This window comes from Saccopteryx leptura, chromosome 2 (genome assembly GCF_036850995.1).
Source record: "Saccopteryx leptura isolate mSacLep1 chromosome 2, mSacLep1_pri_phased_curated, whole genome shotgun sequence".
Lineage (NCBI taxonomy): Eukaryota > Metazoa > Chordata > Mammalia > Chiroptera > Emballonuridae > Saccopteryx > Saccopteryx leptura.
Window position 1 is genome coordinate 182,819,129 of NC_089504.1, and position 286,904 is coordinate 183,106,032.

Sequence of the window (286,904 nt, forward strand, 5' to 3'; positions counted from 1 at the left end):
GAGCTCATCTACTCTCAAAACCCAAGATTTTACCTTCCTTCAGACCCATGTCTCTGATTTTCTACAACAGTGGTCCCCAACCTTTTTTGGGCCACGGACCGGTTTAATGTCAAAAAATATTTTTACAAACCGGCCTTTAGGGTGGGACAGATAAATGTATCATGTGACCAAGACAAGCGTCAAGAGTGAGTCTTAAATGAATGTAACAGAGGGAAACTGGTCATTTTTTAAAAATAAAACATCGTTCAGACTGTTTTAAATAAAACGGAAATAATGTAAGTTATTTATTCTTTTTCTGCGGACCAGTACCAGATGGCCCACGGACCAGTACCGGTCCGTGGCTTGGGGGTTGAGGACCACTGCTCTACAAGGCATCAGCACTTGGATAGGCAGCCACCACCTGAAACTAAACACCTTAAAATCCAAGCTCCTGCCTTCATCTCACCAACAGATCTTCCTTCCTCCCAGACTCTGAAGGACACCAAGTTTCTCCTGGTCGCAGTGGATAGAGTGTCGGACTGGGATGCGGAAGACCCAGGTTCGAGACTCCAAGGTCGCCAGCTTGAGCGCAGGCTTATCTGGTTTGAGCAAAAGCTCACCAGCTTGGACCCAAGGTCGCTGGCTCGAGCAAGGGGTTACTCGGTCTGCTGAAGGCCCATGGTCAAGGCACATATGAGAAAGCAATCAATGAACAACTAAGGTGTTGCAATGCGCAACAAAAAACTAATGATTGATGCTTCTCATCTCTCCGTTCCTGTCTGTCTGTCCCTGTCTATCCCTCTCTCTGATTCTGTCTCTGCAAAAAAACAACAACAAAAAAAAACAAATAAAAAAAGTTTCTCCTGGTCCTAGAAGATCCCAATAAGGCCCTGGCTGGTTAGCTCAGTTGGCTAGAACATTGTCCCAAAATGCCAAGGTTGTGATTTTGATCCCTGGTCAGGGCACATATAGGAAGCAACCAATGAATGCACAACCAAGTGGAACAACAAATGAATGCTTCTCTGTCTCTCTCTTGTGCTTCCTCTCTCTTTCTAAAATCAATGAAAAAAAACAAAAAAAACCCTATCCGAATAAGGAAGATGTTCTTATCCCCTCCTGCGGCCCCAGCTTGCACACCCACATCCAGTCAGTTCTCAGGCCCCGCTGAGGTTGTACGGGCAGGCTCTACTTCTGGGCTCCATCTTTCCTTCCCTCCGCATTTCCCTTCTCCTAGGTCTGGCAGCCTCCACTACTGAAATAGCCTTTTAAAATTTTTATTATTAATTTTAGAGAGAGAAAGTAAGGGAGAGAGGAAAGAGAAAATGAAAAACATTGATTTGTTGTTCCACTTATTGGGTTGATTCTTGTATGTTCTGTGACTAGGGATCAAACCCACAACCTTGGCGTTTTGGGACAGTATTCTCACCCACTGAGCTACTCAGTCAGGGCGGAAACTGCCTCTTGATTGCCTATTTTCCCCTTAATCTAGGTTAAACGCTACTCTCTAAATAATATTTAAACATAACTTTGTATTGTGTTTTGCTTCTATGCAACAGTTTACTTGCCTGTTTCATGACAATCCTGTGAGCACTGTTTACAGAGGAGAAAATCAAGGCCTCACAGAAGTTTAAGAACATGTGTAAGGTCACACAGAGCTTAGGTACCAGAGCAGAGCAAGGATTTTCATCATTAAAAATGATGTTTAAGCCTAACCAGGCGGTGGCGCAGTGGATAGAGCATCGGACTGGGATGTGGATCCAGGTTCAAGACCCCGAGGTCACCAGCTTGAGCGCAGGCTTATCAGGCTTGAGCAAAAAGCTCATCAGCTTGGACCCAAGGTCGCTGGCTCGAGCAAGGGGTTACTCGGTCTGCTGAAGACCTGCGGTCAAGGCACATATGAGAAAGCAATCAATAAACAACTAAGGTGTCACAATGAAAAACTAATGATTGATGCTTCTCATCTTTCTCCATTCCTGTCTGTCTGTCCCTGTCTATCCCACTCTCTGACTCTCTGTCTCTGTAAAAAAAAAAAAAAAAAAAAAGATGTTTAAGCCCTGGCTGGTTTACTCAGTGGTAGAGCATCAGCCCAGCATGTCCCGGGTTCGATTTTCAGTCAGGACACACACGAGAAGTGACTACCTGCTTCTCTACCCTTTCCCCTTTTTTCTCTCTGTCTCTCTCTCTTCCCCTTCTGCAACCATGCTTGATTGGTTTGAGTGCTTTGGCCCCTGGGGAGCTGAGGATGGCTCTGCAGAGCCTCTGCCTTAGGTGCTAAAAATAGCTTGGTTGTGAGTATGGACCCAGATAGGCAAAGCATTGGCCCCAGATGGGGTCATCGGGTGGACCCTGGTCAGGCCACATGTGGGAGTCTGTCTCTCTATCTCCCCTCCTTTGACCTGGAATAAAAAACAATGATGTTTTAAAAAAATAAGCCTATAGCCTGACCAATTGGTGGCAAAGTGGATAGAGCATTGGCCTGGCCTGCTGAGGACCCAGGTTCAAAAACCCAAGGTTGCCATTTGAGCACAAGCTCATCTGGCTTGACCATGGGATCATAGACATGACCCCATGGTGGCTGGCTTGAGCCCAAAGATCACTGGCTTGAAGCCCAAGGTCGCTGGCTTGAGCAAAGGGTCAATGGTTCAGCTAAAGCCCCCCAGTCAAGGCACATATGAGAAAGCAATCAATGAACAACTAAAGTGCCGAACAAAGAATTGATTCCTCTCCTCTCTCTCCCTTCCTGTCTGTCTGTCCCTGCCTGTCCACCCTCCCTTCTTGCTAAAATAAAATGAAATAAAATAAACCTATCACCTGACCTGTGGTGACACAGTAGATAAAGTGTCAACCTGGAATGCTGAGGTCATCAGTTCGAAACACTGGCTTTGCCTGGTCAAGGCACATGAAAGAAGCAACTATGAGTTGATGTTTCCCACTCCTTCCCCCCTATCCCCTGTCTTTCTCTCTTCTCTTTCTAAAACCAATAAATAAAATTAAAAAAATAAACAAATAAACCTATAATCACACGAAAACAAATAAATCCCAATAGAGGAACAATTTACAAAATACCTACCCAGTAATCCTCAAAAATATCAAGATCATCAAAAACAAAGAAAATCTAGGCCCTGGCTGGTTGGCTCAGTGGTAGAGCATCAGCCTGGTGTGCAGGAGTCCTGGGTTTGATTCCCAGCCAGGGCACACAGAAGAAGCGCCCATCTGCTTCTCCACCCCTCCCTCTCTCCTTCCTCTCTGTCTCTCTCTTCCCCTCCCACAGCTGAGGCTCCATTGGTCCGGGCGCTGAGGATGGCTCTGTGGTCTCTGCCTCAGGCACTAGAATGGCTCTGGTTGCAACAGAGCGACCCCCCAGATGGGCAAAGCATCGTCCCCTGTTGGGCGTGCTGGCTGGATCCTGGTTGGGCGCATGCGGGAGTCTGTCTGACCGCCTCCCGGTTTCCAACTTCAGAAAAATACAAAAAAAAAAAAAAAAAAAAAAGAAAGAAAGTCTGCCTGACCTGTGGTGGCACGGTGGATAAAGCGTCAACCTGGAATGCTGAGGTTGCCAGTTCAAAACCCTGATCTTGCTCGGTCAAGGCACATATGGGAGTTGATGCTTCCTGCTCTTCCCCCCCTTCTCTCTCTCTCTCTCTCTTCTCTAAAATGAATAAGTAAAAATTTAAAAATAATTTTTAAAAAAGTACAGCTTGAGCCTTTAAAAAAACAACAACCAGAAAAAACCCAAAGAAAGTCTGAGAAACTACCACAAGATAATAGGAACCTAAGGAGACATGACAACTAAATGTAATGTGATATCCTAGAACAGAAAAAGGACATCAGGTAAAAACTAAATAAATCTGAATAAAGTTGATAATCATAAGTCAATATTGGTTCATTAAGGTAACAAACATACCATACTAAAGTAACATGTTAATAAGAAGGGAACTGGGTGTGGGGAATATATAAACTCTGTATCTCTGTAAATCTAAAACTATTCTTTTTTTTTTTTTTTTTTTTTTTTTTGTATTTTTCTGAAGCTGGAAACGGGGAGAGACAGTCAGACAGACTCCCGCATGCGCCCGACCGGGATCCACCCGGCACGCCCACCATGGGCAACGCTCTGCCCACCAGGGGGTGATGCTCTGCCCCTCCGGGGCGTCGCTCTGCCGCTACCAGAGCCACTCTAGCGCCTGGGACAGAGGCCAAGGAGCCATCCCCAGCGCCCGGGGCCATCTTTGCTCCAATGGAGCCTTGGCTGCGGGAGGGGAAGAGAGAGACAGAGAGGAAGGAGGGGGCAGGGGTGGAGAAGCAATGGGCGCTTCTCCTGTGTGCCCTGGCCGGGAATCGAACCCGGGTCCCCCGCATGCCAGGCCGACACTCTACCGCTGAGCCAACCAGCCAGGGCCTCTAAAACTATTCTTAAAAAATAAAAGTTATTAAAAAATCAAAACAACAACTATGACCATCTCCATAACTTCAGAGTGGCCATAAATACAAGGAACAAGGGGAGGATTGCGTTAGGCATTATAATGTTTACTTGCAGTAACTTTGAGTGCACATGTTATAATATACAGTGTGTCTGTAAAGTCACAGTGCACTTTTGACCGGTCACAGGAAAGCAACAAAAGACGATAGAAATGTGAAATCTGCACCAAATAAAAGGAAAATTCTCCCAGTTTCATACCTATTCAGTGCAGTTTGATGTGGGTTCACGCACAGATTTTTTAGGGCTCCTTAGGTAGCTATCCCGTATAGCCTCTACAGACTGGTCACTGACTGATGGCCTACCAGAACGGGGTTTCTCCACCAAACTGCCGGTTTCCTTCAACTGCTTATCCCATTGAGTAATGTTATTCCTATGTGGTGGCGCTTTGTTATAAATGCGCCGATATTCACATTGCACTTTGGTCACGGATTCGAATTTAGCGAGCCACAGAACACACTGAATTTTCCTCTGTACTGCACATCTTGACTGGCATGGCCTACACGGTGTTCCGTCATCATCTGTGCATGCGCACATGCTGCCACATCATCCTACAGAAACTGGGAGAGTTTTCCTTTTATTTGGTGCAGATTTCACATTTCTATCATCTTTTGTTGCTTTCCTGTGACTGGTCAAAAGTGCACCATGACTTTATGGACACACTGTATTATATTGAAGGCATCACTAACATAAAAGCCAGAAAACCTAGATATCATCTTGGCTCTACTAAATGTGAACTCTTAGAAAAGTTTATTTATTTAATATTCTCAGGAAATTAAATGAATGATTCTCTAAGTCATTTCAAACCCTAAAATTCCATGATTCTATGATAAAATATGATTACTTCACCAAACCCAGTGTTCACCTAGTTGCTTGAGCATGGGCTCACCAGCTTGAGCGTGGGGTTGCCTATTTGAGTGTGGGATCATAGATATGACACCAAGGTCTCTGGCTTGAGCAAGGGGGTCACTAGCTTGAGCAAGAGGTCACTGGTTCCCTGATCAAGGCACATATGAGAAAGCAATCAATGAATAACTAAAGTACTGCAACCACAGTTGATGCTTCTCATCTCTCTCCTGTCTGTCGGTCCCTCTCTCTCTCCTTTCTCTCTCTCTAAATATAAATAAATAAATAAATAAATAAATAAATAAATAAATAAATAAATAAAATGAAGTAACTACAAGTTGATACTTCTCATTTCTCTTAAAAGAAACTTGAGCCTGACCAGGTGGTGGCCAGTGGATAGAGCATCAGATTGGGACGCTGAGGACCCAGGTTCGAGACCCCGAGGTCGCCAGCTTGAGCGCGGGCTCATCTGGTTTGAGCAAAGCTCACCAGCTTGGACCCAAGGTCACTGGCTTGAGCAAGGGGTTACTCGGTCTGCTGAAGGCCCATGGTCAAGGCACATATGAGAAAACAATCAATGAACAACTAAAGTGTCGCAACGAAAAACTGATGATTGATGCTTCTCATCTCTCTCCGTTCCTGTTTGTCTGTTCCTATCTATCCCTCTCTCTGACTCTCTCTCTGTCTCTGTAAAAAAAAAGAAAAGAAAGAAAAAAAAAAAAAAAGAAACTGAGCCTGACCTGTGGTGGTGCAGTGGATAAAGTGTTGACCTGGAATGCTGAGGTCGCTGGTTCAAAACCCTGGGCTTACCACATATGGGAGTTGAAGCTTCCTGCTCCTCACTTCTCTCTCTCTCTCCCCTCTCTAAAATAAATAAATAAAGTCTTTAAAAAACAAAACAAAAAACAAACAAACTTGAGCCTGACAAGGCTATGGTGCAGTGGATAGAGCATCAGACTGGGACGTGGGTGACCCAGGTTCGAAACCTCAAGGTCGCTGGCTTGAGTGCAGACTTATAGACATGACCCCATGGTCTCTGGCTTGAGCCCAAAGGTCATTGGCTTGAAGCCCAAGATCACTGGCTTAAGCCCTTAAGCAAGGGGTCTTTTTTTTTTTTTTTTACAGAGACAGAGAGTCAGGAGAGAGAGGGATAGACAGGGACAGACAGACAGGAACGGAGAGATGAGAAGCATCAGTCATTAGTTTTTCATTGCACATTGCAACACCTTAGTTGTTCATTGATTGCTTTCTCATATGTGCCTTGACCATGGGCCTTCAGCAGACCGAGTAACCCCTTGCTCGAGCCAGCGACCTTGGGTCCAAGATGGTGAGCTTTTGCTCAAACCAGATGAGCCCGCGCTCAAGCTGGCGACCTCGGGGTCTCGAACCTGGGTTCTCAGCATCCCAGTCCGACGCTCTATCCACTGCGCCACCGCCTGGTCAGGCGAGCAAGGGGTCTTACGTTCTGCTGTAGTCCCCCGGTCAAGGCACATATGAGAAAGCAGTCAATAAACAACTAAATAGCTGCAGCAAAGAATTGATGCTTCTCATCTCTCTCCCTTTCTTTCTGTTTGTCTCTATCTGTACCTCTTTCAGACTCTGTCTCTGTCAAAAGAAAAAGAAATTTGAAAACATAAATTTATAAATAGAGGTGCAGTTATGGGAGAAAAACTGTGGCTGAAGACAGAAGTGGTGGAACATGGGAAGATGATTGATTTTTATACTATATACCTTTATTTTTAACTCTTGAATTTAGAACTATTTGCATGTTTTATCTGTTAAAATTAAATACAGTTGACCTTGAACAACATGGGGTTTTAGGACACTGACCCTTGCACAATTATAAATTGCTTATAAAGTTTAACTCTCCCAAAATTTAAATTGTCCCTCAATATTCATGGATGATTGGTTCCAGTATCCCCTCTGTATACTGAAATCTGAGGATGCTCACATCCCCTGTATGAAACGTCGTAGATACATGCATAAGTAAGCACTTCACATCTGCAGACTCTCAACTGTGGTTAGAAAACAGTACAGATATTGTTTACTGAAAAAAAATCCATGTCACCTGGCTGACTAGCTTGATTGGTTAGAGCGTTGTCCCGGAGCACATAGGTTGGCAGTGTGATCCCTGGTCAGGGCATATACAGGAACAGATTGATGTTCCTGTCTCTCTCTCTCTCTCCTTTCCTTCCTCTCTCACTAAAATTAATAATCATAATCATAAAAAAATCTATATGTAAATGGGCCCACACAGTTCAAACTCATGTTATTCAAGGGTCAACTGTATTTAGTTTTTAAATTTTTTACTTCTTAATTTTTAGAGAGAAACATTGATTTTGTTGTTCCACTTACTCATGCTGTCATTGGTTGATTCCTGCATGTGTGTCCTGCCCTGGGATCAAGCTAGCAACCTCAGCATGTTGAGACAGTAGTCTGCCAACCGAGCCATCCAACCAGGGCCTATATTTATGTATTAATTTAGAAGTCTGTACCTGGAGAAAAAAAGAAAGATTAGATGGTAAAACACCAAAATATTAACAATAACGATTTTGTTTGGGTGATGGAACATCAAAAGTAGTTTACTTTTTCTTTGTATTTTCCTGTGATTTTCAACTTTATTTTATTTTATTTTATTTTATTTTGTATTTCTCTGAAGTTGGAAAGGGGGAGACAGTCAGACAGACTCCCGCATGCGCCCGACAGGGATCCACCCGGCATGCCCACCAGGGGGCGCTCCTTTGCCCATCTGGGACGGCGTTCTGCCGCAATCAGAGCCATTCTAGCGCCTGAGGCAGAGGCCACAGAGCCATCCTCAGCGCCCGGGCCAACTTTGCTCCAATGGAGCCTCGGCTGTGGGAGGGGAAGAGAGAGACAGAGAGGAAGGAGAGGGGGAGGGGTGGAGAAGCAGATGGGCGCTTCTCCTGTGTGCCCTGGCTGGGAATCGAACCCAGGACTCCCACACGCCAGGCCGACGCTCTACCACTGAACCAACTGGCCAGGGCCAATTTTCAACTTTTTTTTTAATTCTCATGAATTACCTGTAGAATTTAAGGAAACACATGAGAACAAGTTTACTGTCACCAGGAAATAGTCTCCCACCCCACCTCATTTTTTTTTTTTAATTCATTTTAGAGAGGAGATAGAGACAGAGAGAGAGAAGGGGGGAGGAGCTGGAAGCATCAACTCCCATATGTGCCTTGGCCAGGCAAGCCCAGGGTTTCAAACCGGCGACCTCAGCATTTCCAGGTCGACGCTTTATCCACTGTGCCACCACAGGTCAGGCCCACCTCATTTTTAACTGGTAACTTTACTTCTTAATTTCCCTGAAGAAAAAAATAATCAGGAGCAATCAGCAAAAAAAGTAGTCACATTTTGGCCCTAGATGGTTGGCTCAGTGGCAGAGCAATGACCCAGTGTATGGATGTCTTGGGTTTTTTTTGTTTGTTTTGTTTTTTGTTTTACAGGGACAGAGAGAGAGTCAGAGAGAGGGATGAGGAATAGATAGGGACAGACAGACAAATGGAGAGAGATGAGAAGCATCAATCATCAGTTTTTCATTGTGACACCTTAGTTGTTCATTGATTGCTTTCTCATATGTGCCTTGACCGCGGGTCTTCAGCAGACCGAGTAACCCCTTGCTGGAGCCAGCAACCTTGGGTCCAAGCTCGTGACCTTTTTGCTCAAGCCAGATAAGCCCGCGCTCAAGCTGGCGACCTCGGGGTCTTGAACCTGGGTCCTCTGCATACCAGTCCGACGCTCTATCCACTGCGCCACCGCCTGGTCAGGCGATGTCTTGGGTTTGATTCCTGGTCAGGGCCCACAGGAGAAGCAACCATCTGCTTCTCCACCCTTTCTCCTCCCCTTCTCTCTTTCTGTCTCTCTTCCCCTCTGGCAGCCATGGCTCTATATGTTCAAATGCATTGGCCCCGGGTACTGAGGATGGCTCTGTGGAGCCTCTGCCTCAGGCACTAAAAATAGCTTGGTTGCAAGCGGCACCAGATGGTCAGAGTATTGGCCCCAGATGGTATTGCTGGGTGGATCCTGGTTGGGGTGCATACAGGAGTCTGTCTCTCTATCTCCCCTCCTCTCACTTGGAAAAGAAGAAAAAAAAAAGTCACATTTTTCTACCACTGAATCTACCAACACATTTGCATTTGGACCTGTAGATTCTGATTTCCCTCCTATTATAATAATAGCAGTATATATAGGGCTTACTATATGTCCGGTAGTGTTCTGCATCCTTTATATGTATTAATAAGTTAGGTATTATTATTATCCTTCATTTTACAGATGAGGAAACTGAGACATGGAAGTTTCTTTTAAGTACCTTGTCCAAGTTTACAAAGAAAGTAGTCTGGCTTCAGGGCTCATTCTCTCAACCACTTCCCTGTAGCTAAATGAACTGTCCTATCTGAGGTCAGAGCCCCCACCTGAAAAACTGGAACTCCTCACTTTTCCTGGTCACTTAGGAGCTTTGCTCCTTCAAATATCCCTTTTTTTCTCCAGAAACATCATGTTTTTTCTCTTTACTGGATTATTCCCATCTGTTTACAAATAATGCTTTAAACTCTCCCACCTTAAAAAGCCCTTCCTAGCCCTGGTTGAATTGCTCCATTGGTTAAAGCAGTGGTTCTCAAACTTTTTGAAGCTGGTGCACATTTAAAATCCTAAAATAATTGTAGGCACACTATATACAAATTTCTGAGAAATATGTTATAATAATTAAGTCAAATATTAAAGAAAAAATATAAAGTCCAAGTGTGCTTTTATGGTAATTAAATGAAATAAATACAACAAAATTAAATTTATTCTGACATTAAAAAACATTTTCAGCCTGACCTGTGGTGGCGCAGTGGATAAAGCATCGACCTGGAATGCTGAGGTTGCCGGTTCAAAACCCTGGGCTTGCCTGGTCAAGGCACATATGGGAGTTGAAGCTTCCTGCTCCTTCCCCCCTTCTCTCTCTCTCTCTCTCTCTCTCTCTCTCTCTTTCTCCCCCCTCTAAGAAAATGAATAAATAAATAAAAATAATTTAAAATAGCGTCAACCTGGAAACACTAAGGTTGCCGGTTCAAAACCCTGGCTTGCCTGGTCAAGGCACATATGGGAGTTGATGCTTCCTGCTCCTCCCCCTTCTCTCTCTCTCTCTCGCTCTCTCTCTCTCTCTCCCCCTACTCTCTAAAAAAAAAAAAAGAATAAATTAAATAAAAAACATTTTCAGGCCCTGGCCGGTTGGCTCAGTGGTAGAGCGTCAGCCTGGTGTGCAGGAGTCCCGGGTTCTATTTCCGGGCAGGGCACACAGGAGAAGCGCCCATCTGCTTCTCCACCCCTCCCCCTCTCCTTCCTCTCTGTCTCTCTCTTCCCCTCCCTCCTCAGCCGAGGCTCCATTGGAGCAAAGATGGCCCGGGTGCTTAGGATGGCTCTGTGGCCTTTGCCTCAGACGCTAGAATGGCTCTGGTACAACAGAGTGACGCCCTGGATGGGCAGAGCATCGCCCCCTGGTGGGCATGCCGAGTGGATCCCGGTCGGGCGCATGCGGGAGTCTGTCTGACTGCCTCCCTGTTTCCAGCCTCGGAAAAATGAAAAAGAAAAGAAAAACAAACAAAAAACCCCAAAAAACATTTTCAGCCTGACCAGGTGGTGGCACAGTGGATAGAGCGTCAGACTGGGATGCGGAGGCCCAGGTTCGAGACCCCAAGGTCGCCAGCTTGAGTACGGGCTCATCTGGCTTGAGCAAAAAGCTCACCAGCTTGGACCCAAGGTCGCTGGCTCCAGCAAGGGGTTACTTGGTCTGCTGAAGGCCCATGGTCAAGGCACATATGAGAAAGCAATCAATGTACAACTAAAGTATCACAACGAAAAACTGATGATTGATGCTTCTCATCTCTCTCCGTTCCTGTGTCTGTCCTGTCTATCCCTCTCTCTGACTCTCTCTCTGTCCCCGTAAAAAAAATTTTTTTTTTTTTCATATTACATTTTTGGAGTTATGCTTTTTAGAATTCATAGAAAAGAGGGGTTAAAAAAAATGACAAAAAAATTATCTTTTTATATATATAGATACTTTCTTAGTAAGATTTAGCAAATTCGGCAGGTCCCGCTGTAAATGTGTTAAGTTTTTTCATTCTTGTGTTTATGAGAAACATGAGCCTGATGTGTCCTAGCAATTTCTTCAATGTTTGGGCATATATTTGAAAGGCAGACTCTCATTTCCTCGTCAATACATTGAAGAATTCCTCTCTTTTTACTCTTAATTGTGTTGAGTGCAGAAAACCCCCACCATACATATCATCTTAACTTTACACCAAACAAAGGATAGAAGAAACTTGCCTCCAGTCTTTCTGGGGAACATGGGCGGTAGTGTAAACAATCCAGCACCACAGCTTAACAGCCTTTTGCAACCTAATCAGGCAAGTGAGGTGGGGGGTTGGGCAGATTGTCAGCTTACAGCCAATTCCCCACACTCTGTCCCCCAAGAATCTAAACTTCAAAAACCCTGTTGGTTTTTTGGTCACCAACAGGCATATATTTCTCTGGAATACCACAGGGCGCACCTGGAAATCTTTTAGGGTGTACCAGTGTGCCCTGGTGTACACTTTGTGAACCACTGGGTTAGAGCATCCTCCCAAAGCTCAGAGGTTGCCAGTTTGATCCTCAGTCAGGGCACATACAGGAACAGATCAATTTTCCCATCTTTTCTCTCTCCTTTCCTCTCTCTAAAAATCAATAATAATAGCAATAATAATAATAATAAGCCCTTCTTAGGCTGACCATCCTGTTATGATGACTACTCCATTTCTCTGCTTTCTTATTTATTCGTTGGAAGAATTGCTTTTATTTGCTCTCTTCATTTTCTTCCTTCTTATTCTCTCAATTTGTTTCAGACAAAATTTCTTCTGTAGCACGTAATTAAAACTGCTCTCTCAGCCTGACCTGTGGTGGCGCAGTGGATAAAGCCTTGACCTGGAACGCTGAGGTCGCTGGTTTGAAACCCTGGGCTTGCCTGGTCAAGGCACATATGGGAGTTGATGCTTCCTGCTCCTCCCTACCTTCTCTCTCTCTCTCTTCTCTGAAATGAATAAATAAAATAAAAATAATTAAAAAAAAAAAACTGCTCTTAAAAATTCACTATCCTTGCCTGGTGTGTGGTGGTGCAGTGAATAGAGCATAGACTTGAAACACTGAGGTCACTGGTTCAAAATCTTGGACTTACCCAGTCAAGGCACATATGACAAGTAATCAATGAACAGCAAAAGTAAAGCAACTAAAAGTTGATATTTCTTGCCAAGCCCCTCTCTTTGTAAAATCAATAAATAAACTGTTTTTTAAAAAACTTACTATCCTGCCTGACTAGGCGGTAGCACAGTGGATAGAGCGTTGGACGGGACTGGGACACAGAGGATCCAGGTTCGAGACCCCGAGGTCGCCGGCTTAAATGTAGGCTCATTTGGTTTAAGCAAGGCTCACCAGATTGAGCCCAAGGTCGCTGGATTGAGCAAGGGGTCACTCGGTCTGCTGTAGTTCCCCGGTCAAGGCACATATGAGAAAGCAATCAATGAACAACTAAGGTGCCACAGCGAAAAATTGATACTTCTCATCTCTTTCCCTTCCTGTCTCTCTGTCCCTCTCTCTGACTGTCAAAAAAAAAAAAAAAAATTACTGGCCCTGGCCGATTGTTAGAGCGTCGGCCTGGTGTGCAGGAGTCCCGGGTACGATTCCTGGCCAGGGCACACAGAAGAAGCGCCCATCTGCTTCTCCACCCCTCCCCCTCTCCTTCCTCTCTGTCTCTCTCTTCCCCTCCCACAGCCGACGTTCCATTGGAGCAAAGTTGGCCCGGGTGCTGAGGATGGCTCCATGGCCTCTGCCTCAGGCGCTAGAATGGCTCTGGTCGCAACACAGCAACGGCCCAGATGGGCAGAGCATTGCCCCCTGGTGGGCGTGCCAGGTGGATCCCAGTCGGGCACATGCAGGAGTCTGTCTGACTGCCTCCCCATTTCCAACTTCAGAAGAATACAAAAAAAAATTACTATCCTTGCCTGACCAGGTGGTGGCGCAGTGGATAGGGCGCCAGAATGGGACATGGAGGACCCAGGTTTGAAACCCGGAGGTCTCTGGCTTGAGCACCGGCTCATCCCGCTTGAGTGCAGGGTTGCTAGCTTGAGCATGGGATCATAGACATGACTCCAAGGTCTGTGGCTTGAGCTAAGGGTCACTGGTTCGGCTGTAGCTGCCGCCCCCCCCCCCCTCCATCAAGGCACATATGAGAAAGCAATCAATGAACAATTAAGGTACTGCAATGAAGAACTGATGCTTCTCATCTCTCTTTCTTCCTGTCTGTCCCTATCTGTCCCTCTCTCTGCCTCTCTCCCCGGAAAAAAAAGAAAAGAGACCATTGCAGCCATCCAGTCAAGAGATAATGGTAGCTTGGGAGCAAGGAAGATGAAGAGATGTGCAGGGATTCTACAGTGCAGTTGGGGGAGTTTGGGGAGAAGCAAAGGAGAGAGCCATCAAAGATGACCTCCTTGCCCTGGCCGGTTCGCTCAGCGGTAGAGCGTCGGCCTGGTGTACAGGAGTCCCCGGTACGATTCCGGGCCAGGGCACACAGGAGAGGCGCCCATCTGCTTCTCCACCCCTCCCCCTCTCCTTCCTCTCTGTCTCTCTCTTCCCCTCCCGCAGCCAAGGCTCCACTGGAGCAAAGTTGGCCGGGGCGCTGAGGATGGCTCTGTGGCCTCTGCCTCAGGCGCTAGAATGGCTCTGCATGCAACAGAGCGAGGCCTCAGAGGGGCAGAGCATCGTCCCCTGGTGGGCATGCCCGGTGGATCCCGGTCAGGCGCATGTGGGAGTCTGTCTGCCTGCCTCCCTGTTTCCAGCTTCGGAAAAATGGGAAGGAAGAAAAAAAAAAAAAAGATGACCTCCTTGGTTTCTGGTTTATGCAATTGACAGCTAGGAGTCAGGATCTCCATTTTCCCTTTTTAAAGGGCAAGGGGGTGTGTCTAAATATGTCTGCATTTGCCCTGACCCGATTTTCTTTCTTTCTTTCTTTCTTTTTTAATATATATATATTTTTTCCTTCCACAGAGACAGAGAGAGATTCAGAGAGAGGGATAGACAGACAGGAACAGAGAGAGATGAGAAGCATCAATCATAGTTTTTTGTTGCGACACCTTAGTTGTTCATTGATTGCTTTCTCATATGTGCCCTGACCGCGGGCCTTCAGCAGACCGAGTAACCCCTTGCTGAATGGAGCCAGCGACTTTGGGTCCAAGATGGTGAGATTTGCTCAAACCAGTTGAGCCTGCGCTCAAGCTGGCGACCTGGAGGGTCCTCCGCATCCCAGTCCGACGCTCTATCCACTGCACCACCTCCTGGTCAGGTGACCTGGCCCGATTTTCGATTGGTTAGAGCAGGGTCCGGAAGCTCAGAGGTGGCCCGTTTGATTCCCCGTCACGTATATCCGCATTTGGGGATCTTCCTGAGCCACCTTTCTGCTTTCATCTGGAGGAGGGTCTTTCTCTTAGCCTGGGAGGGTTTCTAGTTTATGCAGTCCGACATATGGCGGAGCTATGCAATTTAGATAGGGCATTTTAGGAGAGATTAGAAAATCTCTGTATTTCCGGCAAGAATGTTTTTTAGTTTCCACGGAGGCTAGGAGGAAGGTGGCAATATTGAGGCTCGGGACTGAAACTCAGAAGCTTCCTCCCCGCCCCTAAGCGCACTGTATATATCTGTGTTAAAACATTTATCACGGTGTATTGTATTCAAATTATAAGGTGTGGCACCCCCTGGAAGAGAAGCTTAGAGCGCAAATGCTGAATTTCCCTTCGTTATTTTAGAGGCTTTGCCCAGGAACGAGATCGGCCCTCTCCTAACCCGTCTCTCTCAGAGATTTCCCACACGCAGAGATTTCTGGCCGCGGGCTCCTCCGCACCCACCTCGCCCTGGGGCCCGGCTCCGCCCCTACCCCAACAGTTACGTCCTATCCTTGCAGGAACTAGAATGATTGATGAGTATGTTCTCCAATCATAATGCTAAATGGCCAGATAATTACCAATAAGGTGGCAGCAGAGGCGGGTTGGGAGGTAGGGTGGGAAGGGGTGACCAGGAAGTGAGAGCAGAGACTGAGGAGGACAGGTCGAGTTCAGACGCTGGTGTGAAGGTGACGGATTGTCTGGATCCCCCAAATTCCTTTTTCCTGTTCCCGGGTCAAGGGTCCCTTCGCAGCGGGGAGGTCCATTTGCCCTCTTTAATGGGCAAGGGGGTGTGTCTGCATTTATAAGCGTTTGAGGATCTTTCCTGAGCCACTTTCCTGGTTTCGCCTACATTTCCCTGCTTTGGGCTCGAGGAGGGTCATTCTCTCAGCCTGAGATAGGGGCATTGTCCCCTGTCCCCCTCCTCGGGGTTAGTAAAGTTGTTTAAAATCCTTCCTTAATTTGTGGGTGGTTAAAGTCACGGACTCAGTCATAGAAAAGAAGGTGAGTGATGAGGACAGCGAGATTCGCGTACTCTGCCTGCCCCTATCTTCTGGAGTTAAAAACCTCCAGCTGCGACCAGAGGTAGCGGAGGGTGGAGCAGCTCTGGGAATTTACGTTCCTGTGCTTAGGGAATTAGGAATAAAATAGGTATTGTGGGCGAAAGAACGGGTGGAAAGAAACACGTACTATGTGTATGTCGTGGTAGTTGTTAAGCCTACTGTAGGGCTGGAGGCGTTGGAGTGGAGCTCGGTCCCCGCTCACCTCTGGGCCATCAACTATTTTATTTAATTTCTTTCTCCTCAGGCTGGAGGAAACACTTGACGATGTGGAACCCCAATTCCGGTGGGTGTTTGGGGTAATCCCTTCTCTCACCCCAACCCCTCTTTACATGGGCCTAACAACAGGAAGTTTCTGTGTTTTTCCTCCACCCCTCATCAGCAAAACAAGCCCTTAGATCATAACTGACCCATGCCCTCATCTGTCCTTAAAGTTCACAGTCTCACTTGACCAGGCAGTGGCACAGTGGATAGTGGATAGAGCCTCGGACTGGGATGTGGAGGACCCAGGTTCGAGACCCCGAGGTCGCCAGCTTGAGCGCGGGCTCAACTGGTTTGAGCAAGGCTCACCAGCTTGAGCCTAAAGTCGCTGGCTTGAGCAAGGGGTCAGTCACTTGGTCTGCTATAGCTGCCCCCCCCCGCCCCCCCCCGCCCCCCCCGCCCCCCCCCCCCCGCCCCGGTCAAGGCATATATGAGAAATCAATCAATGAACAACTAAGGAGCCGCAACGAAGAATTGATGTTTCTTATTTCTCTCCCTTCCTGTCTGTCTGTCCCTATCCGTCCCTCTCTGACTCTGTCTCTACCACACACACACATACACACACACACACACACACACACACACACACACACACACACACACACACAAAGTTCACAGTCTCCCTCTCTCTCCAAGCCTGAGGAGGATGTGACCTTTTCTCCCTCCTGTGTGAGTTTGTTTCCCATATCCTCCATTCTCCTTCCTCACTTTTCCATTTCCCTGTAAGTACTGAGTGAGAAACTGAATCCCCCTCTTTTTGTTATTTGTTGTCAGAGGCTCTGGGCAATTCTAATCTTAATTTATTCTTTGCTTCTTTCACCAGGGCAACCAGGGCCAAATCCCTATCCTCCTAATGTTGGGTACCCTGGAGGTTCGAATCCTGCCCATCCACCACCTGTGAATCCTGCCTTTCCTCCAGGCCCCATTCCCACTCCCCCAGGAGCTCCCCAGGGGAATCCAGCTTTCCCCCCAGTTGGGTCCCCTTATCCTGTGCCACAACCAGTGTATCCAGGATGCCAACCATCAGGTCCCTATCCCCCTCCATACCCAGCACCTGCCCCTGGCATGCCTCCTGTGAATCCCTTGGCTCCTGGCATGGTAGGACCAGGAATGGTGATGGACAAGAAGATGCAGAAGAAAATGAAGAAAGCTCATAAAAAGGTGCACAACCACCACAGGCATGGCAAGGTCAGTGCCCTCTGGAGCTTGGCTGGAAGGGGTCCCCCCCCAGAGAGACTAGGCAAAGAGGGGATGGCCAAGAGGGATTCATAGCCTGCGGCCATGGGGCAGAGCTTGTGTTGCTCAGCTGGATGGTTCTTCTTCTTTATAAAGGGTTCCCACAGGGAGACTCTGATAACTTAAAAAAAAAAAGTATGCTAATTGGCCTGTCAATCTGTGAAGGTCTAGGGCCAGGGGTCCCCAAACTTTTTACACAGTGAGCCAGTTCACTGTCCCTCAGACGGTTGGAGGGCCGCCACATACAGTGCTCCTCTCACTGACCACCAATGAAAGAGATGCCCCTTCCAGAAGTGCGGCGGGGGGGGGGGGGGGGGGGGGCGGATAAATGGCCTCAGGCCCCGCGGGCCATAGTTTGGGGACGCCTGGTAGGCATTAGAGTGGATGTCAGAATAAAAAGCCCTTCTTGTCTGCTTTTCTCTCTCAGAATTTTTGCCTCTCTCCCTCACTCCCAAATGTATGTTTTCACAAATTGGACATACACAGTGATGTAGTCAAAATGTCCATTAATAGGGTCGGTCTTTTGACAAAACAAAGTCTTTTTTTTTTTTTTTTTTTGTAAAAGAGAGACAGGAAGGGAGAGAGACAAGAAGCATCAATTCATTGTGTGGCACCTTAGTTGTTCACTGATTGCTTTCTCATATGTACCTTGACTAGGGGGCTCCAGCTGAACCAGTGACCCCTTGCTCAAGGCAGCGACCTTGGGCTTCAAGCCAATGACTTCATGTCTGTGATCCCATGCTCAAGCTGGTGAGCTTATGCTCAAGCTGGCGACCTCAGGACAAAACAAAGTCTTATATGATAATTAATAGATATAATCTGGCCCTAATTCTTGGAGTTCCTTTCTCTCCTTCAGGGTGCTGTGTTAATTACATGGTCCTTTTTGCCTTGCCACCCAGTAGAGAAATTGAGGACAAGTAATTCTTAGTCTCAAACAGAACCTAAGGTTCATGCTCAGCCCTAAGGCTAAGTATCTTCATCCTAGAGGAGTGTTATTTAGCAAGGGTAAAAGTAGCTCTCTGGATAACTATGCAAGTATTGAACCAACCTGGAACTTGAGGAGGCCTCGATTAACATGTTACTGCTTAGTATTTGCCTTATGGCTTTGGGCCCCAATTCCTGGTTCTGGATCTTTGGTAGAAGTCTGAGAAGGAAAGGTGAGATTGAATGGAGGAGAAATTAACCCTGGAGAGACTCAAAATGTTTTTTTTTTTTTTGTATTTTTCTGAAGCTGGAAACAGGGAGAGACAGTCAGACAGACTCCTGCATGCGCCCGATCGGGATCCACCCGGCATGCCCACCAGGGGCAACGCTCTGCCTACCAGGGGGCGATGCTCTGCCCCTCCGGGGCGTCGCTCTGCCGCGACCAGAGCCACCTTCGCGCCTGGGGCAGAGGCCAAGGAGCCATCCCCAGCGCCCGGGCCATCTTTGCTCCAATGGAGCCTTGGCTGCGGGAGGGGAAGAGAGAGACAGAGAGGAAGGAGGGGGGATGGAGAAGCAAATGGGCGCTTCTCCTATGTGCCCTGGCCGGGAATCGGACCCGGGTCCCTCGCATGCCAGGCTGACGCTCTACCGCTGAGCTAACCAGCCAGGGCCTCAAAATGTTTTTAATGACAGTTGTTAATGGGAGCATGCATGTGAAGAACCTCAAATAGGAGTCTACAGCTTTCTCTCCCACCTTCTTCACTGTCTCCCAGTTGAGGTTTGGGAAAAAGTAGAGATAGATGAACACACAGCTGATGTTTCTATTCACTGTTTTTAGAATCATAGCCACTAGGAACTTTCCAAACAGCCAACCAGTAAGCATTTATAAGGTAGCACCTGTTCCCTAGCACTATACTATACATGTGCCTATAATTTATTCCTTGCCTAGGCACTGGCTCTAGTAAAGAAAGTTGGAATAACTTGCTCTAAATGCTATATGTTAAAAAAATACTATATGTTAAATTTTGTGCTTGAATTAGGATGGTTTAATCTATTTCTTTATCTTCACCACTGAAGGAAATCCTTGCTTTTGCTATTTAAAGGATAGTCTGGTTTAAGACCTTTGACCTTCTTATGTACCTGGGTGGAGGGATAAGGCACCAAAGAATGTCATATGGAGTGATCAAATGTCATTTGGTTCTGATGGTATCTCCTTTCCCCTTTCCCCTTGCAGCATTCCTCCTCCTCCTCCTCCTCCTCTTCCAGCAGTGACTCTGACTGAATGCAGGGTCTGGACCCTTCCCTCAAGTCTCTCCAGTTCTGCTCTCCCATCAAGCTTCTGATGCCATCTTGCACTGGGGGAAATTAGCCCTTGTATCCCTCTCCCTCTCTCCCCCTTAATCTGAGCCTCACGCTGCTGTTCAGCCCTAACTGATTAGGGGAAATGGGAAAACATTTGGACGCTTCTCCTGTGTGCCCTGGCCTAGCAAAGGCCATCTTCTCTGTGGACAGAACTTTGGACACCTTCTCTGTTGGACAGAACTTTTAGCTGATGAGTTTTACAGAACTATTTTTTGAAGATGGTGGAATCTTTGAGCTAAATGCTGAAGACAAGTCTAAGATCTAGAAAATGTGATTTCCTTTTTTACTTTCTTTTGTAATATTTGTGGTTGGGAGGTGTCTTGGAAACTTAATTATGGGGGGTGACCAAAGAAAAAACTACCTTTTTTGTAATTTTGGCGCACTTGGGTGATTTAATAGCAAATACATTTCCCAACATGTCTTTAATTGAGTGCACTAACTGCTGGTCTGTTGGGAAGTAGAGTCCATTTGTTGATGATTGCCATTTTGGAACCTAATCTCTACTCCTTAGCTCAGTATGCTTTCTCAGGTCCTTCCCTCATTCTCCAACTCTCAGTCCAAATAAAGCTTTTTATCCTGGTCTCTTTACCTGTGCCATTACCTTGCTTGTGTCCAGCATATTCTACTACTTTTGCTGCCCTTCCACAGCTTTAAAGTGAATTAGTTTTATAGTGAGGAGCAGTTTTATAACCAGAGCATCAGTGAGCAAGTTACCATACTGTCTCTATGTTTCTTTTTTTTTTTTTTACAGAGTCAGAGAGAGGGATAGACAGGGACAGACAGGAACAGAGAGATGAGAAGCATCAATCATTAGTTTTTTTTTGTTTTTTGTTTTTTTTTTCCATTTTTCTGAAGCTGGAAACAGGGAGAGACAGTCAGACAGACTCCCGCATGCGCCCGACCGGGATCCACCCGGCACGCCCACCAGGGGCGATGCTCTGCCCATCCTGGGCGTCGCCATGTTGCGACCAGAGCCACTCTAGCGCCTGAGGCAGAGGCCACAGAGCCATCCCCAGTGCCCGGGCCATCTTTGCTGCAATGGAGCCTTGGCTGTGGGAGGGGAAGAGAGAGACAGAGAGGAAAGCGCGGCGGAGGGGTGGAGAAGCAAATGGGCGCTTCTCCTGTGTGCCCTGGCCGGGAATTGAACCCGGGTCCTCCGCACACTAGGAATCATTAGTTTTTTGTTGCGCGTTGCGACACCTTAGTTGTTCATTGATTGCTTTCTCATATGTGCCTTGACCACGGGCCTTTCAGCAGACTGAGTAACCCTTTGCTTGAGCCAGCGACCCTGGGTCCAAGCTGATGAGCTTTTGCTCAAACCAGATGAGCCCGCGCTCAAGCTGGCGACCTCGGGGTCTCAAACCTGGATCCTCAGCATCCCAATCCGACGCTCTATCCACTGCACCACCAGCTGGTCAGGCTCTATGTTTCTTAAGTGGAAAACTTCAGAATTGATTCAGGAGATGAAAAGCATCAATCATTAGTTTTTGGTTGCGCATTGCGACACCTTAGTTGTTCATTGATTGCTTTCTCATATGTGCCTTGACCACGGGCCTGTCAGCAGACCGAGTAACCCCTTGCTTGAGCCAGCGACCTTGGGTCCAAGCTGGTGAGCTTTTGCTCAAACCAGATGAGCCCTCGCTCAAGCTGGCGACCTCGGGGTCTCAAACCTGGGTCCTCAGCATCCCAGTCTGATGCTCTATCCACTGCGCCACTGCCTGGTCAGGCTCTATGTTTCTTAAGTGGAAAACTTCAGAATTGATTCAGGCTGAGTGGAACGAGTCTTTATTCTTTTCCTTTTAATGAATGGATATACGTCTTTAGCGTAAGTTTTTGCTAAACTTATACTAAGTTTCTCAACCCTGGCTGCCCATCAGCTATCAATAATTTATGACTTTGCCCCAAATCTATTGAATAAGACTCTTTAAGTGTAGAGTTCTACAAATCAGCAATTTTTTCTTTTTTTTTTTTTTTAGTGAGAGGAGGGGAGATAGTGAGACAGATTCTTGCATGTGCCCCGACCAGGATCCACAAGGCAATGTATGAACCATTTTTAGCACCTGAGGCTGACTGCTAGGACCAACCAACCCATCCTCCGTGCCCCTGGCTGACGCTTAAACCAATCTAGCCACTGGTTGCAGGAACGGAAGTGGGGGAGAGGGATGGGGAGAGAAGCAGGTGGTAATTTTTCTTGTGTGCCCTGATGGGGAATTGAACCTGGGATGTCCATATGCCAGGCTGACACTATTCACTGAACCACTGACCAGGGCCCAAATCAGTATTTTTTTTTTCTTCTTTTTTGTATTTTTCTGAAGCTGGAAACGGGGAGAGACAGTCAGACAGACTCCCGCATGCGCCCGACCGGGATCCACCCGGCACGCCCACCAGGAGCCACGCTCCGCCCCTCCGGGGCGTTGCTCTGCCACGACCAGAGCCATTCTAGCGCCTGAGGCCGAGGCCATAGAGCCATCCTCAGCGCCCAGGCCAACTTTGCTCCAATGGAGCCTTGGCTGCAGGAGGGGAAGAGAGAGACAGAGAGGAAGGAGGGGGGGGTGGAGAAGCAGATGGGCGCTTCTCCTATGTGCCCTGGCCGGGAATCGAACCCGGGTCCCCCGCACGCCAGACCGATGCTCTACCGCTGAGCCAACCGGCCAGGGCCCCAAATCAGTATTTTTAAGAAATTATGTGAGTAGGCCCTGGCCGGCAAATCAGTATTTTTAAGAAATTATGTGAGTAGGCCCTGGCCGGTTGGCTCAGCGGTAGAGCGTCGGTCTGGTGTGCGGGGGACCCGGGTTCGATTCCCGGCCAGGGCACATAGGAGAAGCGCCCATTTGCTTCTCCACCCCCCCTCCTTCCTCTCTGTCTCTCTCTTCCCCTCCCGCAGCCAAGGCTCCATTGGAGCAAAGTTGGCCTGGGCGCTGAGGATGGCTCTATGGCCTCGGCCTCAGGCGCTAGAATGGCTCTGGTTGCAACAGAGCGATGCCCCAGATGGGCAGAGCGTCACCCCCTGGTGGGCGTGCCCGGTGGATCCCGGTCGGGCGCATGCGGGAGTCTGTCTGACTGCCTCCCTGTTTCCAACTTCAGAAAAAAAATACAAAAAAAAAAAGAAATTATGTGAGTGATTCTATGCACAGCTGGAATCTAGAGCCGCTGATTCACTGTGTGCCATGCATGGTACTACACATTTACAACACATCAAGTTCTCAAAGATCTATTTAGTAGAAGAAAAAGACATCTAAGAGGACTCATTAATAGAGATAGATACTACATGCCCTGGCTAGATGGCTCAGCTGATTAGAGCATCATCCCAAAGTACAAAGGTTACCAGTTCAATCCCCAGTCAGGGCACATACAGGAACAGATCTATATTCCTGTCTCTGGCTCTCTCTCACTCTCTTGCTAAAATAATGAATAAAAAACAAAAACGTGGAGATGCTACAAAATGCCAGAGGGATATAAACCTAGAAATAACTTGGAAGGGAAGGTGGAGTCATGATGACTTCATAGGTCAGAGACATTTGATGTGAGAGAAACTTGACAGGCCATTGTTGGCTTTGAAGATGAAATGGAACCAACAGCAAAGGAATGCAAACAGCAAAGGAATGCAAAGCTGGAAAAGGCAAGGGCACAGATTCTCAATTCTCCAGAAGGAACACAGCCCTTCTAACACTTTGATATTAGCCCCATGACACTCTTTTCAGACTTCTAACCTCCAGAGTTGTAAGGGAATAAATTTGTGGTGGTGTAACCCACAAATGTATGGTAATATGTTATATCAGCAATAGGAAACTAATATGAAATAAAGTGATTGTGACTAAAAAAAAGATGACTTTACAGGAAAAGTGATATTTCAACTACCTCTTGGGCCTTGAGTGTGAAGAGCTGGGAAAGGAATGTGCTTAGGTAGAGTGAGAAAGCTCTATGGTATATTTGAGAATCACAAGTGTCTCAGAATGATTTTCTGGCAAATTGTTTATTAAGGATATTCTGTGTTCTGGGTGCTGAATCTACAAAGGTGCATAAGAGTCCCTGCTCTTTATCACCTGCAAGATCTAACAGAGCAGACAGACAGGTGAATATCTGAATAGGTTATAATATGGTAAAAAGGACCACAATAGAGACATGGATCAAACTGGTGGAGCAAAAGAAGGAGTGGCAGTGCCACTGGGAAAATGAGCTAAGTCTGGGCCTCAGGATGATAGGAGTTTTTCAGTTAGTAAATAACATCAGCTAACACTGAACATCATATGCCAGGCCTTGAGTGCTTTACATTCATAACTTGTGTAATTGTCATAGCAACGCTATAAGTTAGGTACTATTATAATTTTTTTTTTTGTATTTTTCTGAAGTTGGAAACGAGGAGGCAGTCAGACAGACTCCCGCATGCGCCCAACCGGATCCACCTGGCATGCCCACCAGGGGGCGATGCTCTGCCCATCTGGGGCGTTGCTCTATTGCAACCAGGGCCATTCTAGCGCCTGAGGCAGAGGCCATAGAGCCATCCTCAGCGCCTGGGCCAATTTTGATCCAATGTAGCCTTGGCTGCGGGAGGGGAAGAGAGAGACAGAGAGGAAGGAGAGGGGGAGGGGTGGGGAAGCAGATGGGCATTTCTCCTGTGTGCCCTGGCCGTCAATCAAACCCGGGACTCCTGCACGCCAGGCCAACGCTCTACCACTGAGCCAACCGGCCAGGGCCTTATTATAATTTTGTAGATAGAACTTGTTAGGATTTGAAATCAGACAATGTGGCTCAAGTCTGTGCTCTTAACCCAGTGGATTTCATACAGAAGAAGTAGTTTTACGGAGGCACAGAGTTGTAAAAAGGTTAGGATGAAAGTTCAGGAGTTCCTGAGTCTGAGTTCCCATTCAGGAGCCTGAAAGCGGGAGGAAATGAGGCTGAAGTGGGGGAGATGGGGCTAAAGAAGGGAGTGGACTTGAGAAACTTTTCTGAGGTGTGGTCCACAGGGCTTGGGGATTGAGAGGCTCGAAGAACAGAGAAGGAATGTTTTTATTTATTGATTTTTAGAGAGAGAGGAGTGAGAGAGAGAGAGATAGAGAGAGAAGGGGGGAGGAGCAGGAAGCATCAACTCCCATATGTGCCTTGACCAGGCAAGCCCAAGGTTTCGAACCGGCGACCTCAGTGTTCCAGGTCGAAGCTTTATCCACTGCACCACCACCTGGTCACTCCAGATGCACAATTCTACAGAAACTTTTTTTTTTTTTTGGTGTGACCATTCTGTGTTAAATAGCAGATATTTTCAATAAAGGTTCAGATTTCAAGCTGGAAACTAGCAACAGTGGCCCACATTTCTAAAGGCAGAAATATGGTCCTGAGTAGTGGTCATTCCATATAGATTGGTCCTGTACTTTCCAGTCTTCTCGTCCCTTTAATTTCCTGTTGCTTTTCTTTTAATTTATTTATTTATGTATATTTTATTTATTTATTTTTTAGAGTAGAGAGGGAGTGAGAGAGAGAAAGGGGGGAGGAGCAGGAAGCATCAACTCCCATATGTGCCTTGACCAGACAAGTGCATGGTTTCGAACCGGCGACCTCAGCATTCCAGGTCGACGCTTTATCCACTGCGCCACCACAGGTGAGGCGCCTGTTGCTTTTCTTTAGGCCAGCTTCTCTCAATTACATTACTTTCCTGGCTCCTGACAGCATTGGGTTTATGCCCTCTGTTTTGTACATCAGTTTAAGACTCTCAAGATGGCTCTGGCTGGTTTGCTCAATGGATAGAGCATCGGCCCAGTGTGTGGACGCCTCGGGTTCTATCCCTGGTCAGGGCACACATGAGAAGTGACCATCTGCTTCTCTTCCCCTCCCTCTCTCCCTTTTCTCTTCCCCTGTCACAACCAGTGGCTCAATTGGTTTGAATGTCAGCCTGGGTGCTGAGGATAGCTTAGTGGATTCCAGCATCCATCCCAGATGGGTTGCCAGGTGGATCCTGGTCAGGGAACATGTGGGAGTTTGTCTCTCTATTTCCCCTCCCCTAACTTAAAAAAAAAGGACTCTCAAGATGATGGTTCTCAAATGTTTTTTGTTTGTTTGTTTTGTATTTTTCCAAAGTTAGAAGCAGGGAGGCAGACAGACAGACTCCTGCATGCGCCCGACCGGGATCCACCTGGCATGCCCACCAGGGGGTGATGCTCTGCCCAGCTGGGGAGTTGCTCCGTTGTGGCTGGAGCCATTCTAGTGTCTGAGGCGGAGGCCATGGAGCTGTCCTCAGCACCCAGGCCAACTTTGCTCCAATGGAGCCTCGGCTGTGGGAGGGGAAGAGAGAGACAGAGAGGAAGGAGAAGGGGGAAGGGTGGAGAAGCAGGTGGGCGCTTCTCCTGTGTGCCCTGATTGGGAATCAAACCCAGGACTTCCACACACCGGGTTGTCACTCTACTGCTGAGCCAACCGGCCAGGGTCTCAAATGTTTTTATCTATGCCCTTACCACCCTGTGTCCATGCCATTCTTTTCATACTAGAAACTAAGTATAACAAGACATGCACACAATTGAGAATGGGAAAGGATGGGAAACCCATGAGATCTAAACAAACTGAAATTTTAGTTTTGGGGACTGCCAGTCATGGGATGAGTCTTTAGTATGCTGCCTTTGGAATCATCTTTATATATCATGTTGCCTTGTGGCCCTAAGCAAGTTCATTCACTTCACTAGATTGGTTCCCCTTCTGAGAAGAATGTAGGGATTCATAAAATTAACAGCTATTATCATTCCATATTTCTCTTTCAAAGCTAGTTGCAACTGGAGGCCAGCCCCAATAGTAGCCATGTTACTGTTAGAAAAGAATGATGTCATTTTATCTTTTTTTTTTTTTTTTTGAGATGCAGGGAGGCAGAGAGACAGACTCCCACATGCACCCCAGCTGGGATCCACCTGGCAAGCCCACTATGGGATGATGCTCTGCCCATCAGGGGCTGTTGCTCTGTTGCTTGGCAACTGAGCTATTTTAGTGCCTGAGGCGAGGCTATGGTGCCATTCTCGGCACCCAAGGCCAAGTTACTCAAATGAGCCATGGCTGTGGGAATTGAACCCTGAACTTCCACACGCTAGGCCAACACTCTACTGCTGAGCCAACCAGCCAGGGCATTTTATCAACTTTTAATTTGATCTTTGTTTTTCCTCCACATTAGAGATGATTTCATGGATAGCCACATACCCACTCACTTTCACCCTAGTTTCCGGAACTCTTGAGAGCCAATAAATGACCCAATTGTAAAATCTTGAGATTAATGTGACCTTCAGTCCAAGCCTCACAGTAAGCCTGCTCCTTAGTTTGCTTTTTATTTCTTCTATTTGAAGTGAAAGGACAGAGATAGACAGACTCTATCTGTCTGGATAGAGGGGTGGAGAAGCAGATGGGTGCTTCTCCTGTGTGCCCTGGCTGGGAATCGAACCCGGGACTCCTGCACGCCAGGCTGATGCTCCACCACTGAGCCAACCAGCCAGGGCCTTTTTCTTTGTTTTTTTAAAATTTTTCCGTCGATTGAAAGGGAGAGGGGGGAGAGAGACAGAGAGAGATCGAGAGAGAAGCATCAAGTTGTTGTTCCACTTGGTTGTGTACTCATTAATTTTTTCTTGTACATGTCCTGACCAGTGATCGAACCTGTGATCTTGGTGTGATGGGACAAGGCTTTATCCACTGAACAACTCAGCCAGGGCTCTTCTCTTTTTTTGTTGTTTAAGATTTTGTTTATTGATTTTACAGAGGGAGGAGAGCAAGAAGTATGAACTCATAGGTGCTTCCTGGTGGAACAACTTTAATTGTGCATTGGTTTCTTTCCATATGTGCCTTGACCAGGAAAGTTTAGGGTTTCGAACCAGCAACCTCAGTGTTCTAGGTCAACACTTTATCCACTGTGCCACCACAGGTCAGGTGAGAACAAGAAATTTAAAAGGCATTAATAATCTGCCTGACCTGTAGTGGCACAGTGGGTAAAGCGTCCACCTGGAATGCTTAGGTTGCTGGTTCAAAACCCTGGGCTTTCCTGGTCAAGGCACATATGGAAAGCAACTACTATGAGCTGATGTTCTCACTCCTCCCTACTCTTTTTCCCTCTCTCTGATAATAAACAAACAAACAAACAAACAAATAAATAAATGTCTCATTCTCCTTCCTTCCCCTTCCTCCTTGTTTTTTTTTTTTTTCTACTACGTTGCATTTTTGAAGAGACCAGTCTAGTTGTTTTGTAGAATGTTCCACATTCTGGATTTGCTGATTATCTCCTTATAGTGTGATATTCTCTCCTTTTATTGTACTGTATTTATTTTATTGATAGAGAAATGGAGAGAGAGACAGAGACAGGAACATTGATCTGTTCCTCGTCTAGGTAGCTTGACCAGGGATCGAACCAGCAACCTCTGGGCTACAGGACAATGTTGTAACCAACTGAGCTACCCGGCCAGGGGTAGTGTGATGTGTTTAAATTGTTCCTTTATCCCATGTGAACATTCTGCAATTGCAAATTAGGTCTAAAGGTTTGATTAGATTAAGATTAAACACTTTGGCTTGACCAGGCAGTTGCACAGTGGGTAGAGCGTCAGACTGGGACACAGAGGACCCAGGTTCAAAACCCCAGGTCACTGGCTTGAGCGTGGGCTCATCCGGCTTGAGTGCGGAGTTGCTGACTTGAGCAAGGGGCCACTCGGTCTGCTGTAGCTCCCCGGGCAAGGCACATTTGAGAAAGCAATCAATGAACAGATAACGAGCCGCAACGAAGAATTGATGCTTCTCATCTCTTACCCTACTTATCTGACCCTATCTGTACCTCTGTCTCTGTCACCGAAAACAAAAAAAGAGAGTAAACACTTTGCCCTGGCTCAGTGGTAGAGTGTCGGTCTGGCATGTGGATATCCCAGATTTGATTCCTGGTCAGGGCACACAGGAGAAGCAATCATCTGCTTCTCCAGCCCTCCCCCTCTCCCTTCTCTCTCTCTCTCTCTCCTGAAGCCATGGCTTGATTAGTTCAAACGCACTGGCCCCAGGCACTGAGGATTTCTCCATGGCGTTGCCTCAGGTGCTAAAAATAGCTTGGTTGCTAAGCAACAGAGCAGTGGTCCCAGATGGTCAGAGCATTGTCCAGTAGGGGCTTGCTGGGTAGATCTTGGTCCAGACTTATATGAGAGTTTGTCTCTGCCTCCCTGCCTCATTTAATAAAGCAACAACAATGAAAAAACACTTTGACAAGAATACCTAATAGATGATGCTACGAACTTCTTTTTTTTTTTTTTTTTTCCTGAAGCTGGAAACGGGGAGGCAGTCAGACAGTCTCCCGCATGTGCCCGACCGGGATCCACCCGGCACGCCCACCAGGGGGCGACGCTCTGCCCATCCGGGGCGTTGCTCTTTTGCGACCAGAGCCACTCTAGCGCCTGAGGCAGGGGCTGTGGAGCCATCCCCAGCGCCCGGGCCATCTTTGCTCCAATGGAGCCTCGGCTGCGGGAGGGGAAGAGAGAGACAGAGAGGAAGGAAAGGGGGAGGGGTGGAGAAGCAGATGGGCGCTTCTCCTGTGTGCCCTGGCCGGGAATTGAACCCGGGACTTCCACACGCCAGGCTGACGCTCTACCACTGAGCCAACCAGCCAGGGCGCTACGAACTTCTTACTGCATCTCATCAAGGACCACATTATTAAGGTGACCAATCATCCTCCTTTAGGGAGGACAGTCCTTCTTTTGTAAGTTCCATCCTCCCTCGAAAAGTGTTCTCCTACATGTCCTCCTTATTAATATTGGAAGACTAATCTGTAAATGTCTGTATTTGATCTATGCATAGTCGATCCATTGCATGTGATGTGACGTATTTGTATCTAAATGAGTACTTTTTTCTTACAATTATTATGAAAAATTAATAGGCATATAATCGTAAATACAATATAAAATATTACATTTTTTTTCTTTTTTTTTAAATTTATTCATTTTAGAGAGGGGAGAGGGGGGAGGGAGGAGCAGGAAGCATCAACTCTCATATGTGCCTTGACCAGGGAAGTGCAGGGTTTCGAACCGGCGACCTCAGCATTCCATGTCGACGCTTTATCCTCTGCGCCACCACAGGTCAGGCTACAAATGTTTTTATTATGCATTTATCATATTATAGTATATTATTGTTGCAATGAATAAAATGTTTCTTTTATTTACAATATTGTTTTCAATTTATTTTTGTCCTCCTTTTCTTTTTTTCTTTTTATTTATTTATTTATTTATTCATTTTTAGAGAGGAGAGAGAGACAGAGAGGGAGAGAGACGAGAGAGAGACAGAGAGAGAGAAGGGGGAGGAGCTGGAAGCATCAACTCCCATATGTGCCTTGACCAGGCAAGCCCAGGGTTTTAAACCGGCGACCTCAGCATTCCCAGGTCGATGCTTTGTCCACTGCGCCACCACAGGTCAGGCTTGTCCTCCTTTTCATTGTAAAAAAGTTGGTCACCTTGCCTGACCGGGCAGTGGCGCAGTGGATAGAGCGTCGGACTGGGATGCGAAAGACCCAGGTTCTAGACCCCGAGGTCGCCAGCTTAAGTGAGAGCTCATCTGGTTTGAGCAAAAACTCACTAGCTTGAGCCCAAGGTTGCTGGCTCGAGCAAGGAGTTACTCGGTCTGCTGTAGCCCCACGGTCAAGGCACATATGAGAAAGCAATCAATGAACAATTAAGGTGTTGCAATGCGCACCGAAAAACTAATGTCTGTCTCTGTCTTTCCCTCTCTCTCTCTCTCTCTGTCTCTGTAAAAAAAAAAAAAAAAGTCGGCGATAGGTATAAAAAGGTTGACTACCTCTGCTCTAACTAGTCGAGCTATCCAACCAAGGGCTATTTTATTTTATTTCAATATTTTTGACAGAGACAGAGAGAGTCAGAGAAAGAGGGGCAGATAGGGACAGACAGAAAGGGAGAGAAATGAGAAGCATCAATTCTTCGTTGCAGCTCCTTAAGTTGTTTAGTGATTGCTTTCTCATATGAGCCTTGACTGGGGCATGAGTGACCCCTCGCTCAAGTCAGTGAGCCTGTGCTCAAGCTGGTGACTTCGGGGTTTTGAACTTGGGTCCTCCGTGTTCCAGTCTGATGCTCTATCCAGTGTACCACCGTCTGTTCAGGCAGGATTATTTTATTTAAAAAAAAATGTATTTATTGACTTGAGAGAGAGGCAAGAGACACACACAGGAACACACATCTGTTTCTGCATGTGCCCTGGCCAGGGATGGAATCAGCATCTTCGGCACTTTGGGATAATGTTCTAACCAACCAGGGCAGGTCACTCCATTTTAAATTAAAGATTTTTCCCCCCTTTCTGTGCTTCTTGCAGATAAACCATGTGGTGATTTGGCATTATATTTGGCACCATGATAATATCTTGTTCCCCAACAATCTTTTGCTTAAAAGTTTTGGTGGTTTATAACACTTGCCTAAATCAGTTATTTCATTTTAGGTTGCAGAACTGATTGGTGGTTTTCTAACTCTTTCATTTCATGAACATTTAATAGATAGAACTTGCTTTCGTTTTTTAGGTTAAACTCTTTTTTAAAAATTTTCCCTTATCGACTAAGAATGAATTTCATTTCTTCCAAGAAAGAGGGTAAACGCTTAAATTTTTCCTTTTAAGTAGCAACTTTCCAAGTAAGGAGTTGGCGTAAAAGTTACCTCCAATGTGGCAAATTCACTTTTTTCTTTTTGTTTTTGAGTATCACCATAGATTACCGAGACTTTCTCATTTCTTTTCATCTCAGATGGATGTCCTCAGCCATCTCTTTCTCCCTTCGTCTCCTTTATCCATGGCGACTACCAGCTCTCTCTCCACTTACGCCTTGACTTTCCAAACAGGCCACTAGGGGCCACTAGTTTCCGTCCTGCCCCTATGCTACCGCTCTATCATAGACTTCGCCATGTGCTATCAGCTGTTGTCTCACTGGTGCCGACGCTGTCCACGGAGCCGCTCTAGGCTATTGGGAGGTCGTCCGTATTGCGTGGGAAGGTTTGGACGACGCAGTCGCCTCGCTGGCCCCCGGGGTGTTAGTGCTTCCGGGGTCGGAGGGTGCGCGGGGTTGAAAGCGGGCCGCTCCGCCCCGTCCCCCTCCCAGACCAGCAGAGGCAGCAGCCAGAGCAGCCGCAGCCTGCGCCCTCTCCCGCCCGCCCGCCCTCCGCCCGCCCTCCGCCGCCCTCCACCCGCCCCGGGGTCTCTTTCCCCCTTCCTCCTCCTCCTCCTCCTCCTCCTCCACCCCCCTTCCTCCTCCTCCTCCTCCTCCGCCCGCCCGCGGGGCCCCCCTCGCCTTCCCGCCCGCCCCTATTGTTCCGCCCCCGGCCTCCCGCCCTTCCCCTTCCCGCCCGCTCCCCTTTTCCCCTCAGTCGCCTCGCGCCTCCAGGTAAGCTTCAAAATTCTCCCTCTGCCCCCGGCTATAGCGCTTTTTTTTAGTTTTGCCATTTTTCTTAGTGGGCTCCGGTCTCCGTCAGGATCCCCGACCTCGCGTAGTTTCGCTTGAGCGCCTACCCCGTCACTCTGCCAGGCCGGCCGTTCACGCGAGGTCCTGGCTCCGGCGCGGCCTAGTAGGCCTAGCGCAAGGCCTCTCCCCCCCCCCCTCGCCTTTTCCCGGTGGCGGCTGCGCAGGAGCTAAGGAGGTCGCGCGCGCGCGGGCGCGCGCGGTTGGGGGGACGGCGGTGGATTTGTTGGTTGAGGGGGTTGGGGGCAGGCGATGGCCGGTTTGCTGGCCGGGCGGGTGAGCGCGACTCCCCGCGGGGGTCAGGCGCTGGCGCAGCCACGCGAAGAGGCACTGCCAGTCCGGCCCCTCCCCCTGGGTCGCAGCGCCTCCCCCAGACCGAACCGATTATTTTTTTCCTCTTGTAGTGGAGGGATGGGAAGGGGGGCTGCGGAGTTAAAGGGTAGACGGACTCTCAGTTACCGAGTTATTCAGGACATTCTCTCGGGGTAACGAATTTTGAAATTACGAAATGCCTGTGGGTATAGACCCAGACCGAGCTATTTATGGAAGGGGTAATGAACTGCAGGATTAACAGCTGGATTGCTGGGATTGTGTACACTTATTTTGACCTGGTCCAGCAGAGAAATCTGACAGGAATTTTTGGGATGATTTGTAGTTAGAAATACACCTTTGTTTTTTTACCTCAGGAAATAGCTTCAAATAGGTTTTCAGTTTTGTTGCCCTTTCAAACGTGAATTACTGTATTTCTAAAGTGCTTTCTATTATATTGGAGTGGGAATAAGGAATTAAACTGTCAATTTGTTACCATATCTTACTTTAAAAAATTCTTACAGGCCCAGTTTCTCCTTAACCCTGGTAGCACTTTTGTTTTTCCATGGTTGAAAAGTGTTGAATTAAGGGATTTTGCCTGCAATTTTTCCGAAAATGGGGGAAGAAGTCCTTTGGGGAAATACAAAGCCTGTTTTTAAATAATCACTCTGAGGTATCCCTGTACAGAATGGTCTGGCAACTACTTTTAAATATTTAGGGTAAGGGCTTTGTGTTTGAGCAAAGTTAAAGTTAAAACGGTGGCTAGTTTTGTGAGGGGAAAACTATAACTGTAAGAGAGAACAGTGGAGTTTTGAAGGGGAAGAATACTAGAAATGTCACTGGAGAAATTAACAACTTTGGAGAGAGCCTTTTTTTAATTTTATTTATTTTTATTTATTCATTATAGAGAGGGGAGAGAGAGTGAGAGAGAGAGAGAGAGAAGGGGGGAGGAGCAGGAAGCATCAACTCCCATAGGTGCCTTGACCAGACAAGCCCAGGGTTTTGAACTGGCAACCTCAGTGTTTCCAGGTTGACGCTTTATCCACTGCGCCACCACGGGGCAGGCCGAGAGAGCCTTTTTAAAGCTGCCACAGTTAGGACCTAATGCGGGGTTGTAGGCAAAGGTATACTCAAAAACAAATTCTCTTCATATAATCATCGTTCTAAAACAGGAATTGAGGATAGGTAGGGAAAGCCTGCTTTGTAGGAAAGGCTCATTACTGTTGCTTAAAACAACTACACAATAAATTTTTAGCAATACCAGTTTTATTTCGATTGTTTCTTTGGAGGGAAATTTAAGAGATTGAGTAACGGCTGAGTGGTAACAAAGGTTAATATACAGAAGCAAGGAATATTTTCAAATCTGAGTGACTATCAACTTGGGTTAGGAGAAGGCTATACTTAATGGCTATATTGAGGAGAATAAATGTCTCCGACAAGGAGGGTATTTCAGATAATATCTTGTTTTTTTAGTGAGGTGGTTGATTTAAATTTTTTAAAAATTGGTGCCACCTATCAACATTTAAATTTTAATGTGAGCTACATCTCAATTTCTGTACCTAGAAATAGCTGCCGGTTAGAAAATTTATATTTGTCCTTTCTAGCTTTCAGCCTGAACTGCTCCCTAACAAGGAAACAATGTCATTTGCCCTCTGTATGTAGTTGGGTTAGTTTGAGGTTTGCCTTCATGATTTTCTGGTGTTTCTGTATCCTGTTGAAGCTTAATTCTGTTGAAGGACGACTGGTGCATGTTCAGCAGTTCCACTTAGAACCCATTGCCAATTGAAGGAATCTTCCTCATCCTGAGAGTCAGCAGAAACCTGACCATTAATGATATAGCTGACTGGAAAGTTGCCTTTCATACTCTTGGTTGTTAATGCATTTGTCCTAGATGTCAGTTAAAAAATATTAATAAGTAGTGAAAATAATTGAGAAATATTTCTCCTGTGGTTTTCTTCCTCATTTTGGTCACGTTTGCATTTCAGTTTTTGGCTTTCACCCCCCCCACCAGTGACCAAAGACTTGACCACTGAAAGTCCTGCTCCCCAGAACACTGCTCGACATGGACACTGGTGTGATTGAAGGTGGATTAAACGTCACTCTTACCATCCGGCTACTTATGCATGGAAAGGTGTGCACCAGCTTGTGAAAGTGGGTCATATTAACTGCTGGGGGGGGGGGCCAGAAAGAAAGGGCATGTGTCTTGGAGCTCATCAGATTTGCACTGTGGGGTATCTGGCGTTAGCACTCTTCTTTAGCAGGGTAAATGAGAATGTAGTGGGAAAATGGACAGACGTCACTGGGAAGGTCTAGTGAGCAGGAAAGGTTTACCTGGAGGCTAGAGCCAGACTGTTATACCTTGGTAAGATTTTTCTCATAGAGGTTGCTATAGCTTGTGATAGGTAGATTTCCTTTGTCCAGTTGATTTTGGGAAACTTAAGGGGAGTGATATGTATTTTAAAAATAATTTATATTGAACACAAAGATAACATTTAATCAACTCCTGTTGTTATTTCCTCAAAATTCTTTGAGAAAAGCAAATACTTTGAGAGGTTCACTTATATTTTGAGCAAAGGAAAGAATAATCTTGCCTGCTTCTGTTCCCCAATAAGTCTTAGTTTTTTCATTACTTTGGACAGTTAAAAATTCCTTTTCATGATAATGAACACTTCGAGATTCCTCTTATTTGACGCTAGTTTTCTCCATTGTAGGAAGTTGGCAGTATCATCGGAAAGGTAAGACAGTTTCACTTCAACTCTATTACTATTTAGTCAGTTTGGGTTAAAATACCAGTTTGACCTCTCTTGACTTTTCTTCTTACAGAAAGGAGAATCAGTTAAGAAGATGCGCGAGGAGGTGAGTTATTGGGATTTTGGGGACTTACCTTGGGAAGTTAAAAATTTAAGCAAAAACCTTGTATAAGCAAAGAGTTTAGAAAGGGAAAGGTCTCAAGATTAGAAGCTAGTATTTTTCTGGCTTGGTTATTTATAATTACAGTATGTTGGGAAATGTAGTTCTAGCAAGTCTAAATTCATTCGAGACTTAAGGCAACTTCTATACTTTGAGAACAAATATGGAATGGTATTTGAAATGATGCTGATAATTGCTTTATATGAGGATTGTGTATGTAGGCAGTTCCTTGCCCATATTATTTGGGAGGGTCTAAATAGTCGATATGTGCTCAGATAATTTGTCTATTTAACCTTTTGTTTTTCTTATACAGAGTGGTGCACGTATCAACATCTCAGAAGGGAATTGTCCTGAGAGAATTATCACTTTGGCTGGACCCACTAATGCCATCTTCAAAGCCTTTGCTATGATCATTGACAAACTGGAAGAGGTTTGCCGTTCTACCTCCTCCCTCATTCTCATTCTTAATTTTTAATTGATTCTAGATAGCTTAGTGATTTTCAAGGGGTTTGTTTTTTTTTAGAGACAGAGAGAGTGGGATAGACAGGGACAGATAGATAGGAACGGAAAAATGAGAAGCATCAATCATTAGTTTTTCATTGCCCGTTGCAACACCTTAGTTGTTCATTGATTGGTTTCTCATATGTGTCTGGACCATGGGCCTTCAGCAGACAGAGTAACCCCTTGCTGGAGCCAGCGACCTTGGGTCCAAGCTGGTGAGCTTTGCTCAAACCAGATGAGCCTGCGCTTAAGCTGGTGACCTCGGGGTCTCAAACCTGGGTCCTCCGCATCCCAGTCCTATGCTCTATCTACTGTGCCACCGCCTGGTCAGACTCAAGGGGCTTTTAAATTCAAGTACAGAGTGGATTATAAAAATCTGTAGATGGCTTCTTTGTTCTTCAGCATTTCCAAAATTTGATTATTTATAGTTAAAAAATAAGTCACTTGAGTATCAAAACAAATAATTGACAATTTAACTATTATCAGGGACTCAGTGTAAAAAAAAGTATTATCTTTCTACCCTGGCTGCAGTTTTGTTTTTTTTTAAGTCAATCTTAAAATTCTGTGTCTGATGTACACTAGGAGGGAATACATATTTTAAAGATTTTAGAGGAGATAGAAAAGGGGGTGGTGGGGAGACGAGTGGTAAGAATCAACTCGTAGTAGTTGCTTCTCATATGTGCCTTAACCAGGTAAGCCCAGGCTTTTGAACTGGTGACCCCAGCATCCCAGGTTGATGCTCCATCCACTGTGCCATCACTGGTCAGGCAGGAAGGTTTTATAAGTTATTGATCAGAAACAAAATACTGACTTCAGGCTTTCTGGCAGAAGGAAGGTATTTTTATTTATTTATTTATTTTTATTTTTTTATTTTTTACAGAGACAGGGAGTCAGAGAGAGGGATAGACAGGGACACACAGACAGGAACGGAGAGAGATGAGAATCATCAATTAGTTTTTCATTGCATGTTGCAACACCTTAGTTGTTCATTGATTGCTTTCTCATATGTGCCTTGACCACGGGCCTTCAGCAGACTGAAGACCCCTTGCTGGAGCCAGCCACCTTGGTTTCACGCTGGTGAGCTTTTTGCTCAAACCAGATGAGCCTGCGCTCAAGCTGGTGACCTCGGGGTCTCGAACCTGGGTCTTCCACATCCCAGTCCGACACTCTATCCACTGTGCCACTGCCTGGTCAGGCAGGAAGGTATTTTTTTTTTTTTTTTGGTGGTGCTGGTGTTTACCAGGCCACCTCAACCTTCAGGTGCTGAACCAACCATGAACTATTGCCCTAGATATTTTCTTCAGTTTTCCAGTTTCCACTCTATCTCTAGTAATACAGCTAATCGCTAATTGAGCTTCTGGCTGCTGCTTGATTGGTCCTTGAGTACTTAATGGTAGCTGAGATCTTATCCTTGCTAAAAATCAGAAGTGTTATATCTTTTGACCTGTAAGACTCTGCTAATCCAGAATTTGTGGCTTAGAAAACATTCAGAAAATCTGTTCATACTTGAACCAAATAAGAAACATGTTCTTACCATTCCCAGGTCTAACTGATGCTCTGCCCATCTGGGGCGTTGCTCTGTTGCATCCAGAGCCTTTCTAGCGCTTGAGGCAGAGGCCACAGAGCCATCCTCAGTGCCCGGGGCAACTTTGAGCAGTGATATTTAAACCAGTTAATATTCAGAAGGCTTAAATTGAGGTAAAAAGCATGACTTTTTGGATGCAGAATATTGTTATTGGAAAGACTGTACTATGGGCTGTGAAGTCAGTACAATTTTTAAATTTTAAATCTACAGTTATTTGGATGTAATTGAGGCAAGTTTTTAGCCTCTAGTTTATTATCTGTACAATGGTAGGATTACCAAGACATTAAAACAATGATATGCAGAAGTATATTCATTTTTCTAGGATTTTTTTTTTTTTTTTTAATTTTAATTTTTTACAGAGACAGAGTGAGTCAGAGAGAGGGATAGACAGGGACAGACAGACAGGAATGGAGAGAGGTGAGAAGCATCAATCATTAGTTTTCATTGCCCGTTGCAACACCTTAGTTGTTCATTGATTGCTTTCTCATATGTGCCTTGACTGTGGGCCTTCAGCAGACCGAGTAACCCCTTGCTGGAGGCAGCGACCTTGGGTTCAAGCTGGTGGGCTTTTGCTCAAACCAGATGAGCCCGCACTCAAGCTGGCAACCTCAGGGTCTCGAACCCGGGTCCTCTGCATCCCAGTCCGACGCTCTATCCACTGCGCAACCGCCTGGTTAGGCGGTTTATTTATTTATTTATTTATTTTTAAGAGAAAAAAACGGGGAATAAGTGGGCAGCATCAATTCAAAGGAGTTGCTTCCCCTCTGTACTTTGAGCGGCAAGCCTAGGGTTTTGAATCTGCGATCTCAGAGTTCCAGGTTGATGCTTTACCCACTGTGCCACCACAGGCCAATCTTTCTTAGGTTTCTTAGAGTACAGAAGTGGTTATTTGAATTAAGGGGTGTATTTTTCATCTTTTATTTTTAAAGATTTATTGATTTTATTTCCTACATTCTACCTTTGTTAGAAATTTTCCTACCTGGTTTTGCCATTGGAATTTATGATTTTAGAGGAGAGAGAAGAGGTGGGGAGGAATGAAAGCATTAACTCGTAGTTGGTTCTTGTATGTGCCTTGAATGGGCAAGCCTGAGGTTTTGAGCTGATGACCTCAGCATTCCAGGTTGATGCTCTATCCTATCCATTTTGTCACCATAGGTCAGGTGCATTGTTTTATGTTTTATATTTTATTTGATTTTTACTTCAGTCTTTTTTTCCTTTGGCCAGTCAACTCTTTTTTTTTGTTTTTTGTATTTTTCTGAAGTTGGAAACGGGGAGGCAGACAGATTCCCGCATGCGCCCGACCAGGATCCGCCTGGCATGCGCACCAGGGGGCGATGCTCTGCCCATTCTGGGCCGTTGCTCTGTTGCCACCAGAGCCATTCTAGCGCCTGAGGCAGAGACCATGGAGCCATCCTCAGCGCCCAGGCCAACTTTGCTCCAATGGAGGCTTGGCTGCGGGAGGGGAAGAGAGAGACAGAGAGGAAGGAGAGGGGGAGGGATGGAGAAGCAGATGGGCGCTTCTCCTGTGTGCCCTGGCCGGGAATTGAACCCTGGGACTCCTGCACGTCAGGCCGACGCTCTACCACTGAGCCAACTGCCAGGGCTGGCCAGTCAACTCTTAATTTCAAAAACTAATTGTTTTTCTCGCCTTACCAATAAACACTTCCCCTAGGGTAAATAGAGCTAATTCTGAAGAGGTTTCTAGGTGTTTTTTTGTTTTGTTTTTGCGAAAGAGATAGGAAGGGAGAAAGATGAGAAGAATCAACTCATTGCGGCACTTTAGTTGTCCACTGATTGCTTCTCATATGGGCCTTGATCAGGCGGCTCCTGCCAAGCCAGCCACCCCCTTGCTCAAGCTTGTGACCTTGGGGTTTTGAATGGAACTTCAGGTCCCAAGTCGATTCTCTATCCACTGCCACCACTGGTGAGGTTGTAGGTGTTTTTATCTGTTCAGAATTAGTTGTTTTGGAGGGGCCATTTTTGAGAATTTGTTGATGGTGGATCATGATATATGTATAATGTCTTTTTTTTTTTTTTTCCCAGAGACAGAGAGTCAGAGAGAGGGATAGACAGGGACAGACAGACAGGAACGGAGAGATAAGAAGCATCAATCATTAGTTTTTTGTTGCGCATTGCGACACCTTAGTTCATCGATTGCTTTTTTTTTTTTTAATTCATTTTTAGAGAGGAGAGGAGAGAGAGAGAGAGAGAGAGAGAGGAGAGACAGAGAGAGAGAAGGGGGGAGGAGCTGGAAGCATCAACTCCCATATGTGCCTTGACCAGGGAAGCCCAGGGTTTCGAACCCGTGACGTCAGCATTTCCAGGTTGACGCTTTATCCACTGCGCCACCACAGGTCAGGCTGATTGCTTTCTCATATGTGCCTTGACCGCGGGCCTTCAGCAGACCAAGTAACCCCTTGCTCAAGCCAGCAACCTTGGGTTTAAGCTGGTGAGCTTTTGCTCAAACCAGATTAGCCCACGCTCAAGCTGGCGACCTCTGGGTCTTCAACCTGGGTCCTCCGCATCCCAGTCTGACGCTCTGTCCACTGTGCCACCGCCTGGTCAGGCTGTATAATGTCTTTATTTAAAGATAAGTGATTCCTTTATGGCAGTTGGGGGTACCTAGTGATTTGCTTAAAATTTGTTATATTCTGGTGTTCTAACTTCCTCTTGTAGGACATCAGCAGCTCTATGACCAATAGCACAGCTGCCAGTAAACCCCCAGTCACGCTGCGGCTGGTGGTCCCTGCTAGTCAGTGTGGCTCTCTGATTGGGAAAGGTGGTTGCAAGATCAAGGAAATACGAGAGGTTGGTAACTTTTATGCTCCTTTTTCAGAATTAAGTATTTTAAGTGTGGCTTTTGTTAACTCTTAAGTATGACTAGGTAAAGTTAGCATTTGTTGAGTGAAGACTTACTAAAGTAATAATAGTGCTAGAAGATTACAATTTGATTATATTGGGATGAAAAGTATTATACAATTGATCTTTTTTTCATATATTTTAAGAAAATAAGACTAGAAAAATTAACCAGAATTTTCAACTTTTTAATATTACCTCTTTTTTTTTTTTCTATTTGTCAACTTTTCCATGAGTCTTCATAATGTTTTTTTCATGTTTAAAGAGTTTACAATTTGACATATAATAGTAGCAAATATTTTCCTTGGCAAAATTCCTATACAGCAAGGGGGAAACAGGAAGGTATATCAGAACGTAGTGGAAATCTTGCTTATTCTCTTACAAATTGTGGAAGTGACACTGAATTATGGAAGCTTTTTAACTGTATTTGGGAGTTACTGAATTGGATATTGGGATGAAATGTGAATGACTCCTAAAGGAACACAAGTTGGAAGATTTGGGAGCCTGTTGTACATACCATGAGAACAGAGATTTTGGTTTTGTTCATTGAGTTATTCCTAGTACTTGGAATGGTGCCTGGCACATAGAATGTGCTTAATATAAAATATTTGATTAGTAAGAATGAAAGGTGGGTGATAATTTGTTGGGATTTGTTTGGTGGCCCACAGTTAACATTAGCTGAGAGAAAACTGTCTATTAAATACCTTATTCTTGAGAGCAGGTTAAAATTTAGGCTGTTATTTAGCTTTATTCTTGGCTTTCAGAGGCTAATTTATTTATAACTGATTAAACAGTGCTATCTGGAATAAGGGAAGAGTGAGAATGGAAGTTAAAAAGGGTAAAAGTAGGAGGTGGAATAAGTGTTTACTGAGCTTAAGACCCTAAAGTTGCTATTTGGAGGAATTGGAAGAAACAAATATGAGTTGTTTTTCTCTGATTTAAATTTTTTTTTTTTTTTTTTACTCAGAGTACAGGGGCTCAGGTCCAGGTGGCAGGGGATATGCTACCCAACTCAACTGAGCGGGCCATCACTATTGCTGGCATTCCGCAATCCATCATTGAGTGTGTGAAACAGATCTGCGTGGTCATGTTGGAGGTAAGCCCTCAGGCTCATGCTGAGAATTGGGTGGGTGATTCTTGGGGAGACAGACTATATTTAGTAAGACTAGAATTAGGTGAAGCTTATTAGAAGCCTTCAGTGGGGGTGGGGTAGAGGTTTCCTAAGTTCATATTTTTCTTCCCCCAGCTTTGGCTTTTCTTACAGTCTGAGCAAAAATAGAAACTGTTAAGCAGCACTGATCTTTTGGATTATAGCAGTTCTAGTGGGTTTGGTAGGGGAAGATTCACTACTTGGACTGAGTAGAAAAAAGCTGTATCGGTTTCTGAGAAGCTAAGTTGCCTTTTAGATTAGAAAATTGTGGCTACATTCAAGTTTAACATATTTTCTAAATTTCTGTGTAAAGTGCTAGTTATATAGATAAAATGTATTTGTGATGGTGTTTATGAATGATTTATGAGGTCCTGGTATATGCTGTTTTAATTAAAACAAGAATAGCAAAACTAAGGGACAGTAAATCTTTGTAGAATTATCATTCATTGGAGTTGGTCCCTTATTGGTGACAGGAAAGGAGAATTTCCAAGAAGAGGTTAGAAAGATATTGATTGAACCTTAGAACTATTAATGGACAGTGTCTGTATTATCCTAGATGTAACATTTGGGTGCTGTATTTCCTATTTTGGCTTGATTTCCTATTCAGGTCAAAATTAAGATCCTGTTACTCACCAATTATAAAGTACATATGTACACATAGAGGTTTTTCATGATTATTAGACTTATTTGAAAATATGGAAATAATGCCTAAATTATTACAGAAGAATCTGCCTTGATGAGAATTAGTGTGAACTCTAGTATATGGACCATTTTACTATTTTAAAGGCTAATAACTATAGATGATTTCGGATTAGATTTAGCCAGAGATAAAATTGGTAGGGGAGGGGATGGAAATACAGTTTTTAATTTATTTGACTGTGTGAGCTTAAGCCACACAGCTGAAGCAGCTTTGAAACCTTATCTCTTTTTGTTTTTTTCCCCTCTGACTCTCTCCCAGTCCCCTCCGAAGGGCGTGACCATCCCGTACCGGCCCAAGCCATCCAGTTCTCCAGTCATCTTTGCAGGTGGTCAGGTAAGAAAGTTTTTATTGCTGGGTTAGATATCAATGAGAGCTGTATTTGAAATGTCATCTTTGCCAGCAGCACACCACTGCATGCTTGCTGAAACCTGTACTCTGGCCTTAGTTTGACCTGCTTTTAGTTATTTTATTTTATTTTTTTTGTACTGGAGGAAGCTATGAATGTCAAGCCCTATTTTTCAGCAGGCAGTGGGAGTTTTGTAGGCACTCGAAGAGGTAATTTACTTGGTGATTTAAAGTGGGTTGGCTTAGAAGAAAGGGTTAAATTAAATTGCCTGGTGTCACTGTTCTCCCTATCCCCACACCATCCATGCTTTATGTGTGGGGTATTAGAGGTCTGAATAAAGGAAGTAAAGAATTGGACCTCTGAAGGAGACTGTGGATGGTGGTCTCAAAATTGGGGGTTTAGAACTTGAGTGTCCTACAAATTTCCCCTTCTCCTCCACCTCCCCTCCCCTATTCCTACCCCTTCACTCCCAAACTCCAGTGTTATTGTCCCTCAGGCTCTTAATCTCATAAACACTGATTTAAACCCACATGGCATAACAAATCAGCTGGGGTAAGGGTTCAGTATGCAAGAATAGAAGAGAGAATATGTTGGGCAGTGGTGCTGTGTGACCTTTGGTGTTTGAGTGAGAACATCGTAGCACCTCCTTGAACTCTCTGTTCCTTCATTAAGATCATAAACTCTTGATCCTTGGCACATGGTTATTGTGAAGTTAGATTTTTATGGCAAGCACTGGTCACCATGGTAGTTTTATGCTTTGTTGGTTAGTGTTTGAGGAATAGGTAGGTCAGTTTTTAAAATGCTGGGGTTCAAGTTGGAATAGTGACCTTCATTTTGGTAGCTTCCTAAACACAAGTGCATTCCTCAAAATTTCTTTTCCCATTTGGGCTGCTTTGTTTACAAGCACAAGTATTTAGTCTTATCTTGTATTTGAATTGGGAAAGCATAGTTTGAAGTCTCATTCATAGTCTGTTGAGTTGACATAAAACAACAAATTTTGGGGTCTTAGTTGGTCATGTAGTTTTGGGAGTTTTCACAAGAATTTTAAATATGTCAGTGTTATCTTGAAACTGGTCAGTACCTTGCTTTTAACATTAGCCTTGTACAAACTGGCTTGATCAAAGGGCTTTTAGTCTGGTTAGGGGCAGGATAAGCAAAGGTCCAGCCTGAGTTAGTGTAGCAACGCTTAGCTTTAGGAATTTTTCCCATTCTCCCCAGGAACTCCCAGTTCCTGCTCTTCTGGATTCTTCTACTCCCCCTTTGGTATTATAAAATAAGTCCCAAGCTGTGCTACAGAAATCCTTTCTATTTACATTTTTTTCTCCATTTTCCTTTCCTTCCCTCCCTTCTGTACCCACCTTCCCCTTCTTACCTCTTTGCTTCCCTTTCCACCCTCACCCTCCCCTTTATTCAGTTGACCACCCTCTAAAAGCTTGCAGCCTTTTCCGTGAGTGGCCCTGTCATGGATTATTCCCACGGGCCTTTTTAAATGGCCCAGTTCATGCAATGTCCACAGATGGATCTGTCTTTTGTTCCTTTGTAATAAAATGGGCTCTTTAGGAGTTCAACGTAATCCCACACTGACCAGGAGCTGGCATCAGCTCTGTTGCCCTACCCCTATATTCTTATTGAAAATAACTCAATTGTGCAGTGTGAAGTCTGCCTTTAGGTAACTTTTTTTTAAATTGACTGATTGCAGCTCGTTTCAAATTGTGTTGTGAGCTACTTTTTAAAGGAAAAGAAAAAATTAAACAACTTTTTTTGTGTGAATTTCATGCTGGTGACAAGGTGCCGGATTGACAGCCCTGGAGACTGAAATCCTCTATTTATCCACAGGACAGGTACAGCACAGGCAGCGACAGTGCGAGCTTTCCCCACACCACCCCGTCCATGTGCCTCAACCCTGACCTGGAGGGACCACCTCTAGAGGTGAGAGGGGATGTTCAGTCTCCAAGGCTCACTCAATCCTTCTGCCTCAGCCGAGACTGCCAACACGCGGGGGGCCAGTGGCGCTGGTGATTTTTGTGCTGTGGACACCAACTGTCCACGGGAACTTGGACTGACCCCCCACACACACACCTCATTTCACACAGGCCGCGTAGCCCACCAGATGGTAACACCAACTCTTTTTTTTCCTTTTTGTTCAACCCTTCTTCCCTGTTTCCCACTCCTCCCCCCATTTTCACCTTTCCACCCCCACCCGGGTATACTTGGGGGTACTGGCCACTGATGTGAGAAGCTTCACATCCTTTTAGCCAGCCTCTCTTTCCTTCCCTACCCTACCTGCTCCTCCTTGTCCCCCACCCCATTGCCCTGAAGACCCATTTTGGAGATTATGGTGTGGGGGGAGGAGGGCATAGTGGGAGCTGCAAGGGAGCCTTTTATGGAAGGGAGGTGGGAGAAGGCAGGACTTAGAACACAGTGGTATTTTTTTGTGTGGGTGTGTATTTTACGGTTGGCTCTCTAGTACTTAGAGTCGCAGCTAGCTTCTAGTGCATTTAAAATAAAGTCTTTGGGCAGATGTAGAGAAAACTTGAGATAGGAAAAGGGAAGTGTTTCAAAACATGCCATGTAGGTTTATGCAAACAAATCATATCACCATGATTGGTAGAAGGGTTGGGGTGATTGAGGGAAGAGATCATTTTCCTCCTAGGCTATCTTGTGCACAGGGAGAAAGAAGGGGGCTTTATCAATTGAGGCATTGCTTAATCCCACTTCCCACATTTGCATTAAGAAACCGGTGTGTATTTTGCCTTTGATTGCAGGGAATGTTGCTCCCTTTACATAGGCTTCCCAGAATAAGTCATCATATCTAGGATTTAAAGAAGGCCAACTCGGGTCTGACTAATTTGTGAGATAGCGTTTACTGCTTTAATCCCTAGCCTCCCAATTCTCTAGTTCAACTCTGGCTTCCTGGCTAGTTGAAATCTGTCTTTTTCTCCCCACTGGGTGGCTGTCCGTGATTGGTTTTTAATAGGAACTGTTTTCCTCCTTTTGTAGGCCTATACCATTCAAGGACAGTATGCCATTCCTCAGCCAGATGTAAGTTTTGTTTTCACTTCTTGTTTTGAAAAGCTCCCTCTCCCATCCAAAATTGTTGCACTCTTTTCTTTTATGTAGGCAGAAGTGAGTCGGGTTGTAAAGAATTGACAGGCTTTTCTTCACAAGGCTTATCCCATACTTCAGCTCTTAAAAATAGTCTTTAATCAGGTCGTAGTAGCACCTTGTCTGTCTTTTGACGTTTGATCCCTGGAAATTATAATCTGGCAGAATATTAAGTTCTACTTGTCCCCGTGTTCAGATACTCTTTTTAAAAGAGAAATGCTCCATAGTATTCTGTCATTTGTTATTTCCAGGCACAGTTAAAATTGATAGTGGACCATGGATCTCTGTATGTAGTCCTTTCCATGGTGGGAGTGGGAGGTTGGGTTTGCCTTTGGGTATTCTTCAATTTGAGGTGATAATTTTAAAAACACCTGGAGGGATGGGGAAGGGGCTTATTTGCACAGGGAGGAATAAGGAAGCTGAATATTTGGGTATTGACAACTCGATAAAACCTTCTTTGCCACTAAAAACTCTTATTAAGAAGTGTTGGTATTCAGACTTTTAAGGGCATTTCTTGCCTCATTTTTCCTCTATTCTTACTAACCTTTTCAGGTGCTGAGCATTAGACTAGGGAATTTGAATTTGGCTCTTGATTAGTGGTAGGCTCCAAGACAGGAAGTATACTTAAAGAGGAATTATTTTACAATAACCAAGACAATTCATATAGATGAAGAATAATAGCTTAGAAACTAGTAGTGGGGGAAGGGCTAAACTCCAGTTTGGTTTCATTTTAATCTCTCCTTGCAGTCTCCTTTCCCTTTCATCTCCTTCCCTTCTCCCAATACTGACAGCGTCCTGCATGGTGTGTTTTCCCTAGTACCACTGCACAGTTATTTACCTAGCCTGTCTGCTTGTCCCTGAGGCAAGTTTTGCAATGGCTGCAAACACCTTCGTTAAATAGTGACAAGGGGGGGGGGGTGGTTGGACGGGTGCTGCTACTATTCTTTTTACACACCCAAAATGCATTCATTCTCTTGTGCTGGTTCCTGTTCTAACCGTTCATATTCTGCCCATCCCTAGGGTTGTGATAGAATCCCCATTTTTACCCTCTGTTGTAGTTTGAGTAGTAGGATGAACTTTGGGAATCAGGAGCTCTGCATTTTCAAATTTGAATGTGCTTGAACCTTGGCTCTGTTACTCTTCTAATGCCAACCTCTCCTGTTTCCTCCCTGCAGTTGACCAAGCTGCACCAATTGGCAATGCAACAGTCTCATTTTCCCATGACGCATGGCAACACCGGATTCAGTGGTATGGATACCTTAGTGTTTATTTTTGTAAGGTGTAGTGCAAGACAGAGGCCAGCACCAAGGTCTCAGTTTGACATCTGTTTAAGACAAACTTCGTTACCCAGCATCCTGCTGGTTTAAACTTGACTATCTTCTGTGGCTAAACCAAAGGAGGTAATGTGTTTTAACTTGGTATTCATTTGGGTGAGTTTCTCTTTAAAAAAAAAAAAAAAAAAAGGCCCTGGGAAGTTTGGGGTGAGTTTTGGGGATGCTTTGTCAGGCAAGGGGTAGGCTGACGTTCTTTCAACCCATCCTTACTGCTGCCCCTTTGATCTGATTGGCACCCCCTTTCTCTCCACAGCTTTCACAGACCTGGGTAGAGACAATCCAATTATGCCAAAATATGTAGTAATTTTTGTTTTGTTTTGGGCTTTTTTTTTTTTTTTTTTCTGTATAAGGAATAACTTGTCCGATAGGGTTAGTATGAGACCACCAAACTCATTTTCACTTGTATCTTAACAGGCATTGAATCCAGCTCTCCAGAGGTGAAAGGCTATTGGGGTAATGATTAAAAAAAAAATCTGTAGTATTCTACTGTTATATTAATAAACTGGTGGGAGTCTTGTTTCACTGCCCATGACATACCAACAACATGCACATGGCAGAAAGAAGCTGAGAGAGCGAAAGGGTGGGCTTGGTGCCCCTGAGGGTCCCTTGATGGATCTAGCCAACCCCATTCTAAAAGTGTTGAGTTTAGCAACCACAGCCAAGAGCAGGATTAGCCTTGAAAGTTAGCTGCCCTAGTCCAGTCCAGGTGCCATTATAGATGAGTATGGGTGTTCACTGACCAGATTTTGGTTTTTTCTTTTTTTTGGAAAATAAAAACCAGAACAAAATAAGGAATTGAGCAAAAGACAGGGAATAAATGTGGAGAAATGAACTTTCCTTACCTGACTGCCATTTCATTCTCTCTGACCTTCAAATGTAGGTTAGGATAGTGTGTGTGGGGGGGCACTTTTAATCTGATACAAGTATATTTAAAGCAACTCTGCATGTGTGCCAAGAGTCCATGGTACCCAGTAACAGGCATGATATTGGCACTGGTGCTAGGGAGCATCTGGTGAGATAAAACTGGAACACAACAGCAAGAAATTCTAAGCAGAAATATAGGACTTGGTTAGATTTTGGTCCTGATTAAGGATACCATACTCCCTTCCCCCTTGCTTCCATTCTCTACCCTAATAGGCTGGGCTTTGCAGGAAATGGCATGAAATCAGCTCTTCTGAGTGTACAGAAGGACCTTTCCAGCCTTATTTCTACACCCCTCTATCCCTTTTTACTCCTTGGAGGCTTTCAAGTTAGTGATGAATCCCAACAACCAATTGTGGGTTTCCAGTTTATTTCCTTCTGTTAGGTTAATGTGCAAATCAGTTGGGGTTTGTATGCTGTGCATTGAACTTTCTTGCTCTCTTCTGTCTTTTAGCAGGTTTGGATGCATCTGCTCAGACTACTTCTCATGAACTCACCATTCCAAATGATGTAAGTGTAGTTAGTTAGGTTGCATAGAATGAAAATAAAAATTGGTTTTAAATAATAGAAGTCTTAGCAATGTCATGCCAATTTTATGCCTGGGGTAAAACAAGGGGGTGTGTTAAATACCAAATAAAAAACTTTAAAGTATTTAAAATCCTGAATAAAAATCGACAGAAAATTGGTAAAACTTTTTGTATTCATGAGGCAGAAAGAGCCTCATGAATTTCCATTTGCCTTTGTTTCTTTTTTTTTTTCCCCTTTTCTGCATTTTTCTGAAGCTGGAAGTGGGGAGGCAGGCAGACAGACTCCTGCATGCGCCCGACCGGGATCCACCGGGCACGCCCACCAGGGGGCGATGCTCTGCCCATCCGGGGCGTTGCTCTGTTGCAACCAGAGCCATTCTAGCGCCTGGGGCAGAGGCCAAGGAGCCATCCCCAGCGCCCGGGCCATCTTTTGCTCCAATGGAGCCTCGGCTGTGGAAGGGGAAGAGTGAGACAGAGAGGAAGGAGAGGGGGGGAGGGGTAGAGAAGCAGATGGGCACATCTCCTGTGTGCCCTGGCCGGAATCGAACCCAGGACTTCCGCACGCCAGGCCGACGCTCTACCACTGAGCCAACCGGCCAGGGCCTGCCTTTGTTTATTGTAGATTTGAAGCTTATCCTTATCCATAAAGCAATCTTCTTTGCATGTTATATATCTATGCTGTTCAAAGTGATACTCACTACTAACCACATGTGGCTAAGTTAAGAATAATTAAAATAGCCTGACCAGGCGGTTGCATGGAGGGTAGAGCATTGACCTGGGACACAGAGGATTCAGGTTCAAAACCCCAAGGTTGCCAGCTTGAGTGCAGGCTCACTGGCTTGAGTGCAGGGTTGCTGGCTGGAGGGTGGAGGCCCCCTCCCCCAAAGCACATGTGAGAAATCAGTCATTGAACAGTTAAGGTGCCCACAACTAAGACTTGATGCTTCTCATCTTCATCTGTCCCTCTCTCTCTGGAAAAAATGATAATTTATCTCACTAGCTTTACCACTCTTTTTTTGTTTGTTTGTTTGTTTTACAGAGACAGAGTCAGAATGAGGGATAGACAGGGACAGAGGGACAGACAGGAACGAAGAGATGAGAAGCATCAATCATTAGTTTTTTGTTGCGCATTGCGACACCTTAGTTGTTCATTGATTGCTTTCTCATATGTGCCTTGACCACGGGCCTTCAGCAGACTGAGTAACCCCTTGCTTGAGCCAGCGACCTTGGGTCCAAGCTGGTGAATTTTTGCTCAAACCAGATGAGCCCACGCTCAAGCTGGCGACCTTGGGGTCTCTAACCTGGGTCTTCTGCATCCTAGTCTGAAACTATCCACTGCGCCACCGTCTGGTCAGGCGCTTTACCACTCTTGATGTGTTCAATAATCACATCTTACTAATATTTATAGTGGTGGACAGTGCAAATGTAGAACAATTTCTTTTTCTCAAGACAAAAGTGTTAGAAAATAGAGTGCTTGTCAGTAAAGTGGTAACCATGGTAGGATGAGTTTTATGCACTTTTGTTGCCCCATAAAACAAAGATCCATTCCTGAGATTATTGTGATAAATTAGATTTGTTATCTTGGCCCTGTTTTATTTTGTCTTTTAAGAAAATGAGCTAATGCTCCTAGGAGTCAGTTCATTTGGCTCTGACCTGTAGTCGTCAAAAGAATAAGCAAGAGTTTAGAGCAATTTATAATTTTTAAAGATTTTATTGATTTTACAGAGGAGTGGGAGTGAGAAGTTATAACTCATAGTTGCTTCATTGCTTCACTTTAGCTGTTCATTGCTTGCTTGTTGTCATATGTACCTTGACTGGGCAAACCCAGGGTTTTGAACCAGCAACCTCAGCGTTCCAGATAGACTCTCTGTCCACTGTGCCACCCAAGTCAGGCAGCAGTCTATAACTTAACTAGGAGTATGTATTGAATAGAGTGTGCAAGATGCAGATAGTAGTGCTTTCCATTGCCTTGGTCATGGACCCAAGCTATGGAAGGCTGGAGGGGTGGGATAGAATACCTGGACCTAGTCATGCTATTCTTAATTTCGTGTGTTTTCTTGTTTTTTTCCCTAAAGTTGATTGGCTGCATAATTGGGCGTCAAGGCGCTAAAATCAATGAGATCCGTCAGATGTCTGGGGCGCAGATCAAAATTGCGAACCCAGTGGAAGGATCTACTGATAGGCAGGTTACCATCACTGGATCTGCTGCCAGCATTAGCCTGGCTCAATATCTAATCAATGTCAGGTAAGGGTTCCCTTTTTTGTCTTATTGATGTCAACACACAAGTAATATGTGTGTTGGGGAAAGCTAAATTATATTATATATATTTATATAATGTGGGACTATTTGGGGAGTGGGATTGGGGATAGATGCCCTGTTTTCATCTTTTAGTGTAGTAGAAAATATAACCAGATTGTAAGTTTGCATGGGGTTGGGGGAGGGAAAATAGAATGCTTGAATTTGACTTTGAATGGTTTGGACAGTGGAAAGGTTGGGGAGCAAGTCTTCAGTAGTAGGTCAGGTGCTCTGGCTAGAGCCACTCATGACTTAGATAAAATGGGGATCTCTTGCTGTACATGTCATACAGACCAATAGTTCTTTTACTGATTGGGTTTAGACTCCAAAGTACCCTTAATTGAAATAAGGATAATGAAATTATGTGACAGCAAGGCAGTTTCTTGAAGGCAGCCATTACCATTTACTCTGAAAACATTCATTTTTCTCCAGTTGCAAATGTGTTTCATTGTTCAGAGTGTGATGGAAAGTGAGGCACAGGTTTTGGAATATTTCAGAATGCATAGTGTATTTTCTCTTTTTTTCTCCATCTCATCCAGTAATGACTGACTTCCTGAGGTTTAATTTTTCTTATCCAAAGATAGCTAATGTTACTAAACACATGATTGTAGCAGGACTGTTCATAGTCCAGTGGGCATCCTACCAGGCATTTTTTAATATTTCTTGCCTTTTGAGCATAAGTGCTCAAGTTACATTCTCATTTCTACAGATATTTTCAACCAGTGTTAGCCCATTTCCTGTGGAGCTTAGCTGTCCCTTTCATGTATAGCCTTTGTTTAGTTGTTACTTACCTCTTATAACTATTTGGTCTCTGTTGTACATTAAAGTTTTGAGTTCCAGAATCCTAGTGCAAGGGAAAGGAATTCATAAATAAGAGTTTTCTGTTGTTATTATGCTTATTCTGACCACGTTTATCCCATGGTGTTGATCACCTGGCTAAGAATTTATCAGTTTTGCACTAGTGGTCCTGACATTTTTCATTAAGTCTTTATAACCTTGAGGTATTTGCTAATCTTTATGTAAGATAAACTTCTCAATGTTTGGATCTGCTTTCTTCTTCAGCTACCAAGCACATCAAATTCTTAATGTTCAGAGTGAAATGTAGTAAGCTTTTCACAGAAGCTGTTTACAAAGGTTTTGTCCTCTTGTTTCTAGTTGGGAGTTGGTTGGCAAGTGGCGGGAATCATGTTTTTGGAAGCTGGAAATAATTTTCTTCTTGGTTAGGCTTGGGTAGGTAGACACTATATTGTCAGATAGTGTAATGTAACCTGCTGCCTGACCTATCTATCCCCCATGTTAGATCAGTGGTTACATTATAGGGAAGCAGAGCTGCATCACCTTAGTTTCTTGATTTATTCACTTTTCATGACATCATCATGCTATTTAATGAAACTGTCCAGGCTATGGATTTTGGTCAGAACTTCTTGAAGCTTCATTTAACATTCAAGCAAGGACTCTGCATGCACAAAGCTCACTCTTCACTTTCTCATCTTGGCCCAGTTTGAATGCAAAACACCAGCAGGATTTATTATTAATACTAGGAGAGAAAGATTTCTTGTGTTTTTAGTACTGTGTTGTGAGCTTTTCTGCCATGATTCTGGTTCTTCATTCCCTCCTTTATGGATTATAGCTGTCCTGTACTTGTGCAAACAAAATGGAGTCTTAAGAGAGCCTCCTTTCTCTTGAAGAGTTCATCTTGGGTGGGTTATCCAGACAGACTTCAGCAAACACTTGCAGTTCTGGCTTAGACATATACAGGCATTTGGGAGCTGCTGGTCATTAGTGTTATTTGGACCTTATTTTAAGAGTAGAAACTATATTTTTACTTTTTGAACATAAATTTTTTGGTAGTGCTTGAGTTTCTTCCAGTTCTGTAAGTTCTGTAGTACAAGTATGGTCAGTCACAAAACAAGGAGCTTTTATTCCTCACCACAACCCCTCATCAGAAATGAAACTTCCCTAGTTCTTATCTATACTTATGTCTTTAGCATTTTCTTTGAAAATGCTACATTCTTTGAAGTTTGAAATTAGTGAATGACCTATTTAGGTTTCTTTCCTGGCCCATCTGAATATATTGGTTAGTTTGCTATGGAAATGGAAGCAAACTTTCATACTAATTACAGGACGGAAAGCAATTTAAAAAATTCGGAGTTAATATCCCAAAGCTTCACAAGTGATAGATGGTATTTGGACTTGAAACCATTCCTTTCTGATGTCTGAGTGGGATAAGTGTGTCATACATACATGGAAATGTGTGTGGTGTTACTGTTCTTGGTCTATCACCTTTATCTTCACAGTTTTAAGTAGCATTATGGAATGAAATTTGGCAAGCATGCATTTTTACAGGGTGGGATACAAACTAAGGCAGCTGTAACAAATTGGTATTAGGTCTTCCTAATTGGCCATCAGAGGCACTTACTGATAACTGAAGCAGTTTTTGTCCTGTACTTTTTCCCTTTTGTGGTCTTCCCTTCCACCCACCCGTTTTTTTTTTGTTCCTTTTTTCCTCTGTTACAGTTTAGAAAACGCTAAACCCTCCTCCCAGGCAGCCTCCGTCACGATCCCTGATCACCTCAGCATCAACCTCTCTCAACCCTCCACCCCTTCTTCTTCTTCCTCCTCCACCACCACCCCCTCGCTCGCCACAGCGGGGACCTCCGAAGCACCCTCCAGCCTCCCCAACCCTCTTCCGACCGCCCCTTGTGTCTCCAGTCTGCTTGGCATGAAACCCATCCCTCTCCTGGCTCTAAATGTTGTGTCTGCTGCTAAGGGTACCGGGGCTTCAGCTACCACCACCACCTCTGCTGTGCCATGTGTAACTAACAAACTGAAAGGCGAGAAACAGAGATTCTCCCCCTACTGATTGCGTATCTTGAGGGCCCCCCCCCTCAAGTAATTCTTGATTCATTTTGTTTTTCTTTGTTAACATTGGTGGGAACCAAATAATTGTGAGCTTGTGACATTTCCTTTTTACTATTTGAGGGATAATAGGGTGGGGGTGGGGGCAGTGTCAACTATGTTTAGGTTTAGGCCATTTCAGCTGAGTGCCTGTTTTCAGATTCTGACCTGTTGAATACTATATCTAGAGCCACAGTTCTTGCTCTTTCTCATTCTGTTATTTTTTGTAGCTTTATTCTGCCTTGCAATATAACAATGTGTTAGGCTCTGTGTTAATGAATAAAAGCTTCTCCATTAACTTTTTTTATTATTATTATTTAATGGTTAAGTTTATCAGCTGGCCTTTTTGGCCAGATTTGTGTTTCTAGCTATAATAAAGTTGCCACAGTGAGAACCTTAGTTGACCATGTGCTATGAAGGGTAAAGGGGTGGGAACTTGTGACCTGTGGCTTATTGACTAGGTAGTCTATAAAACTGACTGTACTTCTTTATATCACTGGTTAATTTTGTAGTCCTTGGTCATTCCCCACAAAGGGAGATGGGCCTCTGGCAGGTAAATTGGGAGGGTCTTCCATAACTGGCAAGAAGCTTCTTTACTGGAAAATAGTTAGCAGATCCTTTACTTTGCCAATGGCAGCAAGTAATGGTGTCCATCCCAGGCTTGTTTCCTTTGGTGTGGTTACTCTGAGGATCTTTTACATGGAATACATACAAAGAACCTAAATCAACCTAAAATTTGCTAGATGAAATTTAGCAAATTACATGTTTTTTACTCAGAATGGGAGACAAGTTTGCCAGCTTGTCTGCATTCCCCTGAACTAGCATTATTCTTCCTATGACATTGAGTAAATCTTGAACAACCAACCTGTGACATCACACAAAATTTGATAGTATTCTGTCCATTCTAAATCAACTGTTATTTGCTAGACTAAGTCCCTTTATCCTTCCTTTAACCTCTTGCTTACGCTCTGTCTCACCACCAACCATCTTTATGAGTAGAGAATTATAGAGTTAGGTTTGGAAGTAAACATAAGTATCAACTGAACTCATCCATCCAATCATCAGATTGAAAAATTAGAGCCCCGCCTGACCTGTGGTGGCGCAGTGGATAAAGCGTTGACCTGGAAATGCTGAGGTTGCCGGTTCGAAACCCTGGGCTTGCCTGGTCAAGGCACATATGGGAGTTGATGTTTCCAGCTCTTCCCCCCTTCTCTCTCTCTGTCTCTCCCCCCCTCCCCCTCTCCTCTGTAAAATGAATAAATTAAAAAGAAAAGAAAAATTAGAGCCCCTAGGAAAATTTAAATTTTGAAATCACATGGTTGACTAGTGAGAACTAATAACTCAAAGTGGACTTGTTAATCTCCCTGAAACCTTACTATTTTTCTTAGCCTAAAACCCAGTTCTCTCCATTAAAAGTTAGAAATGCTATAGGTATAATGGCAAAAAGTGTCTGGTAGTCTTCCATTTAACCTGAATACATACTGCCAGGGTAATGAAAGTATAATGCCCTTTCCAAGGGATTTAGAGATTTTTTTTCCCCCTGATGTTTTCCCACATTTGGTTTGGTTTATAGTGTTAATAAAAATAATTGCTCATGAATATTGCAATATTATTATGGTGTTGTGTACCCTCGATCCCAGATTGGGCCTGTGAATTAGTTTTACATGTCCTAAGTCTACATGGACTAGAGAATCAAACTTAAGTTCCTTGTCCAGAATAGATTTTTCTTGTCAGTTGCTAGCTGCTCCTTTATTATGTAGTCCAGCTCTCCCTTAGGTAAACTTTTTTTGCAGTTTGGACTTAATCTTGCACCAGAGACCTGGGCTGTTTTTTTATTAAGTGAGAGGCAGGGAGGTAAAGAGACAGATGCATGCATGCGCCCCAACCGGGATCCACCCGGCAAACCCACTAGGGGGTGATGCTGCATCTGGGGCTGTTGCTTGGCAACTAAACCACCTTGGCACCAGAGGTGAGGCCATGGTGCCATCCTCAGCACCCTGGGCCAACTCAGTCCAATGAGCCATGGCTGGGAAAGGGGAGGGGTAGAGAAGCAGATGAGCACTTCTGTGTGCCCTGACTGGGAATCAAACCCAGGACTTCCACATGCTGAGCCAACGGGCCAGGGCCAGAGATCTGTTTGTTTGTTTGTTTGTTTGTTTTTTACAGAGACGAAGTGAGAGGGATAGACAGGGACAGACAGACAGGAACAGAGAGATGAGAAGCATCAATCACTACTTTTCCATTGCACGTTGCAACACCTTAGTAGTTCATTGATTGCCCTCTCACATGTGCCTTGACCGTGGGCCTTCAGCAGACCGAGGAACCCCTTGCTGGAGCCAGCGACCTTGGGTTCAAGCTGGTGGACTTTTGCTCAAACCGGCAACCTCGGGGTCTCGAACCTGGGTCCTCTGCATCCCAGTCCGACGCTCTATCCACTGTGCCACCGCCTGGTCAGGCAGATCTGGTTTTTATTTTATGTAGTCCTTGACTAGAAGGCCTTATCACCTAATGAGTTTTCCCTAAAGGATTGCTGGAAAGGAATACAGATGTTTAAGGGGCTGACTGCCATCAGCAAGAACCCTTCACATAATTCTGGTTTGTTTTTCCCATCTTGTGCCCTCTACACCTGCTGCCTCCTTCCACCCCTGCTCAGGCTGTGTGCATAAATTCTGGACAGTTCTTTCTAAGTTATTTTTGGTACCAAAGTGCTATCACTTTATATGACATGAATATTTTTAGACCCTAGGTTGAAACTTTCTAGCAATTCTTCTGTCGAACCTTTTAGTTCCCTCTAAAGGTTCCCCCTAAACTCTTCGTTTGGGGCCTGTAGTTTGTTACCCTAGATTATCCCATTTTGGCATAGGCAAGAATCTATACTCTCTGTAAGAACAAAATATTCCCTTTTATGTGGAGGCATAAATACCATTTTGGACTTAAAATTAGCTTGCAATTGAAAAGACCCATTTATTCCTTGGCCCTTCTGGCAAGCTTTTGGCTTTCATTGTTGTAAAAGGGATACAGATGGGGAAGTATTCATACTCCCTTGACAAAAGACCATGAATAGGTTATACCAGTCATTTTAAAGGGTTTTGTGTTTTTTTTTTTTGTTTGTTTGTTTTTTCTGAAGCTGGAAATGGAGGCAGTCGGACAGACTCCCGCATGTGCCCAACCGGGATCCACCCTGCATGCCCACCAGGGTGCTGCAATCAGAGCCATTCTAGCACCTGAGGCAGAGGCCACAGAGCCATCCTCAGCACCTGGGCAAACTTTGCTCCAGTGGGAGGGGAAGAGAGACAGAGAGGAAGGAAAGGGGGAGGGGTGGAGAAGCAGATGGGCGCTTCTCCTGTGTCCTGGCCGGGAATCGAACCCGGGACTCCTGCACGCCAGGCTTAAAGTTTTTATGAAATAAATTTATGAACTGAAACTTCAGTTGGAACACATTTAGTTCTATTTGAAATGGAAGCTAAGTCTTGCTGGTTACCTAATATCACTGAAGCAAGGCAAGTGCCTACTACATAACAAGCTCAAAATTGGATTCCAGGGAATGATGTATTTCAAACATAGGCATTGTAGCTAGTTAGGTTTGGGTGGAGAATTTGTCTTAAGACCACAGATTTGGGAGTTTCCTAGAGTGAGCTCTAGGGAGTTACTGAAACATTATTTTTTGGCTTTCACTTTTAAGCCCTGAAAAATAAGCCTAAGAACTATAGGTTATAAATCTTAAACCTATACTTGCTGCTCCCTCTTTGACTTCCCTTAGCATTTAAAACTGAATTACCTATTAATAGTAATAGCTTTCACATTGAAAGAGAAACCAAGGACTGTTCTACAGGAAAGGTTTTTTTTGTTTTGTTTTTAAGCTATCTCAGCATTAGCCTCATGAGGCAATTTTTAGGTAAATGCTTCCTTTTTTTTTTTTTTTTTAATTTATTTTATTTATTCATTCATTTTTAGAGAGGAGAGGGAGAGACAGGGGGGGGGGGGAGGAGCTGGAAGCATCAACTCCCATATGTGCCTTGACCAGGCAAGCTCAGGGTTTCGAACCGGCGACCTCAGCATTTCCAGGTCGACGCTTTATCCACCGCGCCACCACAGGTCAGGCCAGGTAAATGCTTCCTAAACTAGTTTATCAGTATCTTAGAAGGAGAGGAAATAAGTTCAGCAGTACAGTAATATTACTTCTGTGTTTTGTGACTGAGAGAAGACTTACTGTGGTGTATCTTCAGAAAAGGGTTGAATCGCTTCTCGGCCTTTTGGCTAAGATCAAGTGTAGAAAAGGGTTGAACATCTCCCAAAACGGTTCTGAAGAGCATAGTTTGAGGTATGCCTACAATTGGTAACCAGGTCCTGGGTTCTGAGGTAATTTGCTCTCGTGAAGCTTGGATTGCAGGGGTCATAGGCACATGGTGTGGTTAATCCAAGAAATCTCTAAATCAGGGGTCCCCAAACTTTTTACACAGGGGGCCAGTTCACTGTCCCTCAGACCGCTGGAGGGCCGCCACGTACAGTGCTCCTCTCACTGACCACCAATGAAAGAGGTGCCCCTTCTGGAAGTGCAGCGTGGGCCCGGATAAATGGCTTTAGGGGGCTGCATGCGGCCCGTGGGCCGTAGTTTGGGGACGCCTGCTCTAAATGTTACCCTTGATATGAAACTGATTATAGTTCACAAACTCTCCTTCACAGTTGACCAGTCAGGTTGAAAGTTTTGGAGGTGAGGTGCAGGTGGGCACTCAGAAAACTAACTTTGAATTTTTGTTGTGTATTACAGGCTTTCTTCGGAGACAGGTGGCATGGGGAGCAGCTAGAACAATGCAGATTCATCCATAACCCCTTTCTGCTGTTCACCACCACCCTGATCCATCTGTGTAGTTTCTGAACAGTCAGCGATTCCAGGTTTTAAATAGTTTGTAAATTTTCAGTTTCTACACACTTTATCATCCACTCGTGATTTTTTAATTAAAGCGTTTTAATTCCTTTCTCTGTTCAGCTGTTAATGCTGAGATCCATATTTAGTTTTATAAGCTTCTCCCTGTTGGTTATTTTGGGGGGGCGGGAGGGGGGCTCATGAGTTTTTTTCTGTTTGTCATGGAAATGTAAGAGTGGAATATTACTACATTTCAGTTTAGTTCTGTAATGTCAGGAATTTTTCAAAAAAAAATTAAAAGATGGACTGGAGCTTTTTCTTGTGAATAGAAACTGGATGCTATGGTGATTTATGTGGGTTTTATTCCTGTTGTTTTGCTGTCATTTTTGCATCTTTTATCCCTCAAAGGACAAGGACCCTGCTTGGGTTTTGAATATAAGCCTTTATTTCAGTTAAGATGTTTTCTTTAGTTTGACCACTCTTTTTTTCTTTTCTTTTTTTTTTTTTTTGTAGCCCTTGATTGAATTTCTCTTAAACCTGCATTGAAAAGTGACCTCAGTTATAGTAAGCCGGCTGTGTGCCCTTGATTCCAAAGCTTGGGGGTTACATATTCCTAGGATTTATCTGTAAAGAGTAGGCAAGCAATTCCACTGGGGTAGGGGTTGGGAAAAGACACATGCATACACATGGAAGCAGTTGGATGTGTGTCAGACTGGAATTCACGTTGTATTAAGTGTTCATTTAAAGTCCTTTGTATTGAGAGGGTGTTTTAAGATCATCTGTCCTACTAAAATCCTTTAGAGTAAGTTACCTGCTCCCATTGATGCAAATAATTTTAGAAGGTTGGAGCTTTAAGTGATGTCCATTTAAAGAGAAAAGCCTAAGAGGAGGAAGTAACTTGTCCACAGTCCTGAGATAATGTCTGGAGCCCCAAAGCTCCTACTTAACCATGTGTGCTACCTACCCCATTTGTTGACCAAGAAAACCCTCAACAGCTGGGCCTGCATGGAGTAGTTATATTTCAAGGTTTTTCACAGGGGTTACAATATGACAAGTCTTCACCCCAATCAGGCACCAAGATAAAAACAGGGACTTAACACCCCAGTTCTTTAGCCTGAGCTGTCAACATGCTTTCACAATCTTCTAACCTCCTCCTGGACCCTAAGCCAGGGCTTGGGCAGAGAAATGGAGGGACAAGGAAATTACATTGCACCTGAGAAACCTCAGATGGGAGGACCCAGCCTTAACCTCCCTCCTCCCAAGTGCAAAATGTGTAAACAAAAAAGTGCAGTTAAGTGGCTCCCTTTCCTTCTTCCTGGGATTTGGTGGTGGTAGTGGGTGCATATAAGAGGATCAGAGGAGGCAAGTCTGGCTTTTTTACTGCCTACCTAACTGCTTGTTGAACATAATCAGGTGAAGCAGGGAGTGGCCACTTTGCCCTTACCAACAGCTCTAGGGGCAGTCCTTGTCCTTCATTTCCACAGCTGCCAGTGTCCCTAGAGTTTATCAGGTGAATTGGTTCAGGGGTCAGTCTCCCTTGACCTGACTTAAGGCTGGGAGAGCCCTGTCTTTCTCTGTTGATTATGTGGCACATATATATTATTTATATAAATATTTCTATGTACAGGAATAAGAGTGGCTTTCATGGAGGGAGGGATGCTGGGGGCTGCAAGGCTTCACCACTGTTGGAGTTGTCCAGTTCAGTGCTGTCACATTCTGAGTCCTCAGAATTGGGAGGGCCCTGTGAAGAGTAGACATGCAATGAGGTATGAGGCTCAGCATCTGTTGGCATTATCAATTTAAGGCTCCATCGCTGAATTTTTTTTTTTTCTTAATAAGGGGGAGAGAGGTGAGAAGCATCAATTCATAGTTGTGTCACTTTAGTTGTTAATTGCTTCTCATATGTGCCTTAACTGAGGGCTCAAGGCGAGCCAGTAACCAGTTCAAGCCAGCGACTTAAGGATCATGATTCTGCGCTCAAGCTGAGTACCTGGGAGTTTTGAACCTGGAGAAGGTTCTATCTACTGTACCACCACCAGTCAGGCTGGAATCTTTGTTTTAATAGCCAGCAGCTTACTGATTTTACTGCTTTCAGATTTTGTTGCTCAGACCATTTTCCAAGGCACAGGACTCCTAATTTCAGAATTCTTCCCTGGCTGCAATTAATAGCTACTATGTGAGGAAACCTGTTGAACTAGTTTGTATACTGTAGGTCTCATATTCCACCATGTGGATATTTGTTATTTAATATTGATGGAAACAGGTTCAGATACTGACTTGCATGCTAAAAATACTTATCTTCTCGTCTCTGTGTTTGTCTCCCCAACAGCTCCCAAATGATCAGTTATCTGTTCCCTAATACCTGGCTATTTCTGATACTCACCTGCTCCCTTTTGAGTAGGTCCTGGTGCTGGATGGGGAAGGAGCTGGGTTCAGGGCCAGTAACCACCTCTGAAGCAGGTTGATCCAGTGGGATTTCTGAACCCTGGGAGCACATGTCGTCAGACCGTTCATCTGGCCGCTCATCGGTGTTGGTACTGCCAACATCAGGGGTGCCGCTGGGGGATGGCTCACTAGCTGTGCCTTCCTCCCCATCTGATGGATTCTCTGAGCTAAAGGTAGATAGTGACTGGCGCATGTTCAGGCCCTGAGGCCACCTATGTATCATCAGAGACAGTTAACAGCTCAACTGTCTCTTGTAGCGCAGGAAGAAAAAGAATATTACTATAATTCTATCACTTACCTCTGGCTTGATGTCAGTTCTACTTCACTGTCTACCTCTCCTTCCTCTTCCTCTGATGATACGCCACGTTTCTGCAAGAGAGGTGAATGGACTGGTCAAAAGTGGGAAGAGGTTTTTGGACCCAGATAAAGGGAACATAATTATGAAAGGTTAAGTAGGGAATGGCTTGAGATCAAGAGCCTAATGTGAGAGGTGAATTAAGGGAAGAACTGTCTCATACTTTACCTGACTTCGGGTGACAGCAGCCCTGTACAGTAGTGCAGCTGGGGTCAAGTGCTGGGACCCAGCCCGGCTTCCTCCCCGTCCCGCCGTCCCTTCCCTTCCAGTTCCCAGCAGCCCCACACCATCACCAGGCCCTACTGGTGGAGGTGGCTCCCCTTTGACTCCCCCAGGTGAGTCTGGGCTGGTGGAGCCAGGTGCTGAGCCTTCACTTGGAGGGGTGTCACCCCGGGCTGGAGGTGGTGAGCCAGGATCCCCAGCTCCCCCAGTGGCTCCCCGGCCCCGGGCTCCTAGTGCAGCTGACAGCAGATCTGGGGATGAAGAAGACATCTTTCGTAGCAGGAGGTCATGATGGAGCCCACGGAAGGCTGGAGGGCAGGCCTCCCAGGCTGAGGGTCCCCCTCCAAGCACCCCTGGGCTTCCTGGTCCCCCAGGTTCATGGGGTGGCACAGCTGCACGAAGCCCAGGCAGGTCCCCACAGCTGCCTTTGGCGCTGGCCTTGCGATGACGGGTCTTGCCACGGCGATTCCGTCCTGGTGAGGGGGGACCCTTAGGACACCCAGGAAGACCCACCCCACTCAGGGCTGCATCTAGTTTTGGTAGCAAAGACTCAGTCTTGAGTATATCTGGCCTGGTGGGAGAGGGAAAGGACAAGTTTGAGATTAACAATTTTATCTGTGAAGGCACTCCCTAACCTCGGGCAGCACTAAAAGCACATCTCTCCCCATCTTCCAGCCATCCTTGACTCCTACACCTCCACCTGCTTCTCCAGTATCCCCGTTGCCTTTTTTTTTTCTCCCTTTTTTGGGGGGTGGGGTGGGTGGGGACAAACATCATGAGAAGCATCAATTAGCAAGTTGCAGCACTTGAGTTCATTGATTGCTTTCTCATATGTGCCTTGACCAGGGGAACTCCAGCCAAGCCAGTGACCCCTTGCTCAAGCCAGAGACCTTTGGGTACATGCCAGCAACCACAGGGTCATGTCTATGATCCCATGCTCAAGCTGGCAACCTCTCTCCCTTGCCATTTTTGAACCTCAGCACTTGGTCCCACCTTTTGTTGTGGGGTGACAGCTTCTGTGGAACATTCCTCTTCTTGATGAGCTTCTCCATTGTGTTCCCATGTAAGAGGCCTCGGGAAGGGTGTGATTTCAGTAGACCTGGGCACCTCCGCTCTAAAGCTTGCTCCCTTCTAAAGACAAGACCACTTCAGTTGGGCATTTGACCAGGAAGGGGGACTCGGGGACTCAGTAGGATCTGAGTCAGGCACAGCTCCATGAAGATGTGATTATGGGGGTGCATAGGGTCCATTACAGTTACCTGAGCAGCTCCCGCTCCTTGAGCTCCAGCTGCAGCATAAGGGCATTAAGTTCCATGTACAGGTTGTTGGCTCTCTCCAGCTTCCTTTCATAGTGTTCCCTGATGTCCAAGGCATGTCTGAAATGGGCAGGAGGATCCTCGAAGTGAGCTGGCTTCACCTAGTGCCACAAATTATCCCCGTCTCTGGGAACTGGTCTACAGTCCCTGCTATTGGTAAAATCACCTTTCCAAACAGGCACACACCTGAGCTCCTCTCTCCTCCGCATCACCAGCTCCTCTTCTAGGCGGTGCAGACAGGTCCCTTCTGATTTAATTTTTTCAAAGTGCAACTTTACCTCTTCACGCCACTCTGCCTGGGGGTGGGGAGACAATGAGGGATAAGGAACATGCTTTCATTCAGCAGATGCATAGGTGCCTGCGCTGCTGCAAATTGTGTTGAAACTAGGAGTGGGGCACATGATTGGCCAAGTGATCTCAGCCCACCAAAAGCTCATCTGTTCCATCCCGATCAACCCTTACCAGCCTCCCCTCAAAGGGCATCTTAAAAACAGGGAGATGAGGTGTTCATTTTCCTACCCACAGCACACCTGGGACTTAAAGTAAGTCTCCTGGGGTGTGGAAAGGACATCTGCTGAGGCGATGTCCAAATGTAGTAGGATCTGTCGAAATGATGGACGATTTCGTGGTTTGCTGTTCCTGGAGGGAATGGAGTTGGGGAAGAGAAAGGAATTTACAGGAGGACCAGAAAGTAACTCCTCTGTTCTGGAGAATCCAATCTGGAATGTACTCTTAATAAAAGAAATCCCTGGTCAACTATCTCCAGGAAATGTTATAATCTGTTAACATATAGTAAGCAGTCCTACAGTAAGCAAACCCATTTAATCCTAGTTTTCAACTTCTTTGTCAAAACAAAAGCCTTTTTTCTGAGTGGCTATTAAAAGAAACACACTTTGGAAAATGTTTAATCCAAGATTTAAAATGTTGAACCTTCAGGACCCAGGTTCCAAACAAGGGTCCTGGGACCCTTCCTCCTGCATTCTAAGGCTTGTAGTGATTGCCCAAGGTCACAGAAAGTCGGTGTGTCTGACTAATGCACCCCTGCACATTACTGGTCAATACATCTCCATTTCTACATCGTAGTCCCCTGGATTCACACTCTGAATCCTGCGGTCTTAGCCATATCTGGAAGCTCTGTCCCCCTTTCCCTGTTCAGGATTCTGGACCTGGGTGCTAGGTGCTAGTTAACCACCAGCAACACCCCTTTGCTCCCTAGTTTTGCTAGGCCGCTCTTACCAGCACTGGCGAAGCAAGATTTTGAACCCATCTGGGCAGCTGGAGGGCACTGGCAGATGGAGACTGTTGCTTCCCACACCCCAGATGATGGCTGAGGAATCTACATCTTTGTAGGGGATTTCACCAGTCAGCAGTTCCCACAGCACCACACCAAAGGACCTGGGGACATAAAGGGGACATCACTTGGAAGGTGCTCCCTCCAGAGGACCTGCCTGCTACAGACATCTCTCACTTGCACTCAGACCCTGGAAGCCCTCCTCCCTCCCACCCTCCCTGGGCTAGCCACCTGCTATTCTCAGTCCTCAACCTGGCCCTCACCAGATGTCCACCTTCTCAGACACAGGCTCATTACGAATCACTTCAGGGGCCATCCAGGCTACTGTTCCTGCAAAGGACATCTTGGTGCTCTTGTCACTCAGCTCCTTGGAAGTGCCAAAATCGGAGATCTTCACCACATCGTCGTATGTGATTAGCATGCTGGTAAAGAGTGTAGTCAGCTGGGGTCCAGGCCCCTCCACACACCTCATCTAGCTGCAGCAACTCTACCTTTCTGTTAAGTCATCTGGGACACCCAGAGGTAGGGGGCTCACTACCAGCCCTCCTGTGTTAGGACTGTCACTGGGAGGGGTTTCTGAGATGGCCACATGGACTTAGGACAGGGAGGGTCTGGAAGCAGGGACATGGCCACACTGACTTGGGTGGGGTCACCTGCAGGAGACGATGCACATCACCGTCTCCCTGCTTGCTTGCTTACTCACTTGGGGGACTTGAGGTCTCTATGGATAATCTTGTGCAGGTGCAGGTAGTTCATGCCACCAGCGATGCCCATGGACCAGTCAACCAGCAAGGAGGGGGTGACAGGGCGGCCAGCCCGCAGTACCTCGTACAGCTGGCCCTGGGCGCAGAACTCCATGAGGATGCAGTAGCAGGGAGCCTGAGTGCACACACCCCTAGGGGCCAAACACGGTAGTATGAAGCCAGCCCAGTCTATATACCTGGAACCCCATTCCCACCCATGCCACTTGTGTGTCTCCTTTAAAAAGGGGAGGTCACTGGCTTGAGTGTGGGTTCATCAACATGATCTCATCATTGCTGGCTTAATCAAGGGGTCACTGGCTTGGCTGGAGCCCCCTGGTCAATGCATGTATGAGAAACAATCAATGAACAATGAAAGTGCCACATCTACAGATTGATGCTTCTCATCTCTCCCTCGCAAAACAAAAGATAGGAAAGGGTGGATTAGATCCCTGCTGCCTAAGTAGGTCCCTGTCCTCAGCATAGTATCCCCAACCCCTGCCTTGAACCTTACTTGAAAGTGATGATATTGGGGTGCTTCAGCTTTCGCAGGTGCTTGATGTCAGTTTCTTTCAGGTCCCGTACCTTCTTCACGGCCACTTCCTCCCCATGGAAGCGCCCCAGGAAGACAGCACCCTGGGCCCCTGAGCCCACCCACTGCAGATCCAGGATTTCCTCAAAGGGAACCTCCCAAAGGTCTGTGGACAGGAGGTACAGTGCCACAGGGCTCAGAGAAAGCCACATGCAGGGCCTTGTGAAGGTCAGACACAGGAGAGGATTGGGTTGGCTGAAATGACTCAAGGAGGGAGAGGCAAAAATGTAGCCAAAACAGGTCAAGAAGACTAGGTTTGAGGGGACAGGGAAGGCAATGAATGGGGGCCTAAAAGGAATCTGGGAAGTTAGCTAATTGATAGATCAGGAGCTTGGGCCAGCCTTGGGGGAGGAAGGCTCAACAGGTGACTTAGAGTTGTCCAACAGATCTCGGGCTCAGATACAGGGAGAGAACCCCCAGAGAACAAGGTGGACGAAGCCTACCTTCTTGCTGTTGCTTGTGCTCTGTGGAGTAGGCTTTGCCAATCATGGTCCAGACAGGGCGCAGACAACCAAAGAGGCCTTCCAGGAAGCCACTGCCGCTTTGGCACTGCAGCCGCACCTCATCCGCTCGAACTCTGGGCACCCGACTCTCAGGGGACTCAGCGGCTCCCCCTGGGCCTGCTGCATCCTGCTCATGTAGCTGCAGGACACTGTTGGCAAAAGGCTCAGGCGGTGGCTCTCCGCCTGGGGAGGGGCTGGGCCCATCCCCGCTGTGCCCACCCAGTGGCACTACATCTCGAAGTACACACTGAGTAGGTGTCAGGTCTTTCTCGGGGGTGCAGTCAGAAGTGTCTGGGTCCAGTTTGCGCATGGACGCCTCGGTCAGGGTGGACACGAAACCCCCAAAGGAAGGGGAGGGTGTGCGAGTCTCATGCAGGCAGGCCATGGCCTCTGGGCCCCAGTGTGGTGAGCAGTGGGCCCTGTAGGAACAAAGGAGGGAGAAACAGTCAAAGCCACAGGTATGCCAGCTTGGAATGTCCACCCTAGAGGCAGAGGTTGGGGAGCTGGGCTCCCTACTGGAAATAACGCTTGAGCCTCACCCTCGGGTACCCATTCCCCTCCAAGTTTCACCTGGGACCCATCTTAGGAAACTTGATACACAGGCTTCCATTCAAGCATCTACTAGAAACTCAAGTCTGAGAGTGATACTCAGGTATACAGGTAACATACCTGAGTATCATTCTCAGACACATAAATATCCCTGCTCAGGAACGAACTAGTAAACTATATCTCAAATTCAAGTATTATGGTAACAGACTAGTCCCTTCTCCCTGTAAGATTCCTGTAATTTGCCTCAGGAGCATGTATTTCTTTCACTTGAGGCTCACATGCACACATACATGTCATATAAGAGTTTCAGATATACACCTTTTCCTTTGAGTCTCAATCTTAGGCACACAAAAGTAACACACCTAGGGTTCCCCTGTACTGAAGCACACTCAGGTGACATTGGTAACACTCGGTGCTGCTCAAGCACTCTCAGATGACATTCCTGGGCCTCCTGCAGACAAGTAATGCACCTGGCTGGGCCCCATGCTCATGTACTCACACACAATACAGCTGAGGTGGTAGAAGGAACAATAAATTCAAGTGAGAGTCATCCTGAGGCACATCCAGGGCTCCCACCTGATCTCCCATGAGCATACTCGAGTACACACCTGAGCCCCTTCGAGGTTAAGTGAAGGCTGTTACCAATCAGCTTCACTATCCTCCCAGCACAATTGGGGAATAAGGAGGAACCATCCAATGAGGATACAGAAGCTGTGTCAGGGCAAGTGGTAGCCTATTGCTTCAGTCTGTTTAGCCCCACCCCCATCAGTCCAGCTTCTCCCCCAGGAGCCAGTTAGAGAAGCCCCTGTCTCCTCTTCCTCCACTGCCCCATCCCATGCTCCCCAAACCAAGATCCAGCTTTCCAGACAATGAGGATTTGTACCATTTCATAGCTGGATGCTATTTATAAAGCAACGATTAAAAAGTCTGAATCCTGGCCCTGGCTGGTTGGCTCAGCGGTAGAGCGTCGGCCTGGCATGTGGGGGACCCGGGTTCAATTCCCAGCCAGGGCACATAGGAGAAGCGCCCATTTGCTTCTCCATCCCCCCCCCCTCCTTCTTTGTCTCTCTCTTCCCCTCCCACAGCCAAGGCTCCATTGGAGCAAAGATGGCCCGGGTGCTGGGGATGGCTCCTTGGCCTCTGCCCCAGGCGCTAGAGTGGCTCTGGTTGCAGCAGAGCGACGCCCCGGAGGGGCAGAGCATCGCCCCCTGGTGGGCAGAGCATCGCCTCTGGTGGGCGTGCCAGGTGGATCCCGGTGGGGCGCATGGGGGAATCTGTCTGACTGTCTCTCCCCGTTTCCAGCTTCAGAAAAATAAAAAAAAAAAAAAAAAAAAAAAAAAAGGTCTGAATCCTGCCTGACCTGTGGTGGCACAGTGGATAAAAGTGTCGACCTAGAATGCTGAGATCATCAGTTCAAACCCCAGGCTTGCCTGGTCAAGGCACATATGGGAGTTGATGCTTCCTGCTCCTCCTTCCACCCTTCTCACTCTCCCTCCCCAACCTCTCTAAAATGAATAATTTTTTTTTTAAAAGTCTGAATCCTAAATTGCAGGTTTGATTTCCAGTAAGGGTACATATAAGAAACAACCAATGAATGCATAAGTTGAACAAATTGATGTTTCTCTCTCTTTCAAATCAATTTTTAAAAAGTCTGAATCGGGGAAGGGAGTCAAGAGGGACAAGTATATACGGTGATGGAAAATGATTTGACCTTGGGCAATGGGTATACAATATAATCAACAGCTCAAATGCTACAAACACACTTACCTATATACTCTCATTGATCAATGTCACCCTGTTAAATTTAACTTTTGTGTGTGTGTGTGACAGAGACAGAGAAAGGGACAGATAGGAACAGACAGGAAGGGAGAGAGATGAGAAGCATCAATTCTTCATTGCAGCACCTTAGTTCATTGATTGCTTTCTTATATGTGCATTGACTGGGGGAGATTACAGCTGACCTAGTGACCCCTTGCTCAAGCCAGCAACCTTGGGCTCAAGTTGGTGAACCTTGCTCAAACCAGATGAGCCCATGCTCAAGCTGGCGACCTCGGGGTTTTGAACCTGGATCCTCTGCGTCCCAGTCAGATGCTCTATCCGCTGTGCCACTGCCTGATTAGGCAAATATAATTTTCTAAATAAAGTTGTTGGAAAAACAGCTGTGTTAGGTAGGCTTGCTCGCTTGTACTTTGTATGATTAGTGCGTGAGCAAGTGGCAGCACCTTGTGTGTGTAGTCTATGTAAGGCTAGGGGTGCTAGCCCTCAGGGCGGATTACAGATTGCCTATCTGCCACTGTGAGGGTCTATTTTTGCTATTGTGAGAGTCTATTGTTTGCCTGATGCCATGAGAAGTGGTTTCTCCCTGCCTGTTTGCTTTTCTGCTTTTGTGAGACTATTCAACAGGAATGGCCCAACACTTCCTAGCTCCGCAGTTCCTCTACTATCTGCCCGAATCCAATGTGGACCTGCCTGGCCTTGGCTACCAGCATTACAAAAAAAAAGTCTGAATCCTACCCTTATTTCTGCCACTTACTGGCTCTGTAACCTCAGGCAAGCTGTAGCTCAGCCTGTTTCTCCAACTGCACAAAGGGTAAACTAGCTATCATTCAGGCACAGCCAATTCTGCACCCTATATTAACTTTGTCTAGAGTTTGACACAGAGGGTCATTCTTATCTCCCATCTCCTGCCATATTATAGTCAGCAAATCCCAGTATGTGAGGATTCTAGAGGACAGCAATCGTCTCATTGTTCCTTAACCCTCTGCATCAGAACCCCTGAACCACATCAGGAGAGGTGTGTCACCAATCTACACATAGAAAGGGCTCACTGGATAATGATGCAGATCAATATAGACATCTGGCACCTCTGATGACCTCAGCTCTTGTAACAATTTCCAGGCCTCTCAAAGACTTTTTCAGGGGCCATGTGGTGGGCCTGAAATTTGCATATATAACAAGCACTTCAGTTGATTCTTATGCCTAGCATGTTCAAAAGCTCTGACCTGCTCTGGCAGGCTAGCGCAGTAGGTTAAAGCGTCATCCCAACACAAGGTTGTGGGTTCAATCCCAGGTCGGCACACATGGGAAATGACCAATGAATGCACAACTAAGCAGAACAACAAACGAACACTCTCTTCTTTGTCTCTCTAAAATCAATCAATACACTGAAAAAAATTTTTTTAAAGAAAAGCTCTGGTTTGTCCAGCTGATAGTGCAGTGGATAGAGCATTGGCCTGGGATGCTGAGGACCCAGGTTTGAAACCCCCAGGTTGCTGGCTTGAATGCAGGCTTATCCAGCTTGAGCATGGGATCATAGACATGACCAACTGGTCACTGGCTTCAGCAAGGGGTCACTGACTCTGCTGTAGCCCCTCCTGTCAGGGTCAAGGCACATATGAGAAGCAATCAATGAGCAACTAAGGTGCTGCCCACTACGAATTGATGCTTCTCACCTCTCTCCCTTCTTGGCGCTGTTTTTCTTGCTTAAAAAAAAGAGAGAGGCCTGACCAGGCGGTGGTGCAGTGGATAGAGCGTCAGACTGGGATGCGGAAGACCCAGGTTTGAGACCCCAAGGTCGCCGGCTTGAGCGCGGGCTCATCTGGGTTGAACAAAAGCCCACCAGCTTGAACCCAAGGTCTCTGGCTCCAGCAAGGTGTTGTTACTCGGTCTGCTGAAGGCCCGTGGTCAAGGCACATATGAGAAGGCAATCAATGAACAACTAAGGTGTTGCAATGCGCAATGAAAAACTAATGATTGATGCTTCTCATCTCTTTCCATTCCTGTCTGTCCCTGTCTATCCCTTTCTCTGACTCACTCTCTGTCTCTGTAAAAATAAATAAATAAATAAAAGAGAGAGAGGAAAAGGAAAAGCACTGACCCAATGCCATTCTATTCTCTCTTCTTTTTTTGGGGGGGGGGGCAGAGACAGAAAGAGTCAGAGAGAAGGACAGATAGGAACAGACAGATAGGAAGGAAGACAGATGAGAAACATCAATTCTTTGTTGCGGCTTTTTAGTTGTTCATTGATTTCTCATATGTGCCTTGACTAGGGGCTACAACAGACTGAGTGACCCCTTGCTCAAACCAGATGAGCCCACGCTCAAGCTGGTGACCTCGGGGTCTGGAACCTGGGTCTTCTACATCTCAGTCCGATGCTCTATCCACTGTACCACTGCCTGGTCAGGCTATTCTCTCTTCTTTAGTGCCATATTACAGCCTTAATTCTGGGCTTATTAGCTGTGTCAGCTGACCCAGGAAAAATGCCACTCAAATGGTTTTCAGATTCTTCCAAGGTCCCCCACCCCATACTCCACCAGCCTTTAGAACCATCTTCTAAATTACAAGTTGGCTAGTAACCCCTCTTCTGCTTCAAACCTTTTAGTAGCCCCCACTGCCTTTGGTTCAGGCACCTTACCTCCAAGCTCTGGCCCCTTCCCAGCCTCATCTACCACTGCTATTGGTACCCAGGCCATACAGAACTGAGGCTGACACTAAGCTGTATCAGGCTTTTTTTTTTTTTTTTTGTATTTTTCTGAAGTTGGAAATGGGGAGGCAGTCAGACAGACTCCCGCATGCGCCTGACCGGGGTCCACCCAGCACGCCTACCAGGGGGCAATGCTCTGCCCATCTGGGGCACTGCTCTGTTGCGACCATTCTAGCGCCTGAGGCAGAGGCCATAGAGCCATCCTCAGCGCCCGGGCCATCTTTTGCTCCAATGGAGCCTCGGCTGCGGGAGGGGAAGAAAGAGACAGAGAGGAAGGAGAGAGGAAGGGGTGGAGAAGCAATGGGCGCTTCTCCTGTGTGCCCTGGCCGGGAATTGAACCCAGGACTCCTGCATGCCAGGCCGATGCTCTACCACTGAGCCAACTGGCCAGGGCTTGTATCAGGCTTTTGTTCCCAACTGAATGAGAGTGGCTCTCATGGAAGGCTTAATATGTGTGTTAGCCTCTGTTTCGGGCACATTAGTTCATTTAATTCTCAAAACTCTAAGGTAGGCATCCTTTGCCTACTTGACAGAGGTACACTGCTCACAAAAATTAGGGTATCAGGTAAGGTGCAGATACTCCAGTACTTTTACCCTTTTGCATAGTGCATTTTCACCAATGAAATAAAAGTTGGTTTTGCTTCATTTGCATATTTGAACAACTTTCTTTGACTTGTCATTTGCTTTTTTTTTTTTTTTAATTTTATTTATTCATTTTTTAGAGAGGAGAGAGAGAAAGGGAGAGAGAGAGACAGAGAGAGAAGGTGGGGAAGAGCTGGAAGCATCAACTCCCATATGTGCCTTGACCAGGCAAGCCCAGGGTTTCGAACCGGTGACCTCAGCATTTCCAGGTCGACGCTTTATCCACTGCGCCACCACAGGTCAGGCCGTCATTTGCTTTTCTGATGTTCTTGTTCAATAAAAAAAATCACATGCTTCTTTTTTTTATCATTCCATATTTTGAAATATCCCCTAATATTTGTGAGCAGTATATTATTAAATAACCCACACAGGAAGCCTTAGCTAGGAAGGGGCTCAGGAAGATCAGCTTAAGCTGGATCTCTTGCCCTCTTCTCACTTCATCCTGGAAACCTTCCTCCCTGTCCCTGCTACACTGTGCTTCCTTCCTATCATGGCTCCCATTACCCTGGATACACTATGGGTCGGCCTCTCGCTTTTCTGTGAGCTCTTTCACATGGGATCCCAGAGCTTCAAACAGCACCTGGCGGGCAGGCAGGTGCTCAGTAAGATGAGGCATTGCTCTCCTCACCCCAGAAGACCATCTTAAGGATGGAACCTCCATTACATATGCATTAGCTCCCTCACTCGTCAGAACCACCCAGTGAAGGAGATATTAATGGTCCCTTTATATGGAGAAAACTGACGCCCAGATAGCTGAAGTCACAGTCAGGTTCAGACTTTGAAACCCCAACATATCCCATGATATCAGCGACTTTAAGAGTTTAGATGTACACTATAATACAAATGACCAACACAAGCCAAGCAACATGCCAATACGCTGAAGAATTTTCTCTGGAGAATACGAGGGCTGTCAACAGTGCCCCTCAAATGGGGCTTCCCGTCCAGGCCCCCTAGAACACAGGTCCGGCTTTCGGGAGCTCCCAGGGCAGGACAGCAGGACGGCACAGCGGGACCGACGCTCAAGGAGTCAGAGCCGCTTGCTGGCCCACTAGTAGCCCAAGTGGCGGGCCTTCGAGGCGGAGAGTAAAGGGTTACAGATTCAGCACACCCTCCCCCTTCCACCCTTCCAGACCTCCTTCCCGGTCATCACGTGGTGTGGGGCCGGGGGCGGGACCCGCTGGCGGGAGGACGGGTCTCGAGAATGGGAGGGGACACAGCCGGTTGGGGGAAGCGCTGAGCGCCGCGGCGTAACCATGACGACTGGGCCCGAGGCGGCGTGTGATGTCACCAGGACAAGATTAGCTCAGGGTCACGTGAGCAGCGACAGCGGGGGTGGGGCTGCACCTGGGCCCCACCCCTGGCCCTAGCTGGGCCACGTGCTGGTTGCCCGGATGGCTGCGGTGGTGGCCACGTGGACCACCGTCCTAGCCGCCCGGCGCATACGTGCTCCCCTCCTGCCCATACCTCCATCGACCTCTCAGTGCAGCTCTTCGACCCGGCACAAGTGGAGGGAGAGATTGATGCTGGAGAGTGGACTGAGGTTGGCATTGGGGTGTCACAGAAAAAGCAGGAAATTGGGACACATTGAGAATAAACACAGAACAGACGACAGGCCAATCCGGAGAGAGGGGAGGGACAAGCTGAGAGGTCCAGAGACTGAAACAGCATGAAGCAAGGGAGAGTCAAACCTGAGAAGGAGGGACTGAAAAACTGATTTTGAAAAAGAGGACACTGAGAAAGGAGACGAGGAAAAAAAGATGAAAAGGGACTGAAGAACACGATAACCTGTGCCCTTCCGAATTCATGTTTTCTGTGTAGAAGCTGAGCCTTGAGTAGGCACACTTGGCTTTTAAAAGGAATTTTTCAGCCTTCATCTGGTGTTTGGCAACTAAGAGTTCGGGCATAGGGAGGGTGACATGCAGCCTATCCTCATTCCAGTTCACCAGATTTCCCCGAGGGCCCTCTGGTATCCAGGGCCAGCAGCTGGGGAGAGAGGGAGAGAAGACAAACCTCACCTGTTTGTCTTTTAGGGTAGTGGGAGTAGCTGAAGAAAAAGATGGGACCAAGGGAAAGGGAGGGAATCTAGCCAGGCTCAGCCGATCCTCATCCTGTTGTTAGGCTAATGACAACTCTTCCAGACTGACCTGAAGGGGTGGAGGGAAAGCCGAGGCCCCAGGGAGCTGTAGTAAACTGGGGATTTCTCTCTCCCCACTCCCCTACCCTGTTTAATTTCTCTCTGACTTGCCAGTTGTGACCGGCTGCCCCCTAGGCCAAGACATTCGGTCACCCTGGGGGAGGGGAGCTGTCTCCCCAACCATCAATTATGCAGAGCATAGGGAAGGGCAGAGATGTGACAGGAGGGGCGGATATCTCAGTCATTCTGTCCATCATATTTACCAAGTGCTTACTGTGCAGAACTCTGCTCCCTAAGCTACACAACTAACAGGAAAGAGGCTCTTTGGACACCCTGTGAGGCCCAAATTCAGTTTCAGCTACCAGATTCTCTGCTCTGGTGTTGGTTCCCAAAGTTCCCCTTCAGGAGGCTGTAGGAGTGGAGGGGCTTAGGGAATACCCTCCTCCCACTTTAATTTCTCCTCCTAGGTTCTCCAGCCTGAGATGCTGGAGGCTTGAGGCAAAGGAACCCTTTGAATTCTTTCTTGCTTCCTCCAGTTCTAACAGCAGAATCTCAATGCCCAAGCTGCTTGTCTGGCTGACTTGGGGGCTCAGTTGAGAGGCCAAGCCATCTGTCTAAGTGTTGGGCTTTCACACTGAGCACTAACCATTTGTTCTGGACTTCACTTGGCACTCAAGTCAAGGAGGAAGATTTCCTTTCAATCTTGGGTAGGGGTGGGAAGGGAGGCCTTCATGGGGAGAGGGCACCTAAGACTTGGAATGCTTTCACTGTGGCAGGCTTTGAGGTTCTTAAAGGATGAAGGACTGACCCCTTCGAGCCATGTCTTCTGGTCACTTTAGCTGCAGATTCTTACAGAATCCATGGTCCTGGCCCCAGGGTTCTTCTCAGATGAAAAGAACTACAGCTTTTTGCCTGACCAGGCGGTGGCGCAGTGGATAGGGCGTCAACCTGGGACGCTGAGGACCCAGGTTTGAAACCCTGAGGTCGCTGGCTTGAGTGTGCGATCATAGATATGACCCCATGGTTGCTGGCTTGAAGCCCAAGATTGCTGGGTTGAGCAAGGGGTCACTGGCTCAGCTGGAGCCCCCCCAGTCAAAGCACATATGAGAAAGCAATCAATGAACAACTAAGGAGCTTTAACAATGAGTTGATGCTTCTCATCTCTCTCCCTTCCTGTCTGTCTGCTCTCTGTAGCTCTCTAGCAAAAAAAAAAAAGAACTACAACTACAGCTTTTCTCAAGGACCTCATGAGGGGGAGATGCCTTCTGCTGAGAACCTGGGAAAAACTGGAGATCACCCCTAAATCCAGGCCCCCAACCTCATATAGGTCAAGCCCTGAGACCCCTAGCGGAAGGGGCTGGGGGAAGTACTATTTAAGAAAAAAAAAGAGCCAGTTTTGGATTTGGACAAATCAGAACTAGAACCTCAGTTTTGCTACAAAGTAGTTTAAGGAATGTAACCTCTCTGAGACTCAACTCTACCTCATAGAGTGGTGAGGGTTAAGTAAGCCAATGTAGGGAACACCCTAAACACAGTCCCTGGCTCCTGGCTTTTTCTTCCTAATTGGCTAGACACCAGGTCTTTCTTTGTGGATTCTGGAGAAGCATGTCTTTCTGTCTGAGCAGAAAAAAGGAGACTTGGTCTCCAACCTTATATTTCCCCAAGACAAATCTCCCTTTCAGGTTCCTGGCAAACCAGGTCACAACAGCAGAGCCTGAACCCTTTGTCCTACCTCCTCTGGCCTAAGGGGGAAGGCCTAATTCTCTTTGCACTCCATCCTCACCCCCTGGTCAACATGGTCCAGGATTACCCCTCAGCCCTACCTTTTAACATTTGAGGGGTAGGAGGGGATAGGAGCAAGATATGATGTGCCATAGGGTTCACAAGGGTCTCTCTTCCATTCAGGACTTCAGGAGAACCTGGAAGAAGTTCAGCGTATTTTAACATCTTGAAGGATAGATGCCAAAGTGTGCCAATTTCTATGTAGGTGGAATTATGGGTGTTTTCTTTTTGTGGCTTATCTATATTTTTTAATATTTCAGTAATGACTTTGAATTGCTTCAAATTAAGAACTTTAAGCCTGGCCTGTGGTGGCGCAGTGGAGAAAGCATCAACCTATAATGCTGAAGTCATTGGTTCTAAACCCCAGGCTTGCCTGGTCAAGGCACATATGGCAATTTATGTTTCCTTCCTTCTCCCTCTCTCTCTCTCTCTCTCCCCCCTCTCTAAAATGAATAAAAATCTTAAAAAAAAAAAAAAGAAAAGAACTCGAAATCTTGGTTTGACTTGTGGTGGTGCGGTGGATAAAACATAGACCAGGAATGCTGAGGTCAATGGTTTGAAACCCCTGGCTTGCCCAGTTAAGGCACATATGAGAAGTAACCATGCTTCCCGCTCCTCCCCTCTCCCTTTCTTTCTCCTTCTCCTTTCTCTAAAATCAACAAATTAAATAAAATCTTACCAAAACCCCACCTCAACAACTTTAAGCCCTGGCTGCATAGCTGTTCGTTAGGACGTCATTCTAAAATGCTAAGGTTGTAGTTTTGATCCCAGATCAGGCACATACAAGAATCAATGAGTATATAACTAGCTGGAACAACAAATCAGTCTCTCTCTCTCTCCCCCTTTCTCTCTCTCTCTAAAATCAATCAATAAAAAAATTTTTCAGCCCTGGCCAGTTGGCTCAGTGGTAGAGCATCGGCCTGGCATGCAGGAGTCCCGGGTTTGATTCCCGGCCAGGGCACACAGGAGAAGCGCCCATCTGCTTTTCCACCCCTCCCCCTCTCCTTCCTCTCTGTCTCTCTCTTCCCCTCCCGCAGCCGAGGCTCCACTGGAGCAAAAGATGGCCCGGGCGCTGAGAATGGCTCCATGGCCTCTGCCTCAGGCGCTAGAATGACTCTGGTGGCAACAGAGCGAAGCCCCAAATGGGCAGAGCATCGCTCCCTGGTGGGCATGCCGGGTGGATCCCGGTCGGGCGCATGCGGGAGTCTGACTGCCTCCCTGTTTCCAGCTTCAGAAAAAATACAAAAAAAAAAAAAAAAAATTCAAATCAACCAATGAACGCAGAAATAAGTGGAACAAATCAATAGTTCTCTCTCCTTTACTCTCTAAAGACAATAATAGAAGTTTTAAATAAGAAATTTAAAAATCTATTTGGGCCCTGGCTGGTTTCTCAGTGGATAGAGCATTGGCCCAGTGTGTGGAAGTCCCAGGTTTGATCCTCAGTAGGGCACCTAGGAGAAGCGATCATCTGCTTCTCTTTCCCTCCCTCTTCCCCTTCACTCTCTTTTCTTCTGCAGCCAGTGGCTGAATTGGTTTGAGCATTGGCCCCAGGCGCTGAGGATAGCTCAGTTGATTTGAGCATTGGCCCCAGACAGGGGTTGTTGGTTGGATCCCGGTCAGGGTCCATGTGGATATCTGTTTCACTATCTTCCCTCTTTTCAAAAAAAAGAAAAAAAAACAGATAACAAAAAGATTTAAAAAATACAGGTAAAGTTCACACACACAAAAATAACTATTTGAAATTGAAAAAGGGAAGATAAAAATTAGAGTTCCCATCCATTTCTGTCACCTAACTTGGGAGAGTGTGCTACAGAGGGAGGGTGGATAACCTAAGAATCAGAGAGGTTTGCTTAACATCCTGTCTCTGCTCCTAACCATTTGGGCAACTTGGAGTTCAAAACTTAATAAACCTCTGTTCTTTCATTTCTAAATGGGGAGAGTGGTACCTATGTCACACAGTGGTAATGAAGTATATAATGTGGTAGGTAAGAGCACAAACTCTGGATCAGACAGACCCTAAGGTCTAGCCACATACTGACTTTTTCACTTTGAACAGATTAGTAAAGTTTTACTTCCCTCCCTAAAATAGAGATGATGAGAACACAACCTAAATCTTAGTCCTGTTATGAGCATTACTGAGATAATCCGAATAAAGTTCCTGGCCCAATACCTAGGACCAAACAAGCCTCCTTTAAGCATTAGCCATGTGGAAAGTGCCTGAAGTAGGGGTTTTATACATGTGATATCCCTTCTTTTTCTTTTCCTCCTCCCAAAGCAAGAAGCAGTAGGGAGGGCACAGGTGGAAAGGGAGGTGGACTAACAGGAGTGGAGAAAAAGGAGAGCAAGGAAAGAAGAAAACAAAGGACAGGGCTTTTTATATTGGATAATCTTTGGTCTCTTCTGCAATGGTGTCCCTTCCTCCTCATCACCTTCCCCCAACACACACATGACCCTAGTCCTTCTGGGAGCAAATGAAGCAGACAGATCAGTCTCTGTGGCCAGACCCTCATGAAGTCCCTTTGTCCCCTGCTGGCATCATCTTCACACTTTGTTCCTTGGTTCCCAGCAGGAACTTCTGAAGGAGTTGCTCCCTAATCCCTTCTTTCTCCCAGCCCAGGCAGGGGAGACACAGGACTGCACACAGTCATTTTGTTATTAGGTGAGTCCTTGGTGGAGGGTACTAGAATTTAAGGTTTTCTTCATGGCAAGGCCATACCAACTCCATCACTTCTGAGGGAAGGACTGGGAAACAGCAGTTGGTTTTCAGAGGGTTTCTGCCATCCTCATCTGTAAGAACACCTAGGAATTCCTTTGCCACTTACTTAAACTTCTTGCCTTCTCTGTCCATAACTGGGTTAAATCAGGGGATGAATATTTAGTTGTTTTTCCTGTGTGCAGCATCACCTCAGTCCCTGATGTGAGTGGCAGGCTTGAGAGGAAAGCTGCTTTTTGCCACCCTTAAGAGTGAGATAGAAGAGAGTAGGCCCTAAAAGCTCAGTGGAACTTTAGTGCCTGCATTGGAAGGCCCATGGCACACTTGGGTCCTTTCCTTCCTGAATCCTTTCTGCTTGTCCTCCTTTGGTGTGAATGACCCTCTGGCTGAAAATCTGAGTTCCCAGAGCCATGGGGTTCACTCTGCAAGGTGGAAGGGAACTACAAGTTGTTTAGAGGGAGGCACTGCACTGGCTGGCTTGAGAGACTCTGGGTAGTGAAGAGACCTCATGGGCACTCAGTCTCCTCCCAAGAGGGAGCAGGGAATGGAGCTAAAAGGTAGGATTCCTCTCTATCCTCCCTAAATTCTAAGGGAAACCCCACTCTTTCCTTTCAGTATTTATAAAGCCTCCAACTCTTTCTCTTCTCTTACCTCAGCCAAGGCCATGGTTATCAGGACCCTCAACTCTGTGGAAAAGATTCTTCTGTATTTTTCAAAGGAGTTTGAGGAGCGTGTGGGGGAAAGGGAGGAGGTACATGAAAGGCCTGGGCTGAGGAAATGGGTTAGGGGGGTCAGAGGAGATGGAAAGGGGGAGAAAGCCACATGTGAATGGGGGAGGGGAGGATGCAACCGCTGGATGGAGAAGGTGAATGCCACAGCTGGAGGGATTTACGCTTTACAGTGGAAAGGGGAGGGAGGCCATTGCCTGGGCTTCCAGGAACAGGTGCTCTCTACCTATAATCCTCAGGTACAACCCGCTAAGTGTGCATGTGGAGAGAACAGGGGTGTGGGTGGGCAAAACAGGCCTTGTTCGTCCTTCCTTTCCTTCCGTTTTAGCGGCCAAAACTCATCCTCCTCTTTTCCTCCTCTCCTGCTTGAGGATGAGTGGGAGGAGAGGATGGTCTCTTGCCGCTGTCCTTAAGTCTCTTCCCCAATCATCCCCCAACCCCACAGCATACAGTGCTTTTCAGCTTCTGAGGCTCTTCATCTCCAAGCTGGGTCGCGACGTCCCTTTGCTCCATACCTCTCCTTTCCATCCTTACAAGCGTCGGGTCCAGATCCACAGTTCCTCCATCCCCACAGCCTCAGCATCCCCGTTGCACCCTCCCCCACCCCGCCATATCTGCATACCAACCCTCCCTCGGCACCCGGATCCCAGGACCCGAACCCATCCCTGCCCCCCACCCCCCACAACTCGGTCCGGCTTCTCACCTCGGGGGCTCCGCGGCCGCAGCACAAAAGGCGGCGCTGCTGCAGCTCAGCTCCGGATGCTGTTCCTGCCTCCTCCTCCTTCTCCTCCTCCTCTCCTCCCCCCGCTGCCCTCGACCGGACCCGGGGCGCCGTCACAGGCGACGCTCGTGCGGAGCACGGGTGTACGGGTATCAGTCCCAGATTTCTTCCCCCGACCTCCGACCCCACTCTACTTGAACTCCCGCTCCTTCCTAGGCCCCCGCCCCTAGCCCCCCGAGACGGACACGCCCTGAGCGGGGGATGCTGCACTGGAGCCGCCGGCCTCTTAAAGGAGCCTGCTGCCGCCACCCGGCGCACTCCGGGCTCGTCCCTGCCGTGTCAGGGTCCCTCACCTCCCTACTGGTGGTCCCACCATGGGGTTTCTGTTGATTCTGTTGGAGCCCCCTAAAACCGGTCTTACAAACTCGCTCCTACACACTAAGGCAGTAGCCCCCCAGATGGGAAACCGCCACCCCCCACACGCTAGCGTTACTTCCCGTCACAGCAATTTTGCTTGCTTTCCTTCTCCAGTTCCACCCAGTGAGAATCCACTCGGTTCAATGCGTGTCCCCCTTTTGTGTTCCTAGATGACCCCTCAAATTATTCCAAGATTTCTCTTCCCTGACACACTCTTAGAACACTCATTAGAATCAAACATTTTTCATGATTTCTTTCCAAGGTCACAAGATTTTTTCATCTTTCAGCCCAGTGGTTGTGAGGCTTTGGGGAGAAAGGAATGAAGCTCTGAAATCTAGAAGAGTCGATTAGTCTTAAGAGGCCAAAATTTCTTGCTCTCTTCAACTGAGAGACCCAAGACCCACCACAGAGGGAATGAGACCACCATGTGCTTCAGTCCTTCCAATTCCGTAGTCCCCTGATTCTCGGCTCCGGAGACGTCTGCTGGCCAGCTACAGAAAAGTTCACTAGGGCCATTCTAAAAAGGCTTTAGAAAATAAGCGGAAACCCAACAGGCTGCGGGGCAGATTTAAATGGGAAGAGAGGTGAAGGGCAACCTAGGAAAAGGAAAGAGGTTTTGTGAGACGAAGGCCCGAACGATAAGGAATTAGACCGAGGGCTGAAGGTGAACTCTGAGACGAACTTGGACGTACAACGGCCCCAGCGTGCTGAGGGGCAAAAACAATCCCCTCCCATGTCCGGGTAAGGCCTACCCTCGCACATTGCAGAGTCAGATCCAACAGTTTTACCACTAGGCCAATCAAAACCTTTTCTGAAAAAAGAGGCGGGGCCAAAAGGGCTGAATCTTTCTTTGTTCCTGCCCCTTTAGGTGAGATAACCAATCGCAATCCAGAGCAATCGGGAATAGCCAATTAAGCAGAGACGCTTCTCGTGCATGCTTGACCCTGCCCCTCCAACTGCGACAAAGATGACGCGCGAGCTCCTGGGTTCTGTAGTTTTCTCAGTATTCGGAGGTCTCTACCCCCAACCCACTGCTCGAGTTAGCCCTTACCGCCCCAACCCCAGCCGCTTCCACTCTGCTAGTACGCAAGTCCAGAGCCCCCGCTTAGGGTAGAGGAGATGTGACAGGAAGGAGGTGGGGCGATATTTAAGAAAAACAATCACTCTCAGCTCGCTGGCGACTGTGGAGGGGACGGTCGGCTCCTCCCAGGGCTAACCACGCGGAGGGTTGTGGGAAAGATAGCTCCCCTCCTGGTGGAGTCTGATGGAATCGGGTGGGCAGGAAAACTCCATGTCCCAGTGTGCCCCACGGCGGGCCCGACCGGCCGCAACTCCGGGCTTGGCCTGGGCCTTAGCTTGTCAGCGGTGTATTGGGGCGCGTGGAGATTGAAGTCACGGTGGCGCGCGCGGGGACGCAGGAGGGAATGAGTGAAGAGGCGCAGGGCTCTGGCACTACCACGGGCTGCGGGCTGCCCAGGTGAGAGGCCTCGAAAGGATCACTGCGGGGCGAGAGCGTAGCGTGGTGCGGAGGGGTAGCGGCGCGGCCCCAGCATGCATCTGGTCTGAGGGTTGTTCCCGGCAAGCACTGGGGTAGTGGGCCGTGGTTCCCGGCATTCACCCGAGCGGTGGCTACTGCCTCCTGCTCGAAATAGTTTAGGGCTGGCCCGGTTCCCAGACTGCACTGGAGCTTTGGGCTTTATGCCCCCGACATTCAGTGCATTTGGTGGGTACTGGGTTCTTGGCCTGCACTGTGTTAGGGGACATGCACTTCCAAACTGTACTCGGGCACAGGATTCACCGCATTAACTAAGACAAGAACAGAGCATTCCCTCTTGTCCTGGGACAGTGGACCCTGCTTTCCCAGCATGCACCATTATTCCACATTGAACACAGCCTATGGTTGCTGTACTACTACCTGGGGTCCCCTGGACCCTGTGACTCCTATAGGGTCCCTGGGTTTGATATAGCAGTGCTTGGCCAGGTGGGTGCAGAGAAGGGAGGTGTGATGTGGGTCTGTGCCCCCCCCAGTATAGAGCAAATGCTGGCAGCCAACCCGGGCAAGACCCCGATCAGCCTTCTGCAGGAGTATGGGACCAGAATAGGGAAGACGCCCGTGTACGACCTTCTCAAAGCCGAGGGCCAAGCCCACCAGCCTAATTTCACCTTTCGGGTCACCGTTGGCGACACCAGCTGCACTGGTGAGGAAGGCTTGGGCCAGCCTGGCTGGGATGTGCATTCTCAGGGCCCCACTGGCATTATTTCTTGGAATCTTTTTACAGTCCTTCAAGAGCAGTGAGGGAGGGAGAGATTTCAGGGTAAAGGCCACTGATTGGATTGGGACAACAGGTCTGTGAGGTGAGTAGGATGTGAGCTAGCAGGATTGCCATAGTGATCTGGCAGACTGTCGTCATTCTAGAGGAAAATGGAAGAGGAGATAAACCCAAATCTCAGTGAAGTATATGGGGGAGTGAGTGCCCGCTGTGCTGGGCTCTGTTGCAGGTGTTTAACCAATTTCCTATTTGATCATAAACCTTAGTCTAATCCAGTGATTTAGGTGCTAGTATCCTCATATTGAATATGAGAAGACTGAGGCTTAGAGAGTCAATGACTGGTGCAAGGTCACATGCTTAGTAAATGGTAGAGCCAGGCTTTGACTCTGAGTCTACTTTCTTTCTAGTTTTCTAGCTAGAGAAAGTGATTCCCAGAGGAAAGTAAGGCAGAGAAAGAATCTTTACCCAAGGTGTCTGAGCTCAGGAGCAGTTCTATCTGGCATGGCTTGATTTGGGGAGCTCATGGAAAGATAAGGGCCCTCTTCCGGCAATTAGTATATAACACTACTAGTCTTGGACAGGGAGAGGTCAGTGAGAAGGGGCTTGGTTGACTCCCTATAGCTGTGAAGAGAGAGGCTGTGGGATGCTGGTTTCTCTTCTGTCCTTCCAGTGACCTCCAGTATTGCCCGCGCCCCCTCTCTCAGGTCAGGGCCCCAGCAAGAAGGCAGCCAAGCACAAGGCAGCTGAGGTGGCCCTCAAACACCTCAAAGGGGGGAGCATGCTGGAGCCGGCCCTGGAGGACAGCAGGTGAGGGAGGAACAGCTAAGGCATCCTAGAGCCCCTGTCAGGAACCCAGGCCCCTGCACTAGCCCCTCTGCCCGGTAGGCCTGGCCTGATGACACTTAGCCACATTGACCTGGCCTCTTGCTGAGTTTCCTCTGGACCCCAGCAGAATGCTTCCAGGGCTCCTGCTGCTGGGGGGAATGGCCAGCTCCACTGAGGGACTGTGACTGGTTTGGGGTTCAGGCTAGGGAGGGAGAGGGGGTGGAGGCTGAGGCTGGAGGGAGTGGCCTTCTCTGTCTAGCAGAATCTCCTTTCCTGTTCTGTGCACAGGTTGGAGTTTGTTGCTCCCATGTTCTTGGGTAGAAAGAGACCCTCTTCCTCCTTTTTCTGAGTCTTTTTGATTTGGTGTTTGGCAGCAAGGATCCCAGGAGAAAGAGCTGGTGGTTGAGCTTCCCAGAGTCTTTGACTTGAGTGGGAAGGAATTTTCTTAGGAGATGGGCCGGTCAGGAGGACCTGGGTCCCTCACCCTTCCACTGCCCCCCCCTCACATGGGTGTGAATCAAAGGCCCCCTTCCCCTCGGGAAGTTCTTTTTCTCCCCTAGACTCTTCACTACCTGAGGACGTTCCAGCTTTTACTACTGTAGCAGCTGCTACTCCTGTTCCGTCTGCTGTCCCAACCAGGTATCTTGTCTCTCCTGACTGCCTGAGGAGGGGTGGGAGAAGGGGTCCTGGCTCCTGGTCCTCAGCCCTTGGACCCAGGTTGGTCAGGCATAAGGAAATCTGAGAGTATACAGAGGCTGGAATAGTTGGGGGCCAGAGTTTGAAGATTTTGCACCAGCTGGTAAGCTCTTGGGACAGAAGGTAATTAATGATTTTTAAATAGCCATATGGATAATGTTTGACCATGTTTAAGGGACTTGCAGGCCCCATTTTTTTCTGAGTTGGCCCCATGATAGTCCTGTGTCTGAGTCCCATAAGGTGTTTCCAGGGACTGGATATACAGCCCCTCTCCCACTGTCCAGGTGAGGTGATGATCACGTGTTCCAGAAAATTGAAGTGGGCCTGAGACCTGGAGGAGACTTTACTTTCAGGGGAGGGGGAAGGAAGCAACTTGGAAGTTTGGACAGATAAGCTGCCTGCCTGGCGGGAAGTAGGGAAATGGTAGTGGGGAAACTAAAACAAGGCTTAGGAGCCCAGGACAGCGGCAGAAGAGACTAGCCCCCTCAGCTTTGGCCCTGGGCCCTTTTTCCTTCAGGAGCCCCCACATGGAGGTGCAGCCCCCTGTCTCCCCTCAGCAGTCTGAGTGCAACCCTGTTGGAGCTCTGCAGGTGTGCCCCATCCTTATTTCCTGTGCATGCCTGTCCCTTGACCCAGGGGGCCATGAGGGAAGGTCATGGGGGGAGGTTTCTTTGTTCTTAGAGCTTCTAACCTGGAATCTGAGTTGCCTAGGATAGAAAGGAGAGAAAGTTTGGATTCTTCTCACTTAGCCTTGTGTACCCTTATTTCTCTCTTCCAAGGAGCTGGTGGTACAGAAAGGCTGGCGGTTGCCTGAGTACACAGTGACTCAGGAGTCTGGGCCAGCCCACCGCAAAGAGTTTACCATGACCTGCCGAGTGGAGCGTTTCATTGAGATTGGTAATTGGGCAGGAGGGAATTCTTGCAGTTACTGTCCCCCAGCACCTCAGTCCTGGCTATAGGAAGCTTCTAGCTTCTCTGAGATAACCCTGCTCTCCTGGCTGAGACCCCCAGCTTGGCTCCGTCCTTCCGTCCTTTTCGCTATTTGCTTTTTTTCTTTTTTAGCGAGCAAGAGAGAGAGACAGGAAGGGAGAGAGATGAGAAGCAGCATCAACTCGTACTTGCAGCACTTTAGTTGTTCATTGATTGCTTCTCATACTTGCCTTGATTGAGGGGGTGCTCCAGCCAAGCCAGTGACCCCTTGCTCAAGCCAGTGAGCTTGGGCTTCAAGCCAGCAATGTTAGGGTTTTTTTTTGTTTTTGTTTTTATTCATTTTAGAAAGGAGAGAGAGAGGGAGAGAGAGGAGAGAGAGAGAGAAGGGGGGAGGAGCAGGAAACATCAACTCCCATATGTACCTTGACCAGGCAAGCCCAGGGTATTGAACCGGCGACCTCAGCATTTCCAGGTCGACGCTTTATCCACTGCGCCACCACAGGTCAGGCCGCAATGTTAGGGTTTTGAACCTGGGTCCTCAGCGTCCCAGGTCCACGCGTTACCCTCTGCACCATCGCCTGGTCAGGCCTTTTAGCTTCTTCCTTGCATCCTGTCTTCCCCCCTCTTCTGGCCAACCAAGTTCTCAGGTACATGCAGGTCCTGAGCTTTGCTTTGCAATACAAATCTGAAGGGACCTTCAACCCCATTTTGAGCTGGGTGGAAAACACTGGGTCTGTTGGGAGTTATATAATCCAGTAATCCTCTCCTAACACACAGGCAGTGGCACTTCCAAAAAGCTGGCAAAGCGTAATGCAGCAGCCAAAATGCTGCTTCGAGTGCACACCGTGCCTCTGGATGCCCGGGACGGGAGTGAGGCAGAGCCTGACGACGACCACTTCTCCATTGTGAGTGGCTGTGGGCCAGCCTCTGTGCCTGGACGGGGCACTAGGCACTCGGTTCTGTGACAGGAGTGCATCTTTTTGGGTCCCAGGCCTGCTTCTATCCACTTCCCATTGGACCCAAGGTTCTGGGGGGCCCCTCTCTCAGTTTCAGCTGTAGGCCCAGCTGGTGAGTGCTGTGGGGAGCTAGCACAGGGCAGGGGCCCTGTAGGCTTTTGTTCCTGGGATGAGGAAGGCTGTCTGGCCGTCCAGTCCAGGGTCTGGTAGGGAGAGAGGGCCATATGGGGGTTGACTGAGGGAGGCAAGCTAGAAGCTCCATTCTTTGGGCTATTCTCTCCTTGGACATTAAATGTCCATTAAATGCCTGGGTCTCCCAGCCCCATGCTTCATCTTTCTCAGTGTTTCCATCTCTTCAGGGTGTAGGCTCCCGCCTGGATGGACTTCGGAACCGCGGCCCAGGCTGCACCTGGGATTCTCTGCGCAGTTCGGTGGGAGAGAAGATCCTGTCCCTCCGCAGCTGCTCCCTGAGTGCCTTAGGTGCTCTGGGCCCTGCCTGCTGCAGTGTCCTCAGTGAGCTCTCTGAGGAGCAGGCCTTCCATGTCAGCTACCTGGATATTGGTATGGCTGGTTGCGGGCCGGGGGATGGTGGGGACTGGACCAGAGCAAGCACAGATGGGTGTAAGGAGTCGGGGAGGGCACGATGATGTAGATCACCCCTCCCGGTGTTGTCTTCCCACCCAACACTGCCTCCTTCCTGTCTCCTGGTCTCCAGAGGAGTTGAGCCTGAGTGGGCTCTGCCAGTGTCTGGTGGAACTGTCCACACAGCCGGCCACCGTGTGTCATGGCTCTGCAACCAGCAGGGAGGCAGCCCGTGGTGAGGCCGCTCGCCGTGCCCTGCAGTACCTCAAGATCATGGCGGGCAGCAAGTAAAGCTCCAGATGGACTTGTGGATGTACACCTTGCTCCCTGCTCTTCCTGCCCTTGGTCCAGGCATCTGCCCAGCTCTGGTACCCCCTGGAGGTGCCATCTCTACCTTTGACACAGACTGCCTCCTTGAAGGCCGAGGAGGGCATGGGGCCAGGAGCCATGGACCACAGGCCTCAGCGGCCTGGATCCATCCTCATGTTACTAGTGATGAAGGGGAGGGAAATTGGGCACTCTCCCCTAAAGCCCAGAATAAATGTGCTGCTCCTTGAAGTTTTAAACACTGCTCTTTCTTTTTTTTTTTTTGTATTTTTCCGAAGCTGGAAACGGGGAGAGACAGTCAGACAGACTCCCGCATGCGCCCGACCGGGATCCACCCGGCACGCCCACCAGGGGGCGACGCTCTGCCCACCAGGGGGCGATGCTCTGCCCCTCCGGGGCCTCGCTCTGCCGCGACCAGAGCCACTCTAGCGCCTGGGGCAGAGGCCACAGAGCCATCCCCAGCGCCCGGGCCATCATTGCTCCAATGGAGCCTCGCTGCGGGAGGGGAAGAGAGAGACAGAGAGGAAGGAGGGGGAGGGGTGGAGAAGCAGATGGGCGCTTCTCCTGTGTGCCCTGGCCGGGAATTGAACCCAGGACCCCTTGCACACCAGGCCGACGCTCTACCACTGAGCCAACCGGCCAGGCTAAACCCTGCTCTTTCTGTTCCCGAGTAGTTGATGGCAGAGGTCCGTGGCGCATCACCTCTCTTGTGCTCCTGTGCTTTGTTCCCCATGCCCCCTTGTCTGCGTGTCTGGTGGCAGGAGGCAAGTGCAGTGACTTCTGGGAACCCCACCACCTGTGTTCCTAGGGAGTTTAGTGGAGATGGAGGGGCTGTGGTTCTTGCCCTGGGCTCCCTCTCAGCACCTTCAAGTCTCAGACACAAGACACTGGGGTTCAGAAGTCAGGCAGCTTTATTTGGGGGAGCACATGGCACTTCTGGGTGTGGGCCTTGCATGCAAACGTATCAAGGGATGACATGTCACTTCTTTCCAAAGCGCTGAGGGGCAGCCAGACTCCAGAATGGGGAGCTCAACCCCTCCCCAGCTCGAGAACTCAGAGGCTTGTTGCTCCAGGAGCCCTGGGTGTTTCTGCCAAACCTTAGTAGGAAAGATCCATTCTCAGCTGTAGGTCCTCTCAGGCCCCCTCCTCCAGTGCCCTCCCTCCCCTCTCCCTTTGACCCCTGCCTTACCTGTGTCCCTTTGGGACTCACCTCTGGGGCTGAAACAGGAAGTTTGGGCTCCTGCCGGATCTCTGCATGGCCTGGAGCAGGGAGAGCAAGAGTGACCCGGGGGTGCCGGCATCCTGCAGTAGGCGGGGTCCGGTGTCTTCCTCCTGTGTTACAGGGACGTCCAGGAGGGAAGATGGGCAAAGACTTTGGACATTCAGGTTACTCCAGAAAGGATGTAGCTTCCAGTGGCAAGTTACAGGAGGCTGAGGAGCCATCTCCTCGGATGTGAGGACCTAGTGAAGACCCTGGCCACTGGAGTGTTGAACCTAGAGCACAAACCTGAGCTGAGGTAGAGGGAAGAAATGGTGACATGGGGAGGGGGTGCTAACTTACCGCGAAGATCTGATCTCCATTCTGGCCCTGTGGTCCCTCAGCGCGGCCCCAGTCTGTTATTAAAAGCAGCACCACCAGCAGCACTGTTGCCTGCCTGGAATCCATGTTGTCATCTGCCTTCCTACGGCCACATCTTCCTCTTATACCTACTGTCCCCCTGTCCCCGACCCCCACAGCAGCCTGGGGGGAATCTAGAGCCGGCAGTGGAAATGCACTGCTCCATTAAGAGCCCTTGGGGTCCCCTCCCATGGCCCCTCCGGAACTTCCTGCTCTCAGCCTCCAGCCCCAGCCCCTAAGCCTGGAGTTACAGACATTATTAGATGCATAAATCCTGTCTCCAGAGCTCAAGAAGCATCATTAATTGCAGATGCTTTGTCAGAGCCAGGCCCTGGGGGGGCCTTTAAGAACCCCATTCCCTCAACAGGTTGGAAAGCTCCAATTGATCACCTCCTCTCTTTTCTAACTTGTAGAATAAAAACATAAAAGTCCTGTCAGGAAGAGCTAGGTATTGTGTCCTGGAACAGAAGAATTAGGAAGAACCAGGGTCAGAGTAGGCTAGGATGATCTGGCCTGGTCCCTCTTCTGACGGGCTGTACACAGGGTCCCCCAGCTCACTCACTCCCCTGCATATGTGCCTCTTGAAGGGTTACAAATGGAGCCACTACTCTGAGATTTGCCTGTGGATAGAAAAGTGAGATACAGAAGGAAACTAAAAGAAAGTGGGGAGTTCACAAAAAGTGTGGATTGCTTTGTCTTTGTAGATGGACCCCATGTTCACTAGAGCAGTGGTCCCCGGTACCGGTCTGCAGAAAACGAATAAATTACTTACATTATTTCCATTTTATTTATATTTAAGTCTGAACGATGTTTTATTTTTAAAAAATGACCAGATCCCTCTGTTATATCTATCTAACTCATTCTTGATGCTTGTCTTGGTCACGTGATACATTTATCCGTCCCACCCTAAAGGCTGGTCTGTGAAAATATCTTCTGACATTAAACCAGTCTGTGGCCCAAAAAAGGTTGGGGACCACTGCACTCGAGAGCACTGCTTAGGAACTGCCTCACCTGGGCCTGGAAAGCCATCCTCTGCAGCTGAGGGACTGCTGCCACCCTGTGGCCGTAGCTCCACACTGCCAGGCCCAGCCATTTCCCTTTCCCGAAAAGAGCTCTGGAAGGTCAGGTGGATGGAGGTTCCTAAGTGCCTGATTCTAAGGAGTCCCAGAAAATCAAGGCCAGGATACTAGGGTTGGACTATCATTTTGTCCACTTCCCTGTAGCCACCCCTGCCTCTGCCTCTTGACCAGGCAAGCCCTCTGACCTACTACAGCAGAGTACTAGAATCCAGCCTTAGAAAAAAAATATCTGCCTCTCAGGAAGGGATCCTTCAAATAATCTGGTGCCCCCTTCCCTTCTCACCCTAAGACCCCCTGTCACAGCATGCCCACCCGAGTGGATCTGCAGCCCATCCTGGAGAGGGGCCATGATGAGGAGCCTGTGAATCAGCCTTGGGCAAGCGGTTTACCTCTCTAAACTGCAATTTCTTTACCTAAACACAGCAACATTAAAAGGAACTACTTCCTAGGGTGAGCTACTTGAGATACTTTTGGTTATCCATTCAATACAGGATCCGACAAAAAGCAAGTGTCCTCAAAATGTTAGCTGTGAGGAGCCCTACACACCCAAGTCCCCGGAACTTACCTCTCCTGAGTCTGGACAGATTTATCCTTGCACTGAGCTGGTTTCCGTCTCCTTGTGCCTCCACCAGGGGGTCTTAGTTTGCCCCATTAAGTCTCACAGAACACCTCTCGATTTTTTCATGTATGCAAGCCTTTTGCAGGTTTGAAGACATTTCATTCTTTTACCCTTTAATCGTTTTTTGTTGAGAGGAAGTATCCCCCTCTTTAAAGTATTTATAAACCAATTTATACTTTGGGTAAGTAGATTAGAGCAGGGTTTTTTGTTTTGTTCTGATTTTTATTGAGAGGCAGGAAGGCAGAGAGATAGATCCACCCAGCAAGCCCCCTACAGGGTGATGCTCTGCCTATCTGGGGCTGCTGCTTTGTTGCTCAGCAACTGAACTATTTTAGCAACTGAAGCAAGGCCATAGAGCCATCCTCAGTGTCTGGGGACAACTTGCTCAAACCATTCAAGCCATGGCTGCGGGAAGGGAAGAGGAGGGGCGGGGGGGAAGCAGATGATTGCTTCTCCTGTGTGCCCTGACCAGGAATCAAACCTGTGACTTCCACATGCCTGGCTGACGCTCTAGTGCTGAGCCAACTGGCCAGGGCCTAGAGTGGGTTTTGATTTCGATGTTCTAGATACTACATTCCTATTAATGCAGCCTAAGCTAGAGTGAACCTTTCTGTAAGCTTTGGCTCACAGCTAGTCCCAAGCATAGAACCTGACATTCATCATTACATCTTGTAGTTTCACTACTTTTTAAAAAAATTCATTTCAGAGGGGAGAGAGAGAGTTAGAGTGAGTGAGAGAAGGAGGGAGGAGCAGGAAGCGTCAACTCCCAAATGTGCCTTGACCAGGCAAGCCCAGGGTTTCAAACCGGTGACCCTCAGTGTTCCAGGTCAACACTTTATCCACTGCTCCACCACAGGTCCGGCTCACCACTTCTTAAATGGGAGTATTAAGACCATAGTAGATGGTTCTTCTGTGGGAAATGGATCCTGCCCCACAGTGAAGTCCTTGTGTTCCTATCTGACAGAAGTCCAGAGGAGCAGAGGGCACTGAAAAGAGTGGCTCTGGGATCAGACAAAAATCAGTTTTAATCAGCTCTTGGCACTTCACTGTGTGCCTTGGGCAAGTGTTTTAACCTAAACCTCCCTTCAGCATTAATAAAATAAGTCAACTGCTCCTGTTATCAAGAGGTTGCTGCAAACAGTAAGTGACACAAAGCATTTAGCTTTCCATCTAGCACAGAGCAGGCACTCAATACGTGTTTACCAGCCTGCTGCTCTCCCTCCACTAGTTCTCTGCTCCCCAAATGCAGCACTATCTGAGTCTGCAATAAGAAGTTGATCTAGCTGGATTTCTATGTCCAGGATGGAGGTGACTGGTCTCTCTTCTGGCTGGTGGTTGAAATGGGTCAATTTTGTGACATGGAAGACTGCTCTGCCTTCAGTCACATCCCCACCTCCCAAACCCCTTAATCTTGGCTTTTCATATTTGGCTTTCAGTAACTTCATTTTTTAAAATATGTTTATTTTATTGATTTTAGAGAGAGGAAGGGAGAGAGCAGGGTAAAGACAGGAACATCTGTTCCTGTACGTGCCGACTGGGGATTGAACCAGCGAAGACTGTACTTCAGGATGACACTAACTCACCAAACTATCTGCTAGGCCCCGGCAGTGGTCGGCAAACTCATTAGTCAACAGAGCCAGATATCAACAGTACGACTGAAATTTCTTTTGAGAGCCAAATGTTTTAAACTTAAACTATATAGGTAGGTACATTCCTTATCGAGGTAGCGCCCGCACGTGGTATTTTGTGGAAGAGCCACACTCAAGGGGCCAAAGAGCTGCATGTGGCTCACGAGCTGCGGTTTGCTGACCAGGGGAGGGCAGTAACTTCCTTTTGTACCCTTTTCTGGCCCCCTATATGACCCTGACCACTAAACAGTGAAGACCACCACTGCCTTTCTTGCTCCTAAGGAGGCCGAGTCTCCCTATTTTTTGTCAAACCAAACATCAGCCAGTTTCTTAGTTTCTCCCCTATTGGAGCAGGTCCCTCAGAGGGACCTGCTATCTCCTGGTCAAGTTCTTCCGCCTGGCCCACTCTCCACACGTCATAATTATTAAGGAACACCCAGATGCAGTTAGTGCTGACTGCCCTACCCTTCTCATGCCTCCTTACTCCACATGGATCCTAAGCATTACCTCTTTGTCCTGAGAACTTGTTTACCTGCTTCAAGCCCCCGTACCCATAGAACTCAGATATAGAAAGCTTCTCTTTTGATTTCCGCATTCCCCAGTCATGCTGGAAACTTCTTGAAGGCAGGGCATATATTTTTTGTTTTTAAAAAATTGTTAGGGCCCTGGCCAGTTGGCTCAGTGGTAGAGCGTCAGCCTGGCATGTGGAAGTCTCGGGATTGATTCCCAGCTAGGGCACACAGGAGAAGCGCTCATCTGCTTCTCCACCCTTCCCCCTCTCCTTCCTCTCTGTCTCTCTCTTCCTCTCCCGCAGCCAAGGCTCCATTGGAGCAAAGCTGGCCCGGGCGCTGAGGATGGCTCCATGGCCTCTGCCTCAGGCACTAGAATGGCTCTGGTTGCAACAGAGCAAAGCCCCAGATGGGCAGAGCATCGTCCCCTGGTGGGTATGCCGGGTGGATCCCGGTCGAGCGCATGCGGGAGTCTGTCTGCCTCCCTGCTTCTAACTTCAGAAAAATACAAAACAAAACAAAACAAAATTGTTGGGAGGTGGTAGGGACAAAACACTGAAAGCTAGAACATGTGCTTTCAAACACCATCCCATCCCCCATCCACATAAAGTACAGTCCTCTAGTGCGTGCTCCCATGATGCTGAGGGCCCTTGTCCCCAGGGCAGTGCACAGATCTGAGCCTGGCTCTGTGCCTTCTGTTGTGTTATGTAATTTAAATAAATGCCCCACCTTCTCTAGACTGTGTTTTCACTGCATAAAAAGGATAAGAATCCCGGCTCCTTTTGTCCTAAGAAATGGGAGTGAGGAATTTCAAAGAGTGGATAATGGGACTTGTAGATCAGAGTATTGAAGCATCAGGCAAAACAGTGGTTCTTTTGATAGTTTAATGTTATATTTGCAGCATAAATAAGGCACAATATATGTCAGGGCAAAGGAGAGGAAGAAGGCATGGCTGGGAGGGTTACTGCTAAGTGGCGGGGGTGAGGAGGAGAAGGGACAGTTAGGGAGAATAGAGCGAAGCCTCTGCCTCAGTCCCATCCCAGGAGCCTGTGAGAGCCTGCTCACAGGGATTATGCTGAGTTGGGTGGAGGGGAAAGGGAGAAGATGATTTTGTAACAAAATTGCCTGTAGCACTGCATGCTTCCAAAGTCCACCACTAGGGACTGGGGAGACTCAGACCCACAGTGGAATTGCTTGATGAGATGGAGAGGCTTTGCTACATGTCAAAGATACACAGACAAGCAGAGATATAACCATAGATACACACTGCTTTCTTTTCAACAGATACTCATACTGTTTTCTTTTCAACAGGAGGCTACAGCCTCCATTGCTGGGCCTGGAGGCTCATCTCCCTGCCCAAAGGTGTGTGTGTGTGTGTGTGTGAACAGGACAGCTAAAACTCCAGCTGGTCCTTCCTGTAACAAAGAGCATGGAGTGACCAGTCTGCAAGGGAATATGGGAAGTACCTGTCCAGACCGATGCAGGACAGATTTCAGGGATAAGTAGGACAAACACAAATCTAGATTTTGAGATGAATGACATGGTTGTTGTTTTAATGGGGGTGAAGGGAGGAACTGGAGGAAATGGAAAAATACCTGTTAGTGCTAAGGCAGAGGATGGTACTTAAAATAGTCTTGACACCCTACAAGGATTTCCCAGATTGCCCCTAAGGCGATGGTTCTCAAATTTTAGTGTGTGTAAGAATCATTTGAGAGTGCTTGTTACAGCCCATCTCCAGAGTTTCTGATTCAATAGGTCGGGAGCAGAGCCCAAATGTGTAACAAGTTCCCAGATACTGGTGCTACTCGTCCTGGACCAGGTTCTGAGAACCACTGCCCTAAAGGAAAGTCAATGAAACTAGAACTCAAAGCCATTTCTTATAGCTGAATAATAACTCACCAGTAGTAGCTACTGCTGATAAGATATCTGTGCTACCAGCCCCCCATTAAAAAACAAACCCTAGCAGCTGTAATACAAACCTGCATCTACAGAGGACAGAGGCTGCCTTAACCTGCCCTACTCTCCCCATTCTGGGGTAGGACCTGACCCCAAAGAAAGGGTGGAAACGTCAGAGAGCAGCCACCTATGCTCACTCCTGCTAGCTCGGTACCCTGGGCGGGGGGAAGGGGAGAAGCGGTGGAGATTTAGGTCTGTCTGCACATGTGTGTTGTACATAGAAACAGACGCAGTTCTGTACTCAGAGGGTTGTGAGAAGTTGAGGATCCTCACGTGTCTTGTCCCTCAAACAAAGTCTAAAGAAAGAAAGAGCACATCAATAAAGGCATATGTGATACAGCTAGGAGGACTGGATTCTAAACAGACTTGTTATGAAATTAAAAAAATACATTTTCTTCCTCTGTATACAATGTACAGTATTACAGGAAAATAATGATTTGATGATTGAGAGGGAGAACGTTTGGGGGGAGAGCGGTCTCAGGGCTAGCACCATTAAAGGAGCCTCGCAGTGTGGAGCATGGAGACTCAGAAACCAGAGGAAGGATATCCTGATGTCGCCTGGCGGTTCAGGCTGTGGACAGGGCATGGCTATGAATAAGCATCCCGTCAACCAGGATACATGGTGCTGGAGGGTAGTGAACCGGGAAAGGAGCCAAGAACAACACAATAGCATAGGGAAGGCAGCGAGGTGAGACTCAGGTCATCTCTTCCACCACTGCTGAGAGCATATGGTCTAGTGCTTAGGCCCCAAAAGAGTGGACACTGAAGGAAGCCAGACTTGGGGTATACAACCAACAGGGAAAGAGTAAAGATCCTACTTTTTCTAGTTTCCCCTAATTGTGGGGGAGGCTTTCTCAGAATTTTTAACTCTAAGGAAGCTATCAAGGGGATGGGGCAGAAAGTCTGCACACCAGACCTGGTTCTGGCCCCTTTCTCTATGGCCTTGGGGATCTAGAAGCTGTGTCTTTGGAGTGAAGTAAGAGGCCTGAGTCCTCTGTCCACTTGGAAGAGCCCCAAGGGCCCACACCCCCAGCCCCTTTCAGAGGGTGTCTTCCCTTAAGTCCCTAGAGAGGCCTTAGGCCTTAAGAAGGGCTAAGTAATCCCTCCGTGTTTGATTCTGGTCCAGATGAGTCTGGAAGGCAAGAGCAAGAGGGAGCGACCACACAGCTGGCAGCAGTAACAAGGTCAGTGATGTCTCCTTGAATGAGAGAGGCGTCAGGGTAAGCAATTTCTCTGTCTTCTTAGAGACCGAGGACCAACTACAGAGCTGTCTGGCGTGGGGGCTCTGTCCTGCCCCTTCCTCATGTCACTGCTGCTTTACTACTAAGGTTCTGCCAATGCCCCTCTTTTAGGTCCCCAATACTAACTTCTCATTGATGAAAATGAGAATTAGACAGGGAGGTTAAGAAGTCAAATAAGACCCTCTACATAAAACAGCCACCCTACTCAGACTGGCAGGGTTCAAGCCTCCTCCAGAGCCAGCAGTGAGGCAGGGCGTGGATGCAGTGACAAGCTCATCCTTACTTGAAAGACACTTGACTGAGGGGAAGAAAAATAGTGAAGGTCTTATGAAGGCTCCTCAGGAGCCATAAACTCAGTCGAGCTTACGGGCAAGGCTGCTAGTGGGAAATCGGGATAAAAAAATGAAACAAAACGAAAGGAGGAGAAAAACCCTGGAAACAGCCGTCTAAAAAAAGCCCTGAGCACAAGTTACGGCTGTGAATTTTTAAAGGCAAGTGGACTCCTAGGAGGGGGCACCCTGTGTCTGGACCATCTGCCATGCCATTTGCTAATCTGAGTCACCTCAGGCTGTTCCTGTTGGGTCCCGGGTGGTAGAGGATGAGAAAACCAGGTTTTCTCTCCTTTCTCTTCACCAGGTGTAGCTTGTTCAGCACCGGCTCTGAAAAGCAGGAGGGGAAATTAAAAACAAGTGCAGTGGAACATGTCATCTGACGGGCTCACCAGTTAATCACTCTGAGGAGGCTGGAATCTTATAGCTTAGAACATTTCCTCATTCCCCTATCAGAGCCAATTTTGGAAGACAAAATACTAAAGGAAGCTGGGAGTTACTCTGTATGTATATTTAAGATGGAAGTAGGGAGATGGAGAAAAGGACACTGTTGGCTTTGGCAGATGGCAAAAGGTGGCTCTGGGACAACTGGAAGGTTTCACACTGAAGAACTATGAAAGCTGATATATTCAGCCACAGGCCGGGCTTGGGATTGTTTCTACAGCCCTGGTAGAAGTTGCATAGTTCAGAGCCAAAGGAAGATAGAAATCTTCTTGGGGAAGAAAGAAACAAGAGGGGTGAATTTATCCCTTTGTAACCCAGCTCTTAGATCAGGGGTCGGGAACCTTTTTGGCTGAGAGAGCCATGAATGCCACATATTTTAAAATATAATTCCATGAGAGCCACACAACGACCCGTGTACGTACGCATTATCCAATAAAAATTTGGTGTTGTCCCGGAGGACAGCTGTGATTGGCTCCAGCCACCCACAACCATGAACATGAGCGGTAGGAAATGACTGGATTGGAATACATGAGAATGTTTTATATTTTTAATGTTATTTTTTTTATTAAAGATTTGTCTGCGAGCCAGATGCAGCCATCAAAAGAGCCACATCTGGCTCATGAGCCATAGGTTCCCGACTCATCTTAGAGTAAGAATGGTTGAGAGCAATAGTCGCCAATTTCCCAGACAGGATAGATCCTTCAATAAGCAGGGCTCCTCTGCTGAGATCAGTACTTCCTGCATTTGCCCCTCCCTGACCTCCCCCACCCAGCCTTCTACTGAAGAAAACCCTCTCAGGAACCTTGGTATGAAGCCTCAGAGTGCTGGCCTGGACTATGGAGAAGATTTAGGTGCCAGAGAGCAGAAAGGAGCTGAAGAAAGAAATGCTACAGAGTCAGAGACCTAGTGGCCCAGCTAAGAGCCTGCTGAAGGAAAGAAGGTAGATCCAGAGGGTGTGAACACTGTCAATGTAAGACCCTAGCTCAGAACAGAAGATAGATGTGTGAGACTGAGATGGAGGACAAGTGAGGGAGCTACATGACAGCCTCCATGGGGCTGCATCTGAACTAGTCACAGAGGAGAAAGGCCATAATGTGGCTGGGGATGAAAAGGGAGAGGCAGAAGCAGAAAGGTGACCAAAAGGAATATGTATGGTTTGGTCAGTCAACTTTTATAAAACATAAAAGAATCAATTCAGCCTGACCAGGCAGTGGTGCAGTGGATAGAGCATCGGACTGGGATGCAGAGGACCCGGGTTTGAAACCCCAAGGTCGCCGGCTTGAGCGCAGGTTCTTCTGGCTTAAGCACGGGCTCACCAGCTTGAGCATGGGGTCACTGGCTTGAGCGTGGTATCATGATCCCATGGTTGCTGGCTTGAGCCCAAGGTCACTGGCTTGAGCAAGGGGTCACTCACTCTGCTGTAGCCCCCCGGTCAAGGCACATATGAGAAAGCAATCAATGAACAACTAAGGAGACAGAAGAGTCGCAATAAGAATTGATACTTCTCATCTCTCTCCCTTCCTGTCTGTCCCTATCTGTCTCTCTCCCTCTGTCACACACACACACACACACACACACACACACACACACACACACACTCAATTCCGTAACCTGATGGAACAAGTTTTCCTGTCCAACATGATGACTACGCTGAAGGAGACGGAGCAGGGAGGAGAGGAGTCAGCCAGCAGGGCCTCCCACCCCCACTTCACTGCCAGGCCATATGTGATTAAGGCCACAGCTGAGGTTGCCACAGCTGAATGGCAGGTGGAAAAGACCCCACCACTAGACTGGGACAACTCAAGAGACAAAATGTGGTACCCAAATAGCTCTAGAAACAGATAAAAAAAAGGATTATAACTCTTAGGGTTTTGTTTCTTTCTTTTTTTGGTTTTGTTTGCTTTGTTGTTTTTTTCTGTTGTTTTTTTTGTTTTGTTTTTTGGTAGAAGGTAGGGAGAAGGACTAAAGTTATGGAGGAGCTGGAAGGTACTACTTCATACATCAAAGGTAGCCTTACATTCTCCCTACGTGAAACTTTTGATAGAATTTTGGAGGGGTAAAAAGGGAGAAGCAAGCAGCCAGTGGGACGTGAAGTCCTGAGTCCATGAGGGGCTGGGGCTGGGTGAGCAGGTGGTATGCCATCAGTCTAGCTCTCCTTACTAGCAGGAAGTGGCACGCTGCTAAGGAACAAGAGGACAGCAGTCGTGGCTTAGTGGAAAGAGAGGGAACTGGGAAACCTCAAACCTAGAAGTGCCAGGGTTAGTGTTAAAAGAGAGAAGTACACGTCCATGGGCAAGAATGACTGATTGTTCAGACCGTCTAGAAAGGCCATTGGCTATGGGGACATCAAAACCCCCTCCTTAGGGGATGATCTATGTGGCTCTGGGGCTGGGAGGCTCCTTAGTACAGGTGTCAACGTTCACGACCATGTGGCTGAAGAGAAAAGCCCCACATCTGTCCTTTACTTACAACACACAGTTTCCTCCCAGACTGCCATGTCCAAGGCAGACAGGAGGGGTAAGATGTTCTCTCTCTTGGCTCTCAGAAGGGCGAGCTCTGGCTGGGGACCTCTCCACCAGGGAAGGCATCATCTGCCCGCAGACTGGGACTGTGGAGTCATAATCACATGCGACTGCATCGGCATGCTCAGTTCTGTCCTTTGGCTGGCCATCTGAGTGAGGACTGAGGTGGCCACAGCTTCAGCTGCAGAGCGAACACTGAGGCCATTGCTAGCTGCTGTTGCTGAGCTGTGCTGAATCACAGGGGCTGGAGAACCCGTCGGCTCCGAGCTTTCCTTGGGGCTTTCTGCCAACGAAGGAGGGCAAAGAGCAGAGAGTGAGTGCTTAGAAGACAAACAGGGACACAGGTGGGACTACCTTTTGCCATATTCAAAAGCAGACCAAAGGAAAAGGAAGCCCATCATTTTTTTTTTGGGGGGGGGGGAAACTTCCTAGAATCTTGGCTTCTAAGCTCTGAAAGACCTAGAAAACATAAGTAAGCTGTGAGAAGAGAAGCAAGAACTAGAACAAATTAACCTACCTATTCTGATAAAGCGAATCCCCATGTTAATTATACTGTCTGGCTTCCACTTCTTGAATGTAGTTCATTACCCTTACTGGAACAGTCTTTGTCTTATTTATTTATTTTTTTAATTCGGTGAGAGTAGGGGAGGCAGAGAGACAGACTCCCACATGTGTCCTGACTGGGGGCCACCCGGCAAGCCCACTAGGGGTGATGCTCTGCCCCTCTGTTGCTTAGCAACCAAGCTCTTCTTAGCGCCTAAGGTGGAGCCCATGGAGCTATCCTCAGCACCCTGGGCCAGTTCCAGTTGAGCCATGGCTGGAGAGAAAGAGAGAAAGAGAAAAAGATAGATAGATAGATAGATAGATAGATAGATAGATAGATAGAGAAGCAAGACTGGGAGGGGTGGAGAAGTAGATGAGCCCTTCTTCTGAGTGTCCTGACTGCGAATCAAACCTGGGATGTCCACATGCCTGGCCAACACTCTACCACTGAGCCAACCAGCCAGGGCCTCTTGTTCATATATTTAAAGGTGATTTAAAATAAAGTTCTTTTTAGGTATCCTCTTTAATAAATCCCCACAGGAACTGAGTCATTCCATTCTTTTTTATATTCCTTTAGCATGTAGTTGCACCATAAGTAAACCTGATAAATATCAAGCTACAATTAATAAATGTCATAAATGATCAGACCCTGACAAGGATCAGCTAGGTATTACTGATTTAAAACATTTATTATGAGTTATGTCACTCCACCTAACATGAAAATAACATTTTATTAAGCACAAATATCTGAGCTGCACACAAAGATAACTCCATGTTGCTCATCAGTCAAGGAGTTTTCTTTTTTTTGTTGTTTTTTTTTGTTTTTGTTTTTTTTTTGTATTTTTCTGAAGTTGGAAATGGGGAGGCAGTCAGACAGACTCCCGCATGCACCTGACTGGGATCCACCCAGCACACCCACCAGGGGGCGATGCTCTGCCCATCTGGGGCGTCGCTCTGTTGTGACCAGAGCCATTCTAGCGCCTGAGGCAGAGGCCACAGAGCCATCCTCAGCACCCGGGCCAACTTTGCTCCAATGGAGCCTTGGCTGTGGGAGGGGAAGAGAGAGACAGAGAGGAAGGAGAGGGGGAGGGGTGGAGAAGCAGATGGGCGCTTCTCCTGTGTGTCCTAGCCGGGAATTGAACCCGGGACTCCTGCATGCTAGGCCGATGCTCTACCACTGAGCCAATCAGCCAGGGCCAGTCAAGGAGTTTTCTTAAATAGCAGGTAGCCTCTGTGGCTGCTTCAACAGAGAAGTGTGGGATGAGGACAAATTTCCAAAAGTTAATTGTATTTTTGACTTGAAGAATGCCTGAGTCTTCTTTTAGGATTCAAATATTACCTCCTCTGTGAAGCCTTCTTTGTTGTACTCAGGAAATGATTTCATTTGCTTTCAGAGCATACATTCATTTATTCATTAATATTTACTGAGAATCGTCCATGTGCCAAGCACTGGGGTACATAAAGCACACACTGGTAGCCCTGTCTTCAGGAAGCTCCCAGCCTAAGGGCTCTTTAACTGGGATATCTGTGCTTACCCTATTAACAGGCTGACATGTTTACCTCCTCATAACCCTGAGTCTCTCAGAGGTAGGGACAGTGTCTCATTTGTCTTAAGTGCCTTCCATAATATCTACATCACACAGCAGGAACAAAATACATTTCTGCTATAACAGCTAAGTAGTTTAATGGATTGACTACATGTCAGAGTTCTTGTAGGGATAGAATAGGAAACTCATGGTATATAGACTTCACACTGATTGATACTTAGTCCTTGTCTTACTTCAGCCCATGAAAAAAAAGTATTTGAAATGGTTGATAATAAAACATCTTGAAACACTTTCTTTCTTATTTATTTTAGAGAGGAGAGAGAGAGAGAGAGAAGAGGGAGGAGCAGGAAGCATTAACTCCCATATGTGCCTTGACCAGGCAAGCTCAGGGTTTCAAACCTGCAACCTCAGCATTCCAGGTAGAGGCTTTATCCACTGCGCCACCACAGGTCAGGGCTTGAAACACTTTCTTATCTTGGTTTACAGAACACCACACTCAGCTACTTGGCTGGCTTTCTTCCTACCTTACTGTCTAGGCTGCTCTTTCTCAGTCACTTTTGTGGGTTCCTTCTCAACTCTCTGACAACAAATGTTGTAGCACCCCAGGGATCAGTTCTGGGACTTCTCTTTTTCTATCTATGCACTCTCCCTTGACATTTCATACAGTTTCATGGCATTAAAAACTAACTATATGCTGTTGATTCCCACAGTGGTATCTTCTAGCCTTTCCTCTGAACTGCAGACCTGAATACCAGCTGCCTGCCTGACTCTACCTTCAAGACTAACAGGCTTCTTAAACTCAGCTTGCCAAAACTGAGCTCCAATACATGTCCCAGTCTTTATTCAAAGCCACCTCATCAAAAGTTTCAAGCATCAAAAGCTGTCAACATTTCATATTTCTCTTCCCTGTTCTATTTTTTCTCCCAAGCATTTACTCTAAGCCCTGGCCGGTTGGCTCAGCAGTAGAGCGTCGGCCTGGCGTGCGGAGGACCCGGGTTCGATTCCCAGCCAGGGCACATAGGAGAAGCACCCATTTGCTTCTCCACCCCTCCGCCATGCCTTCCTCTCTGTCTCTCTCTTCCCCTCCCGCAGCCGAGGCTCCATTGGAGCAAAAATGGCCCGGGCGCTGGGGATGGCTCTGTGGCCTCTGCCTCAGGCGCTAGAGTGGCTCTGGTCGCAACATGGCGACGCCCAGGATGGGCAGAGCATCGCCCCCTGGTGGGCAGAGCGTCGCCCCATGGTGGGCGTGCCAGGTGGATCCCGGTCGGGCGCATGCGGGAGTCTGTCTGACTATCTCTCCCTGTTTCCAGCTTCAGAAAAAAAAAAAAGCATTTACTCTAATATACCATATATTATACCTATTTATCTCGTTTATTGTCTGTCTCACTAAAATATAAGCCCCTCAAGGGCAGGGAATTTAATTTAATCTATTTGGTTCCCTACTACATCCTCTGCATGTAAAACAGTGCCTGACACAGAAAAGGCTCGATCAACATCTGCTTAGTAAATGAATGAACCCTGAAGTACATATTAAAATTAAAATTTAAACAGAGATATTTAAAATTGGTGATGTGGTTACCCATTTTCTATGGGAACACATCTGTGAAATGATAGACAGTGGAAAAATAAATAATATATCAAAATTTGATAGCCAATATTTCTATGAATTTATTTAATTTGTAAAAGAAAATGACATTATCTATCATTTACCATCCATAAGCAAATTATTCATAATAACTTTGATTTTAAGATTGTGCTTGTCCTGAGAAAAGCTCTGTGGCCATCTTCTTCTGTAACTATTTATGTGTGCTCATAGACTACGAAATGAAGCCAACATCAGCCCATTATTAGAAAGATAAAATATAGCCCCAGATCATAATGCTTAACAATCCTTAATGTAACACCTGCTGTGTATATCCTCTGAGGCCAAGGTATTGTCTTTAAAATAAGGAACACCTGGATATGAATCCCAGTTCTTCTACTTCATGCTGACATAAGGTCAGGTAAGTGACTAATCTGAGTGCAGTCTTCTTGTGTGTAAATGAAGATTACATATCTACTTCATAAGAGAACTGGAAAGATGGGCAAGTGCCTAACACAAAGTAGGCACCCAATAAACATAGCCACCCTTTATCTCCAACTGTGATAGGTAATTAGGATAATGCTACAGTATATTATTATCAAAAAAAGTTTTCTGTAGGACTGGCTTCTCCACAAAGGCTGCTCACTCATCAGTCTAGAACCCCCAGAACATTCACACTGGAGTTATAAAATTACAGTTGAGACACTCAGTATATGCAGTTTACTGACTGACCTTGCATAGGTGCACCACTCACCTAAATAGCCTTGGGTCTTTTTCTGTAGTGCAGTGACTGGGCAGTCTTTATGAGCTAACAGTAGCTGTTTCAACTGAGCCACCTCATTGCGTAGTAATGTGACTTCATTCTGAGAAGGGAGGGAAGAAAACAGTATCAAGAAAATTCATCCTCCACTCTTTAACACCCAGTGACTATCTCTCAAAGTAATGACACAATGCTGCCTAGATTTTCTCCTCCGAATCTGGGAGATTTATGACCCAACAAGACTTAAGATAGCTCAGGGCCAGTATAGTCATGAATTCAATGACAGAAGCTGCTTACAGAGTAAAGTAGGGATTTACAAAAGAAAAATTACTCCTGTTTAGGATGAGTATAACAAAATTAATAATGCAAATGTCCTTTGACTATGAAAGCCTACTTCTATGAATCTATAATATTTAACAGAACTATCCAAGTACATACAATGTTTACTTCAGTATTGCTGTTCTAGCAAAAAATTAGAAATATTATAAATATCTATACCTTATATAAAACCACACTATAGAATGTACTACTATACAGCTATTTCAAATAATGAGGTAGATCTTCTATATACATGGCCAGATCTCTAGGAGATACTATTACCTATTTATGTTAAAACACATAATCCCTCCATAATTCCCCTACAAAAAGTATAAATGAAAATAATATTTAGAAATACATATATGTCTGGCAGATACACATCAAACTTACCTACAGGGAAGAGAATGTGTCTGGGAAGGCACACTGAACAAGAACTTTGTTTTTCTTCCACACCCCTCTGTGTGTATATGTGTACATTACATATGTTATATATAAATACAGGAGTGGGCAAAAGTAGATCTACAGTTGTGATTACATAAAACCTTCTTTTTTTAAAATTTTTATTTATTTATTTTTTACAGAGACAGAGAGTGAGTCAGAGAGAGGGATAGACAGGGACAGACAGACAGGAATGGAGAAAGATGAGAAGCATCAATCATTAGTTTTTCCATTGCGCGTTGCAACACCTTAGTTGTTCATTGATTGCTTTCTCATATGTGCCTTGACCGTGGGCCTTCAGCAGACCGAATAACCCCTTGCTTGAGCCAGCGACCTTGGGTCCAAGCTGGTGAGCTTTGCTCAAACCAGATGAGTCTGCACTCAAGCTGGCGACCTCGGGGTCTCGAACCTGGGTCCTTCCGCATCCCAGTCCGACGCTCTATCCACTGCGCCACCTCCTGGTCAGGCTCTTTTTTTTTTTTTTTTTTTTTTTTTTGTATTTTTCTGAAGCTGGAAACGAGGAGAGACAGTCAGACAGACTCCCGCATGTGCCCGACCGGGATCCACCCGGCACGCCCACCAGGGGCGACGCTCTGCCCACCAGGGGGCGATGCTCTGCCCCTCCGGGGCGTTGCTCTGCCGTGACCAGAGCCACTCTAGCGCCTGGGGCAGAGGCCAAGGAGCCATACCCAGCGCCCGGGCCATCTTTGCTCCAATGGAGCCTTGGCTGCGGGAGGGGAAGAGAGAGACAGAGAGGAAGGAGGGGGGTGGTGGAGAAGCAAATAGGCGCTTCTCCTATGTGCCCTGGCCGGGAATTGAACCTGGGTCCCCCGCACGCCAGGCCGACGCTCTACCGCTGAGCCAACCGGCCAGGGCCAGGCTCTTTTTTTTTTTAAATGTGAGATGAGCAAAGATAGATAGACAGACTCCCATGGGTCCTGATTGGGATCCACCTGGCAACCCCCGTCTGGGGCCAATGCTTGAATCAATCCAGCTATCCTCAGTGCCCAGGGCAGATGTTCAAATCAAGCGAGCCACTGAATGTGAGAGGGGGAGAGATATAGAAGGGGGAAAGAGTAGAGGAGAGAAGCAGATGATTGCTTCTCATGTGTGCCCTGACCAGGGATCAAACCTAGGACGTATCCACTGAGCCAGCCGAGTAGGACTGAAAGCGTATTCTTGTATTATTATTTATTAATTATTGTAATATTTATTTGTATTACAACTGTAAACCTACTTTTGCCCACCCCTGTATATATTGCCTTATAATGAAAAATTTCTTTTTTTTTTCTTTTTGAGCACAAGAGAAAAACAAGGACAGACAGGAAAGGAGAGAGATGAGAAGAATTAATTCGTAGTTGCAGCACCTTAGTTGTTCACTGATTGCTTTCTCATATGTGCCTTGACTGGGGGGCTATAGCTGAGCCAGTGACCCCTTGCTCAAGCCAGTTACCTTGGGCTTCATGTCAGAGAAGGGCTCAAGCCAGAGACCATGGGGTCATGTCTATGATCCCACACTCAAGCAGGCGACCCCATGCTCAAGCTGGTGAGCCTGCACTCAAGCCTGCAACCTCAGGGTTTCAAACCTGGGTCTTCAGTGTCCCAAGTCAGTGCTCTATCCACTGTGCCACCACCTAGACAGGTGGTTCTTCTCTTCTTCTTTTCTTTTTGATTGATTTCAGAGAGAGGGGAAGGGAGGAGAGAGAGAGAGAGAAACATTGATTTGTTGTTCCACTTATTTATGCATCATTGGTTGATTCTAGTATGTGCCCTGACTGGCGATTGAACTGGCAACCTATGTGCATCAGGTCGATGCTCCAACCAACTGAGCTGGCCAAGGCTCTTTCTTTCTCTTATTAAGCTGCTGTATTATCTGGGGGCAAATACATTTCCCTTTGTGTGTTCAAGGACCCCAGTCAGAATCTACTATTGACTTCAAAAAGCACCCTGGGGTGCTTAATCTAATTTCTGTCATCCAAATGGGTCTATGAACGACTCATTCTAGCAGCGGATTTGGGAATAGATGGCATCTTTTCCAATTCCTGGAGAAGAGATTTCAACTCTGACTACAAGAGATGCTTTCTGCATTCTGCCTGGAACATTTACTGGATCTGTCCTAATTTAAAGAATTACCATCTTCTATTATACTGTCCCACTTTTTTCGGATTCAACCGCAGTTTCAAAATTCAACCATCCAGCCCTGGCTGGGTAGCTCAGTTGATCACAGCGTTGTCCTGATACACCAAGGTTGCAGGTTCCAACCCTGGCCAGGGCACATACAAGAATCAACCAATGAATGCATAAATAAGTGGAACAAATCAATGTCTCTCTCTCTCCCTTCCTTTCTTCTCTCTCTAAAATCAATCAATCGATCAATTAAAATAAAAATTCAACAATTCCAATAATAATCCACGACCCACTCACACTCAGCTGAATGTTCTGAGACGTGAGTTCCTCTGCCTTCTTCTCTAGGGAGGACACCCACAGCTTCCGCTTTTGACGGCAGCGAGAGGCTGCAGCCCGGTTGCGCTCCAGAAAGCGTTGCCGCCGCTCATCTGGATCTTCATCCACGGTGCGCCGCCGTCGCCCTCCTGTACTAGGAGTGGGCTGGGCTGGTGAGACCTGTTCACCAGAAAGGAAGAGGAGTTACTTGCAAGGAATGTCAATCCTTTTTAAACCTGACACTTAAGAATATTAGTAAGATCTGGTAAAGGGATGTACCAGTCTCTGTAACCCCAGCAAGTCTCATCACTAGGTCCCTTAGCTTCACTTTCGTAGCTGTTCCTCATTCTGCCTCCCACTGCTTTCCAGTCCTCTCAGTCCCATACTTACACAACCACAGTTCAGTTGGAAACTGATTATTTCTGAGACAGACAAAATGAAACTAGAATCACTTTTTGTTTCTTAAGAATAGGGAAAAAAAAAAAAGAATAGGGAAATCTTGCCTGACCAGGCGGTGGCGCAGTGGATAGAGCATCGGACTTGGATGCAGAGGACACAGTTTTGAGACCTCGAGGTCGCCAGCTTGAGCATGGGCTCATCTGGTTTGAGCAAAGACCCAAGTTCGCTGGCTTGAGCAAGGGGTTACTCGGTCTGCTGAAGGCCCGCAGTCAAGGCACATATGAGAAAGCAATCAATGAACAACTCAAGTGTTGCAACAAAAAACTAATGATTCGTCCTGGCCGGTTGGCTCAGTGGTAGAGCGTCGGCCTGGCGTGCAGGAGTCCTGGGTTCAATTCCCGGCCAGGGCACACAGGAGAAGCGCCCATCTGCTTCTCCACCCCTCCCCCTCTCCTTCCTCTCTCTTCCCCTCCCGCAGCCAAGGCTCCATTGGAGCAAAGTTGGCCCGGGTGCTGAGGATGGCTCTGTGGCCTCTGCCTCAGGCTCTAGAGTGGCTCTGGTCTCAACAGAGCGACGCCCCAGATGGGCAGAGCATCTCCCCCTGGTGTGCATGCCAGGTGTATCCCGGTTGGGCGCATGCGGGAGTCTGTCTGACTGCCTCACCGTTTCCAAGTTCAGAAAAATACAAAAACAAAAAACAAAACAAAACTAATAATTGATGCTTCTCATCTCTCTCCATTCCTGTCTGTCTGTCCCTGTCTATCCCTCTCTCTGACTCTCTCTCTGTCTCTGTAAAAACAACAACAACAACAACAAAAAAAAAAAACCAGGGAAATCTTATAGGCAGGGAAATCATAAAGGAGGGCATCAGGAACTTTTAGCAAGACTGGAATAAAAAAGCTTACAAATCACCGATTTGGACAAGCAATATATACAAACAACTGGATGCTACAATAAATCTCAGAAAAGAAGAAAAGATTTTACTGCTAAGCGAGAATAAAGCTATTATGGAGAGCTATGGATTCGTATATTTTTATTTATAATCAGTTATTAATCATTCTCATCAACCCTTCCCTCATCCTGTTTATTGTTTGTTTTGTTGTTGTTTTTTAAAAGATTTTATTTATTGATTTTATAGAGACAAGAGGGAAGGGAATAAGAAGTTTCAACTCATAGTTGCTTCACTTTAGTTGTTCACTGCTTGCTGGTCATATATGCCTGGACCTGGTAAGCCCAGGGTTTCGAGCCAGTGACTCCAGCATTTCAGGTCAATGCTGTAACTATTGTGCCACCACAGTCCTGGCATGTTGTTTGCTATTTTTTAAACAGAAAAGCATTTTTTAATCCCTTTACAAATTGGTGACATAGGATTGTCTTTAAACTTTAGTCTGATGTTCTTTTACACTAAAACACTTTTGGGTCATCTTGCCTTTCTGTGAGCTGATATATTTTCAGAGAAGATAGACCAATTTCATAATAGTGGCAAAAATTAAAATGTAGAAAGGTAAAACCATCTGTAGAAAAGAAACTATATAAGGTAAAATAATGCCAAAAATAAATTCATTCTAGATCTGTTGCTATTAGGGAATATCTATTTAATAGTTTCCAAATGCCAAAGCTCACATCAGTTGCAAGAGAATAAGTATGAGCTTATAAAAGCTCATACTGACCCGTGGTGGCTCAGTGGATAAAGCATCAACCTGGGACACTGAGGACCCAGGTTCAAAGCCCCAAGGTTGCTGGCTTGAGCACAAGCTCATTCAGCTTGAGCACAGGGTTGCCAGCTTGAGCATGGGATCACTGATATGATCTCATGGTCAATGGCTTGAGCCCATAGCCACTGGCTTGAGCCAAGGGGTCACTAGCTTGACTGGAGCCCTTTGGTCAAGGCACATATGAGAAGCAATCAATGAATAACTAAGGTGCTGCAACTATGAGTTGGTAATTCCTATCTCTCTCACTTTCTGTCTGTTTCTCTTAAAAATATATATATATATTTTTTTATTCAGTGAGAGGAGGAGAGGTAGAGAGACAGACCCCCCGCATGCACCCTGACCGAGATCCACCCAGCAAGCCCATTAATGGAACTCAGGACATCCACATGCCGAGCGATGCTCTACCACTGAACCAGCCAGGCCCCCAAAATAGAATCTTATATTCTCCTTTAGGCCCTACTGAATCATATTCTTCATTAAAAGATAATTTTATTTATTCAGACTAATATCTTTCCCAAAAAAAGAATACTGGGAAGGAAATTTCAAACTTAATTTAATGAGTGAGAGGTCTTGGGTCACTGCTTCTCACTCTTTTTTTTTTTTTACTGAGACAGAGAGAGTCAGAGAGAGGGATAGATAGGGACAGACAGACAGGAACGGAGAGAGATAAGAAGCATCAATCATCAGTTTTTCATTGCAACATCTTAGTTGTTCATTGATTGTTTTCTCATATGTGCCTTGACTGTGGGTCTTCAGCAGACCAAGTAACCCCTTGCTCAAGCCAGCGACCTTGGGTCCAAGCTGGTGAGCTTTGCTCAAACCAGATAAGCCCGTGCTCAAGCCGGTGACCTTGGGGTTTCAAATCTGGGTCCTCCACATCCCAGTCCAACACTCTATCCACTGTGCCACTGCCTGGTCAGGTGCTTCTCACTCTTGAGATTTAAAATTTCCTCTTTCTCTTGAGCTCAACGGACCACATATAAAGACTGGTGCTTTACCAAGTATGGAGAAAAGGCAATGACAGGTTCCTATTCTCTCATAGGCAACTAAGAAACTCATGCAGGGAATGGAGGTTAATGAACAGGCTGAGAGAAAGGGAAGAATGGGAAGGAAAAGAATCAGTGGTGACTGAAAAGGAAGTCATATCATTTCCTCAAGAGGCAAAGCAGCACAACTTGGGCAAGGGGCTATTGTTCTACCACCTCCAGGGACCAACATCAGAAGGGGATACATGAGGGCGGGCAGGCTTAGCTTCCAACAAGAAAACTCAAATGAAGGTTTGTTATTGGCCAAGCTTTAAGGCAGCATATGGCCATTAAATGTTAGGACATTGGTGGCAACTGACAAAGCAGGTGGCAACATCAGTCAGGCTGGGCAAAAGGTGTAACTCTAGAAATGGATCTCAGGTGTTGTCACCTGTTCAGTACAGATAATACATAACTGAGGCCTATTTAGTTTTCAAAGAAATTTACTAAAACTGATGCCTCCTTGAGAAAACAACTGGGCATTTAAATGGGGCTGCTCTGTCTTATGGGATTAAATTGATAAGGAAAAAGTGTATTTTTGCGTTTGTTTGTTTACCGAGTCATCTTAATACTGTGACATCACATAATGTTAATATATTACTGATATTTGCTGCAAAATCTAATCAAGTAAGTTTTTTTGTAAATACTTAATAGATGGGAAAGAGACTAGGAGAACATCCTTTGGTGCAGAAAGTGGACCGAAGTGAGGTTCTGTCAATATCTTAGAGGGTTCTACAGATACATCATTCACATATAAACAACAACAAACAAAAATTAAGACCTCCTCCATGACAGTTCTGCATTATTTAGTCTGTTTACATGTGTGTATAACACAAGGGCAGATAAAGAATGGTACATTGTGCTGCTGTCCAGTTGCCAACAAGAACCAAAGCACAGGAAGATGCCCAGAAAGCTGAAATCCATTCTCTAATTGTTCTGCTTCTTGAAATATACAGGACATAAAGAGCAATGGTGACAGCTGGCTCCCGATCCAATGGCCCAACTGACCTGGGGCTGGGCAGGGGATGGGGCATCAGGGTGCTGGATGAGGATCTGGCTATGCTCAGGACGGGCTGTCACCATGGTGCTGGCAGTACCCACCACCATTCCACAACCACCATTGATTGAGGAAACTTGGTGGGTTAGGGTGGCTTTTAGTCTCTGTGGGGAAAGATAAAAAAACAAAGCTTGTCAAAGGTGAGAGTCTATCAAGGGTAGGCTTGGATTTTATTACTGACCTTACAGATAGCTAAAATTTCCACACCAACTTTCCCTTAACAGAGGAATTAAAAGAAAATGACAGGGAGAGTGTGCACCTGGAACCCTAAAATGCCTACTCTATTCCCTGGCTATCATCCTGGGCACAGTTGGAGGGTGGGGGTTGTTGAAGCAATAGTCCAGATGAAGTCTCTCTCCTGGAACCTGGCCAGGTGCTGGTTACACAGCTATTCACCTCTTGGCCAGCTCTACTGCCCACTCATCCACCCTCCATCTGTCATCCTGGAACTGAAACAGCAAGTGTTCCCCTCCAAACAATCTGTGCTGCTCTTCACTGCCATGGTCTGTGTAACAGGCTCTAAAGGTGGAAGGGACGATATGAGAGTACTATATCGGGGTCTTTTTTTCTACAGACCTTACAACAGGGTATCTTTAGCTTTGCCAAGTCCCAGAAGGTTCCCTTGCTTGGCTCACTTGAAAAACCTAGGCTGATAACACTTCTTTCAGAAAGGGCCAATGTTGCCCTAGGCTGGAATGTACTTACCATCTTGGCTTCTGATGGTATAGGTTGGCCAGAGGGAGAAATGGAACCACTGCTGTTAACTGGTGGGCCAGGGATACCAGGAATATTGGGCACCATAGACACAGGCCTGGCCAGCTGGATCGAGAGAAGGAAGAAAAACCAGAAGGGAACATAATAGTATTGGTGGGGCAACAGCTTCCCCAAATGCAGTGATTTTGAAATTGGCACTTCAGGGCCTGTTCTGTGCAACCTGCCCGTAGGGCATGCAGGGATCCTGGGAAATAACATCCCCCCATGGAGCACTACAGTGTAGAGAATCTGACCCTCAGTACTAGGACAATCTCTATGGGGAAGGCTGGGGCTGTATGTTGAAGGAAGTGGTGGGTAATTTGGGAGGTGCTAAGTGCCAAGTGAAACCAACCAATCAGCAGGTTGGCAAGATCAATTTCTAGATCAGAAGTCAATTGCCCAGATGAGTCTTTGTCTAGTGTTCCATAGTACTAGATTGGCAGAGTTAGTGAAATGTTTGGGGAGGTTGCATGCGCACTAATACAGACCAGAGCCCACGTTTCCCTGGGGCTCATGTGTGTTCAGGAGCATTCAGGTGGAAGGGAGGGATTGTGTGTTGGTATGGCTGGCTGTCCTAACTACAGAGCTCACCGATATAACAGAAGGCATCTGAACCGGAGGCCCTGGCAGCACAGGCATGGTCTGTCCATTGGCAAGATGCATGACGAGAGGAAGGGAGCCAGTAGGAGACCTAGAGGACAGAGGAAGTGAAATGCTCATAATAGAGACCCTTTCCAGGGGTCTCAAACTCGCGGCCCGCCGAACAATTTTGTACTGATTTTTTTTTGTTTTCAACTGCAGTGAGAAAAGTGTTGCGTAACAGTTGCCTTTTGTAGACCTAGTGCGGCCTGCCAATCGGCTGTGATCTTGCTCTGTGGCCCACATGCTGAGTTGAGTTTGAGACCCCTGCTTTAGCCTATGGATCTTTTCCTATTATAAAGCAGATTTTTCAGTCTTCCCTAGTTAGGGAAGCTAAAGGGCAGCATTGTAAAACTTGATACCCTCATGAAGGTAGAAAAAGCAGGGAGTGCTATGAGGTCTTTTTTTTTTTTTTTTTTTTTTGAAAGAGAGAGGCAGGGAGAGACAGGAACACACTGAGCTGCTCCTGCATGTGCCCTGAATGGGGATGGAACTGGCAACCTCTGCACTTTAGGACGAAGCTTCAACCAACTGAGCTATCCAGCCAGGGCTTAATTTAGAGAGAAAGAGAGAGAAAGGGAGAGAGAGGGGAGGGGGAAGGGAAGCATTCATTTGTTGTTCCATTCAGTCGTGCATTCACTGGTTGTTTCCAGTGTGTGCTCTGTTTGGGGACAGAACCTACAAACTTGTCATTTTACAACAATACTCGAACCAACTGAGCTAACCAGTCAGGGCAGATCTTTACACCTTGAAAATTAAGCAAACATCAATGAACTCAAAAAGGTGGGAAGCTAATCCTATTAAGAGGTTTTTTTTGTTTTTGTTTTTGTTTTTGTATTTTTCTGAAGCTGGAAACGGGGAGGCAGTCAGACAGACTCCTGCATGCGCCCAACCGGAATCCACCCGGCACGCCCACCGGGGGCGATGCTCTGCCCATCCGGGGCATCGCTCTGTCACGACCAGAGCCACTCTAGCGCCTGGGGCAGAGGCCAAGGAGCCATCCCCAGTGCCCGGGCCATCTTTTGCTCCAATGGAGCCTTGGCTGCAGGAGGGGAAGAAAGAGAGAGGAAGTAGAGGGGGAGGGGTGGAGAAGCAGATGGGCACCTCTCCTGTGTGCCCTGGCCAGGAATTGAACCCGGGATCTCCGCACGCCAGGCCGACGCTCCACCACTGAGCCAACCGGCCAGGGCCCTATTAAGAGTTTTGAACAGCCTAACAGGTGGCAGCACAGTGGATAGAACATCGACCTGGGACACTGAGGTCCCAGGTTTGGAACCCCAAGATTGCTGGCTTGAGCTTGGGGTCACTAGCTTGAGTGTGGGGTTGCCAGCTTAAGCATGAAATCATTGGCATGATCCATGGTCTCTGGCTTGAAGCCCAAGGTCGCTGGCTTGAGCAAGGGGTCACTGGCTTGGCTGAAGCCCCCTGGTCAAGGCACATATGAAAAGCAATCAATGAACAACAAAAGTGACCCAATTATGAGCTGATGCTTCTCAACTCTCTTCCTTCTTGTCTGTTTCTCTCTTGCAAAAAAAAAAAAAAAAAAAAAAAAAAAGGTTTTTGAACAATTAAGTAAACATCTCTATCACTGCCATGTATAAATTATGTCTTGCCTTAGGCAAGGGAGACCTGGACCAAAGTTGTCATTTTGCAAAGCTGATTTATATCATATGATAGACAAATATAAGTAAGTTTCTCTTATTCCTTTCCACATTTTGCTCTACCCTGTCCAAAAATATGTCCCTTTGTATTATTCCTAGTGGGTCCACAGAACAATATACCTCAAAAGGCAGAATCCTGACAATAACCTCTTCACTCAATGGGTACCTACGGACAGGGTCTCAAGTCAGCCATTATGAAATCCGTACAGGCTGTGCCAGGAGTGAAGATGAATAGACAAACAAATGAATACCTGCTGGTCTACACAAAACATACAGGTGTGTGTTCATGGGGGAAAATTTTTATTTTGAGAGACAAGCTCAGTGACTCATATTCCTTGAGTATTCAAAAACACTTGCAGTTGGCCCTGTCCAGTTAGCTCAGTCAGTTAAGAGGGTTGTCCTGAAACAAAAAGGTTATGGGTTCGATCTCTGGTCAGGGCACACACGGGAAGCAACCAAAAAATGCACAACGAAGTGGAGCAACAAATGTTTCCCTTCTCTCTCCCCCCTCTCTCTCCCCTCCTCTCTCTGTCTCTCTAAAAATCAATAAAAATTAAGCCTGGCCAGATAGCTTGGTTGGCTGGAGCATTGTCCTGGAGTGCAAAGGTTGCCGGTTTGGTTCGCTGGTCAGGACACATATAGGAGCAGCTCGATGTTCCTGTCTCTCTCTTTCTCCCTGCCTCTCTCTCAAAAAAATAAAATAAATAAATAAATTTAAAAAAAACCCCAAAACCCAACAACAACAAAAATCACTTGCTGTTTTAGCAAATAATTTCACAAAGTAGAAAAAGATTCAGGCTTATTTCTCTCTGCTTTTTACTTACCCCAGTTGCCTGTTGGATGGTGGAGCCTGTGTGATGACAGAGGTTGGGGAGGGAAGGGTTGGGTGAAGTGGATCATAGCCCAAGTGGAGAGGCAGGGAGCCGGGGCGTACAATGGTAGGTGTTGGGGTAGAGATCACAACAGGCTTAGGGGCCACCTCCTGGGGAGAAGAAACCAACAGATCACAAAATGCTTTAAGGAGCTGCTTATTGGGAAATATGTCGCTGGTAAAATCTAGTACAAATTTATTGGAAAGAGCATTAACATGACTCATGGACCGTACCTCACTCACCCATTCAGAAAATGCTAAGTTAGGACCTTTTGGCTATCTCCCTTTCATTAGGGATGATGGCTATGTGAATGACATGACAGTTGAAAATCCACTGTAAATCTTTGTAGAAGCAGTATAGTATCATATACATTCTAAAATTTTTTATGATTTTTCACAATCTAGATACTGTCATTCTAAACTTGATGCCTGAGTGTCCTGTGATCCCTTAAGGGAAAAGGCAGGTATAAGACAGGTGATAAGGCAACCCAGTATTTTCTTTTTTTTTTTTTTCCAGTATTTTCTTTAAGAAAGGGCTATGGAGCCTGACCAGGTGGTGGGACACTGGGTAGAACATCAACCTGGAATACTGAGGACTCAGGCTCGAAACCCTGAGGTTGCCGGCCTGAGCGCAAGCTTAGCAGCTTGAGCTCCAGGTCTCGGCTTGCGTGTGGGATCACAGACACGACCTCATGGTCACTGGCTTGAGCAAGGAGTCACTGGCTTGGCTGGAGCTCCCTGGTCAGACACATATGAGAAGCAATCAAGGAACAACTAAGGTGCCACAGCTACAAGTTGACGCTTCTCATCTCTCTCCCTTCCTGTCTTTTCTGTCTGTCTGTCTTACTCTCTCTCTCTTGCTAAAGAAAGGGGAAAAAAGGGCTATAGAAGTTTAAATAATGATCATAATGCAATCAAACAAACTGCTTCTTATTTTTAAGTTATTAGGATCTTATGTTGCCAGTGGCCACACTGGCCACGAAAACATCTCCAAACAGCCTCTAGAATCTGGTTGCCAATGAAAAGTAGAGAAGGCAAGGTTGTAATGCTTATGGAGGGAGTAGTTTTGGGAAGTTATCAAACTAAATTTGGAGGGAGTTAAAATGAGGCATAAGATGCTCTATTCAAAGTATATATTAAACTTAATAACTACCAGTAGAGCAGTGGAGACTGGAAGGAGGTATGAACGGACTTCTGAGGTTCTGATAATATCTGGGTGCTGGTTACAAGGGCTATAAACTTTGTGAAGTTAGTGAGCTGTATTCTTAAAATTTATGTACTTTCCTGTACACTTTATATTTGAAAAAAATTATAAAAAATATCACTTTGTAAAAAGTTTCCTTTAAAAAATACTCAGAATCCTAGTAGATAGTGCCTTTAAGTCACTAGAAGACTTCCTTCTGGAAAGATGTTTTTCCTAAATTGCTTAATGTCCAGTTTATAAACTATATAGTTTTTTTTTTTACTTATTAAGTGAAGTACAACAGAAACACAATAAAGTGCATTAATTTAAAAGATACAACTAAATGACTTTTTACATATGTAAAAGCAAGACAGAGCCCATCCCCCCAGGTTCTCCTGCATCCCTTCCCATCTATACCTTTCCTCAAAAGAGGTTAAACATTATTGAGCTCTATCACCATCAAATATTTTTGCCTCTTCTTGAACCTGATGTAAATAAAATCATATAGTATATACTTCTGTGTCTGAATTATTTTGGTGTTCAATATAACATTTGTGAAATTCACCCATGTTGCTGTGTATTTTCATTCTTTTTTAATGCCATGTAGTATTCCATTTTATAAACATACTATGCTTTATTTATTCATTTTCTTGTTGATGGACTACCAGGTATTTTACTGGACTTATCAATACAATTGTTATGAACATTCTCATACACTTCTTTGGGTGAACATATGCGCTAATTTCACTTCACTTCCACACAGTCTCAGAAGTAAAACTGCTAGGTTACAAAATAGGTGTAATTTACATAAATCTTCTAAAAAAACCTAACATTTATTTGAATATACTCAATCCTCCTGTTTCACACACTATTTATACAACTAATGAATCAAAATATAATCTATTAATTAACTTTTGGGATGACTCTTAGTAGAGAAGTTTACCTTGTCCTTGAGTGGCGGGGAGCATGGGCTAGAGGCAGGGCTGTCAGGTGGGGATGAGTCCACCTCTACTGGCTCCTCTTCTTTGATTTTAATGTCTGGTGTGGAAGGTAGAGACATGTCAAGGGGTCCGGCAGCAGCCTGTTAAAAGACAGAAATGAACATGATTCAATCCCATGATTCCCTTCAAGTTGAATCTGTATCTTCCCAGTTAAAAGATGAGGAAATAAAAAGTTTCAAAGCACCAAACTATAAGTCAAAGAAATGTGAAGCCTAGGTTTTATGAACAACTCTGGTCAAATCATTCTAACTTCTCATGGCTTTTGTTTCCCTAACTATAAAATGGAGATAATACCCACTTCATTCACCATGGGTAAATACCTAAAGATTCTGAAAGGGAAAAAATACTTACAATGCTTACAAAGACCCTGAAAGGAAATTCAAAAAAAGTTATCATTTCAATCCATCTCAGTATTATATTGTTTTTCAGGAAAGTAAAATGATTCCTGAATCCAGTGCCTGTCTTTTCCCAGCTGTTCAATGGCCACTGGAGAGCTGTAAACATGTTTTCTGCCAACCAGAATGACCAGATTACCCAATTACCAAAAGCAAGTAAAGAATGAACTTTTCTAGGAAACTCCCCATGCTTGATGGTGATTTCACCACAAAATCTGGTGCTAGAGGCTAAAAGTTAGAAAGATAGGGTTTCAGGGTAACAAAGAAAGGAAAGGCTGGTCACTTGATCAGTGAAAGAAATTAAAACTTGGTCCTAGGAGTAGAACTAGAGAAAACTAGAAGGAAAAGAGAGCACTTTTCTAGTAGTGGTGCAATCACCTCACAGAACTGTGGAGCCATAAATGGCTTTGCGGGGAAAATAAACAATCTGAGACGACAGCCTTGACACCGTACCATGACAGGAGCATAAACTGCTGGCATTGCAGTTCAGCTTCATGACAAAAAGGATCCTTTGTTTTATTCTTCCCACATTCTAGAACTCTTGGTGAAAGAGGAGTTTCTTTCTAACTTTCCTAGCTACCTTAATCCCTAAAAACCTTCCTGGTAGTTGAGAAAAGTGAAGATAATCTGGTGTCTACCACATTAGAGAAGGTGGTAATGCTTCTTTTTCTCCAATCTGATGGAGGTAAGCAAGAGCAAAGATGGCTTTATATCTGCCCTCATTTTTTCTACACTGCTAAGATGTCAGGCCCAACTGAGTTAATTCTGGGATCCCTGAAGTCAGAGGGTAGTGGGAAGGAGAACCCTCTCAAACATAAGTTTAAAGTCCCCTTGGGCCACCTCCTAGAAAAGCTGTGATCCAGGAAAGTTTTGGGCTCATAAAATACTCCTGGAGACAACCTTACAGCGAGCCTGTGCTTCTCATCAAGGCAAGGTGAAGACCACTCCTGTGCAGGCAGGAAGAAACACCAAGAGATACCTGATGAATAAAGGTCTGATCAATAATAGTACATGACCTCTCAGAAGTATCAACTGAGCTAAAATGGCAATGAAAAGACCTGAAGCCTGGTAGCTCAGTTGGTTGGAGCATTGTCCTGACGTACTGAGGTTGTGGATTCAATGGTATGAATAAGCTGAACAACAAGTCCAACAAGTTGATATTTCTGTCTCTGTCTCTTTTTCCTTTCTCTCTAAAACATCAATTAAAAAAAAAAAAAGACCTGGCCCTGGCTGGTTGGCTCAGCAGTAGAGTGTCAGACTAGCGTGTGGAAATCCTGGATTTCATTCCCGGCCAGGGCACACAGGAGAAGCGCCCATCTGCTTTTCCACCCCTCCCCCTCTCCTTTCTCTCTATCTCTCTCTTCCCCTCCCACAGCCAAGGCTCTATTGGAGAAAAGTTGGCCTGGGTGCTGAGGATGGCTCCATGGCCTCTGCCTCAGGTGCTAGAATGGCTCCAGTTACAACAAAGCAACGGCCCAGATGGGCAGAGCATTGCCTCCTGGTGGGTATGTTGGGTGGATCTCGTTGGGGCAAATGTGGGAGTCTGTCTGACTGCTTCCCTGCTTCTCACTTCAAAAAAAAAAAAAAAAAGACCTGAAGCTTTTCAAGGGAGGCTAATATTATTTTTTCTTTTCTTTTCCTTATTTTTTAGCAAGAGAGAGAAACAGACAGGATGGCAGGAAGGAGAGAGATGAGAAGTATCAACTCATCACTTTATTTGTTCATTGATTACTTCTCATATGTGTCTGGGGGGCTCTGGCTAAGCCAGTGACCCCTTGCTCAATCCAGTGACCTTGGGATTCAAGCTAAGAACCAGGGGTCATGTCTATGATCCCATGCTCAAACCAGTCACCCCTGCTCAAGCTGAATAAACCTGCACTCAAGCCAGTGACATCAGGGTTTCAAATCTGGGACCTCAGAATCCCAGGTTGATGCTCTATCCACTGCACCACCACTGGCCAAGCATGATCTGATTTTTTTCTTTTTGACAGAGACAGAGAGAGGGACAGATAGGAACAGACAGACAGGAAGAGAGAGAGAGATGAGAAGCGTCAATGCTTTGTTGTGGCTCCTTAGTTCTTGATTGCTCTCTCATAGGTGCCTTGACCAGGGGGGTTCTAGCCAAGCCAGTGACCCCTTGCTCAAGCCAGTGACCCTGGGCTCAAGCCAGCAACCTTTGGGCTCAAGCCAGTGACCAAGGGATCATGTCTATGATCCTACACTCAAGCCAGCAACACTGTACTCAAGCCCGCGACTTCAGGGTTTCAAACCTAGGTTCTCTGCATCTCAGGCTGACGTTCCATCCATTGTACCACTGCCTAGTCAGGCAGACGTGACCTGATTTTAAATAGTGACTAATAACTTGGAATTCTAATTCTAAAGTAGAATAAATTTTGACCTTTCCTTTCCCCAAAAAATCCCTTATACCATGGGGACTATTTTTCTTTGACTCTTCTTCTTCTTTTTTTTTTTTTTTACAGGGACAAAGAGAGAGAGTCAGATAGAGGGATAGACAGGGACAGACAGACAGGAACGGAGAGAGATGAGAAGCATCAATCAGTTTTTCGTTGCGACACCATAGTTGTTCATTGATTGCTTTCTCATATGTGCCTTGACTGCAGGCCTTCAGCAGACTGAGTAACCCTCCGCTTGAGCCAGTGACCCTGGGTCCAAGCTGATGAGCTCTTTTGCTCAAGCCAGATGAGCCCATGCTCAAGCTGGCTATCCTGGGGTCTCGAACCTGGGTCCTTCCGTATTCCAGTCCGACGCTCTATCCACTGCGCCACCGCCTGTTCAGGCGACTCTTCTTCTTGAACTATTTTATTTGGTCTTCCAAACTCTTTAAAGGAACCTTTAGCAATTTAGAATATAAAGGCTAAAATCAGAATCATAGCACCTTAGGATATGGAGGCATTTCACCATTTTAATTCTCTCTATAATATCTAAGTTGCTTCCACCTGTTGGCTATACTCCTACCTCTGGGCCATACAAAATAAGTTGAACTCTTCTTTTACATGGAAGTTTTTCAAATATTTCAACTGAACTTTTGTTCACATTAAATTTTCTCTTTTCCAAGCAAAACTTTCTCAATTTCTTTAAATGTTCCCAAAGTGACATAATTTCTAGTTCTTTCACCATCCTGGTTGATCTCCTTCAGAAAGCATCAAGGACATCTTTCTTTCTTTCTTTTTTTTTTTTTTTATTATTTTTTTTAAATTTATTCATTTTAGAGAGGAGAGGGAGAGACAGAGAGAGGGAGAGACAGAGGAGAGACAGAGAGAGAGAAGTGGGGGAGGAGCTGGAAGCATCAACTCCTATATGTGCCTTGACCAGGCAAGCCCAGGGTTTCGAACCGGCGACCTCAGCATTTCCAGGTCGATGCTTTATCCACTGCGCCACCACAGATCAGGCAAGGACATCTTTCTTTAAGAAAACATGAGCAGGCCTGACCTGTGGTGGCACAGTGGATGGACTGTTGACCTGGAGCACTGAGGTTGCTAGTTTGAAGCCCTGGGCTTGCCTAGTTAAGGTACATACAAGAAGCAACAATGAGTTGATGCTTTCTGCTCCTCCCACCCTGCCTTTCTCGCTCTCTCTTTCCTCTCTCTAAAGTCAATAAATAAAATTAGAGAGAAAGAAAGAAAGAAAGAAGAAGAAAGGAAGGAAGGAAGGAAGGAAGGAAGGAAGGAAGGAAGGAAGGGAGAAAGAAAGAAAATAAACACGGGCAGGACAGTCTTCACAGAGAGTCACCTCAGTTTCCTGCTTCAACAGTGCTTGGATGGAACTGGTGCTCGACCCCATCCCAGACAGCTGCTCAGTCAGATCCAGCCTTCTGCCACAACCTTGCAGTGTTCTGGAACCCTCCTGGCTACTGCTCTAGCACTGCAGAGTTGGCTCTCCTCAGCTGCCCACCATGACAACTAAGTCTGCCTTGCAGCTAGCTGTACCAGAACTACCACCAGGACTAGGAAGCCGCCATCAACTCAAATCAATGTATAGCTCTATGCTTCCTATGTCTAGCGGTCCATGTCTTACTGCTTTGCAGTAATGATGTGGCTTTGAAGAAATTTGCCGCTGGACTAGGTGGTGGCACAGTGGATACAGCATTGGACTGGAACGTGGAGGACCCAGGTTCGAAACCCCGAGGTCGCCAGCTTGAGCGTGGGCTCATCTGGTTTGAGCAAGGCTCACCAGCTTGGACCCAATGTTGCTGGCTTGAGCAAGGGGTCACTTGCTCTGTGTAGCCCCCCACTCAAGGCACATATGAGAAAGCAATAAATGAAAAACTAAGGAGCTGCAATGAAGAATTGGTGCTTCTCATCTTCTTCCTGTCTTTCTGTCCCTATCTGTCCCTCTCTCTCTGTCAAAAAAAAAAAAAAAGAAATTTGCCAAATATTTTCTTCACCAATCTCCTGAGGAGAGGGAATATGCTGACAAACTGATGGAGATGCAGAACTAACGAGGTGGCTGAATTTTCCTTCAGGATATCAAGACACCAGATCATGATGACTGGGAAAATGGGCTGAATACAATGGAGTGTGTATTGCACTTGGAAAAGGTGTGAATTGGTTACTATTGGAATTGTACACTCTGGCCACTGACAAAAATGATACTCATTTGTGACTTCATTGAAACTCACTACCTGAATAGTAAGCGGAATTCATCAAAGAATTGGGTGACCATGTAACCAACTTGCGTAGGTTGGGGGCTTCTGAAACTGGCATGGCATAGTATCTCTTTGACAAGCACACCCTGGGAGACCATGAAGAAAGCTAAGCCTTAGGCTGGCTTCCCATAGCCATGGGGGTGACTTCCTTGGTCACCAAAGCAGTAAATGCATGTTGTAGCTACCTTAACCTTTTATAGAACTTGTACCAAATCACTCACTTATGTTCTTTCATTTGTACCTTCCTCCAAATAAATTTGCATAACCCCCCCCCAAAAGAAAACATAGGCAGTAAAATCTCTGAAATTTTTCTTAGCTATATTTTCTCTGATATATCTCCTTAGGCAAAGGAAACAAAAGAAAAAACAAACAAACGAGACTATACCAAACTAAAAAGTTTTTACACACAGCAAAGGAAACCATCAACAAAACAAAAAGACAATCCACTGAATGGGAGAACATATTCACCAGTAACTCATCTGATAAGGGATTAATATCCAAAATTTATAAAGAACTCATACAACTCAACACCAAAACAGTCAGATTAAAAAATGGACAGAGCCTGACCAGGCAGTGGCGCAGTGAATAGAGCGTCGGACTGGGATGCAGAGGACCCAGGTTTAAGACCCTGAGGTCGCCAGCTTGAGCATGGGCTCATCTGGTTTGAGCAAAGCTCATCAGCTTGAGCCCAAGGTCACTGGCTCAAGCAAGGGGTTATTCGGTCTGCTGAAGGCCCATGGTCAGGGCACATGTGAGAGAGCAGTTGATGAACAACTAAGGTGTTGCAACGAAAAACTAATGATTGATGCTTCTCATCTCTCTCCGTTCCTGTCTGTCTGTCCCTCTCTCTGACTCTCTCTCTGTCTCTGTTAAAAACAAACAAACAAAAAAAGGACAGAGATCCCAGCTCGGTTGGTTGAGCATCATTTGGATGCTCAGAGGTTGCCAGTTCAATCCCCGGTGAGGGCACATATCAGAACAGACTGATATTCCCGTCGCTCTCTCTTTCTCTCTTGCTAAAATCAATCAATAAAATTTTTTAAAAAATGGTCTGACCTGTGGTGGTGCAGTGGATAAAGTGTCAACCTGGAATGCTGAGGTCGCTGGTTTGAAACCCTGGGCTTGCCCGGTCAAGGCACATATGTGAGTTGATGCTTCCTGCTCTTCTCCCCCTTCTCTCTCTCCCTCTCTCTCTCCTTTCTAAAAATGAATAAATAAAGTTTTTAAAAAAATGGACAGAGGACCTGATTAGATCACTTACCAAAGAGGACATACAGATGACCAAAAGACATGAAAAGATGCTCAATATCACTATCGTCAGAGAAAAGCAAATTAAAACCACAATGATATATCACCTCACATTTCTCAGAATTGCTATCATCAATAAATCAACAAACAAGGTTTGGCAACAGTATGGAGAAAAGGGAACCCTCACACACTGTCAGTGGGAATGCAAATTGGTGCAGCCACTGTGGAAAACAGTATGGAATTACCTCAAAAAATTAAAAATGGTATAATCATTATGTAAGGCAGTATAGCGGTTCCTCAAAAAAATTAAAAACAGAACTACCACATGACCCATCAATCCCTTTACTGGGTTATCTAGACAAAAAACTCAAAAACATTGGTACGCAAAGACACATGCACTCTGTTGTTCATAGCAGCATTATTCATGGTGGCCGAGACATGAAAACAACCAAAGTGTCCCTTGATAGTGGATTCGATATAGAAGATGCACCTGACCAGGCGGTGGCACAGTGGATAAAGCATCAGACTGGGAGACAGAGGACCCAGGTTCAAAACCCTGAGGTCACCAGCTTGAGTGCAGGCTCATCTGGGTTGAGCATGGGCTCATCAGCTTGAGCACGGGGTTGCTGGCTTAAGCCCAAAGGTTGCTGGCTTGAATCCCAAAGGTCTTTGGTTTGAAGCCCAAGGTTGCTGGCTTGAGCAAGGGGTCACTGGCTCTGTTGTAGACCCCTGGTTAAGGCACATATGAGAAAGCAATTTAATCTCTAAGGTGCCACAACAAAGACTTGATTCTTCTCATCTCTCTCCCTTCCTATCTGTTCTTATCTATCCCTCTCTCTGTCTCTCTTTGTCTCTGTTGCCAAGAAAAAAAATGATGTAAGAAATGATGATATATTGTCATTTACAACAACATGGATGAAACTTGAGAACATTATACTAAGTGAAATAAGTAAATCAGAAAAAGCTAAGAATTATATATGATTTTACACATAGGTGGAATATAAAACCGAGTCTCGCCCTGACTGGTTGGCTCAGTGATAGAGCATCAGCCCAGAATGTGGATGTCCCAGTTTGATTCCTGGTCAGGGCACACAGGAGAAGTGACCATCTGCTTCTCCACTCCACCCCCTTGCCCTCCTTTCCCTCTCTCTCTCGATTGGTTTGAGCACATTGGCCCAGGACACTAAGGATGGCTTCATGGAACCTCTGCCTCAGGCACTACAAATGGCTCCACTGAGAGCATGGCTCTAGTGGGCAGAGCACTGGTCCCAAATTGGGGTTGCCGGGTGGATCCTGGTCAGGTTACATGTGGGGGTCTGTCTCTTTATCTCCCCTCCTCTCATTTGGAAAAAGAAGAAAACAAAAAATAAACAAACAAAAAAAGGCCCTGAGACTCATGGACATAGATAAAAGTGAAGTGATTACTAGGGAGAGATGGATAGGGAAGGAGAGAGTAAAGAGGGAGAAATATATGGTTATGGGAAATGATTTGACTTTGGGCGATGGACACAGAATGCAATCAACAGTTCAAATGCTATACCTGAAACCTATGTATTCTTATTGATCAATGTCACCCCATTAAATTTAATTAAAAAAAAAATTAAAAATGTAACTTCTTATGACCCAGAGATTCTACTTCTGGATATATATCCAAAAAACCCCAAAACACTAATATTGCAGTATTATTATAATAACCAAGATATGGAACCAACCCAAGTGTCCATCAATAGACGAGTAGATTAAAAAGCTGTGGTACATATACACAATGGAATATTACTTGGCCATAAAAATGAAATCTTACCATTTATGACAGCATGGATGGACCTGGAGGGTATTAGGCTAAGTGAAATACGTTAGTCAGCCTGACCAGGTGGTGGCGCAGTGGATAGAGCATAGGACTGGGATGTGGAGGACTCAGGTTCAAGACCCCGAGGTTGCCAGCTTGAGCGCGGGCTCATCTGGCTTGAGCCAAAAGCTCACCAGCTTAGACCCAAGGTCGCTGGCTCGAGCGAGGGGTTACTCAGTCTGCTGAAGGCCCGTGGTCAGGGCACATATGAGAAAGCAATCAATGAACAACCAAGGTGTCAAAACAAAAAACTGATGATTAATGCTTCTCATCTCCCTCTGTTCCTTCTGTCTGTCCCTATCTATTCCTCTCTCTGACTCTATCTCTGTCCCTGTATTAAAAAAACAAAACAAAATAAAACAAAACAAAAAAAGAAATACGTTAGTCAGAGAAAGATAAATACCATATGATTTTACTTGTATGTAAAATCTACAGACCAATGCCCCCCCCCCCCCAAATTGGAAGAGATTCATAGACACAGAGAACAGACTGATGGGGAGAAGCGTTGGGGGACTGGGTAAAAAAGTGAAGGGACTATCAAGTACAAATTGGTAGTCACAAAATAGTCATGGGGATGTAAACTACAGCATAGGAAAGACAGTTAATATTGTAACAACTATGCACAGTGCCAGGTGGGAACTGGCGATATCAGGTGGAACACTCAGTCAAGTATATGATTGTCTAACTACTATGCTGTTCACTTGAAACAATAGAGATAATATTGAATATAATTGAAAAATAAAATATAAAAAAATCCTTAAGTTTAATATTTTGAATATCACTAGAAAGCTACTTGAAGGTAAGAGCCACATACACAGAAACAAAGAAGAGTCTAAATATGATAAATGTTGGTTGGCTGATTAAATAAAAAGAGTCCAGGTAAGAAGGCTGATTAGCTCAGGGAAGAGTGGGATTTGGCACACACACACACAAAAAGTTATCTAACAAAATATGAGTAACTTATAATCTTTTAACATCTTAACATATTAAAAGCAAATAATTTTAACAAATAAATTACTGAACTATAATGTTCTACTGGAAGTCCAAGAAGACTGATTTTGGTAAAGACAGACTCATGCCAACTCACTGTTTGACCCCCTCAAGACCTGGATGGCTGCCTAGGATTACTGGGTACTCTCTCTCTGTTTCTGTAGATCCAAGCCTGCAAGCTTATCTTGTGTTTTTACCTTTTTTTCATCTTCATCTGCAGCTTTCTTGAATTCATGTTCAAAGGAGCTAGCTAGTTCATTGAAGAGCCCCACCTCCTCACAGTTCTTCAGGAATCTAGTCGGAGTAGGAGTTTGATCTGTAGATATGAAAAGAAAAGGATATTCTATTTTAATATCTGACTTGAACTTAAAACTTGAAGGTATTTGGAGAACACATTTTTATTCTTGTATTTGGAGAGAGTCTCAGTATTAGGGCAAATTTGCTTTTATGGTGCTCTAGGAAGTGAAGACTGGTGCTGGGCCAGCAGAGGGTATCAGTGCTGTGTTGCCTCAGGGCCAGCAGAGGGAACACAGGACAATGCTTTGTTGTTTGACTATCCACAGAACCACCTTTCTCCCAGAGGTTGGTTTCACCTTCCTCACCCAGAACAAAGCAAAACCACCAACCCAGGTGGAGTATATGAAACCTCCAGATTTGAAAATCAAATACAATTAAGCAATACTTTCTCTTTAAACTTATTTCCTGCTCAGTCTGAAGTGAGCAGGTAGTTCAAATCTGATGAGAAGAACTCAGAACCAGGTGGTTGAGTTTGCTTGCTAAGGCTAACAAATTAGAAATGGTACATTGTCTTTCAGTGGTCACTGAGGTCAGGAATGCCTTCTGAAGGCATTCCACGCAAATCAAGGGGCTGGGGAACAAGACAGCAAGATCATGAGCTAGGAAAGGAAACTGCAAACAATAGAACAGAGATCTGGGCCCAGAGCAAATTCCGGAAACCAGGATATTTGGATTTAGATTTGCCAGCCAAAATATCCTCTTAGGGCAGGGGTCTCAAACTCAACTCAGCATGTGGGCCGCAGAGCAAGATCACAGCCGTTTGGCGGGCCGCACTAGGTCTACAAAAGGCAACTGTTACGCAACACTTTTCTCACTGCAGTTGAAAACAAAAAAAAATCAGCACAACAAGCACAATCGTACATGCAGTTTACTCAGTGTCACAAAACGACCAGAAACTGTAGTTCGCATCACAACTGCTGTTAACTAAGCTAATATCTAGCTAGGATGCTAGAGAAATGAAAAATACAAGTAGGTCCCTAGGCTTACTTAATTTTATCCAAAATATTTTGAACTTCGTGGATTAGTCTGCGGGCCGCACAAAATTGTTCGAGTTTTGAGACCCCTGTCTTAGGGGCTACACAAATCTTTCCTCAATACAGTGCCTCTGCCCTTAGGAAGAGAAAGGTTCTCAGTTACCCATGGCAACTTTTCAAGCAACTTGAATTTTAGATTTGAGCTTTCCCTCTCCCCATTCTGCCTTTCTAGTTTTTCTTTTAGGTCAGCTGAATCTTGTTCCCTGATCCTAACCTTATTAGATGGTTTTCCTTGACATGGTAGTTACCTCATGGATTCACCTGATAGCCCAAACCACTAGACTGAATGACAGAAATAGAACAATGTTTAAATAATATTTTAAGGAGAACTGGAGTTAGAATCACTCCTTCTAGCATGATCAGTTGGGAATAGTCCAGTGGGATTTTCCATGGAAACAACAGAATAAAAAAAAAAATTAAACAAAACCTCTTCTGAATCGGAGTGTTTGGAAAAGTTACCACTACCTCCCAAAATAGTTTTAAAGGCTTCTCTGGCAGCTTTGGTTGGCCAACGATAAAGACACTTTCCCTCTATCCCTGGGTGAGTGGAGGTAATATCCTTTATGCTTAGAGAGAACTTCAGTAAGGGCACACAAAAAAATTACAACTCAAGTGAAACAGAATGGGGCAGCTAAGGGCATAGCTACAGCAGAGGAGGGCCTTTGAATCTCTGGTCTGAGGCTCATATAAACCATTCCTGAACAATGTATAAGAAAATGTGTTTGGCCTATGGTGGCACAGTGGATAAAGTGTGGAACTGGAACGCTGAGGTCACCAGTATGAAACTATGAAACCCTGGGCTTGCCCAGTCAAGGCACATATGACAATCAATAAACAACCAATGTGAACCAACTATGAGTTGATACATCTCACTCTACCCATACCCCTGAAAAATCAATAAATAAAATCTTTTTTTAAAAAAAGTATAAGAAAACCCACAGCCTGCTCTGATGAATCTGAAGCAATAAACAAATGTTTACTGAATATCTTCTATATATTTTGGTGTTGCATGCATATACTTGTGTGAAAATTTGGGGGGAAAGAGAAAGAGTATAAGAGTTTTGTCTGAATATAAGACATACCTCTTACCCTAGAGAATAAGAGAATGCCTTCTAGTTGAGGAAATTAAACTAATACACATAGCATCATTATATATATATATATATATATATACACACATGCATATATATATATATATAAATCAGTGTCATGTGCAGTAGAGAATAAAATTATTGAGAAACTTAATAAAGACAAATTAACGACAGAGTAGTCAGGAGGTTTCTAGAAGTGGGACTTGAGCTAGGCCTTCAAGAATAACTTTACCTGGTAAAAAGAAGATTTGGAAGATAAGAGGAATAAGGCAGGTGAAGGCATAGAGAGAGGCAGGGTATGGGCACCATGTATAGCTAAGGAGAAAAAGATATGTCTAGGTCAAAAGGTAATCCTGTGGGGTATATAAGTTGTATATAAAGTAGAGCAGGTACCATGGGGCTAGGTTACGGAAAGCTGAAAAATCCAAGTATCAATAGCCTTAAAGTAAGAGACAATGGGAAGGTAATGACAGATTTTGAACAGAGGAGAAGAATTTAAGGAAGACTGGCTAGTCAACAGAATGTGAGAAGGATTATAGAAGAGACTAGTTAAGAAGAGAGACCAGCTAGGAGCTTATGGAGGAATTCAAGCATAATGAAGATGGTGGCAGAAAGAAGAGGACAGAGAGAACAGAGAGAATTTGAATAAAAAAATAAAACTAAAGATTTTGAGAAAACCATCAATGAATACCAAAGGAGAAGGAGTTGGGTTTAGGGCAGTAGTCCCCAACCTTTTTTGGGCCACGGACCGGTTTAATGTCAGAAAATATTTTCACCTGGCCTTTAGGGTGGGACAGATAAATGTATCACGTGACCGAGACAAGCATCAAGAGTGAGTCTTAGACAGATGTAACAGAGGGAATCTGGTCATTAAAAAAAAATAAAACATTGTTCAGATTAAATATAAATAAAACGGAAATAATGTAAGTTATTTATTCTTTCTCTGCGGACCAGTACCAAATGGCCCACGGACCGGTACCGGTCCGCAGCCCGGGGGTTGGGGACCACTGGTTTAGGGGACAAAAAGATAAATTTGGTTATTGATATGAAGATTTGAACAGCAGAAAGCCAATCAAGTTAAGTGTTCAGTTAGGGGATGGAATACATGTGAAATACAAGTGTTAATTTACAGATCTGAGAATGGTCAGCCTAGATGCGACAGCTGACATCATGTGCAATGGGAGGAGCACTCCAGAAGAGCATGTGAAGAATAATAGGAACATACTCTCTCCTTGGAACTATCCTGTCTCAATTTCTCTCACCACTCCTGGACATGCAGCATTGGCTTTTCTACCCATTTGTAATAACCTCTCTAATTTGATAACCTTGCCTCAAATTTACCTCTTTCATAAAATGTCTCTGATTAATTCCATTTAATATTAATTCTCCCAGTATTTTTATTGTTTGTATTATTCACGTGTACTAGACTACAAATACTAAAATTATTTTCAGCATGACCAGGCAGTGGCACAATGAATAGAGCGTTGGCCTAGGACACTGAGGACCCAGGTTTGAAACGCCAAGACTGTCAGCTTGAGTGTGGGCTTACCAGCTTGAATGCAGGGTTGCCGGTTTGAGCATGGGATCACAGACATGATTCTATGGTCACTGGCTTGAGCCCAAAGGTCATTGGCTTGAAGCTCAAGGTCACTGGCTTGAGCAAGGGGTCACTTGCTTGGCTAGAGACCCCTGGTCAAGGCATGTATGAGAAAGCAATCAATGAGCAACTAAGGTTCTGCAACGATTGAGTTGATCCTTCTCATCTCTCTCCCTTCCTGTCTGTATATCCCTGACTATCCCCCTGCCCTGCTCCTTCTCTCTTTCTGGCTAAAAATTAAAAAATAAAAATAAAAAATTAAAATTATTTTCTTTTTCTTTTTGCCTTAAGTGAGAAGCAAGGAGGCAGAGTGACAGACTCCTGCATGCGCCCTGAAAGGGATCCATCTGGCAAGCCCCCTATGGGCCGATGCTCTGCCCATTTGGGGCCATTGCTCAGCAACTGAGCTATTTTAGTGCCTGAGGCGAGGCCATAGAGCTATCCTCAGCACCTGGGGCCAACTTGCTCCAACCAAGCCATGGCTGTGGGAAGGGAAGAGAGAGAGATAGAGAGAGAAGAGAGAGGGGAGGGGTGGAGAAGCAAATGGTTGCTTTTCCTGTGTGCCCTGACCAGGAATTGAATCTCAAACATCCATATACCAGGCTGATGCTTTATCATTGGGCCAACTGGCCAGGGCCACAATTTTTTTCATAAATATTTGCCCTAACTTAATGAATTTAAGTATGTGTTATTTACATATTTATACCCTATTCACTCTTCCCTATAACTCCCCTAGGCTTTCTTTTTTTAAAAAAAAAATTAATTAATTTTAATTTATTGTGTTAACATGAATTCAAGTGTCCCACTCAATATAACTTACTCACCCCCACCTCCTTGGCCCTCATAGTCCCCCCTCCTCCCTTTCCTCTGGGATTTGCTGTCCTGTTCTCTGTATCTATGTATTAGGTATATATAATTTCACTAATCCCTTCACTTTTTCTGATCCCGTCTCCTCATCCCCCTTCCCTCTGACAGCTGTCCCTCTGCTCCCTCAGGCTTTCTTTCTTTCTTTTTTTTTTACAGAGACAGAGTGAGTCAGAGAGAGGGACAGACAGGGACAGACAGACAGGAACGGAGAGAGATGAGAAGCATCAATCATTAGCCTTTCATTGCGCGTTGCAACACCTTAGTTGTTCATTGATTGCCCTCTCATATGTGCCTTGACTGTGGGGTTTCAACAGATCGAGTAACCCCTTGCTGGAGCCAGCGACCCTGGGTTCAAGCTGGTGAGCTTTTGCTCAAACTGGATGAGCCCGTGCTCAAGCTGGCGACCTTGGGGTCTTGAACCTGGGTCCTCTCACATCCCAGTCACATCCCAGTCCGATGCTCCATCCACTGAGCCACTGCCTGGTCAGGCTCCCTCAGGCTTTCTTAAGGATCATTAATGATTCTCACTCACATCCTTTTCTAGGAATTGCAATCAACAAGATCCTAGCAAAGTGTCTGGTGTACACAGAAGATATTCAGTCAATATTTGCTTAATTAATAAGGAATAGATCTTTAACGGCAAGTGCTTTCTTCACGTATAAAAGTATGACAATAGATTAAATATTGAAGTAAGCTTGCTTAACTCAGGCTAAATCAGAGCCCCTCATGATATAAAAAAAAAAGCCCATTTTGGTTTGTATGTCTGTTTAGCTAAAAATTGCATAACAGAACTGCTCCACGGTTCAAGAGAGGTTGCTGAGAATGGTCTCCTGAGACAGCGTATGTAAGCAAGACAATATCTAAAACAATCAGTGAGAGGTTCCAGGTCACCCAACCTGGCATAGAAAAGTCCCACTGACACAATGTCTTGTTTAAGCTTTGGAAATGTGCCCTCAATAGTGTCTGGGTTCACAAGGGAAGCTGAATTTATGAACTGACAATCTGCTTGCTCGGGGAAAACTGACACCCAGTAGAAGAGAAGCAGCCAGACTAAGTCAGCTTCCTTTCTTTTGTTCACCCCTTCACTGTGGGTAGGGAGAAATGTCAAAGGCATCTTTTGTCTATAAATCATTCAGTCTTAATAAAAAGAAGACAAGGAGGGACTAGACTGAAAAAAGCTAAGACCAAACCTCAACACACCTACTACCCCCCAAATCTGCAGAACCCAATCTTATATTAAAAATAGAGAGTAGAGGGCACAATACAAACTTGGGAGCTTTTAGTGTTCCCTTTTCCTGATTAAATGCAGATCACATAAGGGCTCTTAATGGGAGAAGGAGAGTATAGCTCCCAGTACATCTGGTCCATGGTATTAATCTTAACTGTCTGGTGATATCAAGGCATGTGGCTTCTGGGGCATCAAATACCTGCAATGATGACTGAATCAGTTCGGGCTGGGCCAAATTTCAGTGTCATCTCATGCTTGTGTTTATGAACTGCCAGGTGGTCCTCATTTGTAAATCTCTGAAACGAAACAGAAATAGAGATTTGAAAAAAAGTAATTTAGTGCTCTTTTAAAATGTCCTACCAAACATCCTACAATAAGGTTGGCTGCTGAAAAGAAGGACTGAACAGAAAATGGAAAGGAGAAAAAATGAAAAGTTATGGAAAAGGAGAAGTGATGGATTATAAAAGAGAAAATGGGGAAGGAGAAAAAGAGACACTAGAAACTGGGAGGACAAAGGAAAGGGAAGGCTGTGGTACCAACTGCTCTGTAATATTAGGTCCAAATGAGAGAAACGGACAGATTGTTGCTGAAGTAGGGTCCAGGCAGGAGGCTCCAAATGAAAAAAAACATTAAGGCAAACTCGTAAGAATCAAGGGGAAAATAATTTTTAATAATAATAATAAAGAGAGAAGAATGGAAAGGCTGGGCACTCACTAGTCATCACAAAAATAGGAAATTCAGAATTAAGCTCTCCATGGTGAGGTTGAATTGGACTATTCATGAGAAGGCTAACAGGGAGATAAATTATGCAGGATTAGGAGAACCATTTAACTTCCTGGCCCCCACAATGCTACAGCAGGCACCTGCCCAGCTATTTGGCTCAGGGTTTTAATGAGTCAGGAAGGAGCTGTAGAGGACAGAGGCCCAACGGCCAGCAGTAATGGCACATACCAGCCCTACTGGCCAAATGCTGTCTCCCTTCATCAGGCAGCCCTCCTGGGCTCCATCAGCCATAAAGGGTCCAGTACAATGCTGCTGGCTATGGAGTGGTAGAATAAAAATGCAAGCAACATTTTTTTTGGTAGGGTAGGGAGAGGCCTGCAGGCAGTATGAGGGGAAGGGAAAAAGAGATGGTATAGAGATGATTTATTTAGGAGTCTGGGTAAAAGGACAATGAAAAGGTGAGGCTAGGTCTGCCTCAGTTCATGACTAAGTAAGACAGGGTTACTGGACAAGATTTATGCTCTGACCTGTTCTTTAAAAGGGGCAGGTGAAGAGAACAGATGAGTAGTAATAATTCAAAAGAATGATAACCTCAAAATTCCCTTTGAGGCTTAGTTGGCCATGTTTCTTCATTAAAACACACCTACAACACGTAACAGTTTGGATGCTGCAGTTTTTCACAGTTCCTTCACCAGCCAGGTTCTGAAACATGGTTCTATTTGTCTTTTTGTTTCTAAAAGAAGAGAAAGACTGGTGGCCCTGGCTGGTTAGCTCAGTCAGTTAGAACACCATCCCGAAACACCAAGGTTGCAGGTTCAATCTCTGGTTAGGGCACATATGGACATATGGGAGTGACCAATGAATGCATAACTAAGTGGAATAAATACATGCTTTTCTTCCTCTCTCTCCCTTCCACTTTCCTCTCTCTCACTACTATCAACCCCTCCCCCAAAAGTTCTCTTTAACTCTCCTTTATTAATATACATTTTTCACTGAATACCTTTAGCCCTCTTTTCTACAGTTCTTCCTGCCTGTAAACTAAATACATAGGAGTTGGCCCCATCCCAGCTCCTACCTAGTCAAGAAAGTAACACTAAGCTGTTTAAGTTCTTTTACCTATATCTGAGAGTAGTTTTCCCCAAAATTTCTGAGTCCCTCTGACAACTAAAGACAATTTAAGATCTAAAATTCTTCTGGGTTAGGCCTATAGGCCTGAAGGGCAAAGGGAAATTTTAATTAAAAGTATGAAGAACCAGCCCTGGCGGTTGGCTCAGTGGTAGAGCATTGGCCCGTGGTGTGGAAGTTCCGGGTTTGATTCCAGGCCAGGGAACATAGAAGAGGCGACCATCTGCTTCTCCACTCTTCCTCCTCTCCTTTTTCTCTATCTCTCTCTTCCCCTCCTGCATCCAAGGCTCCACTGAAGCAAAGTTGGCCTGGGTACTGGGGATGGCTCTGTGGCCTCTGCCTCAGGCACTAGAATGACTCTGGTTGCAACAGAACAACGCCCCAGATGGGCAAAGCATTGGTCCCTAGTGGGCATGCCAGGTGGATCCCGGTTGGGCGCATGTGGGAGTCTGTCTGTCTACCTCCCCGCTTCTCACTTCAGAAAAATACAATAACAACAAAAAAACCCAGTAAAGTGTGGGGAAATTTAACCAAGAACTTTCATGCTCTCTTCTTTTGTTTAACCTTAGGCATCAACTTTTTCCATTACAGATATTTCCTTAAAGAAAACAAAGATGGGGTGGAGTGAAAAGGAGGAAATAATGACCTATTACCCAGGGGTATAATATTTGTTGGTTATACAAGTCACTGTAAAGGGTCTGAGACTGCCAGGTATTTGGCAAAAGGGGATGGACAGAACCTAGTCTACAATGAAGATAAAGCATCTTTTTGGAGGAATAAGAATACAGTGGATTGGCCCTGGCCAGTTGGCTCAGTGGTAGAGCGTCGGCCTGGCGTGCAGGAGTCCCGGGTTCGATTCCCAGCCAGGGCACACAGGAGAAGCACCCATCTGCTTCTCCACCCCTCCCCGTCTCCTTTCTCTCTGTCTCTCTCTTCCCCTCCCGCAGCCAGGGCTCCATTGGAGCAAAGTTGGCCCGGGAGCTGAGGATGGCTCCATGGCCTCTGCCTCAGGCGCTAGAATGGCTCTGGTTGCAACAGAGCAACGCCCCAGATGGGCAGAGCATCACCCTCTGGTGGGCATGCCGGGTGGATCCCAGTCAGGCGCATGTGGGAGTCTGTCTGACTGCCTCCCCGTTTCCAACTTCAGAAAAATACAAAAAAATAAAAATAAAGAATATAGTGGATTAAACGGGGGTATACATGTTCCAAACGCATTGGAAATGTTATAACAATCTTTTTCAAAAATATGTTTACATGTTCTTCAAGAAAATTTCATGTAGGTAGCTTAGAAAATTTAGCAGAATGTTCTAGAATCTAGAAGACTGACTTTCAAGCCAAAAGACCTTTTTTATTATCAGAAATAGTTTGCTCAAAACTGAGTGGTAAACTGAAATATATACATGTGAGAACTTTGACATCATCCCACCCACTCCCTTTCTTCTTCCTTAACTTCTCTTTTTATCCCCTTTTTAGAAGTTGAGGCCAAGGGAAGATAGTAAGCATAGAAAAAACATGGCAAAACTGTTCTGTGCTTTCAAATCAAAGTGTTCTCCTCAACCCCCAAATTTTTGTTTAAGCTTTGACTAGTCCATTGTAGACATTTCTACACCAAAATTCTGATTTTCTTTTTTAAACGGGTGCCACCAGAGGGATCGTCATATTCTCTTGCGGGTCTCAAAAGCATCCCTTTTTGGGAAAGATCTCTGGGCAAGCAAGCAATGGTTTGTCTGCTGCTTACCTCCCTCTCCCCACCAGTGATGTTGTAATCACAGAGTCAAAATAACAGCACGTTCCAAATCTCAGAAGCTGTTGTGGCCTGAGCACAGCTTGAATCTAGCAGAGGTTTCCCCATACTTCTAGAGCAACTCTCTGCCTCCAAGTCTGTCACCATAATTCAGGTTCTGCCTTTGCTTCAGCGCCTGGGCAGAAAAGAACTCATTTGATACTAGGTATTGAGGTCATAGTTAAAAATCATTTAGGAAAAGGATTTCAAAATTAAGCTATGGGGTTGCTTTCCCCAGTATCTCCCCAACAATTCATTGTGTGGGCTTCTCTATTTGAAAGGTTGGTGACTCTTGCTTGGGATCAATACTCTCCATTCATGTCTTTGCTGGTCTCTGAACACATTCTACTGCATTAAGACTTGAAAGATTTGTAGATGTGTGATGTTAAGGCACAGGATGGTAAGAACTATGTTACTATTCTTTTTTTTTTTTTTTTAAATTTCTGAAGCTGGAAACGGGGAGAGACAGTCAGACAGACTCCCGCATGTGCCCGACCGGGATCCACCTGGCACGCCCACCAGGGGCGACGCTCTGCCCACCAGGGGGCGATGCTCTGCCCCTCCGGGGCGTCGCTCTGCTGCGACCAGAGCCACTCTAGCGCCTGGGGCAGAGGCCAAGGAGCCATCCCCAGCGCCCAGGCCATCTTTGCTCCAATGGAGCCTTGGCTGCGGGAGGGGAAGAGAGAGACAGAGAGGGAGGAGGGGGGGGTGGAGAAGCAAATGGGCACTTCTCCTATGTGCCCTGACCGGGAATCGAACCCGGGTCCCCCGCACGCTAGGCAGACGCTCTACCGCTGAGCCAACTGGCCAGGGCCATATGTTACTATTCTTAGTCTGTAAATAGTCCTTTTGATACCATCTTGTTGACGATTTAAAAAAAATTGAGCTGGGAGAAATATTTTAAACCTCCATCAGGTTTTTTTGGGTTTTTTTAAATTTTTTTATTTTTTTGTATTTTTCTGAAGTTGGAAATGGGGAGGCAGTCAGACAGACTCCCGCATGCGGCTGACCGGGATCCACCTGGCATGCCCACCAGGGGGCGATGCTCTGCCCATCTGGGGCATCGCTCTGTTGTGACCAGAGCCATTCTAGCGCCTGAGGCAGAGGCCATGGAGCTATCCTCAGCACCCGGGGCCAACTTTACTCCAATGGAGCCTTGGCTGTGGGAGGGGAAGAGAGAGCCAGAGAGGAAGGAGAGGGGGAGTGGTGGAGAAGCAGACGGGAGCCTCTCCTGTGTGCCCTGGCCAGGAATCGAACCCAGGACTCCTGCACACTAGGCCGACGCTCTACCACTGAGCCAACCGGCCAGGGCCTAAACCTCCATCAGGTTTTGCTTGGACTAGGATTGTTTCATATTTTAAAAGGAAACACTCAGCCATGGCTGGTTAGCTCAGTCAGTTAGAGCATCATCCCAAAATACCATGGTTGGGGATGACATACCTGTATGTTCCCTGATCTCTGCTCAGGGAACATACAGAAGCAACCAATGAATGCACAACTAAGTGTAACAACAAATGAACGCTTCTCTCTCTCAAATCAATCAATAAAAAAAAAAAAGGCAACTCCCCTTCTGTTACAACTTTGTTGCAAAGTCCTGACTTTTTTTGTTTTATTGGTCCTCTAGCTCTTGTTCCTCTTTTTTGCACATCCCTAACTCCATTCATGACATCCTGTTCCCCCTGAGCTGTCTGTATTTTCCACTTCAAAAGTTGGGGTTTGAAGAGAACTAAAGGTGGCTCTCCCACCATTAGCATCACAGGGTTTGATAACCTGGCACATGGGTAGGAAAAAAATTACATCTTAACTATCAGTAAATTCTAACCAAAATTTAACATGCCTAATTCATAATAGCAACCACACATATTTTCATATCTCATTACAGCTATTAGATATCTCAACATTTCTTTTATATTCATCACTGCTTTGAAATTATGATTGTCACCAGAACCACCATTAGAACTTGTTATTTAATGGGTTAATTAAAAAGCACATATCTTATATTATCAAATATTTAAAATCTTTTTTTTTTTATTATTCTGAAGTGAGAAGTGGGGAGGCAGAGAGACAGACCCCAGCATGCACCCGACTGGGATCCACCAGGCAAGCCCACTAAGGAGTGATGTTCTGCTCATCTGGGGTGTTGCTCTGTTGCAACCAGAGTCATTCTAGCACCTGAGGAGGAGGCCATGGAGCCATCCTCAGCGCCCGGGCCAACTTTGCTCCATGGAGCCTTGGCTGTGGGAAAGGAAGAGAGAGACAGGGAAGAAGGAGAGGGGGAAGGGTGGAGAAGCAGACAGGCGCTTCTCCTGTGTGCCCTGGCTGGGAATTGAACCCAGGACTTCCACACACCGGGCTGACACTCTACCATTGAACCAAGTGGCCAGGTCTAAAATCATTTTTGATACTGCATTTCAAAATTTGGTTTCCTTGGTAATCCTATGCATTGTATTTTATTAATTTTAGGACATTACGGCCCTGGCCGGTTGGCTCAGTGGTAGAGCGTCGGCCTGGTGTGCAGGGGAACCGGGTTCGATTCCTGGCCAGGGCACATAGGAGAAGCACCCATTTGCTTCTCCACCCCCCCCCCCTTCCTCTCTGTCTCTCTCTTTCCCTCCCGCAGCCAAGGCTCCATTGGAGCAAAGATGGCCCGGGCACTGGGGATGGCTCCTTGGCCTCTGCCCCAGGCGCTAGAGTGGCTCTGGTCACGGCAGAGCGACGCCCCGGAGGGGCAGAGCATCGCCCCCTGGTGGGCAGAGCGTCGCCCCTGGTGAGTGTGCCAGGTGGATCGCGGTCGGGCACATGCGGGAGTCTGTCTGACTGTCTCTCCCCGTTTCCAGCTTCAGAAATTAAAAAAATAAAATAAAATAAAATAAAAATTTTAGGACATTACTCTGAGAAAGGGTTCATGGGTTTTACCAAACTCCCAACTGAGGTCATGACACCACAAAAGTTAAGAATCCCTGATTAGTCTGACCAGCCGGTGGGGCAGTGGAGAGAGTGTCAGCCTGGGATGCTGAGGACCCAGGTTCAAAACCCCAAGGTTGCCAGCTTGAGCGTGAGTTCAGCTGGCTTGAGCACAGGCTCACCAGCTTGAGCACTGGGATATCAGCTTGAGCGTGGGATCATAGATATGACCCCATGGTTGCTGGCTTGAGCCCAAAGGTCACTTGAAGCCCAAGGTTGCTGGCTTGAGCAAGGGGTCACTTATTCTTCTGGAGACGCCTGGTCAAGGCACATATGAGAAAGCAATCAATGCACAACTATTGGTACTACAACAAAGAATTGATGCTTCTCATCTCTCTCCCTTCTTGCCTGTCTGTTCCCCACCTCTCTTGTTAAAAAATAAATAAATAAATAAAAATCCCTGACTAAACCAGGTAGTGGACTACCTGGAGGTGAAGCCCAATGTGCCAAATTTTAAGAAGCAGGGCTCCAGTCATCTCTTTCTGCTATTTCTAAGACAATTCCTTTTATTTCTTTTTTTTCCCTTTTTTATAGCAAGAGAAAGAGACAGAAAGGAAGGGAGAGAGATGAGAAGCATCAATTCTTTGTTGTGGCACCTTAGTTGTTCATTGATTGCTTTCTCATATGTGCCTTGACTGAGGTGGGGGCAGGCTCTAGCCAAGCCAGTGACTTCTTTATCAAGCCAGTGACCTTGGGCTGTAAGCCAGTGACCATGGGGTCATGTCTATGATCCCACACTCAAGCTGGAGATCCCATGCTCAAGCTGGTGAGCCCATGCTCAAGTTGGATGAGCCCATACTCAAGCTGGTGACCTCAGGGTTTTGAACTTGGGTCCTCGGCATCTCAGGTGGACGCTCTATCTACTGCACCACTGCCTGGTCAGGCCTAGTTCTACTTCTTCATGTGGCTTCTAGAAAATTTAAATTACATATGTAGCTTACATTTATGGTTTGCATTATATTTCTTTTGAATAGCTCTAATCTAGATAATATGCTAAAAAATCTGACAGGAATTTTAATTATATGCCAATTTTGAATCTTTCCCCCCAAACCCATTTTTCATAAATGCTATTTATACTGTTTGACAGTGACTCTCAACCAGGGGCAACTCCACTCCCCAGGGACATTTAACAATGTTTGGGGCCATTTTTGCTTGTCACAAATAGGGAGATGCTATTGACTTTTAGAAGGTAAAGGCCTGGCATACTGATAAATATACCATAATACACAGGACTGTGCCCCAAAATAAAGAATTATCTGACTCAAAATGTCAATTTTGTCTCTGTTGAGAAACTCTGCTACAGGGTAACAGGGAAAGGAAGAAAGGGAAAAAAGAGGCTGTTTTTTGGGTTTGGTTTTTTTTTTGGCTTCCCTTGCCAAACTGCCAACACATGTTTTTGGATCTGAACTTGGAAGGAAAAAAACAGGCAGAAAACTCCCAACCTCACTTTATAAAATGGCTGATGGATTACAAATCTGCAAATAGTTAGAAAAATTAGGAAGATGGAGACGGAGGCACTGTGACTGAGAGAAGAACAGAATAAATGGAATTCTCATGTACTACCTTGTTAGTAACAAAGAGCTAATACGGAAGAAGTAAATCAGAACATCTCTGGATACTTCAGATTTTCACTCCCCAACAGAGAAAAAAATAATTAAGACAGGAAATTTTCTTAGTTTAAGAAATGTTAAGAAGCATAAAATGGAATATAAGGACAATGAGCAAGTCATACTGAAAACTGGTGTTAGTTGCAGAATGGGAAGGGAAAGTATAATTTCTTATTAACAGTTTTCCCTGGGAGATCTTTGGTAAAACCACCTTTTATTTCTGCGAAGTTTTATTCTCACCCCTCCTTCTATAACAGGAGAATCTGAATCCTCCCTACTAGCAAACTGACTAAATGTACAGAGCAAAGTAAAGAGTTAGAAATGGCTTGATGAACAAGGATGGTGAGAACTGTAAATTATTAATGCATTTCAGTGAATTAGATCCTTAGATTTTTAATGTTAAAAAATTGATATATAACATACAAAATACAAATCTTAAGTGTATATAGCTCAATAAATATTTATATAAGTATATGTCTGTATAATCAGAACCCAGATCAAGGTATGAAGGAGAGTGGAGGGATGGACAAAAAAAGTGAAGGGGATAAGAGGTACAAATTTTCAGTTATGAAATAAGTAAGTCACAGGGATGTAATGTCAATAATATCGTGATAATTTTGTATGGTGATAGAAGGTTACTAGAACAGTCGTGGTGATCACTCCCTAAGGTCTACAGATGTCAAATCATTATGTTGTACACCTGAAATTAACATATTGTATGCCAACTACACTTAATGTAGTACCTGGCATACAGCATATACTCAGCTAGTTTTCCCTTTTCTAATCTCAAGGTAGACAGGTATTGTAGCAAAAGTTAGTTTTGCTTTGAAAAAATAATTCTAAATAAATCAACATTTTAGTGAGAGTTCTTTTCCTAATCCTGTTAATACTAGTTTCCCAGAAGCTTTTTGAAATAGCAGCACTAAACAGCACTGAAAAGAAGGCTCAGGGGTACATGAGAACTCAGGCCAAACTAAAGCTAAATTCTTGTCTGTTGACTCTGAGGCAGGGGAGAGCATATGGGCTTTAGAAATGAAATAGTTTCAAGCTAAATCCTTTGTAAAGTATTGTGACCAATGAAACTTCTGTGCAATATGCACTCAACCCCTAGCCAAATTCATTCCTGAAATGTTGTTTTTGGCCACCACAGCTCTAGTTTCCACGTGGATTTGCCTCACACTTAAAAATGCTCTTATATCCTGCCTGAGCAGGCAGTGACACAGTGGATCGAGTGTCGGCCTGGGACGCTGAGGACCCAGGTTCAAAACACCGAGGTCGCCACTTGAGCGTGGGCTCACCTGGCTTGAGTGTGGGCTCACCAGCTTGAATGCAGGGTCTCCAGCTTGAGCATGGGATCATAGACATGACCCCATGGTCGCTGGCTTGAGCAATGGGTCACTGGCTGGGCTCTAGCCCCCCCCCTCCTTCAAGGCACATATGAGAAAGCAATCAATAAACAACTAAGGAGCTGAAACGAAGAATTGAAGCTTCTCATCTCTCTCCCTTCCTGTATGTCCGTCCCTACCTGTCCCTCTCTCTGCCTCTCTGTCTCTTTTCCTTAAAAAAAAAAAAAAAGCTCTTATATCCTGACCCACGATTAATTCACATCCCTTTCCTTGTTTTAGAACAGAAGACTGGGGGAAGATGACAAATCAGGACTCTTTAGTTATTAGGAAATGAGCACTGAATGCCTAAATTATTAGGGAATAATGCAAGGAATTGAGTTTATATTTGTGATAAGTCTGAAAAGTCATTTATGCTGAAACCTATTCTCTTCTCTAAAGTTTCTGGGTTTGGCAGGGCTCCACGGACAGAATAACTTAAAAAAAATTTTTTTTATTATAGTATCAAGTACTTTTTGGCACATTTTGATGAAGGAAATAGTATAAAAAAGCCAGAGGAAACCTGAGAAACTATGGGGAACAAGCTCTAGCACAATGATACTGGTGCCGAGCAGGGTGGAAAGAACAAATGACCTTTTTCTGAACATTATTTAATCACTTTAATTGATCATATATTCTTTTTTTTTTTTCCCCAGAGAGAGGGATAGATAGGGACAGACAGACAGGAACAAAGAGAGATGAGAAGCATCAATCATTAGTTTTTCGTTGCGACACCTTAGTTGTTCATTGATTGCTTTCTCATATGTGCCTTGACCGTGGGCCTTCAGCAGACCAAGTAACCCTTTGCTCAAGCCAGCGACCTTGGGTCCAAGCTGGTGAGCTTTTGCTCAAACCAGATGAGCCCGTGCTCAAGCTGGCGACCTCGGGGTCTCAAACCTGGGTCCTCCACATCCCAGTCCAATGCTCTATCCACTGTGCCATCGCCTAGTCAGGCTGATCATATATTCTGAAAGAAGAAACTGTTGATCTGCAAAAGACTTGATAAAGCTTCGCGTCCTCTCTGCAGTGTTTATATTCCCAAAGCAAGCTATTTATGTTTGGGGAAATAAGGAAAGGCAGAAGAAGGGAAGGGGCTAAATATACACACCTCAAAACCATCTGTACCGTACGTAGTCAATCCTAGGCTCTGCTTTCTTTTTCAAGATGCTGCTGTTTACTAAATGAGTCACACATCCTGCTTTGAATGCTTCACAGCTCTTGAAGGAATCATTTCAAAGTACAGAATTGTTCAACAAATAAATACAACTACAGCAGCAGCACCTCATAGTCTGCATGTGTGAGCATAGTACTTTAAGAGGAAAAATAAGAACAGGAAACTTCTTCCCAAAATACTCTAGAGAAAATGTCAGGGGAATGAAGGAGGACAAACTAAAGGGAGGGGGAAAATCTCCTGTACCTAAGGTAAATTCTTTTGTCCATGAATAGAAGAATTTTCTGTTTTGGGAAGGCTGTTTGAGTAACTTAAAGAGAAGATTCTGGCAGCTGATTAAATTAGTCTGTTGTAAAAAGAAGGAATTTTTGAGAGCAGACATTATTTGGTAGGTGGTCTAAGAGTAAAACCATCTGGTAGAATATAGGACCCACAAGTGCAAGGATCCTCATCTGTTTGTTCATAGAAGTGTACCAGGCCCTGGCCGGTTGGCTCAGCGGTAGAGCGTCGGCTTGGCGTGCGGGGGACCTGGGTTCGATTCCCGGCCAGGGCACATAGGAGAAGCGCCCATTTGCTTCTCCACCCCCAACCCCCTCCTTCCTCTCTGTCTCTCTCTTCCCCTCCTGCAGCCGAGGCTCCATTGGAGCAAAGATGGCCTGGGCGCTGGGGATGGCTCCTTGGCCTCTGCCCCAGGCGCTAGAGTGGCTCTGGTCGCAGCAGAGCGACGCCCTGGAGGGGCAGAGCATCGCCCCCTGGTGGGCAGAGCGTCGCCCCTGGTGGGCGTGCCGGGTGGATCCCGGTCGGGCGCATGCGGGAATCTGTCTGACTGTCTCTCCCCGTTTCCAGCTTCAGAAAAATACAAAAAAAAAAAAAAAAAAAAAAGTCCTGACCGGTTGGCTCAGTGGTAGAGCGTCGGCCTGGAGTGCAGAAGTCCCGGGTTCGATTCCCGGCCAGGGCACACAGGAGAAGCGCCCATCTGCTTCTCCACCACTCCCCCTCTCCTTCCTCTCTGTCTCTCTCTTCCCCTCCCGCAGCCGAGGCTCCATTGGAGCAAAGATGGCCTGGGTGCTGGGGATGGCTCCTTGGCCTCTGCCCCAGGCGCTAGAGTGGCTCTGGTCGCAACAGAGCAACGCCCCGGAGGGGCAGAGCATCGCCCCCTGGTGGGCAGAGCGTCGCCCCCTGGTGGGCGTGCCGGGTGGATCCCAGTCGGGCGCATGCAGGAGTCTGTCTGACTGTCTCTCCCCGTTTCCAGCTTCAGAAAAATACAGAAAACAAACAAACAAAAAAAAAAAAAAAAAAGAAGTGTACCAAGCAGCTAGAACAGGACCTTCACACAGTAGGTGCTTAATAAATATTTGCTGAATAAATGTCAAATGTAGCAGAGCTCACTGAAATTCTACAAAGCATCCCCCACTTACAAAACTCTTCTCCACATACATAAAGGTGGAAGAATTTTCAACATCCATATCCAAAAGGAGAGTTGATATCTTAAGTATCAGTTCTTTCCTATGGAACAAAAGGCTGGCCCCAGTCAAGACCAAGAATACCCTAATAAAAGGAGTTCAGAATAAGAAACAAACAGAATTTCAAAAATTAAGACAATAAGAAAAGGTCAAAATAGCAGGAAAGAGTGAACTATTAGACAGGGAAACTAAGAAAACAATCCCACTTAAAATTGTACCTATAAACAGTAAAATAAAATGCCTTGAAATAAATTTAACCAAGGAGGTAAAATAACTTTATTTGGAAAATTACAAGACACTGAAAAGGATACAAATAAATGGAAGCATAAACCATGTTCATGGATAGAAAGAATTAACATTGTAAAAATGTCTACACTACCCAAAGCAATTTATAGATTCAATATAATTCCTATCAAAATAGAAATGGCATATTTCATATAACAAGAACAAATAATCCAAAAATTTATATAGGACTACAAAAGACCCCAAATAGCCACAGCAATCCTGAGAAAGAACAAAGTTGGAGGAATCACACTACCTGATATCAAACTACACTACAAGGCCATAGTAATCAAAACAGCATGGTACTGGCATAAAAACAGACATATAGATTAATGGAACAGAATAGAGAGCCCAGAAATCAACCCATGTTTATATGCTCAATTAATATCTGACAAAAGAGGCAAGACAAACAATGGAGTAAAGACAGTCTATTCAATAAATGCGGTTGCGAAAACTGGACAGATACATACAAAAAGAATGAAACTAGACCCCTTTCTTTTACCATATATAAGAATAAACTCAAAATGGATAAAAGTCTTAAATGTAAGACTCAAAACCATAAAACTCTTAGAATAAAACATAGGCAGTATGATCTCTGACACTTCTCTTAGTAATGTTTTTTGCTGATATATTTCCTCGTGCAAGGGAAATAAAAGAAAAAAAATAAACAAATGGCATTACAACCAACTAAAAAGCTTTTTCTGCACAGCAAAGAAAATCATCAAAATTAAAAGACAACCTACTCAATGAGAGAACATGGTCATGAATGATATATCTGATAAGGGGTTAATACCTAAAATTTATAAAGAGCTCATACAACTCAACACCCCTAAAAAAACCCCAAATAACCAAATTAAAAATGGGCAAAGGACCTGAATAGACACTTTTCTTTTCTTTTAAAAGATTTTAGCCCTGGTCGGTTAGCTCAGTGGTAGAGTATCAAACCAGCATGTAGATGTCCTGGGTTCAATTCCCAGTCAGGGGACACAGAAGTGACCATCAGCTTCTCTACCCTTCACTCCCCCCCTTCTCTTTCTCTCTCTCTTTCCATCCTGCAGGCATGGCTCAATTGGTTTGAGCACGTTGGCCCCAGACACTGAGAATGGCTCCATAGCCTGGCCTCAGGTGCTAAAATACCTTGGTTGCTGAGCAATGGAGCAATGGCCCTAGATGGGCAGAGCATCACCCTGTAGGGGGCTCACCAGGTAGATCCTGGTCAGGGCGCATGTGGGAGTCTGTCTCTCTACCTCCCACCTCTCACTTAATTAAAAAAAAAATTTTATTTATTGACTTTAGAGAGGAGAAAGATGGGAGGAAGGAGTGGGAAGCATCAACTCATAGCAGTTGTTTCTCGCATGTGCCTTGACCTGGCAAACCTGGGATTTAGAACCAGTGACCTTAGCATTCCAGGTCAATGCTTTATCCACTGTGCTACCACAGGTCAGGCTGAATAGTCACTTTTCTAAAGAGGACATACAAGTGGCCAGGAGACATATGAGAAGATGCTCGGCCCTGTCCGGTTGGCTGAGTGGTAGAGTGTCGGCCTGGCGTGCAGGAGTCCCGGGTTCAATTCCCAGCCAGGGCACACAGGAGAAGCGCCCATCTGCTTCTCCACCCCTCTCCTTCCTCTCTGTCTCTCTCTTCCCCTCCTGCAGTCGAGGCTCCATTGGAGCAAAGATGGCCTGGGCGCTGAGGATGGCTCTGTGGCCTCTGCCTCAAGCGCTAGGATGGCTCTGGATGCAACAGAGCGACGCCCTGGTGGGCGTGCCGGGCGCATCCCGGCCGGGCACATGTGGGAGTCTGTCTGACTGCCTCCCCGTTTCCAGCTTCGGAAAAATGTAAAAAAAAAAAAAAAAAAAATCACAAGAAGATGCTCCACATCACTAATAATCAGAGAAATGCAAATTAAAACCACAATGACACCTGGCCTGTGGTGGTGCAGTGGATAGAGCATTGACCCGGAACGCTGAGGTCGCTGGTTCGAAACTCTAGGCTTGCCTGATCAAGGCACATAAAATAAATAAGATAAGTAAGCAATGAACACCTGAAGTACAGCAACTATAAGTTGATACTTCTCTTACCCACTTCTCCTTTCTCTGTAAAATCAATAAATAAAATCTTTTCTTTTAAAATTTTTAAAAATATTTTATTTATTGATTTTAGAGATGAGGGTAGTGAGAAGCAGGAAACATCAACTGGTAGTAGTTGCTTCTCGTATCTGCCCATTCAACTGGGTGAGCCTGGAGTTTTGAACTGGTGACCTCAGCATTCCAGGTCAATACTTTATCCACTGTACTACCACAAGCCAGGCTTTATTTATTTATTTATTTTAAACATTTTGTTTATTGTTTTTAGAGAGAAGAGAGAGAAAGGGGAGGAAGAGTGGGAAGCATCAACTTATAGTAATTGCTTCTTGTATGTGCCTTGACTAGGCAAGCTTAGGCTTTTGAACTGGGAACCTCAGCATTCCAGGTTGACACTTTATCTACTGTGCCACCACAGGTCAGGCATAAAATCTTAAAAAGAAAACACACAAAAAACCCCCAAAAATAAGCTATAAGCTCACAATTCTCAGAATGGCTATCATCAATAAATCAACAAACAAGTGCTGGTGAGAATGTGGAGAAAAGGGAACCCTTGTGCATTGTTGGTGGGAATGCAAATTGGTGCAGCAGCCATTGCAGAAAAAAGTGTGGCAATTCTTCAAAAAATTAAAAATAGAATTTCCCTATGACCCAGCCATTCCACTCCTGGATATATATATTTGGCGCATGTGTGCCTCTCTATTTTTATCACTTAATGTATACATACTGACGTAGCAAATTAACTAAAACAAAGTTGATTCACGTTAGTCTTATGTGTGAAGCCACAGTGTACCCATAGCTACTGATAAAGTTCATTTACGCCACTGTAATTTTTAAGAATTTCAACAAGGAAGAAATGCTACAGAAGCATGTCTGTCGCATCCACCATATTCCCCGGACTTAGCACCCTCCGACTATCACTTGTTTGGTTTTATTTTTGTATTTTTCTGAAGCTGGAAACGGGGAGAGACAGACAGACTCCCGCATGCGCCCAACCAGGATCCACCCGGCACGCCCACCAGGGGGCGATGCTCTGCCCCTCTGGGGCATCGCTCTGTTGCGACCAGAGCCACTTTAGCGCCTGGAGCAGAGGCCAAGGAGCCATCCCCAGCGCCCGGGGCCATCTTTGCTCCAATGGAGCCTTGGCTGCGGGAGGGGAAGAGAGAGACAGAGAGGAAGGAGAGGAGGAGGGGTGGAGAAGCAAATGGGCGCCTCTCCTGTGTGCCCTGGCCGGGAATCGAACCCGGGACTTCTGCACGCCAGGCCGACGCTCTACCACTCAGCCAACCGGCCAGGGCCTACTTGTTTTTGTCCTTACAAAATTTTTTGAAGGGCAAAAAATTAAAAAACAAAGAAGATATCAAACAAGCACTGGTTCAATTTTTCACATCGAAAGATAAAACATTTTTCAAAAATGGGATATACAAATTGCCCTCACGCTGGCAAGAAACCATTAATAATAATGGCAATTATATTATTTAATAAAGTTTACTGACGGTAAAAAAAAATTTGTATTTTGTTTTATTCCAAAAACAGACAGAACCTTCTGGTAGACCATATATATATATAAACCTAAACACTAATTTGAAAGAATATATGCACCCCTATTTTCACTGCAACATTACTTAGTACAATAGCCAAGCTATGGAAACAACCCAAGTACCCATCAGTAGACAAGTGGATAAAAAAGCCATGGTATGTATATACAATGGAATATTATTTGGCCATAAAAAAGAATAAAATCTTACCATTTGCAACAACATGGATGGATCTAGATTCTAGAGGGTATGCTAAGTGAAAAAGTCAGTTAGAGAAAGACAAATACCATATGATTCCACTTATATATATGGAATCTAAAGAACAATATAAACAAACAAACAAAACAGATTCATAGATACAGAGGACAGACTGATGGTTGCCAGAAGAGAGGGGGTTTGGAGGGCTGAGTAAAAAAGGTGAAGGGATCAATTAGTACAAATTGGTAGTTACAAAATAGTCACAGGGATGTAAAGTACAACATAGCAAATAGTCGATAATATTGTAATAACTATTCAGGGTGCCAGGTGGGTACTGAAAATATCAGGGAGGTCACTTTGTAAAGCATATGATTGCCTAACCACTATTCTGTACAATAGAAATTAATACAAAATGATATTCAACAAAAATGAAAATTGGGCCCTGGCCGGTTGGTTCAGTGGTAGAGCGTCGGCCTGGCGTGCGGAAGTCCCGGGTTCAATTCCCAGCCAGGGCACACAGGAGAAGCGCCCATCTGCTTCTCCATCCCTCCCCCTCTCCTTCCTCTCTGGCTCTCTCTTCCCCTACCACAGCCAAGGTTCCACTGGAGCAAAGATGGCCCAGGTGCTGGGGATGGTTCCATGGCCTCTGCCTCAGGTGCTAGACTGGTTCTGGTCACAACAGAGCGACGCCCCGGATGGGCAGAGAATCGCCCCCTGGTGGGCGTGCCCGGTGGATCCCAGTAGGGCGCATGCGGGAGTCTGTCTGACTGCCTCCCCGTTTCCAGCTTCAGAAAAATCCAAAAAAAAAAAAAAAGAAAATTGACAAAAATTAAAAATTATAAAAGGGAGGCCTGACCTGTGGTGGTGCAGTGGATAAAGTGTTGACCTGGAACACTGAGGTCACTGGTTCAAAACCCCAGACTTGCCCGGTCAAGGCACATGCGGGAAACAACTATTACTGCTTCCTGCTTCCCCCCTTCTCTCTCCTCTCTGTCTCTCTCCTCTCTCTAAAAGTCAATAAATTAAAAATTAAATAAAAAATTAAATAAAATTTATAAAAATTATAAAAGGGGAAAAATGGCAGCAAAGGGGATTTTAAATCAATGGGAAGAATTTCTTGACTCTGGGGAAGGGAGTTAAAACATCCTCAGAGATTTTAAAGGAATGTAAAATATATAGTTTTCTGGTCCTTTTTTTTTTTAAAGTGAGAGCTGGGAGAGAGAGAGGGAGAGAGGGAAATAAGAGAGAAGGAGAGAGAGACTGACAGGGAGAAAGATGAAAAGCATCAGTACTTGTTTCCCTTTAGTTGTTCATTGATTGCTTTCTCATATGTGCTTTGACCTGGGGGCTCCAGCTGAGCCAGTGACCCCTTGCTCAAACCAGCGACCATGGGGTCATATCTATGATTCCGCACTCAAGTTGGTGACCCTGCACTCAAGCCAGATTAGCCCATGCTCAAGTTGGCAACAAAACGGGTTTTGAACCCTGGTCCTTAGCATCCCAGTTTGATGCTCCACTGTGCCACTGCCTGGTCAGGTTCACTATTGCTTTCTATCCAGGTCAGCATCTCTACTGATATGCAAAAACTACTTGCTTTCAATTTTGTGCCTCCACACATTGCCCCTATTCTCAGATATGTCTTCCCCTCTAACCTCAGTCTATCCAAATAATACTATTTTTCCAATGCCCAGCTAATATTCACTTGGTTTTTTGTATGGTTTTATTTTTATTTTTTAAAATTAATTTTAATGGGGTGACATTGATAAATCAGGATAAATATGTTCAGAGAAAACATCTCTAGGTTATTTTGACATTTGATTATGCTGCATTCCCATCACCCAAAGTCCAATTGTCTTCTGTCACATTCTTTTTTTTTTTTTTTGTATTTTTCTGAAGCTGGAAACGGGGGTAGACAGACAGACTCCCGCATGCGCCCGACCGGGATCCACCCGGCACGCCCACCAGGGGGCGATGCTCTGCCCCTCCTGGGCGTCGCTCTGTCGCGACCAGAGCCACTCTAGCGCCTGGGGCAGAGGCCAAGGAGCCATCCCAGCGCCCGGGCCATCACCGCTCCAATGGAGCCTCGCTGCGGGAGGGGAAGAGAGAGACAGAAAGGAAGGAGAAGGGGAGGGGTGGAGAAGCAGATGGGCGCTTCTCCTGTGTGCCCTGGCCGGGAATCGAACCCAGGACTTCTGCACGCCAGGCCGATGCTCTACCACTGAGCCAACCGGCCAGGGCCCTGTCACCTTCTAACTGGTTTTCTTTCTGCCCTTTCCCTCCACCAACCGCCTCCCTTTCCTCCCCCCCACTCCATAACCCCCATACTCTTGTCCATGACTCTGAGTCTCATTTTTATGTCCCACCTATGTATGAAATCATATCGTTCTTATTTTTTTATGATTTACTTATTTCACTCAGTATAATGTTATCAAGGTCCATCCATGTTGTTGTACATGATCCGATGTCATCACTTCTTATGGCTGAGTAGTATTCCATAGTATATGTACAAAAGCTTTTTAACCCACTCGTCCACTGACGGAAACTTGGGCTGTTTCCAGATCTTCGCTATTGTGAACAATGCTGCCATAAACATGGGGTTGCATTTCTTCTTTTCACACAGTGCTATGGTGCTCTTGGGGTACATTCCTAAAAGTGGTATAGCTGGGTCAACAGGCAGTTCGATTTTTAATTTCTTGAGGAATCTCCATACTGTTTTCCACAGTGGCTGCACCAGTCTGCATTCCCACCAGCAGTGCAGGAGGGTTTCGTTTTCTCCACATCCTCGCCAGCACTTATTCTGTGTTGTTTTCTTGATGAGCGCCATTCTGACTGGTGTGAGATATCTCATTGTGGTTTTAATTTGCATTTCTCTAATGATGAGTGCTGTTGAGCATTTTTTCATATGCCTACTGGCCATCTGTATGTCCTCCTTGGAGAAATGTCTATTCATTTCTTTTGCCCATTTTTAAAAAATTTTATTTATTTATTTTTTACAGAAACAGAGAGTGAGTCAGAGAGAGGGATAGACAGGGACAGACAGACAGGAACGAAGAGAGATGAGAAGCATCAATCATTAGTTTTTCATTGCGCATTGCAACACCTTAGTTGTTCATTGATTGCTTTCTCATACATGCCTTGACTGTGGGCCTTCAGCAGATTGAGTAACCCTTGCTGGAGCCAGCGACCTTGGGTTCAAGCTGGTGGGCTCTTGCTCAAACCAGATGAGCCCGCGCTCAAGCTGGCGACCTTAGGGTCTCGAACCTGGGTCCTCTGCATCCCAGTCCAACGCTCTATCCACTGCGCCACCGCCTGGTCAGGCTCTTTCGCCCATTTTTTGATTGGATTGTCTTCCTATTATTGAGTTTTACAAGTTCTTTATAAATTTTGGTTACTAACCCCTTATCAGACGTATTGTCAAATATATTCTCCCGTGTGTAGTTTGTCTTTTCATTCTGTTCTTATTGTCTTTAGCTGTGCAAAAGCTTTTTAGTTTGATATAGTCCCATTTGTTTATCCTGTCTTTTATTTCACTTGCCCATGGAGATAAATCAGCAAATATATTGCTGCGAGAGATGTCAGAGAGCTTACTGCCTATGTTTTCTTCAAAGATGCTTATGGTTTTACGGCTTACATTTATGTTTTTTATTCATTTTGAGTTTATTTTTGTGAATGATGTAAGTTGGTGGTCTAGTTTCATTTTTTTGCAGGTAGCTGTCCAATTTTCCCAACACCATTTGTTGAAGAGGCTGTCTTTACTCCAATGCATGCTCTTACCTCCTTTGTCAAATATCAGTTGCCCATAAAAGTGTGGGTTTATTTCTGGGTTCTCAGTTCTGTTCCATTGATATATATGCCTGTTCTTATGCCAGTACCAGGCTGTTTTGACTACAATGGCCTTGTAGTATAACTTGATATCCGGAAGTGTGATACCTCCCACTTAATTCTTTCTTTTCAAGATTGCTGAGGCTATTCATGTTCTCTTTTGGTTCCACATAAATTTTGGAATATGTGTTCTATATCTTTGAAGTAAGTCATTGGTATTTTAATTGGTATTGCATTGAATTTATAAATTGCTTTGGGTAATAAGGACATTTTTTTTTATTTATTGATTTTTTTTTAGAGAGAGAGGAGAGAGAGAGAGAGAGAAAGAGAGAGAAGGGGGAGGAGCAGGAAGCATCAACTCCCATATGTGCCTTGACCAGGCAAGCCCAAGGTTTCAAACCGGTGACCTCAGTGTTCCAGGTCGATGCTTTATCCCACTGCGCCACCACAGGTCAGGCTAATAAGGACATTTTAATGATGTTTATTCTTCCTAACCATGAGCACGGTCTATGCTTCCACTTGTTTGTATCTTCCCTGATTTCTAATATGAATGTTTTATAATTTTCCGAGTACAAGTCTTTAATCTCCCTGGTTAAATTTATTCCTAGGTATTTAATTTTTTTGGTTGCAATGGTGAAGGGGATTGCTTCCTTAATTTCTCTTTCTGACAGGTCATTGTTAGTGTATAAAAATGCCTCTGAGGCCCTGGCCAGTTGGCTCAGTGGTAGAGTGTTGGCCTGGTGTGCAAGGGGTCCCAGGTTCGATTCCCAGCCAGGGCACACAGGAGATGCGCCCATCTGCTTCTCTACCCCTCCCCCTCTCCTTCTTCTCTGTCTCTCTCTTCCCCTCCGGCAGCGAGGCTCCATTGGAGCAAAGATGGCCCGGGCGCTGGGGATGGCTCCTTGGCCTTTGCCCCAGGTGCTCGAGCGGCTCTGGTCGCAACAGAGCGACGCCCCGGAGGGGCAGAGCATCGCCCCCTGGTGGGCAGAGCGTCGCCCCCTCGTGGGCGTGCCGGGTGGATCCCGGTTGGGTGCATGCGGGAGTCTGTCTGTCTGTCTCTCCCCGTTTCCAGCTTCGGAAAAAAAAAAAAAAAAAAAAAAAAAAAAAAAAAAAAGCCTCTGATTTTTGAGTATTAATTTTATATCCTGCCACCTTGCTGAATTCATTTATCAGGCCCGTAGTTTTTTGACTGAGACTTTAGGGTTTTCTATATACAATATCATATCATCTGCAAATAATGATAGTTTTACTTCTTTTCCAATTTGGATGCCTTTTATTTCTTTTTCTTGTTTGATTGCTGTGGCTAGGACTTCCAGAACTATGTTGAATAAGAGTGGTGAAAGGGGGCACCTCTGACTTGTTCCTGATCTTAAGGGGATTGCTTTTAATTTTTGCCCATTGAGTAAGATGCTTGCTATGGGTTTGTCATAGATGGCTTTTATCATGTTGAGGTATGTTCCCTGTATTCCCACTTTGCTGAGAGTTTTGATCATGAATGGGTGCTGGATTTTATCAAATGCTTTTTCTGCATCTATTGAAATGATCTTTTCTCCTTCCTTTTGTTTATGTGATGAATCACATTGATTGATTTACGAATATTGTACCAGCCTTGCCTCCCAAGAATAAATCCTACTTGATCATGGTGTATGATTTTTTTCATATATTGCTGGATCCGGTTTGCTAATATTTTGTTGAGAATTTTAGCATCTAAATTCATCAGGGATATTGGCCTATAGTTTTTTTTCTTTGTGTTGTCTTTGCCTGGTTTTGGAATCAGAATTATGCTTGCCTCATAAAAGGAGCTTGGAAGTCTCCCTTCCTCTTGAATTTTTTGAAATGCTTGAGAAGGATAGGAGTTAGTTCTTCTTTGAATATTTGGTAGAATTCACTTGTGAATACATCAGGCCCAGGACTTTTCTTTTTTGGGAGTTTTTTGATAACTGTTTCAATCTTATTTGTTGTAATTGGTCTATTTAGGTTTTCTGATTCTTCCAGATTAATTTTTGGAAAATTATATGTTTCAAGGAATTTGTCCATTTCCTCTACGTTGTCTAGTTTTTTGGCATACAGTTCTTCATAGTATTTTCTTACAATATTTTGTATTTCTGTTGTATCAGTTCTTATTTCTTCACTCTCATTTCTAATTTTATTTATTTGAGTCCTCTCTTTTTTTCTTGGTGAGTCTGGTTAAAGGTTCATCGATCTTGTTTACCTTTTCAAAGAACCAGCTCCTGGTTTCATTGATCCTCTGTATTGTTTCTTTAGCCTCTATGTCATTTATTTCTGCTCTGATCTTTCTTATTTCCTTCTTTCTACTACCTCTGGGCTTTACTTGCTGTTCTTTTTCTAGTTCTTTTAAATGCAGGGTCAAGTTATTTATTTGAGCTTTTGCTAGCTTGTTAAGGTATGCCTGTAATGCTATCAAGTTTCCTCTCAGGACTACTTTTGCTGTCCCATAAATTTTGAGTTGATGTATGCTCCTTATCGTTTGTTTCTAGGATTTTTTAAAATTTCTTCTTTGATCTCATTGTTAACCCATTTGTTATTTAATAATCTGCTATTTAGTTTCCAAGTGTTTGAGTATTTTTCAGTTTTTCTGTTGTGGTTGATTTCTAGTTTTATGCCATTGTGATCAGAGAAAGTGCTCAATATGATTTCAATCTTCTTAAATTTGTTGAGACTGCTTTTGTGCCCTAACATGTGGTCTATCCTAGAGAATGCACCATGAGCACTTGAAAAGAATGTATATTCTGCTGCTTTAGGGTGAAAGGTTCTGAAGATATCTATTAAATCGAGTTGATCTAGTATGTCCTTTAAGTCTTCTGTTTCTTTGGTAATTTTCTTTCTTGAAGATCTATCTAGTCATGTTAGTGGAGTATTGAAATCCCCTATTATTATAGTATTACTGTTGATCTTGCCCTTTAAATCCATCAAAGTCTGCTTTATATATTTAGGTGCTCTTATATTAGGTGTGTAGATATTTATAATGGTTATATCTTCCTGTTGGATTGCTCCCTTTATCATTATGTAGTGACCTTCTTTATCTCTCACTATAGCATTTGTTTTAAAGTTAATTTTGTCTGATATAAATAATGCTACCCCAGCTTTTTTTTCATTTCCATTTGCGTGAAGTCTTTTTTTCCATCCTTTTCTCTTCAGTCTATGTGCATCTTTTGTTTTAAGGTATGTCTCTTATAGACAGCATATGTATGGGTCCTGTTTTCTTATCCACGCAGCTACCCTATGTCTTTTGATTGGATATTTTAATCCATTTACATTTAAGGTTATTATTGATATGTAGTTGTTTATTGCCATTTTATTCTTTAAAACTGTATTCCTCTTTTGCTATATTCTTTTTCTCCTTTAATCTGTTTACAACAGGTCCCTTAGCATTTCTTGCAGCCTTGGTTTGGTTGTAGTGAATTCCTTGAGTTTCTTTTTGTCCTTTTTTTTTTGAGCTTTTTATTTCTCCTTTAATTTTAAATGATAGCCTTGCTGGATAAAGTAGTCTTGGTTGTAGGCTCTTGTTCTGCATTACTTTGAATATTTCTTGCCATTCCCTTCTGGCCTCAAGTGTTTCTGTTGAGAAGTCGGAAGTCATCCTTATGGGGGCTCCTTTGTAGGTGATAGTCTTTTTACCTCTAGCAGCTTTTAATATTTTCTCTTTATCACTTAGCTTTGGTATCTTAATTATAATGTGTCTTAGTGTAGATTTCTTTGGGTTTCTCTTTAATGGAGTTCTCTGTGCTTCTTGCACTTGTGAGATGTTTTCCTGCCATAACTGAGGGAAGTTTTCAGTTATGATATGTTTGAACAAAGTCTCTATCCCTTGTTCTTTCTCTTCTTCTTCAGGAACCCCTATGATATGGATGTTATTTCTCTTCATGTTGTCACAGAGCTCTCTTAGAGTTTCCTCAGACTTTTTGAGTCTCTTTTCTTTTTTCTGTTCTGCTTCTGCGCTTTCATTTATCTTGTCCTCTAATTCGCTGATTCGATTCTCAGCCTCATCCATCCTGCTTTTAATTACTTCCATTGTGTTCTTCATTTCTGATATTGTATTTGTCATTTCTGACTGATTCTTTTTTATTATTTCTTTTTTTTTTGTATTTTTCTGAAGCTGGAAACGGGGAGAGACAGCCAGACAGACTCCTGTATGCGCCCGACTGGGATCCACCTTGCACGCCCACCAGGGATGACGCTCTGCCCACCAGGGGGAGATGCTCTGCCTTTCCGGGGCATCGCTCTGCCGCCACCAGAGCCACTCTAGTGCTTGGGGCAGAGGCCAAGGAGCCATCCCCAGTGCCCGGGCCATCTTTGCTCCAATGGAGCCTTGGCTGCGGGAGGGGAAGAGAGAGACAGAGAGGAAGGAGGGGGCGGGTGGAGAAGCAAATGGGCGCTTCTCCTATGTGCCCTGGCTGGGAATCGAACCCGGGTCCCCCGCACGCCAGGCCGACGCTCTACCGCTGAGCCAACCGGCCAGGGCCCTTTTTTATTATTTCAATGTCCTTTTTTATATTTGCTATCTCTTTTTTTAGGTGTTCGTAATGACCATCTATTGTTGTTCTAATATCTTTTTTTTTTTTTGTATTTTTCTGAAGTTGGAAACAGGGAGGCAGTCAGACAGACTCCCACATGCGCCTGACCGGGATCCACCTGGCATGCCCACCAGGGGGCGATACTCTGCCCATCTGGGGTGCCGCTCTGTTGCAACCAGAGCCATTCTAGCGCCTGAGGCAGAGGCCATAGAGCCATCCTCAGCACCCGGGCCAACTTTGCTCCAATGGAGCCTTGGCTGCAGGAGGGGAAGAGAGAGACAGAGAGGAAGGAGAGTGGGAGGGGTGGAGAAGCAGATGGGCGCATCTCCTGTGTGCCCTGGCTGGGAATTCAACCTGGGACTCCTGCATACCAGGCCGACGCTCTACCACTGAGCCAACCAGCCAGGGCCTAATATCTTTGAGCATCCTAACAATTGTTATTTTAAACTCTGCATCTGGTAATTTGGTTATATCTGACTCATTCAGGTCCTTACCTGGGGATTTCTCTTGATTCATTTGTGTTGCATTTCTCTGCCTTCTCATTTTGTCTGTGTAAAAGAAGGCTTTGGCCACTGGAGTCCACTGGGTGTGGCCTCTGTGTTCCTTAGGTGTGGTCTGTCTGCACGCCTGCCACCCCCTCTGCTGTTGCTGCCTAGGGCATTGGGGTATGGGCGTTTCTGGTACCTGCCCACTGGGGCTGTTGCTGTGGTTTCCGCCTCTCCTTCACGGGAGAGGCTGGCTGTGATCACGTGCTCCGGTGTACAAGCCTCGGTGGCCTTGACCTTCACCCCACCTCCGTAGGTGGCATTTTGCTTGGCCCTGAGGACAGGGGTGAGCACCTTTGCTCAGCTGTGGGTCTCCGCCTGATTCCGGGCTTTCGCCCCACCCCTGCAGCAGGAGCCCGCTCGTTGGATGGCTGCAAGCCTTGGCTACACAGGCTAAGCGGGACTGCGTGCCCACGCTCAGTAGGGGAACTCCACCTGTTCCGGGCTTTTGGCTCCACCCCCATGGGTGGAGCCAGCTCCCAAGTCAGGCCACAAGCCTCGATTCCACGGGTAGGGCAAGGCTGTGTTCCTGCGCCCTTGCTCAAGGGGGGTCTTCTTCACCCCTTCCGGGGTTCCCGCCCTCCCCCCACACACAGACTGGACTGCAGGTGGCCCGCAGCTGGGCTTGACCACTTTTGCACATTCCCTGCTCCCCAGCCCAATAAGACTGAGCTCACACCTGGCCCTCAGTGATGGCCAGCCAGGTTCCGCCATTGCCAACAGAACCACGCTTTCACATCCCGCCACCGCCCGCCTTCAGGCAAGCCCTCAGCTGTGTGGGTGGCGCGCTGCAGCTCGGACCCTAAGACTCACTACTGTAGTCCCGAAAGCTCCCTCCTTCTAAGCGAGTCTGCTCTGAGTGCTGTGGGAGAGCTTGTTTGGCTGGTGTCCTGCTTCCCTTTGCTGGTATTGCTGTTTCCAGGGAAAATATTCACTTCAGATTTGGGGAGTGACTCGTCCCAGGGGGTAGGGTGGCTGTCTCTCAAAATGTTTCTCCCTGTGCCTCCTAGATTACACTCTCTTCCTGCTACTCTGGTCCTCTTCTCTCTCCACGTCCCCCGGAGCCCCGGGTGAGTGGTTGTGAGAGAGGTTTACTACTTGGTCCCTTTATTTATTTATTTCTTTTATTTATTTATTCATTTTAGAGAGGAGAGGGAGAGACAGAGAGAGAGAGAGAGGAGAGACAGAGAAAGAAGGGGGGGAGGAGCTGGAAGCATCAACTCCCATATGTGCCTTGACCAGGCAAGCCCAGGGTTTTGAACCGGCGACCTCAGCATTTCCAGGTCGACGCTTTATCCACTACGCCACCACAGGTCAGGCCATACTTGGTCCCTTTAAGAAGAATCCTGGGTCTGAGAAATCAGTCTCTTTCTAACAAACAGTATCCTGTCTTGTTTCCAGCTAAATACTGTCCATACGCCTCTTCTAGGCTCTGGGGCTGCAGTCTGGGGCTTTGTTCCTGGGACTCAGGACCCTCCCCTCTCTGCTAAACTCAGTTCCTGCCACATGAGTCTCTCCCGGCTGCCGTTTGCTCCGGGGAGCTGAGCAGCCCTCTCTGCGTTTCCGCTTTTCCTACCAGTCTCAGTATGGCTTCTTCAGTGTTCCTTGGTTGAAGAGTCCTCTTAGTTTAGTCCAAAGTTGGTTTTTCCAGATGATGGTTCTTAAAATTAGTTTGTAATCCACTTTGGTTCTGGGAGGTGGAAGTTGGTATGTCCGCCTACTCCAGCGCCATCTTGTCTCTCTCAATTGGTTTTTAAAGCTTCTCTAGTGACTCTAATTTTCAGTAGTTTCTTTTCTGAACTTACATGGTGCCTGAATGGTTTGCACCACTTAATTCAGAATTTTAGTCTCTATGTTCTCATAGTTTTATTCTTTAAAGTAGACAGTAAACCCCAATAGGGTTAAAAAATGTTAACTTACACTCATTCTTTACTCTCCCCACCTTCCCCATCTTGGGGCTTGGCCCAGTGGTGAGCACAAAATAGGTATTCAATAAATTCCTGTTTCAGTGAGTCCAGTTTTATATAGTGGTATGTGAATGACTATTAAAAAAACTTTCTCACCTTTGGATTATTTTGTGATGTGTGTGTGACAGAGACAGAGAGAGAGACAGAAAGAGGGACAGATAGGGACAGATGGGAAGGCACAGAGATGAGAAGCATCAATTCAATTCTTCGTTGTGGCTCCTTATTCACTGATTGCTTTCTCCTCTGTGCCTTGACGGGGGCGGGAGGGGGGTTGCAGTAGAACAAGTGACCCCTTGCTCAAGCCAACGACCTTGGGCTCAATCCAGCAACCTTGGGCTTCAAGCCAGTGACCTTTGGGCTCTAGCCAGCAGCCATGGGGTCTTGTCTATGATCCCATACTCAAGCCAGTGACTCCACACTCAAGCTGGTGAGCCGACACTCAAGCTAAATAAACTTGAACTCAAGCCTGTGACCTCAGGTTCCAACCTGGGTCCTCTGCGTCCCAGACCGAAGCTCTATCTACTACACTACTGCCTGGTCAGGCTACAACCATTCTTCTAAGCAGCAGAAGTTTCAAACACTCGGCCTCATCTGAGCACTCATTTTTGTTTTGGTTCCTTGTTCCCTCCTCTGTTTATGACAAATGTGAATAATCATGAGCCCCATAGGTAGTGCTTTGTGCCAAGTAAATTGCAGGTGCTCAATAAATCACAGCAAAAAGGAAACTGAACTCTAAAGGTAATAGAGGATAACTCTAAGAGATTAGGCAGTGTAGGAAAGAGGGTGGCAAATATAATTTATCAGTTTAAGTCAGGTATTTTTTGTTTTTGGAGAGACAGACCAACAGGAAGGGAGAGAGATGAGAAACATTAACTCATAATTGCGGCACTTTAGTTGTTCCTCGATTGGTTTTTCATATGTGCCTTGACTATGGGGATGGGGGTGTCCAGCCAAGCCAGCAACCCCTTGCTCAAGCCAGTGACCTTGGGCCCAAGCCAGTGACCATGGGGTCATGTCTATGATGCTATGCTCAAGCTGGTGAGCCCACGCTTAAGCCAACTACCTCGGGGTTTCTCACTGTCACAGGCATCAGCCACCGCCTGGTCAGACTAGATATTTTGTTTTTAAATCTTGCTTATCACTTGATGGGATTGAGAAATATAATCTTCTGGTTTCAATGTAATTAGCCAAATCTCATTTTCTTCTATGGGCTTCCCTCGTATCAGAGTAAAAGTAGTTAAGTATTAATCTTTCTTTTTCCTCTCTTTCTCTCTTTTAATTTTTATATTTTGTTGGGGTAAATAAAATACACATAACATAAAGTTACCATTGTAACTATTTTTAAGTGTACAGGTCAGTGGTATTAAATACATTTACATTGTTGTGCAACCATCACCATCATCCATCCCCATGACAATTTTTATCTTGTAGAACTAAAACTCTGCTGCCATTAAAACTCTACAGCTTTCCCTGGCCAGTTGGCTCAGTGGTAGAGTGTCGGCCCAGCGTGTGGATGTCCTGGGTTCGATTCCCAGTCAGGGCACATAGGAGAAGCGCCCATCTGCTTTTGAACTCCTCCCCCTCTTGCTTCTCTCTCTCTCTTCCCCTCTTGCAGCATGGCTCAATTGGAGTGAGTTGGCCCCAGGCTCTGAGAATGACTCCACTGCCTGTACCTCATATGTTAAAAAATGGTTCCAATTGCAACTGAGGAGTGGCCCCATGTGGGTAGAGCATTGCCCCCTAGTGGGATTGCCAGGTGGATCCTGGTCTGGGTGCATGCAGGATTCTGTCTCATTGTCTCCGTCCTCTTACTTACTTAATTAAATAAATAAATAAATAAATAACCTCTATAGCCAATAACCCTCCACACCTTGACAGTCACTATTATACCTTCTATTTACTTTTTTAGTTATTTTATTTTATTTATTTATTTATTTATTTCATTTTTCTGAAGCTGGAAACAGGGAGAGACAGTCAGACAGACTCCCGCATGCGCCCGACCGGGATCCACCCGGCACGCCCACCAGGGGCGATGCTCTGCCCACCAGGGGGCGATGCTCTGCCCATCCTGGGCGTCGCCATGTTGCGACCAGAGCCACTCTAGCGCCTGAGGCAGAGGCCACAGAGCCATCCCCAGCGCCCGGGCCATCTTTGCTCCAATGGAGCCTCGGCTGCGGGAGGGGAAGAGAGAGACAGAGAGGAAAGCGCGGCGGAGGGGTGGAGAAGCAAATGGGCGCTTCTCCTGTGTGCCCTGGCCGGGAATCGAACCCGGGTCCTCCGCACGCTAGGCCGACGCTCTACCGCTGAGCCAACCGGCCAGGGCCTAGTTATTTTATTTTTTTAAAGATTTTATTTATTCATTTTAGAGAGTGGAGGGGGGATGGGAGGATGAGCCGGAAGCATCAACTCCCATATGTGCCTTGATCAGGCAAACCCAGGGTTTTGAACTGGCAACCTCAGTGTTCCAGATTGATGCTTTATCCACTGTGTCACCACAGGTCAGGCACTATTATACCTTCTGTCTTAATAGTTCTGACTAATTCAAGTACCTCATATAAGTGAAATTATACTGTATTTGTCTTTTGTGACTTATTTCACTGAGCATGTCTTCAAGAGTCATCCATGTTGTAGCATATTGCAGAATTTTCAACCTTTTTAAAGGATGAACAATAGTTTATCCATTCATCATTTGATGGACACCTGGGTTGCATCCACTATTTATTTATTTATTTATTTATTTATTTATTTATTTATTTATTTTTACAGAGACAGAGAGAGGGATAGATAGGGACAGACAGACAGGAATGGAGAGAAATGAGAAGCATCAATCATCAGTTTTTCATTGCGACACCTTAGTTGTTCATTGATTGCTTTCTCATATGTGCCTTGACCACGGGCCTTCAGCAGACCGAGCAACCTCTTGCTTGAGCCAGCGAACTTGGGTCCAAGCTAGTGAGCTTTGCTCAAACCAGATGAGCCGGTGCTCAAGCTGGCAACCTTGGGGTCTTGAACCTGGGTCCTTGGCATCCCAGTCCAACACTCTATCCACTGCACCATTGCCTGGTCAGGCTCCACATTTTAATTTTTTAAATTTTTATTTATTGATTTTAGAGAGAGAGGAAGAGGGAGAGAAGGGGAGAGAGAGAAAGACAAAAGAACATCAATCTGTTCCTGTATGTGCCAACTGGGGATTGAACCAGCTACCTCTGTACTTTGGGACAATGCTCTAACCAACAGAGCCATCCTGCTAGGGCACCCATGTTTTAGATATAATGTATAACATTGCTATAAATACGTGTGTACAAATATCTCTTCTAGACCCTGCTTCAATACTTTTGGATATATATACTACATATATACCCAGAAGTGAAACTGCTGTTAACATATGGTAATTCTATCTTTAATTTTTAAGGAACTTTACCATACTGTTTTCCAGGTTGCTGTACCATTTTACACTCCCACTGACAGCACACAAAAGTTCCAATTTCTGCCCTGGTTGGTTGGCTCAGTGATAGAGCGTCAGCCCAGCATGTGGAAGTCCCAGGTTCGTTTCCTGGACAGGGCACTCAGGAGAAGTACCCATCTGCTTCTCCACCCTTCTCCCTCTCCTTTCTCTCTGTCTCTCTCTTCCCTTCCTACAGACAAGGCTCCATTGGAGCAAAGTTGGCCCGGGCACTGAGGATGGCTCTATGGCCTCCACTTCAGGTGCTAGAATGGCTCTGACTGCAGCAGAGCAACATCCCAGATGGGCAGAGCATCGCTCCCTGATGGGCATGCCAGGTGGATCCGGGTTTGGCTCATGTGGGAGTCTGTCCCCACCCCCTTCTCACTTCGGAAAAATACAAAAAAAAAAAAAAAAAGTCCCAATTTCCCCACATCCACATGCTTTTTTTTTTTTTTTTTTTAAAGGTTAGAGGGAGGGAGATAGTAAGAGGGAGAGGGGAGGGACCAATGTCATGAGACTTTGTCCTATATTTACTTCTAAGAGTTTTATTGTTTTAGGTCTTACATTTAGATCCTTGATCCATTTTGAGTTCACTTTTGTATATGATGTTGGGGAAAAGTCCAACTTCATTCTTTTGTATGTGGAGATCCAGCTTTCCTAGTACCATTTGTTTAAAATACTGTCCTTACTCCATTTAATGGTCTTGCCACCCTTGGTAAAAATCATTTTACCATACACGTGAAAGTTTATCTCTGGTATCTCTATTTCATTGGTTTAACTCTCTCTCTCTCTCTCTCTCTCTCTCTCTCTTAGCGAGAGAGACAGAGACGAACAGAGAGAAACAGAGAGGAACAAATAGGGACAGACAGGAAGGGAGAGAGATGAGAAGCATCAACTCATAGTTGTGGCAACTTAGTTGTCCATTGATTGCTTTCTCATATGTGATACGTGCCTGGACTGAGGGCTCCAGCCGAGCCAGAGACCCCTTGCTCAAGCAAGCAACCTTGGGCTCAAGCCAGCGACCACGCGTCATGTTTAGGATCCCACGCTCAAACCAGCGACCCTGCACTCAAGATGGTGAGCCCGTGCTCAAGCCAGATGAGCCTGTGCTCAAGCTAGAGACCTCAGGGTTTTGAACCTGCGTCCTCTGTGCCCCAGGCCCACACTCTATGCACTGCACCACTGCCTGGTCAGGCAGTTTAACTGTCTCTTTATGCCAAGACTACAGTGTTTGTAGCTTTGTAGTAAGTCTTGAAATCAGGAAGTGAGTCCCCAGTCTTGTCCTTTCTCAAGACAGTTTTGGCTATTTGGGGCCCCCTGAGATTCCACATGAATTTTAGGTTATGTTTTTCTATTAATGCAAAATAAATGTTATTGGGATTTTGATAGGGGCTGCACTGAATGTAGATATAGATCACTTTGGGTACTACTGACATTTTAATAAGTCTTCCAATTCATAAACATTGAATGTTTCTATTTATTTGTCATTAATTTCTTTCAGTAATATTTTATAGTTTCCTAGATTAATTTAATTCCTAAGTATTTTATTCTTTTTTGATGCTATTGTAAATGGAATTCTTTTTGTAATTTCCTTTTCAGATTGTTCTTTGTTCACATATAGAAATGCAACAAATCTTTGTGCATTGACTTTGTATCCTGCTATTTTGCTGACTTCATCTATTAACTGTAACAGCATGCAGGAGTCTGTCTCTGCCTCTCCTCCTGTCACTAAATTTAAAAAAAGGAAAAAGAAAAGAATCATCCTTGTATTCCAGGAATAAATCCCACTTGGTCAAAGTGCATAATTCTTTTAATATATTCTAAGTTCTGTTTGCTAGTATTTTGTTGAAAATATTGCCATCAATGTTCACAAGGATATTGGTCTGTAACTTTCTTGTAGTGTCTTTATCTGGCTTTGGCCTCATAGCTGAATTAGGTGTCCCTTCCTCTTCAATTTTTTTGTAAAATTTGAGAAGAATTAATATTTAGTCTTCTTTAACTGTGTGGTAGAATTAATCGGTGAAGACAAGACATCAGGTCCAGAAAGTTTTCTTTTTTGGGAGATTTTCAATTACTGAGTCAACCTCCTTGCTAAGTTGTAGGAATATTAAGATTCTCTATTTCTTCATGATTTAGTTGTGGCATGTTTTATGTTTCTAGAAATTTGTTCATTTCATCTAGGTTATCCAATTTGTTGGTATATAACTATTCACAGTACTCTCTTATGATCCTTTTAATTTCTATAGAATTAGTAGTAATGTCCCCACTTTAATTTCTGATTTTAGCAATTTGAGTCTTCTCTCTTTTATCCTTACTTCACCTTGCTAAAAGTTTGTCAATTTTATTGATTTTTTTAAAGAACTGACTTTTGTCCTTGGCTGATTAGCTCAGTTGGTTAGAGCATCATCCAAAAACACCAAGGTTGCAGATTTGATTCCCAGTCACGGTATATACAGAAAGTGACCAGTAAATAAACAACTAAATGGAACAAATAAATGTTTCTCTCAAAAGAAAAAAAAATACTTCCCTCTCTCTGTGTCTCTCTCTCTCTCTTTCTAAAATCAATAAAAAAAAAAAACAAAAAAAAACCACAGAACCAAGTTTTGGTTTTATTGATTTTTCTATTGTTTTTCTATTCTCTATTTCATTTATCTAGGCTCTAATTTTTATTTCCTTCCTTCTGTTAGCTTAGGATTTAATTTGTTCTTTCTCCTTTTAAAAAAAATTTAATGTTTATTTTATTGATTTTAGAGGGAGGAAGGGAGAGAAGGAGAGGAAGAGAGAGACAGAAACATCCATCTGTCCTGCATGTGCCCTAACCAGGGATCGAACACATGACTTCTGCACTCTAACCAACCAAGCTATCTGGTTAGGGTTAGTTTGTCCTTTTTCTAGTTCCTTAAGTTGTAAAGTTAGGCTGTTGATTTGAAATATTTATTTTTACTTAATTTTATTTTGAGAGCGAGAGAGCTAAGAGAGAGAGGGAGAGAAATGAGAAGTGTCAACTCATAGTTGCAGTACTTTAATTGTTCATTGATTACTTCTCTTATGTGCCTTGACCAGGAAACCAATGACCCCTTGCTCAAGTCAGCGACCTTGGGCTTCAAGCCAGCAACCTTTGGGCACAGGTCAGCAACCATGAGATCGTGTCTATATGATCCAACACTCAAGTCAGTGACCCTGCACTCAAGCTGGTGAACCTGTCTGTGCTCAAGCTGGTGAGCCTGTGCTTAAGCCGGCAACCTTGGGGTTTTGAACCTGGGACCTCAGAGTACCAAGTGGATGCTCTATCCACTGTGCCAACACCAGTCAGGTGAGATATTTTTGTTTTTTATGTAAGCACTTATAGCTATAAACTTCTCCCTTAGCATTGCTTTCACTATGTCTCTTAAGTTTTGGCATGTTGTGTTTGTTTTTATTCATCTCTAAGTATTTTTTGTTTTCCCTTGTGATTCCTTCTTTGATCCATTGGTTATTTAAGCCTGTTATTTGACTTCCACAATTTTTTGAATTTTCCAATTTTACTTCTACTGTTGATTTCTAACTTCATTCCACTGCGGTCAGAAAAGAACACTTTGTATCATCTCTCTTTTAAAACCTGTTAAGGCTTCATTTGTGTCCCAGTGTATAATGTATTCTAGAAAATGTCCCCAGTGCACTGAAGAATGTACATGCTATTGCTGTTGGTCAGTGTTCTATATGTGTGCTAGATCTAGCTGGCTTATTATGTTAAGTCCTCTATTTTCTTACTTTCTGCCTGGTCTTTCTATCCATTCTTGTGAATGAGGTACTGAAGTCTTTCACTATTATTGTCTATTTTCTCCTTCAATTCTGTCAGTTTCTGCTTCATGTATTTTGATAGTTTGTCATTAGGTGTGCAAATATTTATAATTGTTATATCCTTTAACTGTATTGAAATTTTTATTAGTGGCCCTGGACCGCTGGCTCAGTGGTAGAGTGGTGGCCAGCATGTGGATGTGCCAGTCAGGGCACACAGAAGCGCTCATCTGCTTCTTCACTCCTCCCCCTCTCACTTCTCTCTTTCTTCTCCTCCTCTCCTGCAGCCATGACTCGATTAGAGTGAGTTGGCCCCAGGTGCTGAGGATGGCTGCATGGCCTCCATCTCAGGCACTAAAAAAATCGCTCCAGTTGCAACGGAGCCAGCAGCCCCAGATGGGCAGAGCATCGCTTCCTAGTGGGCTTGCGGGTGGATCCCAGTCTGGGTGCATATGGGAGCCTGTCTCTGCCTCCCCTCCTCTCACTAAAATAAAAAACAACAACTTATTAATATATAATATCCTTCTTTGTCTCTTGTAACTTATTTTGATGGAAGATCTATTTATTCTGACGTTAGCATAGCCACCACTGCTCTCTTTGGGTTACTATTTGCATGGAACATCTTTCTCATCTGTTCACTTTCAACCTGTTTGTGTTTTTGGATGTCAAGTGAGTATCTTGGAGACAGCACATAGTCAGATAACATGTTTTAATCCATTTTTCCAATCTGTCTTTTGATTGAAGAGTTTAATCTATTTGCTTTTAAAGTAATTACTGATAAGGAGGTACTACTGTCATTGCTCTATTTTTCTTCTATATGACCTTAGTTTAAAAAAATTTTTTTTAAGATTTTTATTTATTCATTTTAGAGAGGAGAGAGAGAGAAAAAGGAAGGAAGGGAGGAGCAGGAAGCATCAATTCCCATATGTGCCTTGTGAGGTTCTTAAACCAGCAACCTCAGTGTTCCAGGTCAACATTTTATCCACTGCACCACCACAGGTCAATATGACCTATAGCTTTTTTGTCCCTCATTTCCTGCATTATTGTCTTCTTTTTGTTTAGTTGACTTTTTATAGCAAAATGTTTACATTTCTTTCTCATTTCCTTTTATTTATATTCTATAGCTACTTTCTCTGAGGTTACCATGGGGATTACATATAACAACCTAAAGTTATAATACTCTAATTTGAATTTATACCAGCTTAACCTCAATAAATACAAAAACCGTGGTCCTTTATAATTCTCTTGCCAACCCTTTTCAGTTGCTGATGTCACAAAATGATATCTTTATACATTGTGGGCCCCAAAACATGAAGTAATAATTCTTTTTTTTTTTTTTTAATACATGGACAGAGATAGAGTCAGAGAGAGGGATAGATAGGGACACACAGACAGACAGGAACGAAGAGAGATGAGAAGCATCAGTCATCAGTTTTTCGTTTTGACACCTTAGTTGTTCATTGATTGCTTTCTCATATGTGCTTTGACCACAGACCTTTAGCAGATCGAATAACCCCTTGCTCGAGCCAGCGACCTTGGGTCCAAGCTGGTAAGCTTTTTTTGCTCAACCAGATGAGTCCGCGCTCAAGCTGGTGACCTTGGGGTCTCGAACCTGGGTCTTCCACATCCCAGTCCAACGCTCTATCCACTGCGCACCGCCTGGTCAGGCTGAACTAATAATTCTTTTAAATACACTAGTCTCTTACATTATGAAGAAAACAAGATTTAGAATTACAAATCAAAGTTATAGTAATATTAGCTTTTGCACTAATAAATTTTTCCTTAAAAGTATTAGTCTCTTAAGTCATGTAGAAAAGCAGAATGTGCAGTTACAAACCATTTTTACTCTAGTACCAGCTTTATCATTTCTCATGTATTTACCTGTCTTGAGATTTTTATTTCTCCCTATAGCTTTGAGTTATTGTCTAGTATCCTTTCCGGACTTTCACCTTTCACCTTTCCGGACTCTCTCAAACATTTCTTGCAGGGTATATCTAGTGTCACAAAGTCCCTCAGTTTCTGTGTATCTGGGAATGTCTTAATTTCTTCTTTACCTAAAACCAATTTTTTTAAATTTACTTATTGATTTTACAGAGAGAAGAAGGGGAGAGAAACTGACCTGCTGTTCCACTTACTTATGCATTCACTGGTTCATTCTTGTCTGTGTCCTGACCTGGGACTGATCCTGCAACCTTGGCGTGTTGGGACAATGCTCTAACCAAATGAGCTATCAAGCCAGGGCTTTCCCTCACCTTTGAAGAGCAGTTTTGCTAAATAGAGGATTCTTGGTTGACAGTTTGTTTTAGGACCTTGCATACATCGGTCTACTGTTTCTGGCCTCCAAAGATTGATTGATTTTAGAGAGAGAGGAAGGGAGAGAGAGACAGGAACATCGAGCTGCTCCTGTATGTGCACTGACCAGGGAATCGAACTGGCAATCTCTGCATTCGAGGATGATGCTCTGACCAACTGAGCTATCTGGCCAGCGATTCTTTTTCTTTTAGAGACAGAGGAAGGGAGAAAGTGGGGAAGGGGAAGGCAAATGTTCATTTGTTGTTCCACTCAGTCATGCATTCATTGGTTGCTTCCCATGTGTGCCCTGACCAGGGATCAAACCTGCAATGCTGTCATTTTGGGATAACAGTCTTAACTGACTGAACTAATGGCAGGGCCAACTTTTATTTTCTTATTTACACACTCAATTATTTCTATTCTCCGATCTTCAAGTTTGCCGATTCTTTCTTCTGCCTACTCAAATATGCCTCTGAATCTTATTAGTGCATTTTCATTATTGTACTTTTCAGCTTCAGAATTCCTCTTTGGTTTCTTATTAGGTTTTCTATTTCCTTGTTGATATTTCTGTTTTGTTCACACTGTTTTCTTGACTTTCTCCACATTTTCCTTTAATTCTCTGAGCATCTTTAAGACAGTTGTTTTAAAGTCTTTGTCTAGTAGATCTGCCATCTGGTCTTTGTCACAAGAGTTTATTTTTTTTCTTTGAATGAGTCATACTTTGCTGTTTCTTTGTATGCCTTGTGATTTTTTTGCTGAACACTGGGCACTTGACTCTAATAAAGTCGTAATTCTGAAAATCAGATTCTTCTGTTCCCTAGGGTTTGCTAACTTTTCTAATTGTTTTTGTGTTTTTGATTGTTGTATGGTGTCTCTGTGCCAAGGTTCAGCTTGTCTCAGTCTTCTCAGGCTTTTTTTTTTTTAAGCAAGAGAGACAGAGAGAGGAACAGATAGGGACAGACTGATAGGAAGGAGAGAGATGAGAAGCATCAACTAGTTGTTGCAGCACCTTAGTTATTAATTGATCGCTTTTTCATATGTTCCTTGACCAGGGGCAGGGAGAGACTCCAGCAGAGTGAGTGACCCCTTGCTCAAGCCAGCAGCCTTGGGCTTCCAGCCAGCAACCTATGGGCTCAAGCCAGTGACCATGGGGCCATTTCTATGATGCCACACTCGAGCCGTCAACCCTACACTCAAGCTGGTGAGCCTGTGTTCAAACCAGATAAGCCTGTGCTCAAGTCGGTGACTTTGGGGTTTCAAACCTGGGCCCTCTGTGTCCCAATCTGACACTCTATCCCAGGGGTCCCCAAACTTTTTACACAGGGGGCCAGTTCACTGTCCCTCAGACCGTTGGAGGGCCGAACTATAAAAAAAAACTATGAACAAATCCCTATGCACACTGCACATATCTTATTTTAAGGTAAAAAAACAAAACGAGAACAAATAAAGAACAAGTAAATTTAAATCAACAAACTGACCAGTATTTCTTTTTTTTTTTTTTTTTTTTACAGAGACAGAGAGAGTCAGAGAGAGGGATAGACAGGGACAGACAGGAACGGAGAGATGAGAAGCATCAATCATTAGTTTTTGTTGCGCGTTGCAACACCTTAGTTGTTCATTGATTGCTTTCTCATATGTGCCTTGACCATGGGCCTTCAGCAGACCAAGTAACCCCTTGCTTGAGCCAGCGACCTTGGGCTCAAGCTGCTGACCTCGGGGTCTCGAACCTGGGTCTTCCGCATCCCAGTCCAATGCTCTATCCACTGTGCCACCACCTGGTCAGGGTATTTCAATGGGAACTATGGGCCTGCTTTTGGCTAATGAGATGGTCAATGTCCGGTTTCATATTTGTCACTGCTAGTCATAACAAGTGATATGACGCACTTCTGGAGCCGTGACATGTGTGTCCTGCGTCATGGGAAGTAGTAGTACTACTGTACGTAAGCAATGCTGCACTTTGCAGCGCCGCCACATACAGTACTCCAGGAGCACCAATGAAAGAGGTGCCCCTTCCGGAAGTGCGGCAGGGGCCAGATAAATGGCCTCAGGGGGCCGCAGTTTGGAGACCCCTGCTTTATCCACTGTACCACTGCCTGGTCAGGCTCTTTTCAGGTCTTTACTGAGCTTTTCCCTGGGCATGCACAGTCACTTTCTAATTTCCCCCACAAATGCAATTATTTTTGAATAATCTAGTGTTTAATGTCTGGCTCCTGAAAGTGGAAAAAGTGAAAAATAAAGGGGATAAAAAAGGTAGGGTGCTTTAAATCCCCTAGAAATCACAACAGTCAGAAAGGGAGGGGTTTGTAACAATTCCAGATTCCTTACAGCTCTGTGATCAGAAGCAACAATCAAACAAGTAGCAACCAGAACAAATCCCTGATATTTGGAGGACAGGGTCCTTTTTGCCCATCCTAGCTCCCATCCACTGTGTACAAGCTGCTCCAGGAACATAGCACAACTAACTGCCTGACTAGGGATAGGGAATGGGAATGCATAGCTGCTCCTACCCTGAGCTGAAATTCACTGAAATTAACAACTTTCTTCAAATCTTCCCTTGAAAGTTGCAAGCCTTTAATGGGCTCTAGAGTTCCAAAATAGTTATATCAGACAGATTCTTCCAGTGCAATTGTATCTAGGTGGGGAGATAGATTCCTTGTGCTTCCTATTCTGCCACCTTCCCAGAATACCTTTCTCTCTTTTTAATACTATTTTCTTGTGACCTTTTTCAGTAAGGCCATAAACTAAATTCTGTGTTCAATGACTTTAAAACTGAAAATCTGTATAACTGATCAGGCCTCTCTGGTCCTGAAAAGGCCTCTCTGTTGTCAATTAATGCCTTGCATGCTGGATTGCTTGGAGGAAGGGCAGAGAAAGGAAAGAGGCAATAGGCATGATGAAGGCACCTTTGATTTCTTTTTTTTTTACAGAGACAGAGAGAGTCAGAGAGAAGGGACAAGGACAGACAGACAGGAACAGAAAGATGAGAAGCATCAATCATTAGTTTTTCGTTGCGCGTTGCGACACCTTAGTTGTTCACTGATTGCTTTCTCATATGTGCCTTGACCGTGGGCCTTCAGCAGACCGAGTAACCCCTTGCTCGAGCCAGTGACCTTGAGTCCAAGCTGGTGAGCTTTTGCTTAAACCAGATGGGCCCATGCTCAAGCTGGTGACCTCGGGGTCTTGAACCTGGGTCCTTCCGCATCCCAGTCCAACGCTCTATCCACTGCACCACCGCCTGGTCAGGCACCTTTGATTTCTTAACCCACCCTCATTCCCAACCCTCCTCCCTTGTTTACCTTCTAGTATAAAGGCCAAAAGCCAGATATTCAGTTTCCCAGCCTTCCATACAGTTAAGATTAAATGTATCACAAAATTCAGGCCAATGAGATACAGAAATCTGCCAGGGGTTAGGGTAGAGGACTGTTCTTCTGCGAAAGCTTTTGTTTCCTTATATAAAGGAAAGATAGAAAAGAGAAAAATCCCTGCTTCTGCTCCTTTTTTTTTCTTACCCTCTGACTGTGAGGCAACCAATTAGAAACTAAAAGGTAAAAGGCTAAAAATGGTGAAGTAGAGAGGTAGAAAGAACCTAGTTCCTCTTTATTATTAGCTGCTCAAACAGTCCTAATTCTAGACTTCTTATGTTATAGAGATTTACAAACTTTTAAGCTACTGTTTGGTACTTGTAGCTGAAACCATCCCTAACTAATAAATGATGATATTCAAAATATATATGTTTTTCCTCTTTTTTTTAATTTAAGGACTTGGAAAGTGAAATATGCAAGGAAATATCTCATTCTGTATCTTCATGAATATTTATCAGTTGTACTCTAATGCAGAGTTCCATTTTCACTTTCACATAGTATACCAATAAATTACTCTATCTCATCATTTCCTATGGTCCCAGGGTTCCTAAAAAACAATGGCTATATATTGTTTGGGGGTTTTAGAAGAGCAAAACGGTATGAGAGAGGCACCTTATGATGCCGCTCTTGAAACTGAGGCAGTTAAAGATCACTTTTTACTAAGATAAGAAGTTTTAGGTTGAGCCACATCTTTTTTTAGTTCTGACTGCCAACCTCCCTCAATACCTAATGGTTGGCTCTTTATTAAACTCCAGGCCATTCTTGGGAATTAGACTTAAGAATAACAACAATATCCATTATCTTTCTTTAGATGGCAGCTACTTATTTGGATGGACTAAATGCTCAACGAACTTTAAAGGATTGGTGCTTCTTAGCAGAGAGATTCCCAAAAGCAATTAGCAGGACTTGGTTCTGTGTCAGTTAACATGGCTAATAACTTTCTCCATAGCTCTTTTTTTTTTTTTTTTAAGCGAGAGAGACAGAGAGAGGGACAGATCAACAGGAAGTGAGAGAGATGAGAAGCATCAACTCTTTGTTATGGCACCTTAGTTTTCATTGATTGCTTTCTCGTGTGCCTTAACTGGGAAGCTACAGTAGAGCAAGTGACCCCTTGCTCAAATCAGCAACCCCACGTTCCAGCTGATGAGCCCGCGCTCAAGCTGGATGAGCCTGTGCTCATCCTGGCAACCTTGGGGTTTTGAACTTGGGTCCTTAGTGTCTCAGTCTGACACTCTATCCACTGCACCACCACCTGGCTCCATAGCTCTTGCCTAATGGTAGACCTTTTAGTATTCCACTTTCCAGATGTAGCCACTTAGTTGAGGTACCATTCAAGTTCCCAAAGGAATAACTAGTTCTTAAAGCAAGGAAAGCTTCTTTTGGGGTCAAAATGAGTATTACTCAGTCCTACTAAGTTCTTGTTCGCTTTACCAATTTATATTTTTCAATCTCATCTTTCTTCTCAAATGATAATCATCACATTTTGAGGTACAGAGCCTTAGATAAACATATCAAACACTTGTATCTTCTAATTTGCTACACAGTAGCAAATGAGTGGGAAGGACAAAGAAACAGTGTGAACAGTACAGACCTTAACCATTAGATTTGGGAAAATCTACCATACTGCGTTTTTCTCAATTGGGCTGCTGAAAATTTCATTATGAAAAAAGAATAAACAAGTCTTGATGTTAGAGGAGATTCTAAATGCTTACAATGAGCTGAGCAGAGCATATAAAGTCATAGTATAGAGCCTATAATAACTTTAAGAGTTTATACAATTGAAAAGAAAAATTGAAGCTGTAAAGATGAGAAGGAAGGTGAGAAGGTGAGAAGGTGAGAGCATGAGAGGGTGAGAGGGTGAGAGGGTGAGAGAAAGGGTGGGCGGGAGGGAAGGAGAAAAAAAAAGAGAGAGATATCCCCCAGTCTCCAAACTCAACTCATCCACAAATAATTCCAAATTGCAGCAGCACATTTTTGTTTTAAACAAGCTATCAAAGCTTAAAGTGCCCAGAGCCTTGGCAAGAGGTTACAGGCTGGTAAAGAAATAGGTAGACTCAAATGGTCTGGCAGGACTCTTGAATAAACCACAAACTTGTAGCTATAGGGTGCTGATTCTGCCTTGGCACCTTAACTTCATACAGGAAAAAGAATTCTTTCCCTTATGTGTTAACATATTCAGCTGATTATCTTTGTGTCTAACTTGCAAAGTTTTGAAATAAAAAAAGCTCCTTAAATTTTGGATGTTTGCTTTTTAGCCTTAAGAGATATTTTTTAGACTGTTAGCCACTAAATAAAAGAACACAGGCAGGCAGGGAGAAGAATGGAATCTATGCTGCCTAGCAGTGAATGCTTACCAAATACTTCTTGACTGTCGTACTGATCCAATACAGCAGTCTACAGCAGCTTCCCCAGAAACTGTCCCTGCTAATCTCTCCAGCCTCATCTCCTGTTGCTCTCCATCACAATTGTACTCCAGCACAGCAAGCTACCTACAGTTTCTCTGACTGTACTATGCTGTTTCTTTCTTTCACATCTGATATTTTTTTAAACATTTATTTTTTATTTTTATTTTATTTTTTTTGTGGCAGAGACAGAGAGAGTCAGAGATAGGGACAGACATACAGGAAGGGAGAGAGATAAGAAACATCAATTCTTTGTTGTGGTTCCTTAGTTGTTCATTGATTGATTTCTCATATGTGCCTTGACTGGGAGGCTACAGCAGACCGAGTGACCCTTTGCTCGAGCCAGTGACCTGGGGCTCAAACTGGTGTCCTCGGGGTCTCGAACCTGGGTCCTCGTATCCCAGTCCGACGCTCTAACCACTGCGCCACTGCCTGTTCAGGCACATCTATTTTCTTATGTGTAGAATGTTCTCCACCTTCTCTGTTTTGCAAATTTCTCTTGATCTTTCAAAACCAGTTTAAGCAGTAGTGTTCAACCTTTTCACATTTGGGGTCCAGTGAAAAGAAGAGAATTATTTTGGGGACTGCTAAGCCAGAAATCACCCTGAGCATTAGTAAATTCAACTAAGATCACTAAATTGTATGGGTCTATAATCCTCATACAACATCAAGGTGGTTAACTCTTTTAGCAGACCAGCACAATATTTCTGGCAGACTGGTTGGTGGACTGGCAGTTGGAAAACAGAGTTAAAGCATCGCTTCTCTATGAAACTTTCCCTGATGTCTACCAGACCTCTCAATACTTGAAAATACTGTATTTATGTTACTACATTTATCATATTACAATTTAATTATTTTATGTGTCCAACTTCCTTATGAGGCAGTGAATAACTTGATGTCTTATACATCTTTCTATCATCTGTATCTAGCATCATGTCTAGTTCATTACAGATATTTAAAAAAAATTTTTTTTTAATTTATTGATTGATTTTAGAGAGAGAGGAAGGGTGAGAGATAGATGGACAGACAGAAACATTGATCTGTCCCTGTGTATGCCCTGACTGGGGACCAAACCTGCAACCTCTGTGCTTCAGGATGATGCTCCAACCAACCAAGCCATCCGCAATTCAGGGTCAGATATTCAGATTTTTAAATGTTAAATTGAACTCACAAAGGCTAATAAGGGTCTGACTGAATTGAGAAAATTATTCATGGGTTAGGCTTTACTAAAGTTCTGGAAACCAGTTTAGGCTTTACTAAAGTTGGAGATACCTGGCAAAATACATGAAGGGAAAAATGCATTGGTTTTATTCTTTCAATGGATCCTTTGTGTGCACAAATGTCTCACTAGAAACATTTGTAAAAACCCACGTTTGATTTTTTTGTGTGTGTGTGACAGAGACAGAGAGAGGGACAGATAGGGACAGACAGGAAGGGGAGAGAGATGAGAAGCATCAACTCTTTGCTGCAGCACCCTACTTGCTCATCGATTGCCCTCTCACATATGCCTTGACGGGGGGAGGGGGGGGGCGGCTACAGCAGACCGAATGACCCCTTGCTCAAGCCAGCGACCTTGGGCTCAAGCTGGTGAGCCTTGCTCAAACCAGATGAGCCCGTGCTCAAGCTAGTGACCTTGAGGTTTCAAACCTGGGTCCTCCGTGCCCTAGTCCAATGCTCTATCCACTGTACCACTGCCCAGTCAGGCCCCATATTTGATTTTTTATTATGGTCTAAAATGATAACAAATTGGTCTTAGTATATACAACCTCACCCTATTATATTGGAGTGCAGACCGACCAGGAGATACTAATGGTATCCTATTAAACTTCATATCACATTACAACAGCCCCATCTGTTAGTTAGGGAAAGGAAGTAGTGAGGATAAATATAAAAGCCATTAAGCATATTGATGGGTGTTAGGGAGGTACCCTTAGTCCTTATTTCTTGGTAACAACTCACTATAGCAAATTGCAGATTTCAGCCACAGCGTGGCAGGCTGATAATGACTCCTATATTAGTTTGCTCAAGCTGCCCTGACAAAGTACCACAAATCTGGTGTCTTAAACAACAGAAATTTATTGTCTCACAATTCTGGAGGCCAGAAGTCTGAAATCAAGGTGTCAGCAGACTGGTTCCTTCTGAAGGAGGTGGGAGAAAATCTATTCAATGCTTCTCTCCTAGTTTCTGGTGGTTTGCTGCCAATCTTTGGTGTTCCTTGGCTGCGGCAGAATAACTCCAATCTTTACATGGTGTTTTCCCTGGGTGTACATTTTTATTCAGTTTCCTCTTTTTATATGGATACCAGTTATATTGGATAGGGGCACACTTTACTCCAGTATGACCTCATATTAACTAATTATACCTATAATAATCCTATTTCCAAAAGAAATCACATTCTGAGGTACTTGGGGCTAGGACTTCAACATGTAAACTTTGGGGGACACAATTTAACCCAGAACAGCTCCCAGAAGCTGGAAGAGGTAAGAAAAGGATTCTCTTGGGAGCCTCCAAAGGGAGTATGGCTCTGTCCACACTTTGATTTCAGACTTCTGCCCTCCAGAACTGTGACACAAATATGGTGGATAGTAATGCAACTATATCAACAATCACTTTAAATGTCAATGGTCTAAATACACCAATTAAAAGACATAGGTTATCAGAGTGGATAAAAACAACAAGACCTAATTATGTGTTGTTTACAACAAACTCACTTTAAATACAAAGATACATATAGATAAAAAGTAATGGGAAGAAGACAGATATACAATGGTAACAGTAATTAAAACAAAATGGGAGTAGCCATATTAATTTCAGACAGAGAAAACTTCAGAGCAAGGAATATTATCAGGAATAAAGAGGGGCATTATATAATGATAAAGGGGTCAATTCTCCAAGAAGACAAAATAATCCTTAATGTATATGTGCCTAACAACAGAATATCAAAACACATGAGGTCAAACAGATAGAACTGCAAGGAGAAATAGATGAATCCACTATTATAATGGAGATATTAAATTCTCTATCAGAAGTGGACAGATCCAGCAAGCAGAAAATCAGTAAGGATACAGTTGAACTCAAAAGCACCATCACTCAACTGGATATAATTGACATCTATAGAATACTTCATCCAACAACAGCAGATTACATATTCTTTTCAAGTTCACATGGAAGGAACATTCACCAAGATAGATCACATTCTAGACCAGGGGTAGTCAACCTTTTTATACCTACCGCCCACTTTTGTATCTCTGTTAGTAGTAAAATTTTCTAACCGCCCACCGGTTCCACAGTAATGATGATTTATATAGTAGGGAAGTAACTTTACTTTATAAAATTTATAAAGCAGAGTTACAGCAAGTTAAAGCATATAATAATAATTACTTACCAAGTACTTTATGTCGGATTTTTGCTAAGTTTGGCAGAATAAATCTTTATAAAACAACTTACTATAGTTAAATCTATTTTTTTTATTTATACTTTGGTTGCTCTGCTACTACTGCCCACCATAAATGCTGGAACACCCACTAGTGGGCGGTAGGGACTAGGTTGACTACCACTGTTCTAGACCATATAACATACCTTAACAAATTTAAAAGAATAGAAATCATAAAATGTCTGCTCTTAGACCACAATGGAATTAAACTAGAAATCAGTATCACAAAGATAGCTGGAAAATCCCCAAATACTTGGAGATTAAATAACACATTTCTAAATAGCACATCAGTCAAAGAAGAAATTGAAATCTTAAGAGAAATATTACGCTATCTTAAACTAAGTGAAAATAAAAATATAACCTATCAAAATTTCTTAAGTGAACAAAAACAGAGCTTAGAGGGAAATTTATAACATGAAAGAATATATTGGTAAAAAAAATCTAAAATCAGTAACTTAAGTTTCTACCTTAGGAAACTAAAAATGGAAGAGCAAATTAAAGCCAAAGTAAGCAGAAGAAAATAGATAATCAAAATTGGAGCAGAAATCAATGAAATTAAAAACAGAAAATCAATGAAAAAAATCAATAGGTCTGACCAGGTGGTGGCGCAATGGACAGAGCATTGGCCTCGGATGCTGAGGACACAGGTTTGAAATCCCAAGGTTGCTGGCTTGAGCAAGGGGTCACTGGCTCGGCTGGAGGCCCCCACACCTTAGTCAAGGCACATATCACATATGAGAAAGCAATCAATAAACAACTAAGGTGCTACAACTATGAGTTGATGCTTCTCATCTGTCTCTCTTCCTGTCTGTCCATTTCCTGTCTCTATTTCTCCCTCTCTCTCGCTAAAAACAACAAAAAACATACCATTTACATTAGCACCCCCCCCCAAACTTAGGTATATCTCTAACAAAATATGTACAAGATGTATATGAAGAAAATTATAAAACTCTAATGAACAAAATCAAAGAACTAAGTGTAATGATATTTTTGGTCAAGATATCCATTCTTCCCCAACTTGATTTATAGATTCAATGCAATCCCAATCAAAATCCCGGCATTCCCAGCAAGTCAAATTGATTTTTTTTAATTTAATTTAATTTAATGGGGTGACACCAAACAATAGAGAACATAGGTTTCAGGTGAACATCTCTATAGCATTTAAACTATTGATTGCATTGTGTGCCCATCACCCAAAGTCAAATCCTTTTCTGACAGCCTATATTTGTCCCTCTTTACTCCTCAATAAACTGATACTAAATTTTATATGGAGAAGCAAAAGACTCAGAATAGCCAACATATTATTGAAGGAGAACAATGTTGACAGACTGACACTACCCAACATTAAGACATATTATAAAACTACAGTAGTCAAGGCAGTATAGTACTGATAGAACAATAGACAAAAATATCAATGGAACAGAATAGAAAGCCCATAAATATATCCATGTAAATATATTTACCAGTAACCCCTGGCCATATAGCTTAGTTGGTTAGAGCATCATCTTGATACACCAAAGTTGCAGGTTCGATTTTAGGTCAGGGCACATACAAGAATCAACCAATGAATGCATAAATAAGTGGAACAACAAATTGATGTTTCTCTCTCTCTCTCTCTCTCAAATCAATCAGTAAAATATTAAAAAAAGAAATAATAAATGGGCCAAAGACTTTTAACAGAATTCACCAAAGAAGATATACAGATGTCAGCTAGGCATATGAAAACCATCTGTCATGAGGGACATGCAAATTAAAACAAAAATGACAGCCTGACCAGGTGGTGGGACAGTGGATAGACTGTCGAACTGGGATGCAGAGGACCCAGGTACGAAACCCCAAGGTTGCCAGCTTGAGCGCGGGCTCATCGGGCTTGAGTGCGGGCTCACCAGCTTGAGCATGAGATCACCAGCTTGAGAGCAGGGTTGCTGGCTTGACAATGGGATCATAGACATGACCCCATGGTTGCTATCTTGAGCCCAAAAGTTACTGGCTTGAACCCAAAGGTCACTGGCTTGAAACTCAATGTTGCTAGCTTGAGTCCAAGGTCACTGGCTTGAGCAAGGGGTCACTTGCTCTGCTGTAGTCCCCCCCCCCCCCCAATCAGGGCACATATGAGAAAGCAATCAATGAACAGCTAAGGAGCTGCAACAAAGAACTGATGCTTCTCATCTCTCTCCCTTCCTGTCTATCCCTATCTATCTGTCCCTCTATCTGTCTCTCTGTCTCTGTCACAAAGAAACCCAAAAATGACATAACCACTACATACCTATTCAAACAGCCAAAATCTGGATCCTTGACAACATCAAATGCAAGGACATGATGCAACAGGAACATGTTTTTATTTTTTTTTTTAGCAAGAGAGGAAGGGAGAGTAATACAGAAACATCAATCTGTTCCTGTATATGCCCTGACCAGGGATCAAACCTGCAACCTCTGATGCTCCAACCAACCAAGCTATCCAGCCAGGGTGTAACAGGAACTTTCATTCATTGCTGGTGGAAATGGAAAATGGGGTAGCCACTTCAGAACACAGTTTGGCAGTTTCTTACTAAACTAAACATACTCTTACCATACAATCTAGCAATCACTTTGGTATATATACAAGGAGTTGAAAACGATGTCTACATGAAAACCTGCACATAGATGTCTACAGCAGCTTTAGTCATAAATGCCAAAACTTGGGAGCAACCAAGATGTCCCTTACCAGGTGAATGGATAAACCATGGTACATCCAGATAATAAAATAGTACTCAGTTCTAAAAAAATGAGGTATTAACCCATGAAAAGACAGAGAATAACCCTAAATGCAAAGTACTAAGAGAAAGATGCCAATCTGAAAAGACTACTTACTGTATGATTCTAACTACATGGCTTTCTGGAAAAGGCAAACTATGGAGACAGTAAAAAGATCAGTGGATTGCCAGAGTAGAAGGGAAGGGTAAACATGTGGAACACAAGGATTTTGAGGGTAGTAAAAATACTCTATATGATAATATTATAATAGATATATGTCATTATTCATTTGTCTAAACCCATCAAATGTACGACATGAAAAGCAAACCCTAAAGTAAACTATGGACTTTGGGTCACTGTGATACAGGTTCATCAGTTGTAACAAATGTATCACTCAGGTGGAAGATGTTGATAATGGGGGGGGGGCTATGTATGTGTAGAGGCAAGGAAAATATATATGAGAAATCTCTGTACCTTCCTCTCAGTTTTGCTATGAATCTAAATAAGCTATAAAAATTAAAAACCACTTAGTTAAAACAAATAGCTTGTTGCATGTTTATGTTGATAGAATGCTCAGAAAAATTAAGCCTGAATAGAATACTCATTGCTTATTAACCTAATGTTAAGAGAGAAAAGCATAGCATAGCAGAAAGTCCAACTTCCAAGCAAGAATTGTTTCTTTGACAGAGTTCCAACCCAATTATGCCCTGAATGCTGATTTTTCTATCACTGCTTCCCCTTTGTTTCAGAGATAGCATCCAAGACCTCCTGTTCATGTGGTAAGAAAGAAATTGCTTCCCAGAAAGGCTTAGTCCACTGCATTTTACTAGATAAAGAAAAACAAAAAGCCATTTGACTCTGACAAGCTGATTACTGTCTGTGAAAGAGCAAAATGCCTCCCTGAGGACTAAGGGAATAGCCAACAAGGTACAGTATGTTCAAACCTTTAACCACTGCTCTGCCAAGAGCTGCTACATATGGGCACACTATTCTCTCTCCTCTGAGAAGTCATGTGTGCATGACTGAAAGTACAAGTCTCCAAAAGGCCCTATCTGACTGTAGTTTCAAATGCATATACAGTACAAAAATGCTGAAATAAAGTCTCCCCTTTCTACTTTTGCAATGATGTAGGTAAGACTTAGAAGAAAAGGAAAGGTTGAAGAGGGAATAGCTAAATTTTTGAATCTAATATAGTGCAGTACAAACACATATCTAGACACCTAGGCCCTTGAATATTTTACAGTATCCACTTTTATTGTCCTCTCCCAATACAACCTAAGTGGACTACAGTCTCTTCCTTAGTCCTAAGAAAAATCTTAAAAATGAAGTAAAATGTCTGAAATTATGAACATAATGCAGTGAAAAAATTTATGTGCACAAATTGCCATTGTGCCAAAAAATGATGCTCAGTGAAGTGACAGATGTCTAATGCTATCTGTCCACTCTGGTATTATACAGCTAACTCCACCTATACAGCACAAATAAGATCTTTAATATTATCTCAGCAAATAACTGATGCCTGTAAAAAGTTTTCATTTTTCTGGTCAGCAAACCTGATAACAGAGACACAAATAGGAGGTAACTGGCTTAGCAATAAAATGTAGGCCCCCCCTTTTTTAATGAGAAAGAGAGATGGGGGGACAGACAGAAAGGGAGAGAGATGAGAAGCATCAACTCATAGTTGTGGCACTTTAGTTGTTCATTGATTGCTTTCTTATATGTGCCTTGTCCAGCTAAGCCAGTGACCCCCCTGCTCAAGCCAGTGACTTTTGGGCTCAAGCCAGTGACCACGGAGTCATGTCTATGATCTTACGCTCAAGCCAGTGACCCTGTGCTCAAGCTGATGAGCCTGCACTCAAGCTGGTGACCTCGGGGTTTCCAACCTGGGTCCTCAGCATCCTGGGCTGATATGCTATCCACTGTGCCACTGCCTGGTCAGGCTAAAATGTTGGCCTTTAAAAAAATAATCATTTATCCTATTAAGTTGTCACTCTCTGTCAGATAACCTCATAGTAGCCAAGTTTGTAATCTATGCTTGATAGGTTGCTAACTCCTGGCAAGGGATACACACACACACACACACACACACACACACACACACAAAAGTGTATGCATCCTTACAACTAATTGGCCTATCTGAGGAATCGAGTAAAATAAACAAATGGGATCATTGGACACCTAGAGTCATCATTTTAGTACTTTGTGACCTTGCCCAATAAGGCATTCTCAGCTCTGAAGCCAAGAATTTGACCTCAACAGTCAAAGGTAGAAAAGATAAGACTAAACTTAGATATTTTGCAGTTGAGTGCCAAGTTAGTTTCACATAGTTCATAGTTACACAATTAATCATTATCAGAATCAAGAAGGAATATATATATATATTTTAAGCAACTTTCTAATAAAAGATATTCAGATAAACCAAAGAATTCCTTTACTATGTCAACTATGACAAAAAAAGAGGGGGGCTTACATTTTATGAGATTAAAATTATTTATTTATTTATTGTTATTTTTTTAGTGAGAGAGACACAGAAAGACAGAGACAGAAAGGAAGGGAGAGAAATAAGAAGCATCAACTCATAGTTCTCATATGTGCCTTGATCTAAGGGATCCAGCCGAGCGAGTGATCCCTTGCTCAAGCCAATGACCTTGGGTTCAAGCCAGAGACTATGGAGTCATGTCCAGGATCCCATGCTCAAGCTGGCGACTCTGCACGCAAGCTGGTGACCCCACACTCAAGCCAGATGAGCTGGCATTCAAGCTGGTGACCTCAGGGTTTCAAATTGGGTCCTCAGCATTCCAGGCCGATGCTTTATCCACTGCACCACCACTCAGTCAGGATACTTCAACATGTTTTTATCAAAAACTATTTCATATATTTCCATGTATCTATTTAGTCACAAATTTTCACTTCCAATGACAAATTAAATGTCCACTGAATTAACACACCACAGCTTGTAAGAAAAAAAGAAAGAGCAGATATAGAGCAGAGCTATGAAGTCAAAGGAGGAGGATGTGAGATGTATTATTTAACAAGTAAGACCCTCCAGGTATCATATGTAAAAAATGTAAGAGAATAAACAAGCTAGGAATAACTGGGGAGAAGATACATCTCATCACACTGCTAGAGTACTTCAAATCATATCCTAATTCCAGTTTAGTCATATTTTCTAGTTACCAATTAGTACAGCAGCTACAGTAACAAAAACTGCACTACTACATGATACTATACAAAGCAAGATACTTAGATCCCATCCTTTGTATTTAGAGAGTTACAGGCATAAAACTATGATGAGGAAGAAGGTAATATGAACCAGGATGTGACCCAGTCTAGAATTAACAAAGATGGCGCCACAATCCTTCTTTGGACCTATTAGTGAAGAATGCTGAAGCTCTGACTTTTAGGTCCCAGTCTTTTAGTTCTGTCTACATTTCTGGTTGGTCAATAATTAGTTTTCTTCTCAATTTTAAAAGTATGTCCCTGCTACGAAACAATAGAAATATCTCACTGAGAATCAGCCGCATTTCAGTAGCATTCCCAGGCAGATAAAAAAAAAATTATAAATTAAGGCTGAGGTGGTTGCTGAGCGGCCTCTTCATTTTAGTAAGAATTTTTATCTTTTTGTACAGGCAGAGCTCAGCAGTCGATCCAGCTCTCTCCAGTATGGCATTTAGAGACCTAGACCAACAGCAAATTATAGCTAGGACTTCCTTAACTGATTTCATTTTGTCAATTTACTAAAAATCACTTATTATTCATTCTTTTCCCTATGCTAGATATACATAAGAATAAGGAAGCAGTTGAAACTAGTTAAAAGTGATGGTCTGGAGTCTGTCAGGGTTTGCAGTGCAGTTCCATCACAAAGTATTGTGTGATCTTATACAGGTTATTTAACCTGAGCCTCAGTTTTTTCATCTGTAAAATGAGGATAATACTATATCCTCTCTCAAGGAATTTCTAGGATTAAATATTACCAGTGAGCCTGACCAGATGGTGGCACAGTGAATAGAACGTCGGACTGGGATGCAGAGGACCCAGGTTCGAGACCCCGAGGTCACCAGCTTGGACCCAAGATCGCTGACTTGAGCAAGGGGTTACTCGGTCTGCTGAAGGCCCGTGATCAAGGCACATATGAGAAGGCAATCAATGAACTAAAGTGTTGCAACAAAAAACTAACGATTGATGCTTCTCATCTCTTTCCATTCCTGTCTATCTGTCCCTATCTATCCCTCTCTCTGACTCTCTCTCTGTCCCTGTAAAAAACAAAACAAAACAAAATAAGTATTACCAGTGAAACATTTTTCCACAGTTCATGATAAGAGTTCAGTTAGCTTCTGTTTGTTGCGGCTGCTATTATTACATTGATAAACAGTTTTCTCTGTAATTTGTTCTTTCCCATAACCCCCATATGATTCCTGGGTGAAATATAATTTTCTAGCACATTATATAAACACACCATTGCCTCTAAGTTGTATGTATATGTATGCTTACATGAGCTGTTGGTCTGCACTAATTATGTTAATCTCGAACATCATGCTATAGGGCCTTCCCCAGGCTGATGTTCATTTCACCACAGAGTCAGTTAGGGTCAATAAATAAGAAAATTAAATTAGTATTGAGGTCAAAACTAGAAGATTCTCATATGTAGTAAAAAATAGTAGATAAAAATTTTTTAAAAAGTTAATATCTCTATGAAAAGAGATCTTACCCAATACCAGGTAGTTTGAATTCTAACTAGATAGGAAATTTGAATCTTTTTTTTCTTCTTTTCCAAGTGAGAGGAGGGGAGATAGAGAAACAGACTCCAGCATGTGCCCCCGACTGGGTTCCACCTATCAACTCATGCTCTGCCCATCTCTGGGGCCAAACTGGCAACTAAGCTATTTTTAGCACCTGAGGCGGAGGCTCCAAGGAGCCATACTCAGCACCAGGCTGATGCACTCGAACCAATCAAGCCATGGCTGTGGGAGGAAAGGAGAGAGAGAGGGAGAGAGAGAGAGAGAAGGGGGAAGGGGAGGGGTAGAAAAGCAGATGATCACTTCTCTTGTGCGCCATGACTAGGAATGACTGGGAATTGAACCAGGACATCCACATGCTGGGCCAACACTCTATCACTGAGTCAACTGGCCAGGGTCTTCTCAAGTTTTAAAATTCAAATTTCTGGCCCTGGCCGGTTGTCTCAGTGGATAGAGTATTGGCCCAGCACACAGAAATTCTGGGTTCAATCCCTGGTCGGGACACACATGAGAAGCAACCATCTGCTTCTCTTCCCTCCCTCTCCCCCTTCTCTCTCTCTTACCCTCCCGCAGCCAGTGGCTCGATTGTTCTGACCATTGGCCCGGGTCTTAGGATAGCTTGACTTATTTGAGCATTGGGCCCAGATGAGGGTTGCTGGGTGGATCCCAGTTGAGGCACATGCAGGAGTCTGTCTCTCTATCTCCCTTCCTCTCAGTTAAAAAAAAAAAACCCAAAAAACAAAAAACTCAGCTAGAGAAATATGGTCACTCTCCTTCTCCATATTTTATCAATCTAAATTTTCCAGAGAAAGAAAAAGAGAAAATGTCTCTTTCGTTCCAAAGAGAATTAAGTTGCTTTTAGTGTATACTGGGGCTTTTCTTAAGATTTATACTTCTCACCTAATTTACAGTAGAAGGAAGTTGAGATAACCCAAAACAAAACTCCGAAGTACATGTTTAATTTTGACATCCTCTGTGGAGAAAAGGGAACCCTCCTGTACTGCTGGTGGGAATGCAGACTGGTGCACCCACTGTGGAAAACAGTATGGAGATTCCTCAAGAAATTAAAAATCGAACTGCCTTTTGACCCAGCTATACCACTGTTAGGAATATACCCCAAGAACACCATAGCACTCTTTAAAAAGAAGAAATGCACCCCCATGTTTATGGCAGCATTGTTCACAATAGCAAAGATCTAGAAACAGTCCAAGTGTCCATCAGAGGACGAGTGGATTAAAAGCTTTGGTACATATATACTATGGAATACTACTCAGCCATAAGAAATGATGACACTGGATCTTTTACAACAACATGGATGGACCTTGATAACATTATACTGAGCGAAATAAGTAAATCAGAAAAAACTAAGAACTATATGATTCCATACATAGGTGGGACATAAAAATGAGACTCAGAGACATGGACAACAGTGTTGGGGTTACAGGGTGGGGGGGGAGGAGAGGGAGGGGGTTGGGGGGGGGAGGAGAGGGAGGGGGTTGGGGAGGGGAGGGGCACAAAGAAAAGCAGTTACAAGGTGATGGAAGACAATTTTATCAATGTTACCCCATTAAAATAAAAAAAAAGAATTTGTCTCACGGCTAATTCAGGCAGTTAGAAGAATAGTATAAGGATGCTAATTCTGCTTCTCAGGCCACATCCTGCAAAAGGGGTCCCAAGAAAATTGGTGATTTGGCTCCTCTGATTTTGCCAATTGGATTTTAAAAAATAGGTCAGGAACGCCCTGAAATGGAACTAAAAATACATGAGCATAAATTTAAAGGACTTTTAGATACTGGAGCTGATGTATCTGTTATTGCTAAGCTACACTGGCCTCCTTCCTGGCCCACTCATGCAGCAGCCACAGAATTACAAGGTATAGGGCAGAGTAAATCCCCTCAACAAAGTTCTAGTTTTCTACATTGGGAAGATTAAGAAGGTCATTCTGGATTTTTTAAGCCTTATGTGCTCCCTGGATGGCCAGTTAATTTGTGGGGTAAAGATGTTTTGAAAAATATGGGAGCATTGCTTGTCAGTCCTAATGGTTTAGTCAGTACTCAGATGCTTGATTGGGGATTTTTGCCCACCAAGGGACTAGGGAAAGAACAGCGAGGAATTCTCACCCCCATAGAAGTGGCACCCAATACCAGAAGGTGTGGATTAGGATATCAAAATTTAGCATAGAGGCCTTGGTAGCTCCTGCTACCTCAATAATGCATTGTGCAAACCCAATTACTTGGAAATCAGATAATCCTGTATGAGTAGACCAATGGCCCCTTTCTCAGGAGAAACTTAGGGCAGCTGCCCAATTGGTACAAGAGCAGCTAAAGCTTGGGCACATTGAACCATCTAATAGCCCATGGAATACACTTCCATATTTTGATCTTGTTGCCTCCTGGATTATCAAGGGGCATAGGCGACCCTCACAGCTTATAGGTTTTGAGCCTCAAAATTATTGTTGTTCCTTTTTTCAAAGGATCAATAACAATGGCTCTGGGAAACTTCCACTAAATGGCAAATTGCTCTTGCAAATCAATGGACAACTTTATACTGAAACTGTCAACTTAAAATCAGCTCAAAGACTAGAATTTTATGCCATTATCATGGCTTTTCAGCATTTGCCATATTCCTCCTTTAATCTATATACAGACAGCAAATATTTACTTATGGTGTTTCCACTATAAAGACTGCTGTCTTAGGGACAAATGCTGATGAACTATTTCAGCAGTTCCTCCTTCTTCAAAGACTTGTATGTCAACATAAAGCTCCATGTTTTATAGGACGTACTCGAGCTCACTCCATGCTCCCTGGAGCTTTAGCACAAGGGAATGCCCTTGTTGAGCAAACTACCCAAAAGAAAATTATTTGGAGCAACCATGACAGATTGAGCAATTCAGTCTCATACTATTCATCACCAGAACGCTGCAGCCCTATGTAAACAGTTTCAACTTTCTCGGGAAGCAGCACGGCAGATTGGGAAATCCTGTCCAAGGGGTCCTATACTACAATCTGCCTCTTCATTTGGAGTTAACCCTCAAGGACCCCTAACCAGGACAGCTTTGGCAAATGGATGTTACTCATATACCTTCATTTGGCAAACAGTCCTATGTCCACGTTACAGTGGATACCTATTCTGGATTTATAGTAACCTCTGTCAGAACAGGAGAGGCTGCTAAGCATGTTATAGCTCATTGTCTGTATGCATTGTTCTATTATTGGATTTCCTAAACTGGTTAAACTGACAAAGCTCCTGCATATGGAGCAAAAGCATTTACTGTATTTTGTCAAACCTTTCAAATTATGTGTATTTCTTACAATCTTTAAAGTCAAGGTATTATTAAAGTGTACCCAGCAAATATTTTAAGGTCAATTTAAAAAAATTTAAAAGGGGGGAGTCATATCCTGGAACTCCTATGGGTCTACCATATCATGCTTTTTACTTAAAAATTTTTAAATTTCTTTTGAATGCTGATGAACAGGAGATGCCAAATCTTTTTCTCCTGCAAACTTCTACCTTCTTTTATTTGATCCAGCTAATAACACTGTTTTGTCTTTTTCCAAATAGCTCCAGATATACAGAAAAGGTTTATATAGGCGGATGGGGATCCTGAAACCCCTCAGCAAGATCTTCTGAGCATGGCTTTTAAGATACCAAGAGGCAGAAAAAGCCCAATAGAGATCAGGTGAACTACCATCTTTTAGGATATGCCCTTAAAGCCTCCAACGCCTCAAAGGGGTCTCATAGGATGCCATCTGGGTCCTGCTTCAATAATGGAAAGGAAGATCATTGAGCTAAAGCCTGCCAGACTTACATTCCTTTGCTGTGAGGAAAAAGGGACACTGGAAGGTAGGCTTCCCCCTCGCTCTTCTAAGGGAGGGTTCAGCCTCTTCCAGCCCTGCTCCAGCCACCTATGACCTAACCTTGCCCAGAAAGCTGGGGTTTGCCACTGAAGGCTGAAGGTGCCCAGGGCCGTTGGCCCCATCTATGACACTGTGGATGAGCCTAGGGTATTTCTTCCAAGAAGCAGGTAAACTGATCTCATTTGCACAAGGGCCACTTAACTATGTCTTGCCTGAATAGTCAGGTTTTTTATTCTTCCCTCGAAGATCTCTGTTGTGAGTGTTGATAGTCCTACTTTCTGCTGCTTTGTTTAATATATAGTGTTTCTTTATTCCTCCTACCTCAATGCCCCACTCATATTTCAGGCTGGGACCTACTCCAAATAATTTAGAGCTCTTTTCCCCCTTTTGCCAACTTCTATTATGAATCTACCTTTGCCACCCAGCTTAGTGTATCCCAAGGTTCTCTTTACCACGCCACAGTTGCCAAGCTCCAGAGAAAAGCAACCTGATCTCATCTCTCCAGGCAGAGGAGAACAGAAGCTTCATCTCCACACATGCTGCAGATGGCTTTTCCAGTCTACCTGAATCATTACCAGCTAGAAGCAGCGGTCATTGGGACTTGGATGTGAGCTGCAAAGTACAGAATTGTGACAACAATCCCAGTGCCATGCGAACTTTTCCTGGATGTGGACTTTTCCTGGACTCCTGCTCCTTGTAACAGCTCCTAACAGACTGAACTGGGGTTGGGTTGCATTTTCAGGGATTTGGAATGGTGATGGTGCCAACTTGGACTTGGTGAACATGTTAAGGGCACTATTCTTTTATAGATTCTTGCTGTATTGGCCAAGAATTTGCTTAAAGGCTTTAATCACTGTAAAAAAAAATAGAAGACTGGATAAAGAAGATATACACCATGGTATACTATTCAGCCATAAGAAATGATGACATCGGATCATTTACAACAAAATGGTGGGATCTTGATAACATTATACGGAGTGAAATAAGTAAATCAGAAAAAAACAAGAACTGCAGGATTCCATACATTGTTGGGACATAAAAACGAGACCAAGAGACATGGACAAGAGTGTGGTGGTTACAGGGGGCGGGGGGAGGGAAGGAGGGAGAGGGGGAGGGGGAGGGGTACAAAGAAAACTAGATAGAAGGTGACAGAGGACAATCTGACTTTGGGTGATGGGTATGCAACATAATTGAATAACAAGATAACCTGGACATGTTTTATTTGAATATATGTACCCTGATTTATTGATGTTACCCCACTAAAATTAATAAAAATTTATTTATAAAAAAATTTTTTTTGACATCCTAAGTCACCACATCTCCTTTGCTTAGGGGCTGTTTCACCTAAGCCAGTTCTCATCTATTATCTTCTAACTCCAAACAAAAACTTCCATTCCTTTATGTAGCCAATATTGTATCTGTGGGTAAACTAATTTATATTAAAGAGTAAAGTATAGCTCTTGTACTTTTTAAATAAAATTTACATGAATTTTTATTTAATGTAAAAGTACAAAGATTATTTTGGATAGGGAATCTTTCCCATTTATCTTTAAATTGCCCTGATTTTTTTTTCAATCACATACAAGGCTGCCCATGGGTGAGGAGAGGAGAGACTTTAATGTCTTTAACCTCATCAAAGAAAAGGGCTCTACTTCCTCTTGCTTTGCCCAGCCCTAATATCTTGACTCTCCAGATATAGCCAATTCACTGTTCATCCTGTTCTTCCTTTGAACACCTAGAATCAGTAAAACTGTCACTAGGAAAAACAATTTTTTTTTTTTTTTTGTGGCAGAGACAGAGAGTCAGAGAGAGGGACAGATAGGGACAGACAGACAGGAAGGGAGAGAGATGAGAAACATCAATTCTTTGTTGCGGTTCCTTAGTTATTCATTGATTGATTTCTCATATGTGCCTTAACCGTGGGCCTTCAGCAGACCGAGTAATCCCTTGCTCGAGCCAGCGACCTTGGGTTCAAGCTGGTGAGCCTTGATCAAACCAGATGAGCCCGCGCTCAAGCTAGCAACCTCAGAGTCTCAAACCTGGGTCCTCCACATCCCAGTCCGACGTTCTATCCACTGCGCCACTACCTGGTCAGGCGGAAAAACAAATCTATCTATCTATCTATCTATCTATCTATCTATCTATCTATCTATCTATTATTTATTTATTTATTTATTTATTTATTTATTTATTTATTTATTTTTTACAGAGACAGAGTGAGTCACCGAGAGGGATAGACAGGAACAGACAGGAACGGAGAGAGATGAGAAGCATCAATCATTAGTTTTTCATTGAGTGTTGCAACACCTTAGTTGTTCATTGATTGCTTTCTCATATGTGCCTTGACCACAGGCCTTCAGCAGACCGAGTAACCCCTTGCTGGAGCCTGCGACCTTGGGTTCAAGCTGGTGGGCTTTTGCTCAAACCAGATGAGCCAACGCTCAAGCTGGCGACCTTGGGGTCTCGAACCTGGGTCCTCTGCATCCCAGTCTGACGCTCTACCCACTGCGCCACCGCCTAGTCAGGCTGAAAAAACAAATCTTTTAACATCAGAAGAGGGAAGAAAGGTGGCCACCTAAATCTCTGGATGGATTCTTGGACTTTTAGAGGGACTGTGGAGCTGTGACCTCACATGTCTAATTTTCTCTCCCCCTTTCACCGGCTATTCTCAATCACATGGTTACTTACTCACAACTTAAAAAAAATTAGAGGGCTCTGGTTGGTTGGCTCAGTGGTAGAGCTTCGGCCTGGCGTGTGGATGTCTCACGTTCAATTTCCGGTCAGGGCACACAGGAGAAGCGCCTATCTGCTTTTGCACCCCTTCGCCTCTCGCCTCTCTCTCTCCCCTCCTCATGCAGCCATGGCTCAATTGGACCGAGTTGGCCCCAAGTACTGAGCATGGCTCCATGGCCTCTGCCTCAGGCGCTGAGATGAGATCAGTTGCTGAGCAATGGAGCAACGCCAGAGATGGGCACAGCATCGCTCCCTAGTGGACTTGTCGGGTGAATCTTGGTCAGGGTGCATGCGGGAGTCTGTCTCTGCCTCCCTTTCTCTCACTGAATAAAAAAAAAAAGAAAAGAAAATTAGGGGACTGTATGACTCTAACTAAGGAGACACTAAAAAAATCAGCGGTTACTAGGGGTTGGGGGAAAGAGAGGGAGGGATGAATGGGTGATTTTTAGGGCAGTGAAACTATTCACTACTGAACTATAATAGTGGATACATATTATTATACATTTGTCAAAACCCACTGAATGTATGACACAAATAATAAACCTAATGTAAATTTTAGTTAATAATGTATCAGTACTGGCTCATCAGTTCTAACAAATATACAACAATAAAACAAGATGTGGTGGTAGGGAGATGGAGTGAGGGGGGTATATAGGAATTCTATACTTACTTTCTACTCATTTTTTTCCCATCAATATAAAACTAATCTAAAAAACAGTCTTTTTTTTTTTTTATAGGACAGAGAGAGAGTCAGAGAGAGGGATAGATAGGGACAGACAGACAGGAATGGAGAGAGACAAGAAGCATCAATCATCAGTCTTTCGTTGCGACACCCTAGTTGTTAATTGATTGCTTTCTCATATGTGCCTTGACCGTGGGCCTTCAGCAGACTGAGTAACCCCTTGCTCGAGCCAGTGACCTTGGGTACAAGCTGGTGAGCCTTGCTCAAACCAGATGAGTCCGCGCTCAAGCTGGCAACTTCGGAATCTTGAACCTGGGTCCTCCGCATCCCAGTCCAACGCTCCATCCACTGCGCCGCCACCCAGTCAGGCAAAACAGTCTAATATTTTTGTAAATTAGAGGAAATGAAATGTTGGTTAATAATCCCCACTAAGGAGTGGGGTGGAGATATATTCGGTGGGACATTTGAATCTATGTAAACACAATAAATTAAAATCAATAAAAATTTTAAAAAGGAAAAAAAAAATCCCCACTAATGCCCTGGCCAGTTAGCTCAAGAGAACATCATCCCGATACACAAAGGTTGAGGGTTTGATCCCCAGTCACGGCACATACTGATGTTCCTGTCTCTCTCTCTACCATTCTCCCTTTTAAAAAAAATCCCCACCAGGTATAATAGCTAATAAGAGCCAACATAAGCTATAAGAAAGGAAGGCAAAAAGTAAAAAATGAGACTATAGGGCTTGATCTCAAGCTGCAGAGGACAGTAACTAAAGACAAGGAAAGAGGCTTGAAGAAGTGAGAGAAAAAGACAACCCTTACAGCATTCGTATAGTAAATGGTGTGCAAAACTAAAGCAAATGTTGTCTCCCTCAGAGAAAGAGAAGCCAAGCTGAAAAGGGGGCACTGAAATAATCAGCAGAAAAATCTCCATCATTAAGCCTCAGGCATATTTATGAGTGTCACCCTGAAGCCCCTCCCTGTGCACAGCTAAGAAATCAGTTTGTCATTGTAACCTGTGCTCATGCCAATCTTTATGGTAGATTGAAGTATTTTTTCAGGAAAATCAAGGGGTAATTGCCCTGTATCAGAAAAAGATCTGACCCTTGGGAAGAAAAAGGAGGTGCTCCTTTTGCCACAGGATGATTCTCCCTGGAATAACATAAATGGCTCTCCAAGAGATATGTCTTTGATAAGCAGAGCTCCAATTCTGACAGCCAATCTGCTGAATGCCAAACAGAGCACTCAAGCATTCTACATGACTCCAAGGACATGGCAAGGCTACAGATTTATTCTGCATACTTTCCCTGCAGAGCTGCTCAAGTTTTTCAAAGGCAAAAAGGGAGAACTTTTTCCTTCCAACCCAAGGAATTGCAAATTCCACCTGGGATCTAAAGACAGAGCTATGTTGCCTGACTGGGCGGTGGCGCAGTAGATAGAGCGTCGGACTGGGATGCAGAGAACCCAGGTTCAAGACCCTGAGGTCGCCATCTTGAGTGCGGGATCCTCTGGTTTGAGCAAAGCTCACCAGCTTGGACCCAAGGTCGCTGGCTCGAGCAAGGGGTTACTTGGTCTGCTGAAGGCCCACGGTCAAGGCACATATAAGAAAGCAATCAATGAACAACTAAGGTATCGCAATGAAAAACTAATGATTGATGCTTCTCATCTCTCTCCATTCCTGTCTGTCTGTCCCTATCTATCCCTCTCTCTGACTCTCTCTGTCTCTGTAAAAAAATAAAAATAAAAAAATAATAAATAAAATAAAATGCAGTGTGACCCTCTGACTTAAAAAAAAAGATAAAGACAGAGCTATGTTTGCTCAAAATCTGACATCATCGATATGAACAACAGAATTTAAAAGCTGGAATAGGGAAGACAAGATGGCGCTGGAGTAGGCGGATGTACCAACAACCACCTCCCAGAACCAAAGTGGATTACAAACTAATTTTAAGAACTATCATCTGGAAAAACCAACTTTGGACTAATCTAAGAGGACTCTTCAATCAAGGAACACTGAAGAAGCCACACCGAGACTGGTAGTAAAAGCGGAAACATGGAGAGGGCTTCCCAGCTCCTTGGAGCGAACGGCAGCCGGGAGAGACTCACGTGGCAGGAAGTGAGTTTAGCAGAGAGGGGAGGGTCCTGAGTCCCAGGAACAAAGCCCCAGCCTGCAGCCCCAGAGCCTAGAAGAGGCGTATGGACAGTATTTAGCTGGAAACAAGTCAGGATACTGTTTGTGAGAAAGAGACTGATTTCTCAGACTCAGGATTCTTCTTAAAGGGACCGCGCAGAACACCTTTCTCACAACCACTCACCCGGGAATCCGGGGGATGGGGAGAGAGGAGAGGACTGGAGTGGCAGGAAGAGAGTATAATCTTGGAGGCACAGGGAAAATCATTTTGGGAGACAGCCACCCTAACCCCTGGGACGAGTCACTCCCCAAATCTGAAGTGAATATTCCCCCCGGAAACAGCAATACAGCAAAGGGAAGCAGGACACCAGCCAAACAAGCTCTCCCGCGGCACTCAGAGCAGAGTTGCTTAGAAGGAGGGAGCTTTCAGGTCTACAGGAGTGAGTGTTAGGGTCTGAGCTGCAGTGCTGGCACCCCACACAGCTGACGGCTCGCTGGAGGATGGGTGGCAGCGGGACGTGGAGGCGCGGTTCTGTCGGCAGGGGCAGAAGCTGGCTGGCCGCCACTGGGCTCAGGTGTGAGCTCAGTCTTCCCCAGTAGGGGAAGAGGGGGCTTGCAAAAGCGGTCAAGCCCAGCTGCCTGCAGCTTGTAATCCAGCCTGCGGGAGAACGGCAGGAACCCCAGAAGGGGTGGAGACCAGCCCTTGAGCAAGGGCGCAGGAGCACAGCCTTGCCCTGCCCGCGGAACTGAGGCCTGTGGCCTGACTTGGGAGCCGGCTCCTCCCAGGGGGTGGAGCCAAAACCCAGAACAGGCAGAGTCCCACTACTGAGCTGAGCGTGGGCACGCAGTCCCGCCTGGCCTGTGGAGCCAAGGCTAGCAGCTGTTCCACGAGCAGGCTCCTTCTGCAAGGGCGAGGCGAAAGCCCGGAAATGGGCAGAGACCCGCAGCTGAGCAAAGGTGCTGCCACTGCCCTCAGGGCCGAGCATAACGCCACCTGCGGGGGCAGGGCAAAGGCCAAGGCCACCAAGGCTTGTACACCCGAACATGTGATCAGAGCCACTCTGTGAAGGAGAGGTGGAAACCACAGCAACAGCCCCACTGGGCAGGCACCGACACCCAAACCCAAAAGCCCTAGGCAGCAACAGAAGAGGGGGTGGTGGGCCTGCAGACAGACCATACCTAGAGAACACAGAGGCCACACCCAGTGGACTCCAGAGGCCAAAACCTTCCTTTACACAGAGAAAATGCAAAGGCAGAGAAATGCAACACAAATGAACCTAGAGAAATCCCCAGAAAAGGACCTGAATGAATCAGATATAACCAAATTATGAGATGCAGAGTTTAAAATAACGATTGTTAGGATGGTCAAAGATATTAGAACAACAAGAGATGGTCATTACGAACACCTAAATAAAGAGATAGCAAATATAAAAAAGGACATTGAAATAATAAAAAAGATTCAGTCAGAAATGACAAATACAATATCTGAAATAAATAACACAGTGGAAGGAATTAAAAGCAGGATGGATGAAGCGGAGAATAGAATCAGCGAGTTAGAGGACACAACAAATAAAGGCACGGAAGCAGAGCAGAAAAAAGAAAAGAGACTCAAAAAGTCTGAGGAAATTCTAAGAGAGCTCTGTGACAACATGAAGAGAAATAACATCCGCATATATTTCTCTTCTTCTTCAGGAAACATCACATGTTTTCCTGAAGAAGAAGAGAAAGAACAAGAGATAGAGATTTTGTTCAAGCATATCATAGCTGAAAACTTCCCTCAATTAAGGCAGGAAAACATCTCACATGTTCAAGAAGCACAGAGAACTCCATTAAAGAGAAACCCAAAGAAATCTACACCAAGACACATCATAATTAAAATACCAAAGCTAAGTGATAAAGAGAAAATATTAAAAGCTGCTAGAGAAAAAAAGACTATCACCTACAAAGGAGCCCCCATAAGGAGGACTTCTGACTTCTCAACAGAAACACTTGAGGCCAGAAGGGAATGGCAAGAAATATTCAAAGTAATGCAGAACAAGAGCCTACAACCAAGACTACTTTATCCAGCAAGGCTATCATTTAAAATTGAAGGAGAAATAAAAAGCTCAAAAAAAAAAAAGGACAAAAGAAAAACTCAAGGAATTCACTACAACCAAACCAAGGCTGCAAAAAATGCTAAGGGACCTGTTGTAAACAGATTAAAGGAGAAAAAGAATATAGCAAAAGAGGAATACAGTTTTAAAGAATAAAATGGCAATAAACAACTACATATCAATAATAACCTTAAATGTAAATGGATTAAAATATCCAATCAAAAGACATAGGGTAGCTGCGTGGATAAGAAAACAGGACTCATACATATGCTGTCTACAAGAGACACACCTTAAAACAAAAGATGCACATAGACTGAAGAGAAAAGGATGGAAAAAAAGATTTCACGCAAATGGAAATGAAAAAAAAGCTGGGGTAGCATTATTTATATCAGACAAAATTAACTTTAAAACAAATGCTATAGTGAGAGATAAAGAAGGTCACTACATAATGATAAAGGGATTAATCCATCAGGAAGATATAACCATTATAAATATCTATACACCTAATATAAGAGCACCTAAATATATAAAGCAGACTTTGATGCATTTAAAGGGCAAGATCAACAGCAATACTATAATAGTAGGGGATTTCAATACCCTACTAACATCACTAGATAGATCTTCAAGAAAGAAAATTACCAAAGAAACAGAAGACTTAAAGGACATACTAGATCAACTCGATTTAATAGATATCTTCAGAACCTTTCACCCTAAAGCAGCAGAATATACATTCTTTTCAAGTGCTCATGGTGCATTCTCTAGGATAGACCACATGTTAGGGCACAAAAGCAGTCTCAACAAATTTAAGAAGATTGAAATCATATTGAGCACTTTCTCTGATCACAATGGCATAAAACTAGAAATCAACCACAACAGGAAAACTGAAAAATACTCAAACACTTGGAAACTAAATAGCATGTTATTAAATATCGAATGGGTAAACAATGATATCAAAGAAGAAATTAAAAAATTCCTAGAAACAAACAATAAGGAGCATACATCAACTCAAAATTTATGGGACACAGCAAAAGCAGTCCTGAGAGGGAAGTTCAAGCATTACAGGCATACCTCAGGAAGCTAGAAAAAGCTCAAATAAACAACTTGACCCTACATCTAAAAGAACTAGAAAAAGAACAGCAAGTAAAGCCCAGAGGTAGCAGAAGGAGGGAAATAATAAAGATCAGAGCAGAAATAAATGACATAAAGGCTAAAGAAACAATACAGAGGATCAATGAAACCAGGAGCTGGTTCTTTGAAAAGGTAAACAAGATCGATGAACCTTTAACCAGACTCACCAAGAAAAAAAGAGAGAGGACTCAAATAAATAAAATCAGAAACGAGAGCGGAGAAATAACAACGAACACAACAGAAATACAAAATATTGTAAGAAAATACTATGAAGAACTGTACGCCAAAAAACTGGACAACCTAGATGAAATGGACAAATTCCTTGAAATATATAATTTTCCAAAAATTAATCTGGAAGAATCAGAAAACCTAAACAGATCAATTACAACAAATGAGATGGAAACAGTCATCAAAAACCTCCCAACACAGAAAAGTCCTGGGCCTGATGGCTTCACAAGTGAATTCTACCAAATATTCAAAGAAGAACTAACTCCTAACCTTTTCAAGCTATTTCAAAAAATTCAAGAGGAAGGAAGACTTCCAAGCTCTTTTTATGAGGCGAGAATAATTCTGATTCTAAAACCAGGCAAAGACAACACAAAGAAAGAAAACTATAGGCCAATATCCCTGATGAATTTAAATGCTAAAATTCTCAACAAACTTTAGCAAACCGGATCCAGCAATATATGAAAAAAATCATACACCATGATCAAGTGGGATTTATTCTTGGGAGGCAAGGCTGGTACAATATTCGCAAATCAATCAATGTGATTCATCACATAAACAAAAGGAAGGAGAAAAGCCACATGATAATTTCAATAGATGCAGAAAAAGCATTTGATAAAATCCAGCACCCATTCATGATCAAAACTCTCAGCAAAATGGGAATACAGGGAACATACCTCAACATGATAAAGGCCATCTATGACAAACCCACAGCCAACATCATTCTCAATGGGCAAAAATTAAAAGCAATCCCCTTAAGATCAGGAACAAGGCAGGGCTGCCCCCTTTCACCACTCTTATTCAACATAGTTCTGGAAGTCCTAGCCACAACAATCAGACAAGAAAAAGAAATAAAAGGCACCCAAATTGGAAAAGAAAAAGTAAAACTATCATTATTTGCAGATGATATGATATTGTATATAGAAAACCCTAAAGTCACAGTCAAAAAACTACTAGACCTGATAAATTAATTCAACAAGGTGGCAGGATATAAAATAAATACTCAGAAATCAGAGGCATTTTTATACACTAACAATGAACTGTCAGAAAGAGAAATTAAGGAAGCAATCCCCTTTACCATTGCAACCGAAAAAATAAAGTACCTAGGAATAAATTTAACCAGGGAGATTAAAGACTTGTACTCGGAAAATTATAAAACATTGATAAAATCAGGGAAGATACAAACAAGTGGAGGCATATACCATGCTCATGGTTAGGAAGAATAAACATCATTAAAATGTCTATATTACCCAAAGCAATTTATAAATTCCATGCAATACCGATTAAAATACCAATGACTTACTTCAAAGATATAGAACACATATTCCAAAAATTTATATGGAACCAAAAGAGAACACGAATAGTCTCAGCAATCCTGAAAAGAAAGAATTAAGTGGGAGGTATCACACTTCCGGATATCAAGTTATATTATAAGGCCATTGTACTCAAAACAGCCTGGTATTGGCATAAGAACAGGCATATAGATCAATGGAACAGAAGTGAGAACCCAGAAATAAACCCACACTTTTATGGACAACTGATATTTGACAAAGGAGGTAAGAGCATACACTGGAGTAAAGACAGCCTCTTCAACAAATGGTGTTGGGAAAATTGGACAGCTACCTGCAAAAAAATGAAACTAGACCACCATCTTACACCATTCACAAAAATAAACTCAAAATGGATAAAAGACTTAAATGTAAGCCGTAAAACCATAAACATCTTAGAAGAAAACATAGGCAGTAAGCTCTCTGACATCTCTTGCAGCAATATGTTTGCCGATTTGTCTCCACAGGCAAGTGAAATAAAAGACAGGGTAAACAAATGGGACTTTATCAAACTAAAAAGCTTCTGCACAGCTAAAGACAATAAGAACAGCATAAAAAGACAAACTACACAATGGGAGAATATATTTGACAATGTGTCTGATAAGGGGTTAATAACCAAAATTTATAAAGAACTTGTAAAATTTAATACCAGGAAGACAAACAATCCAATCCAAAAATGGGCAAAAGAAATGAATAGACACTTCTCCAAAGAGGACATACAGATGGTCAACAGGCATATGAAAAAATGCTCAACATCACTAATCATTAGAGAAATGCAAATTAAAACCACAATGAGATATCACCTCACACCAGTCAGAATGGCGCTCATCAACAAAACAACACAGAATAAGTGCTGGTGAGGATGTGGAGAAAAGGGAACCCTCCTGCACTGCTGGTGGGAATGCAGACTGGTGCACCCACTGTGGAAAACAGTATGGAGATTCCTCAAGAAATTAAAAATCGAACTGCCTTTTGACCCAGCTATACCACTGTTAGGAATATACCCCAAGAACACCATAGCACTCTTTGAAAAGAAGAAATGCACCCCCATGTTTATGGCAGCATTGTTCACAATAGCAAAGATCTGGAAACAGCCCAAGTGTCCATCAGAGAACGAGTGGATTAAAAAGCTTTGGTACATATATACTACGGAATTCTACTCAGCCATAAGAAGTGATGACATTGGATCATGTACAACAACATGGATGGACCTTGATAACATTATACTGAGCAAAATAAGTAAATCAGAAAAAAACTAAGAACTATATGATTCCATACATAGGTGGGACATAAAAATGAGACTCAGAGACATGGACAACAGTGTTGGGGTTACAGGGTGGGGGGGAGGAGAGGGAAGGGTTGGTGGAGGAGAGGGGCACAAAGAAAACCAGTTAGAAGGTGACAGAAGATAATTTTATCAATGTCACCCCACTAAAATAAATAATTTTTTAAAAAAAGGGAAAAAAAAGCTGGAATAGGCCTGACCTGTGGTGGCGCAGTGGATAAAGCGTCAACCTGGAAATGCTGAGGTCGCCGGTTCGAAACCCTGGGCTTGCCTGGTCAAGGCACATATGGGAGTTGATACTTCCAGCTCCTCCTCCCTCCTCTCTCTCCCTCTCTGTCTCTCTCTCTTCTCTAAAAATGAATAAATAGCCTGTCCAGGCGGTGGCAGAGTGGATAGAGCGTCAAACTGAGATGTGGAGAACCCAGGTTCGAGACCCTAAGGTCGCCAGCGTAAGCGCGGGCTCATCTGGTTTGAGCAAGGCTCACCAGCTTGAGCCCAAGGTTGCTAACTCAAGCAGGGGTCACTCGATCTGCTCTAGCCCCTGGTCAAGGCACATATGAGAAAGCAATCAATTAACAACTAAGGAACCACAAAGAAGAATTGATGCTTCTCATCTCTCTCCCTTCCTGCCTGTCCATATCTGTCCCTCTCTCTGAGTCTCTCTATCTCTGCCACAAAAATAAAATAAAATAAAATAAAATAAAATGAATAAATAAAATTTTAAAAAATTAAAAAAAAATCAGCCTAAAAAAAATAAAAGCTGGAATAATGGCTGGCAATTTGAGTCTTTAGAGCAGAAGTTGGTTCAGCTTTTCAATCTGCCAGCAGAACCAGGAGCCACACAGGGCACATGGTGTGCCAGACTGAGAATGGGCTAATTTAACAAAATTCGTTCTCATTCTCTCTGTACTTTCACATGAGAATTGCAAATAGCCCAGATTCTTATCAAAGCACAATCTTAGGAAGTGTATGTAGTTCGCAGCACAAAGAAATTTCAAAGTAAAAACACAAAGGCACTATTACAAAGAGATAAATTCCAGTGCTTCCATCTTTTCCCCATGATTCTTTCTTTTCTGAAATCCTATCCTTAACCTGGTAAGTTTGTTGAGAAAATTTAAAAAGCAAAACCTATCTATAACAATCTATCAACAGCAGAATTTTCCCCTCAGAGTTTGTATGTTATTTCTTTAAGATGAGATTTTGAAAGAAAAAAGCTTTCTATACATGCAAACCTGGAAGTAACAGCCGTGTGCTATGATTTATAGGACAATAACTCAGTGGTTAAATAGAATCAACCCTCAAAAAAAAAAAAAAAAAAAAAAGCACAAGAAAACTAGGCTTAAAAGAAAACTAGGCTTAAAAGTTAAGATATCCACCTGACCATGAGGTGGCACAGTGGATAGAGCATTGGACTGGAATGCAAAGGACCCAGGTTTGAAACCCTGAGGTCACCAGCTTGAGCACGAGTTCACTGGCCTGAGCATGGGGTCGCTGGCTTGAGCATGGGATCATAGACATGACCTCATGGTCGCTAGCTGTTGCTGGTTTAAAGCCCAAGGTTGTTGGCTTAAGCAAGGGGGTCACTTACTCTGCTGTAGCCCCCCTGCTCAAGGCATATATAAGAAAGCAATCAATGAACAACTAAGGTGCCACAACAAAGAATTGATGCTTCTCATCTCTCTCCCTTCCTGTCTGTCCCTATCTGTTCCTCTCTCTGACTCTCTCTCTTGTCTCTGTAAAAAAAAATAAGATATCCAATTTTTGTTTAAAACCTTTTTGTCATGATAAACAATGCAGAGACTAAGACTTAGAGGCAATCACTTATATTTTGATTTTTAAAACATGCATTATTGGCCCTGGTTGGCTGTCTCAGTGGTGGAGCGTCAACCTGGTGTGTGGAAGTCCTAGGTTTGATTCCCAGTCAGGACACAGGAGAAGTGACCATTTGCTTTGCCTCCCCTCCCCCTTCTCGCTCTTTCTCTTTCTTCCCCCTCCCACAGCCATGGCTTGATTGATTTGAGCATGCTGGCACTGAGGATGCCGCCTCAGGTGCTAAAAACAGCTCGGTTGCAAGCATGAATTCAAGATGGGCAGAGCATCGGACCCAGATGGAGGTCGCCTGGTGGATCACAGTCAGGGCCATGCAGGAGTCTGTCTCTCTATCTCCCCTCCTCTCACTTAAACAAACAAACAAACAAACAAACAAAAAAATGCATTACTATACTGAGCAAGTACCCCAGATTAGGTACTGGAGCAAGGGAATAAGTAATAGCAAAAAACACAGAAAAGTATAAGCCAAAGACCAGAATAAAAATTTTTCCCCAAAAAATAAATATGCAACCCTTTTAACAACAACAGCAAAATGAATAAAAGGAGGACAAAAAAATAAAGATGTTTTGCTTTATAAACAATATTGACAAATAATATATGTGAAATTTTTAGACATAACCAAAAATTTGACTGTTTACTAACACAACTGTAATCCTTTCAAAAGAGTTTATCATTTGGTTGAAAAGACTCAAGACCAAAACCTGGCTCTGACCAAATTCCGGCTCAAAGGGCTTTTCTTATATTATAAAGTTCACTTTAAAAGGGGCATTGTGTTTTATTTAAGTCACTGGCATATGGTTAGAAAGGTTAAGTTTGCCCAGTTACATCCTTTGAGCAGAATGCGGTAGCTCTCTTTCTTCTCCTATGAAGAGAGCACCTCTTGCACCTGATTCATAATGCACAATTTATTGGCATTTTGTTTCCTTTCTAAATGGCCAGGAGGGAACAAGAGCTCTGTAGCCACTGTGTGTGGTTAGTAATGGCGCTTTTACTTGTTATTGTACAAAACCTGTTAAATATTTACAACACAGAGAGCAATATCTGGTCATAAACACCCAGTTGTGAGTTTGAATTTTTTTTAAAAATAAATCTATGACAAGTTTTTACCAGCAAAACGCCAGAAGACTTTACTAACAGTTTCACGATACCCAGAGGGTCCAGAGGAACAGTTATAGGCCATCTGGTGATTACTTATTATTATTTATATAGCACTATAGATACACACACAGATGTGTTATGAATCCACATACAGAGTAGGCCCTAACAAGGGCTTCAAATTGCGACTGCTGAGCAAGTCAATTTACATGAAAGAAACACACTAACCATAGAGAGAGGGGGCACACTGGCTGTTCTTCTATCTGCTGCATTAACTGGAAGAGTATTTGATAAAAGAATGAAGAATTCTATATAATGATGACACTCACTACTTTGTAAGTCAACAACTTACCTATATGTCGTTTTTCAAGGGTGGCAAATGAGGGATTAATTACGTAATAAAGGACATGCTCTCAGACCCAGGAAGCACTTTAATACCCTCGGGAATTTGTAAAAGAAGGAACTAAGAAAGAATCCCTCTCCTAATTTAGAGAAAACTGAGATACAAACATACAAGATTTTTTTTTCCTAACAGAAATGCTCTGAGAATAGTTTCTGGGCTTGCTTTCCAAATATTAAGTCATACCCAAGAAAAACAGAAGTGAATTACTGACTATTTTTACCTTAATTTTATTTTTTGGGTATAGCTCCAATTAGGTTTATACAACTTCTTTTTTCCAAATTGGAGCAATGATGCTTTTACTCTACTATGCTTTTAGTAACATAATAACATGAAAAACTAAAATAATCAACCACATGTTTCTAAGAACAAGTGTCAGGAATGCCAGCTTTATAAATTTGTATTTTAATTCCTTGTTCTTAAAACCTCTACATTTTTTTTATCCCAGTCCCAATTGTATCTACATATAACAGTAGTCTACTTCCATCATATGGTTACATAAAACTGCAGCATATTCAGAGCGAACTGAAAGTTACTGCAAAATCAACATATTATTACAAAAAACAAGGTTAGCATTTGGCCTAATTGTGTATAATACAGTGTATTTTCAGCTGCCTGACAGCATGCAGGCACTCTTACCAGATGAGAACTGGATAAATTATTGAATGAAATATGAATTATTAAATTAAGAATTTGGATTTTTTTAAACTCTTGGCAGGGGGTGAGGAAGAAAGGCTTATTTGTTTGCCTGAAACTGTCCTCACCTGTCAAAGCATGTAAAAATAGTATATACCACCATAAATGGCGTTTACCTACCAGAGCCATTTCTTCCCTTGTTATTTTCTGATTCATCATGCTCCCTTAACATGAAGAATCAGTAATCAGCATCAACCCATTCTTCCTTGCTTTTCTTTTGGCTAATGCCAGGTAATGGGGAAACTTGCCAAAGGGATAGAATTAAAAATCTAGAGTCCAATAGTACCAGTATGGCCCATTTAATGGGAAGGCTAGGATAACAGGAATAATCTCTATAGATTTGTGTTATATAGGCAATATAACATATACCTTTGTAGCACGCCAGCATTTAACCAATCATGAAAGCAATTTGTTGCCTCATATATTACAGAACAATAGAGATTTAAGGGATAATGTGCACGGAGCCAGAGCATACAAAGCAATAAACAGCATTGGAGGCTGGTTAAATGCCAAGTGAAGTCTGGACTACAGCATCATAAACATTATTCCTACTATAAGACAAGATAAGGAGGTACAAGAAGCTGCCCTCAGTCCCACCACAACTGGGCTCTACTGCTATTTTTGGCCTTAGAAAGGAAAAACAGGCTGTGGAGTTCTATGAGCTAGCTACCTACATGTTTCATGTCTAAGAAAGGTAAGAACAGGATTCCAACTTGTACCTAAATGTCCTCTGGGAGAAGAAAAAATATAATAGTAGATATCCTCAGAGGAGGAAAAAAAAAAAATAGAATAGCAGCCCCTCATGGTCACAGTGGACAGAGAAATAATCAAAAGCTTTTTTCTTAAAAGGACAGAGTTGATACAGAGTGATTATGACAGAAATCTTTCTCAATGACCAATAATGGGATGATAGTAACTATGCATTTAGTGTCTCCTCATAGGAAATGTGTTCCTGTTCTTAAGGAAATAGACATTCTAGGTAATAAGTTTATTATGACCAATTTCTGCTCAAAGACTTGATTTTAGTAAACAGAGGACTACTTAAATATGAATAATTTGGCCCTGGCCAAGTAACTTAGTTGGTTAGAGCATTGTCCCAACACGCCAAAGTTGTGATTTTGATCCCCAGTTAGGGCATATACAAGAATCAACCAATGAATGCATAAATACATGAAACAACAAATTGATGTTTCTCTCTCTCTCTAAAAATTAATAAAAACATTTTTAATGAATAATTTGAAATACAAACCAGTGTCCATGCTTGAGAGAAGGTCTAGAAATATGGAATTGGTTGACTCTTGATAATAAAAACTGGACAAAAAGCATTCAAAAGGTAAGTTATCTAACTGCATCTTCATGCAATAACACCTCAAATTCAAGATTACTCACAGATACATAGTAATTTTTCCTACTTCTACATATAATAGAAGTTTATAATCCATCTTCAAATAAAAGTGCCCCCCAAAGCATTAAGAACCTACAAGATTTGCTAGATTCGGAATCAAACTATATTTCTATTATTTTAACAGTAACACATAGACAAAACCATTTTATAGTCATGTTTTAAAATATATTTATGCTATCTTATAAACATCAAAAATCCATACAATTTGCCTGACCAGGCGGTGGCGCAGTGCCGAGGACCCAGGTTCGAGACCCCGAGGTCGCCAGCTTGAGCGCGGGCTCGTCTGGTTTGAGCAGAACTCACCAGCTTGGACCCAAGGTCGCTGGCTCAAGCAAGAGGTTATTTGGTCTGCTGAAGGCCTGTGGTCAAGGCACATATGAGAAAGCAATCAATGAACAACTAAGGTGTCGCAATGAAAAACTGATGATTGATGCTTCTCATCTCTCTCCGTTCCTGTCTGTCTGTCCCTATCTATCCCTCTGACTCTCTCTGTCTCTGAATAAAAAAAAAATCCACACAATTCAACCAGCCCTTTGCCACAGGGAATCTGGGGCATGACTGCCTTACCAACACTAACCCATTCTTTGGAGGCAGCTCTATAAACTACTATTGCTGCCACATTCCACAGAGAGATATTAGCAGAAATACTGAATTCCTTGAAATCCTCTTCATGAGAGCGAGGAGGTCTCAAGAGAAAGAGAGCTTCAAAAGGAGAAAAGGGATGAAAAGCCTCAAAAAACCCTATTATCTGTCTTTTCAGATAAGAATGCAAAGAACACAACCTTTAGCAGCCATCATCTTTAAAAAAAAAAGTACAGGCAGCATATTTAGAACTCAGCTGTGTCACTTCAGACTTACTGTTGGGAAGTGGATCATGAACAGAATCCAAAAATAATAGCCATTAAAGACCTAGCAACCAAAACATGTTTATGTATCCATTGAAAGCGCAGTGGTTTTGATTATATGGTGAAGAGTATAATCCACTAGTCTATTTTAGGTGAATTTTCCTTTCACCTTCCCCTAATATTAAGGTGTAACATGTTTTCTGAGTTTTGGGGTACATGTGGTATAGCCTGGGCAGGCAACACATATTGAAATAATGCAAGACCCCTATAGTTTTGTTTGTGGGTTGGTTTTTAAGGATCAGTCTCCTGAATTATAATTTGCTTTCATTCTTTCTTCCTCTAACTGGTAAAAGCCACCGATTTTTGAAAGTTCTATAGCATTAACTTCTAAACTAGACCTAGCTAAAATTATCATGGTCCTTACTACCTTTCCTGGGACTTATATCACTTTCTTATTATTCTACCATTTCTGGAATAAAGAATTTGAATCAATGACAGTGGACTATAAATAGCTTGAAGGAATCAAGGTAGCTCCAGAATGAAACCATTTTCAAGGGATATAAGGAAGTTGGAGGACAGGCAAAGGGTAGTTTATGGTGCCAAATATGCCTTCTCTGCCAGATTTTCACTATTTCACTTCTTTATTTTTATTTTTAATTTATTGGTTTTTAGGGAGAAAAGGAGGGGGGAGAGGGAGAGAAGCAAGAAGCATCAACCCATAGCAGTTGCTTCCTGTATGTGCCCTGACCAGGCAAGCCCAGGTTCTGATCTAGCGACCTCAGTGTTCCAGGTCGATGCTTTACCCAGTGCACCACCACAGGCCATTCAAATTTTCACTATTTCATATATCAGTGCATCCTGCAGGGATCCCATTTTATAGGTCTTTGTTACCAATAATGGGAAAAACTTAAAAGGAGACTAGAATATAGCTAAAGAACTATAATCTCACCTAACCATAAAGTTTAAGTATGTAAGAAGGTAAAAAAAATCTCGCTATCTTCAAAGCCTTAAGTTGTAGCTTTCTATCCTTGTTCTACGAAACAAGGAAAAAGAAGGCAGCAGTCTCCCTGAGTTCTGCACTCACTGAGGGAAAAAAGTCTTTAGGACATTATAATAAATCCTAATAACCAAAATACCAACAATTCAGAACTGGGAGGGAGAATTAGGTGAAGAAAAAGGTTTAGTAAACAGAATATAAGAAGGAACAATATAAGAAGGAACCAAAGTAAAAAGTACCTACTGTTTTCCTACCTCTAGTCTAAAATGCAAAACAAACACAAAGAAACAAACACAAAACCCTCTGGGAGCTCTCATATTTCAATGAAAACTACTCCTTTCTAATGAGACAGCCTGAAGAAACACTATTCAGATCTTTCTTCCTCAGAGAGCTTAAGAGATGCTTTTCTCATGTATTCTTTTATTTAAGCCATCCATTTTTATTTCTTTAAGTCCCTGTCTGGGTGGTTTTAAGCATATAACATATAAGAAGGATTATGGGTGGTGCTAAACCATTCATAGACGACCTGCTTCTGGGTCGGAGTTTCGTACGTAGCAGAGCAGCTTCCTTGCTGAGATCTATTGAAAGTTAGCCCTTGACAAAAGGGTTTGTAAAAATAAAAATAAAAAAAAGAAGAGTTACGGGCATTGAGCAGCTTAAACAGACAATGAAGAAAAATAAATGTAAGTATGAGAAAAATTAGTCTTTTCACTAAAAATGTATATTTTTAAAGTAAAGGAGAAAAATAAGAAAGGTACCAGGTATTAGTTATGGGAGTCACATTAAATATTCTCATCAATAAATTCACACAAAAATTTGGAGGGATCAGGTTCAGATATGTACTTCGATAAGGTAGTCTGAAAAGTAAAACAAATTTACCCTATTTTCCAAAGTGGTTTCTATTGTAAAAAAATAAAATATAAACCACATGGGGAAAACATTCAGTCAACAATAAAGCTGAAAATTTTGGCAAGGAAGGAAATACACCTTACAATGCTGAATACTTCAGAATACAATACTTTTTAAGTCTTTTCTGAAATTTTCAGCATTTACTTGAATTTGAAATCCTCCTTCTGCCCATTTCTCGTCACAACCCCCATTTCATCCAGCTCTCAAATTCCAATTCTCTTTTTTAAATAATTGTTGAGTTTTAGCACATTTATTTTTTTGTTTTATTTTTCATTTACTGATTTTAGAGAGAGAGAAAGGGAAGGAGAGAGAGACAGACAGAAACATCTATCTGTTTCTGTATGTGCCCTGACTAGGGATTGAACTGGCAACTTCTGTACAGTGGAACGACGCTCTAACCCAGTGGTCCCTAAACATTTTTGGGCCACGGACCGGTTTAATGTCAGAAAATATTTTCATGGACCAGCCTTTAGGGTGGGACGGATAAATGTATTACGTGACCAAGACAAGCGTCAAGAGTGAGTCTTAGACAGATGTAACAGAGGGAATCTGGTCATTTTTTAAAAATAAAACATTGTTCAGACTTAAATATATAAAAAACGGAAATAATGTAAGTTATTTATCCTTTCTCTGCGGGCCAGTTCCAAGTGGCCCACGGACCAGTACCGGTTCACAGCCCAGGGGTTGGGACCACTGCTATAACCCACCAAGCTGTTTGGCCAGGGCTCAAATTCCAATTCTTAGTAATTTCTGAAATTTAACTCTCTATTCTTTTTTTTTTTTTTTTGTATTTTTCTGACGCTGGAAACAGGGAGAGACAGTCAGACAGACTCCCGCATGCGCCCGACCAGGATCCACCCAGCATGCCCACCAGGGGCGACGCTCTGCCCACCAGGGGGCGATGCTCTGCCCCTCCGGGGCGTTGCTCTGCCGCGACCAGAGCCACTCTAGCACCTGGGGCAGAGGCCAAGGAGCCATCCCCAGCGCCCGGGCCATCTTTGCTCCAATGGAGCCTTGGCTGCGGGAGGGGAAGAGAGAGACAGAGAGGAAGGGGGGGAGTGTAGAAGCAAATGGGTGCTTCTCCTATGTGCCCTGGCCGGGAATCGAACCCGGGTCCCCCGCACGCCAGGCCGACGCTCTCTATTCTTTTTGTCTAAGTATTTTCAATGTTTAATAGAACTAGTCTGCAATCTCACATACCACCAGTAAGTGTCACTGGACAGTCACATGACATATTTCTAACGAAACAGAAATTCAGCCCCTCAGGTTCCATAAAATCAATTCATGAAACTTCTTTGTATTCCTTTCTTCATCTTTTGTAGAACACGGAGGTAGAGAGTCTAGGAAGAAGAGTTAAGAAGGTGCAAAATGGGGTGGGGGGGAGAAGGCAGTTTCAAAAAATTACTTTATTAAGAAAGTTCTATGATGAAAAATATCTGACACATATTGCACACATCTGCAAACAATAACATGGTAGCACAAAAACAGTTGAGAAGTCTTGTAATTTTTATATTGCTGTGAGATCTCAGGTTCTACGTTGGATTTGTCTTTTCTGGATAGATAACTTGCCTTGGCTGCTAACAGTGATTTTCTGGAACAATAGTCAAAAGAAACATTTTTTTTTTAATTTAAAAAATTCAAATAGACTGGCAAATTGAGGTTAACAATGAATGGGTGTGTTTTCAGCTGCCTGTCCAAATATACATGATTGAAGACAAGAGATTTCTAACTTGCTTTGTGTTTAGATGGATAGGTTTAGAAAGGAGAGAGCAACATGTATTCTTCAAACACTGTACTGGGGAAAATAACACCAGCAGAATAACAATATGAAAGAGAGCAAGGCAGATTTCATTACGGTAAGGGTGCCTACACTTCCTCATAACTTGGATTTACACACTGCAAATCCTCTGATCTGATTACCTCCAGTGATCACGTAAAATACCAGCTTTAAACTCTTTGCCTTAGTGATAAAACAGCCACTTTGATTCACAAGAAGACATTCACAATAAAGTATATTGTAAACGTACCTGTCCACAGCCCGGGGCATTGCACACAAATGGTCTGTCGTCTCCCATATTTCATATAGCAGAGCAGAGCTGAGGAGGAAGACGTAGGGGGAAAAGTTATGTTAAATATGCTAGAGTTAAAAAAAAAAGTGCTTCAAAAATATCAAGCCTAGAAACAGGTGTTCCAAGAATGCCATTGATCAAAGCTATAAACACAGGCTACTTTGGGGAGACACATTAGACAGGTGGCATATGATCGACTGTGCCTCAGTTGAAACTTTTAATTAGAAATATTTAGACTTAAATAGTCAAGGAATTTCAAATCTTTTGCTAGATTTTCCCTCTTTCTGCTACAGTATATAACACACTTCTCCAGTCTGCTGAATTACAACCAGTGCAGTTCTCTATGTCAATAAATCCACTAAACGCTCGATGCGGAAGCCATATTTCTGAACTGGAGATGACCAAAATTTGTCATTTAATTAATTAAGGAATTATAGGAGGGGTATTCCATTTTACAGGGCTATAATCTAGCTCCCTGGTATATAAACTAGGAGATGGTTGGTAAGGACCGTTTATCCCAGATTATTGCCAAAGAAAACAAAGCACCCATCCTATTGGGCTACATGGGAAATGATTTTCATTAGTAAAAAATAAAAATAAAAACCTTCTCTCCCCACTGGGAACCTCCCTCTCCCCCCACCAATCGTCTGTGGCAAATGGAGAAATATTGGGGCCCTTCCCCCTCTGATTCTATTTATGGCTAGGTTTTTAAAAGCAGCAATAAAACAAATGTCGACTCTTTGGAGGTTTACTGGGTGAATATGTTCCGGCTGTTTGTACTGTTCTCGGCCAGAGTTCTTGGGCTGTTCGGTTGCAGCCAACAGATGTGTGCTGCTGCAGGGGATAAAGAAATGGCACTAAAAGGCATCACCATTCATCCTCTCTATTTCTCTGAAGAATTTGTTTTTTAATTATTAAAACGAACTCTTGCAATGCTGATCAAAATTCTTTGTCAAAGAACAATAACTCCAATATGAATGCATTGGGGGGAAATTTCTCCTATCTCTCCTAGAAATAAAAATAGAGAGTGGAGATGGATAAAAATTAGACATGTAAAAAAAAAGATAAAACAGTATTTTGAAAGAGTGGAAAATAAAAGGAGGAGACACAAAAACAGTCTTTATAAGAAGAACTCTTAAAGGACATTTTCAAACATCCTTCTATAAGAAAAAAAGGTATATGAAAAAATATGAACAAGAGAAGGTGAAAGAGAAAGAACTACAATTTGAATATGTCTAGAAATGCCTTCAGAATTATAACCAAATTCCACCTTTTTATCTTGGAGATAAACCAAAATGTCAGGTTAATGTCAGGCCTGTGTTAAAATAAAATGTTAAAAGTGCTAGACTAGATCTGGTAATCAGAAAAGCCTGCCTAAAACTCAGAGGATAGTTAGGTAATGTCTCTTTGACTCTCTTAAGACTCACTCTGGGGTTGGAAACCAGTATTTCTGGAGGTCTGATCAGTAAGTGTACAACTAATTGGTGTTTAAAATCGTGGGGTGGGCCCTGGCCGGTTGGCTCAGCGGTAGAGCGTCGGCCTAGCGTGCGGAGGACCCGGGTTCGATTCCCAGTCAGGGCACACAGGAGAAGCGCCCATTTGCTTCTCCACCCCTCCGCCGCGCCTTCCTCTCTGTCTCTCTCTTCCCCTCCCGCAGCCAAGGCTCCATTGGAGCAAAGATGGCCCGGGCGCTGGGGATGGCTCTGTGGCCTCTGCCTCAGGCGCTAGAGTGGCTCTGGTCGCAACATGGCGACACCCAGGATGGGCAGAGCATCGCCCCCTGGTGGGCAGAGCATCACCCCTGGTGGGCGTGCCGGGTGGATCCCGGTCGGGCGCATGCGGGAGTCTGTCTGACTGTCTCTCCCTGTTTCCAGCTTCAGAAAAATGGAAAAAAAATAAAATAAAATAAATAAATAAAATAAAATAAAATAAAATCGTGGGGTGCATGTAAAATAGAAAGGGCGTCTTAGTCAACATTCAGTGTGATAAGAACAGGGTCTAACTATGAAGAAACCAATGCTACAGCATTGTTGCTGTAATGGAAGAGAGCCTGTATGTACATAGGTGTACACAGATTTATATCACATTTAGCTAGGATAAACTGCTTCAATAAATTGTGTTCCTAAGAGAGACCAGCTCAAGCTGATGACTGGGCACTGGGAAAACGAGAGCTTTATTCTTCTTCACACAGCCCCAGGACAAGGGGGTTTTCTGGTTGATTGGTTGGTTGGTTGGTTTTAAATACATGATTTTTTAGCACTTTCTGGAACAACAATATAATGCAGAAAATAAATACAAGTACATAAATGCGAAGACCAAGGTCATTATGGCTGAAACTCAAGAGCATTTCTGGAAAGCAATTTATCTCCAGAAAAATCCTACAACTGCTGTACTGGAGAGAGTTTTCACTTCCTAATACCAGAACCTGCTTTCCTAATATAATCACAAAATAAGAATTCTATTTCAACGAGGTCCTCGAACTAATTTTCAACCAGGAAGTAAACTACAAGGAATAGAAGAGATAAATACAAGGACCAAACAGGATTCCTTATTTTTGCCTTGGTTCTGTTATTTGAGGCTGTTTTTTCAGCTTTCTACCTAACGGAGGAAAAGGGCTCTCCCTGGCTGAGGAGTGAGGCAGCATTGACAGAGGAAGTGATTAAATAAATTCTGAAACGGTTTCCTCCAAATCACAAAGTTCATAATTTAACCTGGTTTTGCATAGTCACATCGCAATATATGCCTTCCAAATTTTATTTGATTGCATCTCTACTAGGAAACAGAGATGAAAAATCATAACTTTCAAAAAAAAAAATCATAACTTTCCAAAATAACTTAAAGGGGGTGGGGCAAAAACAAGTTGGGGGAAGGGAAAGCATTAAAATGTAACAGAAGCATGCATTTTCATGGCTCTTAAATATTCTAATCTGACAGTCACTAACTAGGATTTCCTGCTTCCTTCCCAATTTGCTGGCTTTTGTTTGCCATTTTCACCAAAGGAAGATCACAATGGGTGGAAGAAGGCCCTCTTTCTTAAATAGCCACAATTAATCTTGAATCATTCCCTCAATCTCTTGTCCCTTTTCTTTTCAATCATTGTTGCTTTTCACTATAAAAATGATTTGTCTTTTTAAAAAAATATTCAACAATAATGATGCTTTAGTACTTTAAAAAATTTCCAACTAACACCTGACCAGGCGGTGGCACAGTGGATGGAGCATCAGAGTGGGATGCGGAAGGACACAGGTTCGAGACCCTGAGATCTCCAGCTTGAGCTTGAGCGTGGGCTCATCTGGTTTGAGCAAAAAGCTCGCCAGCTTGTGTTCAGGGTCGCTGGCTCAAGCAAGAGGTTACTTCCTCTGCTGAGGCCCCCCAGTCAAGGCACATATGAGAAAGCAATCAATGAACAACTAAGGTGTCTCAACGAGAAACTGATGATTGATGCTTCTCATCTCTCTCTGTTCCTGTCTGTCTGTCCCTATCTATCCCTCTCTCTGACTCTCTCTGTTCCTGTAAAAATAAATTAATTAATTAAAAAAAATTTTCCAACTAACATTTTAAAGATATTTCTCCTTCACCCCCAGTCTGCTGCATCAATTGCTACATAATGAATGCCACTGCTTATTTCTACTTCATACTTTTTTAAAAAATTGCTAATTATGAGAGGTCAAATTGATGCCCTCTCAAAAACAGAAAGCAACACATTTCTGTAATATAAACAGATTGAGAGAAAAGGTGAAATCTTGAACAATGATGCTGCCACTCACTAGAATTTAACTCACAACCATTTGTAGCTGGACTGTTTGACAAGCTGACCACGTGTTTGGCCATGGCACTAACATCTGTCATCTGCTTCTTGATCTTCAAATGCTTGAAACTCAAGCATTTTATAGAACTAAGCAATAAATGACAGGCAAGGGAAATATATTTAGAGATATATCTCTAAGGGGAAGTGAGATGCTTTCAGTGGAGATCTTAGAACGGGAAAACAAGGATGCAGAAAAAGGCTGCATCTGTCAACCTGGAAATGCTGAGGTCGCCAGTTCAAAACCCTGGGTTTGCCTGGTCAAGGCACATATGGGAGTTGATGCTTTCTGCTCCTCCCCCCTTCTCTCTCTCTCTCTCTCTCTCTCTCTTCCCTCTCTAAAATGAATAAATAAAATCTAAAAAAATTTAAAAAAATTAAAAAAAAAAAAGGCTACATCTGCCAAGGAAAAGGCTCATGTACTCAAGTCAGCAGAATGCATAAATGATAAAAATTAGTATTTACTCAAAAAAGTTATCTGAATGCTGGGAGGGAATTGAAGAAATTCCAAGACTCAGAGAATGAGTTTTAATAACTGGATAATTTAATAAAATCAATGTTAAATAGTTTGTCAGAGCTAGAAGTATAACTTAAAATGGTCAATGTGCAAATAAAAAAATTGATTCTCTATATATATGTATCTTTCTATTGACCTTCTTTTCATTGTTTTTTGTTTGTTTCTTTTTAACAAAATTCAGAGGCAATCAGGCCCTGGCCGGTTGGCTCAGTGGTAGAGCGTCGGCCTGGCGTTCAGGAGTCCTGGGGTTGATTCCCGGCCAAGGCACACAGGAGAAGCGCCCATCTGCTTCTCCACCCCTCCCCCTCTCCTTCCTCTCTGTCTCTCTCTTCCCCTCCTGCAGCCAAGGTTCCAATGGAGCAAAGATGGCCTGGGTGCTGAGGATGGCTCTGTGGCCTCTGCCTCAGGCGCTAGAATGGCTCTGGATGCAACAGAGCGACACCCCAGAGGGGCAGAGCATCGCCCCCTGGTAGGCATGCCGGGTGGATCCCGGTCGGGCGCATGCGGGAGTCTCTGCCTCCCCGTTTCCAGTTTCGGAAAAATGAAAAGAAAAAAAAGAAAAAAAGATGCAATCAGTCACTGAGGTTCAAAGAATCAGTTCTCTAGACCTGGCTTTAATGTGATTATTTATTTATTTAAAATGATACTTAAATCCTCTTTCCTTTTGTGTGTATGTGTGTGTGTGTGTGTGTGTGTGTGTGTGTGTGTGTGTGTGTGTGTGTGTGTGTGTGAGAGAGACAGGGACAGAGAGAGACAGATAGGGACAGACAGAAAGGAAGAGAGAGATGAGAAGCATCAATTCTTCATTGTGGCACCTTAGTTGTTCACTGATTGCTTTCTCATATGTGTCCTGACCCAGCGAGCCTACAGCAGACCAAGTTGCTCAAGTCAGTGACCTTGGGCTCAAGCTGGGAGCCTTGCTCCAACCAGATGAGCCTGTGCTCAAGCTGACAACCTTAGGGTTTCAAACCTGGGTCCTCCACATCCCAGTCCAACGCTCTATCCACTGTGTCACCACCTGGTCAGGCTTTCCCTGTTTTTAAAATTTATTTCAGTGAGAGAGGAGGTAGAGAGAGACAGGAACATCAAGCTATTCCTATATGTGCCCTGATTGAGAATCGAACCAGCAACATCTGGGCTTTGAGACGATGCTCTACCAGTGGTCAGCAAACTCATTAATCAACAGAGCCAAATATCAATAGTACAACGATTGAAATTTCTTTTGAGAGCCAAATTTTTTAAACTTAAACTATATAGGTAGGTACATTCCTTATCGAGGCAGCACCCACATGTGGTATTTTGTGGAAGAGCCACACTCAAGGGGCCAAAGAGACGCATGTGGCTTGCAAGCCGCGGTTTGCCGACCACTGCAGTCTAACCAACTGAGGTATCCAGCCAGGGCAATGAAATTATTTCTTTTCCTTTCTTGGAGGGGGCGGGGGAGGGACAGACAGACAGGAAGGGAGAGAGATGAGAGGCATCAACTCATAGTTGCAGCAACTAAGTTCACTGATTGCTTTTTCATATGTGCCTTGACAGGGGTACTCCAGCTGACCCAGTGACCCCTTGCTCAAGCCAGTGAGCTTGGGCTCAGGCCAATGACCATGGGGTCATGTCTATGATCCCACACTCAAGCCAGTGACCCTGCACTGAAGCGGCGAGCCTGCGCTCAAGCTGGCAATCTCGGGGTTTTGAACCTGGGTCCTTAGCATCCCAAGCTGATGCCCTTATCCACTGTGCCACCACCTGGTCAAGCATGATTGCTTCTTTAGTAACCAACTAATGCAGTGGTCCCCAACCTTTTTTGGGCCATGGACCAGTTTAATGTCAGAAAATATTTTCACGGACCGGCCTTTAGGGTGGGACGGATAAATATATCACGTGACCGAGACAAGCACCAAGAGTGAGTCTTAGACGGATGTAACAGAAGGAATCTGGTCATTTTTTAAAAATAAAACATTGTTCAGACTTAAATATAAATAAAACGGAAATAATGTAAGTTATTTATCCTTTCTCTGCGGACCGGTACCAAATGGCCCACGGACTGGTACTGGTCCGCAGCCCATGGGTTGGGAACCACTGAACTAATGTTAATAAGATGGCCCAACTTTCAGTTAGAAATAAAAGCCATGTACAAACATACCCAAGGGCCTGTACTTAAATTCCTAATAACAAAAAGCAGCTATTGCTAGCTACAAAAAATGAGAAGGGCACATGTACCATAAATATCAAAGATTCATGAAAATCTAGAAGGGGTTCAGTCTAGCTATCACTCATTCATTCAAAAAACATTACTAAAGAACTATTAAGTACAAGGCAAAGTGGACATAAAAAGACAATAAGCCTTTGTAAAAAAATATCACTCATCTGTGTCAAAGAAAAACCAGAGCTAGACAGTAAAGTGGTAAAAAAAAATAGGTTTTATTCAGGACTACTGCAACAGGGGAAAAGACACTTCTGTATAGAACTGAGTTCAAGCCCTGGCCGGTTGGCTCAGTGGTAGAGCGTCAGCCTGGCATGCAGAAGTCCCGGGTTCGATTCCCGGCCAGGGCACACAGGAGAGGTGCCCATCTGCTTCTCCACCCCACCCCCTCTCCTTCCTCTCTGTCTCTCTCTTCCCCTCCCGCAGCCAAGGCTCCATTGGAGCAGAGATGGCCCGGGCACTGGGGATGGCTCTGTGGCCTCTGCCTCAGGCGCTAGAGTGGCTCTGGTCGCAACATAGCGACGCCCAGGATGGGCAGAGCATCGCCCCCTGGTGAGCAGAGCATCGCCCCTGGTGGGCCTGCCGGGTGGATCCCAGTCGGGCGCATGCGGGAGTCTGTCTGACTGTCTCTCCTAATTTCCAGCTTCAGAAAAATACAAAAAAAAAAAAAAAAAAAAGAAGTGAGTTCAATTTCAAATACAGAATGGGCAAGTGGGAATTTATAGCCGAGCAACAGGGTGAGGGGTCAGTGAATAGATAATTAGAGGGACCTGACTGGTGGTGGCACAGTGGATACAGCGTCAACCTGGGACACTGAGGCTCCAGGTTTGAAACTCTGAGGTTGTGGCTCGAGCGCAGGCTCATCCAACTTGAGCACAGGCTCACCAGCTTGAGTGTAGGGTTGCTGGCTTGGGCATGGAATCATCGAAATGATCCCATGGTTACTGGCTTGAAGCCTAAGGTTGCTGGCTTGAGCAAGGGGTCACTAGCTCAGCTGGAACCCCCACCCCTGTCGAGGCATGTATGAGAAGCCATCAATGAACAAGTCAAGTGCCGTAACAACAAGTTGATGCTTCTTGTCTCTCTCCTTTCCTCTCTCTCTCTCTCTAAAAAAAAAAGAACTTACTAAGAGGGGAACAGGGATTCTGGATAAATGAACCTAACAGGATAGGATCCTTGCTGAAGACAGAACAGGGTGATCAGATGTCACCTGGTGGACAGTGGAGAATGAAGAACCTGATCATATATGAGGGTGATCAGATATTGAGGTGGGGGGGATATGCTAAAACTGGATTTTATAAGGAAGTAAGTGCACAGATAGGCCCTAATAGAAGGTTCAGGAGCCTAATTAAAATTTGAGCAGGCAAAGAATCTTCATCATCTGGCCAAAAGATGCCAAGTAAATGGTAAGAATGATAGCTTATTTTATAAGTTCAATTAGTCAGAGGTGATCAGATCCCTTGCTATTTTTGACTATTCTTTGTTGTCATTTATCAAATTGTTTTGCTAGCAATTACAGAGTATAGCACAAAAAAGAAGGGTTAACAGTCTTGGTAAAAGATCTAACAAGGAAGAAGTTTAAAACTAATAACCACAATTTAAATTTACACAGTTTTAAAATTCATTAACTTATTATTTTCATCAGTTCCTACCATGTGCTCTAGGCCCCAGAATTCAATACTAAATGAGACAGACAATATTTCTACTCTCATAGTGCTTTATGGTATAAAATGAATAAACAAATACTAAGCCAGTAAACAAACAAAATAATTTTAGATTAATAGCAAATAATTCTATAAATTATCTCTGAATAATGGTATTTCAGGTGATTCTATTTTCTTCTTTGTACTTCAGTATTTTCCAAAGTCTACAATAACCACAGGTTGCTTTTAATAAATGAAAAAAATTATAATGTAATCTATTTTTTTTTTTTTTTTTAGTGAGTGAGAGAGAGACAGAGAAAGAGAAATGGAGTGAAAGACAGGGACAGACAGGAAGAGAGAGATGAGGAACATTAATTGCCTGACTAGGTGCTGGTGCAGTGGATACAGCATCCGACTGGGATGCAGAGGACCCAGGTTCAAAACCCAAGGCAGGCTGCTGGCTTGAGTGTGGGCTCACCAGCTTGAGCAGGAGTTACTGGCTTGAGTGTGGGATCATAGACATGACCCATGGTCGCTGGCTTGAGCCCAAATATCTCTGGCTTGAAGCCCAAAATCGCTGGCTTGAGCCCAAGGTCACTGGCTTGAGCAAGAGGTCACCCCGGGTCAAGGAACATATGTAACTAAGGAGCCGCAACGAAGAATTGATGCTTCTCATCTCTCTCCCTTCCTGTCTGTCTGTCCCTCTCTCTGTCTGTTTCTCAGTCTCTGTCACAAAAGAGAGAGAGAGTGAGCGAGGTATTAACTAATAGTTGCAGCATCTTAGTTGTTCTTTTTTGTTGGGGTTTTTTTTTTTTTTTTTTGGTATTTTTCTGAAGCTGGAAATGGGGAGGCAGTCAGACAGACTCCTGCATGCGCCCGACCGGGATCCACCCGGCACGCCCACCAAGGGGCGATGCTCTGCCCATCCGGGGCATCGCTCTGTTGCGACCGGAGCCACTCCAGCGCCTGGGGCAGAGACCAAGGAGCCATCCCCAGCGGGAGGGGAAGTGAGAGACAGAGAGGAAGGAGAGGGGGAGGAGTGGAGAAGCAGATGGGCGCCTCTCCAGTGTGCCCTGGCCAGGAATCGAACCCGGGACCTCCGCATGCCAGGCCGACGCTCCACCACTGAGCCAACCGGCCAGGGCCGCATCTTAGTTGTTTATTGATTCCTCTCTCATACATGCCTTGACTGGGAGGGCTGCAGCAGAGCCAGTGACCCCTTGCTCAAGCCAGCAAACTCGGGTTCAAGCCTGAGACCATAGACTTCAAGCCAGGGACCACGGGGTCATGTCCATGATCCCATGCTCAAGCTTGCAACCCCGCACTCAAGCTAGCAACCTCGGGGCCTCAAACCTGGGTCCTCAGCATCTCAGGCTGATGCTCCATCCACTGCACCATTGCCTGATCAAGCTATAATGCAATCTAATAATAAAAAAGAACGTGGATCTGCATGACTTAAAAAAAAAACTGTAAGTTTTTTAAAAGACCCATATCTACCAGACTATTTTAAAGCACTAAACAAGTGTATTTACAAATCATACAAAGTTGTGGCCTGACCTGTGGTGGCGCAGTGGATCAAGCGTTGACCTGGAACGCTGAGGTCACCGGTTCAAAACCCTGGGCTTGCCCAGTCAAGGCACATATGGGAGTTGATGCTTCCTGCTCCTCCCTTCCTTCTCTATCTCTCTTTCTCTCTCTCTCTCTTTGTCTCTCTCCTCTAAAATGAATAAATAAAAATAATTTTAAAAAATCATACAAAGATGTTTATTCTCTACTACAAAGTAACAGAACCAACTGACAAATTAAGTTCAAAGGGACTACCAAAAAAAAACTTTCTGAAATTATAAGCTGGCCTGACCTGTGGTGGCGCAGTGGATAAAGCATCAACCTGGAAATGCTGAGGTTGCCGGTTCGAAACCCTGGGCTTGCCTGGTCAAGGCATATATGGGAGTTGATGCTTCCAGCTCCTCCCTCCTTCTCTCTCTCTGTCTCTCTCTCCTCTCTCCCTCTTTGTCTCTCTCTCCTCTCTAAAAATGAATAAATAAAATTAAAAAATTTATAAAATTATAAGCTAATAGCTTATATAGAAATAGACATGGATATTCAAGGTATATCAATCAGTTCAAGATAGTTCCTCCTTTGCTGCCTAGAAGGACTCATTTTCAGAATCCCATGAATGCTCCCTAACAATGAATGTTACTTATATTAAACATTTAGAAAGTGCTGAAACCATCTAGCTGTCACAAAGGGAATAAAGAGAGCTGAAATCAACCTTACCAGGTACTAAATACCTTTCAGATCAGCTATAAACAAGCTAAAAAATTTAGACAAACACCCAATCAAAGCTCTATGGACTCCATTAACATATGATATAAAAAAATTACACATAAACAACTCTCTGCCAATACACAACTTTGAATACCAAGTTTCAGACTCTAAGATAATAATTTAGCTGCTAACAAGCAAAGAGTACAAACACGGAATCACTACACCACAGCAGTCTCAAATTTTATTCACCATAGGATACTCAATGCTGCTATGATCTACAATTTACATCTAGAAAACTGACTTAAGGAAGATGCCAATAAACATAAGAACTGTTAGACTATTATGCAGGTTATGTGAACTCCAGAAAACAAAAAAAAAACTCACATTTTACTAGGAGTAGATTATTTAGGAATTGAAATTTCTGTCCCGCCCTGGCCAGATGGCTTGGTTGGTTAGAGCATCGTCCAGAAGCGCAGTGGTTGCTGCTGGTTTGATCCCCAGTCAAGGCACATACAGAAACAGCCCGATGCTCCTGTCTCTCTCTCTCCCTTCCTCTTGCTGAAACCAATAAATAAAATTTTTTTTAAAAAGAAAGAAATGTCTGTTCCTAAATTCTGGGTTCATTTTCCACTATATTATTTAGCATAACAGTTCAGCATATATTATTTCAGTAGTAGGTAAATCAATGGCCCCAAAAGGAGTATATAGAAAGCTCATATACTACTATAATCTTATACTAAGTAGCCTTATTGTTTTATATCAGGGTTTTTGTAAAGCCCTTTGCTAACTAACAGGCTTGAAAACTGAGGCAGAGAGTTGCAAATAAAAAAAATAGGCATAAGATGAGTAAAGAGGACTGGCTGGGTAGCCCAGTTGATTAGACTGTTGTCCCAAAGCACCAAGGCTGCAGGTTCAATCCTAGCTCTGGGCACACACAAGAATCAACCAATGGCCTGACCAGGCAGTGACGCAGTGGATAGAGCATTGGACTGGGATATGGAGGACCCAGGTTCAAGACCCCAAGGTCACCAGCTTGAGCGCGGGCTCATCTGCTTTGAGCAAGGCTCACCAGCTTGAGCCCAAGGTCGCTGGCTCGAGCAAGGGGTCACTCGGTCTGCTGTAACTCCCGGGTCAAGGCACATATGAGAAATCAATGAGCAACAAAGGAGCAGCAACAAAGAATTGATGTTTCTCATCTCTCTCCCTTCCTGTCTGTCTGTCCCTCTCTCTGACTCACTGTCTCTGCCACACACACAAAAAAGAATCAACCAATGGCTCTTCCCAGCCAGCACCAAGCCACAGGCATCTCTTGGGACAACTGGCTCAAGCACCGCAAGATGGGGAGCAAGAGAAAGCCCTGCCACAAGAAGTAAAACTATGAGCTGGGACACCCTGCTACCAGCACTAAGGTTGGCCCCACTGCATACACACAGTCCACATACAGGGAGGCAACAAGAAATACCACGCCTTGAGGCTGGATGTGGGCAACTTCTCCTGGGTCTCAGAATGTTGTATACACAAAACAACGAATATTGATGTGGTGTACAATGCATTAACAATGCACTGATCCACACCAAGACCCTAATAAAGAACTGCATCTGCTCCCCGACAGGACATTGTACTGACAGTTGTAAGGGTTCCACTATGCATTGCCCCTAAGCTGCAAGAAGGAGGCCAAGCTGACTTCTGAGAAAGAAGAGATTTTAAACAAAAAATAATCAAAGAAAATTCAGAAGAAATATAATGAAAGAAAAAAGAAAGCCAAAATCAGCAGTTTCCTAGAGGAGCAGTTAAAGCAGGGCAAGTTTCTTGTATGCAACAATCCAGATTCGGCCAGTGTGGCTGAGCAGATGGCTATGTGCAAGAAGGCAAGAAGCTGGGGTTCTAGCTGTGGAAAATCAGGACCCAGAAAGGCAAATAAATCCTCTTCTCTCTCATCTTAGCTCATGTAATAAAGGTGTTTATTCTAAAAAAAAAAAAAAATCAACCAATGAATGCATAAATGGGTAGAACAACAAATCAATGTTTCTCTCTCTCTCCCTTCCTCTCTCTAAAACCAATTAAAAAAAAATGAGTCAACAGGTTGAGGTTGGCCTGAATCCTAAGTTACCTGTTCTCACATAGCACAAATAAGATATAAAAACGGAAGCCAAATATTTTTATAACTCCTTATTACAACTTGTATATATATTGTGTAACTACTGCTAACTGAATCGTGTATTTCCAAAAATCTACATACAAGTGTTTCCTATATGTTTATTATATAAATGAATGTCCAGAAACATGAATTTGAGGGACTATAAGTTCTTAGAGTACTATTTGTCTAGGAAAATTGAATAAGGTTCAGAGTTTTAAAATTAAGCATATTTTATTATACTAAAATTCTTAATGCATTTATAGTCTATGTCAAAGATTGGCAAACTTTAGCCAATGGGCCAAATCCAGTCAGCCACCTGTTTTTATATGGCTCACAACCAAAGTATGGTTTTTACATTTTAAAGTGGTTAAAGAAATCAAAAGAATATTTTGTGACACATGAAATTCAAATTTCAGTATTCGTAAACAAAGTTTTATGGGAACATAGTCACGCTTATTCTTTGTATGTTGTCTATGACTACTTTTGTACTACAACGACAGAGCTGAGTAGTTAAAACAGAGACTTCATGCCTACAAAGACTAACATATTTACTATCTGACCTTAGTTGCTGACTCCTGGTATTTATACTATTATTAAAATATGTGGTTTATTAGGATACCCAATTATGACAATTGTTAGAATATATACTATGTTAATACAAACTTCTATTATGTGACTAGTTGAGTACTAATTTCTTTCTATTTGACTTTCCAAATTTTAGGAATTAGGTTTTCTTAAAATAATGTTAATTAAATTAGCTCCATAGGTCTGACTTATGGTGGCACAGTGGATAAAGTGTTGACCTAGGAATGCTGAGGTCACCGGTTCAAAACCCTGGGCTTGCCTGGCCAAGGCACATATGAGAGTTGATGCTTTCTGCTCCTCTCCCTTCTCTCTCTTTCTCTCTCTCTCTCTAAAAAAAACTGAATAAAGTTAAAAAAAATTAGCTCCATAGTTCTCAATATTTAGCATATTCACGTGGGTACTTTGTAAAAATACACCTATGCCTCCTGGATTCTCTTGGCTTTGGGGCCCAAGAATCTACACTTTCAAATGCACCTTGTATAATTCTGACACCCTCTGAGAAGTACTAACATGGAGAACTTGTATTCCTTCTATATGGCAAACAGCTTTATTTTTCAAGTTTGGTGTTATAAAATAGCAGTTCTCAAAGTGGGCTCCAGGGATCCCTATCAATCCCTGAGACCCTTCCAGAGGGTCCATGGGTGTTCAACTTATACAGGGGTAAAAATCTATTTAAAGGGTAAGAAAGGCCATTGCATTTTAATAGAGTATCAGAAGTCCACAGATATGGTTTCAGATTCTACACAACAGCTAACCTTTAACAAACTATCAGATTTTAGTGTACTGTCAAAAAATAAAGACTATCTATGATTATCTGAAAATTACTTTTTCCTTTTCCCATTAGATATCTGTGTGAACCCAGGCTTTCTTCATTTACTTCAACCAAAATAACAGACTGAATGCAGAAGCAGATATGAGAATCCAACTTTTTCTATTAAGTCAGATATTAGAGAGATTTACACCTTTTCCCTTAGAGTTTTTGGAAACTAGTTATTTAAGTGGTTATTTTAATACATTGTTGACCGGCAATTTTACGCAGAAGTTATCTCATGTCACTGGCTATTTTTTCCGTAATTGAGTATGAAAGTGAAACAATCTAAATAAACTTCAGTATACTTTATTTATAAATAATGAATTTAAATGAAACTTTGTACATATCTGCTACATATTTTATACATATTATATATTTTAGTAATTTTTTTGGTGTGGTATACTATAATGGTATGTGTAATGGTACGCAATATGTTTTGCAGATATATCTGGTTTTGCTGTGCCTTCCTTTTGAAACACATACTCTACACATTCTAGTTGGATTTTTTTTATACCAGTGACTATTTTTTCTAAAATGTGGTCTTTTAGTTGCCCTGAAAGATCTCGATGTATGGAGATCTTTTAGAAGTATCAGAAGTGTTAGGTTCTGAGCTGCACTCATTTGAACCAGCAGATATCCATTCCCTTGCTACTTCAAGTAGAAATATTTTGTATCTTATTTGATTTTGTCTATTGTAATTACAGTAAATTTTGAATGCATTGAATAAAGTGCAACTAATCAGAAAGAATGCTCCTTTTTTAGACCACTTGATACTTTTTTGAAGGACACTGCTGTTTGCCTTCGATTTTGTGGTCTCACGCCTGGAGGAGTGGGAAGAAAAGGAATCCACATGAGAATATAGAATGGTGAGTTGTTTTTCGAACTTTGACCCTCAGGGCGAAGAGTCACAAATACAATAGTCCTATATTATCCTGAGTTTCACAAATTGAAATAGCTAATGGAAGTGCAAACACAAGTTAACTCGTGAGCGGTCAACAATGTGTTAAAACTAATACATAGCTTTAAAATTTCTCCATTAAAAATTTTTTCGTTTATTGATTTTAAGAGAGAGAGAGAGAGAGAAATATTAGCTTGTTGTTCCACTCATTCATGCTGTGATTGGATGATTCTTGTATATGCCTGACACAAGATGGAACCCCCAACCGTGGAATGTTGGGATGACACTCTACCAACTGAGCTACCCTGCCAGGGCCAAAATCCCTCCATTTTAATTAAAATTTTTTTTTTAAAGATTTCACTTATTAATTTTTAGAGAGAGGAGAAAGAGAGACAGGAACATCAAGCTGTTCCTATATGTACCCTGACTGGGAATCAAATCGGCAACCTCTGTGCTTTGGGACAACATTCCAACTGAACTATCTGGTCAGGGCTTCAATAATTTTCAAGAGGATAAAGGGGTAGGTATCAAGAACAAAATCAGTTTGAGATCCATGGCTTGAAGAAATACAGGAACAGCCTGACCAGATGGTGGCTCAGTGAATGGAACATCAACCTGGGACATTGAGGACCTAGGTTTGAAACTCCGAGTTTGCTGGTTTAAGCATGGGCTCATCTGGCTTGAGCCCGGGATCGCTGACTTGAGTGAGGATCATAGACATGATTTCATGGTCACTGCTTTGAGCCCAAAGGTCGCTGACTTGAAGCCCAAGGTTGCTGGCTTGAGCCCAAGGGTGCTGGCTTGAGAGAGGGGTCACTGGTTCAGCTGGATCCCCCCAGTCAAGGCACATATGAGAAAGCAATCACTGAACAACTAAGAAGCTGCAACAAAGAATTGATGCCTCTCATCTCTCTCCCTTCTTGTCTGTCTTTCTGTCTCTCTCTTGCTTTAAAACAAAAATACAGAAACAGCCCTAGCCATTGGTTAGAGCTAGAGCATCATCCTGATGTGGGTTGGATGCCTGGTCAGGGCACATACAAGAATCAACCAATGAATGCATAAATAAGTAGAACAACAAAATGATGTTTCTCTCTCTCTCTCTCCCCCGCCCTCCCTTCCTTTCTCTCTTTAAAAAATAAAAACAAGGCCCTGGCCGGTTGGCTCAGCGGTAGAGCATCGGCCTGGCGTGCGGGGGACCCGGGTTCGATTCCCGGCCAGGGCACATAGGAGAAGCGCCCATTTGCTTCTCCACCCCACCCCCTCCCCCCTCCTTCCTCTCTCTCTCTTCCCCTCCCGCAGCCAAGGCTCCATTGGAGCAAGGATGGCCCGGGCTCTGGGGATGGCTCTGTGGCCTCTGCCCCAGGCGCTAGAGTGGCTCTGGTCGCGACAGAGCTACGTCCCGGAGGGGCCCCCTGGTGGGCAGAGCATTGCCCCCTGGTGGGCGTGCCGGGTGGATCCCGGTCGGGCGCATGCGGGAGTCTGTCTGACTGTCTCTCCCCATTTCCAGCTTCAGAAAAGAAGAGAAAAAATAAATAAATAAATAAATAAAAATAAAAGTAAAAACAAAAAAGAAATATACCAACAGTAGATTGATCAAAGAGCAGATTAAAATTGATTTCTGGATTTTAGGCTTAGTCATGCAGAAACAGGTTACAAAGAAAGGACCCAGCTTAAATAGACCAAATACTTTTTTGTAGCAAATGACTAAAAACAAATGAAAATGAGAATTATAAGCATAAGTTAGACAACATGTGGCCAAAGTTTAGAACATATCTGGCAGCAGCTTCATATAGGCAACTTACTTGACTAGAACTTCAAGTCTCTTGGCTTTTGGAGGACTCAAGAAACTATTTTGAGCTATCCTCAGAAAAGCAGAAATGAAGCAACAACTTGCTAAAGTGATAGCAGGAAGTAGAGTTAGAAATAAGTAGAGAACATTATACCTATCTATGTTTGGCCTCAATATGCATTTTAAAAGTAGAAAAATTCCTGGAAATTGGCAGGTTGTCAAAATTTACTGTTGTGTTTTGTTTTGTCCTACTCATTTATGGATAAAGTATGATCCTTAAAGCAATAAACCAATACCAATCAACCCTAAAACACTGATTTTTAAAAATAGATTTTAAATCTTCATGAATTTAATTTAATTAGGCTGCAAACAACAAACCAATAGACTTTAATATTACAGTAAACCCTAGTCTGAGTTTAGTTCTAGACAGGAAATAGCTACAATATCCCATAATGACAACTAAGGAGACACTTAGAAATTCTTAAGGGGAAAAAAAAGCTATTTCTAAGACTGTCTACATAATAGCAACACAGTGATCTATTTGGGGTATTCCAATGATCATTGATTAACTTCCAACAGTCCCACACATAGATGTATATCAGCAAACCTCTGTTTGACCAAAACTTAAATAAAAAAGAAAGAAAATAGTGCTAGAGGAGACATGTTAGTATTACCAGAAATACCTGAAAATGATGTTAAAGAAAACCAACATAGTGTTATTCAAGTTTGATAAAGCTTAAATAAACATTACTGGCAAGAAATTTTTTTTTAATTTTATTTATTCATTTTTAGAGAGGAGAGAGACAGAGGGAGGAGCTGGAAGCATCAACTCCCATATGTGCCTTGACCAGGCAAGCCCAGGGTTTTGAACTGGCGACCTCAGCATTTCCAGGTCGACGCTTTATCCACTGCGCCACCACAAGTCAGGCAGTGGCAAGAAATTTGATGCCAACACAAATCATTTGCAGCAATTAAACTCTCTTGAATTATATTCAATAAATTATCCATTTTATTATTTTTTTATTTTTTTACAGCGACAGAGAGAGTCAGAGAGACAAGGAAGGGAGAGAGATGAGAAGCACCAATTCTTATTTGTGATGACACCTTAGTTGTTCATTGATTGCTTTCTCATATGTGCCTTGATGGAGGTGGGGGGGGGGCTCCAGCTAAGCCAGTGACCCCTTGCTCAAGCCAGCGAACTTTGGACTCAAGCCAGCGACCATGGGGTCATGTTTATGATCCCATTCTCAAGCTGGTGAGCCTATGCTCAAGCCAGTGACCTTGGGGTCTTTTTTTTTTGTGATAGAGATAGAGGGACAGATAGGGACAGAGAGACAAGAAGGGAGATGAGAAGCATCAACTTATAGTTGTGGCACCTTAGTTGTTCATTGATTGTTTTCTCATATGTGCCTTGACTGGGGGACTACAGCAGATCGAGTGATCCCTTGCTCAAGCCAGCGACCTTGAGCTCAAGCCAGCGACCTTAGGCTTCAAGCCAGCAACTATGGCAGGGGTTGGGAACCTATGGCTCGCAAGCCAGGTGTGGCTTTTGTTCTTCTTCTTTTTTTTGTATTTTTCTGAAGTTGGAAACAGGGAGGCAGTCAGACAGACTCCTGTATGCGCCCGACTGGGATCCGCCCGGCATGCCCACCACGGGGCGATGCTCTGCTCATCTGGGGCGTTGCTCTGTTGTGACCAGAGCCATTCTAGCACCTGAGGCAGAGGCCATGGAGCCATCCTCAGCGCCTGGGCCAACTTTGCTCCAATGGAGCCTTGGCTGTGGGAGGGGAAGAGACAGAGAGGAAGGAGAGGGGAAGGGGTGGAGAAGCAGATGGGCGCTTCTCCTGTGTGCCCTGGCCGGGAATCGAACCTGGTACTCCTGCACACCAGGCCGATGCTCCACCGCTGAGCCAACCGGCCAGGGCCAAGGTGTGGCTCTTTTGATGGCTGCATCTGGCTTGCAGACAAATCTTTAATAAAAAAAATAATAACGGTAAAAATATAAAACATTCTCATGTATTATGATCCATTCATTTCCTGTTGCTCATGTTCATGGTTGCAGTGGCTGGAGCCAATCACAGCTGTCCTCTGGGACAACACCAAATTTTTATTGGATAATGCATAATGTACACGGGTCATATGGCTCTCATGGAATTACATTTTAAAATATGTGGTGTTCGTGGCTCTCTCAGCCAAAAAGGTTCCTGACCCCTGAACTATGGGGTTATGTCTATGATCCTGTACTCAAGCCAGATGAGCCTGTGCTCAAGCTGGCGACCTCGGTGTTTCAAACCTGGGTCCTCTGCGTTCCAGTCTGACAGTCTATCCATTGCACCACTGCCCGGTTAGGTGACCTCCAGGTCTTGATCCTGGGTCGTCAGCATCCCAGGCCAGCGCCCTATCCACTGTACCACCACCTAGTCAGGCCCTAATGTATGCAACTTTTAGGAATAAAAGTACCCAAAGATGAAAAGAAGCTAACAAAATTAAGTCATGTTTGTAATGAGTTTTGTTTCTCTATTAACCCTTTTAGTTGTTTTTTTCAAGCTCACTGACCCCCAGGAGTGAGTTTATTTCCAAAAAATGAAATTAGTTCCAGTTCCAGTTTTATTAACTTAAAATCATGTTTGTTTGATAACCAATCTATGGAAACAAGAACAACATACACTTGCCTTTTTTTTTTTAATAAATAAATTATTTATTTATTTATTTATTTTTACACAGACAGTGAGTCAGAGAGAGGGATAGACAGGGACAGACAGACAGGAACGGAGAGAGATGAGAAGCATCAATCATTAGTTTTTTGTTGCGCGTTGCAACACCTTAGTTGTTCATTGATTTCTTCCTCATATGTGCCTTGACCGCGGGCCTTCAGCAGACCGAGTAATCCCTTGCTGGAGCCAGTGACCTTGGGTTCAAGCTGGTGGGCTTTTTTTGCTCAAACCAGATGAGCCCGCGCTCAAGCTGGTGACCTTGGGGTCTCGAACCTGGGTCCTCTGCATCCCAGTCTGACGCTCTATCCACTGCGCCACCGCCTGGTCAGGCTACACTTGCCTTTTTTTAATGTTGCCTTACATGTTTTTAAAATAAAAATTTTTGTCACAATCATACTCTGGATGGTCAGGAGGCACAAGGATGTACATGAACGTTCGTACTACTCCAAGGTTTAAGTGTCCTTGTATTCCTCATAGACTAATGTAGTAACTCATCTTTGGTTTAGTTGAGAATCTTTCCTAGATGTCTGCCTAAAAGTTTTAGAAATCAGTCTGGCCTGTGGTGGCACAATGGATACAGTATCAACCTAGAACGCTGAGGTCGCTGGTTTGAAACCCTGGGCTTGCCCAGTCAAGGCACATATGAAAAGCAACCAATGAACAGCCAGAATGAAGAAACTACATCTTGTTCCCTCCCTCCTCTCTGTAATATCAATAAATTAAATCTCAAAAGAAAAAATGTTTCAGAAATCAGATACATTTATTTTTTTTAAGATTTTATTTATTGATTTTATAGGGGTGTGGATAGCGAGAAGTATCAACTCATAGTTACTTTACTTTAGTTGTTCATTGAATGCGTGTCATATGTGCCTTGACTGGACAAGCCCAGGGTTTCGAACAGGCTACCTCAGCAATCCAGGTTGATGCTTTATTTACTGCGCTACCACTGGTCAGACAAATTTATTTTTTCATAAGACCTTTCCTGAATTGTAATACTCATCCTTTCTCTCCAAGGAAGCTATAGAGTGTATGTCTACTTTCAAACTGAACTGAATTTTGCTTCATTTTATACAGGCAGTGAGTATATTCAGATTTTAGAAGTTCCTAAACAAAATGACAAACAAGCAAAGGAAAGGATGCCAAATACTATAATTTAACAGAAAAACAGTCACAACATTCTTTCAACAGAAAGTGTCCATCAGGGAAATTCTGAAGAGAAAATGTCATGATAAAATATTTTAAGCCCTGGCCGGTTGGCTCAGTGGTAGAGAGTCGGCCTGGCGTGCGGAAGTCCCGGGTTCGATTCCCAGCCAGGGCACACAGGAGAAGCAAGCGCCCATCTGCTTCTCCACCCCTCCCCCTCTCCTTCCTCTCTGTCTCTCTTCCCCTCCCGCAGCCAAGGCTCCATTGGAGCAAAGATGGCCTGGGCGCTGGGGATGGCTCCTTGGCCTCTGCCCCAGGCACTAGAGTGGCTCTGGTCGCGGCAGAGCGACGCCCCGGAGGGGCAGAGCATCGCCCCGTGGTGGGCAGAGCGTTGCCCCCTGGTGGGCATGCCGGGTGGATCCCAGTTGGGCGCATGCGGGAGTCTTTCTGCCTGCCTCCCCGTTTCCAGCTTCAGAAAAAAAAAAAAAAAATTTAAGATGTGAAATGATCCAATGCCAAATACTTGTTGGTGTTTATTTTTGTTTTGTTTTTGGCTTAAGAGCTATCTATTATTTCTTTTCATTTATGTTCTTTACTTTTATTTTATTTATTTATTTTTGTGATAGAGACAGAGTCAGAGAGAGGGATAAATAGGGACGGACAGACAGACAGGAAGGGAGGGAGATGAGAAGCATCAATTCTTCTTTGCGACATCTTAGTTGTTCATTGATTGCTTTCCCATATGTGTCTTGACCAGGGAGCTACAGCAGACTGCGTGCCCCCTTACTCAAGCCAGTGACCTCAGGCTCAAGCTGGAGAGCTTTGCTCAAACCAGATGAGCCTATGCTCAAGCTGGCGACCTCGGGGTCTCAAACCTGGATCCTCCACATCCCAGTCCGATGCTCCATCCACTGTGCCACCGCCTGGTCAGGCTTATGTTCTTTACTTTTAGTTTATCCATCCCCACTGGGTCCATAGAAACATTTAATTTAATTTAATTTAATTTTTTGTGACAGAGACAGAGAGAGGAACAGATAGGGACAGACAGACAGGAAGGAGAGATGAGAAGCATAAAGTCTTCGTTGCAGCTCCTTAGTTGTTCATTGATTACTTTCTCATATGTGCTTTGACTGGGGGGGGGGGCTACAGCAGAGTGAGTGACCCTTGCTTAAGCTAGCGACCTTTGGGCTCAATCCAGTGCCCATGGGATCATGTCTATGATCCCACGCTCAAGCCAGCAACCCCGCGGCTTAAGCTGGTGAGACCGCGCTCAAATTGGATGAGCCCACGCTCAAGCCAGCAACCTTAAGGTTTCAAACCTGGGTCCTCTACGTCCCAATTCAATGCTCTATCCACTATGCCACCGCCTAGTCTGGCTCATTTTATTTTCTTCACAGTCTATTTTTCTTCCTGGTTCTTCAATAGTAAGTTACTTGATATGAGCTCCTATTTATGAATGTTTGGCCTGAAAAGGACCTTGATGGGTCATCAAGTCCATCCCTCTACTTTCCAGGAGAATTTATAACTGAACAATCTGAGATGGATGAGAAGGTATCAAAAGAAAATGTAGGACCTTGGCCAGTTGTCTCAGTGGTAAAGCATTGGCTCAACATACGGAAGTCCTGGGTTCAATTCTCAGGGCACACAGGAGAAGCGACCATCTGCTTCTCCACCTCTCCCCTTCTCCTTCTCTCTTTTCTCTCTCTCTCTCCCCTCTTCCCACAGCCATGGCTCGGTTGGAGAATGTTCCCTGGTACTGAGGATGGCTCCACAGCCTCGCCTCAGGTGCTAAAATAGCTTGTTTGCCAAGCAATGGAGCAACGGCCCCAGATAGGCAGAGTATCCCCTGGTAGGGGATTTGCCAGGTGGATCCCAGTCAGGGTGCATGCGGGAATCTGTCATTCTGCCTCCCTGCTGCTCACTTAAGAAAAAAAAAAGAAAAGAAAATGTAGGCCCTGGTTGGGTAGCTCTGTTAGTTAGAGCGTCATCCTGATATACCAAGGCTGCAGGTTTGATCCCAGGTCAGGCCACATAAAAGAAACAACCAATGAATGCATAAAATGAGTGGAACAGCTAATTGATCTTTCTCTTTCTCCTATCTCTCTCTTCTTTCCTCTCTAAAATAAAAAAAAATTTAAAAAAAGAAAAAATATAAATTATTCCCTAACACATGCTATTTTATTCCACATGAACACATTTATATTCACAATTTGTGATTTTTCTAAAAATGAAAGTAAAAATTGAAACCCCCAAAAGAGGAAGGTACTTTAAAAATGCATTTACCAGCTAAAATTGCTCAAACATAAATTCAACTATCAGGTTTAAAATTAACACATAGAAAAGTTATTGGCTGCCAACATAAAGCCTTAGTCCCTGAAGACATCTTCTGACGTATTTGTAGCACCATTTCATCTACAGCATATAGCGTGACAAACTTAGACCACTGCAACAATATAATTATAAATGGCAATTATATATGTGTGCCTATGTGCGTTTTGGTGGTATAGGCTTTTATTCCAAACAGAAAATAAAAAGTTAGGTCTAAATTGGAGATGTCATTATGAGAAGGTACAATATAACTGTTATATGGACAACAGTTTAATTCTTTAATATATAACTTAAAATGTTCAGGGAACAGAATTTCTTCCGAAAATAGTTTCCAAAACAGAATTTCATCTAATGACAAAAAGCAACAGTTTATCATTCTACTCTCATTAAAAAAAAAGTAAATAAATGGCCTGCCCAGGTAGCTCAGCTTTTTAGAATGTCGTCCTGACATGCTAAGGTTGTGGGTTCAATATCCTGTCAGGACACATATAAGAGACAACAGTAAATGCATAAATAAGTGAAGCAACTAATGTATGTTTCTTATTCTCTCTCTAAAATCAATAAATTAAAAAAATATTTTTTTAAAGCAGGACCAGAAGTCTTGGAAATTGGGAGAAAACGTACTTTAAAAATAATAGGGGGGCAGGCACTGGCCGGTTGGCTCAGTGGTAGAGCATTGGCCTGGCATGCAGGAGTCCCGGGTTCGATTTCTGGCCAGGGCCCATCTGCTTCACCACCCCTCTCCCTCTCCTTCTTCTCTGTCTCTCTCTTCCCCTCCCGCAGCCAAGGCTCCATTGGAGAAAAGTTGGCCCGGGCGCTGAGGATGGCTCCATGGCCTCTGCCTCAAGCACTAGAATGGCTCTGGTTACAGCAGAGCATCGCTCCCTGGTGGGCATGCTGGGTGGATCCCAGTCGGGCGCATGTGGGAGTCTGTCTGACTGCCTCCCCATCTCCAGCTTCGGAAAAATACAAAAAAAATAATAAATAAATAAAAAATAACAGGGGGGAAAAGGTGGTAGAGTCCAGAAATTACAGACTAATGAAATATTGTTTACCAAGAAGATTATAAAATGAATTATTAAATAGTTTTAAAACAACTGACAAGTAATGAAGTAATCTAGTAATCTATAGACATTAGCATAAAATAGCAAAATAGTAACTAATGTCTAATTTCATTTTATTTATTTATTTTTTTAATTTTATTTATTTATTCATTTTAGGGGGGGAGAGAGAGAAAGAGAGAAGGGGGAGGAGCAGGAAGCACCAACTCCCATATGTGCCTTGACCAGGCAAGCCAGGATTTTGAACCGGCCACCTCAGTGTTTCCAGGTTGACACTTTATCCACTGCGCCACCACAGGTCAGGTTCATTTTATTTTTTTAACAAGGTCTCTAGCCTAGGACCTCGGGTGTATGTCAGAAACAGAACATATTTAAATTACAACAGGGAACCCATTAATATTTCATAAGAAATATAGGTTAGCCCTGGCTGGATAGCTCGGCTGGTTAGAGCATCGTCCTGAAGCACAGAGGTTGTTGGTTTGATCCCTGGTCAGGGAACATACAGGGACAGATTGATGTTCCTCCCTCTCTCTCTCTCCCTTCCTCTCTCTATAAAATCAAGAAAATAAAAAAGAATAAAGGTTAGATAATAAAGCAGTAGGTGCATTCATAAATGAATTATACCCAAAAGGTTGATAAATGGATTATTATCAACCTAATGATAGTGTGCTGATGTTATAGCATTGCTTCACTCTTACATATAATTACCAGTAATCTAAAATGAAACCATAGGCATCACGTTTATATCATGTTTATCAAATTTATCTATCAATGATACAAAGATATGAGGAATGCCCAAGAGGCTAAATAATATTATCAAGCTAAAATAAGAAACCAAAACTAACAAGGTATCAGTTACAGGGATAAATGTAAAGTCCTCAATTATATTTAAAAAATTAGTTCCTGGCTGGTTGTCTCAGAGGGTTGAGCATCATCCAGGCATGCAGAAGTCCCAGGTTTGATCCCTGGTCAGGAGACACATGAGAAGATGAGAAGTAACAATCAGCTTCTCTTCCCCTCCCTTTCCTCCTCTCTTCCCCTCTTGCAGCCAGTGGCTCAACTGGTTCGAGCATCTGCCTCAGGTGCTGAGGATAGCTCGGTTGATTCGAGCATTAACCCCAGACGGGGATTGCTAGGTGGATCCTGGTCAGTGCGCATGCAGGAGTCTGTCTATCTCCCCTCCTCTCACTTAAAAAAAATCAATTACACAAATTAATGTGATCTTAGGCTTTAACAATAGAGGTATTGATACATAGAATACAATAAAAAAAGAGGCCACTCTCCATCATACTTTTATTGATCAGATTATATCTGAGATATCATATTCAGGTCTACATAAGCAGCCCTAAAAATTTAGGCAACTAGCCTGACCACGTGGTGGCGCAGTGGATAGAGCATCAGACTGGGATGCAGAGGAACCAGGTCGCTGGCTTGAGTACGGGGTCACTGGCTTGAGCATGGGATCATAGACATGACCCCATGGTCGCTGGCTTGAGCAAAGGGTCACTCACTCTGCTGTATCCCCCCAGTCAAGGCACATATGAGAAAGCATTCAATGAGCAAGCAATCAACAAACAACTAAGATGCTGCAATGAAGAATTGATGCTTCTCCTTTCTCTCCCTTCCTGTCTGCCTCATCTGTCCCTCTCTTTGATTCTCTTCATTTCTGTAAAAAAAAATTTAGTCAATTAAGTTGATGAGGAGCCTGAACTTCATTAAAAATATCATTTAAGGAATGGCTGAAAGACCTTGGGATAGTTATCCCAGTAACAGATGCCTTAACAAGACATAACTGTCATCAGATATTTGAAGGGCTACCATGTTGACAAGGAATTAGGTTTATTTATTGTAGCTTCAGATGGGAGAACTAAAGAACTTAAGCACAATGTAAAGAATGTTCTAAAAGTAGAGTTCCACAATGGAACATGGTATCTGTGAAGTGTATCTTTTCCTTAGCACTATGAAATTAAAAGACTATCCCTCAGGGATTCCAAATATGATGTCTTTCACATTTCATAAATATATTGACCACCAAAGAAGCCTATAAGGGGAAAAGCAATATTGAAAAATGAGAAACTTTAAAAATTGTTTTCTTTGACATATATCTAAAACGATGGAGAACTTTTCATGAACTCTAAAATCAGTACCATTTTCAGAAAAACCAACAACAAAATAAATTAATGCTTTTTCTTTTTTAATGAATGCTGCATTTTTCTCAAAGAAACATCTACACCTTAACTTTAGTTTATCAAGGAATAAAGGACAATTATATCCCAGCCTGCCAACCAGTCTAAAGACGAGAGTTTTCTTTATTAGACATTTATATGGCAATTCTATTTGCTCCACCCAAAACTTCCTCACAAGGAGAAGGCACCTCCTTATCAGATGTGGATAGGAGGCTGCTGTAACACTGACTCCCTCCTACTGCAGCCTAAGAAAAACTCAGTCTTGCCATGTACAAAACACTAACGTGTGAGAACTTCGGAGCAGCTGTGTTCAGACACAGCCAGGGACTTTACTTGAGGCAAAGTAGTAGTTTAAGAGTCTGTTGAAAAAACAATTTTCATTTTGGGTTGGAAGTGGGGAAAGGAAAAAGAAAGGAGATACAGTAATGATATCCATTAACATTTAAAAGCCACGATAAATAAAAATGCTTATATTTTGTAACACTGAAACTATAATAGGATGTAACTTTTGACCCACAAATTTAAAGATGAGCACTCTCTAGCTTTCTGCTAACGCCCTGTGAGAAAAACAAATCTTGCATTTAACAGTGCCCAAGTCAAAGCCATCACAAAATCCAGGACAGAAAGCTACAACAAGGGATTTTGCAATCTCAATAGATACTTTTTTTGTGCTGCTGCCAGAGAAACTGTAGAAATGTCTACATGTCCAGCAGTAATGCTCTGAATGTGAACTACTAGAACCCAATTCAGTAAGTAATGCTAAAGGATCAGTAATTAATTGGTCTCAGTGTGCTGTATGGGGGTTTTCCTGGCCAGGAGAACAAGCTTCAAATGGTTGCTAAAAACCAAAGGTTAATACAAAGCAATATACTCTGGTTTCTCATCACATAACAGTTTTAACAGTATTTCAGATATTGTGCTTCTGAAAACTAAAAGGGGCCCTGGCCAGTGGCTCAGTGGATAAAATGTGGCCTGGCGTATGGACGTCCAGGGTTCAATTCCCAGTCAGGGCACACAGGAGAAGCAACCATCTGTTTTTCCCCTCTCCTTTCCCCCCTTCCCTCCGTCTTCCCTTCTCACAGACAGTGTTTTGATTGGTTCAACTATGGCCCCGGGTGTTGTGGATCAGCTTCAGGTGCTAAAAATAGCTCAGTACTGGAGTTGGCCCCAGATGGGGTTGCTGAATGGATCCTGGTCAGGGTGCATGAAGAGTCTATCTCCCCTCCTTTCACCTAAAAAAAAATGTAAAAGGAGCCCTGCCCAGGTAGCTCAATTGGTTAGAACAGTGCCCCAATACATCAAGATTGTGGGTTTGATCCCTGGTCAGGGCACATATAAGAATCAACCAATAAATGTATAAACAAATGGAATAACAAATTGATGTTTCTCTCTCTCTCTAATCAATAAATAATTTTTAAAGTAAAAGAAGAGAAGGAATGTAAAAGATAAATCCATGTAATAATAAAGAAATTATTAATTTATTGGCTGTATTAGTTCAATTCATTATTAAATAATACAGAACTATCAAACAAAGGGCAAAGGCTTGTCATTTTTCTGTACAGAATTAAGAACTGGTAAGACTACTTAGTATAGCTGCCAAACCTTTCTCCAGTTTCTTTTCTTTCAGACATGTTACATTTCGCAACAGTCTCCACTTACCTTACATCCTCCATGTTTAAGTACAAATTGTGTTTGATTTCTCCAACCCTTGCCCTAAGATATTATGACATGTATTTTAGCTTTTGAGTCAGGGCATAAAGGAAGAAACTGAAATGTTTTCACTTTCCTGAAATATGTGTCCATTTTACTTACACCATTTTATAAAATATAACATAAACTAACTAAAACTAACAGCAACCATCAGTTTAACAACTCTAAAAGAAGATGAGTGGGTAAGGCACACTTAACAAAACAAACTTCAGTTTACTGTTTCTCTGTGTTTAGAATATCTATAAAAACCAATGTCTCTACAAGAATTACTAATACTATTGCAAAGTTTTTAAACATAGGAATCAAGTGGGCTTGCTGAGAAAACTGTGCACAAGCCCACAAACCTACACTTACTATGACACAACCCTTACTAATACTAAAACACCCCTGTTAAAAAGAAAAACTTTTAAAGTTAGGAAAGTAGAAACACCTGAATCTGGGTAGGAAGTGCCATGGCTAGGAAACACCCCAGTCAGAGAGCAAAACAAGCAATTCAGAGCAACTTATAACTCCTTATGGGGCTCCAACTTGGACAGCTCATGTCCCAGGCCCCCATCCCTGAGTTAGGAAGAGATCAAATGTGGGAAGAGGAAGGGAGGGAAAAGGAAATCAGAGAAGTGATGAAAGTGTTCTATTTTTTTCCCCTCATCCTCTATCCAGCATTCTTGCAGTATGGTCACCAGAAAATCTCTATTGTGGGTGTTGATAGTCCTATTTGCCATATCCACCAAAAGCCCTAAACCAGTATCCCAAGTTTCTTCTAATACCTAGATTCAAAACCTGTATCAGCCATCTCTCTTTCAAACACCTCCCTTTCACCTCTGGATCCCCCCATACCCTTCTCAAAGTGATGTCTTTTGGCTATTAAGCTCACCCCTATTTAAGTCTATCGAAATTCATTCACTTAATTTTTTCCAAATCTATACTTTTTCTGATACTATGTCCCTGAAATCTTTTTTAAATAATTCAACTGAAATGCCATAACTCTCATTTCTAATGATTACCCCTATCTTTTCAGACAAACTCAATGCCATATTTTCATCTAATCACCCCTACCTCCTCCCCAGTTTTTTCCAATGCTAAGCCCCTAACCCCACTCTCTGAGAAGCCAGTTTATATCCCTCCCCCTTCTCCCATTTCACCCCATTCCATGATACTTCTATTAGACTTCCACACTCCACTTCCATTCCCTCAGGATTCAACTCCCCCCTTCTCGCCACGCCCTGTGCCCCCCGGGGATACTTACCCCCCAAGTTCTCCCCACACTTCAGGCCTCTGGCCCCGCCTTCTCCCCCAAAGGAAGGAGGCGAGAGGAGGGAGAGGGGCGGCACTTAGCAAGGTAAAGGCGATCTCCCATTAGTGCTCATCGCCGCCAATCGTAGGCTCCTCCTCTCTTATTGGTCAGCGTTAGTCCATGCTCCACCCTCTTCCTCAGACAGGGCCCGGCCACCGCCTCAGCGCCCCCGTCCAACACAGCCTGGGAGGGGAGACCCTGGCCTGGGACACTGGGACTGATCAGAGTTGAAGGGGAGACTCCCGTCACATCACAGACTAGTTAATGTTAACAGAACTCACCCGCTGGTAGCTCCGTCGCCTCCTGCCCGCCCGCCCGCTCTGGCTCCCACAATCTGTCTCCAGCTTCTTCTTTCCCCCCTCAGCCGAGCAGATACTTTCCTCTCGTCCGGCCAGGCGCACTCGCCTCTCGCGAGATATTGGGGGGGGGGGGGGGGAGGAAGGGCGAAATCCGTAAGGCCTGAGTTGGAAAGGGGCCTAGGGGCGGGGCTCCGGGAAAATATAGGGGTCGAACTTTCAGTGGGCAGGGTTGGGGAGCGTGGCTGAGCGAGTTGGGGACACCCATATTACACGTGTTCGGTTGTGGAATGTAGAGGAAAGGGGGGGGGGGGGAGGAAAGGGACTCCTTACAGGTGCCTGTCAAGTAGTGGAGACCCAAAAAGTGAAGTAAATGTTCTAGGGAATGAGATTATCTCAAAGGAGTACATTTAAAAAACGAGACAAGATTATACCTCAAATAAAGCTGTTAAAAAGAAAAAAGTGATGGAAAAACCTAAGGCGGGTACACGGGATTCGCGGTTCCAAACAGTCCAGCACAGTAGTTGCATTTTCTTCTTTGCAACAGTGTGTGACTGTATGGGGTGGGGTGGGGGTGCCGGAGGGTTCAACTGCAAGAACTGGTAACTTTTTAAAATATGTGCATGCTGTTTCCACTATCCTCCAAAATTATCACTTCCTTATTGGCAAAGCAGTTTAAAATACCCTTAGCTCTGCTCCGGCAGGATAGCTCTGTTGGTTTGAATATTGTCCTGAAGCACAGAGATTGCAGTTCCGTCCAGGGTCAGGGCACATATAGGAATAGTTCCTGTCTGTCTCTCTCTCTCCCTTCTCTCTCTAAAATCAATAAACATTAAAAAAAATAATAATTAAAATACCCTTAGCCCTAAGCTAGAGTGAAGGTACTGAAAAAAGCAAACCCTCAGCACAGCGATTTTATCTGATTTAGCCCTATGACCTTGGCGGAGATGCCTATCTGAGTCTCTTTACAATGAAGTTCGCAATCTCATTTTTCTTAGATACAACTCTGAGATCAAATGAATTAATATATATGAAACTGCTTGAGAATTAAAAAGCACTATGCTTATACCTCAGCTAGTATTTTTAAAAAAGATTTTATTTATTGATTTTACAGAGTTGGGGTGGGGAAGCAAGCAGTATCAACTCATAGTTGCTTCACTAGCTGTTCATTGCTTGCTAGTTGTTGCTCCTATGTGCCCTGAAGGAGCAAGCCCATAGTTTTGAACCTGGATCTCTGTTCCAGGTCAATGCTCTGCCTACTCTGCCACCACAGGCCAGGCTCAGCTAGAATTTTTAAAAATTAATTAATTAATTGGCCTGACCAGGCGGTGGTACAGTGGATAGATGGTTGGCCTGGGATGGTGAGGACCCAGGTTCAAATCCCCAAGGTCGCCTGCTTGAGCATGAAATCATAGACATGATCCCATAGTCACTGGCTTGAGTCCCAGGTCGCTGGCTTGAGCAAGGGGTCACTCACTCTGCTGGAGCCCTTCAGTCAAGGCACATATGAGAAAGCAATCAATGAACAACTGAAGTGCTGCAACAAAGAATTGATGCTTCTCATCTCTCTCCCTTCCTGTCTGTCCCTCTCTTTCTCTCTGTCACTAAAAAAATTAAGTTGCTCTTTTATTTTATTTACTTATGTATTTATTTTTTGCGAGAGAGACAAGAAGAGAGAGAGATGAGAAGCATCAATTCTTTGTTGCAGCACTTTAGTTGTTCATTGATTGCTTTCTCATATGTGCCTTGATCTGGGGGGCCTACTGCTGAGCCAGTGACCCCTTGCTTAAGACAGCAACCTTGGGCTCAAGCTGGTGACATTATGCTTCAAGCCAGTGACCTTTGGGCTCAAGCCAGTGACCATGGGGTCATGTCTGTGATCCCACACTCAAGCCAGCAACCCTGCACTCAAGCTGGGAGCCTGTGCTCATGTCGTCGACCTTGGGGTTTTGAACCTGGGTCCTCAGTGTCCCAGGCTGATATTCTATCTACTGCACCACTGCCTGGTCAGTTTTTTTGTTTTTTTTTTAATTGACTTGAGAGAGAGAGAGAGAGAGAAACCAATATGTTGTTCAATTCATTTATGCATTCATCAGTTGATTCTTGTATGTGCCCTGACTGGGGATTGAACCTGAAATTTTTGCTTATACACAGATGCTCTAACTGTCCAGAGCCTCAGCTATATTTTAACACACACTTAATAGGACATATGTGCAAAGGTTGTAGACATGGGAAGACAAGCCTGATAGACCTGGTTTGAGCTCTAAAATCAATCAATAAAAATTTTTAAATAAATAAATAAATCCACTTGGATGTCTAATTAGTATTTCCTACCTACCATGTTCAAACAAATTCTTCCTTCCTCTTCCTCCTGTGGCAGTTCCCTGGCCCTCCCTATCTTAGTAAAAGGTAACTCCTTTGTTCCAGCTGTATTTTTTAAATTGAGATATAATTTACATACCATAAAAGTCACTTTAAAAAAATTGTTTTTAAGTGAGAGGGAGATAGTGAGACAGACTCCTGTGTGCACCCTGACAGGGATCCACCCAGCAGCCCCCTCTGGGGCTGATGCTAAAATCAACTGAGCTATTTTTAGCGCCTTAGACTGAAGTTCTGACCCAATGAGCCATCCTCAGCACCTGGGGTGACACTTGAACCAATTGAGCCACTGGCTATGGAACTAGAAGAGAAAGAGAAGGGGGAGGAAGTGGGGGAGAGAAGCAGATGGTCTCTTCTTTTGAGTGTCCTGACTGGGAATTGAACCAGGATGATACTCTATCCACTGAACCAACTGGCCAAGGCTAGTATCACCTTTTTAAAGCGTATTATTCAGTGATTTTTCCTATACTCACATAGTTACGCAATTATCACCAATATCTAATTCCAGAACATTTTATCTCCCCAAAAAGAAACCCCTGTACTCACAAGCAGTCACTCTCCATTTACCCCTGAACAGTTCCTGGCAACCACAAGTCTACTTTCTGTCTGTCTGGATTTGTCTGTTATAGACATTTTATATAAGTGGAATCATATAATATGTGGCCTTTTGTGTCTGGCTTCTTTCATTTAGCATGTTTTCAAGGTTCATTTATGTTATAGCATGCATCAGTCATTTATTCCTCACATGGCAGAATAATATTCCGTTGAATGTATATATGAATTTTTGTTTGCCCATTCATCAGTTGATGGACATTTGGCTTGTTGCCAGTTTTGGGCTATTATAAATAATGTTGCTTTGAATATCCATGTAAAAAAATGTCTTTTATTTTTTTAATGTAGACACTGTTTTCAATTCTCATGATGTATACTGAGGAATGGAATTGCTGAGTCATATGGTAAGTCTATGTTTAACTTTTTAAGAAACTGCCAAACTGTTTTTCAAAACAGCTGCCTCATTTTACATTCCCATTAGCAATGTATGAAGGTTTCATTTTCTCCATATCCTCAAACAAACACTTATTGTTCAACTTTCTAATTTGAGCCATCCTAGTGGGTGTGAAGTGGTATCTTAGTGGTTTTAATTTATATTTCCCAAATGATCAATAGTGTTATATATCACTTCATGTGCTTATTGGCCATTTATTCATCTTCTTTGGAGAAATGTCTATTGAATTCCTTTACCCATTTTGTAACTGAGTTATTTATATTTCTATTATTGAGTTGTAAAAGTACTTTATATATTCTAGACACTGGACTCTTTTTTTAATTGAGAGGTGGGGAGATAGACAGACAGATTCCTGCATGTGTCCTGACTGGGATCCACCCAGCAAGCCCACTATGGGGCAGTGCTCTGCCTATCTGGGGCCATTGCTCCGTTGCTCTGCAACCAAGCTATTTTAGTGCCTGAGGTGAGGCCATGGTTTCATCTTCAGCACCCGAAGCCAAGTTGCTCAAATGAGCCATGGCTGTGGGAGGGGGAGAGAGAGAAAGTGAGAAGGGAGAGGGGTGGAGAAGCAAATGGTCACTTCTTTTGTGTGCCCTGACTGGGAACTGAACCCAGGACTTCCACACGCTGGGCCAACACTCTACCAGTGAGTTGTCTTTTCTGAAAATGTCTTTTCAAGCACATTTTTAATTTTGGTAAGGTCTAATTTATGTTTTCTTCTTTGTACTGTTGGTTTTGTATATAAAAAATCACAGCCTAACTCAAGGCCACAAAGATTTACACTTATGTTTATTTATAAGACTGGTAAAGTTTTAGCCCCTATAATTAGGCCTTTGATTCATTTTGAGATACTTAAAAATATTTTTAAAGGTTTTATTTATTAATTTTTTAGAGAGAGGAGAGAGAGAAAAGAGAGGAGCAGGAAGCATCAACTCATAGTTGCTTCTCATATGTGCCTTGACCAGGAGAGGAACATATGTGCTTTGAAGAGGGCTTCAAACCAGTGACCTCTGCGTTCCAGATCAATGTTCCACCCACCTTGTCACCACAGGACAGGTTAAAAGTATACTTAAAATTTTTTTCAATTACACTTGACATTCAATAGTATATTAGTTTCAGGTGTACAACATAGTGGTTAGACATTTATGTAACTTACAAAGTGATCTCCCCCATAACTGCAATATCCACCTGACACTATACATAGCTATTACAATATTATCAACTATATTCACCATGCTATACTTTACATCCCTGTGACTATTTTGTAACTGCCAATTTATACTTCTTAATCCCTTCTTTTTTTCTTCTTCTTCTTCCTCCTCCTCCTTCTTCTTCTTCCTCCCCCCCCCCCCTTCTTCTTCTTCTTTTTTCTGGCAATTCATATAGGAGGAGAACACAGATAAATCCTCCCTCTTCAGATCATGGCAATTTTAATCTATCCCATAAGCATAGCCACTAAATCTATTATTAGAAGAAAATATGGTAGTCAAATGGGAAACTTAATCCCTCTTTTTCAGCCCCCCAACCCCCTCTTATCTGGCAACCATCAGTTTATTCTGTTTCTGAGTTTGTTTCTGTTATGTTTGTTCATTTACTTTGTTTTTTAGATTCCACTTAAAAATGAAGTCATATGGTATTTGTCTTTTTCTGATTGACTTATTTCAGTCAGCACAATACCCTCTAGGTCCATCCATGTTGTTGCAAATGGTTAAGATTACATTTTTAAAATTATTTTTATTTATTTATTCATTTTAGAGGAGAGAGAGAGAGAGAGAGAGAGAGAGAGAGAGAGAGAGAGAGAAGGGGGGAGGAGCAGGAAGCTTCAACTCCCATATGTGCCTTGACGAGGCAAGCCCAGTGTTTTGAACCGGCAACCTCTGCATTCCAGGTCGAGGCTTTATCCACTGCGCCACCACAGGTCAGAAGATTACATTTTTTATGGCAAAGTAATATTTCATTGCATATATATACCACATCTTCTTTATCCAATCATCTATCAAAGGACACAGGTGGCTTCCATATCTTGACTATTGTAAATGATGCTACAATGAACATAGAAATGCATATATCTTTTCAAATTAATGTTTTGGATTTCTTTGGATAAACAACCAGAAGTGAGATGGCTGAGTCATATTGTACTTCTAGTTTTAATTTTCAGAGGAATCTCCATACTGTTTTCCATAATAGCTGCACTATTTTGCAATTCCACCAAGAGTGCACAGGGGTTACTTTTCTCCACATCCTTGGCAACACTTCTTTATGAGATCATTTTTTTCTTTTCTTAAATTTTATTTATTGATTTAAGAACATCATCATTGATTTGAACAATATCAATTTGTTGTTCACTTGTTCCATTCATTTGTTGCTTCTTCTGACCAGAGATCAAACCCACAACTTTGGCATATGGGGATAACACTCTAACAAACTGACCTACCCAGCTTCTCTTATTTTTTAATTACAGTTGACATTTATAAGATAATTTTTGTATATGGTATGAAGTAGGGGTCCAATTTCATTCTTTTGCAGGTAGATAACCAGTTGTCCCAACACTGTTTAGTAAATAAACTATTCTTTTCCCCATTAAATTGTCATAGTACTCATAAAAAATTAATTGACTTTAAATATTTGGACTTCTGTCTGGAGTCTCAATTTTATTCCATTGTTCTATATCTCCATTCTTATGCCAGTATCAAAAAGGCTTCATAGGCCTGATCTGTGGTGACACAGTGGATAAAGTGTCGACCTGGAATGCTGAGGTTGCCGTTTGAAACCCCAAGCTTGCCTGGTCAAGGCACACCATGGGAGTTGATGCTTCCTGCTCCTCCCCCTTCTCTCTCTCTCTCTCTCTCATTCTCTCTCTTCTCTCTAAAACAGTGTTTCCCAACCTTTTTTGTGCCATGCCCCACCTTAACCTTTCTAAAATTTTTATGTCCCCCCCCATGTAACATACATAATTTTTAACATTAAAAAATCGATTTGTTCACTTAATAAACATAAATGATAGGTTCTAGGAAGAAATCACTATGAAATTGTTAACAAAACACAGTAAGTAAAATTTCAAAACATATAATGAAAAACAAATTTAAATTCCAAATAATTTTAATAGATTTTTCTATATTAATTTATTATTTTAATTTAGTGTGATCCTTGCGCTTGATGCTTGCTGCACAGAGATTTTATATTAGATTCCAATTTGGTTAGCTTTAGTCTCAAGTCTCCACGTTGTGTTATATCCAGCCGATTTCTTTTTTTTACCAGTAAATCATTTACAGCACTAAATCCACATTCAGCTAAAAATGAAGATGGAAACGGTAGCAATAGTTTTCTTGCACATTTGGTTGAATTTGGGTATTTGATTTCTGTTTCCTCACAAAGCCATGCCATCGCTCCTTTGATATTAAATAAAATAAAGCTTTAACTGACTCATCATTTTGCAATTCTGCGAGTTCTTCTTGATACTGCATATTTGATATATCAGACAAATCCACTAACATTGGCTGCATCATCCATGTTGGGAAATCAATTTGTTTTAAATCAGAAAATCTTTCTTTTAAATCAGCCAATAGAATATTCAAATGATTGACAATAACAAGTAAAGCGGTATCAGTTACTTCACATTTTTGGAGCCAATGAAACTGTTGAAAGTTTTTGTTGTTAATATGTTTCTGACATAACTCAATATTGGTAATGAAACCAAATATCTTTGCTTTTGCATTACCAAGAGTTTTATTTGTTCCTTGAAGTTGCTTATTTAATATATTTAGTTTTTCAAAGATATCGGCTAAATAACTCACAAATGCTTTACCATCTATTGTTAACAGATAACTTCATTTCAGGCTTGTCACTTAAAAAATCACTAAGAGTATCAAACAGTTCCATAAATCTTTTCAAACAGTTTCCATTAGATAGCCATCTGACTTCAGTATGAAGTAAAAGTCTCACATGGTCTTCATTTTGTTCATAAAATAGCTTGAAAAGACGCTCACATTTGGCACTAGCTTTAATAGCATTAACACACTTTATTACTGTATGTAATACTTCATTCAGAACAGGCGAGATGTTTTTAGCTACCAAGTTTTCCCTATGAATAACACAATGCACAAGAATCATTTCTGGATTCGCATCTTTCATCAATATTAAGCAGCCATTTTTCTTGCCCATCATATTGGGAGCACCATCTGCAGCACAAGATGTTATATTTTTCATTGGTATATCATTGACATCTAAGTAGTTTTTTAGCTTATTATATATATCTTTGGAGGTAGTGGTGCTTTCTAATCTTTTACAGAACAACATTTCTTCAGCAAAATGTCCTTTATCAATATATCTTACGTAAGTTATCAATACTGCCTCACTGTCTCTCAAAGTTGATTCATCCATTTGCAAGGAGAATTTTCTTGTTTTCAGCTTTTCAATAAGTTGTTTTTCAATATCCTCACTCATTTCGTCTATTCTTCTGCTAACAGTATTGTCACTGAGTGGCATAGCTTTTACATCTTTGTCATCTTTTTCAAGAACCGTTTTAAGAAATGCTGATATTGACGGTTTTATTAAATTCTCTCCTATAGTGTGATTTTCTCCAGTTTTAGCGATGAATAAAGAAATTTGATAACTAGCCTCAAGAACATGATTATTAGTTGAAGTATGAGCAGTAAATAGAGACTTTAATGTTCTTTTTTCAAAATTTTTCTTTAAAGTTTTAAAGTAACTCAAATCTGAATTAATATGAGCACTATGTTTCGCCTTCAAATGTGCCTCAAGATGACCTCGTTTCATTGATTCGTTGGTCAAGCATTGCTGGCATAAAAGACAAAAAGGAATCCTCTCATCGTGAACAGCGGGTATGAACCCAAATTTTAAATATTCCTCCGAATATTGACGAGTTTTTTTCTTGCTTGCACCACTCATTTTACTATGGGTATAAGAAATACAAAATAAGATCAATTAAAAACTAATATTAAAATATGTGTTAAAATATATTCAATGTGACATAGAGTAAACGTATACTAAAAATTCATATTTATTTAAATGTATATAACACATTTACTACACTACCACTGCAAATCAAAAGGTATCTATATTTTTTCCACTTGACAAAATTTTCTGGAAAGTTATGCTTCTAAAATTAAAATTGTCATGCATGCACTATTATAGCCCAAATAATATTTATAAAATATTATTGCTTTCTAGCCCCGATGCAAGAAGTACTTAATAAAGAGTTTAATATTGATAAAAATGGCCCTGGCCAGTTGGCTCAGCGGTAGAGCGTCGGCCTGGCGTGCGGGGAACCCAGGTTCAATTCCCGGCCAGGGCACATAGGAGAAGCGCCCATTTGCTTCTCCACCCCCACCCCCTCCTTCTTCTCTGTCTCCCTCTTCCCCTCCTGCAGCCAAGGCTCCATTGGAGCAAAGATGGCCCGGGTGCTGGGGATGGCTCCTTGGCCTCTGCCCCAGGCGCTAGAGTGGCTCTGGTCGCGGCAGAGTGATGCCCCGGAGGGGTAGAGCATCACCCTCTGGTGGGCAGAGCGTAGCCCCTGGTGGGCGTGCCGGGTGGATCCCAGTCGGGTGCATGCATGAGTCTGACTGTCTCTCCCCGTTTCCAGCTTCAGAAAAATACAAAAAAATATATATATTGATAAAAATAAAATCAAATACTTACCAATTATATCTATACAATATATATATGTATATTTATTAAATCAACGAGCTTTTACAACAGTTTTGACTAACACTTATTTCAAATTAACACCAACTGAATGATGTGAAACACTACAGAAGTTGCGATGGGCCAATTAGGTGAGAATAACTGCGTTGTTTAGCGAGTTTTTAAAACATCCGGGGTTCCCCGCGGCAGACGGCACGCTCGCGGTGAACCCAGGACGAAGTTTACTTGACGATGCCAATCACCCAGTTGATATTTTGGTCTCGTCAAATGAAATTATACTTAATAATTATTTACCGCAATTATTAAAGAATTGCATTTTTTGTTAAATTTGGCACCGATATCTAGCATTGCATTTAAATGGCCCGGGGCGAAAGAGTTAAAGTCGTGTCGAGTCTATTTTCAAATCGCCCCCCTTAACTATCGAATTGCCCCCCTGTGGGGCATGGGCCCCACGTTGGGAAACACCGCTCTAAAATGAATAAAATATTAAAAAAAAAAAAGATTGTACTGATTTTAGCCTACCAGGCAGTGGCACAGTGGATAGAGCATCGGCCTGGGATGCAGAGGACCCAGGTTTGAAACCCCAAGGTCACTGGCTTAAGCACAGGCTCATCCCACTTGAGCGTGAGCTCACCAGCTTGAGCACAGGATCATAGACATGATCCCATGGTTGATGGCTTGAGTCTAAATGTCTGACTTGAACCCAAGGTAACTGGCTTCAGCAAAGGGTCACTGGTTCAGCTGGAGTCTCCTGGTCAAGGCACATATGAGAAAGCAATCAGTGAACAATTAAAGTGACACAGAGACGAGTGGCTGCTTCTCATCTCTCTCCTCTTTCTGTCTCTCTCACTAAAAACAAAACAACAACAACAAAAAAATACAAACACCAGAATTTTGATAGGGATTGTACTGATTCTGTATATCAATTTGGGAGTATTGCCATCTTAATAATGTTGTCTTTTTTTTTTTAATGTTTTATCTTTTTTTAAAAAAATTTATTTATTTATTTTTTACAGAGACAGAGAGTGAGTCAGGGAGAGGGATAGACAGGGACAGACAGACAGGAACGGAGAGAGATGAGAAGCATCAATCATTAGTTTTTCATTGTGCATTGCAACACCTTAGCTGTTCATTGATTGCTCTCTCATATGTGCCTTGACCGTGGGCCTCCAGCAGACCGAGCAACCCCTTGCTGGAGCCAGTGACATTGGGTTCAAGCTGGTGGGCTCTTGCTCAAACCAGATGAGCCAACGCTCAAGCTGGCAACCTCGGGGTCTCAAACCTGGGTCCTCTGCATCCCAGTCCGATGCTCTATCCACTGTGCCACCGCCTGGTCAGGCATTAATGTTAAGTTTTTTAATCCATGAATATCTAATGTCTTTTCATTTATTTAGCTCTTCTTAGTTTCTTCGAACTATGTTAAAGACTTTATTCATTGTAGAGAGGAGACAGAGAGAGAGAGAGAGAGAGAGAGAGAGAGAGAGAGAGAGAGAAAGAAGGGCAGGAGGAGCAGAAAGCATCAACTCCCATATGTGCCTTGACCAGGCAAGCCCAGGGTTTTAAACTGGCAACCTCAGTGTTCTAGGTTGATGCTTCATCTACTGCGCCACCACAGGTGAGGCAGCAAATGCTATTTTTAAAATTTCTAGTACAGTGCACCACGACAGGTCAAGTATGAACTATGCATTGTAATTTTTGGTGTACAAATATGTCACTTACTTTGTTAAATTTATTTGTAAGTATTTTTTCTATTTGATGCTATTGTAAATGAAACTGTTTTTTTAAATTTCATTTTCAGATAGTTTATTGCTACTGTATAAAAATACAATTAGGCCCTGGCTGGTTGGCTCAGTGGTAGAGCGTCGGCCTGGCATGCAGGAGTCCCGGGTTCGATTCCCAGCCAGGGTACACAGGAGAAGCGCCCATCTGCTTCTCCACCCCTCCCCCTCTCCTTCCTCTCTGTCTCTCTCTTCCCCTCCCTCAGCCAAGGCTCCATTGGAGCAAAGTTGGCCCCGGCACTGAGGATGGTTCTGTGGCCTCTGTCTCAGGCGCTAGAATGGCTCTGGTTGCAACAGAGCGACGCCCCAGGGCGGAGCATCGCCCCCTGGTGGGCGTGCCAGGTGGATCTCAATCAGGCGCATGCGGGAGTCAGTCTGACTGCCTCCCTGTTTCCAACTTCAGAAAAATACAAAAAAAAAAAAGTAAAAATATAATTAATGTTTACATATAGGTCTTATATCATGCATTCTTGTACTTTTAAATGAGCTCGTAAGAGTTTTCTTGTGGATTCCTGAGGATTTTCTAAATATAAGATCATGTCATGTGCAAATAGAGATAATTTTACTTCTTCCTTTCCAATCTAGATGCCTTTTATTTGCTTTAACTAGAATCTCTATTGAAATTTTCAAATTTATTTTAATTGATTTTAGAGAGAGAGGAAGGAAGGGAGAAAGAGAAACATCAATTTGCTGTTCCACTTATTTATGCACTTATTGGTTGGTTCTTTTTAAAGTTTTATTGGGGTGATACTGGTTAAAAATTATACTGATCTCAGATGTATTGGTTGATTCTTTTTCTTCCCAAAGGAGAAATGGGGAGATAGCAAAACAGATTGTGGCATGCGCCCTGACCAGGATCCAGCCTGCAACCCCCATCTGCGGCCATGCTCACAACCAAGCTATTTTTAGCGCCTGAGTCAGAGTCTCCATTGAGCCATCAGTACCCAGGGCCAATGCACTTCAACCAATCAAGCCATGGCTGCGGGAGAAGAAGAGAGATACAGAGAAGGGGGAGGGGGAAGGGTGTAGAAGAGGATGGTCACTTCTCCCATCTGCCCTGACCAGGAATCGAACCTGGGACATCCACATGCTGGGCTAATGCCCTACCACTGAGCCAACTGGCCAGGGGCTTTGTTGATTCTTGTATGTGTCCTGACTGGGTATCGAACCCGTAACCTCAGCATATAGGGTGATGCTCTAACCAACTGAACTACCCGAGCAGGATATGTTGATTGAATTTCATATGTTAAACCAACCTTGTATTTTGGAGACAAATCCCACTTGGTCATGGTGTTTAATTTTTTATGTTGCTGTATTTTGTTTCCAATTATTTTGTAGATTTTTATGTCTGTATTCATCAGAGATGTTGGTCTCTAGTTTTGTTGTCTTGTGATGTCTTTTATCTAGCTTTGGTTTCAGGATAAAATTGGCCTCATAGAATGAATTGAGAAATGTTACACTGTCTTCCATTTTTTGAAAATTTGTGAATTGGTGGTAATTCTTTAAACATTTGGTAGAATTCACCAGTGAAGCCATATATACTGCTTGCAAAAATTAGGGGATATTTTAAAAATAAATATGATGCGATAAAATAGCCTCTAATTTTTGTGAGCAGTATATATGATCCTAGAATTTTTTTAAACATTTTATGTGCTTTTATTTATTTATTTTTAATTATTTATTCATTTTAGTGAATAGAGACAGAGACAGAGAGAGAGAAGGAAGGGAGGGGCAGGAAGCATCAACTCATATGTGCCTTGACCAGGCAAACCTGGGGTTTCAAATTGGCAACCTCAGCATTTCAGCTCAACACTTTATCCACTGCACCATCACAGATCAGGCCCTAGGATTTTCTTTGTGGTAAGTTTTTCTTTTACCATTGACATGATCTTTACTTGTTATATAGGTTTGTTTAGATTTTTCTGTTTTTTCTTGAGTCAGTTTCTGTAGTTTGTATCATTCTAAGAATTTTCCCATTTCATCTAGGTTATCTAAATGTTTGACATGATTATTCATAAATACTTCCTTATAATCTTTTTTATTTCTTTTAGCAAGAGAGAGATGAGAAGCATCAACTCATAGTTGCAGCACCTTAATTGTTCATTGATTGCTTTCTCATATGTGCCTCGACCAGGGGTCTCCAGCTGAGCCAATGACCCCTTGGTCAAGCCAGCAACCTTTGGCTCAAGCCAGTGACCTTTAGGCTCAAGCCTGTGATTGTAGGGTCATGTCTATAATCCTACGTTGGGTCCTCAGCATCCCAGGCCAACACTCTATCCACTGCACCACGATCTAGTTAAGTTCCTTTTTATTTCTACAAGGCTGACGTTAATGTGTCTCCTTTTCATTTCTAATTTTAATAACCTAAATATTCATTTTGGTTTTGTCAGTCTAGCTGAAGTTATGTCAATTTTTAAATTATTTTTTATTGACTGATATTTTTTAGAGAGTCAGAAAGAGGAAGAGAGAGCGAGAGAGCAAAGCATTCATTTGTTGTTTCACTTAGTTGTACATTCACTTGTCTCTTTCCATATGTGCCCTGACCAGAGATTGAACCCACAACCTTGGCATTTTGGGACCATACTCTAACTGACTGAGCTAACCAGACAGGGCTCAAAGTTTTGTCAATTTTGTTAATGTTTTCAAAGAACCAACATTAGGCCCTGGCCAGGCAGCTCAGTTGGTTAGAGTATTCTCTGGACATGCAGAAGTTACAGGTTTGATCCCAGGTCAGAGCACATATAAGGATCAACCAATGATGGCATGAATGAGTAGAACAACAAAAATCGATGTTCTTCCTTTCTCTTTCTCTGTCTTTTGCCCTTTCTCTCTCTAAAAATCAATAAAAATAAAATAAAAAATTTGTTGCCCTGGCCAGGGGCGCAATGGATAGAGCGTCATCCCAGAGCACCCAAGGACACTGGTTCGATCCTGGGTGTCACCAGCTGGATCTGGGGGTTGCCAGCTTGAGCTTAGAGTCAGATCCTGAGGTCTCCCAGCTTGATTCAGGGGTCACCAGATCAATCCCAAGGGCACCAGCTCAACCCTCGAGGTCACTGGTTCTAGCCCTGGTCAGGGTACATATAAAAAGCAATCAATGGCACAACTAAGTAGAACAATGAGATGATGCTTTTCTCTCTCTCTCTTCCCCCTCTTCTCCTAAAAAACAAAAACAAAAACAAAAACAAAAAAACAATGTTAGGCTTAACTGATTTTTTTCTCTTATTTTTCCATTCTCTATTCCATCTGTTTCCACTCTAATCTGTTATTTCCTTCCTCTCATTTGCTTGCCCCTTTTTCTTTAGCTTAGGTTATTGATTTGAGATTTTTAAAAATAAACTTTATTTTTGAAGTTTTTAGATTTATTTATTTATTGATTTTTAGAGTGAGGAGAGACAGAGAAAGAAGACTAAGAGGGGGGAGAAGCAGGAAGCATCAACTCTTAGTAGTCGCTTCCCGTATGTGCCTTGAGGGAGCAAGTCTGCAGTTTCAAACTGGTGACCTCAGTGTTCCTGGTTGATGCTTATCCACTGCACCACCATAGGTCAGGCAAAAATATACTTCTTTATAATCATAAATTTACCTCTAAGTATTCCTTTTACTGCATTCCATAAATTTTGATGAGTTGTTTTCATTTTCAATCATCTCAAAGTATATATTTCCTAATTTTCTTTGAAATTTCTTTGACCCATTGCTTATATAGGAGTATGTTGTTTAATTTACACATATTGTAAGTTTTCCTAGTTCCTTTCTGTTAATAATTTCTAATTTTATTTATTTTTAAAATTTATTGATTGAGGCCCTGGACAGTTGGCTCAGTGGTAGAGCATCGACCTGGCATGTGGAAGTCCCGGGTTCAATTCTTGGTCAGGGCACACAAGAGAAGTACCCATCTGCTTCTCTACCCTTCCCCCTCTCCTTCCGCTCTATCTCTCTCTTCCCCTCTCACAGCCAAGGCTCCATTGAAGCAAAGTTGGCCCAGGCGCTGAGGATAGCTCCGGCCACAATGGAGCAATGCCCCAGATGGGCAGAGCATCACCCCCTGATGGGCAGGCCGGGTGGATCCTGGTCAGGTGCATGCAGGAGTCTGTCTGTCTGCCTCCCCGCTTCTAACTTCGGAAAAATATTTTTTTTAATTATTGATTTGAGAGAAACATAGATTCATTGTTCCTCTTATTTATGGATCTATTGGTTGATTCTTGTATGTGCCCTGACTGGGGATGGAACCTGCAACCTTGGCTTATGGGGACTATACTCTAACCAACTGAGATATTCAGCCAAGGCAATTTTTTTTTTTGTATTTTTCTGAAGTTGGAAATGGGGAGGCAGTCAGACAGACTCCCGCATGCACCCGACCGGGATCCACCCGGCATGCCCACCAGGGGGCAATGCTCCACCCCTCTGGGGCGTCGCTCTGTTGCAACCAGAGCCATTCTAACGCCTGAGGCAGCGGCCACAGAACCATCCTCAGCGCCCGGGCAAACTTTGCTCCAATGGAGCCTTGGCTGCAGGAGGGGAAGAGAGAGACAGAGAGGAAGGAGAGGGGAAGGGGTGGAGAAGCAGATGGGCGCTTCTCCTGTGTGCCCTGGCCGGGAATCGGACCCGGGACTTCTGCACGCCAGGCCGACGCTCCACCACTGAACCAACCGGCCAGGGCCCAAGGCAATTTCTAATTTCATTTAATGACTGGAGAATGTACTTCACAGTAGTAAAAAGACTTTAGCCTGGCCTGTGGTAATGCTGTGGATAGAGCATCAAACTGTAATGCTGAGGTCACTGCTTCAAAACTCGGGGCTTGCCCAGTCAAGGCACATATAACAAACAATGAACAACTAAAGTGAAGCAATTATGAGTTGATACTTCTTGTTCCTCCCTCTCTTTTTTCTCTGTTAAATCAATATATAAAATCTTTTTAAAAATATTTTAAAAATTATTAAGACAGGCCTGACCTGAGGTGGTGCAGTGGACAGAACGTTGCCCTAGAATGCTGAGGTTGCTGGTTTGAAACCCTAGGCTTGCTCAGTCAAGGCACATACAGGAAGCAACTACTATGAGATGATGCTTCTCCCCTGTCTTTCTCTCTCCCCCAAAAAATCAATAAATAAAATCTAAAAAAAAATTATTAATACAGATTTTATGGCCTGACAGATAGTCTATATTAGAGAAGTTTTCATATGCACTTTAGAAGAAGATGTATTCTGTTGTTTTTGGATGGCCTGTCCTATTATTATATTTTGAATCTAGTTGGTTTATAGTGTTGTTCAAATCTCTTTTCTTATTGATCTTCTGTCTGGTTGTCTATCCATTATTGAAAATGGGTTATTCCCTGCCTGACCAGACAGTGGCACAGTGGATAGAGCAGCAGCCTGGGATCTTAGACATGACCCCACGGTTGCTGGCTTGAAGCCCAAGACACTGGTTTGAGCAAGGGGTTACTGGTTTTGCTGGAGTCCCCTGGTGAAGGCACATATGAGAAAACAATCAATGAATAACTAAAGTGCCACAACTATGAGTTGATGGTTCTCATCTTCCTTCCTGTCTGTCTGTCTGTATGTCTCTCTTGCTAAAATAATAATAATAATAATAATAATAATAATAATAATAATAAAATTTTAAAAAGGAAATGGGTTATTCCCCTATAGCAGGGTTCATATTTCAGTTACCAAGATATAGGAACTGTGAGTACTTGCATGAAGTACAAACTTCATTGCTAGATCATCATGCACAAATTGCCTTGTAAATATGTGCAACACTACCAGTTGGTTACCAATCATGTCACTTCTTTCGAAGTCTGTTGGTAACTGATCAAGTGCATCTGTTATTAAGTTTATACACAGAGAGCAAAGTGTGTATTTTTGTTGCTTCCTTGTCTTCCCATGTGACATTTTTAAAAAATGGAAAGCAGTGGAGGGAACTGGCCAATAAAAATGGCAGAAAAGAAAGAAACAAAAAGTGAGTACAGGAAGTGTAATTCAAACTGAACATAAGTGTAGTTTAGAAAATACAGCTGAGCAAGGGAATGTTGCCACTGGAGCTATTCTAGAGGCTCGAAATAAAAAAACAAAGAAATGAAGGTGACCTTATTGCCTTATTGCCATAAATGAGGAAAGTGACAAAAAGAATGAAAACATCCAAAAGGAAGTGAATCCAGCAAAAAATAATTCACGTTAAAGGAACTCTCCGTCAATGGCCATACCATTCTGAACGCACCTGATTTTGTCTGATCTCGGAAGAAACTAAGATATTTCCTGCCCCGCAAGAAGAGAGGATAAGCCTGACCTGTGGTGGCGCAGTGGATAAAGCCTCGACCTGGAAATGCTGAGGTCGCCGGTTCGAAACCCTGGGCTTGCCTGGTCAAGGCACCTATGGGAGTTGATGCTTCCTGCTCCTCCCCCTTCTCTCGCTGTCTCTCTCTCTCTCCCTCTCTCTCTCTCCTCTCTAAAAATTAATAAATAAAAAAATAATAATAATAAAAGAAGAGAGGATAAAACGTTGGAAGGTGATCTAGATTTAGAAAGGAGACTAACAACTTACTAAGGCATAGAAAAAGTAATTCTGTATTGTAACTTATATGATAAGAAGGCAAGCATTGTTCTAATTACTCTGATTTTTTTAATTAAAAAATGTTTTTTAAAGACTTTATTCATTTTAGAGAGGAGAGAGAGAGAGAGAAGGGAGGAGCAGGAAGCATCAACTCCCATATGTGCCTTGACCAGGCAAACCCAGGGTTTCAAACCTGTGACCTTAGCATTTCAAGTCGATGCTTTATCCACTGTGCCACCACAGGTCAGGTTATTTTTTTTAAATTTTTAAATGGTTTTAGAGAGGAAGGGGAAGAGAGACAGAGAAATATTTATTTGTTGTTCCACTTATTTATACAATCATTAGTTGATTCTTGTATGTGTCCTGACCAGGGGTTGAACCCAGTATATTGGGATGATGCTCCAACCAACTAACTGAGTACCCTGGCAAGGCTGTTCTAACTACTCTTGATATGTTTTTACAAAAAAATAAAACACTTTAATTCTAAAAAAAAAAAAAAAAAGGGATGTTGGGTATTGAAATCTCCAACTATAATCATTGAACTTTCTGTTTCTCCCTTCATTCTGTCAATTGTTGCTTCATATATTTTGGGGCTTTTTGTGCATTCATGTTTATGATTGCTTTATCTTCTTGATTAATCAATTCTTTTACCATTTTTATTTATTTATTTTTTATCTTTTTAAAAGATTTTATTTATTGATTTTAGACAGAGGAGGGGAGAAAGAAAGGCAGGGGAGAGGAGCAAGAAATACCAACTTGTACTAGTCGCTTCTCATATGTGCCTTGACCAGGCAAGCCCGGGATTTCAAATCAGCAATCTAAGCATTCCAGGTCAATGCTTTATCCTCTGCACTGCCACAGATCAGGCCTTTTATCACTTTTAAATGTCATTCTTTGTCTCCAGTAGCAATTTTTGTCTTAAAGTATATTGTCTTATATAACATAGACATTCTAGATCTCTTTTGATTAGTATTTACATCATACATCTTTTTCATACTTTATCAGCCCAGATGTACCATATTTCCCCATGTATAAGACGCACACTTTTCCGAAAAATTTGGGATCTAAAAACTGGGTGTGTCTTACACAGTGGTTGTAGATATTTTACTTACATTTTCCCTTTTTCACGCTTGTTTTTACACTCATTGTTGAAGACAGTGATTCGTCATCAGACACAGATGAGGACAAGCTAATGGATGGGAGTTTTGACAGTGATGAGGAGTTGTATGAATTTTATGATGAATAAAACTTGAGTTCAACAACTTCATGTAATACATTTTTTTCAAATTTCAGGCCCCCAAATTAAGGTGCGTCTTATATATGGGAGCATCTTATACATGGGGAAATACGGTATCATTGGATCTAAAGTATTAGACACTTAAAGACAGCATATAGTGGCCCTGGCCAGTTGGCCAGTTGGAGCATGGGCCTGGTATGTGGATGTCCTGGGTTCAATTCCCAGTCAGGGTACACAGGAGAAGCAACCATCTGCTTCTCCACCCTTCCCCCTCTCCCTTCTCTCACTCTGTCTCTCTTTTCTTCTCCCACAGCCATGGCTCCACTCAGTTGGAGCAAGTTAGTCCTGGGTGCTGAGGATGGCTCCATGGCCTCGCCTCAGGCACTGGAATAGCAACAGAGCAACAGCCCCAGATGGGCAGAGCATTCCTGGTAGGGGGGTTGCTGGATGGATCCCAGCTGGGGTGCATGTGGGAGTCTTTCTCTCTGCCTCCCTGCTCCCACTTAAGAAAAGACAGTATATATAGTTGAATCAGAGGCTCAATCTCTTTAGTAAATATGGAAGTGGAAATTAAATGATGAGATCTCATTTCACACCATTTGGCAGATGAAAACTGAGAAGTGCAGTAAGGATAAAGCTAGTAGAAATGTTTGAAATAGCTACTTTGGAGAACAATTTGACAATACCTCATAAAGCAGAACATATATTTACAGTCATTCCTCATCAGAGGGTATTGGTTCCAGGACCCCCATGGATACCAAAATATGCAGTGCTCAAGTCCCTTGTATAAAATGATATATATTTGCATATAAGCTACAATAGAGTATGTCTACATATCACTTCACTCACATCGGTTCAGTGCAGTGCTTGGTGCGGCATGTGGAAAATTCAAGTTTTGCCATTTAGAACTTTCTGGGATGTTTTTCTGAATAATTTTGATCCATGACTGGTTGAATCCATCCATAGACACGAAATTGGTGAATATGGAGGGCCATTGTATTCCATCACCTAGTAATAGAAGTCTTTCCTAGAGAAAGTTTATTCTTCTTTTTTTTTTTTAATTTTATTTATTCTTTTTTTTTTTTTAGAGAGAAGAGAGAGAGGGAGAGAGAGAGAGAAGAGAGAGACGGGGGGAGGAGCTGGAAGCATCAACTCCCATATGTGCCTTGACCAGGCAAGCCCAGGGTTTCGAACCGGCGACCTCAGCATTTCCACATCGACGCTTTATCCACTGCGCCACCACAGGTCAGGCCAAGAAAGTTTATTCTTAAAGAAAGCATATACAGTGTTCATTGCAACACTGTTGAAAACTCTCCTTCAGTGCAAAAATAAGACTACTATACACAGTTAAAAGAAATGAATTTCATTTATATTTATGAGTATCAAAAACATGAATAAATCTCAAAAACATAATTTTGAGCAAAAAAAGGCAAATTGAAACAGAACACATACAATATGGTGCTATTTATAACTATAAAGTATGCTAAACAATATGTATAATTTATAGTATATTTTGTTATGGATATTTGTTATAAAAGTATAAAAACATACAGAAACGATATATAACTTTAGTAATATGGTTATGTCTGTGTAAGGAGGGGGAAGGATTAGTAGGTAGAGTTGTGTCTCTATCAGATAATTAAAAAAAATTTTAATTTATTGCTTTGAGAGAGAAAGAGATAGGAACGTTGATCTGTTCTTCTATGTACCCCGATCAGGATCAATCCAGCAAACTCTGAGCTTTGAAATAATAATTTAATCAATTTAGCAATCTGGCCAGGGCTGAAATTTTTATTACTTATTAATATTTCTACTTATATCAGTTTACTTTTGTGTGTGTGTGTGACAGAGACAGAGAGAGAAACAGAAAGAGGGTAGGGACAGACAAGACAGGAGAGAGATGAGAAGCATCAATTCTTTGTTGCGGCACCTTAGTTGTGCATTGATTGCTTTCTCATATGTGCCTTGACTGGGGGCTACATCAGAGTGAGTGACCCCTTGCTCAAGCAAATGACCTTGGGCTTCAAGCCAGCGACCTTTGGGCTCAAGCCAAGGACCCCACACTCAAGCCAGTGAGCCTGCGCTCAAGCCTATGAGCCCTTGCTCAAGCCGGAGACCTCAGGGTTTCAAAGGAACCTGTGTCCTCTGTGTCCCAGTCTGACACTTTATCCACTGTGCTGCCACCTGGTCAGGCTCAGTTAACATTTTTATTTAAATGTTTTTATAGCTCTATTGGGGTATAATTGACATAATATAAAGTACACATACAGTATAAATCTGTGTGTGTGTGTGTGTGTGTGTGTGTGTGTGTGTGTGTGTGCGAGAGAGAGAGAGAGAGAGAGAGAGAGAGAGAGAGACAGGAAAGGAGAAAGATAAGAAGCATCAACTCACAGTTGTGTCACTTAAGTTGTTCATTGATTGCTTTCTCATATGTGCCTTAACTGGAGTGGAGGTTCCAGCCAAGCCAGTGACCCTTGCTCAAGCCAGCGACCTTTGGATCAAGTCAGAGATCTTGACTTCAAGCTAGTGACCTTGGGATCCTGTTGATGATCCCATGCTCAAGCTGGTGACCCTGCGCTCAATCTGGCCACCTCGGGATTTTGAACCTGGGACCTTAGCATCCCAGGTCGACACTCTATCCACTGTGTCACAGAAGGTGAGGGAGGGAAAGAATATGTTTAGAGACCTTTCTGAATGAGCAGAAAACATGAAGATATTTGTGTAACTGTGGTCACTAAAGGATGACCTCAGCAGAGGAAGATTTTAATAAGTGGGTAGAATGACCCATTCTATGACCACCGGTAAGCTCCTTTCCCCAGCCACTCATGTCATCACTCAATGGGCTCATAAATAAAATGGCCAAGACTGGAGGTTATGCATGGGCTCAGCAACTTCGATTTTCACTCACCAAAACCAAAAAACACAGCTATGGCCCCTGATGAATACTCAATATGGCACCATTCTTTGGGGCCAATATGGCACAACTACCTGATGGCAGGTTAATTACATTGGACCACTTGCATTATTGAAAAGGTAGCATTTCAGCCTGACCAGGCAGTGGTGTAGTGGATAGAGTGTCGGACTGGGAGGCGGAGGACCCCAGTTCGAAACCCCAAGGTTGCTAGTCCAGCTTGAGCGAGGGCTCATCTGGCTTGAGCGCAGGCTCACCAGCTTGAGCATGGGACATAGACATTACCCCATGGTCATTGGCTTGAGTCCAAAGGTCACTGGCTTGAAGCCCAAGGTCGCTGGCTTGAGCAAGGGGTCACTCACTCTGCTGTAGCCCCCTGGTCAAGGCACATATAAGAAAGCAATCAATGAATAAGTAGTCAATGAACAACTAAGATGTCGCATCCAAGAATTGATGCTTCTCATTTCTTTCCCTTCCCATCTGTCCCTATCTGCCCTCTCTCTGACTCTCTCTGTCTCTGTCAAAAAAAAAAAAAAAAAAAAAAAAAAAAAGGAAGCATTTTAGTCCTACTGGAATAGAAACTCTGGATACAGATTTTCCTTTCTTGCATGAAATGCTTCTTCCAAAGCTACGATCAATGGACCTAAATAATGCCTTATCCACCTTTATGGAATTCACATGGCATTGCTTCTGTTTAAGGAACTCACTTCACAGCAAAAAAAGTGTAACAGTGAACCCACGCACATCAAATTCACTGATCTTACCATGTTCCCCACCATGCTGAAGCTGCTAGTTTGGAAGAACAGTAGAATGGTAGCTATTTATTTATCTTATTGATTGTAGAGTGAGGAAGGGGAAAAGAAAGAAAGAGAGGGAGACAGGAACACAATTTGTCCCTGTATGTGTCCTGACCGAGGTCAAACCAGCAACCTCTGTGCTTCAGGACGATGCTCTAACCAAGTGAACTATTAGCCAGGGCTAGAATGGCTTTTTGAAGACTCAGTTACAGACTCTGCTATATGGCAATACCTGATTGTTTTTGCTAATATATGTAAATACAGTTGATTTTTGCATTTTAATCTTGTATCCTGTACTTTTACTAAACTCACTTATTTAGTGCTAGTGATCTTTGTAGATTCCATAGAATTTTCTATATAAATTATCATTTTAGCTATGAAAAAAGCATTTTATTTCTTACTTTCTAAAATGTATGATTTTTATTTATTTATTTCACCACCTAGAATCTTGAGTACAATGCTGAATATAAGTGGTAAGAGCAGACATCTCAAATTATCAAGGCATTTCTATATGCTTCAAATGATTCATTTATTTTTTCTTCACTTTTCTTAAGTGAGAAGCAGGGAGGCAGAGAGACAGACTCTTGTATGCACTGTGACTGGGATCTATCCGGCAAGCCCCATATGGGCGATGCTCTGCCCATCTGGGGCTGCTGCTCTGTTGCTCGGCAACCAAGCTATTTTAGCACCTGACGTGAGGCCAGGGAGCCATCCTCAGCACCCAGGGCTAACTTGCTCCAACTGAGTAGAGCCATGGCTGTGGGAGAAGAGAGAAAGAGTGAGAGAAGGGAGAGGGGGAGGACTGGAAAAGCAGATGGTTGCTTCTCCTGTGTGCTCTGACTGGGAATTGAACCCAGGATATCCACACACCAGGCAGATGCTCTACTGCTGAGCTAACCGGCCAGGGCCCAAATGATTCATTTTTTAAAACTTTTAATTCATGTCAAACTTAAAGGAAAAGTGAGGGAATAGTACACATAACCAATAATACCTCCTCATCCTGGCCAACCCATTTGAAAGTAAATTGATGACACAATGTCTCATCAGTTCTGAATACATTAGTGCAGTGGTCCCCAACCTTTTTTGGGCCACGGACCGGTTTAATGTCAGAAAAATATTTTTACAGACCGGCCTTTACGGTGGGATGGATAAATGTATCACGTGACCGAGACAAGTGTCAAGAGTGAGTCTTAGACAGATATAACGGAATCTGGTCATTTTTAAAAAATAAAACATCGTTCAGACTTAAAATATAAATAAAATGGAAATAATGTAAGTTATTTATTCTTTCTCTGTGGACCGGTACCAAATGGCCCACGGACCGCTACCGGTCTGTGGCCCGGGGGTTGGGGACCACTGCTTTAGTGTATGATTCCTACCAAGTTGGGCATTCTCCTAGATAACTATCAGAGACATTAGAATCAGAAATTTAGTATTTGATACATTACTGCCATATAATCCACAGACCCTGTTCAAGTTTTGCCAGTTGTCCCAAAAATATCCTTTAAAGCAAAAGAATCTAGCCCAGAGTCACATGTTACATTTAGTTGTCATATTACTCTACTCTCCTTCAATATGAAAGTTTCTTGGAATTTCCTTGACTTTCATGAAGATTATAGGCCAATTACTTAGTAGGATGTATGTCCTCAATTGGGTATGTCTGATATCTCCTCATGATTAGGTAGATTCAGGTTATATACTTTTATCAGGAATTACAAGAGAAGTAATGCTTTAATTGCATTCTACCAGCCTAAACATTATATTGATTTGTCCCATTAATGCTAATGTTAACTTTGATCCCTTGATTTTGATGATGTCTGCCAAGTTTGTCCACTGTAAAATTATTTTTCCTTTTGTAATTAATGAATATTTTCTGGTAAAGTACTTAAAGACTGAAAATACCCTACTCTTTATCAAATTTTCACCCACTGTGCTTAGTGTTCATTGATGTTTTGTGGCTTAATTACTATTATGATGGTTACTAAATGACATTTTCTAATGCCATCATTCCTTCTACATTTATTAGTTGTCATTTTCTGAGAAAAATCTTTTTCTTCTTCCCATTTAATTAATTTATTACTATCAGAATGAGTCATCAATTCCTGTTTTATTCAATAGATCCTAATATTTTATTGTTATTATTTAGTTTGATGTTCAAATTGTCCCAGATTTGGCCAGTGGGAGTCCTTTCAAGTTGACTCTTATTTCCTTTTTTTTTTCTCACAACAAGGAAGTGATTTATTATCTACTTAAAAAAAATAACATTCTCTATCCTGAAAACACTGATTTTTTCCCCCCAGAACATTCTTTTGTTTCTATCAATTATCTGCCACTCAATCCTGGAGCTGCCAAAATTTGAAATCCCGTCTGTGCTGTGCACTGCCGGAGGCCACATGCGACTTCACCAGGTCACCGGACTTCTTGGTCCCAGAAGTTGCAATTTCAACTTCGTAGAAACATTGCAAAAAAACAGACGTGGGCGCGCAATAACCCGGCCCCCTCCAGGTCGTCAGGAGAATGTTACTTGTGCAAGTCAGAATCTGATACCAATTAATGGTGACAGCTTTGCCAATAAACAAGAATATGCTCTTCCATGGCTAGGAAGGGAGGCTGCCACAGCTTCTTATTTCCTTTTGACATGTCTGCATTATTATTTGAGCATTCTACATGTTCCTGGCACAACCAGATTTTTTTTTTTTACAGAGACAGAGAGAGAGAGTCAGAGAGAGGGATAGACGGGGTCAGACAGACAGGAACGGAGAGATGAGAAGCATCAATCATTAGTTTTTCGTTGCGCATTGCAACACCTTAATTGTTCATTGATTTCTTTCTCATACGTGTCTTGACCACGGCCTGCAGCAGACCGAGTAACCCCTTGCTCAAGCCAGCGACCTTGGGCTCAAGCTGGTGAGCTTTTGCTCAAACCAGATGAGCCCTCACTCAAGCTGGTGACTTCAGGGTCTCGAACCTGGGTCTTCCGCATCCCAGTCCGACGCTCTATCCACTGCGCCACCGCCTGGTCAGGCACAACCAGATATTTCAGGTTCATCTTGTACTTTTCCCACTGAGCCCTTGAATCAGCCCTTTCTCCAATGAGCAATGGTATTTTTTAACGGAGAATGGTATTTAGAAACCAATACCAGTCCTGGCCAGTTGGCCCAGTGGTAGAGCATCAGCCTGGCCTATGATGTATGGGATTCGATTCCCAGTCAGGGCACAGAGGAGAAGCTATCATCTGCTTCTCCACTCCTCCCCCTCCTCTCTTTCTTTTTCTTCCCCTCTCACAGCCAGGGCTGGATTGGTTCAAGCACATTGTCGGAGGGGGTGGGGGGTGGGGGGGTGTCAGGTGCTAAAAATAGCTTGGTTGCAAGCATGGCCCCAGACGGGGGTTGCTGAATGGATCCTGGTCAGGGCATGCAGGAGTCTCTCTCTCTATCTCCCTTCCTCTCATTTGGAAAAGAAGAAAAAAAAAAAGAAACCAATACCAGATGTGATCTGGGGTGCCACTATTCTTAGGTCCTCTCAGTGAACAGAATTAAGGGGAAAAATGTGTATGTATAATATCATATATATTATATGTAAATCAATTATATTGATTTACAATCAGGCTAAATTGATATATATCTTTTTTTTTTTTACCCTGATACCTCCAATTCTAACCTAATGTTACAGGATACATTGTTATAGTCTCCTTTTCCAACTGAGACCCTTGTCTGGTATAAGAAATCTGGCTCCCTTTAAGCCTGGCTTGTGGTGCAGTGGATAGAGCTTTGACCCGGAATGCTGAGGTTGCCAGTTTGAAACCCTAGGCTTGCCCAGTCAAGGACATACAAGCAACCAATGAACAACTAAACGGAAGCAATAAGCTAATACTTCTTGCCCTCCCAAATAAATCAATAAATATAATCTTTAAAAATTAAAAAAAATATAACCCAGGCCCCCTTTATATTTATTTATTTAATTAATTGCCCTTATATATAACCAATCTTCTGTAACTGCTCATCCCTCCCCCCAACCATGAATACATATTTGAGCTCCAACACCCCAGGCCAGGCTCCCACAATCATGCCACCACACAGACTTGGAAACTTCTTTACTCTCCTCAGGCTCCAACACCTCACTGTGGGGCACTGTTGCCGCTCATCTAACTGGACTCCTATATTCCCCACCTAATGGCTTTTGGACTGAATTATTCAGGAAGAAAGGAGGAAGACAGGTAGGCTAATGATAATTTTTTTTCTTCTTCTCCAAATGAGAGGAGAGGAGATAGACTCCAGCATACATCTGGCTGGGATCCATCCACAAGTCCTGTCTTGGGCCAGTGCTCACAACTGAGCTATTTTTAGCACCTGAGGCAGAGGCTCCAGGGAGCCATCTTCAGTGCCCAGGGCCAATGCATCAATTGAGTATGGCTATGGGAAGGGAAGAGAGAGAGGGAGAGAAGAGGGAGGGGGAAGGGTAGAGAAGCAGACGGTCGCTTCTCTTGTGCCCTGACCAGGAATCAAACCTGGGACATCAACATGCTGGGCTGATGCTCTACCACTGAGCCAACTGGCCAGGGCCCAATTTTTTTTTTTTGTATTTTTCCGAAGCTAGAAACGGGGAGAGACAGACAGCTCCCGCATGCGCCTGACCGGGATCCACCCGGCACGCCCACCAGGGGGCGATGCTCTGCCCATCCCGGGCGTCGCTCTGCTGCAACCAGAGCCACTCCAGCGCCTGGGGTAGAGGCCAAGGAGCCATCCCCAGCGCCCGGGCCATCTTTGCTCCAGTGGAGCCTCGGCTGCGGGAGGGGAAGAGAGAGACAGAGAGGAAGGAGAGGGGGAGGGGTGGAGAAGCAGATGGGCGCTTCTCCTGTGTGCCCTGGCCGGGAATCGAACCCGGGACTTCTGCACACCAGGCCGACGCTCTACCACTGAGCCAACCGGCCAGGGCCCAGGGCCCTATTTTTTAATTAAGAGGAAAAATTCCAACTATTTTTATTTCTGGTTTGTCATTCACAGGAGTATTATTGTTTACTTGTTACTTGTGGCAGAAAAACAGGTCTCATTATTAGATTAGGTGTGGCTAATTTGTTTCCATGATAATATTTTTAATGGCTGATATAGCTGCACCAAAAGGTACCATGTTTGATATTAGCTATACCTATTTAGGGGATAAATAGAATAGGTGTGTCCAAGAGAGCTACTAAGAGTCTGATTCAATTATTCTTTTACCTTTTTAAAAAAAAAAAGATTTTTATTGATTAGAGAGAGAAAGGCAGGGTAGAGGAGCAGGAAGCATCAACTTGTAGTTGTTTCGCATGTGTGCCTTGATTGGGCAAGCTCAGGGTTTTGAACCAGCATTACAGATCAATGCTGTATCTACTGCACCACCACAGGTCAGGCTTATTCTTTTACCTGCAACTAAGCAAGCTATGAAGTATAAGCTTCTAGCTAGAGAATATGCCCCAGATACTTGTAGAAAGCCATGTCCTGCAGCTTTTGTTATATTGAGTCAGGTTTAAGATTTAAGAGTTATCTTAGATGGGGAATGCCAGATCTGAATCTATGGTGGATGATAGATATTTCACACCAATTCAGGGAGGCAGCAAGTATAAGAGCATGAACTCTGAAGCCAGACCTCCTTGGTTCTAATTCTTCCTGTTATATTTAAAAAAACAACAACAACAATTTTTTAAATTGATGTTTTGTTTTGTTTTTTTTGAGAGAGAGAGAGAGAGCAAGCCAGAGAAACAGACAGGAAGGGAAAGAGAGATGGTGGAGAGAGAGGTGAGAAGCATCAACTTGTAGTTGCATCACCTTTGTTGTTCATCGATTGCTTTTCGTATGTCTTGACTGGGGTGCTTAAGCTGAGCCAGTGACCCCTTGCTCAAGCCAGTGACTACAGGATCATGTTGATGCTTCTGTGCTCAAGCTGGCAACCTAGAGGTTTTGAATCTGGGACCTCAGCATCCCAGGTCGACATTTTAGCCATTACGCCACCACCAGTCAGGCTAAATTGATTTCATTTTAGAAAGAGAGGGAGAGAGAAAGATATCAATTTGTTTTTCCACTTATACATTCATTGGTTGAGCCGTGTTATATGCCCTGATGGGGGATCAAGCCCACAACCTTGGCATATCAGGATGATGCTCTAACCAACTGAGCTATCCAGACAGGGCTTCCTATTATATGTATTATTAGTGGGACCTTGCAAAAATTCTCAGCCTCTTTGGGCCTGAACATCTTCACCTCTACAATGAAGATTCTATTTCATTGGATTGCTTAAGCAGATTAAGCATCGGTATGGGACACTGAGGACCCAGGTTTGAAACCCTGAGGTCACCGACTTGAGTGCAGGCTCACCAGTTTGAGTGTGGGATCACAGACATGACCCCATTGTTGCTGACTTGAGCCCAAAGGTCATTGGCTTGAGCAAGGGGTGACTGGCTCGGCTGCAGCCCCCTATTCAAGGCACATATGAAAAAGCAATCAATGAAGAACTAAGGTGCCAGAACTGAGTTGATGCTTCTCATTTCTCTCCCTCTCTCTCACTAAATAAAATAAAATAAAATAAAATAAAATAAAATAAAATAAAATAAAATAGGCCCTGGCCGGTTGGCTCAGCAGTAGAGCGTCGGCCTGGCATGCGGGGTACCCGGGTTCGATTCCCGGCCAGGGCACATAGGAGAAGCGCCCATTTGCTTCTCCACCCCCCTCCCTCCTTCCTCTCTGTCTCTCTCTTCCCCTCCCGCAGCGAGGCTCCATTGGAGCAAAGATGGCCCGGGTGCTGGGGATGGCTCCTTGGCCTCTGCCCCAAGCGCTAGAGTGGCTCAGGTCGCGGCAGAGCGTCGCCCCTGGTGGGTGTGCCGGGTGGATCCTGGTCGGGCGCATGCGGGAGTCTGTCTGACTGTCTCTCCCCGTTTCCAGCTTCAGAAAAATACAAAAAAAATAATAATAATAAAATAAAATAAAGGTACGTTTCAGGGTTCTTACTTGTACAGGTTAACTCCAAGGCCCTGTACTTAATTTTGTATTTGTAACTTCTTTTCTTTTTCTTAGAGAACCCCAAGTGTATAAAATTCAGATCCTATCCATCCTGGGTCTACCCATCTGACACACATTAATTGCTTGGTAAATGTTAGTTTTTATTACTTACATCTGATATTAACAGTGGTCTTCTAAGGTCTTTTTGCTTATTATTTTGTGTATATTTTGCTTTTTGTTTTCCTTTTTGCTTTTAAGTTGTCCCATCTTAAAAAAAGATAAACTATAACATAAGCAATAATATAGGACATTTCTTTCATTCATTTATCCATAAAAAAAATATTTATTGCCTGACCAGGTGGTGGCACAGTGGATAGAGCATCGAACTGGATCATGAAGGACTCAGGTTCAAAACCCCAAGGTTGCCAGCTTGAGTGCAGGGTTACTGGCATGAGCATGGGATCATAGACAAGCCCCCATGGTCGCTGGCTTGAGCCCAAAGGAACTCACTGCACACATCTGCCGAAATCAACATATTGTGTATTTAAAAATGGTGAGTTTTATTGTATGATTATTCCTCAATGAACCTGATTTGTGTGTGTGTGTGTGTGTGACAGAGACAGAGGAACAGATAGGGACAGACAGACAGGAGGGGAGAGAGACGAGAAGCATCAATTCTTCATTGCGACACCTTAGTTGTTCATCGATTGCTTTCTCATATTGCCTTGACCAAGGGGCTACAGCAGAACGAGTGACCCCTTCCTCAAGCCAGTGACTCTGGCCTTAAGCAGCGACCTTAGGCTTCAAGCCAGTGACCTTTCAGTTCAAGCCAGTGACCATGGGGTCATGTCTATGATCCCACGCTCAAGCCAGGGGCCTCGCACTCAAGATTGTGAGCCTGTGCCTGACCAGGTGGTGGCACAGTGGATAGAGCATTGGACTGGGATGCGGAGGATCCAGGTTCGAGACCTCGAGGTCGCTAGCTTGAGCGTGGGTTCATCTCGTTTGAGCAAAAACTCATCAGCTTGGACCCAAGGTTGCTGGCTTGAGCAAGGGGTAACTCGGTCTGCTGAAGGTCCATGATCAGGCACATATGAGAAAGCAATCAATGAACAACTAAAATACCACAATGAAAAACTGATGATATATGCTTCTCATCTCTCTCCGTTCCTGTCTATCTGTCCTTATCTCTCTGTCTCTGTAAACAAACAAACAAACAACAGAAAAAAAAAAGATTGTTGAGCCTGTGCTCAAGCTGGCAACCTTGGGGTTTCTAACCTGGGTCCTCTGCGTCCCACTCCGATGCTCTATCCACTGTGCCACTGCTTGGTCAGGCTCAATGAACCTAAATTTAAAAAAGAACTATCTCTGGTAACAAGTGTGATTTTAAAATATGTCCATAGCCTGACCTGTTGTGGTGCAGTGGATAAAGTGTCGAACTGGAATGCTGTGGTCACTGGTTTGAAACCCTGGGCTTGCCTGGTCAAGCCACATATGGGAGTTGATGCTTCCTGCTCCTCCCCCCTTCTCTCTAAAATGAATAAATTTTAAAAATCTTTTTTTTTTTCCCCCTGAATCTGGAAACGGGGAGAGACAGTCAGACAGACTCCCACATGCGTCTGACCGGGATCCACCCGGCACGCCCACCAGGGGCGACGCTCTGCCCACCAGGGGGCGATGCTCTGCCCCTCAGGGGCGTCGCTCTGCCGCGACCAGAGCTACTCTAGCGCCTGGGGCAGAGGCCAAGGAGCCATCCCCAGCGCCCGGGGCCATCTTTGCTCCAATGGAGCCTTGGCTGCAGGAGGGGAAGAGAGAGACAGAGAGGAAGGAGGGAGGGGAGTGGAGAAGCAAATGGGCGCTTCTCCTATGTGCCCTGGCCAGGAATCAAACCTGGGTCCCCCGCACGCCAGGCCGACGCTCTACCGCTGAGCCAATCGGCCAGGGCCAATTTTAAAAATCTTAAAAAAAAATGTGTCCATAAATTCTTTGGCACTCCTCACTTCAAAAGGTGGAAGCTGCCTGACCAGGTGGTGGCGTAGTGGATAGAGTGTCAGACTGGGATGCGGAAGGACCCAGATTCGAGACCCCGAGGTCGCCAGCTTGAGCGAGGGCTCATCTGGCTTGAGCAAAGAGCTCACCAGCTTGGACCCAAGGTCGCTGGCTCCAGCAGGGGGTTACTCAGTCTGCTGAAGGCCCACGGTAAAGGCACATGTGAGAAAGCAATCAATGAACAACTAAGAAGTTGCAACGCGCAATGAGAAACTGATGATTGATGCTTCTCATCTCTCTCCGTTCCTGTCTGTCTGTCCCTGTCTATCTCTGCCTCTGTAAAAAAAAAAAAAAAAAAGGTGGAAGCTAATTCCATTTCCCTTGAGTGTGGGCTAGACTAACTTAATGATGTCAACACTTCTAATACACAGAATAAGGCAGAAGTGATGGTGTGTGACTTCTGAGAATAGGCCATAAAAGGCACTGCAACTTTCTCCTTGTTCTCTCAGATTTGTGGGAAGCCAGGGACCATACTGTGAGAACACTCATCAGCCTTATGTAGAAGCCTACACGAAAGGAATTGCCATCTCTTGCCAACAACTATGTGAGTGAACATCTCGGAGTCGAGTCCTTGAGACCCAATCCTGGAGTAAACTGGGGTAGCATCCCTAGCTGATGGCTGACGTGTCTTTCTCATGAGAAACCCTAAGCCAAAATTAACTAGCTAAGCCAGTCCCTAATTCCGGCCTCATAGAAACTGTGAGATAATAAATGTGTTGTTTTAAGCCTGGGGTAATTTGTTAGACAATTATAGAATCTAATATACTGAGAGATGGGGGTGTAATTTGAGGTGAAGTTGGAGAGGCAGATAGTGACCAGATCTTGTAAAGATTTATAGGCATTGTGAGGGCTTCAGATTTAACTCTTAAGTTCAATGGTAGGCCAGTAGTAATTTTATTCAGAAGAATAACAACCAAAATTTTGCTTGAAGTAATCACTTCACTGTGCAGTGGTCAAGAATGAATGCAGAGAGACCAAACAGAACGCTATTTCAGTAGTACAGGTTAAAGATGATGTTGGCTTAGACTAGGGTGGTGACAGTAGAGAGATGTGAAAGAAATAGAGGAATCAGTAAATGACCCTGGGGTTTTTTCTGAACAGTTGAAATGAGGATAACTCATCGGAACATACTGGGAAAAATGATGAATAAAGGCAAGACCTGAAAGAGTGTATAAACATACGTGTTTGAGAAATTGCAAATAGGTCAGTGTGGCTGGAGTTTTATGGTGATTAATGGGAGCAGAGTAGTGAAAAAGTAGCCTGAAAAGAGGCATGAAAGAAAGCTAGCTACTGTTCACCACCATAAAGTGTCTAGACTTTATACAGTTAGTCATTGGAAGCCACTAAAAGATTTTAAGTAGGACAGTGATTGATCAAATTGACATTTTAGAAAAAGACAACTAGCCTAATTGGTGGTGGCACAGTAGATAGAGAGTATTGACTTGGGATGCTGAGGTCCCAGGTTTGAAATCCTGAGGTCCCAGGTTTGAAATCACAGGCTCATCTGACTGGAGTGAAGGGTTGACAGCTTGAGCAAGGGGTCATTGGCTCGGTTGGAGCTCCCGGTCAAGGCACATAGGAGCAACAATCAATGAACAACTAAGGTGCTGCAACTATGAGTTGATGCTTCTCATCTCTCTTCCTTCCTGTCTATCTCTCTCTCACTAAAAAAACCCCCAAAAGACAACTAGCAGCAACAATAAAGAGTTTTGACTAAAGATGAGAGATATTGGAAACGAGAAGATATTCTGAATAACTTTTTTTTTTTTTTTTGTATTTTTCTGAAGCTGGAAACGGGGAGAGACAGTCAGACAGACTCCCGCATGCGCCCGACCGGGATCCACCCGGCACGCCCACCAGGGGCGATGCTCTGCCCACCAGGGGGCGATGCTCTGCCCCTCCGGGGCGTCACTCTGCCACGACCAGAGCCACTCTAGCACCTGGGGCAGAGGCCAAGGAGCCATCCCCAGCGCCCGGGCCATCTTTGCTCCAATGGAGCCTTGGCTGCGGGAGGGGAAGAGAGAGACAGAGAGGAAGGAGGGGGGGGGGGTGGAGAAGCAAATAGGCGCTTCTCCTATGTGCCCTGGCCGGGAATCGAACCCGGGTCCCCCACACGCCAGGCTGACGCTCTACCGCTGAGCCAACCAGCCAGGGCCTGAATAACTTTTTGATATTTAGGAGGCAGCAGAGTACAGATGTTTCTTTTTTTTTTTTATATTTTTTATTTATTCATTTTAGAGAGGAGAGAGAGAGAGAGAGAGAGAGAGAGAGAGAGAGAAGGGCAGGAAAGGAGCAGGAACCATCAACTCCCATATGTGCCTTGACCAGGCAAGCCCAGGGTTTTGAACAGGCAACCTCAGCATTTCAGGTCGATGCTTTTACCCACAACGCCACCACAGGTCAGTACAGATGTTTCTTGACTTATGATGGGGTTATGTCCCAATAAAACTTTTATAAGGTAAAAATAACTAAGTCAAAAATGCATTTAAGGCCCTGGCTGGTTGGCTCAGTGGTAGAGCGTCGGCCTGGCTTGCAGAAGTCCCGGGTTCGATTCCCGGCCAGGGCACACAGGAGAAGCGCCCATCTGCTTCTCCACCCCTCCCCCTCTCCTTCCTCTCTGTCTCTCTCTTCCCCTCCCGCAGCCGAGGCTCCATTGGAGCAAAGATGGCCCGGGCGCTGGGGATGGCTCCTTGGCCTCTGCCCCAGGCGCTGGAGTGGCTCTGGTCGCGCGCGACAGAGCGACACCCTGGAGGGGCAGAGCATCGCCCCCTGGTGGGCGTGCCGGGTGGATCCCGGTCGGGCGCATGCTGGAGTCTGTCTGACTGTCTCTACCCGTTTCCAGCTTCAGAAAAATACAAAAAAAAAAAAAAATGCATTTAATGTACCTAACCTACTGAATATCGTATTCAATAGTTTAGCCTAGGCTACCTTAAATGAGCTCAGAATACTTAAATTAGCCTACATTTGTGTAAAATCATCTAATACAAAGCCTATTTTATAATAAAGTGTTATTACCTTCATTTAACTTATTTAATTATGACTTGTCACCTTTATGCTGGTCAATTATCGAGTTTCATCTCAAGAATAATTGCCTTCTTCTAGATGGGTGTTTTGTAGGCATGATGAAATTCAAAAACACAAAATATAATATCTAAAAAAATTACAACAACACAGGACATTGTGGAGTATCTGCTGTTTATCCTTGTGATTGTGTGGCTGACTAGGCGCTGCGGCTACTACTGCCCAGCATCATAAAAAAGTATCATACTGTATATTGTTAGCCCAGGAAAAGATCAAAATTCAAATACTGTTTCTAACGAATGTACATCAATTTCATACCATCATAAAGTTGAAAAATTGTAAGTCAATCCATCCTAAATTGGGAACCATCTGTATAGTAGAAAGAACATAAATGGTTTGGGAATCAGATGGACCCAAGTTCAAATCTTGGCACAGCAAGTTACCGTACATTATGGGTTGAATTGTGTTTCCCTGCTCCTCCAAATTTGTATGTTGGAGTACGAATCCCAGTACCTCACATGTAACCTTATTTGGAAATAGTTACTGCAGATGTGATTAGTTACAATAAAGTCATATTAGATAGAGCAGGGTAGGTCCCTAATCTATATGACTGGTAGCCTTACAAAGGGAGAAATTTGGTCAGATACTCACACAAGGACACCTTTTGACTATGAAGGCACGGATCTAACAAGTCATGGAATGCCAAAGATATCAGCCATCCACTAGAAGCTAGGGGCGAGGATGAAACACATTCTGACAGCCCCCAGAAGGAACCAAATCTGCCAATAACGATAATCTGAACTTTTAGCTTCCAAAACTGTGAGATAATAAATTTCTAAGCCACTCTGTTTGTGGCACCTCCTCCCTCCTCCTTTTTTGTGGTACTTCGTTATATCAGCCCTAAAGAACTAATATATCACGTGTGACCTTGGACAAATTATTTTATCTTGCTAATGTCTAGTGTCCTAACTTGTAAAAAGAGGGTAATTGTTATCTATTTACCTACTAGGGTGGTCACAGGATTAAAATGAAATGAAATGTACAACAGTTGGCATAAGCAGGCACTACATAAATATTATTTTATATGTGTGAAACATTAACTCTACCCAAAGAAAACGGGCCATTCTAGAGATTTTTGGAAAGGCTAACTGCAACTATCAGAGTCATGTGCAATATACAACCTGAAAGTAATAGGATGGAGACAATGACTGCTTTTTCCTATTGGATTCCTTAGAGAGGAGCCGCAAGATTGTCTTATTCCCTGTGAAAATAGTTTTTTGTGGGATAGAACACTAATTTAAGAACCAAAGGTAATCTTAAAGACAGAGTGAGTTTAACTGGGTAAAGGTAGGAAGGAAGGAGGTGAACAAAGCTAGAGAAGAATGGCCAGACACATTAGGCCCCCAGGCTTCCTAGCTAACTTTTTTTTTTTAATCTTTTTAAATTTTATTTATTTATTTATTCATTTTTAGAGAGGAGAGGGGGGGAGAGAGAGAGAGAGAAGAGAGAGATAGAGAGAGAGAAGGGGGGAGGAGCAGAAAGCATCAACTCCCATATGTGCCTTGACCAGGCAAGCCCAGGGTTTTGAACCGGCAACCTCAGCGTTTCCAGGTTGACACTTTATCCACTGTGCCACCACAGGTCAGGCCCTAGCTAACTTTCTTATGTAAAAAGATTTAGGCTGGGGGTTAACCTCTGCTCAGCTCCAGAAGGGAAACCCAACAGAGGCCTCACCTGTCTGTGGAATGCCTAGTCCTTTCAGGCTGGGAGTCCCTTGCCAAAGCAAACAATCTCAGCTCTACGATTGTGCTCTGGCTGGGGTAGGGAAGAACAAAGATCCCTTTCTTTGCTTCCCCAACTCTATGGCTCCAGCCAAAGCACTGTTTACACAATCTTCCTGGTAAAGAATTTGTTCCTTTTCTATGTTGAAGCTGGGAAAGATTGACTCCCTCCTTGCCTATATACCTGAATCTAAAAAACTGTCTATATTTGTCAGCACTTAGGAGTAACTCCAGGCCCCCCTCTTTAAAAAAAAAAAATTATTCCAAGCCCTTTTTTAATGTAACAGAGAATTTAAAAAAGTTTTAGTGGCAGAAAGCTTGTTTGGCTGGCAAAGGGAGACCAGCTGGAGAGATCAGGAGCCTAGCTTGTCTCCAATTTTGTTTATTCCTCCCTCTCATTTCGAAGGGATTCTTAGGCTTTCCCAGGTCCATTTCTATGAGTGAGTCAAATAATCAAAATCCAGGGCAGAACTGGGTTCCTTCTTTAAAAGGTGGGTAGGATAAAAATAGTGTTTTTTAGTGCGAAATTTTTCTTTTAGTCTTTGTTATTAACTCCAGCAGCATGTATATTTCCCTCAAGCTCCCTCCAAAACCAAAAGCAAGAAGGAGAAAAGGAAGCCCCAGAATGGTGGAGTCTAATTTTAGTACTGGCAGTGAATTCTAGTGTTAAGTTACTCCTGGTAAATTGGTAACTAAGAAACAGACATGGAGACAATTTATAAGATCCAGGTCTCCAACAAGTTTAAAATTCTAATTTTACTTATTTTTATGACATTTCCAAAAAGCATATCTCAAGAAAATGTGCCAATTTCACACAAGGAAAGGCACTCTAAGTACCAGAGAAGTTAACCAAAGTGACTTGAATCCAGGATTCTGGGACTTTCGGTCTGGTCAACTCCACAGGGTCAAGCTCCTTTCTGAAAATTTTCTAGGTCTTTTGCACTGCACAAATTTTCCCTAAGCTAAATCCCCACTGATTATTCTTCTGTTGCTAAGGGAGTTATGGGTTAGCTGTTTGGTACCCTTTGCAGCTATGTTTTGGAAACTTTATAAAGTCCCTGTTCCAGCTGCTTGGAGATGTGGATGGAAAGGCCTTCGAGGTACAAAGGAGATGCAGGTCTGTTTAGGCTCAGATACCATACCTACACATACACACATCCCTTACCCCCACCCCCAGCAAGATCTGTAGTTAATTTCTGTAAAAGCAGCTACGCAGTTCCTGGAAGGCTCTAAGCCACAATGGTTAAAAATATCTAACTTGGAGACATAGATGAGCCAACTAAGCTGAGCCTGCCCAGAAATCCAGGAAATGAGCAGTGGGCTAAAATGAAACCAGGGATAGAAAAAATGCTACCTACCTGCAAGATAACAACAGGGATGGTAATTATAAGAAAAACAAGTCAATAACTTTCACTGAGAAATCTGTCTACTCTGGCCAGATAGCTCAGTTGATTAGAGCAGTGTTTTTCTTTCTTTCTTTTTTTTTTTATAATCTTTTTTTAAAATTCATTTTAGAGAGGAGAGGGAGAGACAGAGAGAGAGAGAGAGAGAGAGAGAGAGGAAAGACAGAGAGAGAGAAGGGGGAGGAGCTGGAAGCATCAACTCCCATATGTGCCTTGACCAGGCAAGCCCAGGATTTCGAACCTGCGACCTCAGCATTTCTAGGTCGGCGCTTTATCCACTGCGCCACCACAGGTCAGGCCTAGAGCAGTGTTTTTCAACCAGTGTGCCGTGAGACATGGTCAGGAATGCCATGGGGAAATTAAACATGGGTCCCCAAACTACGGCCCGTGTAGGCTATTTATCTGGCCCGCCGCCAGCCGCCTCCATCCGAACATAAACATTCCCCTCACAATCCCTCCAGCTATCAGCGACAGGAAGAGTGGAGGCACAGGGAACGCTCACTGACCAATCACCTTCTAGGATTCATCCCGACCACTAGCGATGAACCAATAGTAGGCCGCCTCTCATCCACACCCAGGAAAATCCCGCTCGGACTGCCGCGCACTTGTCATTGTGTGGCCGCTGTGAGTAGTTGTAGCTGCTACTCCTCCCCATGGTCCCAATTTCTAATCCTGGTCAGGACTGGAGGTAAATGTTGCCACCACTAGATGAAGCCTCAGCCTCAGCTGGTTATATCTATCCTGATGGTGTATATAGATATTTGACCTTTTTCTTTTTAAAAGAGGCCCCTGCAGAGGGTGATATACAATGCTTCACAATCTAACTTTAAAGCTAAAGTTTGCTGATCTTCCTTTGGACAGTTTTTGGTTATCTGTTGCCAAGGATTTCCCTATTCTGGCCAACAAAGCTATTTTGACATTGCTCCCATTTTCAACCACATATCTATGTGAGCTAAGCTTCTCAAGCTTGACTGTGATAAAAACTAAAATCAGAGAGACTGAGAACTGTTGAGGAAGAGCTTCGTGTGTATCTTTCTACCATTCCTGCCAGGATATCCCTTTTGTGTTCATCGAAACAGGCCCAGGTTTCACACTAAGTGAGTATAGATACATTTAGAAACTATATTATTAACTATATGTATATGTTAGAATATGTACTGTGTTAGAATGTCATTTTGGTAGGTGGTGTGCCCCAGGATTTTTTTTAAATTATTTTTATTTATTTATTCATTTTTTTAGAGGGGGGAGAGAGAGAGAGAAGGGGGGGGGGAGGAGCAGGAAGCTTCAACTCCCATATGTGCCTTGACCAGGCAAGCCCAGGGTTTTGAACCAGCAACCTCAGCATTCCAGGTCAATGCTTTATCCACTGCGCCACCACAGGTCAGGCTGCCCCAGGATTTTGTAAATGTAAAAAATGTGCTGCGGCTCAAGAAAGGTTGAAAATCACTGGATTAGAGTATTGTTCCAAAGCACAGAAGTTGCCAATTCGATCCCCGGTCAGGGCACATACAGGAGCAGATTGATGTTCCTGTTTCTCTCTTTCTCTCATCAATACAATATACATTAAAAGAAAAAAATAAAGAAAAAGAAATCTGTCCAGATTGTCTTTCCCTCTCCTCCAATGATATTGTGGCCTCCATACCTTACAATATGGTACAATACAAGGAGCTTTGGTAATGGGTTTCCAGTCTGTTTTATCACTTCCTACCTAGATAATCTTGAGAACTAAGTCATGATTTTTTTTAAAGAATTTTTAAAAGTTATTCATAGATTTGAGAGACAGAAACACCAATCTATGGTTTCACCCATCCATGCACTCATGGGGTTGCCTCCTATATGTGCCTGGACCAGGGATCAAACTACAACTTTGGTGCAGTGGGATGATGCTCCTAGCCAACAGTTACCTGGCTAGGGCAGTCATGATTCTTGAACCAGAGCCTTAGTTTTGTCATCTGTTAAAACAAGAAAAAAGCCTGAGTAGGTGGTGGTACAGTAGATACAGCACCAGACTGGAACACAGAGGACCCAGGTTCAAAACCCTGAGGTCACTGGCATGAGCATGGGCTCATCTGGCTTGAGTGCGGGATCACAGACATAACCCGATGGTCACTAGCTTAAGCCCCAAGCTCACTGGCTTGAGCAAATGGGTCACTCACTCTGTTGGAGCTCCCTAGTCAAGGCACGTATGAGAAAGCAATCAATGAACAACTAAGATGCTGCAACGAAGAATCGATGCTTCTCATTTCTCTCCCTTCCAGCCTGTCTGTCTCTCTCTCTGTCTCTGTCACACACACACACACACACACACACACACACACACAATCTAGTTTACACAAATGAATTAGCTACTGTAAAAGAACATGGCATACAATTTTTGCTTAAAGGTCTTTTATGCTGAGCCCTTCTGAGCTAGGTTAGATTCAATGAAGTTAGAAGGCGGATGGTCAAAGAAGTCAACTTTTTAAAATTTTCTTTTTAGAGAGAAAAAAGTGGAGGAGGAATAGGAAGCATCAATTCCCATATGTGCCTTGACTAGGCAAGCCTGGGATTTCGAAACGGCAACCTCAGCGTTCCAGGTTGACACTTTATCCACTGCGCCACTGCAGTCAGGCAAAGAAGCCAACCTTTAGAGCAGGGGTCTCAAACTCAACTCAGCATGTAGGCCACAGAGCAAGATCACAGCTGTTCGGCGGGCCGCACTAGGTCTACAAAAGGCAACTGTTACGCAACACTTTTCTCACTGCAGTTGAAAACAAAAAAAAATCAGTACAACAAGCACAATCGTACATGCAGTTTACTCAGTGTCACAAAACGACCAGAAACTGTAGTTCGCATCACAACTGCTGTTAACTAAGCTAATATCTAGCTAGGATGCTAGAGAAATGAAAAATACAAGTAGGCCCCTAGGCTTACTTAATTTTATCCAAAATACTTTGAACTTTGTGGATTAGTCTGCGGGCTGCACAAAATTGTTCGGCGGGCCGCATGCGGCCCGCGAGTTTTGAGACCCCTGCTTTAGAGTTTCCTTTTAACTCAAGATTCAGATGAAACATCATTCCTTTGCAGATTGGAAGACAGCACTTATATTAGCCTTCTGTTCCTACATAACAAATTATTACAAAATCAGTGGTTTAAAACAACATCCATTTAAATACTGAATGTCAATTGTAATTGGAAAATTAATAAAACTGTAATTGGAGAAGTAATAAAACACATCCAGGCTGGCTTGACTAGGTTCTCTGCTCAGGGTCTCACAAAGCCAAAGTCAGTGTTGACTGGGCTGGGCTCTTAGCAGTGGTTTTAATCTTTTTACACTTAGGGAATGGTGAAAACAGAATGATTTCCGGGACTGTTAAGGCAGAAATCAGCAAATTCAACTAAGATCATTGGGTCTATAATCTTCATACAACATCAATGCAGTTAACTTTAGAGGACCAGTGGTTGAAAAACACTTAACTAGAAGTTGTGAAGAATCCATTTCCAATCTCACTCAGGCTGTTGGCAGAATTCAGTTCCCTAAAGTTATAGGACTGAGGTCCCCATTTCATTGTTGGCTGTTGGTTAGAGGACCAGTTTTACCTCTTCAAGGCCACTTTCCAGTCCTTGCATATAGTTCCCTCCATTTTTTTTTTCCTGTATTTTTCTGAAGCTGGAAACGGGGAGAGACAGTCAGACAGACTCCCAAATGCGCCCGACCGGGATCCACCGGGCACACCCACCAGGGGGCGATGCTCTGCCTCTCGGGGCGTCGCTATGTTGCGACCAGAGCCACTCTAGCCCCTGGGGCAGAGGCCCAGGAGCCATCCCCAGCGCCCGGGCCATCTTTGCTCCAGTGAAGCCTCGGCTACGGGAGGGGAAGAGAGAGACAGAGAAGAAGGAGAGGGGGAGGGGTGGAGAAGCAGATGGGCGCTTCTCCTGTGTGCCCTGGCCAGGAATCGAAACCGGGACTTCTGCACACCAGGCCGACGCTCTACCACTGAGGCAACCAGCCAGGGCCTAGTTCCCTCCATTTTTAAAGCCAGAAATGGCACATTAAATTCTTCCTTCATGTCTGATTCCTCCTGCTACTTGAGAAAGCTCCTTGCTTTTAAGTATTCATGTCATTAAAACAGGCCCACAGAAATAATCTTCCTCTCAGTCAACTGTGTCATGTAATGTAACATAACCATAAGTATAATAACTGTTCAAATTAATACATTCTGAGACTTAGAGCAGGACATTTTAGGAGGTCATTTAAAAAATTCTGCAAACCATAGCACTTATTCAAAAAGACAACCTGAAATCGTCTCTTTTGGGGTGGGAGTGGGAGTAGAAGGAAGTGGGAATAAACTATCCTTTATTTATTTACTTATTTATTTACAGAGAGAGAGAGAGTGAGTCAGAGAGAGGGATAGACAGGGACAGACCAACAGGAATGGAGAGAGATGGGAAGCATCAATCATTAGTTTTTCATTGCGCATTGCAACACCTTAGTTGTTCATTGACTGCTTTCTCATATGTGCCCTGACCACGGGCCTTCAGCAGACTGAGTAACCCTTTGCTGGAGCCAGCGACCTTGGGTCCAAGCTGGTGAGCTTTGCTCAAACCAGATGAGCCTGCGCTGAAGCTGGTGACAATGGGGTCTCGAACCTGGGTTTTCTGCATCCCAGTCAGACGCTCTATCCACTGCGTCACCGCCTGGTCAGGCATTACTATCCTTATTTACACGAAGAGAAGCTAAGCATTTCAGGTGAGAGGCCTGACCTCATCCCTGGTATTTTATCCATCATGTCCTCTGCCATCTTTCTTTCCTTTTTTTTTTTTTTAAAAGCTTCTTATTGATTTTAGAGAGAGAAGAGAGGAAGACAGGGGTCGAGGAGCAGGAAGCATCAACTTATAGTTGCTTCTTGTATGTATCTTGATCAGGCAAGCCCAGGGTTTCAAAATGGCAACTAGGTCGACACTTTATCCACTGTGCCACCACAGGTCAGGCTGTCCCCTACCATTTCTAAAGTGGCTGCTTTGATCACAGTGTACTAGTACTCAGTGCCTTGAGGTAAATACTCAAAAATATGTTGTAAGGAATGCTTGGAAACTAAAATATCTTCCCATGTTTTAGTTTTTCCTAATCAAACAGTCAGAACACCAAGTGTCCCAGAGTGTGTCCTAAGAATACATGTTGGAAAATGCATGATATTTTGAGACATGGATCCATAAAGACAGTTTCAGTGTTCAAAACTTTGAGGACTTGGACAACATTCTCTACTCACCAGTGTGATGCCATTCTTCTTTTGAATATTCCTTCATCTCATTTCTCTTCAATAGAGTTAAGAAGGCAGAGCAGCCTCTAGGTTCCTGGACACCAACTTAAGCTAAACCAACAGTGTTGTTTCCCCAGCAGCTTTCTCATCCTGATGACTTGAGGCTTCAAACTAATAAATCCATCCAAAAAGGGGGGCTTGAACAGGGCTCCTCATTATTACTGTTCAGCATTTAGATGATTTCCAAAGGACACCATTTTTTTCTTATTAGGATTACACAAACCTACGGACACTCCTCCCCTGGTGTTGAAGAAATATAACTAATTCTTGAAGAAACTGAGGAATAAGAGGGAAGTAATAAGCCTTGCTGCCTTCAGATCCCCAGCACTCTCTCCTCAGATATTTTACAGCTGACTTTATAAATTTTGGATGGTCAATTCTCTTTTCTATAACTATAATGGGTATAAGCTATCTAGAAAATGCCCGTAATATATGCTCTGAACTCCATGAAAAATGTGAAAGTAAATTATAATCAATGTACATTAAACTTTGATGGCTCCTTCCTTCCTTCCTTTCGGAGTAGGGGAGATACAGAGACAGATGCCCACATGCCCCCAGACCTGAACCACCCCACAACCCCCATCGGGAGCAACCAAGCTATTTTTAGGATGATGTGCTGGAAACAATAGAGCCATGCTGTGGGAGGGGAAGAGAGAGAGCAAGGGAGAGGAGGAGGAGAGGGATGGAGAAGCAGATGGTTGCTTCTCCTGTGTGCCCTGACCGGGAATCGAACCCGGGATTTCCACATGCCAGGCTGACGCTCTACCACTGACCCAACCTGCCAGGGCACACCATCCTTTCCAAATACTCAAGGTACCTCTTTTTTTTTATTTTTTATTTTATTTATTTATTTATTTTTTACAGAGACAGAGAGTGAGTCAGAGAGAGGGATAGACAGGGACAGACAGACAGGAATGGAGAGAGATGAGAAGCATCAATCATTAGTTTTTCATTGCACGCTGCAACACCTTAGTTGTTCATTGATTGCTTTCTCATATGTGCCTTGACCGCGGGCCTTTGGCAGACCGAGTAACCCCTTGCTGGAGCCAGCGACCTTGGGTTCAAGCTGGTGGGCTTTTGCTCAAACCAGATGAGCCCACACTCAAGCTGGTGACCTTGGGGTCTCGAACCTGGGTCTTCTGCATCCCAGTCCGATGCTCTATCCACTGCGCCACCGCCTGGTCAAGCTCAAGGTACCTCTTTTGCATGCACATAATTCCTGGGGTAAGAATTATAATCTTTATCTAGTATATAGGGAGAAAGTGAGGTCCTAGAAAGTTATTGGTTAATGTTCTGCCCAGTCACATTGGGCAGTGGTATAAGAGAGACTAGACCTAGTATCTCCTGATTTCAAATCATGTGCTCTAACTACATACAAGGACAGGTAGAAAGCTTCCATTCCATAATGTTATCAAAATTGGAAAAATCTTCAGCAAATTTGTTCTGGGACCTTCTCTACTAAAACACAGCACTCCTCTGCCTGACCAGGCAGTGACATAGTGGATAAGAGTGTCAGACTGGGATGCTGAGGACCCAGGTTTGAAACCCCCAGACTAATTCGGCTTGAGCATGGGCTCACCAGCTTGAGCACAGGGTCACTGGCTTGAGCGTGGGATCAGACATGGCCCCATGGTTGCTGGCTTGAGCCCAAAGGTTGCTGGCTTGAGCAAGCAATCACTTGCTCAGCTGGAGCCCCCTGGTCAAGGTACATATGAGAAAGCAATTACTGAACAACTAAGATGCTGCAATGAAGAGTTGATGCTTCTCATCTCTCTTCCTTCCTGTCTGTCCCCGCCCACTATCTCTCTAAAATTAACAAAAAACAGAGCACTCCTCTACCCTAACTGTTGGCAATTTGGGTTGTTGTATCTCTTGGGGCCTGAAAGAAGATCCAAGTTGCTTTGACTCCTCTTGAAATTTGCCACTAAGCTTTTTGCAGCACCATCTCCTCATTCACCTCAGGGAGAACAAAAACATGTGGGTCACCAAGCTGTGCTCTCTTTAAGCACCTAACTTGTAAAGGGGTTAGCTTGATTCAGTCCCAAAGAAAGGGCCAAGGAAAGAAAACACAGATGACTGATCTGATGACTAGGGAAGAGGATGGGCAACAAAGACTCCTACCAGAGGTTCAAACTCAGGTGACCAAAACAAAGGGAGGGTTATTCCTCATCTCCCAATATGTAGATACCTTCCACATACTCTTGGCTAGAGGAGCTGTTCTTGTGAGATAATATAGCAATCTAAGAGCCAAATGTAGATAGGATTCCTTTCAACCCAAGATTACAACAGCAAAAGGGCAAGGGTAAATGATTTAGGGTAACCTGTTTCCTGAGCATCCTCTACTCTAGGGATTGGGACTGTTCTGGGCTTCAATTTTTTCTTTTTTTAATTCATTTTTAGAAAGGAGAGAGGGCAAGAGAGAGAGAGAAAGGGGGGGAAGAGCAGGAAGCATCAACTCCCATATGTGCCTTGACCAGGCAAGCCAGGGTTTCGAACTAGCGACCTCAGCGTTCCAGATCGATGCTTTATCCACTGCGCCACCACAGGTCAGGCTGGGCTTCAATTTTATAGTCATTAATTGAACCAAAATAAAATGCATTGTAGTCATCTAATACATTATAATTCTGAAGGAACTTTAATATTTACCCAGTTACTTCAAGCTGATGTAAGATAAGGCTTAAAGTTTACCTAGCTTTTAGAAAATATACTTGCCTGACCAGGCAGTGGCCCAGTGGATAGTCTTGGCCTGGGACGCTGCTGACCCAGGTTCCAAATCTCAAGGTCACTGGCTTGAGCATGGACTCATCCAGCTTGAGCATGGGATCATAAACATGACCCCATGGCTGTTGGCTTGAGCCCAAAGGTTGCTGGCTCAGCTGGAGCCCACCCCCCAAGGTACATATGAGAAGCAATCGGTGAGAAGCAATCAATGAACTAAGGTGCCACAACTATGAGTTTGTGCTTCTCATTCACCTTCCTTCCTTTCTGTCCTTCTCTCAGGGTGTGTGTGTGCACGCACACATGCATGTGTGTATATATATCACTTTTCCAAAAGTCCCTATTTAGGCATTTTTAGGGGGAAAAGGTTTACGTTTGCTTATTTTGCCCTTTCCTTTTTGCTCGGGAAAATAAGAGTACCACCAACAGTAAGGCAGTCTTACACCTTGGGCTAAGAGATATGATCCTTGTTCCCGAGTCCTTTGACCTCTCAGAACCTGTTTCCTCACTTATGTAGTGAGGTGGTTGGTTTAGATGATTAATAAAAGATGTGATTAAGATATTGCTTAGATCATGCTAGATACTTTTAGAAATATAAAGATGAACATGACATAGTCCCTGCCTCAAGAAATTGAAAATCTATAGTAACATGGAAAATAAGGCACACTAACCCACAATTTATCATAGACCATATAAGCACTATAAAGGATAAATGTTCTACAGTTCCTTATAGGAGTTAATGCTCATTTGACTGACGGTGGATGGAAACCAGGTAAATTTCATGGAGGAGGAGGTAGCATTTAAGCTTTCAGGATAACAGGGAGTTTGAAAAAGAGAAAACTAAGCAAAGATTCACGGACAGAAAGCAGAGATGTCCAGAAAAAGGGCAAGGCCTGAAGAAATGATAAGGACAGGAATCAGGAAAAATATTTGGAAAATGACAAACGGTCCACTTTTGGTAGTATATGGTAATAAAACATAAAGCTGAGAAAATTGAGGTCGGACTGTTTTAAAATTGAATTGGTAGGCCCTGGCCGGTTGGCTCAATGGTAGAGCGTCGGCCTGGCGTGCAGAAGTCCCGGGTTTGATTCCTGGCCAGGGCACACAGGAGAGGTGCCCATTTGCTTCTCCACCCCTCCCCCTCTCCTTCTTCTCTGTCTCTCTCTTCCCCTCCTGCAGCCGAGG

The 286,904-nt window shown here is 43.8% G+C and overlaps 6 protein-coding genes, 2 non-coding genes and 1 pseudogene across 34 annotated transcripts; 4 read left to right on the forward strand and 5 right to left on the reverse strand.

Annotated features, from left to right (window-relative positions):
* Positions 1–15,373: 15,373 nt before the first annotated feature.
* On the forward strand, positions 15,374–20,198 carry PRR13 (proline rich 13). Of its 2 annotated transcripts, XM_066365855.1 has the most exons (5): positions 15,374–15,455; positions 16,075–16,113; positions 16,912–16,959; positions 17,140–17,276; positions 19,483–20,198. In XM_066365855.1, exons 2-5 carry the CDS (start codon positions 16,095–16,097, stop codon positions 19,528–19,530), a joined length of 252 nt encoding a protein of 83 aa, XP_066221952.1. In that variant the 5' UTR covers positions 15,374–15,455; positions 16,075–16,094; the 3' UTR covers positions 19,531–20,198. The 2 variants fall into 2 exon arrangements, with proteins under 2 accessions (XP_066221952.1, XP_066221951.1); XM_066365854.1 differs by having other exon boundaries at positions 16,912–17,276.
* Positions 20,199–31,776: 11,578 nt separating this feature from the next.
* PCBP2 (poly(rC) binding protein 2) lies at positions 31,777–58,454 on the forward strand. Of its 20 annotated transcripts, none has more exons than XM_066369582.1 (15): positions 31,778–31,965; positions 34,335–34,480; positions 35,061–35,084; positions 35,173–35,205; positions 35,573–35,689; positions 40,022–40,153; positions 41,169–41,297; positions 42,310–42,384; positions 44,234–44,326; positions 45,398–45,439; positions 46,678–46,750; positions 47,251–47,289; positions 48,212–48,267; positions 50,360–50,529; positions 53,098–53,838. In XM_066369582.1, the coding sequence occupies exons 2-15, from the start codon at positions 34,412–34,414 to the stop codon at positions 53,441–53,443; spliced, it is 1,398 nt and encodes a 465-aa protein (XP_066225679.1). In that variant the 5' UTR covers positions 31,778–31,965; positions 34,335–34,411; the 3' UTR covers positions 53,444–53,838. The 20 variants fall into 20 exon arrangements, with proteins under 20 accessions (XP_066225688.1, XP_066225691.1, XP_066225679.1 ...); XM_066369598.1 differs by lacking the exon at positions 53,098–53,838 and adding an exon at positions 58,247–58,454 and having other exon boundaries at positions 31,784–31,965; positions 48,215–48,267; XM_066369581.1 differs by having other exon boundaries at positions 31,785–31,965; positions 41,169–41,296; positions 42,297–42,384; positions 48,215–48,267; positions 53,098–53,785.
* Positions 58,455–59,342: 888 nt separating this feature from the next.
* MAP3K12 (mitogen-activated protein kinase kinase kinase 12) lies at positions 59,343–79,768 on the reverse strand. Of its 4 annotated transcripts, XM_066369578.1 has the most exons (15): positions 79,541–79,768; positions 66,055–66,225; positions 65,747–65,955; positions 65,226–65,409; positions 64,675–64,866; positions 64,235–64,393; positions 63,917–64,075; positions 63,211–63,319; positions 62,867–62,976; positions 62,624–62,740; positions 62,358–62,495; positions 61,311–61,935; positions 61,086–61,156; positions 60,726–60,999; positions 59,343–60,083 (listed from the first exon to the last, which is right to left on the reverse strand). In XM_066369578.1, exons 2-15 carry the CDS (start codon positions 66,189–66,191, stop codon positions 59,985–59,987), a joined length of 2,583 nt encoding a protein of 860 aa, XP_066225675.1. In that variant the 5' UTR covers positions 66,192–66,225; positions 79,541–79,768; the 3' UTR covers positions 59,343–59,984. The 4 variants fall into 4 exon arrangements, with proteins under 4 accessions (XP_066225675.1, XP_066225674.1, XP_066225671.1 ...); XM_066369577.1 differs by having other exon boundaries at positions 60,726–60,954; positions 65,747–66,225; XM_066369574.1 differs by having other exon boundaries at positions 65,747–66,225.
* A 1,410-nt stretch (positions 79,769–81,178) lies between these two features.
* On the forward strand, positions 81,179–86,792 carry TARBP2 (TARBP2 subunit of RISC loading complex). Of its 3 annotated transcripts, none has more exons than XM_066369602.1 (9): positions 81,179–81,452; positions 82,009–82,173; positions 82,950–83,052; positions 83,614–83,709; positions 84,284–84,356; positions 84,546–84,663; positions 85,474–85,601; positions 86,012–86,213; positions 86,368–86,792. In XM_066369602.1, exons 2-9 carry the CDS (start codon positions 82,014–82,016, stop codon positions 86,523–86,525), a joined length of 1,038 nt encoding a protein of 345 aa, XP_066225699.1. In that variant the 5' UTR covers positions 81,179–81,452; positions 82,009–82,013; the 3' UTR covers positions 86,526–86,792. The 3 variants fall into 3 exon arrangements, with proteins under 3 accessions (XP_066225699.1, XP_066225700.1, XP_066225698.1); XM_066369601.1 differs by having other exon boundaries at positions 81,183–81,452; positions 82,004–82,173; XM_066369603.1 differs by lacking the exon at positions 82,950–83,052 and having other exon boundaries at positions 81,182–81,452; positions 82,004–82,173; positions 83,631–83,709.
* A 668-nt stretch (positions 86,793–87,460) lies between these two features.
* Positions 87,461–98,580, reverse strand: NPFF (neuropeptide FF-amide peptide precursor). 2 transcript variants are annotated; one of them, XM_066369605.1, is made up of 3 exons: positions 98,454–98,580; positions 87,772–88,055; positions 87,461–87,658 (listed from the first exon to the last, which is right to left on the reverse strand). In XM_066369605.1, exons 2-3 carry the CDS (start codon positions 88,002–88,004, stop codon positions 87,541–87,543), a joined length of 351 nt encoding a protein of 116 aa, XP_066225702.1. In that variant the 5' UTR covers positions 88,005–88,055; positions 98,454–98,580; the 3' UTR covers positions 87,461–87,540. The 2 variants fall into 2 exon arrangements, with proteins under 2 accessions (XP_066225702.1, XP_066225703.1); XM_066369606.1 differs by lacking the exon at positions 98,454–98,580 and adding an exon at positions 88,123–92,764 and having other exon boundaries at positions 87,772–87,893.
* Positions 95,824–240,274, reverse strand: ATF7 (activating transcription factor 7). The gene is made up of 12 exons (XM_066369604.1): positions 240,150–240,274; positions 210,735–210,803; positions 131,899–131,995; positions 125,783–125,901; positions 116,383–116,520; positions 114,210–114,367; positions 111,677–111,776; positions 111,038–111,151; positions 110,284–110,436; positions 106,119–106,316; positions 102,933–103,041; positions 95,824–98,789 (listed from the first exon to the last, which is right to left on the reverse strand). The coding sequence occupies exons 2-12, from the start codon at positions 210,780–210,782 to the stop codon at positions 98,572–98,574; spliced, it is 1,452 nt and encodes a 483-aa protein (XP_066225701.1). The 5' UTR covers positions 210,783–210,803; positions 240,150–240,274; the 3' UTR covers positions 95,824–98,571.
* LOC136393940 (ferritin heavy chain pseudogene) lies at positions 117,515–121,611 on the forward strand (annotated as a pseudogene).
* Positions 240,275–244,908: 4,634 nt separating the features above from the next.
* Positions 244,909–245,047, reverse strand: LOC136396127 (small nucleolar RNA SNORA29). The gene has a single exon (XR_010749544.1). It is a non-coding gene; the product is annotated as a small nucleolar RNA SNORA29 (small nucleolar RNA).
* Positions 245,048–264,994: 19,947 nt separating this feature from the next.
* Positions 264,995–265,138, reverse strand: LOC136396078 (small nucleolar RNA SNORA24). Its single transcript, XR_010749501.1, has one exon. It is a non-coding gene; the product is annotated as a small nucleolar RNA SNORA24 (small nucleolar RNA).
* Between the last annotated feature and the right edge of the window lie 21,766 nt (positions 265,139–286,904).

Excerpts from the sequence above, each read along its gene's own strand:
- NPFF (XM_066369605.1), bottom strand. The coding sequence starts at position 88,004 with ATGGCTCCTCAGCCTCCTGTAACTTGCCACTGGAAGCTACATCCTTTC. Across the intron at positions 87,659-87,771 it reads TTCCTGTTTCAGCCCCAGAG|GTTTGGCAGAAACACCCAGG; the intron begins GTGAGTCCCAAA and ends TTTCCTACTAAG.
- MAP3K12 (XM_066369574.1), bottom strand. The coding sequence starts at position 66,191 with ATGGCCTGCCTGCATGAGACTCGCACACCCTCCCCTTCCTTTGGGGGT. Across the intron at positions 62,741-62,866 it reads CGGAGGAGAGAGGAGCTCAG|ACATGCCTTGGACATCAGGG; the intron begins GTGTGTGCCTGT and ends TGCCCATTTCAG. Across the intron at positions 62,496-62,623 it reads AAGGAGCGGGAGCTGCTCAG|AAGGGAGCAAGCTTTAGAGC; the intron begins GTAACTGTAATG and ends TCTTGTCTTTAG.
- PCBP2 (XM_066369580.1), top strand. The coding sequence starts at position 34,412 with ATGGACACTGGTGTGATTGAAGGTGGATTAAACGTCACTCTTACCATC. Across the intron at positions 34,481-35,060 it reads GGCTACTTATGCATGGAAAG|GAAGTTGGCAGTATCATCGG; the intron begins GTGTGCACCAGC and ends TCTCCATTGTAG. Across the intron at positions 40,154-41,168 it reads AGATCAAGGAAATACGAGAG|AGTACAGGGGCTCAGGTCCA; the intron begins GTTGGTAACTTT and ends TTTTTTACTCAG.
- ATF7 (XM_066369604.1), bottom strand. The coding sequence starts at position 210,782 with ATGGGAGACGACAGACCATTTGTGTGCAATGCCCCGGGCTGTGGACAG. Across the intron at positions 111,777-114,209 it reads CCATCCAACAGGCAACTGGG|GTCTCCTACTGGCTCCCTTC; the intron begins GTAAGTAAAAAG and ends TCTGTCCTCTAG. Across the intron at positions 103,042-106,118 it reads CTCAGAACATTCAGCTGAGT|AATGAAGTCACATTACTACG; the intron begins GTGAGTGGGTCG and ends CTCCCTTCTCAG.
- PRR13 (XM_066365854.1), top strand. Across the intron at positions 17,277-19,482 it reads ACCACCACAGGCATGGCAAG|CATTCCTCCTCCTCCTCCTC; the intron begins GTCAGTGCCCTC and ends TTCCCCTTGCAG.
- TARBP2 (XM_066369601.1), top strand. The coding sequence starts at position 81,400 with ATGAGTGAAGAGGCGCAGGGCTCTGGCACTACCACGGGCTGCGGGCTG. Across the intron at positions 82,174-82,949 it reads TGGCGACACCAGCTGCACTG|GTCAGGGCCCCAGCAAGAAG; the intron begins GTGAGGAAGGCT and ends CCCCTCTCTCAG. Across the intron at positions 85,602-86,011 it reads ACGACGACCACTTCTCCATT|GGTGTAGGCTCCCGCCTGGA; the intron begins GTGAGTGGCTGT and ends CCATCTCTTCAG.